Source organism: Sturnus vulgaris, chromosome 3 (assembly GCF_052056855.1).
Source record: "Sturnus vulgaris isolate bStuVul1 chromosome 3, bStuVul1.hap1, whole genome shotgun sequence".
In the NCBI taxonomy this organism is placed as follows: domain Eukaryota; kingdom Metazoa; phylum Chordata; class Aves; order Passeriformes; family Sturnidae; genus Sturnus; species Sturnus vulgaris.
This window is the reverse complement of record NC_142245.1, coordinates 83478357-83766714: the sequence shown is the minus strand read 5'-3', so window position 1 is coordinate 83766714 and position 288358 is coordinate 83478357. Positions and strand designations below refer to the sequence as shown.

At 38.5% G+C, this 288358-nt stretch overlaps 2 protein-coding genes and 2 long non-coding RNA genes across 11 annotated transcripts; 3 read left to right on the top strand and 1 right to left on the bottom strand.

Annotated features, from left to right (window-relative positions):
- The first annotated feature begins 9640 nt into the window (after nucleotides 1-9640).
- On the top strand, nucleotides 9641-10664 carry LOC148224458 (uncharacterized). Its single transcript, XR_015802658.1, has 3 exons — nucleotides 9641-9726; nucleotides 9847-9911; nucleotides 10583-10664. It is a non-coding gene; the product is annotated as an uncharacterized LOC148224458 (long non-coding RNA).
- A 44754-nt stretch (nucleotides 10665-55418) lies between these two features.
- HTR1B (5-hydroxytryptamine receptor 1B) lies at nucleotides 55419-58725 on the bottom strand. Its single transcript, XM_014870199.2, has 2 exons — nucleotides 57474-58725; nucleotides 55419-56572 (listed from the first exon to the last, which is right to left on the bottom strand). The coding sequence occupies exon 1, from the start codon at nucleotides 58667-58669 to the stop codon at nucleotides 57536-57538; it is 1134 nt and encodes a 377-aa protein (XP_014725685.1). The 5' UTR covers nucleotides 58670-58725; the 3' UTR covers nucleotides 55419-56572; nucleotides 57474-57535.
- Nucleotides 58483-224336, top strand: MEI4 (meiotic double-stranded break formation protein 4). Of its 4 annotated transcripts, XM_088162133.1 has the most exons (8): nucleotides 111747-112130; nucleotides 113272-113462; nucleotides 116253-116307; nucleotides 123935-123984; nucleotides 156127-156375; nucleotides 175198-175757; nucleotides 186406-186537; nucleotides 223863-224336. In XM_088162133.1, the coding sequence occupies exons 2-8, from the start codon at nucleotides 113441-113443 to the stop codon at nucleotides 224112-224114; spliced, it is 1320 nt and encodes a 439-aa protein (XP_088018259.1). In that variant the 5' UTR covers nucleotides 111747-112130; nucleotides 113272-113440; the 3' UTR covers nucleotides 224115-224336. The 4 variants fall into 4 exon arrangements, with proteins under 4 accessions (XP_088018261.1, XP_088018260.1, XP_088018259.1 ...); XM_088162132.1 differs by lacking the exon at nucleotides 111747-112130 and having other exon boundaries at nucleotides 112695-113462; XM_088162135.1 differs by lacking the exons at nucleotides 111747-112130; nucleotides 113272-113462; nucleotides 116253-116307 and adding an exon at nucleotides 58483-58615.
- Nucleotides 224337-231876: 7540 nt separating this feature from the next.
- Nucleotides 231877-287349, top strand: LOC148224457 (uncharacterized). 5 transcript variants are annotated; one of them, XR_015802657.1, is made up of 5 exons: nucleotides 238900-250222; nucleotides 255509-255681; nucleotides 278027-278399; nucleotides 280274-280721; nucleotides 285942-287349. It is a non-coding gene; the product is annotated as an uncharacterized LOC148224457 (long non-coding RNA). The 5 variants fall into 5 exon arrangements; XR_015802655.1 differs by having other exon boundaries at nucleotides 282768-287349; XR_015802654.1 differs by having other exon boundaries at nucleotides 245086-250222; nucleotides 280274-280320; nucleotides 280437-287349.
- Nucleotides 287350-288358: the final 1009 nt, after the last annotated feature.

Here is a 288358-nt window from a genome sequence, read left to right as displayed (position 1 = left end):
GCATTTCACAGAGAAGTACATTTACTGTTAATCATATAAAAAATGTCTCTGGCATTCAATTTTATCTATTTCTTCATCTGCCTGAGAATTATTTACAAAGTACAGGCTGGTATTTCATGCAGAAACTGAAGATGACAGGAATTTTCAGTACTAGGCTTCGCAAAAGCAAGATACAACATTTCTTTAAAATACTTATTCATGGAGCCAGGGAACAGTTATCAGATTCACTGTCCCTTAAAAATAACAATTCTGTGAATATGACTTAAAATCATCTTTTATAAAACAGTCACTTCTTTTGGGTAAACAGTTCTGTGAGACTAACTGCATGTAATTCACCCGTAGATACATAATTATAACTATACATCCCACGGTGACTTCATGTGTGGTAAATGTCATGCAGGAAATGAACAAAGAAACAGAATTATATTAAAAATGAAGTGTAACTACAGTGTCTTAAAATCGCTTTCTCAAATCATGACGCTCTGGTCTGTACATTACAGGAGTTTGACAGTCCAGGTTATAACTTGGAAAATTATTTCTATGCCTCTGTTTTATGTAAATTACATCCTCTCCTGGGCTCAGTAGTTTTGGCACATTTTATAACCCTGAGTAGGTTGGAGTTTCTTGGTTTTGCCTGCTTAAACTAAGGCTGGAGGTTTTTATGAGTACTCCAGTGGTACATTAGGCTTTTTTTTCCTGCTTGTTTTAAAACGACTTTTCATAACAAAGAGAGTAGTGCAATAGGTCTCTTGTAACTGTAAGAGCTCCTCAGGACTAGAATATCTTATCAAATAGTTACTGAAAATCTGGTACATTCTCAAGAGCAAAGAAGCAGCATGAACCAGCACCCTATCTGAGCACCTAGTTGTTTAAGAGGTATTAACCAGTAGGTGCACTGGCTTTGAACTGTGGAGAATGCTTTAAATATATACATCTTAAGGTAATCAACACTTCAGACAGGAAACACGTTAAGCTAGGTAGCTAGGTGCTAGAGAGTAGTCCATTTAGAAATAGTGTTAGGCTTGTGGAGTTACATTTTTGGAAGTGATTTGTAGCCTAGGGATAATAGGGAAAGCCTAAGAAAACACAAGTTAGAAGTTAAAATGAAGGACTTAATGCTTTTAAAGTGTTAAGTTATTAATTTGCAAGCCCTTCTTAACCAATCTTCCCAGAGAGAAGCTGTTTTAGAGCTGTACTGCAGCAGACCTTGCAGAGCTAAGAAGTCTTAATAAAGATGTAATAGAGTGAGGGATGTGCTGTACCAAGAATGGAACAGTTTACCTACCCTTCCACTAAATCTGATAGGGATGAACTTTGACAGCTTTGTAGAGTGTAAGAACTACCTGAAAATGTGGCAACATCTCCAGCAGTAAATAAAGCAGACCAAGGGCTGGTCTCTGTCTGGGAGCCACCTGGCACAGCATATCCACAGGAGTGAGTTCTCTTACATCCCTAAACAAGGAGGCAATATCCATATCACCTTCAGGATGTGCTCATCTGCTCTCTGGAAACCTAAGATACCACACAGGAGAAATGCCACCTGGCCTAGGGCAAAGCCATAGAGCATGATAGCAAATTAATGGTGGGAACAACAGTATGACAGCACACTGACAGATCCCCTGGCCCTGATGGCTTGTCAGTACAGACTTAACCAAAGACTACAGTGGAGCAGATGCCTAGAAACTGTAGAATTACAGACAGCAAGAGGGCATCTGAGGAAGTAGATATATTTAGGTTTAGGTTGGATAACCTAAAGCTGAGCTTCATAGGGTTAGGTATAGGTTTAAGATTTGGAAAAAAAGCAGGGTTCAAATTTTAGATGGTGTTCACGAAACCTTAGAAAAGTAAGTAAGCTCCAAGTGTCCAAGGACATATGTTCCTTTTTAATGGGAAAGATTGATTTTGTGAAGTGTTAATGACATTTAAAGTGAGAGATGACTGCTGTATTTTCTTTCTTGGCTCCTACTGTATATCTGCTGAGATATATGGTATATAATTGTCAAATACCTTCTAAAAGCAAGGTGATAAACAAATATATGTGAATCACCAACCCACAAGCAATCTATCAAGAGGATAGTGATGTACTGGATCATTTTTCAAATCCTACTGTATTTTACAGGCATCAAATAATCATGACAGCTTAAGGGTAAAAAAAGTTTGTCCAAACCTGTGGCCAATTTCAAATGTGTCTTTTCCCTCCAAGGTTGTCTTTTCAATTTTCATTTTACATCCTTATTTATAATATCACTGTGTATTAATGTAAATTATTATATAGTCTGTGGAAAGACATATCTATAAATGGACTCTTGAAATTTATTCTCAAAAAAAAAAATTATGTAGTTTAGTGGAAGTGAGTTAGAGGTTATTGTTTGCTCATATGATGTTCCTAAAGAATTTGATTGGACTTTGGAATAGATTATGAATATTCTGCATGAAATACTTAAGAACAAATCTAAGAAATGTTAAACAACTTATTTTGACAGTAGCCAACATTAGTTTGTGTTTACAGTTCCACAGTCATACTGAACTGCATTACAAAGTTGTTACCAGGACAGGGTTCAAAGGCAGATATTTTGGGAAAGGCAAAAGCACTCTGTGGTCACAGAATAAGAAATTAATCTCTAGTCCTTTTATTTAAAAAAAAAAAATTAAAAAGAGAGCTCAGAACACATAAAGATTTTGTGTTTACCTACAATTTTAAAATGTTTAAAACTTTGCTGGTCAAAATTAAATCTGAAAGTGGCATGAATTTCTGTAACAGACCAAATGTTGAACTTGGCATGATGCTGAAGTGGGTGCTTGTGCGTTATGCCAGAAGGAAATCCAGACTGCTGTGTTTGGCTACCCAAACAAAAGTTGTGTCTGAAAGATGGTCATTCAGACTTCTTTGCACTGCCCTAGAGATAAATTCTATTGCTTTCACTGAATTACTGCCTTATAAGAAAAGTTCAGGTGTCTTCTAGTGCTGAATACCTAATATACATCTACTAAAAATCATGATCATCAATGAATTTCATATGGCTTCCAAAACAAGAGCCTGTTCTGTTATCTGGATCAATTCAAAATGTGATTGATGGGTAGAAATAAATATCTCAGCATATTCACCTCCTCATGAGCATGAGCTATGAGTTGTTTATCGAATAAGCTTCTTTGTGTTGCTGCACTTCAGCTATTGAGGAGGACAACACTACTCAAATTGGCACAGCATCTGTTGGGTTGTGCAAAACCCTACATACTTTTATTTTTGTCATAGAGCTGCCAGAAAAAAAAGTCGATTTTATTTGCATATAAAAACCTGACAAGTGTGGTTTCAGGAAGTGGTCATGTTTTTAGTGTTGATTTATATCCTTCTGCCTGTTTGAACTGTGTGAGTGTGAACAGGTTACTGAAGACATCTAAATTAAAAAATACTAATCATATATCTATATCTATATCTATATCTATATCTATATCTATATCTATATCTATATCTACTATATCTATATCTATATCTATATATAATCTATCTATATCTATATCTATATCTATATCCATATCTAATCTATATCTATATTATATATATATATACACATCATAAAAAACATAAAGGCTGTGGTCAGTTCTTCTAGGATAAAACACTATGTTCTGTTTTGCCTCAGAGGGAAGCTGGCATATTTTTAGTACCTTTTCTACAGAACCTTCCAGCAACACTGCATTCAGAGTCATCCAAAGAGTGAGAGTGAGGCTACGTCTGCAAGCAGAGGGAAAATTCCTGGCAGATATTTTAGCAGCTCATACCTGTTTGGTATGTTTGGTATGCTTGGCCTGCTCACCAGCTGTCCTGCACACGTAACAGAGTGCAAGGCAGGTGGTGCATTTTAACTTATAAATTGGTCTGAGCAGCTACAGCACATTCTGAAATTTGACTTCATCACAAACCTTTTATAACTAACAAGCGATTCAAATGTCTTGGGTGTGGAAAGAACCAGTTTATTTCTAGACTATTTAATTTCTGCTTACTTTTAATATAATTGGTAATATCCAGTGAATGAGATTGTTTTAGCAATATTTTATTTCAAATTTATCTCTAAAATAAATAATTCAATTCAGTATGCTAGGTTTGGGTTGTTTCCAATAGACAGTTTGGAAAGATACAGTAAAATTTGTAAGTAGCAGCTTCCAGCTATGAAAAATTACTGATTTATAAAATGCTATCTTTACATTTTGCCAGGTATAAGTATTGAATTGTTATCAGCATTACAGAATTACAGATTTTTAAAAATATATTATTTTAAGATCAATGCTATCAAAGAATGCAGAACACTTATTTGTTTTCCAAAGCACTAAAGAATTTGAAAAAATGTCACTGGAAGGCAGAATGCAAGTTTTGCTTCATACACATCTTTATTTCCTCATGAATAAAAGTAATTCTCAAATTTACTTATAAGAGAAAGTTACTAGTAACAGTTTCTCATGTACATTATTTAAAATAGTGTTATTCCTAACATGTAAGCAAGCTCATTATTTGGAAACATATATAGCATGCATTTCTTTTGGTACCAGGACTGGTGGCATTCCAGTATTCCAGAATGGAAGGTGATTCCTTTCTCAGCATAGACTGAGTTTTACAGATGGTTTCTTCTCCAAAAACATGTTGAAGGGACATGAAGTCCCTCAGTCACCCTGAGTCACTTGTTTGTCAGGCTAGTAATCTCCCTTTCCCTCAGTGCTAAGGATCATCATGTGACACAGGAATGCTCCAAGTGTTAATCTGCAAGTCTGATTCGCTCAGTCTATATTTGACTTCAGTCTTGGTATGGTTTTACCATGTTGAATCTCCTCATTCTCTTGATGTCACAGGAATGGCTCCCAAATTACACCAGATTATGCCAGTAAATTAAAAAAAAAGTTCAGTCAGCCTGTTCTCACAGTGAACATGTTGTGAACCCAGGATTAATCCAGTATAACCCTCTTTTTGTTTACAGGAACTGCCTGGTTATTACTGTGTCTTTTTCATACATGTATATGTGTGAGACATGTAACAGTCAGTGCTGCAGTTCATTTTTCTATCAATTTCTTAATCCTGCTTCTTTTCCATTATTATTCCTATAACACTTGCAAACTGCTAACCTGTAAATATTGTTGTCATCTCTTTAATCTTTCTTGTACAATAGAAATACTTCTTGAATCATTGAGATTTGTCTGATGTTCTAGGATTCATTATAAATCAACATCAGAGGTCTTTTCATATTACTATCCAACACTTTCAGGGATTCGGGGCTAGTTCTTTAATGTTGATCTTCAGAAGACGTTTCTCTTTGTTCTTGACATAAAATATTCTATCATTCTCAGTTGGAGAAGAATTTAGTACAGGGGTTTGGGTCACCACTAAAGGTCTTAACAGGCATCAAAAGTAGGCATAAGGATTGAATCTGTCTGTGAAGCTGATTGTAGCAGGTTCTGCTTCGGATGCAGCAGATTGGCTTCCACCAACCTCTGGGACTGAATGGGTGGCGACTGTCCAGGAGCCTGAGTGGTGCTTTCTTCTGCAAGTGCTCAATACAAGAGAGTGCCACCCGACATTCTTCCTCTTCTGCGTGTCTCTTAGAGCCAGATGTCTGCTGTTCTCTAGGAGTCTCAGTCTATTTTCTATAGTAAGGTTCATTTTTCTGTCCCTGGAACATCTGAACAGCAGTTGCATGGAGAAAAAGCAAGAGGAAGTATCAGTATAAACACATTTCAAAGTTATGACTTAATAGACCTAATAAAGACCTGATGAGATGATTCATCTAGCAGGAACATTAATATAAACAGTGGAATTTGTTCGGGGCATGTAGACAGAGAGAAGGACGTAGGAGTTACCTTATATGTTAATGTATATGCAGGCATCTCTTGCTCTGAGGTTAATAATAAAGAGGCTCAAAAGCTGTCTCTTAATTTCTGCGTACAATTTAAAGGACAAAAAGTGTTCTTTCCTGATGGTAGCCAATAGTCAGACAGCTATCAAGGAAATCACATGATGAGCCATTTGTAAGCAGAATTATCCAAGCTCCAGCACTCAGCATACTTTGATTTCAAAAATCTGCACACTGGGGAAGGAATACAGCTGCCCTCAGGCAGTTGGCTAATTTTTGAAAAGTTTTAGTGGAAATTTTCTATGTAGAATTTGGAAAATGCAAAGAGAGATGACATTTTCCAAATAAGATCCTCCTAATTTGGTGGAACCTAAAGGAAAAAGTAACAGTTAAAAGCAACTCGGCAGTTCTTGAGCAACGATGAAGCAGCAGAATTCATAACAGGAAGAGATGCAATGTGCTTCAGCAGAGCAGATTATAGGAATTCAGAGAACTAGCAAGTGAGATCCTGTGGGAGACAATTCTGAGAGAGTTAAGTGCAGTAGGCAGATCTCTAAAGGAACTATGTTAAATGCAAGTTTATGCAAAACTATGCAAAAGAAAACTATGCAAAATTGCAAGTTATGACAGTGCGGAGGAAGGGAAGGAGCTGTAGATCACTCATCAAGGAAAAGAATTTAAAGAAAGATGAATGGATGAACATGTGAGACCAAAGAGAGAAAATTAAAAGCAAAGAGTGAAACCATGTGGTCCATAGGTGATGCAGGCTTCTCAGCATGCTGGTGCACCAACAGGCAGAGGAAGCTAAAGAAAGTCTTAGCCCACTTCTCTGCAGAGTGAAGGACGTTTGCAAACAATGCCTGGAAAGCTGATAGATTCAGCTCCTTCTTTTTTTCACTCAAAAGGTCAGTTGTAAACAGATGGTATAATGACAAAAAGGGCAAGAACTAAAAAGGGGAAAGCAAACACTTGAAGTTATGCAAGCAAATGAGCTATTTTGTCATCAGCTAGTGCAAAATGTTACTCTGAAAATGCAGAAGAGAGAAGGTACCTATCTTTAAAAAGAGATAGAAGAGTGAGGTTAAAATTGTAACACATGGAATTAATTTAAATTCCTGTAGAAATAGCAGAAAAAATATACTGGTTATGAACATTTAGAAAATAGTATATAAAGAGAAAGGACTGGTCAATAAAATCCACGTCACACCAAAAATAAACTTAATCTGTCATAGGATAGTGCTTCACGTGGCTTCATAAAAACATTGGATATCACATCTTGATTTTAGTGAGTCTCTGGACACTGTCTCCTAGAACACTCTTGTAAGTGAGCTGAGAACATATGGTCTGGATGAAAAGGCTGCAAAGGAAAGAAATCAAACTACAGCAATATATTGAGTGGGTTTTTTCAGGAATAATCTGTGCTTGCGCCAGAATTAGTTGATATTTTCTTCAATGACTTGGCTGATGGAAAAGTGTGGGTGCCTTTATATTTGCAAATGATATCTAGTTAAGAGGAAATGCAGGTAGCAGATTAAAACTCAAAACACTAATGACAATTTAGAGAAGAGATGTGAGGCAGATCAGGAGGTAATTCAATAGGAAAAAAATCTGTGGTCTGTACTGGCACAACAATAGCTATCTATCCAACACTGGACAAGAGTCCTCATGTGGCTGTGTGGGGTTTTTTTCAGAAAAGGAATGAGGAACTTATAGAAAATAAATGAGATGAACATGAATTGGTAAAACATGCATCTCCAAAAAACCACTTGTCATCTGCGTTGTGGTGGTAATCTTGGAAGACAAGAAATCAGTTTTCCTGTGCTCCGTGACTGCCCTGGTTTGACCCATCCTCCTTTGCAGTTTGGTGCTGGGCATTGGTGAGATCCTGTGATGCCTCAGACTGCAGATATCCTCATGAGCAACCTGTGCACTATCTCTTTTTGTTTCTGATCAAATAAGTCCTGAACTTTTTAAATTTAGAACTGTCAGTTCTTTGGAAAACATGGTATTCCAATGGTATTCCCTGTATGCCGTATCTTGGTCCTGCCTAGGAGTGGTAGCATCCTGTAATTGTCCTACTGAGCAGCAATGTCATTAGTGTGTATTACAAAGAGGGCCTTAGAACTGGATTCAGATTTGCTGAAAAGCAAATAGCCTTTTTAAAAAAGTGTATAATTTCACTATTAAAACTACGAACTACTTAAAATTTTTCTTAAGGAGTTAACTTTTTTTTCTGTTTAGGGTTAGTCCTTGAGTAGTTGCTTACCATCACATTCCAATAGTTATATTCATTATACACACCGCCCATTAAGTAGTTTCTGGAAGCAGATTTTGGTTCAAAGTCCATTTCCAGACATTCCAATCCCCAAAATGCCTCCATGGCTGAATGTTATTTTCAGGGGAGGGTGAGACAATTAAAAATAGTGTCATGGTGCAATTCAGTAACAGATAGCTGAGTGTCACTGGGGCAGACTGCTCCAAACTCCAGCAAAGCCTTTTGCTCTGAAAATATGAGAAATTTTGAACTATGCTGCCACTGCCATTCCCCATCTATATCATAGTAACAGAAATGAAATCAGCTTTCAGAGTATTGCTGATATCTGGAGTGTTACTGTTCCACACCAGGTTGGAGCATGTTCTGTTTGTGAAAACTATAATGTGCAATAAATGTTTTCAGGAAAGTTTTGAAAGTATTTCTGACTTATATCAGAATAATTTTGGATTTCCTTTCTTTCCCTCAAAAAGATGGTCGAGTTGCAGCACAGCTAAACAAGTTCATCTCTAAAGGGGAAATATGAAAGTGCTATAATGGGAGACAGCACTTCTGCTTATGACCAAGTCACTGTATAATGCATTACCTTATCCACCCCCAAACTTAAAAGTCAGAAATGGATTTAGCTTCTAAGTTCTAACAAAATAGGGTCTTAAAAATGGATTTAACATTAATAAATCATATTAAATCCTCCATTTCAAGTCCTCAAGACAATGTGATGTCTTTAGGAAAAAACATATACTTGAGAAGAAAATGGAGAAATATATTTTCTAGCAGACTACTCCTCTAAATTTGTCTGATTATTATCATTTTAAATCTGGAAGCATTTGGAAGTTGCTTAAGAGGTTGGGATGTTAAATTAATCAGAGATGACAGATTGGTGGGCAGATGAGAACAAGCGCTATCATGAATTGGTGTCATGTGACCCTGAAATTTAAGGTACTGTCAAATTGTGCTGTTAGTATATCTAAAATGCATTTATAAATCAGAATCTCCAAAGGAAGCAGATGTTTTAATACCATTTTCTTCCTGATGTTTTTCTTTTCGAAGAAAATGTTCAGTAACTTTATTAAAGACTTTGAGGAAATCTATGCATTTTTCACAACTGTGAAAATCTATTTATTGCTTCAGCAGGTGTTCAAAAGTAGCACATCCACCAAAACCTTCATGACCTCCAGAAGTCTGCAACCTGCCAGGCTGGTCCTCTGAGATGAAGTCCACAAAATGAACCTGCCACCAAGGGCCAGCATAGCCATTTGTGCAATGGGCTTGAATCTTCCACTTTTATTTTTTTTCCCTGCTGTGTTTCTGCACATTTTTCAAACTAGAAGAATAGTTAATAAATGGATGTGGTGTATGGGACTGAACTAACTTGCTGAAGAAAAAAAGCTACGTTGAGATATTTTTAAATTTTGAAACAGCTTGCAAATAGCCAAACCCAATAAGAAGTAATATGTTAGATAAAGATTAATACGAACTTGAGTTGCACATTTTATTAAATAGGCAAAAATAATTGTTTTGTTCTCTGTTTTAGGAGGACAGATGGAATGTAAAACAGATCAGGTGAAGAAGGCTCAAACACAAATCTGTAACAATACCTTAAAAGTCAGATTCTAACCTGTAAGTATGATAGCTGTGTGGCACATTTGAGCTAGATATTGGATATAAAATAGCAATCAAATGTCTGGAGAGCAGCTGCTTGCCTATCTATAAGACATCTGGCTCTTTTCCTCAATTCAGGAAGAACTTGCTGCTACAGCCAACTGTTGTGTTTCAGAGACCTGTTTTATTTTCCAGCATAAAACGTAAGTGCAATGTGACACAAAGCAATTTTCCCTTTTAAATTGCTTTAAATGTTTAGGTTCTTTCTGCGTGGATTTATACTGCATAAACCTCTGCTTCTTTTGCCACCCTTTCCTGCTGCCCTTCCTATATACCCCAATCTACTAGTCAGGCATGATCATTACAATTGGCATAAGTTCCCTGTCTTTAAAAGGCCTGCTACTTTGTCTTAATGATGTTTTTATTATTTAACACAGGGAAAGATCAGGTTAAATGTTCCTTTATGAGAAAAATGCAGTTTCCTGAATGCTGTGGAGTCAGGAGGCTGCAGCTATTCTTGCGTGCACTTCACTGTCTGTCAGTGCTGTCTCCTGGTGCCCCTTACAGCCTCCAGCTATAGGGCAGTTTCCTTTATGTCTTTGCTGATTTCTCTCCCTCCACAGGAATGCTGAATTTTCTAGAAAGACAATACAGAGGTATTCTTTCTATGAGAGACACATGATACAACAAAGCTATAGTTTAATGGACGAAATCTTTATTTTTCAAGGAATATAGAAAATTTGATTTACTTTTTAATGTGAGGTAAATGGAATTAATTTCTGTCTGTGAAAACCACTGAGCTAGATGGAAAGTCAAAAAGCCTTCCACTTCTATCTTCTACTTTCCTTTTCTTGTTTTCAAATGTTTCCCGAAGCACCCACTGACAGAAAATGAAGCTGAACCTGAAGATCACTCTGTGCATCTTGCTCGTTCCAGGGTGGCTGGTGAATATATAGGTAAACTTTTCTTGTGAATTTTGAGGAGCTATCTGAAGTCTAATCTGGCATTCTATTTATCCATGTAGAAATCAAAACAGGTTTTTTTATTTGTTGGGGTTAATCTTTTCCCTTGCTTCCTTCCTTCCTTCATCCATTGATGATTTTTTTAATCTAAAGGCACGATCCTTAATATGGCCTTTTGCACTTCCTGTCAACTTCTGGTTTATAACATATGATTTAACTACAACACTGATAAAAACTGCATTCTTACAAAGCAGAGCCTTGAGGGCAATCCATAGAACATGAACCAAATTCACTTTTAGCATTGCTAAAATGAAGACCTTAGAAAATTCACTCTTAAATTATCGCCTTAAATTTCCCATTAAGTTATAATAGCAAATGAATTCAGAGAATAACAGATTATATAAGGAGTTACTCAACTATGTTATGTTAGCCTGTAAGCATTCCTTTAGAGTGAGAGAGAAGCTGTAGCTATAGCAGAAAAAGTTTCTCCTTTCAAAGCATTTGGTCTGAAGCCTGTTTATTTTGGAAACTTTCTCCTTGGTTGTGGTGCAGTGGGAGGAGTTTTCACAGTGGGCAATTAATTTTAATCAAAACCATCATCCATTTTAGCTTAAAAAAATGTGTGTTCAAGTAGCCTTGAAGGAAGAGTGTTTGTCCTTTAAAAATACATAATCTGATTTGGCAGGGCACATTTATGGTGTCTCTGTGGTAGATTTTCTATTAAATTTATTTAAATACTCACACTCCCATCCCTGAGAAAATAAGCTACATGAGCTGGTTTGAGACCTTCATTAGAGGCTACTCCAAAGCATATTTTATATGAAAAATGGCTTTAGTACTGAGAATGATTGGTATGTCAAGAATTTCATTTCAGCCAACATTTTTGTTATTAGAAGAAGCTCCTGTTGTCTACAGAGGGGTTTTGTTCAGAAAGATATAATGCAAGATATGAAAAAAGCATCCTTCCAGTGTTCTTATCTACTATGCAATACTTCTATTGTAAGCATAGATAATAACAATTCTAATATTTTTTTCATTTCCTTGGGTGCTGCTTCTTACTCACATCTTATAATGGTACTCCTGATTTTACTGCTGCTTCTCTGGGAGCTAGAAAAATAATCAAAGAGCTTGTTTTTCAGTGTGTTTATTGAAACCTTAGAACTGCCTTAAAGGTGATCTTTTAAATCCCTTTTACCTTTTTGTGTTTCCCGTGTAAAATACAATGACTATCACATTAGAACATGTTTTCCTTATTGTTTTCTTCGTCATTAAATCTTGACAGGCTCATATCTCTTCCATTTCCTTTTGAAAGAGCACCAGTTTCTGAAGACTGGAAGGAGGGAGGATTCAAGTAGGTCACAAGATTTGGTGACATAACTATTCAGTCCTTTCAAACAATCCCAACAGCCAGATCATCCATAGATTGGAAGGAAAATGAGAATTAATTAAAGCCAAAATAAGCAGACTTATACTTTGTTCAGTAAGTTTCTGTTGTGTTTTGTTCTTGTTTATATCCTGTCCCACCCTTGCCCTTCTGGAAACTTTATTATCTTTTTTGTACACTGATAAGCAAGTTTTAAAATTCTCTCAAATCAGTACAACTCTGGTGATCAACTCTATAGGGCTATATATATAGGTTTCTCTGGATAGCAGAAGCAAATTTCTCTGCACCTTTGAAGACATCTACCATATTTTATTACTACTGTGACTATTTTTACAAAACCCTTGCTTCCTGAGCAGCAACCACATTCCCAGGACTGTTGGCATATGCCAGCAACAGATAAAGTTAACACAACTGAAAGAACTAAGGAATGAAAGTAATGCACTGGATGGTGTTTGCTCTCTCAGTTCTATTTTTGGTTGGTTAAGTGTCCTGCCCCATCCTGACAAAAACAAACAAACAAAACCTGACTAAAACAGAAAATGAAAGTGTGTGATGCTTGCTGGGAGACAAAACACCTGATCATTTTATGTTGCTGCTGACAATGGGCTGACAAGGTAGTGGTCATCACAAATTCATCACAGCCATTGGAAGGGAAGCATCACACTTCCTCACTTGATCTCATGAGCTCTCAAGATCTACTGTGAAACCATTGCATGGTAGCCAACAGCAAAAACTGATTTTCTTAATGCGTTTTTTGTCCTTGTCTAGTGTAGAATGTACAAAGTACGGTCCAGTCAGTAGCAGCCAAAATACCTGGAGCATCTTGAAACCCAGCAATATTTTGGGCATGGTTAGACAAGATATCCTAGAAGCAAAGGATACAAAACAATGATGAAAGGAGAAGCTGGGATAACAGTGTCTGCTCCAGGGTCAATGTTAAACACAGCAGGGAAGGGCACAGAGACCAACTAGAAATATTCTACACTCCAGCTGAGTGAGCTGGATACTGTCTCCTTAAGGGTGTCTGGAAGTATGTTTTGAATATTCCTCTACCCTATCTCTAACCAACAGGATCCTGTAATTTCCAACCACTTCCCTGCTTGCCTGTTGCTGAGTGTCAACAGTAGGTACAATTGGCAAACACAGAAGTTGAAGCATTTAAAGGATGTGTCATATTTTTTTGGAAGTTATTAAAATTTGCAGTTGAACTTGATTACTTAAAGGTCATCTCACTTCTGTGCATAATCAATTTTCTTTGCTCCCAGTTTTACTTAAACAATTGCCAAACTAAAATAATTAAGGAGGAATTATATATGGGGAAAGAAATTGTTTCATGTACCAAAGACTACAGAATTATTAAACAATTGAGGTTGGAAGGGACCTCTGGAGTTCATCAGGTCCAACCCCCTCTCAAGCAGGTTCATGTAGAGCAGGTTGCCCAGTACCATGACCAGATGGCTTTTGAATATCTCCAAGGATGGAGACTCTAAAATCTCTCTGGGCAACTTGTGCCACTGATCAGTCACTCTCACAGTGCAAAAAGGTTTCCTTTTTTTAGATGAAACCTCCTATCGCAGTTTGCACCCATTGCCTCTTGTCCTGTCAATTAAAGATAATGTAATGCTCTGCAGTGAATCAAGTAGATGGAAGCTAATTCATATATTTCATTGTAGTGTCCAGCTGAAGTATGTAGTGATGCCTAAAGATGAGTCTCTGTCAAAATCATTAGCTCATTTCTGAGAAAGAAATGAAACTGCATGATGAAACCTTCTCAGCAGTGTCATCCTTGTGGGGGTGTATGCTGGGCTTTGCACCACTTATTAGTAGTTTGTCCTCAGTCTCGTCTGTTGTCCCTCTGAGCCAGGATTATTAGAAAGGTGATTGAGACGGTTTCTCGTGTTCAGACTTGGATGTTTATTATATCTTATCAAAGAATTACAGAAAGTACAGCAGCACCTCTAGCTTCCTGCTAGAAGTGGGAAAAATGGCTCCAGCTGAGCCTGCTTCGAGGCCTTTTAAAGCTAAACAAAGCAATAGAAGTTTAACATCTATATTATTTATCCTTTTGACCCAATAATAGATTCCTGTAACAGATTCCCATGACCCTTAGAGTGACAACTGACTGACCAACAAAAGGTTACTACCTAAGTTCTGTGAAGAAGGAGGAAGAAGAAGAAGATGAACAAAGAGAAAGACACCACCCAAAATTCTCCATCTTGTCCCATAACTACCACTATACTATAAAACCCTAAAATTTAAAACCCATCACCGAGTGAAAATACACACATCTAACCCACTATATATTTGTGATTTCTAACTCATTATTTATATTTACAAGCCTTCTCCAAGGTATCAGGTCCATAGCAGTGTTTTCCAGGGGGCCTGTGCCTGGAAGCACAGAAAGCTCAAAAACTCCAGATTCCTGAGATGCAACAATCCTCTCACAGATGCAGGTTTGGTGTTGGGACACATCTTTAATGTGAAAACTGTAAACTATTACCTTCAGTCAACTTGACAAGCATCGTTCTTCCAACATTTAGTCTTCAAACCTATAAATCTCAGCAGCAAGTGCCCCATAAATCTTCAAAAGTGAGCAGTAGGTAGGACCTGCTTCTTTTAATTCTCTTTCTACCTTTGCTGAGCTGCTGTCCTTTACTTTCCTGCTACAGCTACTTAATCTTCCTCCATAGCATTAATAGTTGCCCAGATTTAACTACAATGATTATTCATCAATTTTTTTTCTCTCTTACACAGAGAAAAATAATAGCCATGTCACAGTGATGCAGCACTAACTCCAGGCACCAACCCTTTTGATGCTGTGGCTGAGTGACTGCAGGTGGAGTGCAGGTGGTGGCATGGGTGACATGGGAAGCCCAGGAGGGCTGCCTGGGCTGGCAGGGGCTGATGCCCACGGCAATGGGGAGTGGCTGCTTCTCCTTTGTTGCTTCTCCTGTCTAATACATCTGGGTGCCTGGACAGGGGTGAAACCAGACCATGTCACTCTCCTATCCTCCACCTCCTCTGACTCTCCGTTGGAGGATGTTGCAAGTTTCTTAAAGGATGTTGACCTAAGGATAAGAAAACACACACAGTCCCAGTCTGTACACTATCAGGGACCTGAAAAATTTTGCAATCCTGGATTAAGGGAGGTCCATCCTATTCTCCCTCTCTATACTCATCCTTGTCTTACAAGGAGCTGGAAGCTCCCCGGAGCATGGATAAATGAAGCTTCTCATCACCCACCTTCTCTGAGTGAAACTTGCCATAAAGTTTCTGATTCATGAACCCATTGGCTGCTTTTGATTTGTGATGTCTTTTTATTAGAAAACTTTAGAGCCTTTCCCTTTTGCATAGCAATTGCATAAGCCTAAATTTTTAAAGAAAAAATTACCCCTGCCAGGCTTTTCCATAGAGACCAGGTCCTCAGGGGTAAGGACTCACCTTGCAATATCTTTCACCCCAATTTCTATTTTCCTTTTTAGTCATGTTTTTCCAGTTGGATAGAGCAACTTGCTACCTGACAGCAAAATTGCTTTTTGCTCTCACCCATAAGGTGAGAGTCTCTTGCCATTCCCTTTTGTTTCATGCTCTTTATTTAGTGACAAAGGGTAGGTTAGGGACTCTGACCTGAGTAATTCAAAGCTATTTTTGGAAAATCTGCTGAAGATAAAAAATAGGCAGGCTATTTTGTTCTTCTTTTATTAATCCAGACCAGAAATTACTTTCTTATATGAGAAAGCACTGTTGTGGAACTGAAGTCACTTAGTATACAGTCATACCATGTGGAATTTTCCTCCCCTTTGTTAAAGAAGGGTATTCAATAAATAGCACAAGATAGGTAAAATAACCAAAAACAATGCTGTAATAGAGGCAGGGCTATAACACTTTCTTGGAGATCTAAGGTATGACACAGTGATTTGCCCTAATTGCTGTTGCACTTTTATCATTCTTATTCATTTTTATGCTATTCCAATTTTATCTGGGGGTTCCAACCAAAGTTAGGGTTTCAAAACCTTTTATATACAAAACATATAAAATAAGATTGTCCCTTCTCACTCATTGCAAGTTCACTTGGGAGTTAAACACAGCACTGACATTAATGATAATATTGCAGACAGATGTTCACAGTGGTCCTTATAACCAACCCCTATCATAGCACTCAGCAGTCTTCAATTTAATGGAAGGAGTTGGCTCCAAAGAATAAACAGTCTTTATCCAAGTCTATCACTGCACTAAATTAACCAAGACTCCTGCCCTTAAATACAGAGGTCTTGGCCTGCTTTCTTTGACAAGATACTGACACGAGTAATATGGAGTTAAAAATATAGAATTCAAAGAAATACGTCAACAAAATTAATTGAAATATAAGAGTTTCATTTCACCAAAACTGATAAACCTTTCTATCTTTATGCTTTTATGTAAAGAGGAGTTTCTCAAGATAAGTTATTTGATGTTATTGAGATGGCGTTAGGAAGATAATAATTGCCTTTTTAGGGAAGAAAAGGAATAAAGTTAATTTAGGTAGACTAAATTTTCTCTCATCTTTTGCCCTTGCAGTCCTGCATCTTTGAAGCCAAAGCAGTAAAAATCTATGTGCAAAAAAGAAAGGAAAAATTCCTGCAAAACAAGAAAATGTAGCCCTACTTTTCTACTTATCTAATGTCTCAGAGAGAATAACTGAATTGAAAAAATTCTCAGGCTACCTCTAAGCAGCCAGCACAGATGTTAGAGGTGCTTTAATTGTGTTAGCATAGTACTCCCCCAGGTCTGTTCTCCTGTCTGAGCAATACCATAAGCCCAGGGAAAGCACCTTATTAACACAACTGCACTTCTCAGGCTGAGCCAGCCTGTTCACATTTAGCTGATATTTTACAAAATCCAGGCTTAGACTGACTTTGACTTGCTGTTGGAGAAGAAGAGCAGAGAAGCACAGACGCTGGTGGATTTTGGCATAGGGTGGGAAAAACAAATTTCATAAACAAGCAGGCTGTTTGCAGTCTGGGTGCTAATGGGAGTCTGTTGCAAGGGTCCTTCCAGCAGCACCTTCAAGTGGATCAAGAAACACTCCCCAAAGTGCTCATCTCTTACAGTCAGCTGAACCATGGTCCAGCATGACTGCTCCAGCCTGGGCAGGATCTATCACTGAGTACCTTAAACTAAATAAGAAACATATCCTAGATATTCTATCTACACAATCATTTCAAAGCTGAAGGAACACTTTCTACTGACTATTTTCAAGTATCTTATATTGTATAGTTTGATCACTTCTGCAGCAAGAACCACCCAGAGAGTCTTTGGGATGGCCACATGCTTCACACAAGATATTAATCTGCTCACTGAAGATGTCTGCAGATTAAGAAAAGGATTAATACAAATAGCTGCTACCATCTCAGTATTTTAGCTTTCAGTTTGCCTCTTGATGCTCTCATACTACTCTTAGTTTCATCATGTCTTACCCAAAATACATCTTGGACCTACAGGCACTGCCAGAAGTCAGTGGGTTTTTTCATATGGCTTTAGAAAAACAATTTTTCTTTAAAATATGTTTTTCAATCCCAAATTTGGATAGTACTGCATACAGTCTTTAACTTCTCTTGAGCATGACAATTTTATGTAGGAAACTGTGCTATGATCTGCCTATGACAATAAAACCCAGGCCTCTGCTTAACAGAATTTACCTGTTCCTTATTCTGACTTCTGTGTGATAGAAGAGATCTATCCGCTTGAACATGAACATTTGGTTTAGAAAGTATTTTAGTTTTAGTAGCATTTAGAAGTCAAACCAGAAAGTTGGAAAGTGGATCTGAACATTTCCTTTCCTTTAACAACAAGGTTATCTTGTACAAAAATTGGTTGCCTGTCCCCTTGCACTGTTTCTCTTGTGCTTGAGTCAGAAGGAATCTGGTCAGTTGCTAAATTTTCATTTCCTGTTACTTCTGGCATCTCAAAACTATTTAAATTCAGTTATTTACTTCTTTGCTTTGATATGGATTTATGATGTCTTCATTGTGTCAAAATTTGGAGGAGAATTTTTTTCTTACCAATTTGGTTGATACATATTTTATGCAAGAATTTTGACTATCCACAGTGAAGCACCTGCATTAGAATAAAATGGCTTTTGTAATGCTGAAGTTCTTCAAGGTATGCAAATATATTGCTTTTTCCCATATCCCTCTACCTAGGACATACTCAGCATGTCATTTCAAAGACAGCACATTAGCATAATTAACTGTGTAGTCTGAATGCCAAATGTAAATCACACACTGAATCACAGGATGGATGAGGCTGGAAAGACCCCTAGAGGTCACCTGGTCCAACATCCCTGCTCAAGCAGGATCTCCCAGGGCATCTTACTCAGAATTGTGTCCAGATGGTTTTTGAAGTCCCCAGAGAAGGAGATCTCACAATTTCTCTGAGCAACCTGTCCCAGTGCTCAGTCACCTACCCAGCAAAGTTCTTCCTCATATTTGGGTGGAACTGCCTGTGTTCCAGTTTCTGCCCATACATGGTCTCTCACTCTTATTGCTGGAACCACTGAGAAGAACCTGGCTACATCCTCTTGGCACCCTCCCTTCAAATACTTGCATACATTGATAAGATCCCCTCTCAGTCTTCTCCTCTTCAGGATAAAAATATATGGAGTGTTTAATGAACTTGCATATCATATTATGAATGTTACTTTTCTTCTTCTCCTGATATATTGTGGCCTTGTCCTGGAAACATAAGATGGTTGCAGTCTCCACATAACCGGCATTTTGGTTTAGAAGTCCCAGCTGGATCCTCCCTAGCTTTTTCATGTTTTCTGTCACATTATAGTAGATGTGGTTGGTAACGAGCTGATTAAAATTACCTTTACTTATGTAATGAACCAATCAGTACCTCTATTTCAGGTAGAGGACTGTCATTAAAGAATATTAACTATATAATACACCTATGCAGAATTCCAGAAGATAATGTACCTCCTGCCAGTTCGGAAAATGAAAAGAAAATACAATACTTCTGTTTCCACTGTTTTACTAACCATTATCAGTAAAGCTACTCAGTAGTTTTGTATGGTAGAAGTAAGACAAGAACAGATGCACACAAGAGCTTTATCTGTAGCTGCCTTTCAAATGTAATCCTAAACGAAAGGGGTGAAATTTACTAGTCAAAATTATATTTAGCATCATTTTAAGACATGCTTCCTACTTCCTTGTTCCAGAAAGTCAGAAGACTCACATAGGTCCTATATTATCTGGTAAATTATGTGCAGATGTCTCAGATACTCCAGGATGTCTAAAAGACCATTAAAGGCTTATGAATTCAACTCCAAGTGCTCCTTGTACTATTGGTATTACACGAGAACATAATTAAATTTTAGCTGAAAGTTAAGTTAAAATAACATCATTGATTGTATTTTCATTTTTGTCTCAATTTTCACATATTTTGTTATTTTTAACTTCTTGAGATACAATAATTAGGGAAGAAATTAATGTGTGTACTGCTGAGGCAGAAGGGGCTGCTGTATAAAGCCCACAAAGCCAGAGTAGAATAGTGGCAGCACTTTGAGCAGACCATGCTTGCCTAGCTTTCTGCAGTAGTCATTCTTGAACTTTATTTTGTTCAACAAACTTCAAACACCAGGATATGTTTGAAAAACCTATTCCAAAGTCTTTCAGAAAGCCTTAAACATTTTTAATCAAACCCTTTTGGATTTCCTTCCTTGAGATCCTTGTCTTTTTTCCCAGGCAGGTAAATGAGGGCATAAGACCTTACTTGTTCACGGTGTACCCAGTCTACTGACTTGGACTCACTTTCTTTACAAAATGACATTGATACCAAGCAGTGAAGTTTTAACAATAACCTCCAAGACTTCTGTCCACACATCCAAATAAGCAAGCAGTTACCTTTCTTGGCTTGCCCAGAGTGTATCAGTGTTTGGAGGAAGAGGTTATCACCAGCTGCTCAGAATTTCTTTAACTCACTATCACTGCTGAGCAGCTTCCTGTGGTTCTTGAGGAAGAATGAAATGAGGCATCTAATTGCATTATCAACGCTTTCTTCAGAGCACCACAAATTAGCCAGGAAAGGCCAATGTCAAATCATCTGGGGAACTTAGCAGAACACCAAGAGCAAAAACAATTATCTGACCCAAAGTAATGATTAAGAAGTTTGCTGAATGAAGAATGTGTTACCTTAAATAAATTTCAACACTCTTTTCTGTAGATGCAATTTTGGGTGGTAGTACTGAGTTCATCTAGTCCCAAAATAATGATTTTCAAATTAATTTCAGTTATTTGTTTTTGAGGTTTTGCACAAACTGCCAAGAAAAGAGCACTTTCCTGCAGGATTTTTTAGTTGCATTTGAAGCGTGGATAAGCTCTGCTATGTGCAAGTCCTGCATATAAATTAATAATCACATTTAACAGCAGTGGAGTGAGAGAGGACCTTTTAAAAAGGTATATTTATTTTATCAGCAAAATATTATCTCAATTGTCAATAGGTTCACAATTTTTACTATAAAATTTATCTATGATCTATTTTTCTCACACTTTTTGTGGCAGCAAGTTGAAATAACATTTTTTCTATACAGCCAAGATGAATGCATTTTGAAAAGAAAGAAGGCTAAAAGCACTAATCTTTCACCAAAAGCTTGTTTCTGTTTTATTGACTTTTTTCCCCTCCCAGGTAATCAAATACAAAAGAAGAGTGCTGGAACTCACAAACAAAAATGCATTTGGGCTTGTCCAGGAGAATAAACTCACAGCTGTGGCTTTGTGGTCGGATCATTTGGCACATGCTGTTGATATGGTCAAAGAATGTGGAGCAATCCTGAACTTGGTGTTGGCTTGTTCAGAGCAGCCTTACCCAAAGCCTGCACATCTGCAGTTACCATTGTGTCTTCTGGCAGCACCTCACTCATCTGTGTGCCACACGGACAAGATGTGACAGCTCAGCTATCAGAGTGATGGGGAAGTGCAAAGGTGTGGCTGGAACACAGGCTTGACACGCTGGAGAGAAGGATTGTCCATGGTTCTTGTCTTCTTCATGAGGCTCGGGAGAAAAAAACACGCAGAGAGTGCAGGCAGACTGAGTTAGCACAGACCAAGGAACAAATGACAAGACATGAATTTGCCTGTCAGCACATGCATGGTTTGGGCAGGCAATTCAGCCTTCCTGAACATCACTCTGCTAAGCACATAGCAAATCAAAAATATGCCCCAGGATGTGGCATGCAGTAATTGCAAAAGAGTGAATAAAAGGGCTACATTTATATTTCTTCTATGTTGTACAATTTCTTCTCTTCTGTGTTGCACAGTTCTGTACATTACAAGCCATCCCTTTCTACGGGAATCTTATTTTCAGTTCATATAAGCACTACATGAGCAAGCAGTAGGCACAGTAAAACATGTAAATCTATTTAAATTTGAATAACATTGTAGAACATCAAAGGAAATATTTCATGAGTAAAGTTTGTCATGGTTTAAAATAGGAAAAGCACTCTACATTAAGATTTCCAGTTTGATTGTTTTTCTTTCAGTCATTAGAATACATATGAGTTTTTCAACTTGTAGAGCAGTCTTAAAATTAATGTGTTATGAAAGTAAAATTATTTTGCTGCACTTTGCATCCTTTTCTTCTTATCCAAGAGCCTTCTGACAGCCACCTTATACTAGCTAGATTTTCAAGTGTCCCTTCTCCTTATTGCAGATAATTGGAAGCATCTGCTCCATTGTTAAAATGTGCACTCCTGTGCTTACAGCTGAAAACTGTGATCTCAGCATATCCAAACATCTCTTCATCTTCCCAGCTTCAATATAATTTTCTGGTTCTGATCATGTCCTGGAGTAAGGAGTTGGTTATTCTAAGTAGTTATTCCTTGATTTATGTCAATTTGAAGAAATTGCAGAACGGCTGTAATTTTCAAGTCAATTGTTCCTCCTCACACCACCTGTGAACTAAAAAGGATGTGCTTTCTAAAAGATATTCAGTGCCTGATGCTCAGTTGTTGGTTTCTTGGCCATTCCTGAAATTTTTAAAGTTCTGCATCTTGTCTGATACACCATCAGCAGTTCTGTGGTACAGAAGCAGCTGAGTATTGGAAACTATCAGTGTGGGCATGCTGTTCCCTTCAGTTTGTGAAGATCCTCTCAGGCTGACTGCCCTACATACAATCCAAGAAAAAGAGATTCTTGCACACTGAAAGGACCCAGCAGGTTTATCTCTGGTACTTCTTTTTCCAGCTCTTGCTGGTTGCAAGGGCCAAGACCCCGACTACAGGGACTGTGTCAATGAGTGTGTTCAGCTTGTGACAGGTTTACTAAGAGTGGTAAAGAGTGGAATAAGGCCTGCAAATCTTCAGCAGAGGTTGGTATTCCTGTCTCTGGAGGAGACTTCTTGTGCCTCTATACAGTAGTTCCTGTTCAGAAAAGTTGAGATACAGAACATATGAGTTGCTGGTGCAGGACAGCACTGTGGAAAGCACTGTTAAAAGAACTTGGACACTAGTGTAGCTCTTGCTTTCCTACATTTGATAAGTATTATAGACATTCTAACAGATTTCAACATCCCCCAAGAAATACATATCTGAAGTCTAACTTGCTAATGCTTTTTTTTTTTTTACATTGAGAACCATTAAGATTCTTAATTTGTGTCTACAAGCAAATTAGGCGTCCAGTGTCCCATACAAAACCAGTCTCCTAGAAAACCAACTGGTCTAGTAAGTGACTCCACTCAGGCTGAGGTAGATTCTCACTCCCTGGGCTCTCCCCGCTGACTGAAAAGAGCTCAGACATCTGTATCTGAAATAGTAACACCCATAAGTAGATGGATGGGATGGGTTGTCTTCCATTTCCAAACTGAAGGATTCCCTGAATCTCCCATTGTCATTGCACTAAAAGAGATATGCTTTTTTAGGAGTTAATGGTGTTGCATATGAGTGCATGGGGTACTCTTGTCAAAAGGAGGGGACACTGTGGGATCTCTTAATCCTTTTTCCCACCACTGGTCACTCACTTATGAAGCAAAGATTAAAATGCCTTTCCCTTTCTCTTTCCCATTATCCTGTTACAGAACATAACCCTTTCGACCATCCTCTCTTTCTCTTTAAATCACCATCATTTTGAAGCTGCCAGCACATAGGGAGTTGTTTTCCCTAGTCTGCTTAATGACTTCTGTGTTTCAAATAGCAGTTTAAAGGGTGACTGTAATGGGTTATATGGTAGCCTGAACCCCAACCAGACCCTTTTTGGCAAGTATCCAAGCTTGGCTTCCCATCCCTCTGCAATCTTGGAAGTCTCCACTACTTCCCCCACAGATTTTGTGCTATCTATCTCTCTTTAACTTTCAGCTTAAACAGTTCCACCATTACCTTCATAAGTACCACAACACTTTGAATCCAATACCCCTTAGAGCCCTTCCCCTGTAGCCAGCATTTGCTGACACAATTTTTCTTTTTCTTGAAAATAATGTGATCTCTTTTGTGAACTTCTTCCTGCAAAGAACATTTCTGCAAAATAAGATTTGTTAGAAGCTTCAGCCTGCTGACAGATTTTATCAAGTAGCTTTCTTTCTTGGATACTTTTGCAAACAGTCATGCTGGGCAAGGCTGGCTCATTGAATGCTATACATAACCAAAACCTGCACAATTAATGTAAATCAGGCAAGACAAAATGCTTTCTGGTGAGAAAGGGTATGCCTACAAGGAGATGGCTGCAGGTGCAGTACATGTCCAGTCTGAAAGCTTTGTCTGATACATTCTGCTTCTTAAAAAGGCCTGACATCATATGAACTTGGCTGTCTGATGTCCACTAAAACAAGGAGTCTCTGTCAAAAGAAACTACATCAGTCTATACAATGAAAAGAAAACTACATTCATCTATCAGTTTTATTTCATTTTCCTTTTGTATTACCTAGCTGTGCTGCTGTCCATCTCCAGCTCTTCCTTTTCTTTTGGACATGAAATAAATTCTTCTATTCTGAATTTTCTCTGCTATTTGATGCTTTTTTTTTTGACAAAAAGCCTAGGGAGGTTTAGCAGGCACTTTTCTGAAAAGTAGACTACTACTTTTTTAAGGTACTTTAAAGTTCAGTGCACCAGACTTTCTAATAGCCTCTGCAATTTAAATGCACAAGTGGATAAGATGTGGTTAAGCCACCAGGCTGATGGAGACCTAGTATCAAATCAGGTTCAAAAGTGATTAAAAAATCAAATTGAAGACTTAGAAGCCCCAGAATTGCAGTCCTTACCTATCCCCAAGCCTACTAATCACTCCCAATTTCTTTTTTCACAGCTTGTCTTCACTAATGGTTGGCAGTACCAGACCACTGGTTCTTAGTTTGAAGAAAACGTCAGCTTAACCCAAGCAGAGTGTTTAATAGCTAAGTAGCTTTTCTTGAGTAACAACCCACACTTGTAAATTAATCATTCTGCAACAGTCTCACTCTAGGCTAACTCCAAGCACCAATTTAACTCATTTTCCATGTTCTGAATGTGGAAACATTAAATCTAGGTCAATATTTTCAGTAAATTCAATAAATTATTCACTGAGTCAATTATTTTCTCGAGATATTTTGTACCACAAATTTTCTACCTGATGCCACGGAACCATTTTAGCATTCAAGGAAAGAAACCATTCTTATCTGCAAAGGAACTGTGCAGTCATGCATCTTAATTCAGGATTTAACATCACTAGGTATAGCATAGCAGGAGGGAAGCAAATTTCACCCCACCACACACTTGATTATCTTCAGACTGAGATGCACTTGTGTCTATATCTGCTTATTCATGAAGTCAAGAAGGTGAAAATCCTCAATTAATGCAATAAAAATTGTATATTCCAAGAAGCAAGTCATTAAACAATTTGTCTGACATTGGCTGGAAAGTGTAATGTAGCTTCAGATCACTTGCCTGACCCTGTAAACCAAAATGTACTCATGATTTAACAAATCCTGGGTTTTTTGCTTATTTCCACTTTGAATTTTACAGTTTACATGTCGTATTAGTAAAATCACACCAAAGCAAAATTTGGAAGCAAAAAGAAGTAAAAAAGGGATAATAATCTCCTGTATTCTTGACAGAGGCTTCTGACAGAAGTGAATTGTAAGAAAAAGTTGAATGAAAGATATGTACATTCACACGCAAAAGTTCTGAAAATAAGGGCTGGGCAGATGAAGGAAGGACAAAAATGCAGGCAAGACACAAAGAGATGGTTTGCAGGGAGCACTGGCAATCCCGCCAGCATGGAGAAAGGTGGATTTAGACACACTGTCATAAAAATTCACGGAGCTCAACCACAGTCAATCCAAAGTTAAAAGGAAATCTTCCAGTGAAATCCTATCAAAACTGACATGCTCAACATTCTAGTCCTTACAAAGCCAACCCCCGCAGCTGTACTGGTAATGAATGGCTGGAAGTGAGATTCTGCCGTGGAAGTTTCTGTTGTGCCGGCCAAATGATGCTCATCGGCTGTGGCAGGTGGTGAGGAAACTGGCAAAGGCATCCCAGTGTGTCTGTCAAACTCACCTTCCCTTCTCCCTTAAGGGCTCCTTTTGCTTTTCATCACTGTCACAGCCATGCTCCAAAACAGGTCCTCTTCCTCAGCTGCACTCTCAGAGAAAGCTCAAGAGTGCCACGCATTGCAGGACCACACAGTCACAACCTTCGCTCCCACCCACTTCCAAAAATTAAACCTTTCTCCCTCTCTGCAGCCTTGACCTGATAATTGTGCTGGTGGGAGGAATAAACTGTTAGTGCTGCTCCACTGAATTTGGATTTTAAATGTTCAGCATGCCATTCATTAAAACTGTAATTATTAATGGGTAGTTTTTTTAAAGGCATTGGTGTCACACTTTTTGGGTTTTTTTCCCCACAGCTTTAATCTCATGACTAAGGAACTGCCAGAAAGAAGAGAGACTCTTTTCACAGTGGAAAGTATTTGGATGTGTTTAAGTGGAATTTTTTATCTTCAAGATGAACAAACAATTCCAAAGAGCCTTGCTTTTAAGGGGTTTTCCAGTTATATTGACTAATGTGCAGAGGAGAAAGGTCAAGTAACAACTATTTCCAAATAAAATTAGATTGTCCTGAAATCAGAATCTATGACTTTCTTAGCCCTGAGCCTTTTTCCCCAAACCATTCACTATCAGAGGTTATCTAATTATATAATATTTTACATAATAAATGCAAGCATTGTGCTTTTTTGGCATATTTTATATCTCTATTAGAAGAAGCTAATTAGACCGTATTTTTCATGTGCAGGATGAATATGCACCTATATATGTACCCAGACACTTGGTGTCGAATGTTAGGGTGATTAACAGTGGTACAATTAGATATTTTGGATTTGAATGTCATTGGTAACAACACTAATAGTGTACAAGATTTTCCATTAACCCACTGAGATTTTAGGACAGTGAACCATTAATTTAAAGGTATTTCCCTTCTGAGGACCTAAGACCATACACAGATCCTAGTGTGGCCTCATTCTTGACTGTCACCCAAGTGCTTTTCTGATGCAGATATTCATCTCTGAAAGAAGTCAGCAGATGCATCATGTACCAATTCTTCCTGAAGCATGGACATATCATGAGCCACATGGCAAATACTTAATAGGATTTCAAGTACATTTGCAAAGCAGTCTGTTAAAAGCAGTTTGTTGCATTTAAATGGCATAAAAGGTTGAGTTTATTCTAAGCTCTATATGACATTTGAAATTTAACACAAAAGAAGAGGAACAAACTAGAAGATAGTTCTGGTACCTATTTTTAGCTGGAAGAAGCCCTTAACACATTTAAGCTTACATGACAAGGCCATTTCCTGTTGCAGGACACTCCCATCAATAATGAGAGAGAGACTGGGAAAGCCAAAGATGAGAAATTAAATCCCTGAAACACCTCTTTTGGAGAGCAGGACAGGAAGTGGTGAGAACAGACATTTATTTTTATACTGACTGTCTCGGTTCTAGGGAAATGAGAAAACGCAGTGCGAGTTGTATTGGCAAGCAGTGAGTCATTGATTCACTTTGTTGATAAAAGTATGGAAAAAGTATCCCTCAAGAAGGAAATAAACTGTTGAATCTGGAGCTTTACTGGCAGCAGGGGCAAAATTCTTTTTCTGCAGCTCTATTGTTGCACCTGTCCACGTGAAACACTGTAAAAATTATGAATTTAAATACATAATGGAAAAAACATAATCAAGGAATGACAGCTAATCCACTTTATTTCCCCTATAGCCCTTTATATGTTATCTTTGTGATGCCTGATTTACTGTTTTTACTAATGGCAGTACACAATATCCCAGTTTCATAGTCATTCTACTGAGTGCTGAAAATATTTGCTGAATAAGTTATCTTTTAGAAAAACATATAAAGCTATAGGCACAGTTCCCCAATGGCATAAATTGCATGTAAAGATGCCTCTTATGTGTTTTTTCTTGCCATTACTTGAATCCCCTACAGCTCCTTACAACCCTAATGTAGTGCTTCCTATCCAAGAAGCTCAGCTGCAGACCTGCTGATTAACAATTTTATGGGCAAAAGAAGAAACATCAGGATGCAGCCTTCTGCCTGTAATCTGCCATGAATTTGCACCAAGGAGCCCTGGTAAGGGAGAGGCACTGCTGCAGCTGGTGTTTGCCAGAGAACCAAAGAAAGGAGAGTGTCAAACTGCACCGATGACCTCTTGGAACCTGGCTCTATCCTTCCTCCTATGGGACTGAAATGTGGCTCTGTCACCACAGCCTGGGGTCCCACTAATGTTTCATCAACCTCATTTGCAGCCTTGAAATTCAGAACATGCCGTTAGATTATCCATTTTGAACCTTCTCAGGGGTTTGAACCAAGAGACAAAAAAAAAAAAAAATGGCTTCTGCCCCACCTCAGGCTAACGGGTGATATTTTTCTACATCATTTCAGAGCTGTCTAAGCAATTCAGGACTCAGAGTTTGACATGGGGGTTATTTCTTCCTCAAAAAATGTTTACTATTGCTGCTGAAGCCTTCCCTTACCACACAACAATAGTGAAAAAGTAGCTAGAAATAAAGAGAAAAAGACATCCCAGAGACACAGAGAGAGAGAGAGAGGAGCAGAGAAGGGAAGGGAATTCTCAATATAATCAGCGCTGCAGAGATGGAGCTGTTCCAAGCCTATATCAGGGCAATTGGTCATTCAGCTTGAATTTGGATTTGTCAGGAGCACAGAGCCTAACCCATCATTCACTGAGAATACATTGTTCCTCCTCCATTGACTTCATTTTTAGTAAAGTCAGCATTTTCCATAAGAAAACTTTTACAAATGCTCTAGGGTATTGAAGAATACCAGCCTTGCCAAAAGAGAAGCCTTAGGTTTCTTGTTATTCCCAGGCTCTGACTCCTCAGAGTACCATCTTTCATCTTTCAAATAATTTTCTTGTCAGAATGTGACTTTTTGAGTAGGGTTTTTTCCCCTTCTGTCCAGTTGCTTTTACATTTTTATCCTTCATATTGAAGGAAAAAGTTTTATCTTGGATCAGCACAGGTCCCTTTATGTTTTGCTTTCTATTTCAGCAGCATGTTGTATTTAATAGGAGACATTTCCAAAAAGGCTGAGGGTCAGACTTTCAAGTTTTCACTTAAGGGCTGCATGTGTCTGAACTGAACATCCACTCAGACAGCCATAAAGGTTCCTTTCAGCAGACTGAGCATGGCCAGGCAACACAATGCTGCCTTGCAAATCCCCAAAGAAAATCCTAGTGAGTGGAGCAGCCATTTGAGACTCAAATTCAGGATTTCTGTGCCAGAGTCTGGACAATATGATCATGCCCCTGCCACAGCAATTCAGATCAGCATTGCACTGACACCATGGCATTGTCCCTTGCAGGTGGGGAGCTTATGTCCTGGCTTAAGGCTGGCATGGAAGGGGAACTTTTCCTTTGAGCTTCCTGCATGTTTTGAAAGAATGTGACTTTGGTAACAAAGCTCACATTCTAATCTCTCATTCTGGTCTTGAAGGTTGCATGGCAGCTGTGGTCTTTAAACACATCTGATCAGTATTTTAGGCACAATCTTTCTTAGACATGACTGGAGTATCTGTTAAGGGCAGCGTGCTTCACCAGCAGCCTAACTCAAAATTCCCAGTTCATACTTGTTGGATACTTTTATTATTATTTTGATTAAGACTGAAATTGAAAATTTCTATTGGCATGCCAGAATCAAACTCATCACTTGTAAAGTAAACAGAGATTTTGAGTCCCAAACTATCGAATTAAGTTCTCCTCTGGAAAGTTTTCTTTGCCATTTCCTGAAAAATATGCCATGTATCTTGTATGTTTTGCAGTGGATCCCTGTCCACGACAGATTTGTTATCGCATGTTCTCAATTTTTCTGCATTTCTGCTGCTAATCATGTAAAATAATCAACTTTGCACAATGTATCCACAAATAAAAGCAAAACCTATGCATTTTATAAATCATCTGACATTCCAACAGCGTGCTGTTTTCTGACTTCAGATGACTCATTGTCATATTCATTTGTTAGCTTGTTCATCTATTAAATGTAACGTGCTCTATGGCAAGTGACCCATTTAATTTTCAATTCCAATTATGCCTTTTTGGACCCTCCTAGTTCAATTTTCCTAGTCTTAGTGCCAAAGGTTAATGTCTTAAAATTAGATACCTAAACAGAAGTGGGACATAGGCACTGCTAAATGAGTAAAGCAATTATAATTTTGCAGCTTTAAGCATTTCTTCTACTAACTTTCTATAAATAAAACTTTCCTCAAAGGTTTCAGCACAGATCAATTCTGAGCTAATACTAACTATAAAAGTTATTGTCAAATTCAACTAATTCTGGAGTTATGAGTAACAAGACAATTACCAAGGAATTCTATAGAAATGCAAATTTTTAGATATTTTGTTCAAGTTAGAATACCTGACTGAGGTATTCTACACATACAGACACAGAATATACGCACAAAGAACATATTTATATCATATATTCTTGCTGATTAGTACATCTTGAATAGCACATATTGATGAAATGTGATCATTTATGCTACTACAAAGCACTTTAATAGCGTTCAAGACTGTTGATGTTTGGCAAACTCTATAATTACTTTTATGTTTTATAGTAATAGTATTACATTGATTTCTTTTTGGTGTTTCTCTCTTCATTATCAGTCTTGTAGATTTACTACAGCTTCTTTACTACTCACGTCCAACAGATTTCAAGATCTGTATGCCCTTCCTCTCATTCTACACTTTTGGCTTTCAGCTCTTCCACGTCTCTCCCAAGGCCAGTGTAAACAAACGATTTCAGAGGCCATGGAGGCTGTGTAAAATGTCTGAATGACAAAGTAATGAAAACTCTTTGTGACTGGAGTCAGCACAAGTGTTTATTGCTAAGCAACAAAGACTGATGTCAATGAGTTTTGCCAAATGCAGATGGTGAGTAGGTTTGTTGAAAAAATGAAATCACTCTAACATAACTCTTTACAGCAGATACTAATATAATAGAAATAAAATGCACTCAACTGGTCAGAGTGAAGCGCTCCACAGAGAGGAATGAGGTTAATTTAATAATACCTTCTGATGGCTCAGACTGTATATTATGGACCTGCTCATATGTGAAAAAATTCCTAACCTATCTCGGCAAGATTAAGGAAGGCAAAACATCTGCAAAGCTTTCCTAAAGTGCCTGCCATCTCCAAAGTTGTGGTTCAGAATGCTGTTGTAAACAAAGGAAGGACACAATGCACTGTGCCTGGCTGCTGGAGAGGTGGTGTTTGGAATATGCAAATACAGCATTACTGGACACTTTAGACTCTCACAGGGTAAACAACTTTTAGTCCTGTTCAGCAAATACCTTTGTCTTGTCTCTCTGAACAACTCGCCAGGTGTGACTGGTGGGCTGAGATTGATGATTATGTCACTGTAAAGTTGAATCTCTTCCCTGAGGGGAATGTCCATCAAATCCCTTTTATCCTTCTTTGAGACCAGATCTTTTACAGTGGAGAACACACTCATTTATCTGCTTTGAGCACCTTCATGAAAACAGTAATCTTTATGTACATCCTTTAGACAGAGCTCAACGTCAAAATCACGTGCAATTTTCCTTCTTCCCATAGACAGTGAACAAAAGCAGAACGTGAAACTGAATAGGTGTTAGCACTTAAAGAATATGCAGGGCATTCTGTGCTGGTTCAGCCAAACTGCTAAAATAATTTACTATAACTCACCCCTGGTGCAAACTGCACCAGAAAGCAGCTACTCCCTTCCCTGGAAATCCACGTACCTTGCTCAGCCTCCCAGAACCTGCTTGAACTCAGCTTGGAAGATCAGTTCTGCTGCCAGATGCCAGTCATGCTCTGCATAAAGAGACCCAACGTTCAGCCTAGAGTTTCTGCTAATTCCCTAAGCTGGATGGTACAGAAAGACAGGCACATTCCCATGTTCTCAGCCTCCACAGCAAGTGAGTCACCCTTGCTGGCCTGCACCAATCCTTACGTTGGTGCAGAGCCTGGAATAGTAGCCTGTAGTAGGAAAAGTACACACAGCAGTGTGGTGATGGCAATAAAGTAAACACACACAAAACCAGCCCTACTTCCAGTTGAAGAAAGTGGCTTAATTTGCTTCGAAGTAAAGATGCTGAACCTCAGGCAACTCATTAAACAAGTCTCTTGTGTGTGAATGAAAAATGTAACGTGCATGAAATTACTATCTTAACTTGAGTGAAAGAAAGATCAGCCAGAGCTCATGTGGGACTCAGTTGGGAAAAATTATTTTACCTGAAGCTATTTTTATTTCTTTTAGCTGTGTTAGACAACAAGTTGAATTGTACTGTACAGTTCCAACAGAAATACATGAGTGGCTGATTAGAACTAGGTAAATTCACCTAAAAAAGACATTAATGCATTTTGAACAGTGATTGCGTTTGGAAAAGATTTTTGGAAATTCTGTAATTTTTGTCACTTGCTTTACTGGTTTTATGTATTTAAGTGTTTTGGGCTTTTTCAGGGATTTGGTATTCAAGGTCAGTTGCTCTGCTTGCAAATGTTCATAAGCTGGAGAGAATAAGTGATATTTCAGGACTTGAGTTATTAAAAAATGGTTCACTTTTGCAGACTACTGAACATTTGACCACATGGTAGGCTTCGGTGTCTCATCAGGCAAGCAAAAATGGTGAAGTGGTGAAAGTGGCAGTGACAAATGCATACCAACTCAAACAATCTCTGAATTGATTTCTTGGTTTTCAGAGGCTGTAAAGATATGTTCGGGAATACTGAGTCATTCAAATATTCAGGATATTGTGACATATATCAGTTGAGCAATGGAAATTTAATTTAATTTCATCCCTTTAATCAAAAATTTCTTTATGAATTTGTTTGGACTGGGGGGGAAACCCTTATTTTTTTCAAACAGTCCTAGCCACTGTGCTTTTTCTCTTGATCACCAGGCATAAAAGCCACAAAATTCTGTTTTCTCCTTCTCTAATGCACTGCTGAAATATCTAGCACTCATGTCATTTAGCCTTAAAAGCTATTAATGCACTTGGTAAAGATGAAAAGTGAAATATGAAATCTTGTCAAGCCTACTGGAAGCTGTAGTTAGTCTTTTTTAATAAATGTTTTTCAGAAACTCAGTTTTGTCTACGATAAATGCACTTTTTCAAGTGCAGCACCATAGATTTAGTATTGAAAAAAAATCTGTTTACAGCTGCTAAATTCTTAACTTTTTATTTAACTGCAGAACATCCAGAGTACAAAGACAGCACAAACTTTTCAAGCCCATCAAAGTTGTTTGCCCTTGAACTGACCAGACCACCTGTAGATGTGAGAAGACACTGCCTTTTCCATGTCCATCCTGCTGAGCCTGGCAACAAGGGCTTGAATCAGTGCCAAAATATGACAGTGGGTATTAAACATTTAGCATTGTGGGCTTGGATGTTGAGTTCCCACATGCCACCCCAGTCTCTAGACTGTAGAGTGTCCTTTGACCCCACAAAGAGGTGCTGGCTGCTCATCAGTGAAGGAGTGGAGACATCCAGGACCCAGCCACCACCAACCCTGGGTGCCTGCATTTGGCAGGGGTGGGGGTATGTGCTCACCCTGAAACAGGCATCACCCTCAACTTCCCAACCCCCAGACAGTTTCTGCTGCCATGGGGCTCCTTGAAATGGTTTCTCACCCAGCATGCCCAAAGCAGTCTCTGGTTTCATCTCCCTGTCACTGTGAGAGGGCTGCAAGCCAAAGGGAGGCTCAATATGGGACAAGCCCCTTAAAGCTAAGGTCTGAGGAAGTCTTTTGTCACACAGGGTGCCCCATAATGTCCCACTGACTATAGTCCTTTTCTAAAACAGGTTTACTGAAGTAAGTGCAGAGTATTTTAGGCTACCTTTTTTCCCCAGGCACATTCTCCTACAAATTGAAGCCTGTATCTCATGCATATTCGTTGTAAGAGTGTTATCAAAGGACCTTAACAGCTTTATGGAATATAGAAATTTGCTGTCATTGTGCTCTGAATTCTGAAAAAAATGGACCTCACATCAGCTTTTTAAAAGGCAAACCCTGCAGTCCTTGGGAATAACTTGAAATTTAAATTACTATGACATTATTATTATTGTTACTATTATTATTATTACTACTACTACTATATTAAATAGACTTCAGAAATCAAGATGTAAGTCTAGATGAATAACTAGCCTCAATTTACTAACTTTCCAAACTTAACACACACAAAACAACACAAGGTCTTTTTAATTGCAACTACCCATAGGATTAGTTGCAGTTTGAAATACACTACAGATCAGGCTACTCTTGTCTAATCGGGTCCCTTTGTATTTGTGTGGTAATATTGCCCCACAGCTAATGATGTCTCAGCAGACACTACAGCTCTCTTTCAACCAAAAGCAAACATTGCAAAGGCCATTTGAAAATCAAATCTTCCCCTCAGTGCAAGTGAGAGTCTGAAAAATACCACTAAGTACCAAAAGAGTAAATGCAAGGAAAGAGTTTTGCAAGGAATATATTTCTTAAGTCTTAATTGAGAACAATGTTGGTATATTATAGTACCCTTAAAATAATCTAATATATTAAAAGACATTTAAATGTTATGAGCTATTAAAGCCCTGACAGTGATTTGGTGTAAGTATCTTTTGGCTGCCGGCCAGTATTGTTGAAAAGCTGCAAAATTATCCTGTTCTGGTGGGAAGATGGAAAAGTTTGAAAGCTTTATTTTATTGTCTTTTTTTTTTATGTGTCTTACCCCCATAACATTAATTAAGGGCTGCTATACAAACGGTAAGGTTGCAAAACATGAATACATCTTCCTTGGAGAAAACAAAGAAGATAATTTGAGAATAAAGCTGTTAGCTGCTCCTGACTGTGGCCCCAGAAGCCTTCTGGTGAATCTGACTTTAAAATTCAAATATTTCGGCTATGTCAGGATGTATCAAATGAAGTGCATTTATTTGGCTCCTTGGATGTGCTGTATATTGAAATGTCTGGTAACTCACTAACAAATTCATATCTTGTCTTTTTAGAGAGATGCAGGAAAATAACGGGCCTCAAAGGAACTACCTTTCAGAACAAACATGTTCTCTTGTTGTTTACTTAGAGAAGGAAACAAGGAAAATTAAGTAAAAGCAGATGGCATTTTATGTCAGAAAACCATCTCACAGAATCATGTCATCTAAAAACTCAATAACTCAGTTACGTGTCTGCTACAGAATTTATGTTTGCTTTTAGGCCCATGAGATCCTGTACCTATTGCTGTGAAAGGTTTGAGGGAAATGAAGTCAGGATGTCACACAAAAATGGGAGATATTTAATAATCTGTCACAACAAATATTTCCCACCATTTCTTATTGAAATCTTGCTTGGCAGAGATCTAAAGATCCTCTTTGACACTCAAGTCAACTTCTGAAGGAAATAAAATACCATAAACAGAGAAGGATGGCAGTATTGATCTTTATGGTGATGAAAATTAGGATGCCGAAATGCCAGATATACTCAAATGCCAAAATTTTGATTGACTTTAAAAAAAACTTATTCTGGGGCTTAAAAACTTTTTAATTCAATCATAAAAAAAGGTCAACAGAATTTAGCTGCTCTTTAAAAAAAAAAGGACAAAAAATGTCAATGGGTCTTTTATATCTCCCCAAGATTCAGCCTTTTAAAATACGCATTTTGTTTAATAATTAGACAGCTATATCGTATTTTTATATGTTGTTTGTATGCTGACAGGCACAGTTGGGTCTAAAGTTAATCTCTGTGTGTGTGCACAATTTTTCTGTGTGTCTTCTCTACTTTTTCAGCACGCAGAACTTGGTCCCTCTGAGGGTGGGACACAGGTCTACCCTTGATGCAAGAAGAGAGGGAGGAGGCAGATTTCCCACTGCTGCAGGAAGGAGGTCCCATGAAATCGCCACCAGCAGTTCCCTGGTCCAGCAACCAGCTGGATTTGCAAAGTTTCAGGACAGAGGAAAGGGGCAGATGGGCTGTGGCTGTTTAACTAATCTGGCACTGCCTGCTTTGCCCATAGTTAGAGTGGTCCTGGCTAGCAAATGGGGCTCCGGGTACCTTGCTACATGGTTCTGCTAGTTCTTGCAGAAATTGCATCAGTACTTCGTGAAGAACAAAGACAAATAATCTATTGTTGTACTACTTACATTGCAGTAGTTGGGAAGACCATAAAGAAACAATCTCAGAAGCTTCAGCTCAGGAAAGATCCAGAGAAAACTGAGGTGATGGTAAGTTTCTTCCAAAAGCAGCATATGTGAAGAGTGATGTACTTGGGTGCAGTTTGTTCAGAAAAGATCTATTTTTTCCATTGACATTAGAAAAAAAAAATCTGGAGGAAAAAACCTTAATATTCCTTTAATAATCTGAACTTTGGTATGACAATAGAACAGCACATAGATGATGGTACAAATCTCTTAACAATGTCACAAAACTACCAGCACAAAAACCCCCAAGCAACTCTATTAACAATAAGCAGTACTCATTGCAATAGTTCCAGTAACACATTTACCGAATTGCATGCCAGCTAACTTTGAAAAACATCTCCATATGAGATGAGAATAAGACATGGCATACAGTACACAGTTGATACCAAAAAAGAGAGGACTAGCTGCTTCTATGCTTGCCTGGAACTGTCTCAGCTAACAAAATGCAGTAATGTTGGTTGCTGAGACTGGTTATGGCTTACAAAATGAAATAAAGTTATTTCTGAATTTCCCACTCTGTTTGTAATGTCACAACAGCTAGTTATCTGCCTTCACAGAGTCACTGGAATATCAAAACCTCTAAAGCCCATCATCACTCTCTATCCTTCTTGGAAGTAGCTGCAGTGGGAGATTGCCACACATGGTTAGTAAGAACCTTGTTGGGATCACAGCACCCCAAAGTGATTAATCACCATTGTGTCTACTTTCAGTCAAGACCCATTTATTATGCTTAGATATTTGCATTGGACATTTTGGACATACACCTAATATTAGAGAATATAAAGTAAGTTTACAATAATTTCACCATATAAGAGTCAAAAAGGGAGGAGGAATAGAGAGAGCTTTCCCAGCTCATAGAAGTTATTAATTAGCTAGTCAAGGACTTTGTTCTAGCAAGAGACATTTGCATCTCCAAGGAGCTGAAGAAAAAATATTTTAATTGAGAAGAATGATCAGATGGTTTCTTCGATAATGAAGCAAAAGAATAAGTTTCAGGAAGATTAGATTTATCTGGGCTCCCTAGAAAGTTTCAAAGGAGAAATTTCTTATAAGAGAAAAAACTTTGTCCAAAGGGAGTGAAAACATAAGTATACACCACAGGACTAGCTCAGTCCTCAGGGTATGCTGAAGGCCTGCTCTGCTGGATATGCCCTGACCATGTTCCAGCTCTGTTTTGGGACACCTAAGCACCACTCTGGTCCCCCGGGAGTTGTGGGGATGTCCCCTTAGGCTCAGAGAGATTAGGTTGCTTCAGAGGGCAGTAGAGAAAAGGTCACAAAAAAGACAATAGCATCACAGCTATTTGAGCATTTGCATGTTTAGGACCATGTAAAACCACCAGATTTATGCCTCTCCTGAGAAAAGATAGTTTGTGGCATAGAAAATACTGTTGGTGTGAGAAAAAGCCTACTTCCTGAGCAGCAGTCACCAGCCCCATTCTTCCTATCTCCCAGGAGCAGGAGCAGCAGCATGCCCAAACCCCAGAGCTGTCTTGCTACCACTGCTCAGGTTCCATCTGACTTCCACAGTGGAAGAAACCAGGCTCCACTCACTCAGCCTTAGGATGTCAAAATTAACATCTGCCTACTCCACTAATGAGCCTTGAGCTGGTGATTGAAAATGCATTGGCATCCCTAGTTTCTCATTAAAAAGGCTGCTTCTGCAGACATTAAACCCTTTATGCAGCTCTTGTCTGAATTTCCTTCGGTTCTGCATCATGCTTTTGATCTGCAGCCAGTCTTCCAGTAGCAGCATCACTAATTATGCAGACAGGGTCCTTACTGCCCCTCTGCCCATATAAGCAAGGAGACTTTGCCTTCATCTTAAAAGAGTATTAATCCCTTTTTGTTTGGATTCAGGCAGGGCAATCATGCTTATTTTGATCATTTATTGATATATCAGTTTCTTAAGTGTCACTTCAGTGTGTGTATGGATGTGTCCTATTTAAAATGTCTTTTGTATTTGTTTTGTTCTGGTGAGGCTAATGCTGACAATCCCTTCTACCAGAAAGACGAAGCAGCTTGCAATGGGAAGACCAAAGCAGTGCAAAGGCTTGGCAGCTTCAAAGTGGGGCTGGCTGGCTCTACAACATTTATACCTGCCACAGAGATTGTTGCAGAGTCCATGAGTATAACATCTCAGCCACTGCAGTGCTGCTTGCTAACTACAGTGTGGTCCAGAACTGCATCCCATCTAAGTAAAAATGCAACCATTTATAGTGGGGGCAAGAATACAAACTGTGTCAGGAATCCTCTTTATTTGTAGTTGTAACCAATAGTTAAGAGATAACATACCAGGAGGCAGAGCTTGAGAATATGGTTCTTAGGGTTAAGATCAATAAAGCATTACATGGCAAATAGTGCTGTCTATGGAGATCTTTGAATCAGCTTCAATCCTTCCTCTGAGAGCTGAGAGGCGCTCCAGAATATCTCAGGAGTCAAAAGCAGAGAAAGGTAACAAAGCAGGTGGGAGGACAGAGATGCTTAAAAGCAATTAGGAACCTCCCTGCTATTCAGGAACTTGACAAAACTTTCTTGGAGCACAGCAAAACTCCCGGTAGGAACTGCTCTTTTCTAGCTGGGAATGGATTTCTGAAAAGTTGAATAGCTCTGTAAAGCTGGCTGCACAAGGTCAGAGGAATAAGAGATATCTCTAAGGAGGCCTCTGATGTTCTGTCTTATCTTTACTTACTGTACTTTGTGCTCAGGCAGCGTCTTCCCAAAACACCACATGACAACCCCAGAAAAGCAGGTCTGAAGACTATAGGAAGGATGTGCTGTTGGAGTTCTACTGACACATGCTGAATTCAGTATCTGCAGATAGCTTTTTTTTATCCCCTCCAGCTAATTATCCATGAATTCTAAATTTAATCACCATCAGATATTTTCATATTTTGATTAGCTCTCTTTCAAAATAATTTAAATTAAAAGTGAACCTAAAAATGTACCCTTGGGACCTGAGCAGGTGTCCTCCTACAGAAATGGTTTAAGAATAGCCTACCTTGGTGATTTAAGTTGACCCAGATGACTTTCTGCTGAAATAGGCACTTGCATTGTCTGTTCTGGCATCTTGACTTTAGGGAAATCAACTTTTCCTGAGGGCAGTACTTCCTACAGTGCTTCAAAAAGATCCCCAGGACAGATGCTTCACTGAGTGCTCTGACACAAGGCATAGCCTTTTCACAATCAGCCACTGCTTAAGTGAAAGTCAGTTAGAAAAAAAATCAAGTAAATAAAAAACTCTGAAAGGTCTTGTGTCTAGATCCTGAAACACAGGACCTGACGACCAGAGGCCAATACATAGGATTGGACAACCCAGTAATTCAAATCTGTACTTGTAAAATATTTGGACTGAAAGGCAGGTTCCTCAAAATCAGTATTTGAATCCCTTGAAATATGGTTTATAACTGTACTGTCTTTGTTAGGGGTGCTTTAAATATTATCAATTTATGCTATAAACTTGGTTTGTTACAGTGAAAGCAGACATGCTCTTGTTCCTTTAAATCAGAAACAGGATTTGGCCATTTATATTTCTACAGACATGATTTTATGCAGGAAATTGGTTATCAAATGGGTAACATTGATTTAGGATGCCAGTTGTTTTTTGTGGTTGGGTCATGTATCATATGGAGTTGATGCTGAGTTTCCAATTCACTTGACTGCTCTTCCTTATGCACTTGCAGCACATTTGGAAGTCAGACAGGGCCAGACTGTGTTTAGAAATAGTGGTGAAGAAACTGTCTGAGGAACCCTGCTCTCACCCCACTAACAATCAAACAAAGCAGCAGTCCAGGTTGCAGTCCTCCACAGGGACAGGACAAGAATAGGCACCATGTGATGCCCTTTTCATCTTTCTTGAGTCCCCAGATGCTGTGGCTCAGATGATCATGCTGCAGATCCGTGTTGCCCACCCCAGCAGGTGCAGCTGGCAGGCAATGCAAGTCATCCCCAAAGAGAAAGCACAACATATGTTCATCTCCTTGGTAGGCAGAGGCTGCAGGAGGAACACTACCTTTATGCACAGGCTAGTGCTGATGAGCCACAAAGCTGTAGGTCTCCATAGCTGTGGTGATAATTTCTAAGGGTTTCACAAAACAATATTTAAGAAAGGCAGACTTGTAAACTCAGTAAACACAAACCAGAGAAATGGTAGCATCTCCACTCAAAAAACCCCCAAACAAAACCCAACAAAAAAACCATCACTGAAGATCACTGAGCTAGGACTCCTCTCAGAGCAGAAAAGCATTTCGTTCCTTCATGACTTCAATTCAAAAAGAAGAAAAGGTATTGCGACATTCCTGACACTATTGAACTTTCTGAACAAGCGATCAATATGATTTCAGACAGCTTCCCTGCCAATATGATGCCCCTGGGGAAGGAGGAAGAACTGCTGTTCCCACAGGCCTTTGACCCTACACTGAAGTTCAGGAGCACAAGGGCTGAGTCTGCTTTTCCCATTCCCAGGCTGTGCCCCAGCACAAGATGTGCACTGCTCCTCTGTAATCCCTCTGGCTCTCTGCAGGGGAGAGGTGAGCGTGCTCTCAGGGAGCAAAGGGAAGCACGGCCAGTTTGCAGCCTTTGCTGGCAGCCTCGTGGATCAGAGAGGCCCTGCAGATACTGCTGACCCATCTCTGTCAGTGGAGGAGAGTGGCAGGGATTGCAAAAGGTTCTGTCCATGCAGAACAGGGCTGTCATTGCAGATACCCAAACCACAGCAGTATTGAGGCACAGCTCTGCTGCTGCATGAGGTTCCATGCCTTTGGCACTATGGTAATCATCACCTATCATTGAGGCCACATCTAGAAGATGTCACTGATGAAATGATATGATAGAACGCGAGAGATTAAACATTTATTTTAAAAATGTTTCATTTTGAAGCCACTCTGTGCAGATGACAGCACATATTTTCTTGAGGTATGAAGCAGACTTTTGGTAGCCTCACTATCAGGTACATTAGAGCAGTATCTAAGATCTCCATTTAAGAAACATACATGCAACATTGCGAAACAAGCATATGTGCAACAGAGATAGGACAGATTAAAATACGTGTTGCCTCTAATGCTTTTACCTCTTTCATTTTAGGGAAACTCACTCTTTACTCCAACATTTTCATCACTACTGCACCATTATTTTTCAGTGCTGTCTACAATATCTAGATGAGATTCCTCTTCCATACAAATTAATTTGTGCCTTTTGTATTCCTTTCAAAATCCTTTCGAGACAACCTCTAATCATTTTCTTGATCAAATAGAAAACCTCGTGTTTAACCCACCCTATTACTGCCTTCTTAGCAGCAGCAGAATATTCTCACTTGATGTCTGTAACTTAATCTTCACACAGTTAACCTTCTCTCTCTGCAATTGCTCCTGTAGCAGAGCTCTGAAGGTTCTTATTCATCTTCTCCATGACCTGCACTCAGCAGAAACTTTGCAGCCTTTCTCCCTCTATGCTTTTTGCCCATAAATAAGCCATACTGGTAAATAAAAAATCATCTATCATTTTTAGGTCAGTGACCAACAGATTTATTACCCATCCATAGATGTCTCTCACTTAACTTAAGCTAAACTAATAGTCTGCTGCACTGACATTTCCTCTTAGTGCTCTGACTTAAGACTTTAAGATTTAGTGCGAAATGTTCAAAGCCAAATCCTGTCTTTCTTCCCATTACCTTTAGCCTTACTACTGGAAAATACCACAAAGACTTATGATTGTGAATAGTCTTAGATGTGACCTCCTTATCCATGTCTACCTTTCAATTCTCACAGCATAACACTTCTTCACAGCAGAAACTTACAACCACATCACTCACTCTCTCATTACTTGCTTCCCACAATATTCGTTTCTCTGGCTTTGACAAATAACATCTTGCCTTGCTTCTAGCCTGTCAGCAGCAAAGTTAGTTTTCTTAGCTCATTGTTTTGACTGTACCATTCTTCTCCTTGTATTCTGTAACAACAAACATAAGCTGCTCAGAGTGCTTTGAAGGCTTTGTAACTGATCTATCCTCTCCCATTTACTGTATTACCACATTTAAAGGCCACATGCATGTAATCAACCATCCTACAGATTCTCGCCCCTCCCCTACATCTAAATAAATCAATTTAAATTACCCATTGGTAACTGCAGCCAGATTGCTGGCAGCCAAACTTCAAGGCCCAGCTTGCTTCCTTGGTCTTTTTGGCAGGCGGAAGTGTGGAACCACCTTTTCCACCTGAACTACAAGCCACTTGATATGAGACTGCCAAAGATTTGATATCATCAAGCCAAAGGATGATTAATGATAAGGATGATTAATGGATGATAGAAATGCCTCAGTAGATCAGTCATAGTATAATTTGCTGACCTCAGAAAACCCCAACAAAACAACCCCAACCTCAAACCACACATATTCTTACAATTTCCAGCTATGTTCATTAGAACAAATTCACTTCAGTCATTAGAATTCCACTCCTCTCCACTAGCTATCAGTTTTCAATATTTCCCATGGTTTAAGCACACAGTATCTTTCCACTGATATAAATCAAGCCTCCCATTGACTCAGCAGGAACAGCAGTTTCTCTAGGTGGCAATCCTAAAACCAAATGGTGAATGCAAACATGAGACAAAAAGCTAAAATAATCTTATTATTAGGTGGAAAAAATATAAGAAAAGCAAGAGTTCAGCTGAAACAGAGTTATTTATTAAAAGGTATGGTTTGGAACAAATTTGAAGGAAAAATGTTAATTTAAGGGTTGTATAAAGATAGAAAGAAAGGACTGGCTAGGGCTAAATGCAATTAAAGAGAGATCAGAAAAAAAGTAAACTGTAGGTACTGATACAAAAAAACCCAAAAAACAAACAACAAAATTGTGTAAGCCACCTGCTGTTTGCACCTACTCAGGGTTTGACTGATGGGCAGAGGTACATTTGGGCAAATGTTAGTCTTTCCTCTCTGTATCACACTCTTCTAAAACATGAATTCTTCACTACAGGTTTTTTTCTTTCATAGATATTCTGTAGTTTTTGAGGGAAGTGTAGTTGCTAGAAAAAGCAGTGCCTTCAGTTGGTAGCACCAAAATAAGATGCTTTATTCACTAACAAATATTCCCTTTTTGGTTTATGTGTGTGTCTGCAGTCTGACTGCAATATGTTGTTGTCCAAGTAATTATTTTCAGATGACATCCTGAATGATTTTTAAACTGTCATTTATTCTTTCCTCTTTACCAAAAGATAGAATATATCTTCTTTTTTATTTCTTTTAACCCTCATAATCTGCACAAATTGTAACTAGCAGCGCTCTTCTATCAATGAAAAGGCGAGGTCGTCTTTACTTCCTTCTGTGGCTCCAGGTTTAGGAATTCTGCTCTTTCCAGGAATGCACAGTGTGCACCCAGCTGAAAGCAGACGTGGCCATGCAAGTTGTGCAGTCGGGGGGATCTAAGTATGATTCTGGCTCAACACTGTGACATCCCTGCTCACTGGAAAACTGGCACACCAGATCAACATCTCAGCCAATCGCCCTTTGACCTTATAATGTTTTGGCCCTTAAAATCTCCACTTGAAATTACCTCAGCTGAGGTAATCTCTGTGATAATGTACAGAAGAGGACTAGATATGTCAAAAGATTTTGAAGTCATAATAAATAAAATGTAGAAGATAAAGAAGACATACAGAGACCAACATGATAATTTAGAGTATTCTCAGAGGTAAGAGAGAGAGATTTGGTGTACAGTTAACCCCAAATGCCCCAAAGTTACAGGTTACTGTCAAGTCTGGTCTCAGTTAAAAGCCATTAAGGAGCCTACCAGTCATACTTCCAGCTTTTTACTGCTGGTCAGAGAATTTCACTAGACATCACTGGCCCCAAGAAAAATTTTTTCCTCTCCTAAATCTTGTGACAAATTGCCAAAGAATCTCTAGAGGGATTTATCCTACTGCTCTTTAGATAAGAGAAACATAATGCACTGTGTAACTCAGCATTTTTTAAAGGTGCCCAATGCCACAGTTTTCAGATTTGTAACCAGCCAGAGTAAGGAATCCTTTGCTATATGTCAGAGAACTAGCCAGGTTTATTTATTGACATGATTACTGATTAAAACATAATTAGGAAACATAGGATTTCAGTCATGAAATAAAGTCACAAAGGATAAAATTACAGTGGCATCATTAAAATTACATTTAACAAGATGTTGTCCCTAACTGAATTCAACAGCAGCTATGTTGTGCCCCATTTTCTCTTAGGTTTCATTGAAAACTTACCCACTGCTATCGAGTTAAGATGGGATGATTTAGTAATGATGGCTCTTGCACATGCCACAAACCTTCTTTCCATACTCACATCCATTTACTTGCACATGAAGAGCACAGGACAAAGGCAGAGAACCCCTTTCCTACTCATCTCAAAGCAGAATCTGTCATCTCTGGAAGAAGGTTTTCCTTCTCTTTGCTTGTGAGTGATGCCACACAACACTGAGGAACAAGGAATTACTTTACTCTTTCCTCACTACTTCTCCCAATGTTTCCATGAAGATTTTCACTGCATGTCTCAATTAGCACATTCAGCATGTGTGTTCAACAACCATTTAAAAACACATATGTAAGCCAATGCAGGGAGGAAGTATTTATAGATACTACTCATTTTAGATGTATTAGTCTTATTCTAAATGAATAAAAGTAGATAATTTGAGTAACACAGATCCAGCTTCATGCTATAAGTTGCATGGATTTTCTTCTACCATATCAATTGTATTTGTATTGCTGGGTACAGTATGATGGTTAATATACACATATATAAGAAAAGCAAGGATTGATGGATGATAAGGCTTCCTTCTTTAGATGAGTCTGTTCAATAGGAGTACTCCCAGCAGATTCGTGATTTACTAGTGGTTTAGTCAAGCAGAGAAGTCCCAGTGAACTTTCTTTACTTACTGTATAGACCAAGCAAAGAACTGCAGCAGCTCAACACCCAAAGGAGAGAAGCATTTCCAAAGCTAGAGGGAACAGATAAGAGCTTTGTCAGGAAGAACAAGGGAGTCAGGACTCTTTCCTGGCTGAGTTGAGAATTAACCAACTGCTGGAAATGACGAGCATTTGCCTAGGTCAGAGTTAGACCTCAATGCAGAGTCCAGGTCTGTGTCCAGAATACAAAAAAAAAGTGGGATCTGACACTTTTGGAGTTTGCCAAAAGGCAAGTGGATACCAGCCCACAGCAGGGATAGTAATGAGTCTCCTGTCTGAAACATGCAGGGTAAAAAAGAGTGTTAAAACTAATCCAAGGGACTGGTAAGTGTGGAGTTATTTACTGGTGCACTGCACACATGCACTTATTTCATTCTGTTGCCTAACGTTGAAACATATATATGAAAATATTTCTGTTAAAATTAATTTGACCTTTACAGTTTAAAATGTACGTCTTTAATGGCAACACATTTTATCCCTCGGTCTTTGACATTCCTCAAAATCAGGCTCCTGGGATACTTTAGGGATGATTTTTGAGCTTGTAACCAAGTTTTGTAGCATCCATCAAGGTAAAGGAGAGCATGCACAAACCCTGGGAGTTCTGAGGAGCACTCACACCTGAGATCAGGGATATTGGTATGGAGTTGCAAGCTGGGGGACTAGTGGACTGCTCTGCCTGGTATTGAAGTCAGGCTGAACTTTCCATCACTTTCTGCATTAAAGATGGATATTTCTGCTCAGGTTTGGGTTCTGATATCTCCTGTATTTTGCTGTTTCCCAGTCAGATTGTAGGCAAATCACCAGCTACTCTGAGCATCATTTTGTACTGTATCCTGAAACATGGAAAAAGGTAGCTCACAGAAGTGAAACTTGCTTTGAGGTACTGAGAAAAGGGGTGTGAGTTCTGAACCTTTAGATCTGGCCTACAACAGGCCAGAAAACAACATCATCTGATTGAAAATCTCTGCTGTCATCTTAAATCACATTTTCTGGAACTGTGGGTGGGGTGGGAGGCTGCAACTCATCATTTTTTGTTTCTGAAACACTAAGGGCCAAATCATGTGAGTACTCTGATGAATTCACGCTCCTTTGGAAAACAGCTCTCCTAGAACTAACACAAACATGCTCTTTAAAGTAGAGGATGATAATGCTTATTTTACCAAAAGAAGATTGATATCATTGGCTTCCTTAACAGAGGAGATGTAAGGCACAGAGTTACTCAGGGGCACTTAGCAGGTCAAAACCCACCCAGTGCTTCTTGTTTCCATGTCTAGTTGACAGTCCTTCTTGGGCAGCAAACTGCTACAGGGCCTCCACAGTGTGGGGCAGTGCCCAGGAGATGGGTGCTGTGGTGGCTAATATGGCCATGGTGCAAGGGAAGAACACTGCAAAATACAGCTTGGGCAACCACTGGGGCTAGCTAAGACTTAGGTCCCCTTGGGAAGGTGGAGAGTAGCAACATACAGGGCACAGAACAAAAATTATTTTCCTGGGGTAGAAGGTCTCAGCAGTATGAGGAGAGGTTGCCTCACATTGAATTTGAGCATTTCAAGGAAAAATGAAATTCATTTAACATCTTCTTACATGCAGTGAGGATGGAAAAATGAGCCGTTAGGTTGCACATCGAGGTCAAGAAACATAAAAGTACTTATCTATCTATTGTTTCTTTTGATCATAACATTCTGAAGTGTCCAGACACTCAAACATAAGGCTTGTTTGTACTAAACATCAGCTGTCCTTCAGACAAGCCCCGCACCCTGCCTCTGCCAGATGCTGACTAAATGAAGGAAAAAGCATTTTTCTCTACCTTCCTTATTCCCGGGCTGCTTGCCAAGTCCTGTTCCAAATCCTCGTGACTCTCTCTCGAGAAATGGGAGCTGGTTGTGCCTCTTGCCCAAAAGCAGCAGGAGCCATCTCGGGCAAGAGGCACAAGATGCGGCTGTGGCAGTGCCCTCAGCCCCAGCCCTGCCCCTGCCAGCATCTCACAGGCCATTCCCAGCCTGCTGTGGGGCTCTGTGGACCAGCTCCTGAACTCCACTAGTCCCAGAGAATGTTGCCAGCCCTCCATGGTGTGTACTGTGCAGCCCAAGAGCAGCTGACTGCAGGCTGTGGCTGCTTTCACCCTGCACGCCCAGAGCTTCCTGGACAGAGGGCTGACTGATTTACAGATGTAATATCACTGACTACTGGCAGCCAGGGGTCTAAAATCCATCCCAAATAGTGATGCTTGGTCACTAATGGATCCCTCAGTCAAACGGAGTGGTATATCCTCCACTGCCTCCAGCAGCCTTTTATACAGTACATGAAAGTAAAATTGCAGTAATTTCAGATATTAAAGGAAATAAATACACGCCAACATGAACTCTGCAGCAGTGCTGAACAACTGTACTTTTTTACTAATACAGTGGGTCTGAAAATAGGAAGTTTTGAGCTAAATGAGACTTTTAGCCCTGTAAGCTTTCCTTGGGACTCAGGAAGCATTCATGTTGATACATGCAGGTCCCTCAAATAAAGAACTACTGCCACATTCAGGGAATCTTTTAGAGAAGATATAATTTTCTTTGCCAGTATCAATACTCCTTCGCGTTTCCTTTCTCATAACTTTCAGTTTCATAAGTCATTTTTCAGGAATATATAAGATATTTGGAAACACAAGGACACAAATCTTGGATTTAAAAGCATTAAAAGCATTAAAAAAATGCATTAAAGCATAAAAAATCTCCACTTTTTTTTTTTTTTCCTCCACAGAACTATCTGCAGCCATATAAACCCCAGTGCTGCTCCTCTGCATCATTCTTTCTACTGTCTTTTTAGTATCAGGTCTGAATTCTTATAAGCAGGAATATTGTCTCCAGCCAGTTGAAGGATTTAACCCACATATATTACTCAGACAAAAAATCACATATGTAGAGGAAGTTGAAAGAACGTGAAGAACCTCTTTCTATTAAAAGAACTAGTAACTGTGCAGCTTGGAAAAAGGCTGGAGGAATCCCTTTAGGATGTTACCCTAAGCCTGATTAAAGGAACTCAATTATATCTGCTGACAAACCACTCAGAATATTTTGTGAACTGTAACTGAAGTGTGACTGAAACTTGTCATTCAGGCAGAAATCAATTCACTGTTCCTACAGCAAAATGTAAAATTCGCAGTATTGTAACTTTTATTTAATTGAAATAAATAACTTCAATTTTAAAGACCAGCTGGGCAAGGGTGTTGACATCCAACTTCTTTTTGTGGAATTTGAGTTACAGTAATGCCAATTTATGAACTAGTGAGAAGGTCTGTGATTTAATTAAAAACAGAAGAGATAAAATCCTTCCTTCATAAATGAAAGCTAATGCCCTCTAATTGTGTATAGCTGAGTTAAGAATACAGAGCAGCATGTGTGAGCCTTCTTTCCTTACAATACCCTGGAGTCTCCAGTTCTGGGAAATTGCACAATGACTACTTTTTTTTTAATATTTCATTCTTGTGTATGTGTAGAGATCCACTTAATAATCCAGAGTATCAGGAACTGGGCCCCGGATTTTCAAAGCACTCTTCCCAGCTCCAGAAACCTCATTGCTGGATGCCCACCCTGCAAAACCTAAGGTGATGCCTCCTTTGAATGCAATCGTTATTGTACCATCCAGCATCTATTTTTTGGCTGCAACTTTACATCTATTAGAGCAGTAATGGCTGGGAAATTGTCAGAATAGTCAAGTGTCTTCATTCCTCTCCACCTAATGCAGAAGCAGGGCAGGATGGGCTGGGGAATCAGAACTCGTCAGTACAACTCCAGAGAAGAAAAGCATCAGAAATGCTTCCTTCCTTGGGATTTTCAGACCCAGTATAATCAGACCAAGCAGAAGTGCATTTAGAGATGTGTTGTTTCCTATAATAAGGGTTGTACTCTGGATGTGCTTTCCCTTGCCATGCTGTTGAGTCGTCCTTGCATGGTACAAAGAGAAGCCTCAAGTACCATCTCAGCTATCTTAGCAGCTGGAATATGAGACTCCTTGTGTTCAAATGAGGCTTCAGACACACCCTGAAGACACTCTGTTTTCTTGAAAATTTTCTATTCAGGCAGGTTTGACTTTCTTGCAGCATGCAGGATACAGGACACACAATTTACAAGTTGAACCAATGTTGTCTTCTACCTTGTTTTCTGTATGTAATCTTTTGTTTGCTCTTTTGACTGCAGTTGTTTTCACAGAGAAGTGTTCCTACCATGTCTAAAAAAAAAGTCTTTGTGATTTCATTGTGCATTCGTAAGTGGATTTTTTTTCCCCATATAACATTATTTTGCCCTTCTCAGCATCACTTGCCTTTGTTCACTGATTTTCCAAGCCTCTCTAGTGAAAATGTTGAATATTCTATATGTCATATACATCTGTGGGAATTGGCTGTTGTCCAAGAGGAGGACAGTGCTTCTCCTGAAGGTTCCTGTGAGGCTCCAGACCACACACTTGAGATCATCTCTTGCTCTTTTTTGAAAGCAATGAAGTTATTAGTTTCTTGTTTTAGCTGCATGTAAATATACTGCTCAGAAATCTATTTAAGTGAGTATTAAGAGGAATAATAATGTATAAGAAGTATATTAATGTGAGTACATTACCCAGGCATAAGTACTGGCCAGTGCCTTTCTGGGAATCTCATAAGAAACTAATGGTGACTCCTAAAATTTTAGGCAAAGCACAAATATATATATATATATATGAAAAATACTGATCAACTTCTCATGATGACTCCTTCAATCGTCTTCTCCATTAGTGTGGATCAAAGTACAGAACCTTGTAAAGAGACACTACAGATCTGTCTATTTGATATAAAGGATCTAAATAAACTTGGGAGATGAAAAATCTGGTTCTTACCTGACACAAAAAGATCATTATTCTTCAAGGTCCCAAAACAGAGAATCGCTCTGAAATACTCATTTGTGAGCTGCTGAAGATTGCTTAGTGGCCATCTAAATAATCACACTTTGCCTATGGCGTCTATACATTAGTTCAACATTAAGACTTCACAAGAGATTTTTTTTTATGCTCTTGCTACATTTTGGTACGTAGTTTCTGACACCATAATTAGTTCAAATTAAATGAGATATTTAATCTTCTGACATCTGGAACAGTGGCTGCCAGCTATTTTCCTTCTATTTTTTTCCTGAAAGAAAGAAAATGTCAGGTTGCACAGTAAAAAGCTTATCTGCAAGCTCACAAAGGAGTGTAGGGACAATGACAGATGAGGCAAGCCAAATAATATCCTCCCTCAGCTCCTCCCAGAACCATCATGGAGGGCCAAAGGGCCACCAAAGACCCATCTCCACAAGCCCAGAAGAGCACAGAGGCACAGTGGCAGGTCGTTCTAGGGGACACAAGCTCCTGTGTCCTGGCATAAAACCCATAACAAGGAGTCAACAGAGGCACTTTTAGGACTGGAGGACATTATTCCCTATGGATATGGGATGCATTAGGAGAGAAAAGGGAAGAGCATTTGGGGATGAGATTTAGAATTCAATGTTTGGTGGAGAAACCAAAGCTGAGGAATGGAAGTGCTCAAGATCATTTGCAGAAGAACAAGGTTAGGAACAAATGACATGATGAGTGATAAAAGGGGGTGGCCCTGTGTAAAGGAGGGCTGTTTGGTATCAATTGTCTGGACATACCCTGTGTCTCTATCTTGTGTGCATACGTGTGGTTGCAGGTCTGAAAGCAGTCACTGCAGTGGGCTCGTGGCTGGGAGGTGCTGGGTGCCTGCAGTGCAAAAACTGGCGAGGGCAACATGAGTGTGATCACTTGCAAAGATTAAGTCAGAGTAGCCAGAGAGTGGGTGAGATGCCCTGGGAGCTGGGTGCATGCATGTGTGTGTGTGGTACTGTGACATCCCTACTGGGTGTGTGTGCAACAGCCTGTACCAGCAGCTGCACTGGGGCTACAGCACTGGGAACTCATGTCCAGGAGAAAAAAACTGGACACTAGGATTAGGTATTTGAGTCCAGCTGCTAGAGGGATCTACCCTATACATACATGTGTATATATATATAAAAATAATTATTACTGGACCTCCAACCTGATTAGCCAGAGAGGTGAGGACCATGAAGCCATTGGGGCTGTTTGTGTTGGTGTGAGCACTGACTGCCTGTGGCTGATATGTGTGGCTGGCAATGAGTGTATGTTTGTGTGTGTGTTTAGCACATATATCCATGTCTGCATGTGGCTCTGGAAACATGCTCAGCCTCTCTACTGATTGGACCTGAGGCATGGAGCTGTGCAGCCTCACTTCTACGAGGCTGCTGGATTTGGCTCCCCTAACACTGTTTTCCCAGTAGCCAGATCCATGGCCATGCAGCTCCTGTGTCAGAGCTGCCCTGAGCCAGGGCCATACAGACCCAGGGGAGAGAGAGCCCGTGGACATCCAGGGAATGCATGTTCCCTCACCATCTCTCACCTATACATCACTCTTTTGAACCTTTCTGGACCCAATTAAATGCAGAATTTTGGCATGATCCTTGTGAACCAGTGAGACCCATCCCAATACGAACTTAGCACTGCCCAAACACCTGGCTGTTCTCTACATCTGCACTGGTTTATGGTCCAGCTGCCATCACATCTGCATCTTCCAAATCCACCTTAGATTCTTCCAGGAACTGAGTTCAGGGAAAAACAGCCTCTCCCTATGGAGTGGGATAAGGAACCTTGCTTGCTTGCTTTTGCACTAATTCTCTTAAATGTACTTATCCCAATATTCCTTTTGAAAATACTATTTCTCATCTTTTCAGAGGCTGGATATTAGAAGGCTGAGTCCAAATGAGACGTATGTTCCAACCACAACATATAGGTAGGAAAGGGCATGAATTGAAATTTTAAATCTACAGGGAAAAGAGTGGATGAGCTTGGGAAGTGTATGCCTTAATATAAAAGCGCACATTAATATATTAAAAAAATGTTAATTTGAACATATTTGGGAATATAAAGATTTTTAGAAATGGTGTTATACAAGTAATATCATTAAAGTGGGACCCCTGAGGTATCTGAGTGAAAGGAAAATTCTAATTTAATTTTCACCTTTCTGAATTCTGGAAATATATTTATTATTCTTGCCCCATTCAGCCCTAAACATGTTCCTGAAATCTCACGTAGCTCCATTAATGCTTAAAATTTCCAGATTGTGTTTTTTCCTGTTGTTCGTATTTTTGCCTTGGTTCTGCATAAGGAAAGAACTACCAAAAAGGAGTTGTTTTACATAATTATCCCCTACTCATCTTCACTATTTTTCTACGACCATTAAGCCTAAAAGATAGAACATATGATCACTCAGAGAAAGCCCTGAAGCCATGAACTCCATCTGTTTGTAGCCTTCAAAATATTATTTGTATAAACACGATAAAAAAATCTTGTTCCTTTATAAGCATGACTGCAAGTAGTTTGATCTCTGAAAAATACAACAAATATTTTCTTTCTCCAGCTCTTGAAAATGACTCAGTACAAGATTTTGATCTCTATATTGTAAATTTGATATCCTGTGGATGTCCTCCTCATCTCATCTATTGAACTGCTTGTTGTATTACAACTTTCAAGCTTAACACGTGATTGATTAAAAAGCCTCATTTTCTGCTTGCTTTTCTATATGATTATTCTGTGCTTAAATGTTTCAAGCTCATTATCAGCCAGACACACCATTATAACAAAGTTAAACTACTTCTGTGTTTTAGGTAGGAACGGCTAGAATGTAAAAAACTTAATATGAACCACTAATCATTGTGTACTGACACAGAAGGGTGTTTAAGGATATACCACAAATATGTTTGCTTCCTCTTATGACAAAAATATAACCAACACATAAAATGGAGTTAGCATATATTTCACTCCATAAATGCACACCTGTAATTTTCTTACATGTCTCTGGGCATGATTCTTCTTTCTGAAACTGCCTGCTCACCTGTCCGCTGGGATCATGAGATGTTGAAGTAGTAACCTTGGTTTTTCTCCTTACACCCTAGTCAAGGCTTGGAGATTTTGGATGACTTCCTCAAAGTCTTTCTTTGCTCCATCCTCTTTTTGGTGGAGAAACCTGTTCTTCAATCTCTGCTACTTTTCAATTTGAATGGAATTTTACTATTTGCCTGCAGAATTTGTCTCAGCCACATTGCTCAACCTGATTTGCTGCTACAAACCACAAATGTTTGTTCTCCAATCTTACTACTACTTGTCATTTTCACTTTGCTTCCAGGAAGAATAGCTTTAGACTGATCTGGATTTTCATGTAAAAGTGCTTACTTCTGACAATATCCAGTCCTTTCAGACCAAGAGAACACAGCATTTTAAAGTCAGAAAGCATTGGAGTGCTCTCCTGATGGAATGCAGAATGGCTTTTTGCAGGCAGGGGCAATGGAGGGTGGAAATCAGCTGCACCAAATGGAGTTGTACTCTACATGGCCCTGATGGAGGCTGAAGGCTAGGCCATCTTCCTCAAATGCTTTGGCAGGCAATATGGTGTAAACATCCAGACATTTAGTTGAGATCCCTTTTACCACATGGAGACTTGGCACATTAGTCAAGGCATTTTCTTCTTCCTATTCATGCAGAAAAGGCAGAACTTTGTTGGCTGCTGCATGGCTACATGAAGATTAATTGCAAGGGATTTCCCCTCTTGATTTCTATATTCGGCATCTGTGTTTCATTAATTGGAAATGTGAGAAATGCATCTTGAATAAAAGTGTGGAATACTAAGAAAAGAGTGCAGCTATGGGGCTGCAAACAGCTGCTCTCACAATTGCAACTACTGTTGAACTGTCACGTGTCTGACAGCACTTGGAGTCAGCAACACTGTCACACACACATCCATTACCATGAAATGTAGGGAACACAAGGTCTGCAAGTGTGTGTTCAACTTCAAACCTCAGTGCCCAGTAGAGATTTATATCAAAAGCATCATTTGTGTCTGAACCCAAGGCAAGAAATAGATAAAAGAAAGACATGCTGCCTCCGTAATGAAAGACTGGAACAGCATGGGCTTAGGCACCTTTGGAGTTTACCTGCAGAGTCATGAAGAGGCTCCCGTGAGAAAATACCCAGAGGCAGGATTCACGGAGCCATTTCCACAGGAATACAGACATAGGATGGACAGAAAGGACAGCCTCTCCTACTAAAACTTTCAGATGCTCCATCCTCCCAGAGGCAAGAGTGCAGTGACCAGGCACAGCAAGGGAGCCGAAGAAGCAGGACAGCAGTATTCTCAGACCTCTTCAGAGTCAAAACTTGACCACCACATCCCTGAGCATCTTTTAAAATCTAGATTCAACTAGGACACACTCTGCTAAGCTCACACAGGACACTCTTCCCACCCTAAAACACTCCATGTGAATCTTGGAACACACTTTACATATTTTTCCTTTCCGGCACTGAGCAGTGTTTGCCCTACATTTCTTCTCTTTCACTGCGAACAGACGCATGTCCTCACTCTACCCATCCCCGTGTGAATGTTTTTCCGAAGCAGATGCTGCTGCTCCAGTAGCACAAGGCCTTTAACTACCAGGTACCTCAGCAGGGCTCAAGCCAGCCTCCTCTCCTCTGTCTCCAAGGCAATCAGGGCAGCTTCCACACTGGCTGTCTTCCCAAGAGCGAGCATGGCTACCTAACTGTTCGCTTGTGCAGAGAGTTCAGCATAAACTTAAAAGGATATTTTCTTGATGAATTAGCTCCTCGGCAAAATCTTCACATCACAAGAGGGAGCTGGGAGCATTTGCTGCCTGTTGTTGAAGATGAAGGTATACTCCAACATTGTGAGGAACTCAAAGTCCAACTCCTGAACATCCCTGTTCTCCAAGCCCCCTAACGTCATAAAACTGACAGAAAACTCAACTCTCTGAAAATGCTGAGAATACTCACTTTAAACCTCATTTTTCACACATGTAAGAAGCCTAGTGAGAAAGAATTTGGGGTAAACAAAACTCATTCTACAAGATCAAAAAATGACAAATGAAAATTGGTTAAGCATTTTTTTATGGTATCTTCCTTGCTTTTTTCACACCATATATGCAAAAACTCCCATAAATTTAACATTATTATAGGCATTTCAAACAAATAAAATAACATTTTAGAAAACTCCTCTTAACCTCATTTGTCTTCAATAATTTAAGAGGGTACTTTCTAGAACCATAGTATAGTAGCTCTCTATTTTAGAGGTATGCAATTTCAAGGCAATTTTTTTGATTTCTTCAAATTACTGAAAATGCTTATTTTCCACTGCTTCAATTTGTATCTTACAGACTTCCTCCTGCCTATGACCAGTAGAAGCACAAAGGGTCATGCACTTTCTTTACTATCCAGTTAAGTAAGTTATTGTTATTATTACCTGAATAACTCTCTGAGGAATAGCAGGCAGATAAATCATGTAAGATTTTTCCAGTCTTTTAACAGCCCCCATTTAGAATACATACACACAGCTTTAAATGAACATTGATTACAGTATCCACCAGATGCTAAAGTAAGTTTTGTTTGCTTTTAAAGGAGTACGAAAAATATTTGTGATAAAAACCTAAACATTTTTTCTGACATTACATGAAAATAGTAAGAATCATACCTAACAGAACTGCTACAATGAAAGTAAAGCTGCCTATTAAAAAACTGACAGCCAATTGAAGCTTGTAATTTCAACCTTCATCAATTGCTTTCTTGAGTGACTCATCAAATCAGTGTTACCTAAAAAGTCAATACTGAGAAAGAGGGTAAACCAATAAATACTCCTTTCAGTCACACAATTGCTACCACTCTTGAGAACACAGTCAAGCGTTTTATTGTTTATACTCATTTTTACACATAAGAGGAACAATCAATGCAGTTCTACCACAGCAGGTGGACCATATCCTGAAACTGCTGAATATGCATAGACCTGTCTTAAGGTCCAATCAGGAGAAAAAAAAAATTTAAAAAACCAACAAAACAAAGGAAGAAAAAACTAAAAAACATAGGGGGGGAAGTAGGAAGGCAAGAAATTTCACTAACATCAGTTAATTCATGATTCATGGGTATTTATTTTGCAGGTGAAATAGCTCTTCTGAAAGAGCAAACTGCTTCACTTCTTTACAAAATACACTAAATAATGTTAAGTACTTAGAGAATTCTAAATTTCGCAGTGGTTCATGCGGTAAGGGTGTGCAACCGACACAAAATGGAAAACATGGTTACAGCATCAAACTGCTACTTCTATTCCCAGCTGGTTTATGGAAAAGGTCATTTGACTTCTTGATTTCTGCTCTTATGGAGTAAAACCAAGAAGTATTTCCTTTCTAAAGGCAACTATGAGGACAGACTACAGATATGCAGTGCAGTTGAACAGGTCTACAACTCTTGTTTCTAGAGCATTTGCATTTACTATTGTTTTGAAATACAAATATAAAACTTTTGCACACTGTTACTTCTCACACATGTTCAGCTGAAGGAGTCATCTACAGAATTTACTGACATGCTCCTATTTTAAACGTGAGTTTTTCTCCTCTTGGCCTCATGGGTGAAGGGAGCAACTCTTTCCACTGAAAGAAAGAAATTACAGGTGTGCAGAAGTACAACTATGCTACCAACACAGACAGAGACAACTGTGCTCTTGTGCACACCCTTACAACCGGCCAGAGAACAAATTAAGAAGTTAAGCCTGCAAAATAAATGGAGTTTACTCTCAAACTTTTTTTCTTCATTCCAGATGAATTATAGACCTTGATTCGAGGCTGCCCTCTTTTTTTTTTTTTTTTTTTTTTTGCAACTGATCTGCGTGCCTATTGGAACAGCATCTCTGCCAGAGTCATTACACTGAAACGCAGAGCTGAGCAGTTTGGTGGCAGAATGTATTGACGTTTTTGCAGCATCATGAGTCTGGCAACTGGGCTTGGGGAAGTTTCAAGCAGTGGGTCTTTACAATAGCAACTTGATTCTGCAGACAAAAAGCAAAAGATTGGCAGAATTATTAAAGTATCACAATAAAGGCATGTATGCATTCTGCAGAACGTGGCGCTGAGTTTAGTGATGAGCTGGTAGCCACCGGTGTCAAGAGGCGCGGAAAGGCAAAGCCCTTCGGTGTGTGAAGAGACACACCGAGGTGTCGAGTCTCCCACAGTGGCTAAGGAGCAGCTTTCCTCTCGGGACGCCGGCTCGCAGCCGGCTCCGCTCCCGCAGGAGCAGCCGGAGCAGAGGAGGGCAGAAAGAAGTAAGGCTGGACTTTGTCAGCAGCCTTCACCTGGGGTCTGAACTACCTCCCTTCCTCGACAAAAAAAAAACAAAAAAAAAAAAGAAAAAAAAAACCAAAAAAAAACCCAACAAACACCCCAACAAAAACATCATGCCGCTGATTCCGGGGCTGTATCGAGTGCCTCCCCAGGGGGCTGCACGCCCAGCGGTGCCCGCAGCTGCCGGCGGGGCCGGAAGGCGGCACCGGGGACGCCGCCGCGGGCGGGGACCGGCCCGGCCCGGCGCTCTCCGGGGAGCTCGGTGGCGGGCTCGGAAAGCGAGTGCCGTTTAGCACTAATTGGCCGGAACACGGGCATTAGCATACGAAATGGTGGGAGATTGGTTTAATAGGTGGAATAAAAAGCAGATTGCCGTAAGTCACTCCCTGCGAGCTGGAGGGGGGGCTGAGGAGAGGGGGGCACACTCGACGCGCGCACACACAGATTGTGAAATGCCAGGAGCGCGCAGCATCCCCAGCGCTCGCAGCCACTCGGGAAGGGTCTGAACACCGGCTCTTTATGGGGCCGCACCCCCCCGCCCCATTGCCAGCCCCCCACCTCCCCCCGAGCACCGCGGCTCTCCGGGCAGGGCGGGGTACGCGGACCTACCTGTGGCGCCGGGCGCGGGCGTGCATGGGGGCTGCCGCGGGGAACACATCGCATTCAACATTTCAGCCTGTGCATCGGAAACGTATGAGTTTGTGGAAAGCTTGTTTGAAGTCTTCGTTAGACATAGTATAGATGACGGGGTTGATGAGGGAGTTGAGATATCCAAGCCACGTGAAAAAGTCAAAGATGGCCATGTGGAACCAGCAAGCGTCCTTGCAAATAGGCATCACCAAGCTGATGATGAAAAAGGGCAGCCAACACACGATGAAGGCTCCTAAAATAATCCCTAAAGTCTTTGTAGCTTTCCGCTCTCTAGCGGCCGTCAGCTTCTTTTTCTCCAGCAGGGCGTCCGAGACCTTCACCTTCACCTGGTTCATGTACACGGGGGAGCCCGTTTCGCTGGATCCCTCGGGAGCCTTGGAGTTTATGGACGTGACGGAGGAGGTCGACCCCGGGGAGTCTGTAATTAACTGTGCCCGCGTTAGTCTTTTACCTGCTTTCTTTGGCGTCTGCTTCAAAATCCGCGACCTGGCTTCCACGTAGATCCTCCCGTAGAGGGCTATCAGCAGCAGAGTGGGGAAGTAGAATGCTCCTACTGTGGAGTACACGGTGTACAGGACGTGGTCCGTGTTCACCACACAGTTAGATACTTCCTCGGCCTTCGCCTGCCGCCAAAACAAAGGGGGCATGGAGATGCAGATGGAGAAGATCCATACCAGTGCGATCATGCCCGCTGCCCGCTTGGGAGTCCGTTTCGTGGAGTACTCGACGGCGTCGGTGATCGCCCAGTAGCGGTCCAGGGCGATGACACAGAGGTGCAGGATGGACGCCGTGCAACAGGTGATGTCCGAGGACAGCCAGATATCGCAGACGATCTGACCCAGCGTCCACTTGCCGGTCACAGTGTACATGGTGCTGATGGGCATGACAAGGATGGAGACGAGGAGGTCGGTGACGGCCAACGAGGCGATCAGATAGTTGGCCGGCGTGTGGAGTTTCCTCGTCTGGTAGACCGTGGCGATGACAAAGGCGTTGGAAAGCACCGTGGCCAGGGTGACCAGCGCCAGGACGACGGCGAGCACGATCTTCCCGGAGAGGGGGGTGGCATCTTGGTAAATCACTTCCTCGGCGCTACAGTTTCGGTAAGAGTCGTTGGCGGAGCCCAACTGCGCCCGGCAGGGGCCGGCCGGCTCCATCCCTCCGCGGCCGCCGCCCCCGCAGACGGCGGGGCTCGGCGCGGCACGGCGGGGCCGCTACCCCGGCAGGACCCCGTCGGCGCCGGGGGAGGGCTGCAGCATCGCCGCGCCGGCACCACCTCCCGCCCGCCTGCCCGCCCTTCCGGGCGCTCCGAGCGGGCTCCGCGGAGCCTCACTCCCCACGGGAGAGGGAGCAGGGCAAACCGGGGACCGGGTGCGCCCGCTCGCCCCGGCAGCTCATCGCCCCGCCGCCTGCCCGCGGAGCGCGGCGAGCCCCGGACATGGGGCTCCGGCCCCGGCCGCCCCTAAGCGCAGCCCCGCCGCCCGCGGCTCCACACCGTGTCTCGACGGGCGCGGTGGCAGCGCCGCATGCCCGCGGGCGGCGGCCTCGCCCCCCGGGCTGCGGGCGCGACGGCGGGGGCTGCGGGGGCAGCGGAGCCGCCCCGCCGGGCCGTGCCTTCACACGCAGCCCGCCGCAGCAAGTTTGCAGCCGCCGCCGCGGGTGGAGCAGGAGGAGGAAGAGGAGGGTCCGCGGGAGGCAGGGGGGGAGACCACCTCCCATTGCGCCCCGCCGCGGGCCATGCTGTCGAGGCCCGGCCTCCGCCCAGCGCCGGCAGCCGCGGGCAGGGGCCGGTGCGAGTGAGCGCCGAGCAGCCGCCGCCCCTTATATAGAGGGCGGCGCGGCGCGGCTCCGCCGGCACCGAGCAACCGGTGCCGCTCTCGGGCGGGCTGCCCGCCCGCCTGCCCGCGGAGGAGGAGCCGCCGACCGCCTCCCTTGGCCCTCCCTCCCGCACCCACCAGCCGCCCGACGGGGAGGGGGGTTCGGCCGCTCCGGCCCCGCGCACCGCCCCACCGCCGGCCCCCCGCCCCTGCCCCTGCAGGCGTCGGGAGGAGCCCGAACTCGTCTCCCTCCCAGGCGGGGAGCAGCCCCTCCCCTTCCAGCCCGACGAAGATGCCACGGCACGGGCGGATGCAGGTGTTCGTTAGTCGTGCTGTTGTTGTCATCCTATCCTGCACCGTGCCCGCTACGCCGTGAGGCTGGGCGATGCCGGGCTCCCCAGGGAGCCCGGCGGGGCCGGGGAGTATTGCCCGCCGCCACGTCCCTCGCGGCGTTACAAGTGCCGCTCGGTGCCGGAGCTGGGCGTGCGGGAAGGGCCGAGGCGACCGAGACGGTGCGGGACAGGGGCGCAGCCGGAGCGGGCCGGCACCGCCCGGCACCGCCCGGCACCGCCCGCCTCGACCGCCGGGCGAGGGGCTGCGCAGCGCGGCCAGCCCCGCTGCAGTCGAGGTGTGCGCCCCCCCGGATCTCATCGCCTGCTTTACACTTGTAGTAATCCCGTGTCTTCCGGGCTCAGGCTTTCCTACTATTTTTTTTCCCCTTCCTTTTATATTTTTCCCTTTATTTTTCTGGTGTGCTTGGAGGGGCACGGCCGCTGTCGAGCAGCCTTGATGTGCCCCACAGGCTCCTCCAGCGCTCGGCAGGCGGGGACGCGGGACAGCGGGAGCACGCGTTTGTCCAGGTCCCGCAGCTCCTGCCAGCTTTTGTTCTCAGCAGCCGCAGGAAAGTTTTGCACACAAAGGGAGTGCGAGCTTGCTTTTTTGCTGGATCAGGATAATACCAAGATCGGTGAAATGTCTATGCTCCAACCCGATTAAATCTCCCGAAGATACCACGACAAATTCAGTTAAGAAGAGACAAGCATTTTCAGTCTGCAGGCATGTTTGTGCACATCTCCACGTGCTGCTACGTGCCCAAGTTCCCTGTAAACTCTCAGCACTTCCCTCTTGGACATCTCCTCCTGGCTGTTTTCCTCTGTCATGGAAAAGCAGTTTCCCTGCGGCCCTGTCCTTTTTGGGCTATGCTCAGCACCACACAGAGCCAGGCACTGCAGTGTTCTGCCTGGGACATCGAGCTCCTGGACAGGGTGAGAAAGCACTGCATCCTTGAGCAGGAGGGACTGGCTCACCTGAGAGGACGCAGCTCAAGAAAGTACCACAAGAGGAGGCTGGAGAGGATCCATCATCACCCAGAGGGGCTAGGAAACTCTAGGAAGAGAAGCACTGAACTGAAGAAGAGTCAGGACTGCACAGCCGTGTGGTAAAGTCCTGCAGGGACAGCCCCTTCGTCCTTGCTTCGGCACAGGGCAACATGCCCTGATCTTGAGATGTGCTAAGACCCACAAGTCTCCTGAGATCAGAAAAACAGTGGTGGTGCTTGAGATTTTGTAAGATCTGTCCCAGATCTTTAGTTAAGCTCTCAAGAAACGAGGTGGGGGAAGATTGCCTTGAATTAAAGAAAGTGTGGCAGTCAAAGTTTGCCAAAATTCACTGAACAGACAAGGAAGATGAAACGTCAATGAGCCTTTCTGTTTTCCTAAAAGGTTATGGGGATAGGGTTTGGTCAGTTTCCATGTTTTTATTTTGTGGTGCCTCCTTGTGTTCAAGCAGGAACCACCTCCTTTTGGTGCCTGATAATTGGTTGGAGCCTCTAGACTTTACTGCATTAAAAAGAATAATACAGAGCTGTCTGCATTCTTCTGATCTCTTTCATAGGCAGAGATTTTATAATCCTGCCTTCTAATACAGTGTGATATTGCTTTCACTTCTGCTCAGCATTTCTGGCTTAATTTAGTTGTGCTTAAGTTGGCAACTGCCCTCAAGCCTCTGTAGCTCCACATCCTTCCCAAATAGGGTTACATATCTGAGAGGAATTTAAATTCAAAACACCAATAATAACAAGAGGAAAACCTAGCCCTTCATTCAATTTTGGAACAGCTTGCCTCTTGTGCAAAGGTTCTTCTGATAAAATTATAGAGCTTCCAAGGGCAATGTTCTAGCCCTAGCCCCTGTCATCAGCCATGGTGTGTAGTGTAGACAAGTATTATGTGAATGGATAATGAGTTTTGGCCACCCTACTAATGTCACTGTTTACTCTCATTCTAAAATATTTGTGTTCTGTGCACAGATTTTGCTGTTGCCCTTCTCCATTAATTCTGGGTCATTATTCATCAGTAATCATTGTTCATTGCTTCCCTCTTTGTCTTGCCAAGAAGATGATTTTTTTTTCTCCCTCATTTGTTTACTTCCATTGTGCTTGCTGGTTTCTCACTCATTTCTGTAGCACTGCTGCAAGTGGTCAGCAAAATGTTCACCCAGCATGTGACAGGTCTAGCTGTAGTGACCTCAGCTCACCTGAATTCCTATAGGGACCACCTGGTCTTCCTGGGTGGGGTCAGTAAGTATTCCCCACGCTTCTCTCTGAGGCTTCAGACTTGGGTTATGAACAGCTGCAGGAAGAAAGTGAAGCCAGCTTCCTAACAGTGGTCCCTGTCATGGTGCTGCATGTCACTGCTGGAGGAGCATGCAGAAAACATGTCCCCACCCAGGCACTGGAACTGCTGCTTTCTTCAGGCTGTGCATGCTGGCTCCAAAGGATTTGTGTCACAACAAGGGGTTTTAAAAGACTGGTCTTCATCTCTGCTCTGCCAGGCTGCACATAGCCCTCTGTCACAACTGGACTCCCAAGAGCCAAGGCTTGATGAAAGCACCAGATTCTACCTAGATCATCAATAAGCACTGGAGTCTTGGAGTGCCAGTCAGACACATATTGTGAATCATATGTATTATCACATGAACGATCGTATCTCACTGCTGTGCTGTTGTCCGGAAGCTTGCATTTCATTGTTTATTTTCTCCTCTCCTAACTGGATCTGAAAAGATGCTTATGAGAAGAGATCTTATTTCCTGAAGCTTTTGGCTTCTGTGCAGAGGCAGGCATAAAATTAATTTCTTTCTGCTGGCATAAGACTGTTAATACTTCTTATATCCAGATTTTGATGTACTAAAATACCCAAATATAGAAACTGCAATGAAAACTGAGCCTATTATTGGTTTATTGCTTCACAGACTGCCCATGTATGGCGTAAATATCTTATAAATAAATTAAAGAGATAAGAAAGGCACGTAGAAACAAACCTAAGTACAGAAAGGAAAAGTCCTCATGGTACAGTCAGATCTGTCCTAGCTACAGATAATGTTGTGTGGGTTTTAGATTTTGCATCTTTTAGGTATATTTGAACACAGGTCTTCGTGCATGATGCAAACTTCACCTCTGCTCTTGACTCAGCTGGTAAGTTGTGTGTAATGGCATCTGTAGCCTCCTGCACTGTGATGAGATTCAGACTCATATTTTAAATAATGAAATTCTGAGTCCTTCTGTTAGCAAAGATAACCTCCGCTATCAACACAGTGGTATTTTGTTGAGTTTGCCAACAGGCAAATAACACTAATGTCTGTGTGAAGTTTCTCAATGTTAACTTTGAAATACAGCTAAGGCCATATAAATGCCATCACTTTTAAGTCACTAGTCAAAATAAAATCACCCAGCTTGAGTTACTGAAATTTAATTATAAGGAACAGCTGGGCCTAGTTTTGATTTTTACTCTGAGGACCCAGGCAAAGAAACAAGCACGTGGGCTCAGAAGACACAAATACACACTGAGTTTCACAACCCATGCTGGTCAGGCACACTTGCTGAAAAATGCGCTGATGCCCTCCAAAGATCATTCAATTACCCTGAGTGGGCAACTGAGGTCAAGCAAAAAGAGCCCCTCCAGTCCTCCCTTATCCTCCCTTACAGTGGCTCTAGCAGCTAATCTCCATTCATTGCACTGATCCTCACACATTTCAGTTCGTGGAGGTAGAAGTTGAGGCTGGTGTCTGTTCCTCATTCATCTACAAGGAATTTGATTTTTAACGATGTTCCTGGAGATACTCCACAGGCAACCACTTCAGTCCTGCCCCATCTCCTCTCCTTGAACACTGGCCATAATTTTCCTGCTTTAATACAAATCAGAAGAATTGACTGCTTGTGTGGAAAGGGCTGTGGTTTCTGTCTGAGGCTGCTGGAGCCTCAAATTCACACTAAAATCAGTGCAAATGCCTGTTTTGGTGCCAGAGGATCTGGCTCAATGATCATCACTCCAGTTCAAACTGTCTCCAGTTATATATCTGAAGGGATTTTAACCTACCTGCTATAATATGGGTGGATTATAACCTGCTATAAAATGCATGCATATCCATTGGGGAATGATCTGTGGAAAATAGCTATGACAGTATGACATAAAGGTACAGCTGTCTAGGAATAAAAGTCAATGGCATAACCTTTAGCACCTATTCAGCATTAAGGGAAAGTACAATGCATTTAGACTTTGTAGGGATTCAGATGAAAAAAGGTCTTAGTTTCTCATCTGCCCAGGTCTGCCAGAAGATAAATTCTCCACTTTTAGATATGAACCTATATCAGTTTTAAAGCATTGTCCCACTTCAATATGTTCCAGTCTTTCTGTCTGATTTAGAAAATGGAATCTCTAAAGGTCTTTCAGGATCCAGAGTTGATTTCAAAGGGGTTCCAAATATCAAGTTTTCAGAAATACTGAACACTTTTTGTTTAAAAAAAATAGTCTGCACACATTTGAAAGCAACAAGCTATTAAAGAATGAAGCTTGATGGAAACTTGTGGAATGCAGTGAATCACTGCAAAGAAGTAAAACTGCAGAAAATTAAGAATCAAATATTTTCCTTGTGAAATTATTATGTCAGCATTGATTTAAGGGGAGCTACAAAGATTCCTTCCTATTAGAGATCTGCTTCTTCTGCAGGGCTAATTAATATTTATCTAGGAAAGAAGGTAACATATGCTAAGCCCACTGCCACTATTTATAAGCCTGCTCCAGTCTTTGTTCCCGGAGGTAATCAGAAGCTAGGAGCTTTTGCTGGCATGCAGATTTGCGCTGCTAATTTAATAAAATGCATCATCCATTAATTTGAGTCCTTTTAGGATGTTTACTAGTTGACAGTTTCTTTTGCAGTATGAGACTTAATTGCAAAATTTAGTTGTCTGTTCTGCTTAGCAAGAGGCTTAGAGAGAGATGCTTCTTAGAACCTGCTGAAATTCAGGAACAGAAGCAGTTTTGAAGGCCACAAAGGTCTTGTAGGCCTACTTTCATCAGCAGATTAGTGTAGCAAGACTAAAGCAGTAGTGAATGATCATAGCATCATTCAAGTATCAGAGCTTTGCAAGGTCAAGAGGCCCTTTGAGAGATTCAGGGTACGTACAGTTATTCTCAGCAGCACTTTGCAAGGTAGAGCACAGCAGAAGATCTCATTCTGGTCACAAGGGACAGTTTCTGTAAACCAATTAAATCCAATATAATCTGATCTTGGAGAGAGGCTGTTAAGAAATTGATGGTCTGCATGTTGCAAAGTGTGAAATTCATGAGTGAATCTACTAAAAAAATAATTGAGTCAGCAAAGTCCATCAGCATCCAGCAGTGCTCTATGGATAGGTCTTTAGGGAAGAAAACAAAGGCCCAGAAGAGGTAGGTAAATAAAATGGTGTCACTTGAGGCTGCTTCCAAACACAAGGTATACATGCATCCCACTGCTTGGAAGCAGAATGTGTCTCATTTGGCTTTTCTCAAAGTAACCAAGTAGAACTACAGAGCCAGATCAGAACATTGTCCCAATTGTAATTATTTTCATATTTCTTTTCTTATTTCCCAATCTTTTCATTACCCAAAGAATGTTTAACTAACCACCCTAACAGAAGCTGTGAAAGTGCATGTCTTTATGTCTTGTGTTTAAGGTTATTTATTGGGGAAGGGAATACTTTACTGTAAAAGATAGATGGGATCTTTATCATATTTAGAAAGATGTGTCTTAACTCTCTTTACAGGAAGAAATCAGTCTTAAAGGATTCAGATCTCAGGTAGAACATGCCCATAAAGAGGTTTTGAGGCGATCTGAAAAATACCTTGGCTTCTAGATGTAGCCTTTAAAATGTTAGTGGATTTTTAAAAAGTTGAGATGTGGACTTATTTGCCAGATGGTCATGTCTGTGTTTGTGGAAGCAGAGTCAGATAATTTTATTTTGTAGCTTTTAAACTAGTTGTGAATTTCCTGGGTTTCTCTTTCTTTCCTTAGGCAAATCCTGCTATGTCCCTTCCCCAATTCTTACTCTCCATAGTTCCATCTATGCGCTCCAGGAGCTCTGCAAAGGTACACGCTGGGTGCACAGTATACCTCTTAGAGAGCAAACCAAGGCTTCCAAACATAAGCAATCTGCTTCTTACCAACTACTATAAAATATGCGTCTATAATTAAAACAAAATAAAAAACCCAAACAAATAACAACAACAAAAAAAAGCAATCTGAAGCTCACTCTTGGTTTTCTTATTACTCTCAAGCATTTCTGGACTTGGCCCAGATCTGTCCCCACATCCCCATTAAAGTTCATGACTTTTCATCCTAGCGATGAACTTTCTCCCCCTCATTTCAAAACTGCTTTAGTTCCTTCTCCATATCTTGCTCCTGCAGCTTGGCACACATCTGCATGAGAGCCTGACCTTCTGTGCCCTCACTCTGCTCCCACTACTGTCTTTGGGAAGGAGGAGGGAGAATATCCTTGCATGTCCCCTCAAGACCTACAGACTCTGTCATGTTTAAAGCAGAGCCCTAAATCTTGGGGGACTGCTATACTCCAAAACCATAAACTCCCATCTATAAGTCTAGAAAATACTCGGGTGAAGTTCTCTCATTGCTCAAGTTGCCCCTGCTTAAGAGCAGCTCGAAGCTAGAGAGGTTTAATTGCTAAAACTGCCATCCTGGTTTCTATAATGTTTCAGCTATGTTTTTCTGATCTTGGAAGTTGCATTGTACCTATCTAAATGCTACCACACAATTTCATAGCCTGCTGTTGTGGCCATGACCCTCTTCTCTCTTTATCCCTTCTTCATGCATCCTTTTGCTTATCTCATTCCTCCATTATTACCTCACTAACAAGCAAATTTTCTTTACATGACTTTCAAAGCCTTTGGTAGTTAATCTATTTCTCATCACATATTCAGGTTAATTACTGCCTCCCACTAGCCTCTGATGCTGGCCCCTCCCAGAGTATATTCAATTTCAGTCAGACATCTTCATGCCCTCCCAGACTTGAGACAAGTTTCCTGTAGCAGGAACAGATATCCTCATTATAAAGGATAAAAATCCTCCCTTGCTGTGATGCCAACAAAACACACTTTACAAGAGCTGTTGATTAAACTATGACTGCTACCTATTATTCTTCCTGGTAGTATTTTGTTTGCTGATGTTTTCCCACCTGTGTGCCTCTGCTAGTGCTAATCTTAGACTGTAATTCTTTTGAGCAGAGACATTGTATTTGCTACTATGAAAATAGCTTTGAGGGTCCTGATTCTACACTTTGAGTGGCATGGAATAAACTCTTTGTCAATAGTAGCTATTAATATCTTCTCTTGTGTTGTTTTTAATCTGTACAGTTCAGAAATCACTGTCAAGATCTAAGCTGGGCAGGGGAGAGAAAATATAATGAAAGCCTCGTGGGTTGAGATAAGGGCAGGGAGAGATCACTCAAGCAGTTACTGTCATGGGCAAAACAGACTCAACTTGAGAAAATTAGTTTAATTTATTACTAATCAAATCAGAGTGGGGTAATGAGAAAAGAAACCCAAATTTAAAAAACCTCCCCACCACCTCTTGCTTCTTCCTGGGCTCGACTTCACTTTTGATTTCTCTACCTTCTCCCCCCAGGCATCTCGGGGGGATGGGGAATGAGGTTGGCGGTCTGTTCATCACACATTGCCTCTGCTGCTGCTTCCTCCTCAGGGGAGAACTCACACTCTTCCCCCGCTCAGCGTGGCGTCCCTCCCGTGGGAGACAGTCCTCTGTGAACTTCTCCAGCGTGAGTCCTTCCTATGGGATGCAATTTGTAACAAACTCTTCCAGCATGGATCCCTTCTGCAGGATGCAGTCCTTCCTTCGGGCACACCCTGCTCCAGCATGGGTCCCTCACAAGGTCACGAGTCCTGCCAGCAATCCTGCCCCAGTGTGGGCTTCTCTCCGTGGGTCCATGGGCTCATCCAGGAGCTGGCTCCAGCACAGGCTTCCCATGCAGTCCCAGCCTCCTTCAGCTGCACCCACCTGCTCCAGCGTGGGGTGCTCCAGGGGCTGCAGGTGGATATTTGCTCCAGTGTGGACTTTCATGGGTTGCAATCTCTAGTCTGGCATCTGGAGCACCTTCAGCCCCTCCACCTTCACCTTCACTGATGTTGCTTAATGTAGAGCTGCTTCACGTATTCTCTCACTCTGCCCTTCTGCTACAGTTGCAGATACACAGGGTTTTTTCTCCCTTCTTGAGTACATTATCCCATTGGCACTCCCACCATCCCTGATGGGCTCAGCCTTGGCCAACAGAGGATCTGTTTTGGATCTGGCTGGCACTGGCTCTGCTGGACACAGGATGAGCTTTAACAGCTTCTCACAGAAGCCCACTGCTACCAAAGCCTTGCCATGCAAACCAAACACAGCAACAAATGGCTGATCCACGTAAACTGACATGATCAGCACAGAGGACAGTTCAAAATAAGATCAACCAGAACCTACAAAATAGAAAGGTTCCTCACTATCTGTTTGAGAAAACCAGTTTTGCTATATGTTTTCTTATATTTTAAAGATAAGAACTGTCCCTTGTTTACCTTATGCAAGTAGTGAGAAATAAACAAAAGAACAGACTATTAAAATGTAATGTGCACCTGGTTGTTTGCTTCTATTGCAGCTCTGAATTCTGAGCTATAGAGATAAAAGGGGAAAAACACCCACCCTACTAGAAATTATGTTCTTCAAGACTGGGGTTTTGAGAAGTAGAGAACATAATTACCCTTTCCTTTCTGCATCTGCTTCTTACCTGCCCTAAAACATTAAGTTCTCCAAAGTCTCCCCAAAGGATAATATTTTACTTAAACTTGATTATAAGAATTGGGGGTTTAATCTTAAGTGAATCTGCCTAACTTCTTCCTAACATGCATACACTTAATTTAAAACTTTAAGCACTTGGACATGGCAGACAGGACTTCTATTATCAGTGACTTCCCAGGTCTCTTCCTCTCTCCTTTCACTGTAGTGCAAATATTGGCATTTATTGTTGGAAATGGTTTTTATTAGGGTACATTTCTTGCCTCAGCAGACTTTCTTACTGGTTTATGTAACATTAGGAATTAATTTACTCCTGTCTTCTGCTGTGCTGCCCTATCAATGACCTTTGGACCAGTGGTGACAAACCCAGTAATGTAGATTGCTCTTTTACATGATTCTGAATATAAATCTGATAAAACCTCAGCAGTGCTCCCACTTCCTACATCTCACATTTACATTTACACTTTGTAAATTCCTGAGAAAAAGAATTTTTAGTTCCATGTTCTGAGAGAGACCTGCAAGAGTTCAGTAGTTCCCTTTTCAAAAAAAAAAAAGCATTTTGGTAGCATTGTTCAGTCTTTGACATTTTGACTGCCAGTAAGTACACAAAGTCCTTTGAGACATCATCCTCTGGGGAGCCATGAAACATGGGTCAGCCAGTTGTTGACAGCTAATATTATTTGGCTGAAACAGTATGAGGAAAGCTATTCCTGGAAGCTGATCATTGTGTGCACTCCTTTTCTTGGATTCCTTTCATGAAAATCATTAGAGCGAGTTTAGATGTCCTCCTTTCCTTAATGAAGGGAGTGCGTTAAATTTGTTTTGGAGATCTTTAGCATAAAGTCATCTGCTGTCTTCCCACTCCCTTTTCTGTACTCAATTCTCCTTTCATTTAAAAGGGTTAGACTGCTGCTTATCGAGGACCATTTGGGCTGAAAAAGATCGAGTCTACCTGTTAACTGTTTTCAACCCCTCTGACATTCCCTCATGTATCAGCAGTTTCCAGTTGATTGCCAGTCAGATTTCCCAAATGCCACAGAAATGAAGAAACAAGTTACTTGGATGTCTAATCATAAGCATGTTTAATATGACCCTGAGACAGGAGGACTTGATGAAATGGTTCTAATGCTCTTTTGTCAAAGAGTATATATTTGGATATATTTGAAGCTAAAGGGCACGATTTTACTTTTTGTAATTTTAAGAACACGTGGTGAGCACAGCCAGATAAAAAAAGCAACAGAGAAATTTGAGGATATTTATCAAACAGTTTTAGATAATTTCAGTTTTTGCATTTTGATAATAGTAGCTTATGCAAGCAGTACCTTTACTAAATTATACAATATTCAGATGGAGGTGATTTGCAAATAGATGTGTCTCTGTAGGAAAAGTTTTGTGTGGGTTACTCCAAAAGCCAGAAATGTGAAAATATAGAAAGCTAACAGCAAATGATCTCAGGGATCAAAACCAAATTTTGACGAAATAAGGACTAAACCCCGCTGTCATTTAAGCAATGTAACTATGTACATTTACAATTAAATTCCACCCACACTACTTACATACTGGGTAGCATTTTTTGAATATTTGTAACTTGCTAAAGAATTTGAGCATCCACCTATTGCAGGAAGAAAAAAGTAACAGATTTTTAAAGACTCAAGAAGTTTCAGAGATCTCTACCCATAACTACAGGCCACACAGTTTTACCAGCTAGTACTCTGACTCAAGAATTTGTGATTGGAGCAAGAATCATAGAGGAGGAGGTCATAGAGGAGGAAGGGAAGTAATATATTTTATCAGCCCAGCTGCTATAGCTGGACAAAAAGCAGTTCTGACCCATCCCAATTCATTCATCCAGATCTCTTTTTAGTCTATTCCACTAGTGAAATGCTGGTAAAAATCTGGTTAAAACTTCCATCTTCTTTTTAGCATCAACTTGTATGCCTTAGGTGTCCAACAGTTGGTCCTTCCATGCTTCTGTCTGTTAAATTAAAGAGTACTTGGTATCAAATTACTTCTGCCAGTATAGTTCTTTACAGCCTTTAACCAGCCTGCAATGAAAGTTCATTTTTAACCTATTTCTACTGGTTAAACAGACTTGCTGTCTATAAGTCATTGTGATCTCATGCCTCTATTTTCTGATATTTGACTTCTCAGTCTCATTAGTTCCTCCTACACTATTATCCTAAGCTGTTTCTCTGATGTTACTTGAAGTTAGTGTAAGAAGACTGACAGATAGGGATGGATATCAGATATATGGTATGCACATATATCCTTATATATATTGATAGATAATAAAATTATATATCTGATAAAATATGTAAACATATATGTGTGATATATATGAATATATGTGAAAGGCAGTCACAAAAAGAAGGGAAAAACCTATTGTTCATTATTATGATGATTAGTATAAGAACTCATATAAAATCAGAGCTGCACCTTTTAAAATAAAATAAAATAAACGTATATAGCCTAGCTGCTCACTAGTAAATTGCAGATGTATTCTATCATTATATAAACTAATCCATGGAAGCAAGGTAGGGGACAATTTCAAAGGGAAACTGCATCTATCTTTGGTGCATTGGCAAGGCAAATCCACAGGCTGACCTGACCCAGCGCTGGCACCGCTGTGCTCCCCAGAGGATGTCAGGCTGGATGACTTCCAGAGGATCCTACTCCTGCCAGCATTTCTATGCTTCTTTGCACTAACGCAGAAGGATTTCTGGACACAGCCACGAGGGATTAATAAATAGTGATGACTGAATTTGGAAAGATAGCTTTAGTTATCAAGGCAGTGAAGACATAGACCTGCCCTTTTAAGTATTGCATATAAACGGGAGCAGGGAGAATCACCATATGTATTAAAATCCCATCAGAATCTGGATCCTGCTTTGTCATGCCACTGGCCACCACGTGTTAACAAAATAAGGGTGACCTGATTTTGGAAGTGTGCTGTTTGGCTTTCAGCATGAATTGCTGTAAAAACATAGGAATTAGAGAAAATAGGGATTGGACTAATGAAGTAAGAAATACGAGGGATTGCCAGGAATGTGGAAGAGCCCAGCAGAAACATTAACAGACAGCATGAATGGAAACAGCAAGCTTTTCACCTGTTCAAGTGCAGTTACAGGAGGGTACAATGTGCTGGAAAGCGAAATTGATGGAATAAAATAAATCTGATTAGGTTACTGATCAAGGCAAAGTTTTGGCTTAGCATGTATGAAAGCAAAATGTTACAATTCTGCTACTATTATTGTTGTTCTATTAATTATGCAATACAATTTGATAAAGATTCCTATGTTCTAGGCAAGCCCCATGGATCCTGTGATCTTCATAAGAATTTTCATCTAGCAGGAATATTCTGTGCCTTTAATTCTAACTATTTTTTTTTTCATGCTAGTAGAGTATTCATATGACAGTACAGCTCTTACATATCAAAGAATTCAATAAAAGGTTTAATTGCAAAGGCATTTTCCTGAAAAGCAGAAGGGTATTTATTTGCTCTTCAAATAGCCATGAGGAAAGTTAAATTAAGAGGTTTATAGTATAAGATTTATATGGGGTTTAAAGGATACCTGTCCACTTCAGCAGAAGTGGGTTTGGAATAAGCAAAATGATGAAGTAAAGAATTGCTTCATTTGTTGCCGACAAGTCAGAAATTCAAGGCTTTGGGAAGCTTGGAAATTAGCTTGAAGTAACGTTTGGGTTCAGCTTCTGCCTGATAACCACCTCTCTGATGGGTGATGTGACTGTATGGTGCAAAATGCATTTTTGTGATGTGGGAGTCTCAGCGAAGTCCCAAACCTGTTCACCCTGTCTGGCTCCTCATTAGTGAGAATGAAAGACTCACAATGTCTCTGATAAGAGGGATATGGGGGTCAACATCCAGGCAGCAATGTGTGCAGAGAGCCTGGTCTGTGCTGGATAGGGCAAAGCACTTGGTGCTGCACATGGCGGAGTCTCTGCTGCAGCAGCAAAAACCAGGGAGGCTGCCTTAGTCTGGTTGCCTCTGCAACTAAATATTTGTGGCAGACATTAGATTTTCCCTATAAAAATGTCTCTCTTGTCGGAATGATGTAAAGACTCCTAATGTAAATGAGACTCAACCCACATTGCACACTACACTAATGCTGACTTGTTCCAAAAGGAAGCACTGCTGTTCAACACTGTGTTAATGAATGGTGAGATGTATTCATTTTGAAGTGGGGAAAGGATGCCAAAGCAATCGATTAGGAAACAAGGAAAATTAAAAAGACATATTTCTTACAAAGCAACGTTAAATAGGGGCAGTAGGCTTTGGCTGCAGCTCTACAAAATTCAGATTTACTCCTCATTAAGGAAAAAAATATAGACTTTATTTGTTGACACCTAAGTTGGTACCAGAAGTGTCATTTAATGAATCATAATTAAGTTTTCTTAGATGTAAACTAGAAAGGAAAACAAAACTGCTGAACCTCAATAGTGTGGGCTGTGGAAACCTGATATTTTACCCTGCAAATTCTCAAGATTTTGTTCTGTTTGGCAATTGTCATTCTGTCATTCTGTTCTCAATTGCTTTTGCAATGCAAGTTGCAAATTCCAGCTTTATTTTTATTTAATGTAATACTTTCATATGGCAATGGCAATCAGAGTCAGAACTATGTCTGTATGACCAGCCAAAAGTAGGAAGTCATACTGTACCACACTTGAGATTTATTGTAGCTGATAATAACAGTTACTTGTAAAACAGTGAATGGAAATAAAGGCATTTCTTACTGTGGTGACAAGGTGATAAGGCAGTGATGTCTTTGAGAACCTGGATATTTCTAAGGATTTGAAACAGTCAGAAAGTATTTAAAACCTTTGAAATAATCTAAAAAACCTGAATTTCTCATGTAAGGAAAATTGTAGATATCATAAATCATTGCTTTTCTTAATCAAACAATTAATTTGTTTCTTTTGAATCTTTTATTAAGGAAAAGGAACTGACATGATTCAGATGTCTACTGTTTTGTCAATATGGGCTACTTTGGGATCCTTCTCTCTCAGAACAGCAAATTGAGCAGATTTCTTTCTATGTGGTTAGGAACTTCTACAATTCTGCACTCTCCTTCATTTCCTCTATTTAAGCATGTACTGTTCTGCTGAAAACTCCTCCTTCCTCTAGCCATCTCACCAACAGTTTCCTCCAGGCTACAATTTCCTTGTTTCCCCTTTCAGCTATGGCTTTGATTTTTTTCTTCCTCATTGGCTTTTTTGCAGTCACATTATTGCTTTCAGGAGAAGTCTCCTTGGCACATGCCTAGGGTGTTCTTGAACTTTGCATCCTCTCGTGTCATTGCGTCATTCCTCTCCCTGTTCTTCCATCTGCACATTCAGAAATCAATCAGCACCAATTACCCACTAGATCTACAGGGGTTCAGAGCTGCAGTTTGGAAAGAAAAAATGTGGAGGAGTTCAGACTTCAAAGGGGGTCTCATTCTCTTGGATCAATTTGGACTGAGAACATTGGAGTAACTTACCATTCACTGAAATGAATGCTTCCACCAGTCAATAGCTGAATAACTCAAACCTTGCACGACACATTCAATTTCCAACCAGTAAAATGCCTACTTTGACCTCTCTGGAAAAAGCTAAATGGTATCAGCAAAAGCAAGGGAAGGCTGTTAATTTTATTATCATCATTGCTGGCAAATAAAGCACTGGAGAAATATAAAGGTTTGTGTTCACAATCTGGCATATTCAAATAATGCAGATGCTATCACAGAAAATTATTTAAATGTCTAATCAGCCTATAGACCCCAAATAATAAGATATTAATCCAAGAAAACTTTGAGGTCACATTGATTTGTTTAATAGTTGATGCATTTCATATAATCACAGCAAGAAAACAGAATTGATTTAAAGCTGCTATTTATGGAGATCAGCTCACTGGGAGCTGTAACCATTCAGTCTCCTGGAGGACTGTCTCACTACGAACTTCTGTGATTACTTACCCTGTTTGTGGAACCAAGAGATTCGTACCATTCTGCTCTTCTGGTCAACTTTATGATCCTGCTTCTTTGCTTACTGCCAGCAGTTCATAAAAGAGTTTCTTATTGTGGGAAGTCCAGCTTAAATAAGGAGAAATCAAAATTCAAGAGGTGAGGGAACTTAGGAAAGCACATTTTGACAAGAGTGGATGTTTGAGGAGATGAAAGCAGACTACTAGAGCATGTTGGCCTTAGCACACACCTAGTGCTTAGGAATTCACACATCACTAATAACAGACGTATTTAAAAAGCGATACAAACTTCTAAGTGCTTGGTTCTCTTGGATAATTTTGGAGGTTTCTTGAAAGTTTTGAAAATGGACTTGTCATTAAAACAAATATGAAATACAGAATTTTATAAACAAAAGAAAAGATGTGTCTGGTATACTGCATTGTGTTGCCTTTGAAACCCAGCCATAGGGGAAATATTGTAATGGGACCTACTGCTTGTCTAGCTTGGGAAAAGGATAATGTGCACTTGTTCATTTAAGTGGTATGCTACACTAGAAATGCTAAAACATCCAGTAGAAGCATTTAAAAAATACATTCTTTGAACTGCAGTTTGCAAAAACAACAGTTGGTGGCACTTTGAAACAATTTTTATTCCTAAATGCATTTGCTTATTTTAGGTGTGTACAAGACTACATTAAAATATTAAATCACCAGTCTACAGTGATTCAGATTACAATAATGACACAGAACCTATCAGCTGTCTCTGCACAGAGCACAGACAGCTTGCTTAAACTGAATCTGAAGATCTGCATTTGTAAAAACAAAGGAAGGTGTTCAGGGAGATTAATTCTTTTTAAGAAGAGTCATACAGAAATTACCAGAAGACAAAGAATGGCAAATGGAAATCAGGAAGTCACTGCAAACAGCATGGCTTGCCCTGGTCTGCAGAGGCACCGTGGTCTGAAGCAGTATCACATGTTTCTGTGGGCAGATTACTCTCGCTGAGTTTACATTTTTTGCCATGGCATTGATGTGCATGGTATGTTATGTGTATAGATTTCTGTTTTAACCAGCACCCACTAGGTAAATAGACATTTCCCAGGGTTTTAATCCCCAGGCAATGTGAGGATGAAGAGCAGAGAAAGACTGCCATGGCCATTCCAGAAGAATCAAGCATTTATCTATGGTGATGCTATCAACCAAACAAAATCACACCACCTGCACAGGAACTGCAACACATTTGATATCACAGAGGAAACCTGAGCATTACTGGAGAAAACTGATGGTTTGAAAGATATTCTCTTTCTGTTATCGCACACATTGTCTGAATAAGTGATATTTATAGTAGTTGACAAGCAAAACATGTTTCCTTGGAGATTATATACAAGCCTTTTTTTTCACAGGCCAGTTTCTTTTGAGCCATTTCAATTCCAGAAGGGACCCATCACCAGTTGGTCACAAAAAAAAAAGCCCCAGCTACAAGGATGACTTACTGCATTAGCTGTGGCCATTTGTTTAAAGGACAGAAAGACCAGGCTACAGCTGGTACTTGGCAAACTTTATAGCTTGGCCAAAGGCATTTCAGTGCCTTCTGTTTTTTTCTCTAATTCTTGCATATTGAAAATGAGAAGTCTCTGTCAACAGAGGGTAAGAAATCTGGAACCACTGCTGTTGCAAAAGATTCTTGCTTGCCATCTTGGCCCTGAGTATGTTGGTCTTGACAGCATAATCCATAAGTGATTCTTACTTAGTTTACTAAATGACATGTTTTCCAGTTATTAGTAGTCCTTTATATTGGCCAGTTTGGGTTCTGTGGCAAAATGTTTTGCTCAGCTTCTGACACGTTGTTTGATGCATTTACAAATATGGTCTTTCCTGGGAATGTTTTGCTTCTTTCTCATTTGATTACATGGGGCTGTTTGTGCTGAGGGGAGAGCTTGCAATATCCAGTATGCTAAGGCAAACCTCCTTGTTGTGAACAGTAACATTGCCTGGCATTCTAAATTTTCTGTAACGTTCTGCTAGATTGGGTGTGTGAGCTAAATGCTGATTTGAGGTGTTTGCTTTCATATACTTCCATGTTCCTCAGCTTTTGCAATGTTCTTGCTTCAGCTGTATTCACGTGGTGCTTAGGCAGCCCAGCAATGCCTACAGGTTTTGTGCCTTAGTAACTTTCTGAATCCTTGATACCCCCACACTCCCCTACCTGCAGCAGTATATTTCTTTCAGTCTGAGAACATACCTCTGCTTCAGTTTGAGATAATGTTTTGAGGCTTTTCAAAACAGTTCTCTCCAGTGCCTAATTCAGGAGTCTGAGCCAAAAAAGGATTCTTTGCTGATGCTAATGTGCTGATGCTGTTCTCTTATATGCCTGATCTTGTGCTTGCAGAGGGCTCAGAAATCTTTGTTTAGGTATTCTGTACACCTGCATGCATAGCTGCTCAATTTTCACACAGTGCTGCTTTCAGTTCAGGTGTGGATGCAGAAATACCTATTTCCTGATTTCTACCTTCAGATAACTTATGACCCACTCTTTATCTTGGCTGCTAACCAAGGTAGTAATTTTGGGCTCAGCAGTAACTATCCTTCCATTACATTTCTGACCTGCAGGCTTAATTGTTTTTATTATGCAAGATATAATTCTTTTGGTCACATTCTCTCTTTGAGCAGCTGTATCAGTTGTACAACTGTGTATCTGTTATTAATATTGGCTCTGAAGTGCCTGTAGATGCAAATCAGTGTCCCTTCCAGGGACTTCTGTCATTATATTAAATGAACTGGATCACGTTCCTCCTCCTTTATCCCTTCTTTCTTGTTCCTTCCTCCCTAGGCCAGGTGCCAAAAATGCTGGAGAGGCAGTATCTCAGCTATCAGCTTAAATTGTCAAACTGGCATCCACCTCTTACATTTCAGGGAGCACTGTAATTGAAATTCCTTTTATTTTAGGCAGTGGTAGTATTTTAAACTCACAACTATCTAAAGAATTGGCGATAGCGCTGAACTGCTTTGCTGTGAAGGGGTGGTTACAGACCAAGTGAGGAAATGTTTGCATAAATACTATGTAGGCAGATTCCCACCTAGAAAAAGCCGCTGTTTCTGCCAAAATATTCAGAATCTCTCTGGCATCCACCACAAGACAATTGTCAGACTTTATTGGTCTAATCAGGAAAGGCTTTTGCTTTCGTTTGGCGCGAGCATATTTTGCTGACAGTGATGTGAGAGGTGACCAGATGTGTTTGTTGACCGTGGAAATGCCTACGCAGGGAATCTCTTTCCTTCTTCAGCAGAGGTGAGTAGAAGTCTGCAGTTGCTCCCAAGGAGGATGGGTTGACAGCATGCTCAGTTTTTATGACCTCTCCAGGCTGCATAGGCTGGCATTAATGCTTAAGCACTGCAGGTGACAGAATGCACGAGTCTGGGCTTTACTCTGAAGCAGAGCTCTGGAATGAAAACCTTGTCTCCTGGCTGGGGAGGCTCAGCTTGAGCTTTTCTTTGTGCCACATTTCGCTCTTTTTATCACCAAAGCTAAAAATCAGGGATTTCAGGGACATAGCAGTCCCAAATTCCTGTTTAACATTTTGTTAACTAGGTAACAAGTAAACTCCAACTCTTCATTTACTAAACCAGAGAAACTTTATTAACTTGCGGCACACTTCTGTTTTGTCAGGCATTAGGAGGGACTAGCAGGGGAGAGGAGAGAATATAAATTCCAGCATTTCTATTGGACCTGGCTGTGCCTGTTCATGGCTAACTTCCAGACGTGAATGTTCAACTGTGGGTCTGCAGTGCGGGATGTGCTTGGTTTTGTTCTAAAGGTGGCACATTATAAAGAAAGTAGGACTCCAGTGGCACATGCTTCAGTCCGTAGAATGTCTTCCTTTTTCAATTGTTATCAACTAACCAAGAATTTGCAGAAATCTAGGGATGAGACTAAAAGGTGAATGCTGACTGGACACAAAGATGGGACTGGTTTGCCTCAGATAACCTAAGTGCTGATTTGCAGCCGGAGTTATTGGCAAGGAGAGCGACAAGACACAGTGTTATCTGCTCAAGCTAAAGGGAGTGTTCTCTGAAGGCTGGCTGTGGTGCTGCTGACCTTAACAAAGAAAATTTTCCTATACCATACTAAATGTGTAAATTGAAGCTTATCGGACAACAAAAAGTGAAATGTGATCTCTTTTGATTTGTTAATGGGGAATTGCTGCACAGCATGTCTCATAAGCAGTGTAACAAGTGTCACAAAGCACTCTGTATGAGAGGGAAAGAATTATCCTTTGGCAGATGGAGCTATTGGGCAACTGAGCATTTCTCATGTAGGAAAACCCTTTGTACAGAGCCAGCATTGATTGGCTTGTTTGGTTTCAGTGTGACAAGATTTTCTCAACATTCACATTTTTTGCAGAACTGATACTTACTTTCTCAGCCAGCTCATTAACTGCTGTGTTCTCTGTCTGAAAATATCTATTTAAACTCTTCGTTGCACCCTCCCAGCAACCTATTCTGATACATAACTCCCTGCCCAGGTGATACCAGAGATGTTTAACTTTTGCAGATCCTAGAATGAAACACAGTTCTTTTTCCATTTCATCAAGAATTCAGCTGCCAAGGCCAGCATCTTTATCACTCCACTTTAGCATGCATGAATGTTAAATCCATTATTTATAGGCAAATTTCTGACAATGACTATTTGTATGTCTTTGGTGGAAATTCGCCTATGTGCTCCCTCAGAAACAGACTGGCATTATATAACTTCACCTAACCAGCTATAATACCATCACACATGTATGCAGTGCAGCTCAAAAAGAAATGAAACTATTTTTATGGAACATTTCTTTTCAGGTACCAGCACATGTTACAGTTGTGAGTCTGAAAGTATTAACAGCTGGCTTATGAGGTGATATGTTTTTCTCTCTTACTGCTTGGGATCCAGTCTTAATTGTCTGTTAATGTCAAGAAGACAAGCCACTAATGATGTGCCTGTAAAACAACACAAAGAAATAATAGCTAATTCCTTTAGGTGGTCGTACATTAAAAAAACTGGAGCAGCTTCTTCCAAAAGAGAAAACTCTATGGAGTGTGTAGAGCTAGCCTTAGAAAACATGCTCACAGGTCCTGTTGTCTCATCTGCAAAGGATTTTGTACCAGGGGAAGCATGGCCCTGTCACTGAGGGCTGCTCACAAGTAAAGGGCTGAGTGATATCAGTTGTCTCTTGTCTATCTAAAATCCAAACAAGCAAACAAACAAATTATTTGCATAGAAGAAGGCTCTTAAAAACCCAACGAAATAAATAAAAGACCCACATACATATGAACAACATTATGAATTCTTTTAACCCTGTTGAGCCCAAAAGGTCAACAAAAATAAAACTGAAACAGATTCTGATGGCTTTGAAAAAGCACAGGCTTTTGCAGCCACTGACAGATTTTTCATTTCACTTGTCTCACCTGGGTGAGACAGTCACTCAAAAATGGGATCAATGACTTTCATCAATACCTTGCCCAATATTGTGAGAGGTCATCTATCATAGTCTCCCAGCACTAGGGCAATCTGCAAATAGACATTCCTTCTGTTGGAGTCATGCCCAGAGGGTTTTAGCAGGAAGGGAAAACCTCTCTGTTGGTCAAGCACAAAATAAAAAAGTCCACACTTACTGCTGGAACAGTAACAAGCTATGACAGGAGTAAAACACAAGCACCAAAGGCTTGAGAGGAAGGGATGAGGGAACATAAAGGCAGAGAAATGGCAGAGTAAGGCAGAGCCTTTGAGCTGCTGTTCCCTGGGGCTGAGAAATGGCTGCAAGGGGAGCAGCTCATGAGAAGTCCAAAGCTGTTTCCAGCACCTAAAGCAATTAGTAGATTTTTTTCAGAGGAGCTGGTGTCTGAATATTTTTGAAAACCTCCTCATAACATGACTGTGGGACAAGCTCCCGACTGCTACTGAAACATGGCTTTTGCTTAGCTGTTGACATGGAAGATAAAGCCACCCAAAAGACTCTGGTTTGGTCTGGCTGTTTGCAGTGAGTCAGTGCATGTTCCTCCTCTGTATCCAATACCAGACCCTGTTGTGTCCTAAATGTGGGAATTACTGATGTCATCAAAGGTTAATAGCTAAAGAAATAGTTTCATTTGTAAGTAGCCCTAGCTGAAAAGCTGTTAGTCATATCCCAGGAGAGCTTGCCAGCTTGCATTTTAGAGGACGCAAGGAAATGTTATTGCCTAGTATTTGTTTTATATTACTGTGTAATGAGAATGGGTGTCTTACTATTTTATATAGTGCTCAGATATGAAATACAGCTGTGCCTCTCTTGAACTGTTACTCTGGTTTGACACAAATTTCAGGAAAAGGCATAAATTTATTATAGTCCATATATACAGGAAATTCTGATCTTTGATGAAGTTATTGAATTGACTTGTATGCCAAGGGAAAGCAAAATGTTTGCAAATTAAGATAAAAAATTAAATTAAATTGAGATTCACACTGGGATGGATTTCAGGGCTGGGAAATCATAACTTAAAATTAAACATTACATTCTGAATATTATATTAATAATCATAATTGCTTTAACTGTAGCATATCTGGCATAGTGGTAGTGTTGTTTTGCTTTAGGAGCACATTTAATTTCTTAATTGTCTCCTGACCAATGTTTTCAGTGAAGTCAATATGAGAACATCATCAGAAAGGAATCTAAAATAGTATAATCCCTTTCATGAAATGCCATGAAATGTTTATTATCTATACTTTGTGCAAGTATATTTATCTGTCACCAGGATGCAGATGCACCACAAGATAGATAATGAAATTGACTGAGTTGCATTGTCTCCAAATTCGTCTTTAAACATTTCTTCTTCTATGGAGAAATCTTCTGTGATGGTACCATGATCAAAGTTCAGAATATATGGCAATGAATTATTGACCCTTCTTGATTATCCTGAATATTGAAATATAGCTCATAGGGTATACAAATGCTCAAATTTCTTCAACTAGCATGAGATACTGCCAAAGCAACACCAACTCCTTTGCACAGATTGCAAGAACTTTCTCTTTCTTTACATTCATTGAGGGTAAATAAAGCTGTGATATTACAAATAAGGAATTGTGGCAAGTCCATCAGCTGAATCCTTGGCTCACAGGCATAACTATATTCTAACAATTATATAAGCTGAGCTGGACTTATTTCTGCTGAAAAGTTACAAATGAAAAATAGATGCAGAAGAAAGCAGATAATGGAAATACACTTTATACATACTCTTTTAGGTCAGTGTAAATGTGAATGTGGATATGTGAATATGTGATAGCAAATGGACTATGAATGTTTATCTCTTAGATTCTTAAATATGTTATATTCATAAGTATGTTATGCCTATAAGTGAATTATTGTTGTGCTAGTAAATTCTGTAAGAATGTTTTGTTAAATCGTTTAAATTAGTCTATCAGTTAAGTGCTATTAAGTTTAAGTGCTGTTAAAACATCTAAGCCTGAACTGTTGGTTAAGTTGGGCAAGAGGGTCCACTCTGAACCTTATTATTCAACAGGAGAGTCTCCCTTATTCCTTTTCATCCTTGCCCTTTTTCTATACCCAGCCTCCACACAAATCATTTTAGGTTGATTTTATGTTTAAATTGATTGATTTTAGTCTGATTTTTCTCTATGTGCTTTAACCATGTATAAGTAACAGAGTGAACTTTGCCATATTTTCCCTTTCATATTAAACCTGCTCTTGCTGATACCTTTGCTGGGGATTCTTTGAGCAACTTAAAACACTCATTCACAACAATCCTGAAACACCACGTGTTTTTTCAAAATAGGAGCTCTTTACAATACAACTAGTAAAGTCCTTTCTAGGTAAATGAATGAAAGACTGAATCTACATCGCAGTCCAAATCCAAGATGCCAACTCAAGTTAACATTGTTAATCGCTTGTCAGTGTGCGTCTACTAAAACATGAGGGTCAATTGTAAAAGTAAAAATCTAAAAAGTAGGAAAAGTTGTCTCCAAAACTGAGTAAATAATCCCAAATTGATGTTTGAATAATTCAGCAACTTTAAAAAGAAATTTATTAAATACTTCCAAATATAGAAAATCCTTAGTTACCATAAATTTAAATTGCTTAAGAAAATCTGCAACAAATGTAATACTCTTAAGAGAATCTTTCACCATTGCACCAACATGTTGTCCAAGAGGATTTTGTTTGAGGAAGTTAGAGGTAAGAACTTTTTATTTAATCATGAAAAATTCATTGCAATGTTAACTACAAAGAGCCCACTCCCACTCCATAACCATTAAAATGCAGGAAGTCACCTATTCAATAATGCAGAATTGTTGTGTATTAAAAATTTAAATCTATAAATATTAATAGAACACAGGTCAGTCTCTTAACGAACAGAGGTAGTTGTACACACAGCTATTGTTGTAAGCCTTAAGGGGTGTACATTAGTTATGACATAGAGAAAAACAGACATGTTAAAAAGCAGTTGTCCAAAAAAAGGAAATTTTGTTCCCTTTTTCAGATGAAAGACAAGGACAATAAATCCTATACTAATCCTAGTGCCTGTGCTTGTCCTTTGGGAAGGCAAAGATCCTATTTCAATCTAACAAGTTGGAGTCAGATTTACAAAGGCATGGCATAAAGGTGTTTATAAGTAACAGCAACCAAAGTCACCTTCTGCAGCCTTGCTCCTTTACAGCGCTTGGGCTGTATCAAGAGGTCAGAAACATGGTATTGCTTTTCAAGGGACTGAAAAGACCTGGACAGAGTGTGCCAAATGTATCCAACACCAACAGTGAACTAATTGCCATGAAGAAAACCCCCAGGTTATCATAGTCTGGACATTTATAACCCCCAGGAATGGGTAAGCTGAGTGGGTTGTGAGAGAGCTTTCTGTATTGCCTATCAGCATAAAGCAAACTTGAAGTATTGGAAAGGTGCACCTAGCTTATAGCAGTGAATCCTGTTAGATGTAGCCAGCTCTTGTAGCAGATATCTGTGGCCCTTCCCAGCCTAAACCAAACTGACATCCCTCAAGCACTGCCCAGCTCAGCCAGGGTAGCTAGTTATCAACACACACTGAGTGCTTGTAGTAATTATATGAAGATGGACACGACTGGCATCATCACCAGTCCTTTATTAAAAACTTTTAATGCCTTCTCTCAGGCACCTCCACACAGCTCTGACTCCTCTCCGCAAGTTTCCTTCTACATGACTGGCTAACCCAAGCTGTCCCATACCCAGATGCCTAACCCTGTCTGTCCCTCACACAACATCTTACCTTGTCTGTCCCTTGCACAACCACATATCCCTTACCTCCTCACAGCACAGCCAGCAGACTCCATCCCAAACTGCAGCAGACTCTGGGTCTCAAGCTGCAACTCCAATTGCAATTTACTCTAGACTAGCTAATCCACTCTTTTATAAATACCCATCCTCACTGGGCAGGCAAGGCTGCCTCCACTTCTTGGCAACGAGTACAGCTGTAATTCATTAAGGAAAATTGCCTTCTGCACTATCCTTATAAACTATCTTCCCATATCTTCCCACAAGTGCTGACCTGCATGAAAGGCATAGACACGCCCTGAGAGCAGAGCGGAGCTTGGATAGCATGCACAGCACAGGTCTGTCCAGGCTGTGTCTGCAGAAACCTATTTCCTTCTTTACTTGCAGCCTCAGCCACTCTAGGAACTCTGGAACAAGGCCATGTTCTTACACAGCCTTATCTGTGTTTGCCATGCTGGTGACATTGTGTAATGCTGCAAATGCAGGAAGACACAGATGTCTGCTGCCTGCAGCTGGAGGGTGAGGTGGGGGTGGCTGAGTGTCCTCTGCAGCTCCTGGGGACAGGTGTGCTCTTTGAGGTCAGAGGTGCTGGGAATCCTACCAAGATGCTGTGCCCATGGCTGTGCATGGTGTTTTGCTCTCAATCTTGACTCTCCCCTGAGGTAACAGTGACCTTGAGCCTGCTTGCAGCTGGGATTAGGAGCATGTGAAGGTGTCCTGCAGTGTACACTGGAATGGGCTGCTGAAGGGGGTTAGCATCCCACACTCTTCTTTGACAACCTTTCCAATTGATCCTGTCAGAAAGAGAAACAGGAATAGATAGTGTTGCTGTTATAACACAGAGAGAGAATGAGAGAGACTTACACTCCTGACTCCGATGATTCAAGCAGGACAAGAACCACTTTATTTACATTACATGTTTATTTATAGAATTCCAACAATGACCATAGATTGGACAGTGAGGGTAAGACCTCCTGACTTCATAGGTCCCATCACAGTCTATCAATCCTCTCTTCCTCCAAAGAGGAACGCAAAACATTCATTGTTTAGAAGAAAGAGTGTGAGAAAATGTAAAAAGAATCTATCAACAATCAGAAGGCTGAAACAGAAGGCAAAAAGACCAAAAGACCACTGGTCTGTCCAAGGAGGGCATCTTTCATGTTCCTATTTCCATCTCTTGCCTGATCCAAGATATCTGTCCCCAGCTTTCTAAGAATTCAGATGCAAAAATGGAAGCTTTTTTTTTTTTTTTTTTAACAGGCTGTCAGTTCTTCCTTCTGTCCCCCTCAGGTAGAGCAGTAAGAAACTGCAGGCTAGAGCGTAGGAATAATTCTCCAACACACTACAGGGAAAGCTGATCTTCTCACATGCTTTGTCCTTTGGCACCACATCAGGAAAGCACATCTGTTTTCACCATTTCTCACAATGACAGTGTTGAACACTTCACACTGCTCTCTCTGCAGGGTGTTCCTTCAGCCCTGCTCTGAGAGAGCACCTGAGGCCAGAGGACCCATGCCATGGCTTCTCTGCTTCAAAACATGATTTAATATTAGGTTTAATTCTGTTTTAGACTAATGACAGTCATAAATAGTATCACAAGACCAGTGAAATGAGGAAAATACAAATTTGGTGGCAACAACACTTCAGTTAATGAAATGCTTTGAATGAGAAATGGTGTCTTGAAATAGAATGTTTGTTAGGCAATCTGGATCTGTTTATAAATACTGTATTTAGTTGACTCTGAATGTGAAAAGCAATTTCCTAACTGTGTGTTTGTCCTAAACTTCTTCATCTGCATTTCTAAGGGCTCTTGCTATGCTTTGTTGAATGCTCCCTGCTTTTAACGATGTGACAGCTCTGCAAAAGATTGATGGCTGCTATTAATATATAGGAGAACATACCGGTCCCATCTCTATATCTGAATAGAAATGGAATAGATTTGGCCACATAGAAATAGAATAGATCTGCTGCAGTTACTGCCGGATCTCCATTCTCCTGAAATTTTGTCCCTCTTAGGATGACTATTTCTATCCCACTGTGACATCACATTTCTGATTCCAGATTTTTGAACTCTGTAACACCAAAGCCAAATATGGCACATGAGTTGTTCTAACTTAGACATCTGCAGGAGAAAGAATTCGGGATGTAGCTGTAGTTAATAATTTTGAAGTACAAGGTTAAGTAGTGTGAGGTTATAGAGGAAGAGATCAGCAAAGCACTTCTTATTGATTTGGTACAGACAAGCCAACTGTATTCATTTGTAACCAGCATCTGTGCAATAAAAGATATAAAAGCAGCATAAAAACCTGTTCTTTTGTATGTTTTACCCTGGATTGCTCGCAGGACATCTCAGTTTGTTCCACTTCACTATTCTTTTTCATACACTCAGGTTCATACAATCTCATGTAACTGTGCTTGATTAACACTACTGTCATTCTTTATTTCATCATCTCTTTAATTTACTAGCTTTTCTGTTCTTTCAGCAAGTAATCGGATCCTGTCTTTTTTTTGCCAATTTACAGTATTATCTTTCAGACACACTGAACCTGGTTGTTCCTTATGCCTAGTTTCTTGACCTCATTTTCTTTATTTTTTTCCTTCCTTCTTCTCTTCATGACACATTGTGGTTTTTAGATATTAATAGACATATTTGTCATATGTCTATTGTTGGACAATTATCATTAATAAATCCAGCTTTATCATTCTGTGTGCACTCACACAAAGAGTGTGGGCATGGAAGCAGGGAGGATGTGGCTTTTCATTTATGGGTGCTACTTTATGGATAGAAATTTCCCTATCTCTGGAAAGCAGACAGATATGTTTAGGGTTGGCTCCCTAGAGAGACTGAGAGTATTATCTGGGGAACCAAATTCCCTACTAGCAAAACCAGTGGGATTGCTCCAGGAAAAAATGCAACTTAGTGTCTGTGTGGTATTTCAAAAGTTCACATTTTTGCATTCTCAGCATTAGTCCTTTCAGAAGAATACAGGGCATCTAACAATTACCAATCTATCAGTCTGTTGGGGCTTGTTGATGGCTTCAGTGATGAAAGTACAAAACTTGTGATGCATCTGAGGAGTTTTATTATTTTGTCTCTTATAGGAGTTTTTGATTAATTGAACTACACTGTCCTTTAGCTAAAGGCAGCTTTCTGAGTGTATGTCCACACCAAAACACCACCTGACACAAAGGAGAACATTGAGTAGAGAGATAGGCTCAGTCTCCAAATCTATGTGGAGCTGTTAGTGATGGCCACTCATTGTATTGACAATTTTGTGTGGCTTTTGTTTCTGAGCCAGCATGGCATCTCCTCAGTATCTGTCCTGTCTTTGCAGGGCAATAGGGCATGGCTAAACTGTGCTTGGGTTTAACAAGCTCCAAGTTGTGTATTTCACTAGAAATCTTCATTTAAAAAAATCTGGACTTACAGTGACAAAAGGAAGCAAAACCAGCAAATTATTATATACGGTTATAAATACCATGACATTTTATTTGGAAGACAAGAGAAGACATGCTTACCTATGTGTCCTAGATACAGAGGCATAAATGCTGAAATTTTTGCATTTGAGCACTTATCACAGCAACAAAGTGGAAATTCTGTGTGAGGAATATCAGTAGGTTTACTGTATAATAGATTTTATTTAAAATATATCTGCAGTCCTCCATAGCATTCACAGTGATTTACAGGATTCCATTTATATGCTTTTTACAATTTACACTATTTGTTGTAAGCATGGAAAGTTGACTGGAAACTATTAACACCTATTTATCAGAGTATTTTGTGCAGAAGTCAGATGGTAGCTAATGCTAATGCTTTTGGAAGAGATTTGTATCTATATACATAGCCATTCCTCAAGCAATATTCAGAGTTGATTCAAAAAACAAGAGAGAGAAGTGATTTCTTCTCTTTGTCATTTACCATGAACAGAAAAGTCGATTGCATAATATGCAGTTACCAAGGCATATTTGACCATCACTGGTGATAATAAACGAGAAGGGGAACAAAAAATCCAGGTTGCCATCCATCTGCAAAGGCATTTTCTAAATTGCTAAATATAAAGCCATTTAAGCAATTTTGGCATTATGTAAAAGTCCCAGGGAGGAAAAAAAAAAAAGTAATATAAAGCATGATAAAACAAGATTGTTCCTTCCCTTCAATATCTCAAAGTAACATTCCAGCCATAGATACATGCTGTCAGACAGAGGTAAAACTTTAAAAAATACCTCATGCAGATTCTCAAGTACATTTATTTCTTAATGCTTTGGACAGAGACAAAGTGGTATTAGATTTCAGTAAGTCAAACATTACAGTTTTGTCATGTCATACATACAATATGGTATTTGAGTTTTTCAAAATTATATTATCAATTTACAATTAGAGAAACTTTTACAAGTAGATTGTGGATTGACTTAGCCTATGAACGTACACTCTTGCAACAATGCTGATCTTCAACTCAGTAATTGGCTAGATATTAGATCAGCAAATAGGGATCCACATCCATGGAACATGTTTTGTGTATGTGTGTGTGTGTGTGTGTGCCACGCATGCACATCTTATATAACTTAGTTTCTTCAAACTGTAAATTAGTTGCTGTTCTCAGAGGCACTATATCAGACTGCCTGATTAAGGATCCAAGAGGCTTTCCATTACAGAAATGATTACTCTTGCTTTCTCAGGGGGAAATCCAAACTGTGATACACAATGGTACAAGCAACTATATTTTGTGCTGGCTTCTAGACCAGGCTGGGTCATACCTTTACTAAGCAGGCACTGCTTGTTCTACAGTATAGCTGGAATATAATTTGGTATTTAGCTATGTGGGACTAACACCAAATTGTGCTTCCTGGGCTTACTGAAAAACATACATGTAAGAAAGTTTAGTTCAACCTGATGTGATACTGTCCTCATTGCCCAGCTCTTCTCTCAGCTGTACTGCTCATATCACAGTATGACAACTGTTAGCATGGTCTGACAGAATCTGTGCCACTGCTGTGAATGCTTTGTTTTTCTGTGTATTCCAAAACTGTGTACTGAGAAATTTAATGGATAAGTGCATATTAGATTTTATGTCTGCCGATCATATAATTTTGTATCTCCAGCTCAGCTATAAATACACTTTAAATTTTCTGTATTTTACTGTAGATAAAAGTGTCATTGGGAATAATTCTACCATTGTCTCAATTAGCTGAATGTATTCCTGTTAGTCAGTTAAATAACTCTCTTATTGTGTAAATAAAAATTGGCATACATTAATTCAAATTTTTTAATTTGAGGAGGTATTACCATGAATAAAACCCCTCAGGAACATATCTCCCTGCTGTTGTGTTCATGAGTCTTTAATTTCAATGACTTCTTATCTCCAAATTCAGGACAAAAGGGCTTGACTGAAGACATTTTAAGCTGCTAAAAAGTCTAACCAATATCAAAATGCTTACAAGTGGCCTTGCTAGTCACCTCTAATATTGTCACAGATTCATAGAAGATCAGAGCAGGAAAGTCCTTCATGGGGTCATTTAGTCATTTAAAGAGAATCAGGAGCTGTCACTGAGCTCAGTGACAGCAAATCACATCTTAGGAAATATAGTTCCTGGTGCTGAAAAATTACTCATTATAAATAAATTTTTAGAGGGGTTGCGTTTTTTGTTCTACAGAAAGAGATATTTCTCATTTTTCATTTTTTACATTTCCTGTACTACACAGTGGATGCAATGTTTTTCCAGATGCCAGGTTCTTCCAGTCAAAACTACTTTTCCCTTCTAGCCAGCTATAATCTTTCATGCTACCCCAGGGTCACAGCAAAGCTCTGCTTCTCAGAGCATTCTGTTAACTCCCCCAAGCATAGTCCAGTCTGTAAACATTCAATTTTGCTCACGTTTATGCCTGAGTGAGGAGCCCATCCACTTAACAGATGTGCTAATGAGGGGAAAAAAATGAAACTATATTGACCAGTTGTCGTGGTTTGCACTGGCTAAATACCAGGCACCCACAAAAGCCATTCATTCACCCTCCCCTGTTACAGCTGGGCAGAGGAGAGAAAATTTCATGAAGGGTTCATGAATTATGACAAGGACTTGGAGAAAACACTCCAAGGGGAAAACAGGCTCAACTTAGAGGTAGAAAGTGAGTTTATTATTAACAGAGTCAGAAGAGGATAATGAGAATTAAAATAAGCCCTTAAAAATACCTTTTTTCCCTCAACCCCTCCCTCCTTCCTGCCAATAGCACAGGGAGAGTGGGGATGTGAGTTCTGGCCAAGATTTTCTTCCACTGCTCTGGGAGAGGAGTCCTTCCCCTGTGAGCCATGGGGTCCCTCCCACAGGAGACAGCTCTCCATGACCTTCTCCAGCATGGGTCCAATCTCACCAGCAGCAGTCCTCCAAAAAGGGGCTGTGGGTGGATCTCTGCATCCCCCATGGATCCCCATGGGCTGTGGGTGGATCTCTGCATCCACCATGGATTCCCATGGACTGCAGGGGCACAGCTGCCTCACAGCTGCACCACAGGCTGGAGAGGAATTTCAGCTCTGGTGCCTGGAGCACCTCTTCCCCCCCTTCTGCACTGACCTTGGTGTCTCCACGTTGTTTCCCTCACATGCTCTCATTTCCTCCTCTTCTTTGACTGAAATTAAAACTTTGCCACTACTTTTGTTTTGATTTCCTTCTTAAATATGTTATCACAGAGGCATTACCTACCTCTCTCATTGTTCAGCAGCATGTCCATCCTCAGAGCCAACAGGGATTGGCTCTGCTGGATTCTCTGGTGGAATCTTCTAGCAGCTTCTCACAGAGGCCACCTCTGTGGCCCTCTCTGTGCCAAAAACCAGGCCGTGCAAAATCAACACACCAGTGAAATAAAATAAAAATGGCAGCTTTGAGTGCTTAGTGAATCCTCTTGAGCTGTTTTCTGTGTAATTTCTTCAGAGAACAAAAATTTTTTCTGTGCTGAACAATCTATCTTGGAGTTTAAACTTACCATAAAGCAGATTTGCTTTCAAGTGTATTCTGTCACTCATTTAGGTCCCTCTTGCCATTCCACTGACATGTTTAACTGTCTCTAAAGTATCCTTGCAAACTCTTTTGAAGATTAGAAGATTTTTGTAGCCTATACTCTGCTTATTGCACTGTTATTTCTTGCTCTGGGATGCAATTGGTGCTTGTTGCTTTGAACTTCTTTGGCTTTGTAAAATTCTACCTTATCCTTTCAGGCTGGGAGAGAATCAAGCATTGAGACCATTCTATAGTGTGCTAGGACACTTTGTTCAGGCTTGCAGAAGTCTGTGAAAATCTATATTAATGCACCATTTAGAAACTTCTGGTTGCTAATCCTAACTCAAGGTGGTAAACAGTTCCTTAATGGAACAGAAACCAGAAACTCTTCCATGGAAAAAGAATACAAGACATTATGTATGGCACTGCTGCTCTGATCTTATGAATTTTTTTTGCCCAGCATTGGTGTCAGTTCCTCTGCTTGTTCTGGATTTATTGCTAGCTGTGACTCGATCAGAATAGCTGTGCTAGTAGCTGCTCATTGTACACTGGCCTCATGTCATTGGGGTTTGATGGACACTGTACACCAAAGCCTCTCACACCTCATTTTCCAATCTGACTGAAGTCTCACAGCCAAGACCAGATGGAATAGATTTTGTGTCCTCCGCATTAAATTTTAGAGTTTATCTGTAGAAACTCTGGATGATGTGTAATTAGCTGCAGCACTCTCCTTTTGCTGCAAAGTTCACCTTGTGTGTAAGACTCCCTGCATTGTCATGAGGGATGTTGATTACCATTTAGTTACTATTTCTTCTAGCATCATTCATTACACTTTCAGCTTAATCTTGTACGTGATCCACAATTCAGGAGTTTATCAGTACATGATATCTGCCTTAAAGAAAAATATAGATTTCTAAAAATTATTATTATTATTATTATTATTATTATTATTATTATTATTATTATTATTATCTAAATACTAAATATGCATTGTTTGGTGATACATCAGAAAAGCCATATACAAATTTCAGCCACAGTAATGGACAGAGGGCTGGAGCACAGCTCCTATGCCTGCTGTAGGGACACCTTACTGCAGCCCTCCAGTACCTCAAGGGGAACTACAAAAAAGCTGGAAAGGGACTTTTCACGAGGGCATGGAGTGATAGAACAAGGAGGAATGTCTTTAAACTGAAAGAGGGCAAATTTAGATTAGCTATTAGAAAAAAATTTTGCTTTGAAGGTGGAGAGGCACTGGTACAAGTTGCCCAGAGAAATTGTGGGTGCCCCCTCCCTGGATCTGTTCAAGGCAAGGTGGGATGGGGCTTTGAGCAACATGGTCTAGTGGAAGGCATCCCCTGCACATGGCAGGGAGTTTGGAAACTACATGATTTTTAAGGTTTCTTCCAACCTAAACCATTTTATGATTCTATGATTTTAATTTACTGTTTCAGGGTTGTATAGCACTGAGGATAAAAAGTATATTTGGCTTGTGATAAATCTCTTGGCATAGTCATCTAGAGCTCATAGATTTTTGACTTATGCTACATTTGCTGACATTGTTCCTGGCTTCTAAATAATTTACTTTAGTTCCCAAATACAGCCTCATTTGAAGTACACAGTTGAATGAAAATATAACTATGTGCAGTTAGAGCCTGTTAACTGATCACATTCCTTCAGGGAAGGATAACTAGCATTTTATCACTGAAATTTTTAAGGAAATACCTGAGTAAGCATTTAGCAGTAGAAAAATGCCACTTTCATTAGTGCATGGAGTGAAAGGATTTGGGAGGTTTGGGTTATTTTTAGAGAGGGGCAAGCCAGGTGCTGCTGCATATAATGGTTGCCTGGTAACACATCTAGGATTACAAGATAGCAGGGTCATTGATGTAGGCTTATTTCATCAGTAAAAGAGAAAAGAAAGGAAAAAACCCCAAACCCACACCAGCAAACTGTTCCTTGGCAAGTAGTATTTTTCAGTGCTTTGTGAGCAATTCAGTAATACCAAGCTTTCAGAAATATATACTCTAGAAATGAAAGATCAGAATAGAGGCTTGTTAGTCGTTGCTTTTGTTGTATCAATAAGAAACCCAGTTTTGCCTTTGGGCTTGGATTAGGTTTATTTTCATTTGCCTTGCATGCCAGTTTACAAATACTCAAGAAGCTTTACATGATTCTCTGTATGCTGTTCTACTTTAATAAATATTTGTTGATATTTTGATTGTAATATCTTTGGAGCTGATCCTAAGAGGATAACTGGTACTGAAAGCAAAAATCATTTAATAAGATTACTCATGTATTCAGCTATTACCTCTCATCATTAAGAGTGGCAGATTAGGTTCTACATAGCTGTAGACGGGTGAGCTTTTGTACAGATGTATATTTAAAGCTATATTTAGGTATTCAGTTGCCGAAAAAATACCCTAGTTTGCACAGTCATTGAGAACTTACAATGAACATCGCTTGTCATGGGCATTTTTGATACTCATAATGCCTTGATTTGGGCAGCATTCAACAATTTTAGCCTCAAAATATGCTTTAAATTGTTGGTTAGTAAATATAGTTTTCACTGTCATATTTCTTTTTCCACTTTTTTTTTTCTCTGAATATGTCCTATCTTTCTGCCAAAAACACTTCTCCAGCCAAACTGGGGACAGCTACACAAGTTTTTTCAAGTGGCTTTTCAGAGGCACAAACTCTCCCTTTGAAGTCTTTCAGCTTTCCCAAAATCTTTTATTCCAGTCAGGGCTGGGAACTCATCCTACATCATAACTTATTTGTTGCTGTTTCTTTAAAGCTCTGGTGTAAACAGAAATCAATAATGACTGATGATGAAACACACTGGCTCTTGAGTTTCTTGTGCAGTAATATTAATATTCCTGGGGTTTGCATATATGGACTCAGCCTGTGACCTCGCAGCTGTGACCTGTGCTGAAGCACAGCACAATCAATCATAAAGGACCTTGTCACAGATTTGGCAGAGGGAGGGAGGGATTCTCTTTTGCTGTCTTCTGGACTCTTTTCATAAGGAACCGAGGGACAGTCAGACTGGGGAGTATTATCCTCTAGAGCAACATACTCAAATAGCCAGAAAGCTCAGCCTGCAAAAGAAGGGTATTTTGTCCCAGGCACAGACCCTATAATTCTTCTCATTTCAGGAGGGTGTAGGAGTGTGTGTGAAGAGTCATATTTTTGTTTCCTGATCTATTCTCTTATTCAATAAATACTTGTGTATTCATAGAATCATTTAGGTTGGTAAAGACCTCCAAGATCATCAAACACCATCATGTGAACTAAACTAATAGCCCCAAGTGATACCTTTAAGTTTCAGTTTTCTGTTCTGTTCTGCTTGGATGTGCTTTTCCATTGTGCTTGGTTGATGAAGACAAAACAGTCTGATTCCAGCTAGGGACTCAAGGACAGCATCTTTAAACTTCAAGCCCTAAGCATAAACAACATGAAAAGAGGAGGGCAGACATGCAAGCAAGCAAGGAGGATGAAGCGTCCCTATTCGAGACCATTAATTGGATAGTTGACTCCTGCATGCAAATGGACTGAAACCTATAAAGGTGTGAGAAATCGTGACCAACCCCTCCTTTGCTTCCATCTTGGAGCCAGCCAGGCAGGGGCCATGACTGTGGCACTTGTATTGCTGGGGTGTGGCTTTTGTAGGCCTTTTGTAGGCCTCACAATAAATATCCATTGTATTCTCCTCAGCACTGTGTGTAGCCTCTGTTCCAGCTCCTCAAGGCATCAGTGAAGGCATCTGGAAAACCCCCTGGACTGAAGTTCTGCCAGCAGCCCCGGCAAGGCCCAGCAGAGGTGCAGAGGTCAGGAGGCCAAGAACTGGGGACAGAGGCACGTGAGTGACCGAGATGCCTTGAGGAGCTGGAACAGAGGCTGCACACAGAGTTAAGGAAAATAAAATGGGTATTTATTGTGAGGGCTACAAAAGCCACACCCTAGCAATACAAGTGCATACAAGTGCCACAGTCGTGGCCCCTGCCTGGCTGGCTCCAAGATGGAAGGAAAGGAAGGGGTTGGTCACAAAATCTCACTTTTATAGGTTCTGGTTAATTTGCATGAACCCACCCTCCACCTTTCCACGTAGTTTATGCTTAGGGCCTGAAGTTTGGACAAACTGTCCTTGAGTTCTTAACTAGAATAGGACTGATTTGTCTTCATCACCCTAGCACATCAGAAAAGCACATCCAAGGAGAATAGGAAAACTTAAAACTAAAGGCATCAACCGAATAAAAGGGTATTCTGTTTAGCATCTGGGTTAGGTGCTAGGAGGGTTTGTGGATTATAATTTTGTAAATTGTAAATTTGTTTTGGGGAACCTTAGAGTTCCAAGTCGAATTGTTTTGCTCTTTATCTGTCTTCTTAAAGAGCAGGTTTAAATTGCAGCACCTCTCATCTAAAGCCAGAAGGTGGCGCAGTTTTTGCGCTGTGACTCTGGGGGTTGTGAGTTCTACCCCGAGTCTCTGTTCGTGTCTCTTACTCTTTATTTTTGGGCATCAGAATGGGTTGTGCATTTTCTGGTGAACATGATAATGGTATTATTCCAAGGGATAGCCCTTTGGGGGTAATATTGAAAAATTGGGCGAATCTAATCAGGGAAGAATCTATATTTTCAAAACCTAAACTTCTCAGACTCTTGGAGAAGATTTGGCCAACATACGAACTAGATAATGGAGAAACTGCTAGAGGTTGCCTGGAAAGTGTTTCGAGATAGAGGTTCAACTGAAAGAGTTAAATCCCGACCTAGTAAGAAGGCAACTCAGGGAAAGTCACCCAAAAAAACTTCCCCTACGGAGAAGGACCAATGTGCATACTGTAGAAAGTGGGGACATTGGAAAAGGATTGTCCAGTGTTAAAAGAAAAGTCCTCAGTTCCCCAGCTTCCAATAGTACAAACCTCAAGGGGCTCAGGCTCTGAGTGATGGAGATCGAGGGCTATTCCCCCAGCAAAGCCCTTGGTTATAACTAAGCTGGGGAAAGATGACATCGAGTTTTTGGTAGATACAGGAGCAGCATATTCTGTATTAAATACCTTAGAAGGGGAACTGAGTCACAACACTGTACATGTTGTTGGGGTGACTGGGGTAAGTGAAACACGGCCTTTCTTCCAACCTTTAAAATTCAAATTAGGGAAGCATTGGGTAACTCATGAATTTCTTTATATGCCTAACTCCCCAAAACCATTGCTGGGGAGGGATCTACTAGAAAAAGAAACAGAGATCAAATTCAAAAAGGGAAAGAATGTACAGGTTGTGATTCCTGAATCTAAATTTGTCCAAGTTGCTGCACTTTTTATATAGGAAAAATGCAGTGAAATTCCTGCTAAGGTGAAAAATGTGGTAGATCCAGTGTGGGCCAGTGATATCCCAGGAAGATCCAAACAGGCAAAACCAGTGAGTATTGCACTCAAACCAGGAGCTACACCGGTAAGGCAAAAACAATACCCTTTAAAATTAGAGAATCCTAAGGGATTAGTACCTAAAATTGAAAAATTTCTACAACATGGTTTGTCAGTACAATGTGAGTCTAAATTCAATAGCCCCATTTTAACTGCCAAAAAAGCAGACAGTAAGAGTTATGGATTAGTACAAGATTTAAGAGCAATCAACAAAATTACAGAGGATATACACCCAGTAGTAGCCAATCCCTACACTCTCTTTACCACACTGACAGATGAGTTAGGGTGGTTTACTGTTATAGATCTGAAGGATGCCTTTTTCTGCATTCCTGTGCATAAAAACAGTCAAGATCCTTTTTGCTTTTGAGTGAGGAAATTCTGGGACAAGGAGGAAATGTCAACTTACCTGGAGAGTTTTACCCCAAGGTTTCAAGAACAGCCCTACCATATTTGGAAACCAACTAGCAAAGGAATTGGAAAATTGGAAAAGACAAGAGCCAGAGAGAGTTATTCTTCAATATGTGGATAATATCTTGATTGCAGCCAGAACCAGAGTGCCATGTCCAGGCACTTGTTGAACACCTTCAGGAATGGCGATGCCACTTCTTCCCTGGGCAGTCCATTCCAATGCTTGGCCACTGTTTCAGGAATAAATTCTTCCTTATGTTCAACCTGAACCTCCCCTGGCACAGCTTTAGGCCATTTCCTCTTGTCCTGTCCCTGGCTGCCTAGAGAAGAGACCAACCCTCACCTGGCTACAGCGTCCTCTCAGGTAGCTGGAGAGAGTGATAAGGTCTCTCCTGAGCCTCCTTTCTTCCAGGCTAAACAACCCCAGCTCCCTCAGTAGATCCTCAAAGGATTTGTGTTCCAGACCTTTTACCAGCTCCATTGCCCTTCTCTGGACATGCTCTGGAGTGTCAATGTCTTTCTTGAAGTGAGACACCCAAGTACAATCACTGTCCTGGTTCTGCTGGCCACCATATTTTTTTATACAATCCAGGATACCATTGGCCTTCTTGGCCACCTGGAAATGCACTGGCTCATGTTAAGCCACTGTCTATCAGCATCCCAAGGTCCTTTTCCACCAGGTAGCTTTCCAGACACTCTGTCCCCAGCCTGTAGTGCTGCAGGAGATTGTTGTGACCCAAGTACAGGAACCTGAAGGACTTGAATCTCATACTGTTGGCTCCACCCCACGGATCCAGACTGTCTACATCCCTCTGCAGAGGCTTCCTGCCCTCCAGCAGATCAACACTCCCACTCAACTTGGTGTCATCTGCAAACTCACTGCAGGTGTGCTCAATCCTGTCATCCAGATCATTAATTGTCCTGGGGTACAATGCAAAAATGTGTATTCTATCACCATCTGTTAAAATGTGGGAGGGGTGGTGATCCTTATCTCTGTGGGAGATATCCTCTGCTGATGTGCCATCTGATAAGATGGGGGGATGATCATCGTTATCTATTCACAACCCATCCCTCCTCCAGAAGATATATTCTGTTAATGGGCCATTAAGTCCTATTGTGTGACTGATAAGATTACATCACCCCATTGGGAGATGCCCCAACCAGGGGCAGGAGCCAAGCCTTTCCTACCTAGATAAAAAACTGGGGTTTGGGACCCGAGGGCAGACCTTTCTACTGGATCCCAGAGGAAAGTCGGACCTTTTTCCACATCATCGCTGGATCTTCGGAGGAAAACTGCACCTTCTACAGGAGCACTGCTTCAACAGAACCACATCTGTCATCCAGGAGGACTGCAGCCACCATTTATACGGACTGCTACCAACACCCTGACTGACAGGGTGTCAGGTTGTATTTCTGACTGTGTTGGTGGTTGTTTCTTTTATATTATTGCATGTATTTTATTTTTTTTTCTCTTTTCTCCTATTAAATTGTATTACTGACTTGGAGTCTCGCACTGGTTTTACTTTCAAACCAACACATTAATTGGCGCCCAACGTGGGGCACGAAGGGTACTGAGGAAAGTCAGTATTACAATTTTGTTTTCACCATGATTCTCAACATGCTTACATAGGTTTTATATCTTGCTCTCTATATTTTTCCACACATGGGGAACTATCTGCCAGCTGTAATGCTCCTGTGTAGACCAGGATATGGTATAAAAATTGCTTTACTGGCCTATTATGTCTACTGCATGATAACCTCTGAGGCAATGAACATAATCCGGAATATATACTCGACTTTGTTTGCTTGTCCTAGTCTAGGTTGCTACATCCGGGGTTTTAACAATCACACCCAGCCCTTGGGGGGAGGGGTAAAGGATGATTTTTTCCAATCTTTCCGGCCTGATACAGTAGTTTTTGGAAATGTTGAGTTCCCGCTGGATGCTAAGGACAGCATAATATTGTTGTTAGTTCTGCTTTGTCTCCTCTGCACAGCCTTTACAGCCTACAACATGCTTAGAAACAAAACACTACATGGCGTATTGATGCGTATTCTTGAGGAAGAGGAAAAAAGAAACAAATCAACTTTGTCCACGACTGCACAGAATGTCACAAAGAGGAGAAGAACCAAACAAAAAGCAACAGTGCCCGTGTCTATGCAGACTGCCACAAAAGAAGAAAAAGCCAAAAGCAAAGCAACAGTGTCCGTGTCTACGCAGACTGCCACAGAGGAGGAAAAAGCCAAAAGCAAAGCAACAGTGTCCGTGTCTATGCAGTCTGCCACAGAGGAGAAAAAAGACAGTAGCACCATCAGCATCTCCACACAAACCATCACTGAGCCAGAACAGCCTAGACCAGTAGCAGTTGCGCCCGTTCAGAAGAAAAAATCAAAGAGCAAATCAGTTCGCATAGTGACTGACGAGGACGTGGCAGGACCTTCGCACCCAGCAGAAGTAACAGAGCCAAAAATCATCACTCGCTCTCTGTCCCTGGGTGAGCTGCGTGACCTGCGGAGGGAATTCACCCGCCAGACAAATGAGTCCATCTTGACCTGGCTGCTCCGCATCTGGGACGCTGCCGCCAATGACACCATTCTGGATAGATGTGAGGCCAGGCAACTGGGATCTCTGTCCCGGGATGTGGTCATTGACCAGGGGATTGGGAGAACCCAAGAAACTCTCAGCCTCTGGCGGCGACTGCTGACAAGTGTGAAGGACAGATACCTTTGTAAAGAAGATCTTCAGGTGCACCAAGGAAAATGGAGCACAATAGAACAAGGTATCCGATGCCTGAGGGAATTGGCCGTTCTGAAGATCATTTTCTCAGAAGATGAAAGATTTCCTAAGAACCCAGACTGTGTCCGGTGCACGTCACAGATGTGGTTGAGATTTGCACGACTTGGACCAGAGATGTATTCCCGTTACCTGGCAACGCTGCAGTGGAGGGAAGGTGAGGACATGGTAGGCGTCTTGGCCAATAAACTAAGAATTTATGAGGACACTGTCACAGCCCCATTTCGTACCCATGTCTCATCCGTGGAAACAAGGCTGGTGGAGCAAGTCCGAAGCCTGATTGAAGAGGGCCATCAGAAACTAAAAAAAGAACTTAAGGAAAACAACTACCAGATCTCTCCTAAACCAACAAGAGTTTCTGCCATTAGGAGCCGGCGTTCCTCAGGCAGGGAGAGAGGACACACTCCACGAGGTAACCTCTGGTTTTTCCTTCAGGAGCATGGAGAAGACATGAGGAAGTGGGATGGAAAACCCACCTCCTCCTTAGCAGCCCGGGTACGTGAGCTGAAAAGAGGGACACCTACCCCAAGAAGTTCATCTAGAGTCAATGCTGCTCCAGTCTCTCGTGTACAGAACTCCAGACAGTATCAGAATGATGATATGACTGATCCTCTTGAAGGAACCTCAAAAACCTATTTACAGGGAGAGAGCAACGTGTACCAGGATCAGGAATAGAGGAGCCCTGCCTCTAGCCAGGTAGAGGAGAGGGATAATCGGATCTATTAGACTGTGTGGATCCGATGGCCTGGCACATCCGACCCACAAAAACATAAGGCTTTGGTTGACACCGGCGCCCAGTGTACTCTGATGCCATCAAAGTATGTAAGAGAAGAATCCATCTCTATTTCTGGGGTAACAGGAGGATCCCAGCAGCTGACTGTAGTGAAAGCCGAAGTGAGTTTAACTGGGAACAGGTGGCAGAAACACCCCATCGTGACTGGCCCAGAGGCCCCATGCATCCTTGGCATAGACTATCTTAGAAATGGATACTTCAAAAACCCAAAAGGATATCGCTGGGCTTTCGGGATAGCTGCTGTAAAGACAAACGGCATTAGAAAACTGAGCACCTTGCCTGGTCTTGCAGATGACCCCTCTGCTGTGGGACTACTGAGAGTTAAAGGGCAACAGGTACCAATCGCCAGAACAACAGTACACCGCCGGCAATACCGTACTGACAGAGACTCAGTGATTCCCATCCATGAAATGATCCGTAAACTGGAGAGCCAAGGGGTGGTCAGCAAAACCCACTCACCCTTCAACAGCCCCATCTGGCCTGTGCGTAAATCGGAAGGAGAATGGAGACTGACCGTAGACTATCGTGCATTAAATGAGGTGACTCCACCGCTGAGCGCTGCTGTGCCAAACATGCTGGAACTGCAGTACGAGCTGGAGTCCAAGGCAGCAAAGTAGTATGCCACTATCGATATCGCCAATGCATTTTTCTCCATTCCTCTGGCAGCAGAATGCAGGCCTCAGTTTGCTTTCACCTAGAGGGGCGTGCAGTACACCTGGAATCGTCTACCCCAGGGGTGGAAGCACAGTCCCACCATCTGTCATGGACTGATCCAGGCTGCACTGGAGAAGGGTGAAGCCCCCGAACATCTACAGTATATCAATGACATCATTGTATGGGGCAGCACAGCAGGGGAAGTCTTCGAGAAAGGAGAGAAGATTATCCAGATTCTGCTGAAAGCTGGTTTTGCCATTAAACGAAGTAAAGTTAAGGGACCAGCTCAAGAAATTCAGTTTCTAGGAGTCAAGTGGCAAGATGGACGTCGTCAGATCCCAACAGAGGTAATTAATAAGATCACTGCTATGTCTCCACCTACCAACAAGAAAGAAACACAAGCCTTCCTAGGTGCCATAGGCTTTTGGAGGATGCACATTCCTGAGTACAGTCAGATCGTGAGCCCTCTTTACCTGGTTACCCGCAAGAAGAACGATTTCCACTGGGGCCCTGAGCAGCAGCAAGCCTTCGCCCAAATCAAGCAGGAGATTGCTCATGCAGTAGCCCTTGGCCCAGTCAGGACGAGACCAGATGTGAAAAACGTGCTCTACTCTGCAGCCGGGAACCATGGTTTGTCTTGGAGCCTGTGGCAGAAGGTGCCTGGTAAGACTCAGGGTCGACCACTAGGATTCTGGAGCAGAAGCTACAAAGGATCTGAAGCCAACTACACTCCCACAAAGAAGGAGATCTTGGCCGCCTATGAAGGAGTTCAAGCTGCCTCAGAGGTGATTGGCACAGAAACACAACTCCTCCTGGCACCCCGACTACCAGTGCTGGGCTGGATGTTCAAGGGAAAGGTGCCTTCCACACATCACGCCACTGACACCACATGGAGCAAGTGGATTGCCCTCATCACTCAGCGCGCCCGTATTGGGAATCCAAATCGCCCTGGGATTCTGGAAATAATTACAAACTGGCCTGAAGGTGAGACTTTTGGATTGTCTTCTAAAGAAGAAGAGGAGCAAGTGGCACGTGCTGAGGAAGCCCCACCATATAATGAGCTACCAGAGACTGAAAGACGATATGCCCTCTTCACTGATGGTTCCTGCTGAATTGTAGGCACTAACCGGAAATGGAAAGCTGCAGTATGGAGCCCCACACGACAAGTTGCACAAGCTACCGAGGGACAAAGTGGATCGAGTCAGGTCGCAGAGCTAAAAGCCATCCAGTTGGCTTTGAATATTGCTGAACGAGAGAAGTGGCCAAAGCTCTATCTCTACACTGACTCATGGATGGTAGCTAATGCTCTGTGGGGTTGGCTGGATCGCTGGAAAAAGGCCAACTGGCAACGCAGAGGGAAACCCATATGGGCAGCTGAGATTTGGCAGGACATTGCTGCCCAAATAGAGAAACTGACCATAAAGGTTCGACACGTGAATGCACATGTACCCAAAAGCCGGGCTAATGAAGAACAACGAGCAGGTGGACCGAGCTGCCAAAGTAAAAGTATCACAGGTAGATCTAGACTGGCAGCACAAGGGAGAATCATTCCTAGCTCGTTGGGCCCATGATGCCTCTGGTCATCAGGGGAGAGATGCGACGTACCGATGGGCCCGTGACCGAGGGGTGGACCTTACCATGGACAGTATCTCACAAGTCATCCACGACTACGAAACCTGTGCCACAATCAAACAGGCCAAGCGGGTAAAGCCTCTGTGGTATGGTAGACGATGGTCAAAGTACAGGTATGGGGAAGCCTAGCAAATTGACTACATCACCCTTCCCCAAACCCGCCAGAGCAAACGCTACGTACTGACCATAGTAGAAGCAACCACAGGATGGTTAGAGACCTACCCTGTGCCTCATGCCACTGCCCGGAACACCATCTTGGGCCTAGAAAAACAAGTCCTTTGGAGGCATGGTACCCCTAAGAGAATTGAATCAGACAACGAAACCCATTTCAAGAATGGCCTTATCAACACGTGGGCCAGAGAACATGGCATTGAATGGATATATCATATTCCTTACCATGCGCCAGCTGCCGGGAAAGTTGAACGGTGTAATGGACTCCTTAAGACTACTTTGAAAGCACTTGGTGGTGGAACCTTCAGAAATTGGGAAATGAACTTGGCCAAAGCCACCTGGATGGTTAACACCCGAGGGTCCATCAATCGAGCCGGTCCTGCCCACTCTGAACCCCTACACACAGTGGATGGGGACAAGGTCCCAGTGGTACACATGAAAGGTATTTTAGGAAAGACTGTTTGGATTAATCCCACCACAGGCAAAAGCAAACCAATCCGTGGGATTGTTTTTGCTCAAGGACCTGGTTGCACTTGGTGGGTAATGCAGAAAGATGGGGAAACCCGTTGTGTACCGCAAAGAGACCTAATTTTTAGTGAGAACTGTATGTAAGGTTTCATTTTGTATTATATATCTGTAAGAGGGTATTGGTTTGGGTGTGATGTAGATGGTAATAGAATAAGGGGTGGATTATGTCCTGGGGTACAATGCAAAAATGTGTATTCTATCACCATCTGTTAAAATGTGGGAGGGGTGGTGATCCTTATCTCTGTGGGAGATATCCTCTGCTGATGTGCCATCTGATAAGATGGGGGGATGATCATCGTTATCTATTCACAACCCATCCCTCCTCCAAAAGATATATTCTGTTAATGGGCCATTAAGTCCTATTGTGTGACTGATAAGATTACATCACCCCATTGGGAGATGCCCCAACCAGGGGCAGGAGCCAAGCCTTTCCTACCTAAATAAAAAAAACTGGGGTTTGGGACCCGAGGGCAGACCTTTCTACTGGATCCCAGAGGAAAGTCGGACCTTTTTCCACATCATCGCTGGATCTTCGGAGGAAAACTGCACCTTCTACAGGAGCACTGCTTCAACAAAACCACATCTGTCATCCAGGAGGACTGCAGCCACCATTTATACGGACTGCTACCAACACCCTGACTGACAGGGTGTCAGGTTGTATTTCTGACTGTGTTGGTGGTTGTTTCTTTTATATTATTGCATGTATTTTATTTTTTTTCTCTTTTCTCCTATTAAATTGTATTACTGACTTGGAGTCTCGCACTGGTTTTACTTTCAAACCAACACATTAATAAAGACATTAAACAGGAGTGGCCCTAATACTGAGCCTTTGTGAACCCCAATAGTCACCAACCACCGACTGGATGTAGCTCCTTTCACCACCACTCTCTGGGCCCAGCCATCCAGGTAGTTTTTAACCCATCAAAGAGTTCACCTGTCCAAGCCATGGGCTGCCAGCTGCTCTGTGACAATGCTGTGGGACCCAGTACCAAAGGCTTTACTGAAGCTCAGGTAGACAACATCCACAGTCTTTCCTTCATCCACTAGGCAGGTCACCAGATGATAAAAGGAGATCAGGTTGGTCAAACAACACCTTCCTTTCTGGGGTTCATTGAGTCTACTGGAAGATTTTTATATCAGTACTTTGCCATGTCTGCTAGGAACAATTTCAATATCATATATGGAATGTAAATACATTCTTGTGAAAAGGAAAAGAATAAACTAGGAGAATCACTGATTTATTTCCTAACATCCTCTCTTTCTTCTCTTTAAGTGGTGACCTGCATTCTCCCTGAGAAGCAGAACTGACTCCTGCTCACCCTTTCTTCACAAGACAAATCTTCATCCCTTCACACCACTCATGTTCGTACCACGTTTTGATCAATATGAAATTGCAGGTTTTGATTGACAATATTTTCTCAGTATGAATAGGCAAATGAAAGTTCTACCTTCGTTACAAAAATGGAGCAATAAAACCATTGCTTCATCCAGGTATTGTCATTCCATCAGTCCAGGTTTTCTCTGTTAGAAGCTTTATAGTTTGTAGTTTTGACTTCTGCTAACAAAAGTCTTTACTTTTAAAATTTACTTTGTTGCTTTTTTTCTAATCAACATTCTTTAAGGTCTTGTTCCAAATACTATTTCATAATTAAAATAAATTGGAGAATCTCTTCCCTGATTTCCATCTCCACAGAAAATAAAAAGAAAGTTTTTCTCTTGAGTATTCAAGTTCTTTTAATTACTGTCTCATATTTGATTTAGGGTTTTTTTTTGTTGTTGTTGTCTTTGCTCAAAGTAATTTTGCTTGCCGGCAGTTAGAGAGAGGTGTTGTGCAATAAACACTGGAGAAACCTCAGCAAAATTGTTTCCATGGTGTTTAGTCAGATCTGCATAACTGTTGCTTAGTGAGGAAAATAAGACAAAAAGCAGAAAAACAGGGGTCACTTGAAGTTCTGGGTTTCAAAATGGCCACACCTTCCATCCAGCCTGCTGAGGTGGTATGCCACAGCATGGATGGGGTATTTTACCAAAGTGAATTTGTTCAAAATTCTCAGTCTGAATGACAGATTATTATATTATTCTGTTTCCTTTTTACTTTGATACTTATGAAGAATAAAATATGCTGAAAGCATGATTTATGAAGAAGTAGATCTAAAGAACTCCCTCCTTCAAAGCACACCTTTCTTCTCTCAGCTCACTGTGGCATGCAGCAGGATTTCATGCCTGAAAAAGCATCCCTGAGCCTCTTTGGTGCTGCTCCAAAGCTGCAGAGTCACACAGAAGATGGAGGCTGGGTACTGCTTGTCCTGGAGCTGCAGCTCAGGGAGTCACAGTTGAAACTCGTGAAATGTGCTGCAATTCCTTAAAGCTAGAAATACTATTTCTTGCTTCTCCTCCTCAAGGGAAAAACGTAAGAGGGAAGTCTCTCTGCAGAGTAATCTGTATGTGAGGCAGGTTCACTATATGAGAACAAAAATTTGGGGTTTTTTGGATGAACTTGCAACCTGGATATCAGGCTGTACTTATATAGAGTAACCTTGTATGTAGGAGTTCCCACAAAACAAACTGGAACTTCCCTCAGAAATTAAGACAGAACTTTCCCTCTCAAAAACAAACAAAAATAAACAAACAAACAAAAAAGCCACAAACAACATAAAACCTCACAAGGAGAAGAGGAAGGTGAAGATGACAGATCAGAGGCTTTCCCCATGTTTATGTGGGGCCATGCAATCACTGATTCCACCTGGGAGCTTTCGAAGTCTGTGGCTCACCCTTGTCCACACGTCCCTTGCAGCTCTTGCTCGCAGAGCCAAATGCCTGCACCATGTCTATGGGGCAGTTGGGTCACAGGACAGGGGATGGACAGCTCAATTCTGTTCTGTCCCATGCTCCAGTGGGAATAAAAGAGTATGTTTTGGTGACTTGCAGCAAGGGGCTGCTTGTGGGCACACTTGTTTCTGCCTGTTTATCCACCATTACAAAGCAGAGCACCTCCAGCAACAGTGCCCAAAGTTTTACACAGTCCTGGATCTCCCCAGGCTCTTCCTCACGTAGCTGTGGTTTTATCTATTGCATTACACTTTGCATTATCAGTCCCTGTTAACTCCATCTTCTGTATATACAGTCTTTCATTTCACTGTCAAGCTAGTTAAAAAAAATATTTTATGTGTTAAGCCAACTTTTGTCCACAAGCACTCCATTAAATCCATCAAATCTATTTTGGTCTTATTTCTGCCATCAGTTCTGCCACATTTTGTGCCAGCTCAGACCAGTAACTAAATTATTAAAGCTTGGAGCCCAACTCAGATAATATGGGCACTTTCTGAGCAGCATAGGACAAAGGTTAACAGCAGAATGAGCAGTGGAAAATGAAGCACAGAAGGGATGTAGCATAAAGATGTTTTGTAGCCAGTCCTAGCATTAATGTACTTACTATATTTTCCATGTCATTTATACTACCTTCCTCCCAGTTAATTTTGTAATCTAAATCTGAGGATTCAGGCTGGGAGGAGAACTCCTCTTCTGGAAAAGGGGAGACTATTTTAAATATTTGAGAACTGAAGTAGAAATAGAGAACATGCAGAGAGGGAAGGCTTGAAAATTTGTTCTGGGGAAAGGAATGTGTTTCATTTTACTTTTCTTGCACTATAAAATGAGTGCAAAATGAACAAGATTAAGCGATATTAGTTTAGAATTATCCCAAAGTTCTATCCAAATACAGCTGGGTTTGTTTTCAGAAGAAGCTTCATTTTCCATTGAAGAATTATATGATGCCAGAAAATAGGAACTAAAGCCTGGATTTCCTCCTCCTAAATTACGGTGTTAAGTGTCAAGATACCATACTAGAGCAAGAAAACAACTTTCCGCCACTGGTGTGCCTTTCCAGCTCATGGCATCCAGAGTAGGGATCCTAACCCCCGATGCCTTCTCCCAAACCTCTTGTATTTGATTTATTCCCCCTGATGTGAGGAATATGAACATCTGTACAAAAAGAACTCACCTCATCCTGACCTTTGTAAACAATAACGAGTCGAGTGAAAGAAACATTGAGGGTTTTTATTTTAATGGGCAAGCATGAGGGTAAACTAAACTGAAGTGTCTTGGAAGACATATGTAGGTTTTAGGGAGAGATGTTAAAAAGGAAATCAGGCCTGTGAGTTTCTTGGAGAGTTTGTCAGCTAGTCACTCTGTATGGAACGCTAGCAGAGACACAACCCAGGGGCAGGAAAGTGTGTATGCCAGTATTGGAAAGCTCATGGGGGATCTAGCTCAAATATACAAGATCAGCTCTGTATAAAAAAGTGGCAGAGTGCTACCTTTCATGATTATCTCTCAGTTCCCTGCCATCATTGATCTGCATGGTCCATATTTGGTTTCTTCACCCTCTTCATCTTCACGGAATCTCCCAAATCGGCAGCTATTTCATAAGGAAATCCTAATGGGGACTTGTATTTCATACTTAATGCTGCTCTGCATGGTGCCTACTACTTTAGGGACAATGACTAAGAAGATAAAATGCACTTTCTTCATCAAAAAATTCTCGTTTCCTTACAAGACTGTATTTAATATTTATAGATCTTCACATTGTTCTATTTGTTTACAAAACATATTTCTCCTCCACGATATGTGTCAGAAGCATGAAAAGGAGAAGCACACTTATTTGTGAGATTAAATTCCTTTTATCTTCCTCACCACCAGTCTTCACTTGGATAAGACAATGTAGGTTAGGAAGTCTCTGTAAAGAATAGAGTTCCAGTTCTCAACTTTCTTAGTGCAGAATTCTGAGTCTCTTCCTAATCTTTCTTATTATTCCCATCTGTACCCTTAGAATAACTATATTTTGAGATAGCTAACCTAGGGACAGTATTCCTACCACAGCAGACATAGCTCTGTTTATAATCTTTTTTATCTTCATACCAGCCTTTTGTAGCCGAATATTTACTTTCTGATTCTCATCTCTGTTATGCAGTGGTCCTTAGAGAGCTGTGATTAGTAATTTACGACTGCATCCAGAGTTATTGTTGCATTTAATTTCTTATGAGTTCATTGAATTTCTAGTGAGTTACCTCACTACACTGCCAATCTCCCCCTATTGGTCCTAGTTTGGACTGGGTTTTTTGACCTACATAGTTTTGCTATCTTGCTGTTTATCACCCTCCCCAGAACTGCTATACATAGGCAACCATACAAACCTTATGAATATTTTTGTTGCACCTCAGCAGTCACCTTTTTAAAACAGTTTTCAGTCCATATCAACAAATTTCCTCTCACCTTGATCCTTCTGAATTTTTTTTATCAATGTGAGGAGTAACATGAAAGGCAGTTTGAAAATCTAAATAAATAACATCAACTATTTTTCCTTCTCTTATATTTTCCTGGCCTTTTGAAAGACTGTTAAATAGGTAAGAGGATATGATCTCCCTTCTAGTGTATCTGCCCTTACTGAGTCATGTGGTCATGAAGCTTCAAAGAACATATATTGGTTATCTCCATACCCAATTCACAAAGTACAAATTCATATAATCATAGAAAGACTTCATCTGGAAGGGACCTTAAAGATCATGTAGTTCCAACTCCCCACCGTGGATGGAGATCCACTAGATCAAGTGGGATTATTCTAGTAGAAATATATATTTATGAGACACTAACATTGTATTTGAGTAAGAATAAATTCTTTTGAAAACTTAATGCTTTTGATTTATTTCTCATTAGAAAGCAGCATAAAATATAGGCATTGTGGAAACTTACTGCATTCAGAGGATAAGTTTCCCCTCTGTGAGTCATTTGTGCAGTCATTAAAAGGGATGCCACATGGTGTTGTGTTGATCTTTTAGAACAAGATAGCCATAAGGGAGAACTCAGTACTACTAATTCTTTCAGTTACAGCAACCTTGTAAGAAAAATACTCTTAACATTTAGCAAAGATTTTCTTTGGGACTCCTCAGTTGTTACATAGGCCTCTTATTTTTCTTCACTTATTGAAGAACATGTTCAAGCATGCTGGCATGTATAAAGTGCTTGACTCTCTGCTTTAGTGGTGATTTAGAAAAAATGTCATTAATGACTAAAAACCATCAGTTTGAACAGTCTTAAAGACTGGCAGAATGGATTGTCAGACTAAACAAAAATCAAATTGCCAAGTAGGAAATTAAAACATTAGATCACACTTTGCCTACAGTTAACCTCTATAATACTAGGTCATTTTTATAAGGGGAGACAAATGCCCATATTCTTTGTTTAACTGGTCAAAATGTGTCACTCCAGTATACTGAGGCAAAATTTTCCACATTTTGAATTGCCAGAACGTCTTATTTCAAAGAGCCCTCCCCCATCTCATTCTAAGCAATAATTTTTCTGTGCATCGCTTCCTCTTCTTTCAAATGAGACAAGCTTTCCTAAGATTTGGAAAAGTCCTGGAGGACCCAGAGTGAAGAATGTGAGAGGGTGATTCAACCCATCTTGAGATAAGCATGAGGACAGATAATGTGCATTGTCTTTGGGAAGCACCTTTCTCCTCACTGACTGTGGAAAATAAGCAAAACATCTACATTGTGCAGTGCTGCACAGATATCCGAGCTTGGCCTTAAAACCAGAAGCATGATGGCCATTGCACCCTCATGGGATAGTCATTCTGAAAAAGCACCACCGTGTCTGACCACAGGATCTCAGTGTGCACCTCTGCTTGGCATTCAGAACAGCCTGGAGAGTTTTCTGTGGCAATACACTGCAAAGGCTCAGGCGGATGTCAGATGCAGATGGCAGATCCAGGCTCAGAAGTAGCCAGGAATGTGACTGTATTTTGTCTTTGACCCTACCCACAGAAACACGAGGGTGTCACATAAAGGCTGAGATGATAAGGTTATGCCAGAAAGCCTAAAGAAAACCTTCTGACTTCAGAATTATTAAAATGGAATCAAAAAAATAATAAAATATCTTTAGCAATTTAAGAATTTTGAGGTTTTAACTGATTATAAAGACATTTTAAAGACATGTGGTTTCATTTCCCTCTTTTATTATTGCAATCCTTTCCATTTCAATGTGTAGATTTTCTTCGTGTATATAGAAAGACAATTTAAATGAACTTTGATTTTTCATTCTAACAGAGAAAACCAGATTTGCATGGTGGAACAACACTAGAAGAAAAATCTAGTAAAGCATATGACTTTTACTAAGCTAAGACTGCTACTTATTTATCAATTCTATTGTCATAATGGATTTCTTGATAGAATTAGGTGAAACAAAAGTAGAAGCTTCTCTAATCTATCCCCATGTGCCATTTTACTCAATTACAACATGTTTGCCTGGAGCACAGGTTAGTTATTTGCTCAAGCTGATCATAGATACTGGATTTATTCTAAACATGACTAATGCTTTTAACCAGATGGCTGTATAGATAGCTCTTTTTCAATTTTTTTTCAGTATTTGTTTCCTCGGTCTCTTGTTTATATTTATGATGAAATTTTATCACCATATGTCCATTTTTTATACCTTTAATTACTTGGACTTGGTACACAACATTTTCTTTTTGAATGACTCCACAAAACAGTGAAATAACCAAATTCTTACAATTCATGCTAATTTTCATACTCTAATGTCTTCTTCCATAATTAATTTAAAAGTAATTCTGGTACCTTATTCAACTGCATCAATGCTGCATCCTCTGAGAAATTCCAGAGATATTCTCAGAAAAAACAAAAGGTTTGTCCATTCATTGAGCAAAATATTATGAGACTGAGTTCTCCATCTATCACATTCCAAATTTTAGATATGCAAATCTCATCATCAGATGGCAAAAGTAAGTGATCTTGTTCCTACATAATTTTCCTCTATAATGGAAATCTGTGTGAATGAACACTGGATTTTGCAAATAATTTTGGTGACTGCACAAATATGTTCCCAGTTTGGGAGTCTATTTTCAACTCAGATATTTAAATTTACTTATATGAATAATGTCATGGAAACTTTATTTTTTTTAATTTAAACGTACTGCCTGTAGAATGTCCCACTAAGGATGTCTATACACAATAATATTGGCTCTAGTCTGTGCTCTGAACAAGAGTTACAGATAATTGCTGAGGTAATCTACAATAGAAAGAAAACATTTTTCACATACGTAACCAATTTCTTCAGAAAAAACCTCATCTTTTATTGTAATAAAGTAGCCTGAACTGAACCTAGATATTACTGATCCAGGATACCTTCCTGGATGTTCCATGTGGCGAGTCTTTACTGCAGGGAGACCTCTCTGTCTCGGGGTCTTTAGTTCAGTGCCTCCTTCCATGAACAGAATATTGGCACTCCTCAATGCTCCCATCACCTCCAAGCTGCCAGTATGAACATCAGATACAGCTACATTATTCTTCTTGTTCAGGCAGTTTTCTTTGTGCTGTTTGAATAGAATTGAAACTTGCTTCCCCTTTGGAGTGGAAAGCTCTTAAGCCTTTCCCTTAATTTGCTGCTATAAAAGTAGTACCCACCAAAAAGTCAAAATGTATTATGTGCATGTAAAAGCTTAAATAAAGTCTTCAGATTTCTAAAATACTTTATCTGAAGAGTTTCTTAGAGGAAAAACCACTCGTACACATTAAAAACTAATTAATACTGGCAATGGAGTCACAAAGAGGAAACAAAATTTCTCTCCTATAGTAAAAAAAAATGATAGTTTTGTACTCATTAAATCAGAAAGCTATCATCTTGCCAAGCAGTATAGTTCTGTGGTACAAATACCAGATTCTAAAACCATATATAAACAGATTGTGGGATATGTTCTGGACAGCTTGTTCTCAGATAGCCTGTGATGTGATGTGCCTTTCAACTGAGTGATGGGCTCAGGTTGTGTCTCCAGAGGCTTGGGAGATGGTCACTGGCTCAAGGGCAAGAAAAAAATGTGTCTCTGGGTGGCAGAGACATGGCAAAAAGGGAGGAGCTGTGGCCCACAGAGATAGTACTGGAATGAATAGGGAGTAGAGAAGCCCAACCCTTGCTGTGGCAGAAAGAAACTTCTCAGAGAATGCGTTGGCTGTAAATCAAACCCTACTGGGATCACAGCAGCCAAGCAGAGGAGCAAGAATTTGCCTGTGAGTATATGATAGATGGAACAGATTTGCTTATACACAATTTTATTTCTGTTCTGTTTTATTTAGTTATTCTTAGTATTCTCTCTTTAAAAGGCTACTAATTTTAGTTTATATTTCAATAAAATCTGCTTTGAGTTGAAAGAGTCTGGTCTTCACCATAAGGCAAGACTCTCAGAGACATGCATCTCAGAGATTCACCTGTCTCTCCTCTCACTCCATTGCACACACATCCTTTGCTTAACAGTGTGCAGCATTTGAATTTATCAAAATTGACAGCAAATTATTACTTACATCCTCTGAAAATGCCAGGGTTTCAAAATTTGTGCTGTGTTAGGCGGAAGAAACATTGACACTTGTTTTACACAGCTTCCCATTCTTTTGTTTTGTCATTCTAAGCTAAACACTTCTGGACATTTTCATGTACTGGGTTCACTGTGAGTTTAAGTGAAGCCTTTAGTTTCATCTTCCTCTAATTTACTCTGGATTTTGAGCTGCTGCACTGACCCCTGAAGAGCTGTGCCTCCACTCTACTTTAACTCAATTGTAAGTTTTTGAAGTGAAACTTAACCATCTCGGTTTCATGTAATGCAGGTCCCATAGTAATTATTTAATCACCCAGTGGCAAGCTGAAATATTTCAACATCTGCTTTTAGGTTTGAGTTTGTCATTTCATTGGGTTTTAGTTTTGAAAAAGTCCCAATAAAGTCTATATGTAATTTATAAAAATGTTTAGCTTAATTTAAGAAGTTCCAAAGGAAGAAACTCCTCAAGTTATGTAATAGTTACTATATATTTTTTGATCCTGACATTATGGGGCACTATTGTTGGGATTAATTTTTTTTTCTCTCAAAAAGTTGCTTTCCTAGTTTGGATTTAGTCCCCTCCCCCAGTCCCCCTGGATAATTATAATATTATTGACTTTTTAAAGTATTAAGCTAGGAACATGGGAATGTTATTAGGTAACTTATGAAGTCCATGCCTTTCAAAATCTACAGTATTCTTTTCAGTAGCCTTCTAAACCAGAGATCTACTTCCATTTCTGGAAAAACTGTGCTGATTTTGGACTCTGACTTCCTGCTTCTCTGTTGGACTTCTCCCACCTTATCTCCTCCTTCACAGCATTTCCTTTCTTCCCCACTAGGTTTGTGTGGCTGTTTCCACTCTACCCTACAAGTACCACAAATATGAGTTCTTGAGAACTGGACAGGGTCATCCACAAAGGCTCCTTGGAACTGTGGGAAAGGCACAGATAATTGTGGGTCATCACATTTTGTTTCTTGTTTATTTATTTGTAGGTTAAGATCCTGATTATGCAGTCTGAATTGATTCAAGGTGAGCTAATGGTCAAACTCATTTCGGCCAGGCAGTTGACATGATTTGTAATTCATGTTTCTTCAATTTTAGCCAGAGTCAAACACTTGAGAGAGCTATGGTTGGGATGTTAACAGGCTCCTAACCTAAAGTACATGGGAATATTTTTACTATCCATTCTTTTCTCTTTTCTTTTCTTTTCTTTTCTTTTCTTTTCTTTTCTTTTCTTTTCTTTTCTTTTCTTTTCTTTTCTTTTCTTTTCTTTTCTTTTCTTTTCTTTTCTTTTCTTTTCTTTTCTTTTCTTTTCTTTTCTTTTCTTTTCTTTTCTTTTCTTTTCTTTTCTTTTCTTTTCTTTTCTTTTCTTTTCTTTTCTTTTCTTTTCTTTTCTTTCTCTTTTCCTTTCCTTTCCTTTCCTTTCCTTTCCTTTCCTTTCCTTTCCTTTCCTTTCCTTTCCTTTCCTTTCCTTTCCTTTCCTTTCCTTTCCTTTCCTTTCCTTTCCTTTCCTTTCCTTTCCTTTCCTTTCCTTTCCTTTCCTTTCCTTTCCTTTCCTTTCCTTTCCTTTCCTTTCCTTTCCTTTCCTTTCCTTTCCTTTCCTTTCCTTTCCTTTCCTTTCCTTTCCTTTCCTTTCCTTTCCCTTTCCTTTCCTTTCCTTTCCTTTCCTTTCCTTTCCTTTCCTTTCCTTTCCTTTCCTTTCCTTTCCTTTCCTTTCCTTTCCTTTCCTTTCCTTTCCTTTCCTTTCCTTTCCTTTCCTTTCCTTTCCTTTCCTTTCCTTTCCTTTCCTTTCCTTTCCTTTCCTTTCCTTTCCTTTCCTTTCCTTTCCTTTCCTTTCCTTTCCTTTCCTTTCCTTTCCTTCTTTTCTTTTCTTTTTTCTATTATGAAGAGCATATAGGAAAGGTAAATGAAAAAATCCCATTTCCTAATGGCCACACAGAGAATCATAACTATGTACGTACATAGATAGACATATGTATATATATCCATCCTAAGCTTATTATTAATTATTAGCAGGTTTTATAGCAGTTCCATGGATACCATTCTGAATATTCTGAAGCTATTAAATAATGCATTTTTACCCTGATATAATGTCAAGTAGTTATAGTATTTGCAGCATTTTTAAAGTGTATATAATTCTATAATCACTATATAATTAACTAATTATTTGTGCATAATATTTTGTGCATACTATGTTTCCTACTTAAATAATAACTCTGCTTAAATCTGAGGAAAGGCAAACAAGTAATTTAAAGATATTTGTCTATAACTCTTTGTTTCAATGCATTTACAATTTGACTTCAGATTTTTTTATGTTATCTTTTGCTTTCACAATACCACATCATGATAGACTCCAATTTATTGAACATAAAACTATTTTCTTGGAACCTCTGTTACAAGGTCCAGGACTGAAAAAAATTCAATATTTATATGGAGAAGAAATTATATTTTTCAGAATATGCCAGTCTGGAAACTATACTAATGCATAAAGTGCCTTTAAGTGGACAGGTTCTTCAGTCAAAATAATATCTATCTGCAATGTGACAGGCTTGAAATAACTGGATTACTTGTCTAGTAGTCTAATTTGAAACCCCAGAGGTAGCCACTGAAGTCCATAGGAATTAAAGCTTAATTTGACTATGTGACCTTCTGTGTTGATCTAGATTAGTTGTCTGATGGTTTCTAAAACCCTAATCAGTTTAACAGCCACTCTGTAATAAGCTCCCAGTAAACTATTCTTCTTCCTCCATCTACCTATTTTTATTTTGAAGAAGACAAAACTGGGGAGATACAGAATGAAAACTAAAAAACAGTGAAGTAAATACACTGCTTATACAACCAGATAGAAAATCACAAACTGTCACACTATCCAGACCTTTCTTCTGTTTTGATTGCAACCCCTAACTGCTGCATACATCTAATTTAAATGCAGGAAACACTGCAGAGATATACTATGTATTGCTAGCTTAGAACTGTTTTCACAGTTTTACATTAAGATTTCTTCATATTTCTTATTCCAAAGAAATAGATCTGTTCTCTTGCAAATGTTTGGTTTTGTTGTTTTTATGTTCTTTGCCTGATCTAATGCTAAGAGTTTTAATGTACTTAATCGTCACTTGATTTATCCATCTGTTTGATTGGTTAAACAGTGATCACACATGCAGACCTTCCTAGGATGTGTTTCTATTCCTTTTTTTATGAACTTGAAGACCTGTATACTGAATACTTATCAGTAGTCATCTTGGTTAGGTCAGTATTCAATTACAAGACTTTGTGTTTCACTTCCCTATTTGAATTAGGTGATTCCATCCAGAAGATTAATTGACTTGTCCATTATCATGCAAAACAGTATTTCCAAATAACTTTCTTAATTTCTTATCTATAATTTGCTTTCTCATGGTCCTTTCTGACTGCTTCAAAATTTCTTTATTTGAATTCCCATGTTTGACTCTTCCTTCAGCATAAAAACAGGACAACCTGGACAATATAACTAAGTATTTTGAAGTTCCTGAAATTGTAGATCCTGATTTTCTTTCCCCCAGGCTTGACTTTCCTATACCCCCCACTGTGTCATTATTTCAGCAAACTTATCTTTGGATATTTTTCAGATCCAGCATCCTGTGAGTAATATGGGGGTTTGTGGTTCTTTAATGCCATTTCTCTTATCCTGTTTCTTATCCTATTTCTCCACCCTGGAAGACTTCCAGTACAGCTCTGCCTCTAGCAATGAAGTTGTCAAAATGTTTAAAGGGTAGAGAAGTTCCTTTTTAGCTCTTTACACTTTTAAATGAGGCTATCTTTCTTGTACTTTTTTTGTAGAATTTTTGAAATACAAGGAGACTTTTCCAGCATCTGGAAATCATCACACAAAGAGGTAAATGCTACAGCTTCTGCACCATGAGTAGGTTGTCTGTATGCCAGTGAAAGGTCTGGGGACACAAAAATGCTAAATGCTAGATATAAATCTCTGTGCTTCAGGAGCTATAATATTAGAAGTTCTTGAACTCCCAGACCTTCTGACAGCAGCAAATTAAGATTTTGGCACTACTTCTAATATCCAACCATGAGAAGGGTAATTCTCAGGAGCAAAAAGGAAAATATATGCATGGGGTGAGATTGTTACGTTTAGTGGTGTAGAGCCATCTTGTCCACTGAGCACCTGGGTATGCCTTACAAAATTGCAGATGGACAAAATCCCCAGGGAGAGACAGAGCAGTGGGGTCTGACCATCTCATCTGACAACCTCAGCAACTGAAACTTAACCCTTTCGTGGCAGAAGTCATCCTGAAATGGGCATGAGAGGGGAGAGCCTGAAATCCAGGCTTTTTGCAATGTTACAGTCCATATGCAAGTAGCAACTAGGATTTGCATGAAAGGGCAAGGAGGGGACTTTACAGAGAGACTTTTTATTCGGGAAGTGAGCATTAGGAGGAACCTCTGGCACAAACCACCACAGACAGTCCTGAGAACATCTGCTGTTCTACCCAGAGAGGGAGCTCTTGGGGTTACTGCTGGCTGGTAATAGGCCTAGCACTGTACATTTTCTTGCTCCATAAGATTTTTGCATTCTTTCAAAGGAAATAATATATCTTTATAGACCACTATAAATATACATCTGATTCGACCAGATTTACCCATGAACAGAGAAAAGGAGACAGCAAAGATAGCTAATAAGATGTGTCATATTGACTAACTATACAAACCAAAAGGGAAAGCACTATCTTTAAGATGTTAGACCGTCTACATAGTTATTTCACATCTGCAACACTTGGGACCTGTGCAGAACCTCATGGCCATGATCACCCATTGTCTTTAATTTCTTGTATCTTCCTGCATTCTTGGAAAATGTGTAAAATACTGCCGGTCAGTCTGGATCTTTCTTAATCAACTGATTCTTTCCTGTACAACAACCCGAAACAGAATGAAAATACAGTCATTAATGGGTAATAGGTTTGTACTGTCCAGGAAAGACAAGATTAAAGTGTGAGACTGAGAATCATTGTGGTAATAACCAACAGTGAAATAAAGATTACATGGATGAAAACAGAAAGGATTTTGGTCAGTTGTATTGTGGAAGGATTGCAAAAGAGATTTCACTGAGGCAATCTGAAATACTGCACAGGCAGGTAAATAGACATCTCTATATTTCCAGTAATTTCTCATCACTGTGATTACAATTTTCCAGGTATATGCTGGATGCCATGTATAAATAACAATGATAAAGCTCCATTATTACAACATAGCCACATGTACAGGAAAGAAGACAATGAATGATTTGATGATTGAGTTAATAGAAATGGACAAATTCAGTGGCACAAAACACAAGGCCAAGAATTAAGTAGTATCTAGAGTTTCTGCATCAAATCGAGTCACCTGTTGGAGCAATACAAAAAAAAGATATCTAGTACAGATACTGTGATAGCCTGATGTGATGCAGCCATTTGGAAACATCTTCTTGTGAATAGAAATGTACTAAACAGTATTATAGCATGAGTTTACCTGGAGCACAGTGTACACTATCACACAAGGGAATTAAGCATGCTGAAAAGCAGAGAAAGGCATCTAAGATGCTTAGAGGGAAGAAATTTTTCACTTGATCAGAGGCTCGGAGTACCTCTCCTATGAAGACAGGCTGAGAGAGCTGGGGTTGTTCAGCCTGGGAAAAAAAAAAAAGCTCTAGGAAAACCTTATTCCAGCCTTTCAATACATAGAGGGGTGGGTTATAAGAAAGAAGAGACTTTTTACCAGAGTCAGTAGCAATGGGACAAGGGGGAATGGGTTTAAACTAGAAGAGGAGAGATTTAGGTTAGATGTTGGTGAAGATGTTCTTTACTGTGAGGCACTGGCACAGGTTGCCCAGAGAAGGTGTAGATGCCCCAAGGGTGGAAGTGTTCAAGGCCGAGTTGGATGGGGCTTACAGTTACCTGATGTGAAAGACATCCCTGCCCATGGCAGGGGGATTGGAGTAGATGACCTTTAAAGCTCCTTTCCAACCCAAACCTTTCTGTGGTTCTGTCTTCCAAGAGGAACTTGGCTTTCACAGCCTAACAAAATGCTGCATGACCACAATATTGCATGTTAATACACCAGAGAAAAGCCATTTGAACTAATAGCCACTGCTGGCACAAGAACAAATTGGTATAAATTGGCTATTTATAAATTTATCCTGAAAAGGTTTCTAAGCATCAGAGCAACAACATTTTGGAACAGCTTTTCTGGTTGCAGCACAAAATTTCATGTGGTTAAACAGCACAATCACAACCTGGATTAAATCATATGATTAACCAACTAAGCAGAACTCCTATGCTTTCCTATGGCCTTTATTACTTTATACAAGGGTTTGGGCAATAGAGGTATAGATCCTATATCTGTAAATAAGGTTCTGAGTTCAGTACACACTGGAAAATGCATTTACTGCTGCTGATTTTTCATGCTTCACTTAATGCTTAGTTTCTGTGTCTGTTGTTCATTAACAATGCTTGTGAATTTGATTATACTTTGGTTTTACTACTGTTTAGGTACTTAATTACATTCCCATCATTAAATATGCACTAATTATTTTAATATAATTTTTTAAAAATATTTTTTCAGTAGATTATATCTTTCCAATATATTGTGAATCTTGTTATAGTATTACATTTCAGCTTGGCATGCTGATATGTAATGTCCATACCCCTCTCCTGTTAGGGTTTTATTGGTTGCTATAGTTACCAAACATTGCTCCATTCATGTCATTTATGTAAGCTAAATTCTTAGTGACCCTAAATCTGTTATCATACACACCTTGTTTCTATATTGTGAGATGTCAAGGCATCCAACATGTCATGAGGAAGACTTCCAAAGAAATTAGTACAGCTTGTCTGCATGACAGTCTGGATTCACAGGGCTGAATCCCTCCATGCATTGGCATGTTTTTACATCCACCTTAAGAGTACATCAGGCAGATCTCTTGTACATGCTGTAACATAGTCTATCTTGATATTTATTATTTAATCTATTAAAGCATTTGGCTGTCTCCACACACAGTTGGGGGACCAATTAAAAGTCCAGAGAAACTATACAAAGTTTCTCATGTAATTAGATGTTTCAGGGCATGCTATTAAGGGCCATCTGTTCTCCTGGATGACTGAGTATGACTGAGAAATGAGATGTTTCCTTCTGTACTTGAGGTTCCGTCTGTCTTGATTCTATATTTGATTAACTCTGTATGGGGGTGGGGACTGAATTTATTTATAAGGGTCTTAATATGTATAGCAGGTTAAGTATGATTAGTTTTGCATTTGAGAAACCCTTCATTGTTTCAGTGCACATAACTCTCTTGAACATTTTTCTAGAAGAATCTCCACTGCTTTTCTGTTGTTTACATTTCCCCACTGCCTGTTTTTTTCCTTTGTTATCAATGATCCAATTTTGCCATAGAATGAATGGTTACAACGAGAGAAAAATCACTGCAATTTTATGCATTTTGAATTTGGCTAGTAAAGCCAAGCAGATCTGAGCTGTGCAGTAAAACATATGCTGTAAACTTATGAGAACTGGCTTACTTTCCCCTCAGTAACATCTGTGCAGCCTCACCAAAGGTAACGTAGGATGTGCCAGACTGCCACAAAACATGGAGATACCCAAATTAACTTTTAATTTAGGTATTTCGGCTGTTCTGCCAGCTGTGATGTGCCAATACCCTTAAGAGCAGATTTCAGTCGCTTTTTATCAGCGCAGCTGGCTGCCTACACTTTTCCCTCTAAGTGCCTCTAAATCCTAACAGAGCAATGACACGCAGCAATACTTTTGTTTAACATTTCTAACAACAACTGATGGCTTTAGATAGAGTTTTGCATTAGCACACACACATTTAAAACTTAAATCTGGCTCTAAATAATACTTCTGCTTCTTTGTATAAATTTATGCAAATTAGATCAAAGGTCTCTTACGCTCTGCTTATAGCAAAGTATTTAAAAATCTGCACCAAGCCAAGACATCTGATCATTGTATTTTGGTTATAGCAATGTGGGTTTTTATATCTACTGTGTTTTCTTTGATATTTCATCCACTTTATGTACAGCAACAAGTAGAGTTATATCAATATTCAGACAACATGTTCATTTATTCATTCAAATGTAATATTGTTTGAAAAATTATACAAGAAATAAGAGTTTATGACACCCTTAGCACTGCTACTGTCACAGCCCTAGCATCACCCTTAGGCATGTAAATCCTGGCACTTTCCCAGGCTTCCAGCTGATTTTAGGAATGGGTATCAGAAACAGTTTAAAACTAGTATTTGACAATAATTGTAGGCCCTTAAAATCGAAAAGTCACCAAAATTTAGATACAGTTAGCAATCAAGGAGTGCATTAGTTATCTTTCACTCCCTTTAGTGTCAGCAAATAATACCAAGGAATTTCCAACTTGAAGTAGTATTTCCTGACTTAGAGAAAGTGTGTAATTAGGTACCTCATTTGGATTGAGATGTATCACCTAGGAGCCCACATTCCTCTTCACTATGAAGAGCTCAACCTTAACTCTTTTAACTCCTTGAAGCTAACTTCACTGCTCCCATATGTTTCCTTGGCCTGCAATGTGATGAACTCAGTATTTTTCAGCAATTAGTATCTGACTCAAGAGACTGCTTCTTTTTCTCTCTTGAGGAGAAAGTGCACAGATCTTTCTAAAAAGAAAATACAAGTGCAGCTACCATGACCATGCAGCTACAGCTGTTAATGATGCACACCATAGTGAATGTGATTCATACAGTCATCTGGAATTTATTACCTACTGTGAAGGAGATGTGGACTTTTTTGTGTAATCAGAAAGAGAATATAAATTCCTTTTAAAAGAATTTTTCCTGAAATGAAAAACCTAATTTCTCTTCCTATTATTATTCAAAGTGAGTAAAGTTTTTTAAAGAACACCACAAAAGCTATTAAAACTTTGACAGATGTTCTGGTGAAATGTGAAACTGGTTTTTTTACCTCCAGGAATAACATTATTTCATAATTGTGATAATGCTATGATCAGAAAACTGGAAAAATTAACTTTGATGGATTTTTTTCCCTAGAATGTTTCTTTCATAAGAGAACAGCTCAAGAGATATGGAAACATCAAGATTTGGCAAGAAATTAAATCATTCAGAAAGTGGAATTTTAATCCTTTAGGAGCTCTACTTAAAGTGTCATCTCATAAATGTGTTTTCATCTTGGGAATGGTCATGTTGGCTGTCTGCTCCCATGACAATAAAAATGTACATCTGTTCTCACAGTTTTCATAAAGTGGAGGATAGTATAAATCACTGCAGATTATATAATTACTATGTAGTAAAAATACTAGGTTTATAGATGTTTTTACAGCATTTTCTATGTGTTTTAATATGTGTATTGTTCATGTGCTACAATAGTGGCTTTGCTTTCTCAAAATTTAATAAAAATCAGAAATCGTTAACATGTTCCTTATAATTTTTCTCCATTTTCATCATAAGAATGCACATTCTATTACAGAGAACTAAAAAAAAAGATATGCACATTAAAGTCAAGGTTTGAAAAGTATATATATATGTAATTTTCCTGCTACACTATGAGCAGGATGGAGAAAGATGAGTTTCCTGGCCCTCTTTGCTTTTCTGGGCCCAAATAAAAGAATCTAGGTTTTTCAGGCTCCTTCCCTGTCTCAGCAAACTTCTTTAGAAACATGGGACATATTTTCTTATAATTGAGACAGTAAAGTCTCTGCTATTCAGTGGTGAGTGTCATTTTCTATTACAATACTTCACCTATAGACACAGCAGGTCCTTTTTCTCTCAGGGTCTAAATTACAAAGTTTTATCCTATGTAAAAATTCCTTTGTGATAATCTGTTGTTTTGCATGCCAGGGAGGAGGTTACAGGAGATCACTACAGCCTGATCTGGCTGCAACAACCTGTGCAAAGTTCAGAGCTGTTAGTGACAATCCTGTTCATGGGGGAATTTTAGCTGAAGTCATTTGTCCCCCAATGACCCTTGAAGCTTGTGTCCCATCTGCCTCAGCCTATGGAGCCCTGAAGAGCCTGGGTGACTTGTGCCAGACTTGTGCCTGGTGCATTTCTCCAGGAGCATGAAGCCCCAGTGGAACAAAAGGGCTGCTACTGCTTTAAGGAGCAGTTGTCCAAAAGATACTTGGGGAGCTTCTGCATTAGTGAGGTTAGTAGATTTTTGGGGCGTTAAAGCTTGTTTTTGTAGAGGAACAAATGAGTATGGATATATGAAAGCTCTCCTGTTAGGCAGAATATTATAGACTCTGTGTTCAAGCTGTATTTTAATTAAGGATATAAAAAATAGAGTGTTATACAGACTGAACGCTAGGAATGATTTAACAGACAGAAACAAGTGAGAGCTTAGCTAACTAATATAGGCTTGGAATACAAGATTTGATGACCTTTTAATCACTGACTTTCTCAGTATGTAGAGGAAGAACATTTATTTTCCCAATGCTTCAGTTTTTTTTCTGTACGGTGAGGGTAATAAAACTGCTTGAAATAAGCCTTTTAGGGAGAAATGTTAAATATTGGCAATTGCTTATAGCTCTGATCAAAGAATCACACTGGCTATTTACTTTGGGCAAGTAAATGCTATGTGTAGATACAGAATTTCAAAGTATAATAGGTCATGAAATCGTGATATGGTAAGGCATTCCTCTCAGACTTGTGAACTAAAAAAGCCAACTGGACATGAAAGAACCTTTGACAATCTTCAGAGGAAAGAACAAGTTAGCACCTTTAAATCTGAAATTACAGATAAATACATTTTCCTTCCTTAAACCGCCTGCAGTTCCAATTAGGGATTCTACTTCTCACTTCCCTCCCAAAGCGTGGCACAATGCTGCTATGCATTATTGAACATGCTGCTGACTTGACCCCAGAGGTGACTGCTTCTTGGCGCTGGATGAAACGAGTCACACAGATTCCTTGAGAACTTCACTCAGAGATTGTGACTAGCTTAATTAGAGGATGCTCAAGAAATGTTCTGAGATACTTGGATTACATGAATTATGTAAGGCCAAATTAATTATGAGCATTAATACAAATTGATCTAAAGAGTAATTTAAATAATAATAAGATCCGTTTTGAGTCCCATACAGCATGCTTTGCTTTTCCATATAAAATATTTCCCATATCATTTAAAACATTTTTTGTGGAGCAGAGCAGGGCAGTGCCACTCAGAAGCGCCAGGAAAAGGAACTGCCAGATGTGAGTCATTGCTGAACTCCAGCACTCATTTCTTTGTTCACCTTTCAAGCACAAAACAACCAGTTCCCCTGGGCAGAGTTGCCTGCAGGTGCCTTGATGGAACATGCAATGGGGAGCCTGCCAGACAAGGGGGGGTTGTTTGATTTTTTTCTGAGGTTTGAGGAATCATCTTCATTTCCTGTGAACGCCTGGGGTGACATAGGACAACCATCCTTATCCTTGGGTGAGATCCTGGCATTTCTGAAGTCAAAGAAATCAAAGATGTCTCCCTTTTCTCTTTCAGTGGAACCAGGATTTCCACCACATACATGTTTCAATGCCATGTTCTTTCAGGTAAGGAAGCATTGAAGTGCTGGAAATTAAATTAATTGAATTAGCCATGTAGTCAATTTCCCTACAAAAACAGAAGAATCAGACTGAATGTAACTGACTGATCACCAAATCTGTTTTACAAGTTGGATTGCCAGCATGATTTTCCACAGCAGCTTTTTGCATGGTAAGCTTTATATATTTTGTGGCTACCTACAAAGTTTGGTAGCAGGTTTACTTTAATGAAATCTGAACACAAGGAGATCAGATTTCTAAGTCTAAACTTTGCATATTTCTAGGCTATATTGTTTTAATTAAATACACATATCCACAGTATATTTAAGACATCTATTCTAGGATGAACTGAGTTACTCCCTAGATCTGCATTGACTCTTAAGGGTAACTGACTCCAGTTAGTCACATGAATTTCATACTTTTTTACTTATTCTTTATAAGTACTCTAGGATTTTAATGAAATGGGGCTGGAATACTAAATTATTTAGAGTTACTGAATTAGTTACCACAGAAACGTGAGCAGAGAATTGTATTTTAACTTTAGAAGCAGTGTATCTCTGCAAAATTTTCACTTTGATTACTACTAAATGAATATTTCACTTGAATAACCATTTTCTTTTCAGGTATTGGACAAATATCTCTAACAACTACTCTTCACACAAGCTCTACTTACAAAGCCAGAATTCCACATGCAGATTTCCTTTGAATGTAAAACTTGGGGGCACTGTCTAAAGCCAAGCATATAAATGGCATTCTGAACATTTAGTTCTAGTCCATTTATTTTTGTTTACTTCTGTGCTTCATTATAATGAGATACACGTTTTTGTGCATCGAGGGCTATAATTACTCGTGTCCACAGAGCAGCTCACCAGAGAGTATAATTATTGCTCACATGTCGGCTCAAGGCAAGAATTAGACTCAAAAGTCTGACACGGTCATTACTCCTACATTTTAATTTGTTCACCTCCTGGTAGCACCTAACAGATCACCTATGCCTGTCCTAATTTTTCAACACAAAGAGACTAGATTCCTGCCTCTGTATCCTTTTTTGTGAGGGAGAGAGTCATACCTGAGAATGAAGCTGGCCATACTCACAAGGACACGGAGCTGGTTCAGGGACAGGACCACAGGGCAGCACAGGGCAGCACACAGGGCAGCCTGCCACATGTGCAGCACCACACATCACAGACATGTCTGAGGCTGCAGAGACGTGACAGATGGTCCTGGGTGCACAGGAATGGAGGGTGTTCTCTTTTCTTTGGAAAAATCAAGCAAGGTCTTGGGGCAAGCTATGCATCTGCCACAGCTGGAGAGATTTATTCAGGCTGGAAGTGACATAGCCATTGCTCATGAGCTAAGTGTATAAAAAACTGGTTTGATGTGGCTGCCAAAGACCCCTTCAAGCAGGGGCTACAGCAAGGATGACAAGACATCTTTCATCTACCTCCAAGTGCAACTTGCTTCAGAATGCAAACGCACTTTTAGCACAGGAAGACACTGGACTGTCCTTTACTCACCTGAAGAACTGGACTGGTGCCCAGCACAGGTACCCATCCACTGCTGTTACACTGGCCTGTGCACTGCTGACACTTCTGGTTTCTTCTGTTTTCTGTCTGGGGTCCCATTAAATTTCCTGACAGTTCAGTACAATAAGTCTTCAGGCTTGAACATAGTGTATTGGGTTTGTAGTTTGTGCTATTATGTTGGGCAAAACCAAATAAGTTATGCCCAATAAAGCAACAAAAAACTTCAAACATCCCTCCTTTCCCTATTACCAGTTAATCTGGGGTCTCTAAATAATTTAAAAATATCAGGCTTTTTTGGCTGGCTTTCTCTGAGTTTGTGTGAAGACGTTCCTCCACAGCAGGGAGCCCTAACCATCTCAGTTCTACATTGCAGGGCATGTATGCATACATTCCATTATTTTGGGAATTACAGACAGAGCTACAATGCTACAATTGGCCATGATTCCTCCATAAGGCCTTGGTAAGGTACATGAGCCTACATAAAGATGACTACCCTGCTTTCCACCCTATGACTGAGTGAATAAAGGAACCAATTTTTCCTCTATATTCACTCAATCAATTACAAAACAATAATATTTTTTCAGAAAATTGTCTCCATTACAGAAATGTTGGAAGTGGTAGGGTGAGAGTGAGTCAGTTGTGAACATTAAAAATTCTGGTTTAATATCTTTTAGTAATAAATGTTCACAAAAAAGCACAAATTAAGTTTGTTCTCTATATTTTAAATTCATTTTTCCTCTTCAGTTTATAAGAGTCATGTCTCACTATATGATTTTAAGTGGTTTCACAAAATTGCTTCAAAAGAAATGATTCTGTAGAGCCGGCATATACTTGATATATATCTTTGAAATTATTTGTTCTTGTGCATGTTTTTAGGTACAGCATAAAGACTGCTTAAACTTTTATTGAGACAATTCAAGTAATTTCCGTATAACTAAATGAAAAGCACATCATTAAAAGAAGATTTAATGGCGAGAAAAAAGCCTTTTATGAGAGCACAACTTGCATAATTACTTCAGCTCTGGCAGTGAATTCTTCATTATTTAATGAAATCTTAGTATGCAGTACTTTATCCCAAATGTGTCACGAGTTTTCAGTGAGAGAAAATGAACTTTGGTCCTAATGTGTACTCTGGGAGTGAGAGGCACATGGCAAATATTATAGCAGGTCATTTTAAATGTTATTTGCTCAGGTATCTCGGAGGTATCTTGGGTGCCAATAACAGCAATTTCGGGTTCTCTGTCAGGAAAAAATGTGTCATTATCCTTTCCTCCCTCACCCACCGGTTATGAGTTTCTCATGCTGATACACAATCGGTGTCCCCAGCATCCCTCAGAACTGTCACACCGCTGGCCACACCTGCAGCCCAGAGCAGCAAGGTGAGGCTGCCATCCCTTCACCCAGCCTCAGCTTTCCGAAGGTTAGAAATATAGATACTACTCTATTCCCTTTCCAGCTAATGGAAGGAGACAGGAACAGCTGGCCAAGATTTCTGTGGGTGGACCTCACCTCTCTCCAAAGGTGTCTGTCCTGCACCTACAGGGACATCAGCTGGCTAACGCTAACTGCATGTGGCATTGCCAGGTCTCCAGAGTTTGCAGAGACAGAGCTCGACCTTAATGTGCACCAAAATGATTTTAGCATTAACAGAACCTTTTTTGGCAAGCACGTTGCTCTACATAAGGAAAGATCTGCACATGGTCCAGATCTCCCAATACTTGAGCCTAATATTTCAAATGCTGCAGATTATAAGATGCAAGAGCAATACAAACCAAAAAGTTTTCCCAGTGATGAAGAAACATCATTAGAAGCTATTGAAATACATTTCTAAACCGTTCAAAACCATTTTGCCAATGTCAAGTGCAAGCTAAGTTAACTGAAAAGGAAAACAAATATTGATTTTTGAAAATTAATAGAATAACAAAACAATACTAATGTGGACCCACACATTTAGAGAGCTAGGAAATCGCAGCTTGGCAATTCCTTTCAGGCCTGGATTTCTCCTATCTCTCAGGTCCATTCCCAGGCTGACAAGCTGACTACAGCTTCAGTTGAGGGAGGCAGTCTCCCAGAGTGATAACTTGGTGAAAAACAGAAGGGAATTCATAATAAAGATTAACACCTGGTGTCTTTCCCATGCTGTCCCAGGGGATGTTTGTCCCAATCGTCCAATGAACTACTGTCCTGTCCTAGCTGCACATAGCACACTTTAAATATGGGCTGTCAGTACAATAAAGTTGGCCTTTTTTCCCCAAAAGAGGTCCGTGTGTGTTGCTGTCCTTGCTCTCTCTTTGCAGCACAGTAACCACATACTAATATTACGTAAGAAAAATTAAAGGTGGAACCAAGAAAAATATAAGAAAATTATGTGTATTTCTCAAAGTATATTTATGTCTCTAAGTACAAAAGGGAAATTGAAAATCATATTATTTACATCTCAGCACATTTAAAGTAATATTACATAAGTAATTCCAATTACTTAAGTCCAATTAAAAACTATATAGCATAGAAGAACTGTGTGAAGTGCTTCCTAATAAATAAGCGAACCACTGAACAAATCCTTCTCATTCATAACCTGCAGAAGAGGACAAGGATAATCAGTGGGACAAAAAAATCTGTTGGTGTCCAATATGAAGTTCTCGTTTAGTGTCAAATTAAACTTTCTTAGTTTTTGTGTGTCACTATTCTTTGATATTTTTATGTTAAAGATATATTTGAATACAAAACCGTTTGCAAATATGAAATAATCTAAAATTTTATTAAATACATTTATCAAGATGTGATTTTGAAGACCTTACAGTTTATTGAATGGATTTTAAGATCTTCGGAGAAAAAAGATTTCTTTCTAGCACTAGCAGTTACTTTTTTTACAAGTACACTTTCTGTACCTTATTTTTTCATGATGGAGCTGTTTTGACGGATGTCACAGTTTTAAAAGTCAGTGAAAAATCTGTTTCACTGAAGTAGAAGCCCTGATCAGGCATTGTTTTTTCTTCTTAAACCTGAAACAAGTGTAAAAGTATGTCTCCTAGAAAATTTAGATCAGCCTTTTTTTTCCTGCTCATGAACAAAGAATTCAGGAGTGGAGGAAAAAGACAAAGGCTTTGTCTGTGACAGGAGACAAAGGCAGGGAAAAAAAACAAGAAACAACAATAAAAAGCCCCATAATTTCTCCTTAAAATACTTAGGAGACCAACTCTCCCTCTCACTTTGTGTTTTGTGGATGGAGAGGTTTGAGCTGACTGGTGACAGAGGTGGGTTAGCACAGGGACCATTTATTGAAGTGAGGAAAATTAGCTCTTCAGTCAAATACTTCCACATCTTTTGCTTTTTTCCAGTGGCTCTCTGTACTGTTTTCTGAAACAACATGACTATGCTGATTACTGCTGCAAGAAGATTATTACTGTAAAAATGTTCAACTGACAAAGATTGCAGAGAGTATATTATCAATTTGTATGAGTCAGACCTTTGTTTGCAAAATCTCAGTGGAATTGCAAAATACAGTTTTCCAGCTCGGCAGACTTGTACCAAACATGTACAGCTCTAAGCAGAATGTCAGTTCCATGCATCAGAGTAAAGGTTTTCAGCATGTTGCAAAACAAAAAACAAAAACAAACCAAAACAAAAACAAACAAACAAAAATTCTGTTTATCTCAGAAGATGCAAAACAACTGTCTGAATGTGAATGTGTATACACACACGCACTTTTATCCACACATGTGCTCCAACACACGTGCAACATCAGTCAGGCTCCTAATATCTACATCCAAAATTACAAAGAGAGACTGACACAAGACCATACAAATGCCCATACTGAACTGAAAAGGTTTTAAACTGATCCTCTTACTGTCCACCGACATAACTGACAGAGCTCTCCTATCTATCAGCAATTAGTTTTTTTAATTCCTGTATGTGAAAGCTAGATATAAGCAAAAGCCTTGGAGGCACGAAGTTTCATACAGTACTTCAGTAAACAGCCAGCTACATCAGCTTAGATTTCATTTACTTGTAAGAAAAGTATCGAAGAATCTGGAGATTTCATTTGAGCTCTTTACAAAAATTTAGAGATCAATGGTAAAAATCAAGTTATCATAGTATAACTGATTGATACAAATAAAAATTAGAATTAGTGAAGAAATTTAAATTAAAATGTCCAAAATTTCCAAAAATTTTAGAAGACTGGATTTCCTCTAAAAGCTTCCCCCCCCCCTCAATTTAGCAGTGCTCAATAAAACTGAAAAGTTATTAAGCTACGTGAATAAACTATCAGAAGCTATCCACTTTTTGGTCAGTCAGCATACCCAGTTGTAACAGCCCTGGTGTCAGATTAGGAAAACTTGTCAGTCTAGATAGGATCTTAGAGGAGAAATTCCAATGTCTAAATAACAAATGGTTTCCATGTAGCTTTAAATTTTTATTTTGCTTCCTTAAATTATATAAGGAAATGAAATTTTATTCTCTCCTATACTGAGGAGAAACTAGGCAAATTTAGCAACAATATTCTGGATAGATGGTTACATATAACATACTGAGTATTGCAATAGGATGTGACATGCTACACATGGAAAATGACATACATCATTTAATGTTTTAATGCTTTAAAGGCCTTTAAGTAATTTATGCAATTTACTGGTTGGTCCAGAGGTTGGTGTTTCAAGAGTGATCTTGTACTGCTATGGGTTATTGAACAATGTCAGTGGTCAGTTCCCTTCTTTTCCCACTGCCTTATTTTTTGGTTATCATTAGTGATATTGCTTAACACTTTATTGAACCTCCATTTGCCTGTTTTCTCACTATGTAGATATATTTCTGTTCCTTGTAGCCAAGTACCTACAGAATAATATGAATTCTATTATCTTTAAAATGTAGTGTCATTATGAATACTTGCTTAAGCACACAAAAATTGCTTGGGTTCAGAGGCCAGTAAATAAGGAAGCAAGCCAATCTCTGGTGCTATTGTCAAAGTCTTCTTATTTTTCCACTTAGGTTTGTACATACATGGAATCTTATGATTGCATTGTTCAAAAGAATACTGGGATCACATTCATAATTTCTGTTGGTTTTGTAACAGTATACACTCCACTTTATCATCTTAGAAAATTAAGAAAGAAAAAGAGAATTGTGGGTTTTGTTCATTACTGTTCAGCATACAAAATGTTACTCCAATCTATTTGAAGTTCTACCTGAAAACTTTAGCACTGAGTGATTATTGAAATAAACACAGAACAGAAAGGAGAATCCTATAAACTCAATTAAAATGGAAACACAAATGTCAAGTACAAAAAATCCCACAAATTTTCAATTATTCCTTTAAAATCATCCTATTCTATAGGGCAGCTGTGAAAGTAAATTACCTCCTTGTTGGAGGAAATACCAAGCTGAATGCTATTACTGTATCCCCCACTTTAAAAAAAAAGATGTACAATGTCAAAATGTTTTATTCACAAAATATATCTGACATTCTATTTTTCATCATGCCTGTTTGTATATGTTACAACATTTATTTTGATGAAATGAATGGAAAAAAAAGAGGTTAGAAATCAAGGCAAAAAAACCTACCTATATTTTATTAGTTATTACAGTATATCAGCATCTCTCTGTAAAAATACCGAATATCCCTGGCACTGGGATAATAAGCTGCTTTGTGTGACAAAGGGTATATAGGAAGCACTCCCCCACCACAAACTGTATGGGCTTTTATTGGTGGTATCCAGTCTTCTCAGGTCCATGCAGCCCAAAATCCACCTGAAGAGAAGCTCCAGTTCCAGCTGCAGGTCCACATTTCCACGTCCCCTGACCTGGTAATTCTTGTCACATGAAATCTTCAAGGTTAGGATGAAGTAACTTGTGCTTCTTTAGAGAGGCAGGACAGAAACAGCACTTCCTACCTGGGGCTGGTGCAAAGCAGTGTTTGTCTCATTTTTTTAATATAATTATTTCCTTTCATCACCCGCTGATTCAAAGAATGTAATTAGACAAATACTAAATAAGAAACCACTTCATATTACACCTATGAGCAGTGTTATTGTAATGTAAATTCCTGCCAGTGAATGGAGGATGGATAAACAGAGATATTTTTCTCCTGTGCATTTGTCTTCTTAATAATATCAATGAGCAATTTCAGTTGTCTTCTTAGGCTGGTTGGGGAACACAAGCAACTGTGGCTGTTCATTATCTCATTTACTCAAGTAGTCTTTGTTAAACAGGCACATATTCTTGTATCCTCACTGCACAGACAAGACAAGATTGATGAAGATCAGAAAAAAACAAAGACAAACGCAGAGGGACCGCAGGTATTTATTTAATCAAAGGACCATTTACATGATTTTCAAAAGGTATTTTGAAAATCACTTGAATTCAAACCATAATAAGGAACAAGAAATTCACTGAAATTTGAGAATTAGACATCAAAATAAGTATTTTTTATCTGCTGAAGTAAACTGAAAAGAAAATTCCACAGTGTCTGGCACAGTCAAAGGTAGAAATCCTTCCTGTTTGTTACCCTTCCCCAGATGCTTGCACCTTGTCTCCAGGAATATATCACGTTAGAAAGAAACTTGTCAATTATCAAAACTTTTAACTCTAAGACTGTGATTAGAAAGAAAATAGAGATATCTTTCAAAATTAATGCAGTAAAGAACTATGGCAGTAATAAAAGAAGCCTTATGCTTCATTTTACTATTTCCTCATTTTAGTTATTGGTCTGCAATATCAGCATCCCATTAGAGTCTAAGCTACAAAGACTTCAGGATAATAGATCTTCCTTTAGGCACCAGCATTTGAAGGGAAAAGGACAATTTAATATTCTAAAATCAGTGGAACTGTGTGGGCAGTAAGGAAGAGGGACTTATCTGTAGATTTACTGTGAAACAATTATGCTCCTGCAAGCTCTAAATCCCTCTCCTACTCACAATTAAAGGCATAGATAACTTCCTAATGTACAGCAGCTGACAGATCAGATGATGGAAAGCCAATATCTATCACTCTCTGTTTATTTCTTACTTTGTATGGGAAAAATCAGCCATATGCAGAATCCATTCGGGATAAAGAGCTTGGGTAGCAGTGCGTAGTATGAAATGGTTTCATCCATCAACTCTCTCCAGAAAGACAGGACTGGATGTTTCATTTGCAGGGCAGAAGAGGAGATACCAAAGGAGGAAACAATCAGTTCACTAACAAAGGGAAAACTCAAGCAGAATTTCAAGCTCTTAAATGAAAGGCTCTTGCACAGCTCCTTACTGGTTCTTTTGTTTGTCCTCAGAAAGGCAATTGCCAAAGACTTGACTTCAATTTGAAAGCTTTCATTTATAAAGAATGCAGTGTCAAAGGAACCGGTGTAGGATATTAACCGGTACAGTGAATCAAATCTTGAAGACTTTTTTCAGAGTTTTTGTGTTTTATAGCCTATATAAAACTCTAAACCAGACCCAGCAGAATTTTTAGCACTTCAGGAAAACCAGAATTCGGCCTGCTGGGTTTATCTGTGAAGCTCTTACCTTCAACTTTTAAACAGTTTGTACATCTAAATTCAGCTTATGTCACTAGTAAAATTAATCCAATCCACCAACAAAGCTTATATTTAAGGCACATTACTGTTCCCTTATGTCAGAGAACGCTATGAAAGTGATCCTGCTGAATCCAAAGCGTCTCATGACTCTCCTAAAGCTCTATGGAGGCAGAGAGACTTGCCCAGTGCTGGAGGAGGGATTTACTGCCTGCAAACTCAACATCTGTGATACTTGGATTGTTAGCTTAAGTATTTTTAAAATTTCTTCTGTGTCCTTATTTTTCCTATTAATTTCTTATCTTATGCAATATAAAAAGAAGACTAAAAAAATAAATTGTACAAGTAGGAATCCAAATGAGTTGTTTGGCTTGCCTCTGAAAATCAGTAGAAACATCCCCACTGTCACATTGCTTTTCAAATTTCTGTATTCTTCCTTCTCCCCTTCTCTTAATTTCATAGGAGATTCCTGGCTGATCCTTACTTGTCATAAAGATTTTTCAAGGAATTTTTTAAGGGAATTTTAATTAAGATGGCTAGTAATAGCTCATTTTTGTTAACTCAAGCAAAGCATTGCCAGCCGGGCAAGGGAGGGATTGTCCTGCTCTGCTCTGAGCTGGGGCAGCCTCACCTCCAGTGCTGGGGACAGTTCTGGGCACCACAATGTGAGAAAGACATTAAACTATTAGAGAGTGTCCAAAGGAGGGCACAAAGATGGGGAAGGGCCTTGAGGGGAAGCCGTATGAGGAGCAGCTGAGGGCACTTGGTCTGTTCAGCCTGGAGGAGACTGAGGGGAGAGCTCAGTGCAGGTACAACTTCCTCAGGAGGGGAAGAGGAGGGGCAGGCACTGATCTCTGCTCTGTGGGACAGTGACAGGACCCAAGGGAATGGCCTAAAGTTGTGTCAGGGGGGATTAAGGCTGTGTGTCAGGGGGGATTAAGGCTGTATGTCAGGAAAAGGTTCTGCTCCCAGAGGGTGATTGGGCACTGGAACAGGCTCCCAGGGAAAGGGTCACAGCACCAAGCCTGACAGAGCTCAAGAAGTGTTTGCACGGTGCTCTCAGGCAGAGGCTGTGACTCCTGGGGATGGATCTGTGTAGAACATTGATGGACTCAGTGATCCTTGTGGGTCCCTTCCAACTGAGCATACTCTGTGATTTTATGACTGAGAAGACCTACACCTTCATGTGTCTGCCAACACTTCCAAACCCCGCTGCCTGATATTTGAGACTTGGTGTATGCAGAAAACTGCATGAAAAACTTGCACATGCAGTGTGCACTTATCTTGCCTGGCACTGCACTTGTCTTCTTGCCTGGCCCAGCAACTACACAGAAGCCTGACAGATTCCAGCTAAGAGCTGGAAAGCAGCAGGTCCTCTATTGACCTCAGAAGGAAATATATCATTTTCCTGGGTGCTAACCCAAAGGCCCACTGCTCTCAGGGATACATGAAAGGAGCTGAATCAAACCAATGAGAAAACTTTCTTGAAAAAACGGTCTATTCTGCTCATCTCCTGATAACGCAAGCAACACCTTGACCTCCAAAAATTTTCCTAAAGGGACACATTGTCTCAGAAAATTATTCAGAAAATCTGGGTACCTTTCACAGTGTTATATCTCAATGATTGAAATGAAGTCAAAACCACTGTGTCACTTGTGCTCCTTCAGGATTACATTTCAGTCTCAGTGAGACTGGTGCAAACAAGTAAGGACATCAACACCTTACCATGGCAGATACTCATCAACAAGTAAGTTACTTCCTTTTTATTCACTGACCCATAGTTGAAGTGACTGGAAATCACCCTCCCAGAAAATGCTATCAAACTAGCAGGTTCGGCTGTTTTTCATCCAACTGGCTACTTATGTTTACGTCTTTGCAACACTGTTTTTATTCTTTGAAAGAAAGGATGCTTGCTTTGATCTTAAAAATGTGTATCATTATTTTTTTAATCAGTTCAATTGTACCTGAGTAGAATGTTTTTGTGCTTAAACATATTGTGCAGAGACTTGCATAAAGGAAAACAATAAAAGGAACTGTAACAATTCTTGTTTCCGGTTGCTATAGTAGAAGTTTCTACAGTTACTTCTTTTCAATTTCAGGGTCTTGATATTAATTTCAGTTGTTATTATTAGTGACTATTCGAAAAAGAAAACACTTCTTTATGAGGTTTTGGGGGGTTTATTTTAATGTTAGACATCAGAAGACTATGACCTATTTCAACAGACTACAAAACACTAAAATGAGATGCTACTGTATTGGGTGTGTCTGAGACAGGGTTAGTTTTCGCCATTGCAGCCCTCATAATAGGGGATTGTAGGGGATCAAGAAAGGTGTTGATAACACAGCATCAGTGCTGTCCCTCCAAGACTCCCCTACTGCACCCAGTAGATTGGGAGTGGAAAAGGGGACATATCCAGGATAGCTGACCCAAAGTAACCAAAGTATGGATATCCATACCATTGGACATCTACTCAGCAATTAAGGCCAAGGGAAGGGTGGAGGGGAGTCAATTTGCACAGCATTTGTCTTCCAAAGCAACTGCTATTCATACTAAAGCCCTACCTGTGGAAGTAGCTGGACATCACCGGCTGATGGGAAGTACAGAAGAAATCTTTTGTTTTTATTTTGCTTCCATGTTGAACCTTTGCTTTTGCTTTATTAAAGAGCCTTTACCTTGAATCATGAGTTTTTCTGCTTCTTATTTTCTCCACCTGCATCCTGCTAAGGAGGAAACAAATAGAGTGTCTTGGAAGGCACTTAGCACCCAGCCAGGTCAACCACCACAACTATCAAATATTTTTAGCATCTTTCAGAATCAAAGGTGCATTTAACTTTATAATTTTTTTTCACATGTTTTTTGGTAGTATTTATAACTAGAGCATTAAAGAACTCACTACCAAGCATGACTGCTTACTTTTTTTCTCTCTCTTTGAAATAGCAGATTGTTCAAAGTGCTAATCATCATGCAAGAAACTTTAGCTTCTAAGTGATCTCAGAAATTAAAAATCAAACTAGGGGAAAATATGAACAGGAATGGAAGATTTCCAATGCGCAGATCTACCCCATAAGTTTTGTGTAGGTTCAAAGTTATTTTATGGTCTTATTATTTCGTTGTTTTATATTGAAAATACAAACCCATGCTTTAGCATTTTATCTTTTTAGTTTGAACTGGTTTAGTCACCTAGCAATCCAATATTCATGATTTTCTAATATTAATAACTCAATTTTCCCTTTAAATAATTTCCTTTGAAATCTCACTGTCTAAGCCCGTATAAAAGCCCAATTTGAGTGGCATTTTCTAGTGAAGGACCTGTCAGTTTTTGAAATACAAAATTTTATTTTCATGGAAATTTGCAACATCTTTTAATTCGTTCAGAGAAAACGGAATGATTTTTTTAGAGTTTCCTATATTTGACAGGATTTTGCAAGGTTTCTGTGAGCTACTTAGATATTTCACAGGGGCTTTCTTAGCCTTGTGGTGCAAGATAGCTGCATTTAAGTAATGCAACTGTAATTTAAGCATAGAAAATCTGTATGGGATGACATTTGACGCAGCACTCAATAGCAACTTTTTCAGTTACAAATGGCGTAGTATCCTGTGAGTTCTGTTAGAAAAATATAAATCTCCTGAAAATGTGCAAAAAATTTAGATTTGAGGAACAGTGGTTTGGACATATATAAAAACCTACTCTATTTAATTTATAACCAATTTTTCTAAGCACCCAATTTATCTAAGCAACCCAGGTTAATTCAAACCTGAATTAACATCTCTAAAGCATAAATATATATATTTTTGGAAAATATAAATAATGATTCTGTATATAGCTGCAGCCTGACTTACAGCTGTCATTTCGTCAAAGAAGGAGAAAAAAAATATGTTGCATAATTTCAATCCATCAAAATAAATCCTCTAGGAGAAAAGTGAAGTAGGGCTCTGTAAAATTTAGTTGATGAGCTTTGAGGGTAATATAAATGGAAAGCAGTCACTTTTGAGGAAGGCAAATTAATGGAAACCAACTTCTTTTTGATGTCTCCAAATTCTTTGTTGCTTCAAGTTGTCCGTCAGCTTTGTTAAGTATTCCCTTTTGCTTTATTGAAGACAGTTTCATCACTATATTTCTTACTCTTACTATCTAAATTTAAAGGGGTTTGGTATTTTCTGCTAATGGAATGTCCATTGGCTATCAGGTGACTTATGTCCTGTGGATAATTAGCTGCAATATTCTTGACTATGATCAAGAACACTTGGAAGGAGATATGATTAAAAAAAATTACTTATATTAGTAAAGAATATATGTATAAATTGCATTTTTTCTTTGAATATAACAGACAAGGAAACCTAGTGGATGATCTTGGAAACAAATAATACCACACTGAAATAAATGAACATCTATGAAAGCAAGTAGGTTAAAAAAGTCGGCAAAATTGAAGTCCAAGTCAGTTGCTAATCAGTATTTTTCTTAATCACATGGGTCAAATAAGATAACTGACCTCATTAGATAGGGTGCTAGTAGAGAAGCCAGAGACAGAAGTTTAGTTCCCTCACTCCGTAGTTGATCTCCTGTCTCACTCTCTTCAATAAAATTTAAGCAATGGCACATTCTTACCAAAAAAGATACAAGCAAAACAGAAGGATCATAGAATCATAAGATTATAGAACAGTTTGTGTTGGAAGGGACCTTAAAGAACACCTAGTTCCAGCCCCCCTGCCATGTACTGGGACACATCTCACTAGACCAGGTTGCTCAGAGCCCAGTCCAACTTGACTTTGATGAGACATCTTCAAGTTCCCTGGGTACCTTCGGGTACTGGTAGTCTGCAATTAGGTCACCTCAAAGTGTTCTCTTTCCCAGGCTGAATAAACCCAATTCTTTCAGCCTTTCCTCATAGAAGAGGTGCTCTATGCCTCTAATTATCTTTAGTGGTGGCCTCCTCTGGGCTTGCTTCAATAGGTCCATGTCTTTCTTATGCTGAGGACCCCAGAGCTGGATGCAGTACAGGAAAAAAATACTGGCTAGGAATGAAGGATGATCATTTACAGCAGTAATGAAGTCCTCAACAGTGTCTACAAGCTAAAATATCACACAATGGAGAAAATATATGCCAACAAATAAACTCTAAAAAACATTCTAACAACCTTTCCCACTGCACTATATGAGAGACAAAACAGGGCTAGATAGACCCTCGGTCTCACTGAGATGTTCATTATGTTTCCAATGTGTGCTTCCCTCCTTAGTGTTACTTGCTACTTGACTTAGTAGTTAGAGAGACACAGGTGAAACATATTGATTGACAGTCTAAGGAATGATCTGTGGGACACTGGGACCATCTCTTTGGCTCAGTATTGACTTTAAACTGAACTAACTCCCAGAGCATTCAGGCAGTCTATCTGATCCGTTTTCCACAAATAAAATGTAAGTAGCAAGGACAAGTTCATCTTCATGACTATTGGCAGAACAACTTTTACCCCTAAAAACAAGTGCAGAAGTAATTCCTTATGAGGAAGAGTGGGTTTCTTAGCATAAGAAGAAATGCCAGTGGCAGCATAGTTTCTTTAAATTTTGAGAGAACTTCAAAAACTCTGGACAGTCTGAAGCATTTTAAAAAACATTTTAAATGTCTGAAGACATTTAATAGCAAGGAACAGTGTTCTGAGGGCTACATAGATTAATATTTCCAATGAGGGAAAAAAGGGGAAAACTTTTTTTATATAACCTTGCAATGGCCACAATTCTGTCTGAGAAGGTATTTAATTTCTATTATGACATTTAGAGGTTTAGGAACATGATCTGTTGTGCTAATGTTGTTCATATTTGTTCATTACACAACTATGAATTATTATCAAAGTGTAGTGAAAATCCAGTCTGGCTAGTTCTGAGGTATGGTATACAAGCAAAACAGATTTCTGAATACTTTGAAAAATGTTTAGGTTGCCCATTTACACTCCAAGTCATGTAGCTTTTATCTTGACATATACCTGCCTTTGGCATGTTTGAAGAAATCTGGTTTTGAAATAATCAAGTCATGCATCTTAGAACTGCCTGCCCTGGCCACAAATGTGCCACATTGCATATTTATTGACAGCCACATTTTCTCTTGAGATAATTATATTCATATGTGCATGGCTCTCAATGTATTCATGCACATCAACATCTATGTGTTGGATATGGGAATAAAGCATAAATAAAATATTAGAGTTGAAGAAGGAATAAAAATTATGAAAGCTATTGGAAAACAACTCCTCTCCAAATGCAAGATGCATGGGAATACAAGAGGATCATCTCTACAAATACATTTCTTTATCCAATTTCACCTCAGGTTTTCACAAATCAGTGCAGAGCAAAACTTCTGATTAAACTTCAATTTAATTTTCTTACAGACCTTAAGGAAATTATATATAAAGCACATATATCAAGTACCACATGTACTCCACAGAACTCATATTTCTTTATTCTCAGATATGAATTATCCAAGTAACCTATATAAGAATTTCACTCTGCTGAGTTGCTGCTTTCATTGTTTCCTAAATCCTTGAGACAAGAAGTTATACAGTCAATCAAGCTTACAGTAGAGAGCAAATTAATGTCACAGTTGAAATGAAGAACTGTGCATTTATTTTACATAATGTAACAGAAAGATCAAACAGTGAATTATTTCAACAGAAGTCTAGAATTTAGTTAAAACTAAACAGAACTTAGAAGTGAATTTAGTCCATTTTATGAACTATACTTATACAGTAGTTTCCATGGATTTAAATGAAGTGTCCTTCCCTCTAATAGGGGTTTTGTGCTGTTGTAGGTCATAATAACTATGTCTAGTCTCAAAATTACACAGGTAACAAAATTTAGGTTCACTTTCATTACAGCTAACTCCTTTTAATCGCTTGTTTTCTTCATAATTACAGGGTTTGGCAATCCTGGTTTCATTTTAGTTTTTTGGGGGAAGGGGTATGTTGTTTTGGTTGTTTTTTTTTTTTTAATAGATTTTTTTCTGATGTTTTCTACTTATTCAGCAGAAACATGATTAAAGACAACACAGATATTTTGGCAGATGGGTGATTACCTCTTTAAACCTCCTATGGAATGGCTATTTGTAGCAACTTATGGGCACATGCAATTTTCTCCCCTTAAAATATGCACAGCCAAATCTTTCTAGTTCTAATGTGCAACCAGAGTCCCACATATGGACTTTCAGATTTCTGGACAGCTGCATGAGGACATAACTTGTACAGACTGATTTGAATTTTAAATTGTATCACTTGAGTCACATCATGCAACTTTTAAATGGCATCTTCATTTGCACCTACTGGTGCTGACATTTGTATATCACCACTATTTCATATTGGGCATGGGAACCACGGTAATGTGACCCTCTCGTGCTGCAAGCAGATGCTCTTCTTCTCTGAAGCAACAGCCCAGCCCGTGGGAGAAAAGATTTATGTCAGTCCATGGCCCTTCCCTGATGAGTGCCTGGAGCCACAGGAAGCACAGGTTAGGAGTTTCAAAGCAGATACAATATTGATTACAGCTACCTCGATCTGTTAGAATTATCTACAGCCCTTCAGCTGTAAAACCACTGACCCAGGATATGTGATGGGATTTTCCTGAGGGAAGGAAAGTTTCATGTAAAGGAAATCTTAGGAAGCCAGTTGTTATAGTTTAAACATATTCATCAGATAAATAAAAATACTTTCTCTGCCTCTTTACCACAACCTGGTCACTTTGTCACTTGTGTACTTATCTATCCATCTGCCTAAAAGAATGTACATTTCTATGTATTTGTATATGGCTACCTCTATAAATGACCCATTTATACAGCATTTGCATTAGAAATTTATTTTACTAGTCTAAAATATTTAAGTTTTTCTGAGGAGTGTTTTTTTTATCTCCAATCCTCTTTACACAGTTGCCAGATACAAGGAATTCTGGGCTTCAAGAATCTACATTTTTAATATTAACCTGAAGCCTATATTTTGCACTAGGAAAAAATGGATGAATTAATGGTTTAAGCTTGTTAAATTCAGTTGGACATATTTACAATTAGAGCAAACTGACAAAATTTGTTTTAAGTGAATGAAATGGTGACAATTACATGGCTGAGCAGATGGCACTCCCTCTCCTCGCCTACCAGAGCAGTACAGGTTTAGAGGAAAGACATTAACATAATTTTGAAGACCAAACTGGACTGCATAGTTTATAAGAATAGATTTATTACGCACTACTTATGTCTGCAGCCAGCCTGACATGCCAGTGCATGACCATGATAGTGCCACAGTATAGCACAGGTCCACAAAACTGCTTCCATGTTGCTATGCAGTGCAAAGATTGTGGATTTTTTTAGCAGGAGACTTCTCAGCACTATTGCCAAGGATCCTGGGAGGGATGAAACTGGAAAAGGCAGGTGTTATGGGGAGATTCTTGCATTTATCAAAAGTCTTACCTGTTTGCAAGTCTGCCATGCAATTTCCTCCAGTGTATATCAGAGCATGTATGTCCACATACAGCTTACAACCTCCAAAAGCTCTCCTGTGATTTTATGTCTGGAATACTAAAACTATTACAAAATACAAATAATAGCTATGCTAACCAGTTTCTGTCCAATAACTCAGTAGTCAGAGGGCTGGCACACACAAACTCCTTTCACTTCTGTGTCAGTGTTAGAACTCACCTCTTTCATCTTGCAACCCAATTCACCAGGTTACAGTAAATTTTCACGTGGTCAGGTAGAATGTTGGAGCAGAATATTGAGTTTGGTTTGGTTTGGTTTGGTTTGGTTTGAAAGAATTTCTAGGAAGTGTCTAATCAGTCCTATGTCCCACTTCAAGCAAGACTATCACCAAGACAACGCTGCTCTTACAGCTCTTCCATCAAAGGAATGACTCTTTGGATGAGACAGCACAGGATCATAGAATCATTAGGAATCATTGGAAAAGACCTCTAAGATCATTGAGTTCAACCATTCACCCAAAACTGCCAAGTCCAACACTAAACCATGTCTCGAAGTACCACATTTGCATGTCATGTGACATCATACATAACCCCTCACATGAAGGTAATTTGATTTCTTATCTGAAAATAGGGCAAATTTCAGTTGTCTCTAAAGAAAAATACATGGACCAGGGAATCAAAACCAGAGCCCTCATCTTCCTGCCTGGTAATTAGCTCTTTCACCATATTAAAGCTCCCCATAGCCTACAGACAATTTAATTTCACCCAAAGCAGAGCATTTTTAGCAAAAGGTATTGGGACAAATCTCTTCCAGAACACCACTGGGATTGCTGGGTGCAATGCTCCTTTGGGAAACAAGATGCAAACTACCTCAAGAAAAAAAACTTACTTTGTCTCCTTTAAGCTCTGAGCTGGTTAGACAGAAACAATAGCACAACCACTGTGTCTCAAGTGGACAACTGGCCTTTCAAGTGTGTGAAGTGTGATTAAGTCAGTACGTTCAGGAAACGAAACTCATTTCATTGAAACTTATGCCTGACCCAGCTGAGTCAACAGGAAGAAATGGACATTGTAACCCATGACTTAGCTGACACCTCATGCTTGCACAGAGGAATGCTAATCAAAATGTCTCAGGATTCAATCACAATAATATGGATATTTTAATGCATTCAATTTTATATAGTATAATGCAGTTAGCAAGAACTGCTCACGTGTTGTTTGGTTAAAGTTCTGTGTATAGAAGTGTAACCTTTATTTTTTATATCCTAGAACAGCTGTACCATAGCAATTACCTGTTTACCTCTTTGCCTTTTTACGAACTTCATGAAGAAAACCTTGTGGAACTACAATAAAAATTACTAAATTAAATGAAAACTCTTTATGTGTTCTTACTTTAATTCTTCTCAGATGTCTGTGGCTGTATACAAGGAAAGTCTCACAACAACAACAGTTTTGTTACTCTTAGATAAATGATGAAAAATAAATGCAGAATGTTATCCATGATATTGTCACGTTAATTTTTAAGTATCATTCTGATTACCTGCTAACATACTTTTATCATTTTTCTTACCTAGTGGAGTGAGACTCTTTCAATACTAATTTCCAAACAGTGAAATTCTTTGAAGGAAAGGTTTTATCTTTTCTTAGGACATACTGTATAGAAAGGAATGGTTGTCATTAATTTTATGTAAGTGATGACAAAGCACTATAAAATATCTATTCATAAGTGATGGTATGATGCCTATAAATGGTAGCAAGTTTTTTAGTTTCCTTGTTCTCCTCATATCATGTCTAACTTTTTATATTGCTTTTCTAGAACAAGGTTTTCATTGCATCAGACACTGAAATGTGATCCTTTTTTTCCGATGACAATGCTTTGTTTCTGAACAGAAAAAAAGATGTCATTGCATAACTCGCTGAACATCCCGGATCAGATGATTTGTTTAGAATTGCAGATTATGCTCAAAGGGACTGCTTGAGCCATATTGGTTCCATCAGAATTACAACAAAAATAGAGCCATCACAAACACATTATAATCTGTTTCGAAAACAGCTTGGTGGTGAGTAATGAAAAATTATGATACCAAAATTTTTTATTTTTAATTAAATATAGAACTGAAATACATGAAAAGAAGGCTCAAATGAGATTTTGATGCTCCTGCTCATGGTTTTCACATGCTTTTTAAAAAGAGTGTATCTGTTGCCCCATCTCAGCTAAGCAAAACTGCAGCTATGACAGCTGAGACAGTGCATTTCATATGTGTTTTCAGACACTTCCAGTTCTCAGCTAAATACACATGCATTAAAATATAAAGATGTCTTATAAATTCTGACAGGCTAGTAGTTCTCCAAATGAAAATATATTCTTCCATGCTCAAATTGTTGCTGATTCTGTAACACCACTAAGACCGGGGCATGCCTATTTGACAGTAATGTAATCCATTTACTTTGACCAACTGACTGAAGCCTGTGTTTTCGGGTTTGTTCTCAGTTGACCACGCAGTTGTTTGAAATCATTCAGCATGTGGATTGGTTAAATACTGAGAACTCATGACCTCTAATGTGATTAAACCCCTCACTGCTTTTATGTTTAATTAATAGCAAAAGCAGTTAATTATTTTGTATGACCTTTTGCCACAAAAATATCCTTTGACTGTTCTTGAGATCAAAAGACATATTAATAAAAAGATCAAAAGAATTTATGTACAACTAGTAGAATCAGCTCCTTTCACAAACTACAAAGTGCTTATTTCAAACTGAAGCTTCATTTCACTGTTGTCCCACTTGAGATTACATACAGTGCTAATAACCCTAGGTTTGGACAGCTTATTTTTTATTTATCAGATATAACATGGATTTGCACCATACATCAATACATGTGCACATAGACATTGTTCCCTTATGAAAAAGTAATGTTAGATTATGCTGCTTGGACATCACAAAAAAACTCTTCACTGAAAAGGTGGTCAGGCATTGGAATAGGCTTCCTAGGGAGGTGGTGGAATCACTGTCCCTGGAGGTGTTCAAGAAATAACTGCATGTGGTACTCAGTGCCATGGTCTAATTAAACGAGGTGCTGATCAGTCAAAGATTGAACTTGATGATCTTGAAGGTCTTTTCCAACCTTAATGATTCTATGATTCTATGTAATCACTGGGAATACTCACTGAATAAAGTTAATGCAAGTTCTACACATTATTTTTGAAAAGTAGTCTTCAATAGAACAGGAACACACATCTCAGAGATTCTGCAGTTGATTGTGCCCAGATTTTACTGCTTTCAGACGAATAAAAAAGTTGTTAGAGATGCTCTGTTAATGGTGGGAGTGCGCCAGCTTTTTTCCACCTTGAAAATATTTGGATGCTTCAACTTATTTTAAGAGCAAACACAAAAACTGTAGTAAGTTGTACTTTGGTTGGTATTCTGAAAGTTGTGCACAGTAACTTTGCAAGTTTAAGAAACAGTCCTTGTAATTACTACTAGCTCCAAATTAAAAAAAAAAAAAATTAAAGAGAACTGTGCATCTAAAACTGAATTTATACAGTTTTGTTTTTTTTTAAACTTGCGTAGGTAGTTTAAGTAGAGAACAATAAAGTGAAAAACATCCCTCCAGGCAGCTGCTTAATGGTAGAAGGCCTCAAGATTTTTAGGTGCATCTCAATAAGCCTACAATTGCAAGCAAAATTGGTACTCTCAGAAAAGCAAAGCCACTTTCTTTTTTAGAACAGTAATAATGTTGCCCCTGACTAATTCTACTTTTAAGATTCATCTCTCTGTATACAGGTGACAGCTTTGTAGGTAAAAGCACTGGTGTCTCTGAATCTTTTATTTCAGTCACAGCTGAAAAGATTATATGAAACATGGACGTTCCAATCTACATAATGAGTGTCCAGTTTACAAAGCATCTGCATCACTTATATGCACAAAAGATGCACAGAAAATGATAGTGTAGCTGCTGATATGTCACTGTAACAGAAGACTAGAGAATGTTTTGGGGTTTTTTTCCCATGGTGTTTCACTGAAAAATAAGTAGTGCTGTCAGAATGAAAATGCTCTCTAACTTACTCTGTCTAATTTATTCTTATAATTTGAAGTCTAAAATGAAAGTTTCAATGTGTTAACAGTTTTCTGTAGTTAGCTTTCAAAATAATAATAATAAAATGCATATTTACTCAGAAATTTTCTACTGTGTATATTGATAAAAACATAAGTTTTTTGAAGAAAATAACATCATAAAAATAATGCTGCTTAGACTATCCAAGAAATGGGGATGAGGGTTTTAAAAGTGTGTATTGTCACATCTGAATACTTCTGTGTTCAGAAAGAGTAACCCCCCCCCCACTTAAAAACTTGATGTATTGTGATAAGCCTAACTCCACCTAATGCATCTGACTTCATTACTCATTTCTTATCTCTCCTGTCCTTCCTCCTCAGCCTCCTCAACCAAGTATTAGGAAAAATTTCTTCAGGCTGTCAAGCATTAGAACAGCTTGCCCAAGGAAGTGGTGGAGTCACCATTCCAGAAAGTAATTAAGACATGTAGATGTGGCACTGAGGGACATGATTGAGTGGTGGACTTGGAAGTACTGAATTAATGGTTGGAACTGATGATCTTAAAGGTATTATTCAGCCAAAATGATTCTGTGATTCTATGCCTCAGTAGACTCCATTTCTGGCCAAGAAGCCTTATCACTGCTTTTTCAGCACAGTTTGTGTAGAGAACACAAATATTTAATACAAATTTCTTAACTGGTGAGCTGGGCTCACAGCGTTTCCACTTAAAGGCAGCTTCTATTTCCAATGCAGTGTTAAAGAAACACTGTTCAGAAGTTTCATGATCCCATTTACTCTTAAGATACTGTGCTGGTTTTGGCTGGGATAGAGTTAATTTTCTGCACAGTGGCTAGCATGGGACTATGTTTTCGGTAAGCAAAGCTTAAAGAGGCGTAAGTTAATCAGCAAAACACTTTGGGAGACGTTCATGCAATTTATAGCAAAAGGAAATGTAAAAGCGTGAGAAGGTGGTTTCGGGTGACCCGGGTGATGCTGAGTTTTGCCACCTGACCCTGAGCAGGCCCAGGGGGACGGGACTCCAGGGCTGCGACAGGGAGGCCACGCTCGCTAAAAGCTTGCCCACAGCTCCGCTCCCTGCCTTCCCTGGCGGAAGCACCAGGGCCTTCAGATGTCTCCTGCGGGGTTCCATGGCTTCCCCGTTCCTGCACCTTCCCGCCTGAGGCGGCCTGTGCAGTCAGCTGGCCTTCGCCCTGCCCCCTCACCCCAGCCCCGGCAGCGGGAAGCGAGGCCCGCGGGCTCTACCGACTCCCGCAGGGAACAGCCGCGTTCGGCCCAGATAAACACGAGTGGGAGCGAAGGGCCGGCACCGAGGAGCTGCCCCCACCGCGCCGCAGGGCCGGGGCTGTGCCTGACCCCAGCGCGGGCGGAGAGGTCGCGTTCCGGCCGCGGGCCATGGAGCAGGAGCGCGGCCCTCGCGGCGCGGCCGCCGCTGCTGCGGGTGGGTGGGAGCGCCAGGCTGCCAGGGCCTCCGGGAGGCCGTGAGGGAGGGAGGCCGTGAGGGAGGGAGGCCGCAGAGGGTTCCCAGAGGGGAGCGCCGGCCCGTGACATGCCCTCACCCCGCGGGGCCAGCGGCCTTTGGGGACATCCCTCATGTCCCGCCCTGTGTCCCGGGGTGCGGGTCTGGGGGCTGCCTCGGACAGCACCCTGGTTCTCCTGGCTCCCCTGGAACAACCTAGTGCTTCCTTCCCCTGGGACACCTGCCCCGTCTCCGTGCTGGAGGCCTTACCTGGACGGCCTCTGGTGATCAAAGAGTGGTTTCCTGAGGAAAGGTTGAGTTTATTTGGGAGGAAACAGGAGCATTATGAAAGTTGCGCTGCTTTCGTTATTAATAATTAAGAATATCAGCTATTAATTACTTGTACCTGTTTTTAAAGTTACAATTATGACGCTTTTTCCTGTCCCTTTCACCTGCCACAGGAAAAAACACGATTGTTGTGAAGTTTTGTTGGATGGATGCTGGGATTCAATTAATGTTGTTAGTGCTCCTCTTAAAAAAAAAAGCTTTTGTGAATATACCGATACTAGAATATCTAAGAATTATCAAAGTTATCAATATTTTAACTGATTATTACTTATGTCAGTGGATTGAAATTATAGTTTCTCATCACTCTGACCTTAGGAATTCAGAAATCTTAGGGCTTAGCCACTTGCATTTCTCTCATTGACTGATGGAAGAAAGTAATAATTAATTTTGTATTATCACAGGACGGCCTGGAGTTCTAGGTCCTTAAAGATCAAGTAGTTCCAACCTTCCTGCCATGGGCAGGGACACCTTCCACTGGGCCAGGTTGCTCAGAATCCTATCCATCCTGGTCTTGAACCATTCCAGGGATGGAGTTTAATCCCAGCAGGCAACTAAATGCCACACAGCCTTTGGTTCACTCTCCCCACCCCAGTAGGGATAGTCATAAAGAAAAGGTACACCTAATGAGTTGAGATAAGAATAATATAATAATTTAAATAAAAAATTATAATAGTGATACTAAGTATGCTAATAATATGATTAATAAGAAGAATTGTGGTAAGGAAAGGAAGAGAGAGTGTCAGAACCCCAGAGAAACAAGTGATGTACATGGTTGCTCAGCTCCTGATAACCAATGCCCAGCCCTTTTTCTGAGTAGAGATCCCAATATTCCTTTGGCCAGTTTGGGTCACCTGTCCTGGCCTTGCTCACCTCACAGCTTTCAATGCAGTTCCTCAGCAGCAGAGCACGAGACATTATAAAGTCCTTTACTTAGGGTGAACACTACAAAGCATCAGTCAAAACATCAGGATATTATCAACATCATTCTCATACTAAATCCAAAACCCACAGCTTGTGCCAGCTATGAAGAAGAAAATGTCCCAGCTAAAACCAAAACTTGCATCCACAGCTTCTCCAGGAAATCTGTTCCAATCTGTGCACGTCTCATCACCCTCCACAGTAAAAAATTTCTTCCTAATACATTATCTAAATCCGCCTTCTTTCAGTGTAAAGTCATTCCCTCTTGTCTTACTCTTGTAAAAGTCCCTCTTTAGCTTTCTTGTAATACCCCTTAGGTGCTGAAAGGCATTCTGGAGCATTCTCTTCTCCAGGCTTAGCAACCTCAAGTCTCTCAACTTGCCTTCAGAGGAGAGGTGCTCCATCTGCGTGGCTTAGATGTTGTCTTAATTTGAATAAACTAGTAATGGAGCCAAATCAAAGTGTAGAAAAGTACTTATCTGTGGACTTGGCTGTGAATCCTTGGCAAGTCTCTTCAGTGGTTCACTGTCTTTTACAACCTCCAGTGCTTAATAAATTAATATTTAGACACTACCTATTTGAATGTGGTAATAATTACGTTAGTATCTATAGTATATGTAAGAATTCATTCTTTATCACATGCTGTATGGTTTTTAGAGTACTGGATTCCTAGCAGTATTTCCTCTTGTCCTCTATTACAAACATTTCCTTTCTTCTGAACGATCTCATCTTTCTTTCTTCCTATATTAAATTTCTGTAAGAAACCCAAAATCAATGTTTTTAAAATACAATGGATGCATTCTGGTAGGTTACCTGAATGAATCAGTATCACTGAAAGATACTGACCTTGTAGCTTTACAAACTTGAGGAAACTGAACTGTTCAGGTAAAGGCTGAAAGTGTGAAACTGAAAAGGAAATTATGGTGATATTTTAGTCACTATATTTTAACATGGGAAGAGGAGATATGCAAATTATTCTTAATATAATCCTCCAAACTCTTGATGATTGCCTTTTTTTTGAACTCTGGTTTGAAATTCTGCATTCAAAAGCTAATGCAGTCATTGCAATAGGTAAAACTGAGGAGACAAGGGCTGTTTTCTTCTTGTAACTTGGCAATGTATAAAGGCTGGGATTGTTTTCCACAGTCCCTAATGCCAACTGTAAATTTACTCCTTATGCAATTATTATTAGCATATATGAAACTTTGTAAAAGAATAAGGATCTGAATTTCATGGTTTCATACATTTCATCTTATAAAGCTGTAATAAAAAGTATATACTCAGTTCCCAAACCAAACAGATTTACACCCAACTGATTAAGTGAGCACAGTTCTGTTTTGGTAGCGGAAGAAATCTGCACTGACCTAAGAATAGATAAATTTACACCACTGAGTTACACTTTAATTTCTGAACAGCAGGTTTTAGAGACTAAATTCCCTATTCTGGAAACACATTCGTGTCTTTAGTAGTCAGAATAGTAAAGAGAAACATGGTAATGGTACTGTATGCCACATTAATTATCTATTATTGTGAGTGACACACTAAAAAGGCCTTTTGGTGGAGAAAAAGGAGTGCAGAAGGAAGATCTCTCAGTTTGTAGGGAGACTATATACACAATCTTAAACTACCATAAAATTCAGGCTTCAATTATTATTTTCAAACGATTTTGTTGAAGAGTGAGGCAAAGAAAGTTTGAGGAGCCAAACTGATTTTTTATGCTCATATGATTCTGAACATACTTGATGTTTCTCATGTCTTTAATTTGCACCTGTCTGCTATTTTGTGCACTGTAATATGTTCACAAGGTTATTTTCACAAACTTTTTTCCATGACTTTTGGAGTTTGTTCTAGAAAGCTTTTTTTCCCCCAGAGATATCAAGCAGATCTAGAACTAAAAACTTCTTTTGAGGGGTGCTGTTGTCAGCCTTGCAAAATTTCTCTTGTTAGTGAGATACCTTAAATAGGCCTTTGAGGGTCTCAGCTTTAGCTGCCTGTGGTGCAGGAGCTCATCTCAGTGCAGTTGGCTGTCCACAATACATGTGTGTGCATCTGATGTAGTCGTCTCTTTGTAGTCCATGGGGGGAAACAAATGTTTCTGGGTCACGACTTTACCACAAAATGTACAAATGACCTGGCTTATTTTTAACATTAGAAAGCTCTGTTTCTGCCCATTGATAATAAAAGAAGTCTAGGCAGCTAGCTCAGCAGTAGCCATCTAAACTGTAGGTTTCTGTAGTTAAGGGGAGATAAATCCTACGTCAGAAATGTTACTGAAATCCTGAGGGATTATGCTTGCTTATGTTCTTAAATTCTCTGAAATGGTTATAATTGGGGAACATTGGTAAGTTCTAAAATGTTTTTTTCAACTCATTCATGTTATTTGGATTTGGAGAATTTATAAGATTTGATTTTAGAAGCTAAAATTATTTAAAAGTTAGAGTTTGAAGAAATAAATCCTGCTACATTTAAGTTTCCTTGTACTTTTGACATAAAGTATTTTAAATATTTACTATTTTCAGTATTGTTTTACCATTTTGAGTCCATTTGAAAAAACTATGCTGGAGTTATTGTTAGGCTTGTTGTAGGAAAAATGAGTTCTTCTCACACTGAGTATGTCCACATTGCATATCTTTTTGTATTATGAGCGTAGATTGTTTAGAGATGACACTGTGGAGTCGCCTTGGTTTAATATACATTTTTACAATAAAAGCTGCTTAATTGGAACACAAGGCATACTTCATCTTGATTATGTAGCTGTCCCATTATTATTGTTTATTATATACACAAATGACATTGTGCTAGGCATACCAATTAAATCAAGTTTATTTTATTGTTGCTTAATGTTGTGGTCTTATTTGTCTGAGCTCAGCCCAGTTCCACTAGAGCAATTGCAGCATTTTGTGCTCCATCATAAAGAGTCAATATCTTTGTTTCTATTGTATAAAGCAGATGAGGTTACAAAGATGTGGAAATTTTTTCACCTTTACTGTGTAATTGACAGACTAGTTAAAGTAAGAATCATGGCAACGAAACAGTTTTTCCTTGAATGTTTGTAGCTTTCAAATACTTTTAAATCTAGAAGGAAAGGCTTTTTATATATATATATATATATATATATATATATATACATATATATATATATATATATATAGGGCTATCTGAAGATTCTTAGCTCTGTAGTAGTGGTGAATGGCAATTTGTTTCTGTCCTGACAAATCCTGTTATTTTTAAATAAAAATTTCACTTTTGGAGAAAGCCAAGCCCTGGAATGGCCTGGAAGCTTTATGAATTACAGTCTATTTTGTATCTTATGCTATTAATTTTTTTAAATTACTTTTAAAAATCATATGATAGTGTTCTGAATAACAAATGAGTGTCCTGATGTATTCTATAAGGTTTTTACTATGACATTTGCAGCAGTTTCCTCCATTATTAGCCATGAATTTCGTGGCTAAACTTGGAAATCACACCATGGTCTGTAATTCTTTGACATTAATGAGTATTACTCCAGCGTAGAATTATTCCAAGTGAGTTTCAGTTTTGGGTTTGGTTTGAGGTACCCTATCATTTTAAATCGTAGCATAACTTAACTACCTTCTCCCCATTTCTCCTTGACTTACCTGTTTCCAAGGTCAATGAGAAAGCTGTATGTACCACTCAGAAGAGTAAATTATATAACATTTACCCATAAACATCCCTGAAAAACTTCTTAAAAGCTCTAGAGTTGAGGATTCACCTTCTTCTGCAAATGGCCAATTCTTTGAGTCATTAGCCCCCTTAACATTTCAATCTCTCCATATGAGCTGCTGCATCAAATGCAGCTGCAAAACAAGCCTGAAAGGATGGTGGATTAGGGTAGTGCTTATGAATCAGATTTATCCTGGTTCTTTCTGTTATCCTGTTTCCTGCTTATATCAAAGGTCTTCAGTGGATCTTGCACCAAATCTCAGTTCCCCTTGATTATGTTACACAAAGCTGTGTGGGAGAGATCATCGCTTCTTTTGTAATTATTTCAGCAAGTGAATAATTGTTCAGCAGTCTTCCATGGCTAGGACCTCAGCAGGTCTGTGGGTTGTCAGTACCCTCTCTCTGCATGAGAGCTGGAAGCATGGAATGTCATTCTTGTGTTGGAAATCTGTAGACTTAGCCCTGTTCGACAGTGTTGTTAACCCATCATGTCTTCTGAGTGTTTATCCAATATCAGTTTGTGGATTGAGGGGTTTGCATAGGGAACCAGTCACCAGGTGGTATCTGTTGTTAGGGTGCTGAGCCCTGCTTCCAGCAGAGTTTACAAGGGATTACTAGTTCTGTCCTTAACACTGAGCAATCACAGGAATGGAGCTTTTGATAATTCTTGAATTTTACTCTTTATGTCAGACATAATTTGGCATTAGCAGCCTTTATCCTCTGGGTCGGGTACTATTCTCAATCAAGGAAAGCTTTTGGTTTGGTTCTAAAACTTTTTTTTTCCTGCCCAACCAGTGGTGTAATTTCTGTGCTGATAGGAGCAAAAACATTATTGATAAAACTCTGTAGCTGCCAATATGCTTTCAGTGGAATATATTTGGTGGTTCAGCACTTCCTGAGAGCAACAGATTGCTGTGCAATTTTTGCTAATGCACAGTTGGCCAGCATCCCCATATTTCTAATAGTGTCATCCGGTGTGTTTTTTTCTAGAAGACTTACATAGTAGTTTCTGAGAGAGCAGTTGTCCCTTTAGGAGAATGGTGAAAAACCTGTCAACTCTTAGAACTTCTGCTTTTCAATACAGAAACCTCTCTTTTCCTAATCAGAAAAGAAATGAAGATAGATGGTGATAGTAACAGAAAGCAAGTGAAAGAGGTATATATTCTCCATAAAGTCCTTGAGAAATCCATTCTTTCTGGAAATTCATGCAGGAATATTGCATTTATAATTTGTCATTAACGATCTGTTTTTAAACAAGAGATTTTGTGATTCCAACAGAATGATTTCTCCAAAAACTGCACTATGTCTTGTTCCTAATAAGAACCAGCTGTATTCCGTGATCTGTCCTGCTGCTGGGTTTTTTTTTCCTAACAGCATGTTTACAAGTAATTTTTCCAGAAAAGGAGTGATTTTTTTCCTCCAGAGTAAGAATATCTCCCTAAACTCATGTTCATTCCTACTGTAGAAGTGAGTCTGTATAAGATGTTAAAGAGGAAAAGGCCTCCCTCTAGCTCCAAATTGCATTAATTCATTAATTGAATGTGTGTCTTAAGTGTTAAGGTGGAATGCTAATCAAGATTCTCAAAGCAAAGTTAGGTAATGGTTTATGTGGTTTATGTGACTTACTAGGGATATATCTACTTCAGGATATAGCATTTTGGAATGTTTTGGCTGAAAAATCCTTTTGCGTGTCTCCATTGCACTGTTACCTTGTTCACTAAGGGTGGGGGTTTTTTATGCTTAAAACACAGTAATCCCTTTTGAAACAAAATGAAAAAGTGACTCTTTATTTGGGTAATGGGTGATCAAAAAATGCTACCGAAGTAGCATTTCACACTAGTAGCATAGAGGTAATGTGTCAGTGGTCAGATAGCAAACTTTGTATTTCTTTGTGTTTTCTTTGTATTTGCATTGTATTTTCATTGTAATAATATGTCCTGTAAGGAGAAATAGAATACAGTAAATAAGGTTTTGGTGGTGATTCTGATGATAAAAGGCACCTAAGCATTCATGAAATGCTGGAATAAATGCCACTTCCTGGCCCATACTGGAATGTTGGTAATTTTGCAACTTCTGTGAATGTAATTTAAAGGAAAATACTAATATTGAAAAAGCATGTTATGAAGCGGAAAGTAAATATGTGTTTGTCCTTAAAAAGAAGATGACTCAGAAAGCTTTGGGAGAGTAGTCTCTGGAGGTACCAAAATATTAAATGAGCAGTGTAAGGCATTTTTGTGCCTGCCCTAATTTATGGTTCTGCTCTGCACAGGGACTTTGTAAAGAATGGAGCTTGACAGACACTGTTTGAGTAATACCTGGATGAAATTTCTATTGATGAGATAATCTGGGAAGCACCTTTCAGATTCAAAGCCAAATATTTTGGATACCTTACTGTTACTGTTTAATCTTCTTTCAGTGTAGTTCCACATATTTCATTTTATTCACAGCTTTGAAGGCAGTTCAATTACTTGCATGCTTTTGTATTTGTAAACATTTCCTTTGATGTATAAGGCAAGCAAAAGTCTTACACCAGTTAGCTATCCCACTGAGGTGCTAATCCTTTAAGACTGAGACACTCAACTTCTGTTTTTCACTGAAATTCTAGATATGAATTGAAAAGTTGTGTGAAATAGGCTTTCTTTATAAGAAGTTTTGCAAAAGTACCATTTAATGTATAACTGCTTTAAGTAAGGGATATATATAGTATGATTCAGCTTCTAAAGGCTTACTATTTAATTAGATTTAAGAATGCACTGGTGGCTTAGATTAGGTGATTTTGCCCTGACACATGACAGGAATGGAATGTTTCAAATGGAGAAGAGTAGCTTAAAATATAGCTGTAGGTAAATAGATCCCAAGGAATTTTTGCACTCTTGTCTTTTGTGCTCTGTACTATGTAAAGTGTTAACTGGCTGCTGTATCTGAATGGACAGTGTGCAAGGAGTGCACAGGGATTGTTTGTGCATTTCAGAACTATTTGAAAGATGAAAGAAATACTTAAAAAGCAGTGCCTTCTGTAAGTATCCCTGATGGATAAATGAATACATGATGATTTATGACTTACTATCCAAAGTCGAGTAGAACCAGAGGAAGAAATCAGCTTACCGATAGCAGATGATCTGGTGAAAGGATGATGTAAAATACCTGTTCCAAACCTGTGCTGTGACTATTTCAGAGCTGCTCAACGCAACTAATCAGTGCTTAATGTGCAGTTTTAATGGATAACAAGAGAAAAACAGCATTGTGAAAGAATTGTAGATGGCAAGTCAGATCAAAGGCGTAGGAAGTGATTTTTTTTCTTAAATTATTATTTTGGGAAAAGGAAAAGGATACATCAAACAACTGAATTAAATGATGTGGAATTCAGAAAAAAAGTAACTTTGCTAATTAGATAGGCTGGTTAATAATCGTTGGTTTTAATTTCATTTTTTCCTTCTCTGCTCCTAGGCCCTTTGCTGTTGCACATGATGTAATCATCTATGTAAATATTTTGTTTCTCTGACTCTTAAAATGTCTTTTGCCCCATCCTCACTGTTTGTAACCAAGCTTATAAAACTGTCTTCTTCGCTTACCTTACTAGCCACTTAGATCACTTTGAAGCTGTCTGCTTAGCTTTCTGCAGGCTTGAGGCTTAATGTATACTTAAAACTTCAAGGGTATCAATACCAGATGTCTAAAACCAGAGACATCCTCAAAGTTTTATCTTTTAAGCATTGGGACACTTTGTTACACTTTCAAGAAATTATATATATTTTATTTAAGTTTAAATAACCCCAAATGAATTCTTCTGTCATGGGTTTAGAATTCTTTTGGGAGGGAGCGAGTGTCAGGGTGGGTTTTGTGAGGTTAGTATTTTTACTTTTTTCATCCTTGTTTAAGTGGAGATAACATTTGCATTGAATATTTTGCTAGGATGAGCCTATTTGAAGTACTTACTATTTCCACAGTTATTCTCAAACACTGGCTGAATTTTATTTTTATAGCTGAGTGCAGCTCATGCATTTTCTGTTCTCACATTGTGCACAGATGCTTGTATTTCTGTTCTCCTTGATGATTTAGGAATGCACTAGAAATGAAAGAATTGGTCTCACTGTTGAACAGTTTTCAAAGCCAAGAAAATATTGTGCGTAATTTCCTTAATGGAGTCATAGTGAAGTAACCTTTTTGTTTTCTGTTTTTTTAATGCAATAGAAATCAAAGACGGAAGAGAAAATCAAATCTGGTATTTAAAAATATCAAAACTAGCATTGGCTTTTGCAATTATCCACTCAAAACCGCCAGGGAAGAGTTCCAAAGAATACACAGAGTACCTTGCCAAAACTGTATCCGAACAAAATTTTGGATGGAAATGGAAGGTGGAAGTGCTGGAAGCTGAAGTTCTTCGATTACGCCAGGAACTTCTTTTGAACAGGATCTCTCCAAGATTCTGCTTGGAAAATAGTAAGTGACTCAAATAATTTTTGGCTATGTTGCAATAGCAAGAAACCAAACAGTTTTCATATTGCCTGTGCCATCTTGTACCTAGATTTGAGAGTCTTCAGAGTACAGTTTTTTCTTCTTTCCTAAGCTCTGAGGTAGTGGAACACTTAATTTGTAATTGGATTGTGCTTGAGAATTTGATGCTTATGCAGAATTTATATGTTTAACCTTCAGAATCAATATGTATTATACAAAATTGCAGACAAAAATTGTCAATACACGTTACTGTATAACCTTGGAAATACCAGTTTGTAAGAACTAGTTATATTTACATTTGGAACATGTCTTAAAGACATATTGCATATTTTTTTACCATCCTACAGATTTTAAAATCGGAATTTAAGCCTAAAGTATTTGAAGCGCCAATCCCTAATGTGTGTAATGGGAAGGTAGAGCAGGCAAGGGACTGTATATCTGCTTTTTCTGGGAGTGTATTGAGACTGTGGATACTGTGAATGTTTTTTACAGTATATGATAAAATATTGTGAGTGATATTGGATTCAGGAAAGCTTTTAGTCAAAGAAGATTAAAAAAAAAAAGATGATCTCAAACAGGACTGTTTCTCTGACTTATGCCAGTCATGCTCAATTCAAGGTGTCAGTGGCACTGTGTGAGCTTAGAAGTCAGGAAGTGGAGGATTTCTGCAGGCTCTGGGGAGATACTTTCCTGGGAGGTCAAAACGCTCTGGGCTGAAGGAGAGAGAAGGTTCATTGTTGAGGGGATCTCTAAAATCAAGATGTATAGCTAATTGCTTTATTACTTGAGATTTTTAGAAGGTTCCCTGGTGGAAAACTTGATGAGGCTTTACTTGCTGCTTTTGTACTGAAACAGTAGCATCTTTATTGCCGTGTGTAAAGATTTCTAATTTGTAACGTTGACTGATGGGAGGATCATTAGACTTCAGCTAGAAGCTCTAATAGTTTATGTATTTAATTAGTATAATAGACCTTTCTCTCCAGAGAAGTGATTTAATGACTATTCTTACTTTGTTATTGTCTGTGCGTCTATTTTCTGCAACCTATTGCAAACATGACATTTAAGACTAAAAGTAACTTTTGAGATGCAATTTCCAGCAGGTGTCTTGTTTTGAAGGACTGGCTGCATATTATCAGGAGAAATTTATAAACACCTAATGTCTGGAGAGGATATTCTAATTGTGGATTAAGTAGAATACAGCAAACACTACCAATTAGCAAAACATAGCAAACAAAATCAATTCACTTGCAACTTCTGTGTTCTAAGTCTAATTTTTGAAAGATTCTCTAAATTCTAAATTTATTTGTGAGAAAGGCAGAGAAAACTGTCCCTGGCAGATAACACCTCTTGCAAAGGATGTTAATATTCATAGCCCCAGTCACAGTGAAATTTGTTTACAGTCTTAAAATGTGACAAATCTTTTCTAATTTTAGGTGTCTTTCACCTACATTGTTTCTGTTGAGTGTGCATTCATGATTACAGTTTCACTGGAGACAAACTCTTGGTCACTTGCTTTTGAGTAAAGAAAGATTGTTACTGGTACCTGATGTAATATGCATTGGTGAAATCTATGCACTCCTTGGGATATCAAGTTGATTATGTATATTAATAGTAGAACATCTGTGGTTGACATGTATGGGAAGATGGTTGTAGAAGCAAGTCCTACCTGAAATAGGGGCCGCTACACCACTGACATATTCTGCACCAAGATAAAAAACAACATCTTTCTTGTGTGTTGTGCCACTTTTGAGATTTTTCAAGCTCGTGAAGCATAGAAGCTAAAGGGTGGCTACTGATGAGATGCAAAGGCACAAGGAGCTTGAATCTAAGTTAGGAGAAAAAGTGGTAATAAGTGGTGTTTCATCCTTTCAAGTGAAACTACTATAGATCCATCAAGCCATTGTTATGGTTTCCCAAATTTACCACCTAATATCACACCAGAGGTATGCCATTTAGGGCTGAGAATGATAACTAGGATTGCTCTTAGCACCAAGTAATCTGTAGATATCATGTAATCTGTAGATATCATGGATCCATTTCCTCCTCCACTCATTTCTCCAGCCTCATTTCTGGAGTTGGGTTCTGCTTAAAATAATGCAGCCTCTTAAAAATATTTCAAACCCCTAGCCTTTCTGTGGCTTTCTGCTGTTTTAATTAACAACTCTTTAGATACAGGAATATCTGGGTTTCACAAAACCAACCACCAGAAAATCTCATGCAGTAAGGATAAGACTGCATTTATTTCTGCTGGTGCATCTTGAGAACTGAAGAATTTGAGTCCTTCAGCCAAGCTTCACTTGGCAGCTGTATCTTCTCTGCTTTGCATCCTGAATTTGAGAGCTTTCCTCTCCTACCTGCTGTTTGTAATAATAGTAGTAGGTCTTCCAGAGACTTCAGGAATGATTAGAAACTGCCCATGGAGTTTTACTTCTCTGATGTGAGAAATTTGTGAGCTCTTTGAAGCTGTGGTACCTGTTTTCCCCCTCCACATACAGATGAACACAGTATCGATGTGCAAATACATGAAGGATAAAGAACAGAGAATCCATTTTTAAAAGAAATAGTGCCTAAATTTCTTTGTCCTGTCTGAATAGTTCTTTGTCCTCAGAGACACTAAAAATGTTTTGGGCTCCTAGTTAGGGGAGAAACAAGCTTTGTTGCAGGCAAACTACTGGATGGTATGATTTCTTACAGATTAGTGTGTTTTTTATGAAAGTGCAGTGGTGAGCATTCACTGACTATGCTGTGTCTGGAAGTTCCTTATTTGACTTGTTGTTCAGTTGTCTTTCTGAATACAAGGACTCTTTTCCTTGGTGATGCTTTTGGCTGTATGTCAATCACACGTGGAGGAGAAGCAAATCTTTTTGCAATTATCTGTTGTTTTTCACCTTAACAGTATTTTCCTGACAACTAAGCCCATGGCTAGAAAAAAAAAGTCAAATTTCATATTAAATCAAAGTTTCATGCCTTTCTTTGATTCAGATTAAAATTTCACAGAAAGGAAGATTGAAACTTCTTGGTGTTATTCTAAGAATAAGCATTTATAGTATTTGAACATTCTGTTGTCACTTTGCTTTGGAGAAACAATAAAAGATACAGGGTCTTACAAAGCATTGATGAATTGATAGGTTCATGGATTGAAGCACCTGTCCTCTAAGACAAATTCCTTCACTCTTATCGGTTCATAAAATCAATGATCATATTATTTCTTGGCAGGCTGTGTTAAAAGAGCTCTGAAAAGCCTGCAGCTGTTACTCCGGCGCAAGAAGGCATAAATGCAGTATTCGGCCCTTTTTGTGCCAAGCATATATTTTAGGAATGACAATTTAGAGGGTAGATGTTTATTACCTTGGTTGCTTCCAGCTGATACTCTTGAAGGTTCCAAATCGATTATCCAGGTTATATGTTTAGTAAAACTTGTTTCAAGTATGTGTTCCTTCTTCCTTAGCTTCACCTTCAAACTTGGTTCAAGTTATTCCCTTCTTATGCAGTAGGTAGGAATTTACTGAACTGCTTGCTCCTCTAGATAAAATAAAAACCAGATTCTCTCCACCCTGTACCTTTTTAGAATTAGGTTACTCTTCCTTTTATGGATCATTTATTTACAGTAGAACTTCTGCTGCCATGACCTGGAGTTCCCTCCTGTTTTTAGCCTCCACAGTAGCACATGTGCCAGCCACCCTACCACAGTGTGTCTGTGTGTTTAGGGAAATGCTGACCTCTGAGTCACAATGAGATTAACCTGAATGTCTGATTTTTAACGGTATCCTGAGGCTATGTTTCACCTTTCAGGATAGTGTCCCCTAAATTTTATTCCTTGTCAAAGAAGCAACTTGTATCTCTTTAGGGAATAACACCCAGAGACAAAAAAAAAATATTTCCTGCTTTATTCCTTAACTTGGTGTGTTTCTTGAGGCATTTAGTAATACGTGTGGAAAAAGGGAACAACTTCCTTTGTAGATTAATTTGAATGAAGACACTTCAGTCTCATTTCTTCTCACTGGAAGCTTACGGAACTGGAACCAGCCACTTCAACACCTGAAGTAAAACTGAAGCAATACATAGCTACAGTTTACCAGCAACCTTACTTTAGGCCACAGAATTTAGCATTCCCTTTCCACTTCCCTGTAATTCATGGGTGGGGAATTTCTTGCCCAAAAGGGAGAGGCAGAAACTCTGGGTGCTCATCTTATACCCGGGATTTCCTTAGTAGGCAAAAACAGGATCAGATAAGTCCTGCTTTGATGATGGCAGGAAAAATTATGGCCAGTCAAAATATTTTCTGAATAATTGGATTTCTAACTTCTGAAAGGGCAAAGCTCTCCATCATGACTTAAGTAATGTAGCTTGTGATGTTTCCTCTGTCTCCTTACATTAAAAGGAGTGGTGAGAGAACATAATTGATAATAGATTTTTTTAAGCTCATTTTCAAGGAGAAACCAATCAGATGAATTCAGAAAGGTCAGACCAAAACCTGAAAATTTCCTCAGTGGGTATGTTATTTGCAGCCTCATAAAGGAGTCTTCCTTGTTGCTGGGGATAACAGCAGTCCACATCTGACTGAATAATAATGATACAAACACATTTGTCTCTTAGGGGAAATTATCTTCCTCCTCAGAAGGTAGATGAAATAGTGTGAAATGTTTACATGTTGTAATAGCCCTTAGCAATAATTTTAGTTCCTATGCCATGGTAATAAGGTAGAGGACTACAGACCAAAATTTCCAAGTTAGCATGGTATGTTTAAGGAAAAGCTGTTTTTTCAGGTTGGTGTGTTTAAATGAGCTGCTGTTACAGATTGCTGTGTCCTGTCATCACTTTCCCCCCCAGGAATTTGGAAGGAGTACAAAAGCACAACTGCAGAGGAACTGCAGTTCAACCTCTGAGGGGTATCTTTTACTTCTTTCTTTTTCTATCTTCTTTTTTCTAAGGTCAGAGGATTCTCCACTGGGCAGCAGTCAACTCGTAATTTGATGTTGCCATGGAAAACAGTTCTGATTATTTTTTTCAGGTGCTTAGGGATGTGATGTTTGTGCATAAAGATATTCTACCTCCCTACCTCCTGCCTCCCCATCCCCCCAGATAAAAATAGGTGTCTTTCTCTCAATACAGATCCGTAAGGGCAGCCCAGTGTGTCATCTCAACATTTTTTTCTCTAAGGCATAGGGATGTCAGACAAACAGTAATTCAGAAAAGCCATTTGACATCTTAAGTGTACTGATGTACTCTCATGCATCTACCAGTGGTAATAATGCAAGTAGGCAGCATGGCAAGGAATGTCTCACAACCTAAGAAGTATTTTATATATTTTATATTTTTATGAGGAGAACAAAGAAATGAGAACAGATCTGTGAGATGGCAAAAATGAAGTCAAATTCTGTTTAGCACAGATTTACAGGAATATGGCTCTTGGAATATGATGATGAGATAAATCTGTTCTGCATAATTGTATTGACACAATGGGGAACTTTATGAAAGCTGAGGCCTTTTCAGGATAATTAAATAAGTTAATTTGCAATCTGTAAAAAGCACCAGCTGGAGTGTAATGATTTATTGAAATCTCATAGTACTGCTCCTTCCATGGATAACAGGTCTGTTTTGGTTGTGGAAACTTTCTCCCTTTGAAAGCAGGTGCAGCCTATCTTATCCAATGCCATTGCTACAGCTGTTCTAAGCACATGCTTGGGGCAAAGGGACCCAAGAAGCATCCGTTTCTTTACAGATTTCTGTGTAAAGAACCCATTCAGAGGCAAAACCAAACCAATTTTCCCAGCAAGAGGAAGAGTTTGTTATTATTTTATTAATTTCTTTTAAGATGCATAGTGATTACTAGGAATAAGTTTCATCAAAGCAAGTGGGATTCATAATTTAGTGTAGATTAATTTCTTTTCTTCTGGCTAACAGAATGATAGTTTTGGGGAAAACAGAATGTATATGGTAAAAACAAGTTAAGAATTGTGGCCATGGCAATTAGGATCCCTTTGTCTTTAAGTCTGCTGTGGGAAGCTAAGAATCAATTTTTTCCCTGGAAATACAGAATCATAGAATGGTGGAGGTTGTGATGCCTGGAAAGGCTGACTTGGAAGAGCGATTAGACAGAGCAAAAGGAATAAAATAGCTATTTATTAAAAAGATACACTTTGGGCAGTGCAAGAGCCTGGCTGGGACTGCATCCAAATCAAATCCAAGATGGATCCCAAACACGAGTCTTTACACTTTTATAAGTTTTGGTTCATCTACATCTTGGGGTCAATTATCCAACCACAGCCCCAGGCTATGAAGTCTCAGCCCCTGGCTTGCCCCCTTTCCCTCTCCATTGTTTATGCTTTTTTGTGTACCAATTGTCCTTAATTCTCTAGCTGGAAAGGGATTGTTTTGTCTAATTACCCTGTGAAGAGAACTTACTAACACTTGATATGAAGTTTCAGAGTTACACACTAAGCAGCAGAGATTCTGAAAAATATAAAAGCTAAAACCCAAAGCATAATTTCCCTGCTTTAGAGGCTTGCAAAGAAAAATAATGGTTATCATGAATAGTTCTTTAGGCACAGAAGAGGAATAATTTAAAGCATGTTTTCATCTGCATCAGTCTTTATTTTTACAGTTGTTTTAGGAGCAGAACCTTTCTTAACTCTGGAGTAGTGAATTCAGGGTCCTTTGCCAGCAACTTAGACTGCGGTGAGGGTGGTCAGCAGAACTTGGAATAATCCTCTCCACTTGGCTTATAGAGGATCACTGTCCCACCACTTCACATAGACCCAGTCTCCAGGCTGGAAGGGATGTGCAGGTGTGTCCAGTCCTGTAGGTCTGGATAGCACGATGTAATTCTGGAGCTTCTGCAAAGTGGAAACTAAAGCCATTAGATATCTCTGTAAATCAAGTTTCCCCTTCATGTGAATTTCACCTATGTGGAATTTGATATGGTCTGCTCTGCAGTATTTCATAGGGACCGATGTTATCCCTCCACCTTGGTTGTATGTGGATTCTCAGTAAAGCTGTAAGTAGGCAAGGCCTGAACCCATGTCATGGATGTTTCCTGACAAATTTTGCTAATTTGTGTTTTGAGAGTCCCATTCATACGTTCAACTTTACCACTCAGGGTCTAGAAGGTGTATGCAGATCCCATGTAATTCCCAAAATGTGACTAGCTTCTTTAACTACTGTTGCAACAAAGTATGGTGCTCTATCTGATGACATCCCCAAGGGAGCCCCAAACCTCGGAATTATATGATTGAACAAAACTTTCACCACTTCCTTGGCTGTGTTAGTGTGATAGGGGTAAGCCTCTGGCCATCCATTGAAGGTGTCAACTAATACCAATATGTACCAACATCCCTCTTTGCATGGTAACTTCGCAAAATTTAATTGCCAGTAATCTCCAGGAAGATCCCCTGCTTTTCTTACTCCTAACACAACACTTTTCCTTGTGTTGGGGTTGTTTTCACAGCAGATTTCACATTTGCTCACTATTGACTGTATAATGTCAGTCATTCCTTTTCCTATTACTACCTTTTTTAGGTGTTTCAGAAGATTTTCAACTCTGAAATGCGTGTTTTCATGTTCTCTCTAAGGCAGCTCCCAAAGGATCAGGGGTGGGACTACAACCTGATTTGCTGGTGTCACAGCCCATCCATTTTCTGTGATCTCAGCTTTAAGAAACTTAGTTTGTGGTCTGCTTGGTCATATTTTGGAGTGAACCCTGACAAATCAATTTCTTTTTGTAGAATTACTGCAAGAATACCTTTTTTCTGCTATTCCTCTTGCTGCTTTATCAGCAAAAGGATTTCCAAATTCTGGAGTAGTTTTCCCTTTTTGGTGACCTCTGCAATGCATGATAGCTACCTCTGGATTTTTTAATACTCTTCTTAAGAGGGTGAGTATTTGTTCAGTGTGTTTGATTTGATTACCTTGAGCATTCAGAAGTCCTCTCTCCTTCCAAATGGCTCCATCTGGAGTGTGGACAATACTAAATGCATATTTAGAGTCACTCCATATATTTACCTTCTTTTCTTCACTCAGGTCTAGGGCTCTCGTCAGTGCAATCAGTTCAGCTTTCTGTGATGGCACATCTGCTGGCAGGACCTTTGCCTCAATCACCTTGTCTTGCATGGTTACTGCATAACCTGTCATCCTTTTTCCATTTTCATGAAGCTACTCCCATCTGTAAAAAGCTCCCAATCTGGATTTTCCAGGGGCACATCTTTCAGGTCTGGTCAGCTGGAACAGACTTCTGTTGTCTGTAGACAGTCATGCTTAGGCATACTATCAATTAAGGTGGAAGACAGAAACATGGCAGAGTTAACAACAGAAGTTGTTTTCAAGGTAACATCATCCTGCTCTAATAACAGTGCTTGATATTTAAGCATCTGGTTACTAGACAGCCAATGTCCCCCCTTTTGTTCAAGTACAGCTGTTACTGCAAGGGGTACATACACTGTGTATCACCCAAGGGTGAGTTTTTGGGCCATGGCCTTCAGGCACCTTGGCCAGCCTTGGGCAACGTTATCTAGCTGTTTGGAAAAGTAGGCCACAGCCCACCACTGGTTTCCAAGGCGTTGTGCTAGTACCTCCAAAGCCACATTCAGTCTCTCATATGTAAAAAGTTCAAAAGGTTTAGTCAAGTCTGGCAGTCTCAGTGCTGGAGCTGACATCAATGAGTGTTTCAGCTGTTTAAAAGATGCTCTGCTGTGTTCAGTCCATGGGATAATTCCTCTCTCAGCTGCTTTTAATGCCCCATATAGGGGTTTTACCAGCAGTCCATAATTTGCTATCCACAAATGACACCAACCTACCATTCCAGGAAGGCTTGCATCTCTCTCACTATATGGGGCTCTGGGAGTCAACAGATGCCTTCTTTCCATTCTTTGCTGAGTTGTCAGTGTCCACGGAAGATCTCAAGCCCCAAGCAAACTAATGCTTCTTTAGCAATCTGTGCTTTGTCTTTAGAAACTCAGTACCCACTCAGTCCCAAGAAGCTTCATAAACTTACAGTAAATTGTAGGCAGTAAATCTCAGGCAGTCATCACTGGTTCTTGCCGCAGTCAGGATGTCATCCACATATTGAAGAATATCTCCTTCTGGCTCCTGTCTTTTCCAGTCCTCCAATTCCTTTGCTAGCTGGTTTCCGACTATTGTTGGGCTATTCTTGAAACCTTGGAGTAAAAACTGTCCAAGTAAGTTGACTTTTCCTCCCTGTCTTGGGAATTTTCCCACTCAAAAGCACAAAGCTTTTGGCTATTTTTTTGTATAGGAATGCAGAAAAAGGCATCCTTCAGGTCTACAACGGTAAACCACCCTAATTCTTCTGTCAATGTGGTCAAAAGGGTGTAGGGATTGGCTACTACTGGCTGTATGTCCTCTGTAATTTTGTTAATTGCTTTTAAATCCCATACTAATCGATAACTCTTACCGTCTGCTTTCTTAACAGCTAAAATGAGGATGTTGAACCTTGGACTCACACTGCACTAATAAACCATGTTGTAGGAATTTTTCAATTATAGATACCAATCCCTTATGATTCTCTAATTTCAAAGAGTATTGGTTTTGCCTTATGGGTGTGGCTTCTGGTCTGAGTGCAATACTCACTGATTCTGCCCATTTGGATCTTCCTGGAATATCACTGGCCTGCACTATTAGATTGACTGCATTTTCAACTTCGATGGGAATTTCACCACTTTTTTCCTGTATAAAAGGTACAGCAACTTGGACAAATTTATTTTCAGGAATTATCACTCTTACATGCTACCCCTTTTTAAAATTAATTTCTGCTTCTGATTTTTCTGACAAATCCCTCCCCAGCAATGGTTTAGGGGAGTTAGGCATATAGAGGAATTGATGAGTTACCCAGTGCTTCTCCAGTTCGAATTTTAAATGTTGGAAGAAAGCCTGTGTTTCGCTTACCCCAGTCACCCCAACAACATGTACAGTATCGTGACTCAGTTTCCCTTCTAAGGTATTTAACACAGAATATTCTGCTCCAATTTCTACTAAAAACTCAATGTCATCTTTCCCCAGCATAGCTATAACCAAAGGACCTGCTTGGGGAGAAGTCTTTGGTCCCCATCACTCAGAACTTGAACTGCTTGAGGTTTGTACTACTGGGAATTGGGGAACTGAGGATTATTTTTTCAGTGCTGGACAGTCCTTCTTCAAATGTCCCCACTTCTTACAAGCACATTGATCCTTCTCCTTAGGGAAAATTTTTTTTGATTACTTTTTCTGAGTTGCCTTCTTACTAGGTTGGGATTTAGCTTTTTCAGTTGGACTCCTGTCTCAAAACACCCTCCAGGCTACTTCTAGCATTTTATCTATGTCTTGAACTCCCTCTATCTTATGCAACTTTCTTCTTATGTCATCTGAAGCCTGACCCATAAACAACAGAACTAGATGGGCTTTACCATCATTTGACTAGGGATCTAAATCTGTGTATTGAATTGCAGCCTCTCTTAATCTGTTAAAAAATCAGTGGGTGATTCCTCATAATTTGGCTTTATTGCATAAATTTTTGACCAATTTTTAGCTTTTAACCCATATACCACAAGGCTTTGCTATGGTTTTAACCTCACCATATGTTTTGGTATATTTGGATCCCAGCCCGGGTTTTCAAGGGGAAATATCAGTGTGACAGTGCCTTGAAGCAGCCCATTAGCTATGCTGGCCTCCATCGACGTTGTGATGGCTTTATTGACCATTCGCCTCTCAGTGGGATCAAGTAATGTGTCTAACATAGAGTTCAAATCAGCCCAATCAGGGTTTTGTGAGTTAATTGCTCTGTCTACTAATGAGGCCACTTTATCTGGGTTCTCTTTACATTTCCACACTGTAGTTTTCCATTGCTCTAACTCGATGAGGGAGTATGGAACCTTTACATATATCAGCCCGTGGATGCCAACTGCTTGTCTTAATGGGGTTTGTAAAACTGGTTCTTTTTCCTTTTTTGATCTAATATGTTTCCCTATTGGGCTCCATTCTTTGATGACCTTTTTAGCTATCTTTTCCCTCCTTCGCTTGCTTAGAGCTACAATTATCGCATCAATTTCCTCCTCCTCCTTGGAACACTCAAGCAAGAGCTGTCCGACTCTGCAGATTCTGTTGGAATATTAGATCTGCTTCCACTAATCCTAATTCCAGAAAGCACCAAGCAAGATTTACACCGTATTGGAAGCTGGTCTGTGTCCCTGCTAGCTTTAATGACACCATCCCCTGTGGCAGCTCCCTGGCGTTCAGGGTTGCTATGGAGACTCACAGGCCTGTTAGTGGAAAAACCACTGCTCGCCCTGTGGGAGGGCCCCTCTCCACCCTCTCGAAGTCCCCTTCCCCCAGCCCCTCCTCTCGGGGCGGTGCCATGGGCTGTGCATGGCGGCTGTCCCCTTCTCCCACCCCTTCCCCTGACAGCGGCAGTGATGGCGTCCTTGCCTGCCAAGGCCTGACCTTCTCCTCCTTCGCTGTCTGGAGCCCTGTTAGGGACACACTCCTGCTCACACGCCCTTGGCTTGGACGGCGGCGCTGGTGGCAGGGCCGCCCCCCCCCAGATGATGTAAGTAAGGGCAAGGACACCAGCCCGTTTTTAGCGCCTTTATTGAAAAATCAGCTCTGGGCACCGCCGCTGCTCCCAATGGATGATCCAGAGGCGGAGAATTTCAACTTTCCTGTGCAGCAGAGCTGGGGCTTCCATCCTCACAGGAGTCCCTAGGAAGACATTTTGTTGGCTTGTTGTCTAGGTCCTCTTTTTGGTCCAGTTCCCTTCAACTTATGGTAACACCACCACAGTCTTTAAACTGAAAGGATAGTTTTACTTTTACTTCAGTGGGACGTGTTGTCAGTTTTTCCAGGTGTCATGTGGACTCGTTGTCTTAGGAGTGTTTTTCTGTCAGGTGGTACCCAGCATCCTTTGTGTCTAGCCACAGGCGCCATTTTGGGGAACAGCGAAGGCATTACCCAATGGGAGGGAAAGGGCATAGGGGTAGGGCAATTCCAATAATTGGGAACTGGAACAGAATGAGGCCGGTAATTTAACATTAGCAATTAACATGAAAACAGGGTGTTTTCCACAGTCAACAGAACAAACTTAGGAGCTTGTTCCTAACAGAAGGGCCCCTGCCAGACCTGGGCCCACCTGGATGGCCAGGGCTGCCCCTGCTCTCAAATCAAGGGTGATGAGGTCCAACTCCGCCTCCTCCTTGCTTTTACGTTGGCTATCCAATATCAGCTCTTCTTTTTTACTTTTCTCCTCCTTTTTCTTTAAGACCAAGATATGCCCTTTCTTTTTGTTTGCTGCTGGGCTTTGATGACATGCTAAGAGCATAAAAACCCTAGCATATTCTAATTCATCAAGGTATCTGTCTTCACATATATGGGAAATCAAACTTGATATTAATTTCTTATCAAAACTACCAAATTTTGGCCACACCTCATTGTTATTTAGATCATAAGTCGGCCAGATCTTTTCTGAGAGTCAGATAAGTTTGGATTTCGAAAACAACTACTCCCCCCCGGTTAGGTCCCACTAGTTTTTCAATGCTAGTCCCAAAGGGCTATCTCTGGGAATATTATTATTGCAACACTCATGAGAGAATATACACCCCATATCTTAACAGTTACGGCTAAGAAAGTCCGCAGAGATTAAAAATACCCCAAAAACCAAAAAACAAACAGGGAGAGAAAGCAGAGCAAGAAAGGAGCAAGATTCAAACTCCTACCCTTCAGAGCAGCAGCACAGGAGCTGACCCACCACACCACTGCTGGCTTCCAACCAACAGCACTGAAATTTTATGCTGGTTTTCACAGAGTGTCCTCTCCTACTACCAGCCGGGAGATGGAGAGCACCAGCAACTGTGCCTGGACACCCCTAGTCCACACTAAACAAAATTACAAGAGATCTCTTAACACCTAGCTTAGGAGCTAAAGCAGAATACCACTTTTATCCAATTACTCATGAGTCTCTGTACCAGTCCCAATGGTTCCTGGGCTCTGATACCTTCTGGACTGCAGATGGGCCCCTCGGAGTGTTGGCAGGAGTCTGGGGGGAGGGGAGGGGCAGGAGATGGGGTCCTCCAGTCCAGAGATTTTCCAGATGTCTTGAGGTCCTTTCTCGGGGTGCCAGAACTGATGCCTGGAAAGGCTGACCTGGAAAAAAACTGGACAGAGCAAAAGGGATAAAACGGGTATTTATTAACAGGATGCACTTCGGGCTGTGCAGCCAGGGCTACACCCAAATCAAATCCAACATGGATCCCGAACGTGAGTCTTTACACTTTTATAAGTTTTGGTTCATCTGCATCTTGGGGTCAATTATCCAACCACAGCCCCAGGCTATGAAGTCTCAGCCCCCTGGCTTGCCCCCTTTCCCTCACCATTGTTTATGCTTTTTGGGTACCTGTTATCCTTGATTCTCTAGCTAGGAAGGGATTGTTTTGTGTAACTACCCTATAAAGAGAACTTTCTAACACCTAATATGAAGTTTCAGAGTTACATACTAAGCATCAGAGATTCTGAAAAATATAAAAGCTAAAACGCAATGCAACAGGTTAAGAAGGTTGGCCATGGCAGTTAGGATCCTTTTGCCTTTAAGTCTGCTGTGGGAAGCTAAGAATAAGTCAATTTTTTTCCTGGAAATACAGAATCACAGAATGGTGGAGGTTGGAAGGGAGTACTGAAGAACATCTGTCCAAGCATCTTGTTAAGCATGGTCATTTAGAGACAGTTGTGCAGGACCGTGTCTCGACATTTTCTAAGTATCTCTGGTGATGGAGATTTCACAACCCTTTTGGGCAACCTTAACCCACCTCAAATGCAGAATCTCGTTGCTCAAGCAGATCTTTGTTTGCATCCTACTGGATATATACAGACAGAAAAGCTAAGCATTTATACCATGTTGTATTCAAGAAAAGCAATGTTTTTAGGAAGGCGCACTTTAGCCGACTTCTTAAGGAGTCCGCCTCATTTTAGCCTTCATCTCACTAAGTTGCATCCATATCATTGCAATCTTCATTGGCTACTATTTCCAAACTGAGTTTAGCAAAGCTTAGTTTGTTTCATAATGCAGAGCATTTTTAATAAGGCATAATGCATACAGTTTCATACTGTTAAGTTACTGTACAGTTTCATTACTGTACAGTTAAGTCAGGTAGTCTTTAGAGATAATATTAATTCATTTAGTATTTTGAAATATCTCCTATCTGGCTTAGAACTCAAATTTCAGTCACGTCATTGAGATGGTCAATATTGTAAAACTTGTCAGGTCTTTTGTTGTCAAAGCTGCTTGATGAGCATTAACTGACCCAAATCTATATGTTTGTCACCTAATTATTTATCCCTTCATATCTTTACTGCAAGTTTTCTTTATTTGACTCAAACTGCAGAAGATTTGTGCTGTCATCTACAGAGATCCATTAAAAATGAATGTTTATATCCTCAAAATCCTTCTCAGTTCTTACTGAATTCTAAACATTTAGGTGCTTTATTTAAGCAAAATCCCTAACAAATTGAAGTATATGCTTCTAAGCCTTTAGAGAAACATTTAAATCCTAGCATTGAACAACTTGAGAATTTTACATACTCAGTTCTATATTCATTTCTGTGAAATTATCCCTAAATGGGATAAAATATGTCAGAATGCACCTTTAGCATTAAAAAGCATAAAAAAGCACCTTGCATTTAAACAAAGAACTTTTCTTTTCCAAGCCAGTTACAAAAAATCCCCCATGGAGATGCAGAAGCAAAGTGTGGAATACAAGGCTTCTAAGACTTCTTATTTGGAGAATTCTAATAATATTCTATAATACTATTTTGGCATTATTATTATGGAATAATGAAAATAGAAGTTTGGCTTTGTTCTAGGTCAGGACAACAATGGGGTGCTAAGCACATAAGAGTTCATGAAGGGGGAAGAGTTGTTTTTTCCTCAGCTTTTCAGTCAGCTTAGTTAGTAATGAAACCAGCAGAATAGAGACAGAGTTACACATGAAAGAAAGGCAAAGAAAATGTATGGGTTTTTAAATAAGAGAATAAAGTTGATTCATTGTTCATGGAAAGTGCACTTCAAACAAACCAAGCAATGAAAATTAAATGAAGAGTAACAGAGCCCTGAAAAATGTAGATGTGGACATAATTTCACTTACGTTTTCATTTCCTTTTAGAGGTTATTGACTGAACACCTACTTGGAAAGCAGAATGCCATATCATCAGAGAGGTTTCTATGAATGTCTCATTTTTAGTTGTCTCTTGTTTTTTCTTTTAGAAGTGGAACTGAGAGTGTCAATTGGTACTGAGTTTTAAGAGAACTTTACATATCTGATGTCAGTGATTTTGATTTTCAAGTGATAACTGTGTCTACTCATGAAATGAGAGAACATAAACAATGTCTAATGCTTGAAACAGAAGTAATTTTTTCTTTGCAGAATTCAGATCATGTCTTCACTTTGTTTCTCACCTCTGCCACCTTCAAGCCTGTTTTCTGTTCTGCAGTCCCTGTTGGTAGTGGACCTTCAGGTAGATTAAGTTTTTCGAAAGACTTGAAGATCATTTTACCATTTCACATCAATTTCATCAGCTAAGGACCCTTCTTGCAGTTTGTAATTTAGCATTTTACATGTAGCATTTGGCCTTTCTCATTCAAATGTTCTCCGGTCTGAGGCAGCCACCAGCAGAGTATCTTAGGAAAGCATCTTCCACCACCCCAGATCCTACTACACTAATTATATACAAGCTGCCTTAGGGACTAGCTGAACACTCCCTATTCTCTAATCATGGGGCTAGTTGGCATCTCACTGCCCTGATGAAAGCCTCTGTTGTTTTTTTTACTGGCCACAGCAGTATGTACATCTGAGTTCTAGTGCCTGCACACCCTGCTGACACACTGCAATATGTACGTCACTCCATCATCCCTTGAGTGGCTTCTGATTTTCAGGCCATACTCTTTCTGCAGTACTGCATATGTGTGGAGGGATATGTGAGTTTTTCAGCCTTTTGCACCCCAAGGCTCTTTGTGGGACCACATCTTGCTTTGTTTGGGGCTCAGGATGTTGCTTTGGTTTTCAGCTCAGGATCCGAATTTTAGTAAGGAGCTGAAATCCTAAATAAGAATGAAGAATTTAAATATTTCCTAAATTTGATGTGACAGATTTAAGAAGACTGTAAAATTGTTCATTACCAGGTATTTCATTACTTGTGGTGGTGTAAAATCTGTGGTCACTTTATCACACACACTAAATTTTTGTATTTCTTGTTTCAATACACTTGTAGTCAATATTCTCGAAATAAGTATTTAAAGGTTTTTGTTAATCAGAGGCAGGCTTAATGCCATTGCTTTTACTTTTCTTTTGTTTTCTTTTTGTACTTGATAACCACATGGCGTGAACATCAAGACTGCTTTCTCATTTGAATAGTAAGTAAGTACAAACTGATGAGTTTAGCTTCTTTCAAGAAATAAATTATAAGCTATTTCTACATATTTAGAGGGAAATAATGAATATTTCCTAGTGCATTACTATTTTTTTTTTTTTACAACATAACTGTGACCTCCTCCCCAAATGACTAGAACATGTAAATGGCTTAACAATTTTAAGCATTTTGTATTACTCTTTTAGCTGGAAATACACTGATATTGGAGACTTACTGTAACAGGGCTGTCTGGAAGCTCATCATGGAACACGAGTTTGATATTGGATAGGAACCTAACCATAAATGCAACATTGTCTCCTAGTAGAAGGAGTGTTTCATTGAATATCCTACCTGTTTTATTTGGGACCATCTTAAGTTTGGTTTCTGTGGATATGATACTGCTTTACTCTTCTTCCCTTTTTCTTCTCTTTTATTCTTTCTTTCTCCTCTTCTATTTTTTTTTTTTTTTTTACTTCTACAAGAGAGTGAGCAGAGGTACATACAGGGTTTTTGCACATAGTTCTTGCTTTGCTTCTTCTGACTTCTGACATTAAGTCCTCATGAGCAATTCTCATGTTGTCTCATGGGATTAAGAACAGGAACAAAATGACCATATAGTGAAACTCACAGTAGATTGATTCCCTGGAAGGGCTTATTTTCCTAAAATGCCACCAAAACCAGCTTTCAATTTTTTTCTTCTGAAATGTGTTTTGCTCAAAACCCTAGAGAGAGAACACATGAAATATGGATGCCTATTCTTGTTAGTCAGACCATGGGAAGTCTGCTTTGCTTCCTTGTTTGCTTTCTAAGTGTCAGTATGCAGGGCATTTGGAAACAGTGCTAATCTATAAAATGCTAGGCTAGCCTTAAATGTCCAGCTTTTCCTACCTCCTGGAAATGGCAGTTGATTTCCCTACAGTTAGCCATTTCATTTTGAGTCAGTTGGTACCAATAGTGTGAAATTTTAAATATGTCTGAATGTTAAAGAATGTTAAAGATGGGAGTCCTCTAGAGCTGAGGATTCACCTTCTGCAAATGGCTAATTCTTTGAGTCATTAACTCCTTTACATTTCAATCTCTCCATATGAGCTGCTTCATGTAAATAACCACGTTTCCAGTTTTGATCTTGGTAATAGTACTTTCATTGGTACTGGTCTGTTTTCAGAGACTGAATTAATGGTCAGAATTTAATTTGAAATGGTGAATTGAATGAAGGCCTTATTAAAATGTTTGAGTAGTGTTTTATTAACATACAGAATACTGTAGGTTGCTGCTTAGGTATGTTTTCTGTGTTAAAAATGCTTTTTTTAACTTTCTATGAAATATAGCATTTGTTTTCTGTGAGGCCAAGCCATCTATAATTTGTTTGAACTTATTTAAGAATACAAAGGCAGAGGAGTATGGTGCTGCATTGGATCCCTGAAAGATGAACAGTATAGGCAGGTTTTCTAAGAGCGAGAGGGGAAGCAGTTTGTGACTCTGCCCCAGTAAACCAGGCTGAGCCAGGAGTTGGTTAGATGGGGTTCTAGCCTTGCCTCATGGCTCTGAGATGTTTATGTGTGTTGGCCTTCCGCTTCACTTTTCTGGTTTGTTTTGACTGTGATCTTTTGGCATAGGTAGCATGTAGAACAGGTGTCTTTTGTCACCTAGAGCTGAGTTTATGTCAAGAGGCATTGCCTTAAATGTATTTAATGTGTGAAATGGGATGAAAGAGATTCTACAGTAGCACATGAAAGTAATTTATTGGTGTGAATGTACTGTATACCTCTTGTAATGTAGTTTGTGTGCCTTTGAAGGAGATGGTGTGAGATAGATGATGACTGAAGAAGCTTTTGATTCTGAATGTTCCTCTTTGTTAAATAATAAAAAAATCAAACCTAATGTTCTGTTCAACTTCGACTGTTGTTAGAATTTCTTACCTGACTGGGGAGAGAGAGTACACATAAAGAAGAATATTTTATTTGATGCAGTTATAGTAACAGACTTTCACTGCCTTTTAAAAGCAGACTGAGTTTTTGAGATTAAAAGCAGTGAAAATGTTTGGAGAACCAGAAATTTGTATGCATTTTCTTCCCTGGAAATTAGTGGGAGTATAGGTATTCACTTAAATTGTTTGCTTTATGTCTACTTAAATTATATATAGGAAAACTTAAAACTTCTGACTGTTTAAACTCAAAATTACTGTTCATGTTACTATGAGCATAAAACATCTTGTTCACAAGACATTAGCTTATGAAATGTTTTACTTTAATTTAAATATATCTTCTTCCACAGCTAAATTCTAGTCATGGGAAGTCCTTGGGAGCCAACATACACATGTATTACATGATTTTTGCATGGAAGCAGAAAGGAGAAAGAATATATGGCATTTTCAATAAGCATGTGTTTAAGCATTGCACAAATATAATTTTCATGTTTGCGTTTCAGGAAAACAGGATACCTCTGCTGAAACTCTTCTGGGTCAGGAATCTGTAAACCCTACAAGTTACTCAAGCCAGCTAGAAGATTCTGGATGTGATGTCTGTAATGACTCTGCATTTGATTCTTTAGGCATAGCTTCAGATTTTCACCAGTCTGAGCATAATGTCAATGCTTCTAAACATTGGTTGGAAAGAGTTCCCCCACTGAATCTTTGCCATACCAGCAAGGAGCAATCTCTGACTGCTCCAGTGCATTTTTTGCAATGTCTGCTTGAAATAAGAAAACTGTCAGAAGGAGGAATTCTTCAAGCAGACTTCTCAGAGCTTGAGAATGATTCTTTCACCATATGCAATTCAGTGTCTCAGTTGCTTGATGGACTGACTGTTTTTTACAACAGTCCTAAATTCCCAGCTCCAAGCTTCCTTACTGAAGGAGTATCTGTTTTGGTCAGTTTAATAACTGATACTAAATTATCTAATCATGTTTTGAAGAAGTGTTTCAAGAAGATGGAAGAATTTGAGAAAAATCTAATTCAAATTATTTTAAGAAATAGGAGTGTCAATAGGGTAAGTTTAAAACGTTTTCCTTTTTTCTTATCCCATTCCATATACTGCAATATTCTCCTGGTTTTATGCACTTTTAAAATACCAGTTTTTCTTACATTTTGAAGATTACTATCAGAGATTTTTGTGATTGTTCTTTTCTGCAATATGGATAATAAATGCCCTGAAGCACTTGAAAAAGTTCTTGCTCCTGCATGTAAGAAGTTCTAGCCTATTCCCAGGTACAGGACTTTTAAATAACTGATAAAAATGCAGTTTAAAGCAACTGATAAAATTTCAGTTTAAAGCAACTTTCTAGAAAATATGAGGGAAAAATACATTGTTTTACTTGCTATATGGAGATATACTCTAGATACTCATTCATATGTAATGAATTTTTATTCTTTCTTAAGCATCTAAATAAAATAGTTTGTTTGCTTCAGATATCCATCGTTCTCTAGCTACTTGCAAATTGGTGTTTTAAAAATATGTAAGCAAATGAGTGAAGAGTTCAAAAATTATATCCCCGTCACAAAAAAAAAATAGGACTGAATTGCATTTTGTATGTATTCATCAGTGTGTCTTGTTCCATGTATCATCTTGTAAGTTTCCTCATTCAACTGAAATATCCCTGGTCTGTCTTTACAAGATGCCCTACAGGTAATGAATTTCATGGCCTGTCTTAGGATTTTTGGTTTTCATTCTGGCTTTGAGAGTAACTTGGAACAGACACAATGGTGGTATTTTCTGACACTTAAATGTACCAGTTTAGTGTCCCCATGTAGGTAACTGCGTTACCATTAGAGCAAATGAAGTTGTTATCTCTGTAATCCTTGGAGCCTAGAGAATATTTACTGGGTACTAGGTCCCTATTTTAGGGTAAATTCTAAAGTTCCCTCACTCAAAATGAGAGCCTGGATATCTGGTATGCCTGTGGATGGATGTACCCATTTATCTTAACCTAAAACGAATCCAGCCCACTGTGGAGTGAGTGTTTACCCCAGAGCATGAACATCAAACAAATATTATTACCAAATTAAGAGATCATTGGGTGAAAAGGATTGAAATCTTTCCAGGACTAGAACCTTGTGTTTCTAATACCAGAAACATTTGTACTTTAGTGTCTGCATGATGCAAGATGTAGTTTTTAATTAGAGGTGTCCCTGTGTTTTGAAGGGATGTGACCATACCTTCCATTTGTATGGTGTGAGGAATGGGTTATACAGGTATGGCTCCTTTTGTGTTTATCTGTGATCACTGGATACAAAAAAAAGTTTGAACAGTCCTTCATTAAGGACTTCTTTAGAATTGATGATGTCCAGTGTTTCCACTGTTTCCTATCCTCTTCCTGAATGGGAAGTCAGTAAATAATTGAATTAAGGTTAAGTGTGGAAGAGCAATCCAGAGATTATCCAGAAACTGATTTTCTGTTGATTGGAGGAATCTGGCAAAGTTTAAGTGAGAGGTGTCACATCTTAAATGGGAGAAAATACTCTGATAGATCTAGAATATTTCAGGCCTCCAAAGTATTTTTATGAATCATTCAGGAGAGGTGGAGTACATCCACATAATTTGAAAGTGGCATATTTTCTCTAAATAACTTCACTAAAACAGATGGCTTTTTATGAGATGTGTTGCATCTTGCTTCCACTAAAATATTGACTTAAGAGTCATTACTACTGGCAGCCATTACTCAATCTAACAGATTAGAAGAGTTTAAAAATTGTATAAATTACTAAGGGATAATCTTGGAGGTTTCCAGATTACAGATTTGGTTTTCTTTAAACTAAATTGAAAATGGAAATAAACATGTAGCATTCAGAATTAGTAGTGTAAATTGTACAACTAATTCTTCATGTGTTTTGTACCACACATAAAGTGCTCCCAGTGTATAAAGTGTTCCCAGAAACACTTTATACAGGTGATGATTGAAATATCAAGATTGTAGGTTTTTAAAAAATTACCACTGCTTACAAGGCTGTCTTCTGGAAAGCGTCACAAACTGTATGAATTTCAGTTGCAGGAAAATGCTTAAATCCCTCCAGCATAAAAATATTAAGATTTTTGTTGTATCTAACCTTACTGTCAAAAAGCATTTGTATAGACAGCCATGCACCCATGTAGTATTTGATAAAGGCTTTCCCTTTACCATTCTCATAGTTAAAACTGTCAGGAATTTTCAAGGACGAAGGGCTGTGAGAAACGCCTTCAAAAAGCTCACAGAGAGATGTGGCTGTGGATTACACTTAATTAACTAATTACGTCTTCAAAAGCAATCTGTGTTTTTCAGAGCAAGTTAAATAACTTTAAATAATCTTTGAGAATTGGAGAAGGAATCATTATCTCTACCTTAGATGTAAAGAAAGAAAAACAGCAGCAGAATTACTTGCTGTAATTGTAGAGTCCTATTGTTTGAAATGTTTCTAATTATAAAGCATTGGAAGCTGTAAGAACCAGCAAAGACGTGTACTCAGAAATTTTTTCCTGGATTCAGCTGCCTAAAGCTGTGTGCTTTGGATACAGTCTGACCTGAAACTCCAAACTGACATAGGTTTCAAAAGGAAAAAAAAAGTCTGTCAATTAAGGTATGTGACAGAACATAAAAGGTAATTTTACATAAAATATTAAATTATTTATCAAAAAACTAAAAATAGCCTCTTGAATTTTCCGTTTAAAAATTTCCTCCTTTCCCTCCATCTTTAGAGAGCAGCTCAGAAATATGCACACAGTTGTTAGACACACAATCTTTTGGAATAAACCTTCTGGAAGTATCTCAAAAAATGACCCTCAAGTCACAGCTGCTCAGAGTGAAGCATGAACATTCAGAGGTTCAACCCTCTGTGCAAGGCCTGACTTTGCATCTTCTTCTGGAACACTTTTGTGTCCCTGTGTGGCTGCCACAGCAAAGCTTGTCTAGATCTTGTGTGTGACAGTCACTGCTGATCTGTGGAGCAAGCACTTTGTTCAGCACCAATTTTTGACTCCTCAACACTGAGACCTTTGGGAGTTTGCAGGGGTGTGTATTGCCTTTCAGTTTGCAAATTGTTCATTTGTGTTGAGTCACTCCACTGACACACTCTATTCTCATTCTGCTATGTCAGCAGAATCACTGTTGTATTTATGTAAGTTCCTTGCAAGTCCTGCTTTCAAGCAGACCAAAGTGTACTGTAAAATTCTGTGAGATTATATTCAGTTGGCAGAGCCACTGGCTCTGGCTTTTAAATGAACTCTACTACCTGGTAAAACATGGGAAAACATTTCACATGGAAAACTCTGGTAAGAGCTATGGTATGTAATTACAGCCCCAGTGGAATAGAAACTTCAGAAAGGAAGGACTGGAACATTACTTTTTGCTTAATCTATCTATATGGGATTTGACAATGTCTGTCTTCATCCACCTCCACAGAGATACAGCAAATGGAGGTTTCTCCAGCTCCTAGTTGCATCACTCTCTCACTGGCACTGGAATGTGCCTGTTGACATTTGTATCTGTTGTCCAGAATGTGTTTGAATAGGGGATCATTTCTCCTATATCAGAAAAATACAAGAGTTGGAGGCACTGGGGATTCCCAACTCCCTGTGCTGTTTAGGGTAGAATATGTGTTTTGTATTTCTGGTGAAGGTTTTGGACAGCTCATGGCAGTAGAGCACTTCAGAGATGATATCCTGGAGCTTGCCTGAAAGCCTCCTGTAGTGAATCTGACTGGCTGTAGGTTCATAATTTATGGAGTTAGCTTTAAAAGTCAAATCTGTCTAACAGAAATTAAGATGCTTTATATTTGTCATATTTATATCTCTTGTCTACACAGCTGTGTGAAACTTAAAAACAGTTATTGTGAGGGAATCCAGAGTCTCATTTATTACTTTGGAGATAGAAGAAAAATAGGTTTATCTTTAGCCTCTTTCAGTGCCTGTTTCAGTTGTTAGCCAGCTGAAAGCTGTCATGGCCAAGTACATCACTGGGTGCTGCATTACGTGGGATTTCTGTGGTGTGATCCTTAGAGGTGTCACACCAGTTTGTCAGCACTGTAGACAATTCAGTTCACTGGCTGTACTTCTTTTAGGTGTAGTTGATACTGCAATTCAGAGCCTAGCTAATGCATCCATTATTGGCCAAAAGATCCTGGCCTTTACCCTGGGTTTTTTACAGAGATCTATGTCTGTTTCTTGGACTTCATGTTTTATGGGGTTAACCAAAACACAAAGACACTATTTTTGAGATTCTAACGTTGAGCTGTGTTGGACTCCTGTTCAACAAATACCTCATCTCTCTGGCCCATCTCACTCATAATCTCTTTCAAACAAGATCTAGAAAGAAGAGAGAGATCTTTCAGTGGTCTGTTGTTGTTTGCTTCTTCTCATGTTGTGTTTAAAACATCAATACTAACTTTGAAGATGGTGTTAAGTTATGAATTGCCACTGCAGTCAAACACACACAAAAAAAGGTTATGTGATACTTCCTTTTTTTTAACCTTTTTCAGAAATTGGCTACCTTTAGGGTAGTTGTTTTGAAGTTACTAGCATTAACAGCATCTGGAGGGACACTGAGACATTAACGTAATTTTAGGAACTTCTGTTATCCTGTTTGGGACTTTACTGCCCATTTTAATTTTCCTCTCATGTTTCATCTGAAAGCCCTTATGTAAAATTTTTGGCAGTGCTCAAAATACTGCCATTGATAATATTTAAAAGAAAAGCAAATGCAGGAGTTCTGAGTATTAGTTTAATGCCTTTACTGGGTATTTGTATGAGAAAGAATTCACAATTCTTCATGAAAATAACCAGCTGAAAAGTAATATATTGAAAAGCAGAAAGAGAAATGTTTAAATCTCAGTGGCAATTATATAATGAAATGTATATGTGTGCTTGTGCAGTTAAAACAACATACATTCATCAGAATCATGGTTTTGAATATTTTCTTATCTAGGACACAATTTGTATGATTCATTAATGACTGAATTTTCCTGGAAGAGAGTAATCATAAACTTACTCTGATGCTTGAATATATGCTACAGTATGCATTTAATACATGCTGCAGCTAGTTGTGGTGACAATAAATTTCCCTAACTGTGTATAGGTTTGCAGTATCTTTTGTCAGCCACAGCCAAGACAGGACTTAAATCATCGCTTTGCAAGAGTCTTTCCTGCTTAGGGACAAATAAGATTTAAAAATAGTTATTCATGTGGTTTTCAAGTGTAAAACGACCAGGCTTCAGTTTTCCTAATTAATTGAGTCCCAAGGGGAGTACTCTGGGTACATTTTCATCAGCCAAAAGATTTTGCTTTTATAGGGAAAGAACACTTCATTTGTATGAATATTAAAACATGTTGCCTGGATTTTGAGGTCTAGTAAGAGTCAATGTTTGAATCTCTTGATTATTGAATTAAATTTTCTCAGCAATCTGTTGTCCTTATGTAGAGAGTTAAGTCAAATGGTAATCAAAATCCATTGTCTTGAAAATTACTACTGTCTAAAGCAATCACCAAACTGACTGACCCTCATTTACTTCAGTAAAGTAGATCATAGAAGTAACTAGACAAGAATGAATGAAAGAAAATGTCCATCTTCCCCTCTCAGCCAGCCTCAGCTGATGCAGATCATACACTAAAGCTACAATTATGGAAGAATTACAGGACAAAGTTAGCTTGTACAGCAGATGCTGGGTGAGCTGAAGCTCCCCATCAGGACAAGAGCCTATTAACTCAATGCCTCCTGCAGAAAAACTTTGTCAATAGGCTCCTCTTGATCAGGGTCTGTAGTTGACCCCAGTCACAAGGGTCCCTTTGTTGCCTCAGTCTCTCATTCCTGCCCACAGGCTTTCAAGTTGTTCATGGTTGTTCTTCCAAGACAACTTTCCACACTCAATCCAGCTCTGGATGCAGAGGGCAATCCTCCACTTGTCCTTCTTCCCTTGACTATTCTGAACACTTTTTAGCCTTCAATAATCATGGTCTAATTGTGGGATTTGTCACACTGAGCTTCAGTAATGGCAACAAGGTTGTAGCTTTCTAGCTGCACAGTGGCTTCCAGCTCCTCCAGTTTTTGCCCATGCTGTGTGCATTGGTGTGAAGGCACCTCAGTTGAGTTGTCAGCCATGTCACCTTCCTGGAGGAACACCTGTTCATTCCTTTGAGACATTTTCCTCCCTGGAGTTTCCCTGTTGGCTTCTGTTACCTCAGGATTCCCTGGCTCATGTCCCTGAGACTGCAGGTGTGTTTCAGTGCAGCTAGCACATTTCAGAATCAGCAGCAGAGGATCCTCACTAGCATTCCATGGCTCTAATATTTGCATATCACCCCACAGCTTGCCAGGGACAAGCCTGATACTGACAGCCTGCAGCAGTGAAGCCAACTGATGGTTCTAGTGGGGAATATTAGGTTAAGAAGAGTGGAGAAAAGCATGAACAAGATTATGAAAGAGGGGAATTTTAGGTGTTAAGAAATTCTCTACTATGAGGGCAGTAAGATACTGGAACAGGTTGCCCTGATCAGCTGGGGATGTGCTAAGCCTGGCGGTGTTCAAGGTGAAGCTGGATAAGCAGGATGGTTGAGCAGCCTGGTCTAATGGGATATGTTTCTGCCCATGGCAGAGAGGGTTGGGAGTAGATGATCTTTAAAGTCCCTTCCAACCTTTATGTTCCACGATTGTATGATTCTATGAAAAGGTAAGGGCAGAGTAAGGGCTTGAGATGTGGCCTACAGAGCAGAGCTGAAATAATATCTTTCATTTCTTGAGACTGATAGATAGAAGAAGTATTGGCATATAAACAGGAAGAGAGAGATATGCGAGAACCATCAGTTAACAAAGGAAGCAATGCAATGATAAGAAAAGGAGTGCTAATGTTCTCTGTATAAAAGTGAACTTTTCAACTGGCATTGATGATTAGGAGTGGAAGTCAGGTTGGAGTAAATGGGCAAGGGTAATGTGAAATCAAAGATGAAAGTAGTTTTGTTAGTAACACCTCGCAATTTAAGGATACCTGCAATAATTACTTGCCTGTCCTGTATTGCCAAATATGTCAGTTTATTGGGAAACAGAGCTGTTACTTGGGACAAAACCTGTAAATTAGCAAAACAGAAAGTAAGGTGCAGTTATCATAGTTGCATGGTGTAGTGAATCACACAACTTCATGAAGGAATTAAACTCACAAATTTTAGATATCCACTATTAAATAAAACCTAACATGCTGATAAATTAGTTCTAAAAAACTAATTTGTAAATTATTTATGCTGTTTCCTGGGAAACAGAGCTCACAGGAGTGTGCTGTCTGCTTTAGTTATCAGTCATTTCCTCTGTGAGTAAGTTTTGATAGCCAGCTTGAAATCACTTGGAAAGAAGTGAAAGGTCATTAATACCTTCAAGTAGGCTTTAAAATCTGTAGCTGGGTGAAGGAGAGATCAAGTTAGTATGCCTGAGATAAGCTGAACATTGACATAATATATTCATTTTGGCAATGATGTGTCGACAATCCACACATCTTTCCCAGCTGCTGTCACAGCACTGCCCTCTCTTGCTCTGCATCCTGAATAACATGGGAAGACAGTAGAGCCTGGGGTGTGGGAGGAGGGCTAGGGAGAGGTAATCCAGAACCTGAACAGTGAACCAGCCTCCATTATTTCTTGTTTCTGATGGTATATTTTTTATAATCTAATTTTCTGACTTCTTTTACCTGAGGATTCCAGAAATGCATTGGTTTTATTTCATCTACAACATTAAATAAGCCCAAGGGATTAAAAGATTTCTGTTTCTTTTTAGCATTGGATAGATTTGAGAGCTGAAAATAAGCTTTTATCTTTAATGAAACTGCATACTATTCGATTTTTTTTTTTTTAGTTTGAATGTTTCCAGAGTATAATTAGCAATACATCAACATTGCTGTACAAAAAAGTCTTACTTTTGTTTGCTATTTGCAGGTTTATTGCTTATATGCTATAAATTTGTTCTGCATGCATTTAATGCCTACAGTCTATGAGCATTACTTTATCCTTCTTTGTTGTCTTTTATTTTCTTAAAATATTCTTATAGGAATGTAATAGTTCCACCAAGATACAATGTAAAACCAATGCTTTTAATAAATCAGCAGGATTTAAAAAATCAGTATTAATATTTATGAAATAGAATTATATTTTCTATAATATGTTACTGTGAAATATTTTAATTATAAGGATACATTTAATAAGGATATTTATTAAATATTAATAAATTCACCAGTGGGATTTTTTGGTGCCAATCATACCCATATCTCAAGTACCCTAAGTGGCATCATTACAAAATACAGAATACCTATTTACTTCTCTTAGTAGAGACTAAGGCTTTAAATTTCAAGGTCCTCTGTTATCTAGTCCTCTAAAACTCCAAATAGAAAATGACAACTCTTGCCAAACCATAAAAGGTACAGAAATTTTGTGAAAGATCCTATTTTAGTTAAATCCCACCTGCTAGCATTAATAATTGCACAAAAAATTTCATTGCTTCATTATCTGTCAAAAAATTATATAAGCAAATAGAAGAGAGATTAAACAAGAACAATAATATTGATGTTTTACTGTGATCTTTGGGAGAGGTTATCTTGAAAAACTGCTCTGGATTGCCTAGTTTGCTTGCTCACCAAAGGCAAATTAGCAAGTATACTCAATTTTATGCTCTGAAAATATAGAACTGTAATTTTTGTATCCTTCATTAATTTATTAAAAGAAATAAAATACAACTTTACTGAAAAATGTGCTATTTTTTAAGCCTTTTTTAAACCTCGAGTTGAAGCAGTTGTACCGTTGGGAACATGTGTGCTGTCAAGGCAGAACTATCCAGGTGTTACAAACTTGTTTCTTGTAGATACTGTGGAATACACTTAAGAAATTGTAATTCCTAATTTCTTTTTAGAAAGAGGAGTCATTGTTTTGTTTGAAAGGATATATATTTCCTGTATATGAAAGTCTCAATTAATACATCCTCAAAACACAGGTAGGTGCATACATTACATTATGCCTATTTTTATCACATCTTCATTCACATTTCATATTTGCAGACTCTTTGGTGTATATGTTGAGGAATGATTTTAATTACACAGGTTTGCAAAGCTGTATGTGTACAATTTATTAATTCTTTTTAATAGGAGGAGTTTACTTTGTATCTCTGTCTACATGCAGATTTGATTCTGAACTTGAGATTTGTGTGTCTTTTGTAGATGTCTTTTGATATTTGTTTTGGGATTACATGCAGAAGTGAGATGATTGAGGGCAAAGTTTTATTAAAGTTGGATTGTTCTGACTGTCCATAGGAGTCTCATGTTGGGCAGATGGTAACCAAGCTGATCCAGCTCTTCAGCTGGAGGAGGCTGGTAAATAGGCAATGCATCAAGTGGTGAGCAGGCAGTCAAGCAAGAACTGTAAATGCAAAGCTACCTAATTAATGGGTTTTACAGTATAAGATTTCAGTCAATCTTGCTGTCTGCTTACCTAGCCCAAAATTTGATCAGTGACAATTTTCCAAGAGACAGTGTTGAATACCATGGTAAAGTCAAGGTAAATGTTTCCCCTAAATAAAATCCTGCTGATTGCTCCTGGAACACCTTCCTACCTTTTGTGTGTTTGGAAAAGTTTTCTAGCAGGATTCATCCAATGCAAACTTGTAAATGGCAGGCAAGTATTTTTATTCATATATATGTTTATATATATATATATCTGCACGTGTATGCACATGTGAGTTGGCTGGAGGTATAGTCTAGATTGTTAATGGGGTGCAGTGATCTGTTTTCAGTGGTTAAGACATTATAGTTATTCTAAGTCATGCAAATTCGTGTAAGAATATCCTTTTATCAGTCAAAAATATTCATTTACAAAGAGTTACTGAATATTAATGTTGTAGAGGATATGCATTTATATAAAAATAAAAGCTAGAGTAATTGTATTTAATTTACTTCTTTTTCCTTTGAAATAACTCCAGTATATTTACATATAGAAAAATACTGTGTACTTTGTAGAGCAGTATGCTTCATTACATAATAGCTATTTATTTCAATTTCAGAGAAGAAAACAGTGGGTTTTTTTTTAGTAGAAGGAGCTGTGGCAAAAAAAATTACTGACATAATTCTCATGTAAGTCTACACCACTTCTCTTGTGGTTCAGGAGAAATGCTTTGTTAAAGAACCATATGAAAGTGAATTGTTTGAATTTAAAAGTACATACAAATACATAGTGTGCCTTCTATTAGTTAGCATTTAATCAAGTCTTTTCCTGATAACTGTGTTGATAGAACACCCTAGTACAGCTCTCAGCTTACATGTTTGAATTTCAAAGAATTTGTTCATTCGTTTGTCTAGCTGTGAAAAGCAGAAGAACTGTATGTACCGGGTAGTCACCAATTTTCTATGTGAGGAGATGAGTATGTTGACATCTAATGCTGAAAAGTGGTGTCCTGGGGAGTTCTCACTTTTGGAGTTTGTTCATGTGACAGTTTCCTGTAGTTTTAATCTTGTGAGGATGGATGCCGATTTCTTCTAGATCTCATATGTCTGTAATCAATAGAATTTTAAACTCTAAAATTTTGAATTGGTCTTTTTTTTTTCTTTAACATTTTAAAATGTAAATCTCATTTCTACTTAAAGTAATCGTTTGGGATAAAAAAGATTAAGATGCATTTTGAAAGATTAAACTTACTGTTATTTCTCTTTAGTTTCAGGCACTGAATTCTGTATCACAAATGCTTGGTTTGCTAGGAAGGAACAACATACTAAGAAATTCTTTAATATCACTTCTCCTATCAGAAGTCCGTCAGTTTGCTGAGCAGTTGTTGCAGGCTCACCAGGTACTGTCATCTTTTCTTTTCATGAAAGGCCAAAGGGTGGTGTTGGGTAGTGTTTTGGCTGTATTTATTTGTTTCTTAAAATGTAAAAATAAAATCATTCTATAGAATATTCAGATTTAAGGGCCCAGAAAATGCTAGAAGCTACCTTAAACAGCAAATTCAAAAAGAGAGGCATAAAGTAAGAGAAAATTCCATATGAGAAGGTAAAATTATCAGACTGGATAATAAATAGACTGTATAGGTTTTTAGATCATACTATATAATTTGCAAAATACTTGAAATAATGAGTGAGAAGACTTTGTTGACTATGCAGGCAATACATCTTTGGTATTCAGCTGAACACACAATACCACTTTGGTATTCTTTCTCTAGCTCATGTAAAACTGGAAAGTCAGCTGCTTTATTTTATTTCAGAATTAGATTTCATGTTTCACATTATTATTATTTCAAATAATTAATTTTCATGATGTGAAAGTAATCCAGCACATACTATTGTATTTAGTTTGTTATAATGAGTAGGAGGTAAAGAGCCGAATAGAACTTCTGATAAAATTTATTCTTAAATTAAATGTTTTTAGTAAACTATAGAGGAAAGAGAGAAAGAGAATGGATGTTATTTAACATTTGAAAAAGAGATATATGGAATAAATAGGGGTTTCATAGATTTTTCATGTATTTGTATGTATTGGTATGTATTTCATGCAAAATGTTTGGCTTCATTTGGGATTGCAACTTGATTTTACACTATCCTAAAAACTTTCTATTTGGTGGAAAATAAATTTATGGATACATATAAAAAACATTCACCATGGATTTATTTTGCAATGATCTAATTTAACAAAAGGCTTAAATGTTGCTCAAGCAACATTTAACTTTATTCTTTTTCCTCTCTAGGATATGATGTAGTAGTAAGTTTGGACTGTTGGAGAGGGAGTATATAATTGCTAATCCAAATTTCTAGTATACTTGAATCATATTCTGAAAATGCTAGTTTTAAAAGAATTAGACAATGAGCTGTGTCTTATTTTAGGCCACTATTAGCATACCAGATTTATTGATGGCTACCAAAAGTCAACAGAATTTTAATATTTGTAAGGATAGGGAAGTGCATAATTAAAAACAATAATTATTTTTTTTAAGTTTAAAGAAGTTGTTCATTTTTACCTTATTAAATCCCACCTATTTAACAGAATTAGTCATCTTTCTTTTCAGAGTTTTGCCAGTGGCAACACAGAAGTTCTTACAGTGATGTCAAGCTCATACTGAGCATTGTGCTTTGCAGTTAGTAACTATGGACCTGCTTGACCTTGCCATACTGTAATCATTTTTATTAATTTCATTTTTGGTGAAGTCTCAGGAGCTGGGCCTCTGTCAATCTGGAGCTGACACTCTGTTGGACTTTGAAAAGCTTCAGTATATGTAGGGAAAGTAAACTAAGTTGTGGTTTGCTTAGCTTGTGGTGAAGTCCGTGTTTTTAAAGTTCATGTATTCTTGTATTTAGTCCAACTAGATGTATTGCGTTCATTTACAAACCCTCGTATATTCTGTATGTGATAATATTCTGGAAATCTATCACAATAGGACTCTAATTCTGATTTATGGACCTGCTTCCAGATGTTTCTGAATTTGTGTGGCATGACTTCTGGTAGGCAAAATTCTAAAAAGGGTATTTTTTCTTGTTTTATAATCAAATCTAATGGTACAGTATCAGTTTGAAATAAACAAAATGCCAGCTTAAAACGAAACCTATTCATAAATACTTAAATTAGAGTTTGAAGAAAGATAATACTTCATCTAATCAAACTTCATTAGCTGACAAGCATCCTAATTGTCTTTTGTTACTTAAGCAAAACAACTGTTAATTGCAAAGAATATCTCCCATTTAAAACAATCAAATTAGAGACTCTGAATCATGATTAGAGGTGTGGAAATACATGAGGTTTGTTTTGCTTTGTATTTTGTTAGTTTTATTATTGTTGGCAGATAGGAGAAATAAAGAATTATCTAAGGCATGTATCCAGGTTAGTTTGCAATTAACTTTTGAACATTTGATGGAAAACAGAAATTGAAAGAATAGCTTATTCATCCAAGCAAATTTCTGTTTTATTTTTCATAGTAATAATTTTTTTTAATTGAAGATGTTTTTCAACACTGACTTGGAATAAAAACAACATTCCTTTTAATTTTTCCAACTGAATCATCTAGATAGCTCAACATTTCTATTTTAACTTCCTCATTAAGACTTGAGCTAAGTTCCAAATAATTTGTCAAATGCATGAATTCAAGAATATGCAACTCTGTATTCCATCGTGTCTTCAGTAGGAAGTGTGCTCAGCTCAACCCCTTGCAGGTATACATCTTTGATAAATATTGAAAATATTTTACTTTAGAATTCTGATTGATTTTAGAGAGTTTGTAACTGTGCCATCTTGGAACAAGCTTATCAGTCTATGACCCACAGTTCTAAGGCACTATCTGTGCCCCTTGCTTTGCAAATTAAAATATCAGGTTGTCTACTGGAGAGTGTTTCTACTAAATTACAATAGAAAAGTAGAGAGATTACTCTGAATATTTTTATATTGTTGTCTAATTGGTTAAATCCTTTAATCTTACAATATGGCAAATTAATGTCAAATACATGAATCATATGATTTCGTATACAGTATTTCCACATATTAATATGGAAACTAAAAGTAATTAAGGAGCATGTAAAACAGTGTAGTTATCCTGATTTTCCACACAGTTGAGTTTTATATTACTAAACTCTCTAGTAAGTTAGTAATTTGCTTTAATTCATTTAAGTACTTCATCATGGGCTCAAACTAAAGCTCCTACTTATGTGCTTTGCTGCTGCCAGCATGCTGAATTCTAGGAAAAAGCATATTAATATAAACTCAATTGGATCTCTTTATTTTTACAGATGTTGTATATGGGCTTTTGAGTTTTATCTATAATAGGAAACTTTCATGCTTCATAAATACAATTTATAAGAATACTGTAATTGAACCTTAACTTACTATGAAATTGAAATTTTCTGATCTGCAGTTGGATTCCTACTGCAGAACAGATAGAATTGTAAGATACTAAGATTTCAGAATGGAAGATTTCAGATACTGTGGAAGATGGATTATTTTTCAAATGTTAAGCTACTCTCATGATAGCAGATCTTCCTTTATGACAACTTTCAAAGACAGTGGGCCAGAAATGGAAAGCACATAGTGGTTTACTGGGTTTATGGCTCATTTCTAATGCCCCTGGTGTTAATTCCAAGAATTCTGAAAATGAAAATTAAAAACCAGAAAACAGATTTTGAAATAGGAAAGAAAGACATACTATGAAGTTTTGGAAAGCTCTGTTATTCAGTAATTGCTGATGCATAGCTTGGATAGCATTAGCCAAGTTTTATATCACGTTACTTTCTATATACCATTTTTACTTTTTAAAAAATAGTTTTGTCACAAAATCTCTACACTGAATAGCTGTTTGTTTGGGGTTTTGTAATCAAAACACCAATTTATATGTAATTCTCAATATTATATGTAAGTATCATGTCCAAATTCAGATGTGGTTGCTGACTTCTCACCTGAAGTGAATGACAGGACATAAAGGATGAGATTAATCCTCTTTAGTTTAGGTGTATGTAGTAGACTTTGCTGTCTGTTTCGTGTAAGTCAACCAAGCAGCTAAGCATAAGTAAAAATTTGCCAACATGAAGATAGATAGTCAGGCAAGGCTTTGCTGAATTTACATAAATTCTTGAGAATTGGGCTCATTACAACAAAACAGCTTTGACTCAAAAGAACCAAAGGAATTAGACATAAGGTGGGACTTGTCTCACTTGAATTCACATTTCTATGATATTGCCATCTTACTTTCTTACTTTAACTTTGCATTTTAGTCAAGGCAGGGGAAAAGTAATTTCTTGTCCAACCTATGTTCTTGTACTTAATTAGGATAATTGGTCCTAGAGCTGTTTGCTTCTTTCTTCTGGCTATGAGAAAGGACATTTGATAACATGAAATGCAGATATTTATGTTGTAAAATTCCAAAGTTACAGGATGAAAATCCCATAATATCTCTACAAAAAAAAAGTCTTTTTGGATGTTCTGGGCAAAAGATCTGGGCAAGTTATTTGAGGGAAGACCTGATCCTGCAGAACGTTGTAACAGGCAGTCATGCAAAGCATACTTCTGTCTTTACACTGACAAACTTATGTAAGTGACTTTATGAGATGTTTGGAACAAGTTATATTTTAGTTACTGTAATTAATAAGTTAACTTAGTTAGCAGGTATTCAAATTCTATTAGTGTCTACAAGAGGCTGATGACTGATGATGATGGATGGTTAGGATATGTGGATTGAAGCTTCTTGTAAGATGCATTCAGCTACAGTGTCTGATGTATGTGCCTCTAAACAGGAAGACTCCTAAAACCTATGCTCCAGGCCATGTATTGAGGCGGAAAAATAACCAAGGGGAACACAGAAGCACTCTGATTTTTAGTATTTCTGGAGATTTTCATTGCTGTTCAGCACTGTGTAGCTAATAGTCATGTCACTGGAATGTCAAACTGCACAGGAACTGCTCTATATGGAAGCAAATGAAGGGCTGAAGTGTTCCTGTGGCTGGAGAGCTGGTTTTTTTCCTAGCTGGCCTGAAAATTAGAGACATTGTGAATGTCAAGTTGGACTAGCTCAGTCGGTAATCAGTTCATCAGGGGAAATGGAGTTTTTCTGTAGCTGAGTTCAGCTAGATGATCAAAAGGTTTAAAGTGCTGAGAGCTGAGCTGTTAATGTCAGAGCTTGTCTTCATAAGCCTTTCTCCATGCATCCATTCTGTATCCAATGGTTGCTGTGGGCAGGTGTGGTATGAACCACATGCTTTATTCCAAAGGCAAGTGTGTCTGATATAATGTAAAGAATTCTTCAGAAAAGCTCCTCTTTCCAAGAAGTTTACTTCATTTATGCAGTTTGTCTGATCTCTTCAAACATAAGTTTATATGCATTGTAATAAAGTTTTTTTATGTGTTAAAAAAAAAAAAAAGCTATACTTTTTTTTCCCAGTTGTGGTAGAAATGGCTAAAATAGTTCAGAAGAAAAAAATGGCTGAAAATATTATACAGCTAGAGAAGCTGCAGTGTACTGTTTTTCGAGGTACTAAAATGGCTACCAAATGGCTTTTTGTAATTTCTACTGTTGACTTTTACTGATGCATCAGATGAATAATACTTCACTGAGGTAAGAAAAAAAAAGATTGGTGTTATATGGACCTTATGAATATAATTTAACTTGCATTTGGACATCTGTTCATCCTTAAGATGTCATTTCTGTCCTTGTTATGCTTGTAAGCAGAAATTGTAGCATATTTCAAATTGTGAATTGTTAAAGATGTTGCAAAATAGTGCTCTGAATAAATGTAATGTAATTTTTATTCTGTGCAACTGCTGATCCTGCTGATGACAAAGGAAATAATGGATGGATAGAATAGTTAGTGGATCTGCATTTTTTTTTGTTATATACCTAGTGTGAAGATACAGATTTGGGAACATGTAAATCTCTTCCCTGAAAGGCAGAAATGAAAAACTTGGTATATGCCAAAAGAGTGCCATACACCTGTGAAGTTCATACCTGCTTTTGCTGCATATGTCATCTCCTATTAGAGATTAGATTTTAAGATGCTTACATGTCAGACAGAACTGGAAAATGACAAATGGTTCATGCGGTTTTCTCTTACCTCTCATATTATCTTGAAATGATAGCATTAAGGAGAAAGGAGTTTAGAAGTTTCCTAAAGAACTAAAAGGTAGAAGGGCTTTGACTCACTTAGGTGCTTGGCAAAATTGAGGATGACATGTAATCAGAAAACCTCAGGTGTGTTTGGAAACCGAAGAAGCAAATATCGATTACATGAGGTGAACTCTGTTGACTAGGGTATTATTACCCTTAATATCGGTGAATCATATCATTCATGGAAACATAATACAGGAAAAGGAAAAATGCTTAATTAAAGATACCGAAATATACTATATCTCAAAAAGTTACTAAGTAATATTTCCGATAATGTTCTTGTTTCAAACTGTGCGCAAAATTTAGGCTTTAAAAAAAACCAAAGCAGAACTAAAAAATCCCAAGAAGCCAAAACCCAAAAAACCAAAAAATAACATGATTATAAATGAAATGAAATTCCTATTTGAATTTCTGGTGCAGTTAAGCTTTCATTGCACCTTCTTTTTCAAAACGTGGGTTGATGCTGCTTTTGCTTCCTTATTCTCAGTGTTAATGCTAACCTTTTCCTATTGCTTTCTTTACAGCTCATTTAGTTCTTTTGCATGCCTGAAAGAATCAGATTTTTGTGGCATGTGTGGTATACCTGCTAGTCTGGAAGACCATTTGATTTTTACTTAAATCTATGTCTTCCAATAGATCGTGTTAATGTTCCTGTTAAGCTCCCTTCCTCACTGAGCCTTCCTGCATACAATGATTTTCAAAATGGAATGATGTTACAGAAAATTGAGCACTGCTTCCTTAATGCTTTTTGGGTATTGCAGCTGTCTATGTGAATAGCATATATACCATATGTGTTTTTAAAAGTTAAATTCCCAGGAAAAGGAAGAGATTTTGTTACAGATTTACCTTTGGCTTTTGGAGAATTGTTTAACGTCTTCATTATGCATGCTTTTAACACAGTTTCACTAAATGCTTTTTTATTTTGTTATAAATGCATAGTTCCTGTGTCAGTGGCTTTTTGCAGTCTATTTGCTACTTTAGTATTCCACATCTTCATAAACTTGAAAAGTAAAGAGTTGTAGTCCTAGAATTTCTAACTGAGAATCAGTGGTAAAAATGATTTTTTTGTTTAAAGAGTAACTACAGCTTATGATTAAAACTATCTTTAAAACCTTAGATAAATATAGTAAAATGTAAATGGAAACTATGGAATTACAGAGGATGCTAGTGTAGAATCATAAATCAGAATCATCTTTCTTTCAAAACATTCTTTTCATTTTACAGAACACATCAATATCTTGGATTTCTTAGCTTTGCACGCACATCTCTCTCTAAACACATATGATGGATCTGTACATAGTGGCTTAGAACATCAACTTGCCCCCTTGGAAGTTCCTTTGTTCGTTTCATTTGGTTTTGCTAATAACACATTTAAATCTGTATTTATCTACCTGTAGAGCTTATGCATAACCATCACTATTTTAAAGACCAGGAAGATTAACTGATGTTTGTTTGGTGCTTTCTAAAATGTTCAAGTGCTGCCGCTGCAGTCGGAAGGAGCTGCTGTCCCAAGTTTGTCTCTGAAACAAAGCAGAATTTGTCTCTCATGGATTTAACTGATGCAGAGCTTATTAACAGAGTAGGTTTATATCTGGGATGAAAAGTATTACCTGCAGAGAGTTTGCTTTGTAGCTAAGATTGGAATAATGGTTTGCATGGCTGAGACATGTGGAAGATGAAATCTGGTTCCATAGCATATTTTAAACTTAGTATATATTTTGGGTGACAGCACTTTCCCTGGCTGGTTAAAGCTTGATCTGAGAGGACAGAAAACCACTATTAATTCTATGCCCATAGGGGAAAGTGCGTTTTAGCAGCACCTCCTGTTCATTGCTACATTGACAGCATTTCTGGTGTAAATTTAATTTAGGGAGATAGGTTGGGATGAGCTAAAGCTGAACATCTTTGTAGAAGGTATCAGAGATAGATTTAAGGTGGTTTTGCTGAGGACTTAGGGATCTGGGGTTCAGTTTTAGGTCGGCACTGATGATACAACCTCAGCCCACAACTGATTCGGTGTGGCTGATATATTGGTGGGCCTAAGTGTCAGAGTGAGTTTATTGGGACTCATAGGGGCTTTGGACATATGGGAATGGGATACTGGACTAGGTCTGTCGTGAGGGAGAAAGGGACCAGCAGCTAAGTGTGTTTAGATCTGCATGTTAGTTATATCAGTTGCTGTATTGGTGTAAGGCTTGGATGTCCAGGATTTGCACAGCAGAGGAACATTTTGCTGAAGTTGGAGATATTCCTGAAAGAAGCTCAAGTGTTCTCAGGCAGGATATATTATTTCTATGGCTTGATTAGATTAAGGGTTGAGATATTGCTGGTTGCAGTCTTGAACTTGTATGAGATGCAGGTAACCAGATACCTCTGCTGAGTTGAACCACAATTGTCAATGCACACTTGCACACATATACTATTACAGAAGAATTTATGGCAGCACAATTTGTATTGCCTATCTTGTAGAATTATTTCTTTTCTGCTGAAGTATACATTTGAAATGCATGTAGCACCAACATTACAGAATTAAAAGTAATTTTAGAAAATAACCTTGTTGAATCCACTCCAGTTTAGCTTCCGGTTATATAAGAATGGATTATTTTCACATGATTCCAATAACAATTCACATAGGGAGAAGTCAAATTCATAGAGCAGAAAAATGAGAAAAGAAGAAGACAAATATGTTTGTTTTTCCTTTCTCACAGACAATGACATCCCAGGTTGCATGATTATAGTGCAGACTTTGAAAATGTATCTTGTATGTTTTGAATTCCTTGGCATATGTCATTCCTAGAGTTGAGTTGGCAAAGCCCAATTAAACCTCTGGGTGTATTGTCTTGAAACAAGATCGTTTGGACTCTGTTTCATCTTTATAATTAATTCTTTCATTAAAAGTTAGTACTAGTGTCTCTTGAGTTTTCAGATTATTAAACTTCTAGCTGAACTTGCAGTTTTCAATAACTCTTTGTGGAGCTTTATCATTTAATCAAAGCTTTTTTACTAAGCCTAGCTACAACTTTAATACAGAATACTATAGCAGATTATGTATGATAAATATGAGACAGTGGAATAACAGAGTTAAAAGTGTAAGTAGTATTTCTGCCTATTGGAATAAGTTATAAAAAAAAACTTAGTTTGAAGTAACTGAATAAGTTAACAATTTTGAGTTCTTCCTACACAATTTGATTATTTTAACTATGATTCTTCCTGTTGATTAATTTAAATAGAGTGAATTCACTGAATGGTTGTCAGAGTATGGAATGGAAAAGGTTGGAAACAACATTTGAAATTATCTAGTATAACAACCTGCTCAAAGCATTTTTTTGCACTTCTAGTTGCAGCAACTCAGGTTTTCTTTTGGCCAGTTTCTCCAGCCTTTTGAGATCATTCTGAATGGTAGCACAATCCTCTGGTGTGTCCATTACTTCTGCTGTTGTATCATCTCTAAACCTGCTGCGTTTGATAAATTTTCTAGAATTGAGATTATAGTTGGAAATTAGTTGATTTCCTGAAAGAAAAGATGTTAAGTCATACAGAGACAAGTAATTTTCCACCTATGAAGGAGTAATACTGTTCAGGAAAGCTTATAGGAACTTCAGTAACACTCTAGGAGTTACAAACTAGTGAAGATAATAATTACCAGTTTATGGAAACATAGGGTGAATATTGAGACATGCTCTGAAACTCCTTATTTTTCTTGAACATCCTGTAGAGAAAGTCTTTCATACACTTAGGAAATGACATAGCCCAGTAAATTAGCCCTTAGCCTTCCAGGACTGAAAGATATTTCAGAGGGATCTTGAATAACAGCCAGAACTAATTATATTTAAGTATGTTCCATATCTTTTCTCTTGTTATTTTTAAATTATTTTAATGAGGGAAGCATTTTAAAGGAAAGCAACACATTAGCTTCTTTATCTGTTTAATTTAGAGCTTGCTTGATTTCAAGAAGGGTCTTGAATAACTTCAGCAAGCTTATAAAATTATTTATCTAGAAACTGTAGTACTTGGATCTTTTAGGAGCTGTTTTGTTTTTCATCTGGATGTGTAGTTTAGTTGTGAAGCGTGCAGCTTCTATGGTAGGCTTGATGAACCTTTCTTTGTGTCCCCTCATGTCAAAGAACATACGTTCTTCTTGCTTCTGGGGGAGGTAAAGTGCTGCTCTTTAGGCCATGCAGAGGGAACAAGTAAACGACCAAAGATTACTGAGAACTCAAATTACATCTAGAGCAGTGCTTGCCAGGAGCAAGAGTCATCAACATGGTGATCCTTCACTGTGATTAACCTCCCTTCTCTATCCATCTAGATATTCTCATAGTCTGCTACTATTGTGTTACTGCTAGGTTTTTGATGTTATCACAGCTCCCTTTCAGGCACCTAAACCTCATTTACCTTCCTTTTACTTCTCAGACCTGATTACATACCAAACCTTGTATGTCTTTCACTGACTCTTAGCTCCAGAGTAGCCAGGAGAAGGTAACACCAGAAGTCTGGGGCTGAAGAGGGCAAGGCATTTTTAAGCTTGAAAACTCTTTCTCACTGAAAATAAGAAGTAATTCTAGATAATTGGTATGTTTTTCTCAAAAGTAAATGGTGTGTAATTCCAGTTGATATTTCCAGTATTGATAGCAAAATTAGACTAGTACGTTGTGCTTCTATCAGATAAATGCTGTATTGTTGAAAGACATTATTGTACCATCTGCTGAAAACAGAATAAATTTTCAGGTATAATGTGAAAAGAATATTTTTCTCTCTCAGAAGCAAGACAAAAGAATCAATTCTCATGCAATAAAATTCGCCCACACTGTAGATCAGGTAAATGATAGTGTTTTCTATCATAAGAGCTTTTTTTCAGTTTGTAAATTTTGGAAGATGTTTACCATTCAGACTGAAACTCTTTTTTTTTTTTTCTGTAGATTTCTTTCTCAGGCCATTTTTGTATGTGGAGAGGAAGACATAATTGTCCACAGTTTTCACAGAAGCCAGCATGGGCTTTCCTTTGAATTTTTGCATTTCTGTGTAATAGCAGGCATTGTAAAATCATGTCGTAGAGAGCCAGGAATGGATTAGCAGCTACAGTGAAAAGATTCTTTCTTAAAAGTAGGAAAGCATTACCTCACTCTACAAGCATTTATGAATTTAAAGTAATGTTTGTGGTATGTGTGGGATTATAGCAATGATTGTCATAAAGAAAATAAAGTATTAATTCTGTATTCAGGGCAGAGACTGAATACCACACATTTCATGATCATGCATATAACAAGAACAGAAAAAATACTGAATAATATTTCTTCTAATTGAGCATCATCCATTCTCTATAGTAACAGAAACAAGAACCATGACAAACCAAAAAAAAAACCCAAATCACAGCCAAACACCTGTAGCCATAAAAGAAACAAATTAGGATTGCAGTGTCATTATATTGATTTAAAATTGCCATTCCTAGTAAAGGAAGGAAGCTAGTAGTACATTAAGAAACTATATAAAATAAATTAGATCATTATTTGCAGTATTAAAGAACATGGTCTGAACCAGAGACCTTAATTTCCTCAATTTTTCATGATTCTGCTAGTGAATGCTTTGGCCAACCTTTGGAATGTGTCCCACTTGTTTATTCTGCATGGTGGTTGCTCAAGAATTGCTCAACTCTACTTAGCTTGGAAGAAGAATCTACTTAAATTTGAGTGTCTGAATTTAATTAATTAGAAGTTCGTACCTATGCTTTTGTAAGGTAGGAGCCGATTCCAGTCTGTGGGTTATTTAAGTTTCAGTTTTCCATGGTCATGGGTTCTTAAAAGTTAATTATCATGCAAAAGACAGCTCTTTCTAAACTGTACCCGTCTGTTTCTCTGGAGTGTAGGTACCACTGTAGAAAAAATAGAGGAAATTAAATTCTCCTTATACATGATTTTGAGAGTTACATGGGAATTAAACTGCTTACAGAATTTTCTTTTTTATGGAATAATGTTTTGCTATTTCCTTTCAGCATTACTAATCACCTTTAAAGTGTAACTTTTGAAATAATAGAAAAATTATTAATATATTTCTCAAAATTCATCTGTGTTCTACAGATAGTGTTGCTAAATAGGCTAAGCAGTAAAAGGTGCTTTTTGGTGTGGACTGTGAAATCTTGCCCAATATTCATTATAACTGTAATGTAATGTTCATTATCATTGTGCTAGTATATAACTAGGCAGCATATGATATTTGAGAAAGAGTTGATCAAAGTGTTAAAAATAAATTCTGATTACAAAAAAAAATATTATTGGTTAGTTTGTCATTTGGGTTTGTTTTTAAAGTTTGCATCTATTTAAAAATAAGATAAATCATAGAATAGGGCATTTCCATCTTTTATAAGTAATCTTCATGGGATTTGTGTGCATGTTTGATGTGTTTAGAGATATTGTTGACAAAATGTCAGTTTCCATAAAATAATCTGGAAAAGGAGAGGACTGCGGGGGAAGAGAAGTTGTAATTGTCTCCCAGAACATGAAAAGTTGTTATTCAGGAATAATCCTTTTGTGTACTGGAGTAAACAAGAAGAAACGTACTTGGTGATTAAGGTTAGATGTCAAACTTACTGAAATACTAAAATACATTCATGATGAGCACCTTTTGGAGTTGACATAAGCATACTTGAATCTGTCTCAGGGTCAGAGGTGAGATTAAACATTTCAGCACCCTTTCAGCTATATATCTGAACTCTTAAACTCCTATTTATGTATTATATTAACATTAATAATTATGGTACAAATTTTCACAAAGGGGAACAGGAGGCAAAACTACACTACAGATTCCCCCTGCTTCTGGTTCTAGAAGAAACTGAAATTGAATTATTCTAAGAATGTGAATAATAGTTTTGAGGAGATTGGTATAATAATGATGTAATAAATAATGCTAGAGTCAGAAAATTTACAAAATTTCACTCATTTTAAAAAACTACTAACACATCCCACAGTTAGGATTTCAAATTGGAGAAGGTTAAAACTCTCTTCTTCAGGCAGTAATAAAAATTCAGGATGTAGATTAGATGTGTCTTGGCAGGCATGTTAAACAGGTAATTTTTGCACAGAAGTGACTGGTTTGCATCAGAGGAATCCTTTTGGAGATTTCATATTTGGAGTCCTGTGGATTCTGTGTTTCTCAGACAGATTACTTCTGGTGTCCCTGCTTATATTCAGTATTCACTGTAGCACCTGTGTATAATATAAATTATCCCTAAAGATGGAGGAAATGGTAATCTTAAGAGAGGGCTTGGAAACTGGGGGGAAAAAGTAGCTGAAGGCTGGACTGCACCACTGATCGAGACCTTAGAGAGTTGTGCACAGTTACACGTAAGGATCTGAGTAATGAGTAGATTACAGCTGTGTTCACTTGAATACCATTTCAAAGAATATTAACTGTTCTGGGTTGTTTTATGCTAATGACAAAATTAATAATACTCAAGAACCTTTTTTCTCATTTTTGAATATGTCTATGTATCATAAGAGCAGTTCTTCAAAATGTATTTTAGCATACATTTCAATTTCAGAATCTACTTTTTAACTTCCTTGAAAAATATTTTAAATTCATTTAAAAGTTAAATTTTATTATTGATTCATGGATTCTGAGGTCAGAGGGAGTCATTTAGTCCAAACAGCTTTTTATACAGGCAATAGATTTTTCCAGAATCTGAATTTAAGCATGTGTTATTAATACATCAAAGCTGAAAGGTGTTCATTGTTTACAATTATAATTCTCCTCATTCTTTAATAAGAGCTTATGAGTTTTGGCTTACTCTATCTGAATTTTATTGCCTAAAATTAAATAACAGTTAATAAAAAACAAAAACAAAGCAAAACCCAACAAAAATTCCTGATCAAGATTGATAGAATATGTTGAAATAGTATTACAGGTGCATAAAGTTATATAGAGCTATATTTAAAAAAAATTATATAGTAAGTTAGAGAAATTATGAAGGAAGTGTAGGCAATTGTCCAACCAGGTTTATGTTGAATTAACACAAATCATTAATATTGACTAAATATTGTTCTGTTTTGCTATGTATTATCTATTTGTTAAAATATTTATTTGAGGAAGAAATCCATCTGCGGAGCACTAAATTTTTACTAGAACTCATGGTCTAATAGTAATTCTGAATACTACTAAATTCAAAATTTAAAGACTAGATCCAGAGCCTTTTGCAATCACTAGAGGATTCAATTTTTCAGTCAAATTGCATTAAATGTTTGGATTTATACTATGATAACATGTAGTTTCTGAGTTTGGGTACTCGTGAAATAATAGAATTAAGAATTAATTCTAACTAATAAAATTAATTCTAATGCTTAGGATTAGTAATATTTAAGACAAGATTTAAGAATTTGTTCAAGTAAGTATAATTGAGTTTCCTTTTCTTCTGTTTAGAATTTATATAGAATCCTTCTATATAGAAGGATTCTATAAATCCTTCCTAGTGATTTATAATTCTTGCTGCTTCTTCTTCCTCTTCTTCTTCTTTGCCCTTAATTTGTATCACTAATGTTTATTATGGTTCTATGTAAGGCATGATTTTATCATTTTTTGTTGTTTATGAAACAAACTCCTTCCTAATGTTACTTGTACTTATCAATGATGTCTGGTCTGGGTGTCTATTGTACATAATGCTCTAAAACACAATTCTCTCCTGTCACCTCATTCATAAAGTGTACCACATTTAGCAAACCTGAAGTATTCTATTTACATTTTCAAACTTTGTATCATCCACTTTCGTTATAATTCCTATAAGAAAACACCAGTTACAGTAATATGTATTCAGTATCAAACACAAATGTCTGTTTTAAAGAGACAAGAAATCTTTATAGTGTAAGATATCTGTACTACTTTGTGCTTGTTTTCATGCCGTCCACATTTTTCTTCTCTTACTGCTCTTGTCTGAACAGTTTTAAACTTCAGTGTAAGATATTCAAAGAAGAAATTAAGTAGAGATTTTGAGGGGTTATCAGGACACAAAGAAAAGGGTATTTGAGATTGCTCCAGCAATTCAGTCTTATGGATTCTTAACACTGTTGGAATGGGGAAGATATTGTTTGGTTTTAACCCAACCCCCAGAAAGATATATCCAAAATAAGATGTACTAAACATAGAAGAGTTCATAGAACAGTTGCCATGGCAAAGCTATTCTTTCTATGACAGGGGAAGTAACTGGAAGGGCTTCTGCTTTTCCGTGTGACCCTGGTAGCCCATCAGTCTCCAGTGCAGAGGGACAGCACTCCGGAGAGCTGCTGCCAAGCCAGAGAGCAGCAGCTCCCCCTTTCCAGCCTAAGGATCATTTGCTGACTTGGCACCCTGGCACATGTTTCGTCATCCTGAGCTGCTTCCTGATTGATTCCCCTGCCTGAAAAGTGGAGGAAGCAGTGCAGGGCATTTTAAATATCTTTGCTGGCAGCTTTAAAGACACTTTACTCTGACTGTTGCGGGTATGAGAAAGTCTGTCAGAATAGCAGCATGCAACATTGCTTTTAACTCTACATACAGCTCCACCACCTCTCTAGCCGAAAGATCTCAAATTTTTGCTGGTTGTATTGTCTTTAAAGATGCATTCCTCATGAGCACTTTTTCTTCAAATAAGCAGTTCAGTGTTAGGAAAGAGCGTGACTTTATTCTTACACTTTAGTCAGTGTTCATTTGCGGACTTCAGTTCCCTATGAGCAACTGAGTACAGTTCATGTGTGCAGAAGTGATGGCTCCCAATGAATTTCTGCACATAAAGGAACTGGAATAAAATAAACATGGCAAATTTTGTTGTAATCTGTGAACGAGGTACCAGTTGTTTTTTTTAATTGCAATTGATTCAGCAGGAGACAGACCTCTGGAATTTCACTGATAGAGATAACATGCCTGTAGCCATTTGATCAGTAATATCTTAATTGTAAATTTCCTCCCTATGCTGAGTTCCAAATTCCAAACAAGACTTAAAAAAAGTAATAGAAATGTCTAAAGCTGTGTCTAAAATACCAATTTATTCCTAAGGAACCTGTTTCTCCAATGGGAATTTAAAAGACACAGGATTTTCAGTCAAATGCATCATATGAAAAACAAAGACTTTCAGAAATTTTGTAGCTATCAGTGTAGTTATGAAACTAAGTTGACAGTGCAGCCCTTGGACTTTTTATGGATTTGATTATATTGAAATTGAGGCATATTGATTTAATTGCTTTTATGGTATGTTGAGGGTCTGCAAGAGCAGCAATGGACAGTTCTCTTATCCAATCATAATTGTTTCTATCATTGACAAAAGATTTTTTTTCTCCCAAGGTCTGAATAGTTAAATGTAAAAGCATTTGCATGTAAAAAACAAACTCAGAAGCAGAACTCCAGTTTGAGCTGGCATATTTCTAACAAGACCTTCAGGGCTTTGTTTCTATAGGGAAATATTAGCAATTAATGTGAAATTCAGTAAGTGCACATCTGTCTGCTAAGCTAATAAATAAAACATAGATGGGTTATATTAGTTGCCAATTGTATCCAGAAGCATAAGCAGTGAACTGTGGTACTTGATACTTAAAATAAATTGGCATCTTACAAATACTGTTTGAGAAATAATTATGGTCCCTGAAATGATTAGCCATAATAATAAATTTTATTTATTCTTCATGCTATTTTAAAATTCATTAACTATATAGAAGTAAAATTATGTTTTTGTAATTTAATCAAATATCTGTTAGTGCCAAGAACTTTCTGGGGTGGAAGAAAGGTCTGCTTCCTTTGATATTCTTTATTTGCAGTCCAAACCATGAAATACTAGTTTGTATTGAACATAGAACTTTTTACACTAGAAAATTTCTGCTTTCATAAAATTCAATGTGAATGTAGGGGCCAGAATTGTGTTCCAGTCAATTCATAACTGTACTAGAATAAAGAAAATTCCCTAGCAGACGGGCCCCACTGCATTTTTGGCAAATGCATTATTCTGTTGAAACAGACATTCCAAGCAGTGAAGTAGGATTAATATACAAGTTTGATGTTCTAATGTGGATTTTGAGATATATTAATTATGAGAAATACTGCAGAGATGCTCTGGGAGGAATTTGAGAGCATCTCCTAATGAAGTCTTGGTTGTTGCAGATGATTTTTCATATGTCCAGTTTTTTAGTTCCATCCACACTGTCATATAGGATAGAAATATCCTTTTCTTCTTCCACTTCAGGATGGAAGCAGAAACCATCCTGGACTATTTCTGGTTGGGGTTTTTTTCATAACTGCTTATTTTCTTATTTACATTTAGTAGGGTATCTTTCTTTTTAACTGTGGCTTTACTTTTGCTCCTAACATCTTTTAAAGTTCTTTCTTTTGTTTTGGTTTTTCTGTTTTGGTTGTTTTGTTTGGTTGTTCAATTGGACAGTTTTTTTACTCTAGCACTTGATGATATTCTAATATCCTTTTAGCTTCTCTCATCAATTACTTGCATGACAATATTTACTTTACCTTCAGTGCCACCCGTTCTACTTCTTACATATAGATTATTTAACGTTTTATCAGTGCTTTCACATTTTCTTTTAATAGATTCACTTTTACATGAGCATACTTTTCCATTTCAGTGCTGATACTTGGAAAATTCAGCTGTTGTACCAGCAACTTACACAGAAAAAAAGCAACTTCTGTAGTTTGTCATCTTTAAGATAAAGTTATGTATATTTCTGAAAGACAATTATATTTATTTCTGGGAACTTTCAGATCAAGCAGTGTGGTCTTTGTGGACCTTTCTTGACTTAAAAGTCAGGCTATGTAAAAACTTAATAATATATTATTTAATACTTTCAGATACTTTCAGATTCTTTCTTTTATTAAGAACTTGGAATTATATTTTGATTGAGGCAGAATTACTTCTCTGGTTTGTTTTTGTGTTTCTTTGCTGTAAGAACTTTAAGTAAAATATTTGTTCAGAAAAATAGGAATTTTTTGATTTAGTTTGGTTTTACCTCCTCTTTCCAACCCTTTGAAGGCAGTTGTGCTGTAGAAATACCAATGAATGGGTATTAATTTCAAATTAAGGTTATGTCTTATGTCATAAGATATGAGTACAGCCAAAATAAAGCCTTTGAGATTGATTTCTAAGTAAGCAAGAATTTTTTTTTACCATTTTTTTATTATTCTATGGACTGTGTAAAATTTCAGCCTTCTGCAATCTGATGCACACAAAAATAGAAACAATAACACATGTCACAAACATAAGGAAATGCTACACATAATACGCAACCAAGCTCTGTCTGTTGTAAATTCTAAAAGTAGCTGATTTCTTACCACCTTAGTGTTTCTGATGCTTAATTTGTGTGCCTGCTTGTACACAATATTGGAGACTGAGCAGTAGATATGTTTTCCTAGTTGGGGTGCACTGCTCAAAGTGGGCTTGTGAGTCACTGTCATTGTTTGGCTTTTTGCTGTCAGCCAGTTTTTGCTGTCTTTCTCAAATTTTTTTGCAACTCTGTCAGCTCTAGATTATTAATAATTTTATCCTATACAGTCACTATACACTTTGTTTTAGGACTGTTGAATTTTCTAGTTTTAGAATTCATACTCTTGATTGACTACTTTTGAAAGCTAAATTGCTATTCATCTAATTTTTAGTAAATATTCATATTTGTGCTTTGATTTAAAAAACCCAACAGGTATTCTTTGTACTGTTAATTAAAGAAAGGGTGCATCTTAGATTTTGTTTTTCTATGCATCTCACCTGCAGTATTGCAATTTACAAACCCTAAGTGGTTTCCATAGTGAAACACCTAAACCATTTATTTCAAGTTGGAAATGGGAGGGAGATTTGTATATGTCCTTTTAAATGAAGTCAGTACATAAAAGTACTCCTGATGCCTCATTTTCTTACAAAGAATTATGTTTTTGCAAAGAGATAGCTTTGTACAGCCTGCTTGCTGACTTAGACTAACAGATTGTGCTGTTCTTCACAGCTTACTATATTCTATATCCTACCACTTGACATACCACTTACATAATATACACATTTGATAAATAAGAACAGTCAAACCCGTCTGGGAATAAACAGGAAAAACACTTGTGTCATGTTCCACAGCAAATGGACAACAAGAAAGGGTTAGCAACAGAGGATATATCCTGTTAGACACATTACATTTCCCCAGTGTCCTGATCCCACAGGATTAATTTTTGCAGTAGCCGGGAGGGGTCATGGCCAGGAGCAGGGGGTTATTCTATTCCACCTCCCATCATTGCCAGGGGCAAGAGGAAGGGTCTCTTCTGAGGAGAAGGGGGTTCCTTCCATATCACCATGGTGTGGGGAGGGAGCAGTCAGGTGTTGGTGTTTCTGTGTGAATCGTCCCTCTCTTTCTTGTACGTTCTCATTATTATCGTTGCTGTTACTGCTGTTCATTTTCTTATCTCTTTGCTATTTCCAGTAAATTGCTCTTATCTCAACCCATGATCTTTAGCTTTTCTGCTTCCAGTTCTCCTATCCAACCCTCTGAAGGAGAGGGGTAGAGGGGAGCAAGCAAATGGCAGTATGGTTTCAGAGGGAGCACTAAATTGGAGATTTACCATTACTAAATTTTACTAAAATTACTAAATTTTGGATTTACCATTCCTAAACCAGGACACCCAATCTTTGTATCCCATGGTTTCTCACCAAAGCTACCCTTAAGTATTGTGTTATGCTAATTTTCTTATAAATCATTTGTATTTGTATTTCATTTCCTCCTCTTTCATTGCCTTTAAACCGTGTTAACATGCAGAGTTCATTCTTAAAAGAGATTATAAATTTGCATTAGCCTCTTAATCATCTGTATCAGTATGCTCTAATCGTGTTACTATCGTGCTGTATCTTTCTAAAACAATTTTCAGCTTGATTGTCTCTGCAGTGAATACTGCAGTTACTGGAGTAATCACTGTACATTAATTAGTTAACTTTTTAAAAAAAACAAATACCAAAGAAATACTTTCAGACATGCACAAAGTCAAAATAAATCTAAAAAATGTTCCTGCGTTCCTGCAAAATTATTCCTACCTCTCAACGACTGTCTTCTCAAATGCTTTTAATATAAATGCAAGGAGAGCATTTCAAAACATGAGTATTATAAAACAGTAGAATGGCAATTACAGTCTGTGTAGAATACTAATGTGCTACTTAGTGTGAAGTAGGCCTGTAATACAAGGTGAGCCAATGTAGATTGTTTTCAATATGAAATACGACAGACAGTGATATTAATAAAAACTTGTTGCACATATTGCCATCACTTAATATGCAATTAAGCACAGTTTTAAATTCTAAGATAAATCATACTGCATGTAAGAGCAGCAAATTAAAAACCATTCCAAGTATTTTGTCATTATTCTTTCATCAATTAAGGTAGCAAGGTGGTGCTAGGTATTGTAAATTTAAATTTTGAAGATTGTGGTTACTGTAATTTTTATTCATTAATGTAATGAATTATTATTTTGTTTAACCCTCAAGAGTTAGTTCTTTAATGTCACTAACCAAGTACAGAAAATAGGGTTTTAGCTATTGTTTCGATGCAGAGCAACTGTTCTAAAATATTTATCAAGATAGTAAGAGAAACAAGTAAAGATATAAATGATGAGCAAAATTGGTCATGTGATAATGTCTCTCAGAAAATACATAACAGACTAGAGAGAGTTTTGGATAAACACAACATATTTAGAGACTTGTAAAATCCTTGATTCTGGGAGATTGTGACTTAAAGAGCAAACAAAGAGAGCTACAACAGAAGTATGTAAACCAGTGTATGATATAAAGAAGAGAAACCAAGTATTTTTTCCTGCCTTTTATCATTGTGCAAGAACTAAATTGAAATTTGAAGGTAATAAAAATCCTTGCATCTGAGAGACACCTTTGTTCAAAGATAATATCTAGTGTTTTTTCTTTCCTGATCTTCAGATACTGCACAAGAACATTCTAGCTACATTCTCTGTGTGAATATTCCATAAAAATTCTTGTCATTTGAGCTAATTCTCTATAATCTTTCTTCCTTCTCTAATTCACCTTTTATCTTTGGGCTGTTTGTATCACTGCAGATGTGCTTCTCTCTAAGGCAGAATTTTTAGCCAATATTTTGTACTTCTCTGAGGATCCACATCTAATTGATCCTAAAGAGTGAGTAAGAAGAGTAAATCCTGGAAGTACTGAGATTCTAATGTATATCTTGTTCTCAGAAACTGTCAAGGAGTCCTAAATGTACTAAAGAATATTAGGAATTTATTAAAAAAAAAAACAAACCCTCATTTAGTGTTTCTGAATGTTTCCAAAACTGTTTTGGTTTTTCAGAAGGAGAATGGGGTACCCGTTGGCAAGGATGGGATGATCAGATCATTTCCATTATCACAATAGTCTCCCACCTTTGGATGCTGATTGCTTTTTGAAGCAATGCATGTGGATTACCCACCTGATCTGTTAAGCTTTTTTTTCTGGTGCAAATGTGGTGAGAAAACATTGGTTTAAGAAGAATGTTCGATTGACTGTCTGAATCTCCCAATTCTGACATTTCTGCTAATCGCCAAATATAGTTTATATTTTTTGCTGTTGTGCACTTTTGCTTGACAAAAAGGCAATATCTTAAGTCAGGCAGTATGAACTTAATGTTCAAACAGAGCTGTGAATGAAAGATGTTTGTCCCAAACAATGATGATTTCCAACTGATGAGTGAAGGCAGAAAGCTGGCTTTTCAGGCTCTACTGCCATTTTTCAGTGTTAAGGAAAAAATTCACAAAGCTTTGCACAATTTTTGCTGTTAGTAGCAACTTTGTTATTCACCTCCAATGAAGCCAAAGAAAGGCAGCAAAAGGCATTGACTTTATCCAGAAGGAAGTCTTCAGTCTCATGTTTTAACACCAGCAGGAAATGCATATAGTGTGTCTTTCATTATTACTGTCACTTTCATTATTACTATTTAAAGATCGTGGTATATCAGAAGAACTACCTTTGGAATTGCTTGAACTCTTTCACACAATCTCAGGCTAGACCAGCTGGCTTGGGGATTTGATAGTATTTCAAAGCTCCTAGCTCTTCAGACTTGTTATGCTCCTTGTGATGACACAACTGACTTGCTTTTGTGAGTTCTGACTTTTCCACAAGCATGGGATTCTCCCTCCTTCCTTTTTTCAGTTGTTTACTAAGTGAGAGCATAGGAGAAACAATACAAATCCTTCTAGAAAATTAGTTGTCATCCTCATGAAAGTCCTGAGGGGGTATTGTAGTGTCCAGCCCGTGTATATCTGTATGCTTCTGGGATGAGCCTATGTGTTTTTTCCCAGGTTGATCCCTGAGGTCTTTCAGCCTGCCATTCATTCTGGTTTGATCAAAAGGTCACTGTTCATCCATGTCTAGAATGCTTCCTTTGTCACCAGATGTTGGCCAAAATATCTCTCTGTTAACAAGGCTGCTTTAAATCTGGCAAAGTCATTAAAATCTCCAGTTTCAGCCTGTATAATGAATAGATAAACTAAACTAAAACAAAGCAAAACCAACAAAAAACCCCAAACCAAGCAACCAACCAAAACCAAATTAATCAACATAGGTTGATTTACTTTTCATTTCATTCGGATGAAGGAGGTTTGTTGATACTTCTGTGGCTGCATGGGAAGAAGTGGAATATAAATGTGAATAAAAGTTAAGTTCTAGGCATAAGGCCAAAAGCATGACATTGGAATTGGGAAGAAGTTGCACTGATTTGCATCATCAGCTTCTCTAGCTAATTATTAAGGTATTTATGCAAATTTAAAGTTCTGCCTAAACTGCTCTCTCTTACCAATGTTTTTGTTATGTCTTCAAGAGTTTTTCTTCCAAGGTTTATTCATTCATCATATAGATGTTATAGGCAGCAGTGGTTGTGTTGATATTCCCTGTCAAGAAAGGTGCTGTACAGTTTTCATAAGGAGTACCTTCAACTTTGTCTCTATGCTTACCTAGAGAAATGCCTTTCCCTATGGTCATCTACCTGTAGGTAACTTCATTCTTTTAAATGGTACAGTAGATGAGGTGTTTGTTTTCACTGAAGATTTTAGAACCATATTAAGATTCCTTGCCTTAATGACAATTACTTTCCACAGGAATCCAGTTCTATGGATCATACTTAGTGGGGCTATCCTTCGCTGTTCCACATGTACAGCCAGAGTTGGGTCCACTAAAATAATGGTGTTAGCATTACCCACATGACAGCCTAATTTGAGAAAAGTTTTATAAGACACATACTCTCACATTGTTGGAGACCCAAGAGGCCTACTACATTCCCCTTATTATTTATTACTTTTTCCAATTTTGACTATAATCTCTTCTTTTAAGAATTACATTTACTCTATATCTTAGTGTGTACATTTGTATTATCACAGCCAGAAGTGGTTCCATTTCGTTTTCTATATTGTCACCTGGAGCTGCTGTTAACTTTTCCCTTTTCAAGGAATGATGCTCATTAAGGTCTTTCACAACAGGTTCTGTTTTGTTCTGATCCCAAAAACAAGTACAAGTTCCCATAAATGGAAAGAAGGTTCTTCAGCTCAGTTTTTTACATTGTGGAATTAAGATACTTCCTTCATCTGCACATGAGTATTTGAGTTGATAACTCTAATACAATCTCAGACATTCAAAAAGTGAGTTGGAAAAAAAACCAAAATGGATTTCCTTCTTGTTGCTAAATCCTATGTCACTTGGGGACAGAAGTGTTTGGAAGAAATTATAGGTCATGTTTTATTCTGGAAAGAGATTATAGTGGTCGAGAAAGTTCCATGGGAAAGTAAAGTAACAGACAGAGTAGTAATGGTTCGATGTTGACCTTGCTGAACACTAGACTAAGATCCCACTGAGGGAACAGTAAGTGGAAGGAGCCTAATTAACCCTTTAGGGTGAAGAAAAATCAAAGTCTTTAAATTCTTATTGTCCAGAGGATTGAGAACCAAAAAGAACATTTAATGAGTCATAGTTCTATCTGGTGATAATCCTATCTCCTCCCTCTCCTGTAGGGAATATAAAATACAGAGTATTAAGGAAGAGGGATGGAGCTGGGACAAAACCAAATGAGAAATTTTTGCATTTCAGACTGGAAAGCTTAAAAGCTTTACTAAATAAATGACTATGTGCCCATATGGCATAGAAGAACCTTAATTCAATTTAAATGAGTTAAATTCAGTAGCAGAAACAGTCAGAGAATAAGTTCCCTATTGGCTAATTCACTGTCATTGGGGAATCTTGAAGGAATGTATTGCATGGCTACCTTAGAGCCATAAAAATGTAGCAGTATTCTCTTTCTTATTTGTTCACTCTGCAGATTGCTGTATTATCCCAGAAGTTTTCCCTGTGCATACATATTCTCCACAAAAGCGTAAGAACAAGAATGGTGATTTTTTTAAATAAAACAAGTTTGAGCACTAAAATAGGAGGGTTTCTTTATACTGCAGCTGATGTCTTTCAGTCATTTATAATGTTACAATTGCTGTGCCAGATAGTCCAGACCTTCTAAAAACTAGAAATTTGCTAGGAGTCAGTTACAGCACAGCAAGGATGATCTATGTGCCTCAATTCCGATAGGATTTTATTTTGTTTCTTCTCTCCTCTTTCAATGAGTCAGTCTCTAACGATTTTCTGTCTTGTTTTTGTTAATGTATTCCTGCAGTCATATGAAATAATTTTGAAGAGCTAGGTGGTCTGTGCATTTAGTATGATTTGTTAATATGATCTTTTAATATCTTTCACAGTGATTTAAATCTTGCTTGATAAATTAAGCAGTTACGTTAAATTGCATTAAATTTACTGCAAAGAGGGAAGAATTGTGTTCCTAAAGGCACTTAAAAAGCTTTGCTAAATTCTTGTATGTATTGCCTAATGGTAATTATTACCTGATTGTAAATAATGTGGTACATAAAATAATGTAGAGGTATTTTGAATTCTTCCATCTGGTCTACAGTTAGGAACACACTTTATTTCTTGTTCTAGATCATTTATTAAAAAAATAAAACAAACAAAACTGCCCTGAACTGAAGCTTAGCTACCTTTTTGAAAGGCTAGTCATCCTCTGAAATGTGAAATTTTTTCTAATCTTTTCAGGCCAATTTTTTAATAAATACCATGCTATATCTAGCACTGCCTTCTGATGCACAGTAAACCTGACAAGTGTGCTGGCAGCTGCAGAAAGACCAGAGTCCTCTCTGGGAATTTTGACTGAATATAGGTTATCTTAATTGTGGCAGGATGGTGCTATTTGTTGTTTTACACAAAAGGTGTAAAAAGGTGCTGTCTTAATGGTGGTGAGGATTTGGGACCGTTTTCTGTAACCTTCTTGAAACTCTATTAAGCCTTGAAATTGTTCAGGTAAATACCATATCCTAATTGCATTTTTAAACTCTGCTTTCCATAGAAGCAGCTTACAGAGTTTTACGTAATGCTAATTATATTGCTCGTCCAGTCCCCTTCAAAACCTCCATGGTTTTGTAGTGAATATAAAAGAGATTTGTATCTTTTTTCTTCAGTTTGAAGATTTGCTCATTTACCACTCTTCCATTTCTTCCCCCAGTACCATGCTTTTGTGGGAATTTCAAATTTTTTAAAAAATTGTATTTTGTCCAGGTTTCAAAATCAGAGATACGGCCTAGACTCATGGTCATGCCAATGGGACATTTGTCTTCTATATTCTAGAGATGGGGGAAGGAAAAAACAAAGAAAAGCCAAAAGGATGGTGATGAGACTACAGCATGGAAAGGAATGGCAGAGCAGTTTGTAACTTCTAGGGAAGACAGGAGAGGTTTTCAGATCCATTTCATGTAATATTATCACTGGTTCAGGCTATCAGAGGAAATCACAGCCTTAGCTGAAAGGTGGATTTCAATCCCTTTTTTTACAAAAAAACTAGAACTAGATTATCTTTAAGGTCCCTTCCAACCTGAGCCATTCTAAAATTCAGTTCCAAAAAGTGCAAGTATGTTCTTGACTTCCAGTGGCATCCCTGACATGCTGTTCTTTTCCTGCCATTGTTTATGTTATTCTCTGGTATTATTTTGATTTTCTTCACTACTATGACATTTCTTTTATGCAGCTGTCATGCCACATTCACATGAATGACAGTGTGTCTGGAAACTTTAGCTTACGAAGTGTTATCAGGGTCCCATATGAGCCCTGGCAGGTACATTTATGTCAGCTTTCTGTAACACATCCACCTGACACCTCAGTTATTTAAAAACACTATCTTCTAGGTTTCTCAAGTCTTGTTTCACTAGGCTTCATTCAGATCCATTTTGACTTTAAATGTACTTTGAGCTCCAATTGGGTTGGTTTTTCTCTGGTTGTGATTTTTTTTCCAGAATTAATGCTTCTGGTTCAAATTTAATTGCTTTAAACTTCTATAATATCTCTGTAGTTTGGTTGTAATAGCCTCCTTTTGGGTGACTCAGTGCAAAAGAGTGCACTTTTGGTCATTTTTAGCTTTTTTTCCCCTTAAATATTTGTCTTAGCAAAGCCATTTGATAAAATCATCTGTATTTTTGCTAGTATATTCAGCTCTAATGCATCCAATTCAATCTCAGAACATTATCCTTCAAACAGGTCCTGTGAAGAATAAAAAAGTCCCCACTACTTTTCTGTTCTAGGTAGTTTTACTGAGCTGTGTTGAAGCTTTGGAATAAAAAATTATACCAGAGCAAAAAATCATCTGCTTCTCTTGCCATCCGTAAATCTTCCTGAATTTTCTTTAGCTTTCCTGTATGCCAGTTCAAACCCTTGCATTCCCAGATTCCTTTCTTGACAGTATCCTTCTAGCACAAGGAATGAGGTCTGCTATAAACAACTCTGTGCTCACTGAAAATAGTGGTGTTGAACATCCAAATTTTGGCTAGACTCTGCTCTCTTGAAGACATTTTCCTTTAGTTGAGGCCAGTTGTACCCTTGTCAGCCTACATATTTGAGATTTATAGAATCATCCAGGTGACAGGTTTGCCATGTAGAAACTCTGACATGCATAGCAGACAGCTTTTCCCAGACGACTTTGAATGGGAGTCAGACTATTTTGGTTTAATGAAAAGGAGGCCCTTGGACTTGGTATGATCTAGGAAATTTCACTATATAGTAGTACTCAGAGCACAGAACTTTCTTCACTAATTCTTTCATTATTTGTTTCACCTGATATCATAAATTATAGAATTATAAGTATTTCCTGTACACAATCCTTCCTGTATATTTCTTATATTTTCTCTTTCAAAGCTAGAAAAACTAGTTGGCTTCTGACAGTCAATTTAGAATTTAATCCCTTTCAAGTTTACTCTGCTTTTTTTGTGTTCTGTCAGGATGCTGCAATTTTCACACAAGTTACAGAAGATTCTCAGTTTCCAAAGGATCTTCCTAAGTGTAACTGTCTTTAGACTTACTGCTGGCATGCTGAACTTCAGAGGGCCAATCTTGAACTGCATATCACTGCTTTCCAGCACCATGGCACTCACACATTCTAAACTGCTGCTCTGGAGCTCTTAAAAAACTGCCTTTTTACACTACTGTTCTGCCAAAACAGTTGAAACAAACAAACAAACAAATTTTAAAAGTGAAGTTGTCTAGACCACTTTTTGGTTTTGGGTCTTTCCAGAAGAGTCTACCAGATAATTAATGGAAAAGAAAAATTTGAAAGCAAAACTGTATTTGCTTATAGTCATAACCATCTGGTTTCTGTAAAGCCTAAAAAGATTGTAGGTAGCAATCTGTTCCATTTTCTGTTTTATGTTTTTAGTCAAAAAGTCTAATTCCTTCCAAAATTAAGTTTTGACACAGTTATGCAAACTTTTAGATGTGCTGTGGTGTTCTCATGATTTCATGACATTTTAAAGTTGAATAAGCAATATTTTCATGTTGTTAAATTTGATTAACCCACTCAAGATTAATTCTACATATATATTCCACATAGTTTTAAATACAATAAATAAGAAAAATAGCACCGCTTGTCAACCTTGTCAAATTTTTATGAAATTATCTCTTGTTTCTTCCATGTCTCCTGAGTTTTACAGTTAAAGTTAGAAGACTCTCATTATGTTCTTTGAAAATTCAGAGGCTGTTATGGGATTTACAAGTTGTTATGGGTGACATAATTGTAGTGGAAAGTGGGTGTTTAAGACAGATAGTGGAATCACTGTAAAAACCATTGTTGTCTTGTTTCAGTTATATCTAAGGGAAACGTTAATCCATTTCAGGAAAATAGGTTGAGAAAACATTATGTATATATGTGAAATACAAACACTTTCCGAAAGACTTTATGTATATAATAAATACAATTTTTTTTAAACAAGAAGAAAGCTAAATAGATAGCAAAACAGCAAAACGTTTCTTCCTAAATCAAAGGTTGGTTAATATTAAGTTAAATATTGCCTTGAACAGTTATAGAATATTAAGCCTCTAATTATGGAAGAGGAAAAACAACTGCATAATTAGAAGGAAACCTGTCTTCTTTAGCAGTATCATTTTTTCTCTATTAAAAGTATACAGAGACTTTGATTCCTTGGATGAAAGGAATTTAGAAGGCAGATGTCCACTTCTTTTTCTTACAAACATTACACTTGCATTCCAAGCAGGTTTGTCCTTTTCCTCACACAGGGTACTGCCTAGAATCACTCCTCTTGCTCCTTCTTAAGTGTTTTGTTTTGTCTTTTCCTGGATTTTCTGTTTTCTTTTGCAGCAGATAAATACAAGCATCAAGCACACATTTGTTCTCAGTTAGTCTGAAACCACCTAGGTTTGCTTATGTTTGGGTTGTTTTTCTTTGTGATTTTGAACCTGGAGAGGTGGATTCTGTTTCTGGCTTGGAGCAAGGACTGATCTCATTGAAAATGAAGGGGGATGTATGTAGTTGTAAACTTCCAGAACTGCAAAGTAAAAAAGGGAAGGTTTTCTTCTCTGAAGTAACTTACCTTTGGTAGAGGGTGGGGCAGTAAATTAAACTGGGAGATAGAAAAACATAGAAATGGCTGTTCTGCCTCTGACAGTGCTTACAGTAAATGTTTAGAGGAGTCTGGAGATGTTTTCAAGAACATTCTCCCAATCCATCTATTTGTGCTATTCCAGGTGAAGAGTGATTGATGCTTTTTACATGTCTATCTGTGGATTGCACTGTCATATAACTGTTTATTTTCTTTCACCCCATACAAGCTTTCAGCTTTCAGTGTCCTGTGGGAAGCAATTTAAGGGCACATTCTGTGACATTCTGCTTTGGTTTGTTCTTGGACCAGACATCTGACACTTGCTAGGTTCAGTTGATTCTTTCCATCCCTAGCATGGGAATAGATAATTTTAGGAAGTCAAGCTCTATGTAAGGAAAAGTTAGCATGCTTTTAGGGGGAAAAAAAAAAGCCATATGAGATAAAAAGCATGTTGAAAAGCTTCTTTTCAAAAATTAATGAATTATGATTCAGTACAAATAAATGTGTACCTTGCAGTGCTGTCAGGATTGCCTGCCCAGTGCTAGAGTTACTAAAGCAAAGTGATTACTATTTATTTTCAGAGCTTCTTGTGCATTTTCTAAAATATATAAACTATCAAATCTTTTGAAACTAATACAGCTGTATTTTTCAGCAATCCATTGTTTTCTGATGTGATTTTAATTAATGGAGGAATTTTTATTATTGCTATTATTCAAAACTTAATCTTATTACCTTAGTGTCCTTAACCTATAAAAATGTTATATATATGATGTTTATTTTCAAGACTTGCTTAGATTACTGGCCTTGCTGTACTAATGACACTTCTCACAGGATGAGAACTTAATTTCTTACGTCAACAAACAGCATCTATTATTTCAATTATATGGTTATTTCATGTAGTACTCTTACACTTGCAAGTAGGCAAGTCCTCCAAAAACACAAACCACAAAAAAGCCATTTCTCTAATCCTGAAGTGTTCATAACTGAGAAATTTTATTAGATTGTTTTGTTGATTGCTTTGTCCTGATAGAGACTTTACATGGGATTGTCTGATCTATGACTTCATCTTCAAGTTAGAAATACTCTTAAGTAGCTCATTTGTTTTGGAGGGATCCACACTATAATAGATATATTCACAATCTTTATTTCAGATTCTTTTCTGAAACAAAAATACTAAACCAAAATCAAACCAACATATTTCACGTGCTTCAACTTGTGAAGAACGAACTTTCAGAATTTTAAAATAAATTCCAAGAATAACGTACATGTGACAAGTCAGATTTGAATTATAAGCCTTGTAGATTGGAATAAAATGTGATTATAAATTCATATTATCCTAAGAAGGTTCATAGATTCATACTTTCTGGCTGTTCTCTCCAAATGAGATAGCTTTGTGTCTTATATTTTAGCTTTCTTTAATAGGATGAAAGAGATTAGAATTTAGCTTTTAAAGCTTTCTGTGTCTTTGTTATGTTACTTGCAAGGCAATTGTTGTGATTCTTACTCCAAAATGGAAACGTAAGTGCTCTGCTGCTGACATATTTAATTTTTCAAAATATGTTGTGGAAATTGTATTACTAGATAAGAATAATATTACTTAAGATGTCTTGGGAATTTCTTGTAATTCAGGGTGTCACACTAAGGGCTAGTAACAGATGACCCTGGTAAGTGATATGTGGAGGAGGCACAATGCATCGATGCCTCAGGGATAAGTATCTTCCTCTCGGGAGATAGCAAAGAGAACAAACACTTTAAATTCTATCAAAAGTATTTTCCAGGGTATGCCAAATAATTATGTCTGGACAGATACTATTTTTGCAAAATTCTTACTGTTGCTTCTGAAACCTCTCTAGCATGAGGCTGTCTGAGGCTTCTAAAGTGTTGCTGGCACTATCTTATTCAAGACTAGTCACTGCACATGCTGTAGATTAAATTGTTCCAAGAGTTTAGCTGATGGTGTCTCCTCTGGAATTTAACTGTTACAAATGTTGGTAATTCCTTGACCCTTTCCGCAATCACATTTGATCTTGATCTGCAAGCAGAATGGTTGAAACTTAGGGATCTACTTCAGAATAAAGTAAAAAAGAATAAAGAGAAAAAGAGAATTTCAGAACCCATTGAATAAAAGATGAAAATATTTTTAAAATTTGGGCTATGAGAGTGTAAATTTAAATGAGGAATTGTACATTATGTGAATTTTGCTTAAGATACTGAAAGAGTTCATATATCACTTTAAACTTACTTGGCAGGTGAATAATTGACCTGGTTATGAGGATTATGATTATTGGAGAGTTGTTCAGGAAACAGGCATTTCAAATCACAAAAAAAGAAGAGCTGCTAAAGAGACATGCTAATCAGCTAAAAACGGAACCCTGCATCGTGGCAATTTGTAATTACCTTTTACCGTAACGCAGTAGTATTAGAAACAGAACGAAAAGATTTCTAGTAAAGACTTTCGAACATGCCTGCCTTAAATTATTTCAGAGATGCGTATCTGCACGTTATTTAAACACTAAATAACGATTACAGATAATCTCTTTTATCCTACTGTGATTTCGTATACTGGGGATGTTGTTGGGTTTGTAAATTTTAATGATCAAACAGAGGTTATTTATATGTTTGCAGCACATCTAGTTAAGAAGATTTCTGTCTTGTTTTGAAATAAAATGCCTACTATCCAAATGTTCTTAACTGTACAACTTTCTGTTGTATTTAGCTCTTGAACACTGCAATAAGTAATTTGGATAGGGATTTCTCAAAGGAAAACTAAAGGGTCAAGAAAAGAATTCCCTGTGAGAATTAATCTTCTTTATTCGTAAGGAGAATGTATTGACTTGAGGAAACAATTCAGTGATTCTTGAAACATATTTCCATTAACCTCTGACCTAGACTGGATGAGTAGAGTAAAACAGTGTTGATTCTACTGAAAACTTAGATTTTCAGCATTCCCTTCATAAACACAAAATTTACCAAATGGTGACTTTGTTGATAGAGTTTCCAGTCAGTCACTTTGTTTCTAAATCAGCATAATGAAAAACAAGAAAATTTTTCTTAAAAGGGGGTGCTGTCAAATATTGCTCCATTTAGGAGCTTGTAGTTATAATTATATATTCATTAGAACTCTAATGTTAAAATGCAGAAAACCAGTCTCCTTCCTATAGGCAGGCACAGTGAGCACAGAAATATTTTTTTCATTTATGTGAGTATCAGTGACTACATTTAGTATGTCCCTTCCTTTTTTGTTTAGTCTCAGTCACCTTCCTCTTAGTTCTAGATGGAGCATGCTCTCTTACCAGCAGAAAGCCAAGGCAGCAAATAAAATGAACCAACAACAAAAAAAAGAGTTTGGGTAATTTTCTATTCAAACAGCCCACCCAGGATTGTGTGTCTCTAGTAACACATAAATCAAGCTCAGACATTTTCTAACAGGCTTGCTCCTCTTCAAGCATTTTCCAGTGGTTTGGGTAAGTCCCATGTTCCTGTGGGACATCAGTTTGCACTTGCTCTGTGGCCTCCTGGCCCATGAATTTTAATTTTCTTGCCCAGAATTCAGTCTGCATGTGTACTTGCCTGTAGTAGCCACTTGCAAGGAAGCAAGGGGGCACTGGGATTGTTTGCTGAGATGGTGTTTGTTGGTATAGGCTATGTCAAGAGAAATGTATGTTCTTTGTTTCTGCCTTGTCTGGAAAATTTCTGGGAGCTTTGGCTACATTTTCTTGCCTGAGGAGGGGCAAGGGGCCATGGGGTATTTTTCCTGGAAATGGCTAGATGGCAGATTTGGTTCTGATCTATCCTTCATACTCCTTAACTAAGCAGTCACAGCCCAGCAGCTGATGCTGTTGCAATTCCTGCTGCCTGTGCTTCCATTGGAAGGCAAAACTAGCCAAGATGTAGCAGTTCTTGTTATGTATTTTGGTCTACCCTTTATGCTTCTCTGAAAAATATGCATATAAAAGAGGAGAAATACTACCTTTAAACACTTGATGTTTCAGTGAAATTTAACTTAGAATTTCTTGAAACATAGGAAAGACACTTTGCTAGCATGAAAAGTTATATTCCTGCTGAATAGTGAAGGTTTGCCAAGAAATAGAAGAGGCAAAACGTACAAGAAAAAAATTACAACAAGCAAAGCTGTAAGGATATGATGGATTGGAGACCTCTGGGCAGAATACTTTTCTGCTAAAATAACTATCTAGAAGTGTCAATTTTATGACTTTCTAAATAAACACTCATCTTTCCAGTTGGATTAAAGTTTATATTCATATATCTGTGTTTTATGTAGCATTTTGTTGTGTAGAATTACTTGTTAAAACATACATTTAAATTTGGTATTGCCATGGGACTTAAAAAGCCTAAACAGATGTTAACTAAATTACAGATAGAAAAGGAGGGAAGCTTTTTATCTCTAATCAAACATAATGTTATTTTAATTTTAATTTTTTTTCGAAATTAATTTTAATTGTTTTCATTTTGTCAGAAGTTTCAGCATTTAAATCTTCTATTCTAAACAAAAAAAAAGTTTTCCCAAGTGAGTGCCATTCCTCCTATATTCCAGAGAGCATATATGTGTTGCTGACACTTCTGCATAAACATCTGAGCTGCATGGAAGCAGTTGCTATGAACATACTCTCTTTCATCCAATTTTTGTTTGCACTGGTAAAGTATTGTCTCGGTTGTGTACATCCTTTGAGATGTAAAAGGAATAAAACTTAATTGCCTCTACTCAGAAAGTGTCAGCCTTCTGCACGTGAAAATTCCAGGCCCAACAAACTGCATCGCTGGAAATATGACTTGTGGCTGATGACATGGCTTAAGAATCGTAGAGAATTCCTTCAATTTCTTTTCTTGTTTTAGGTTGCTGTTACGAATGGCATTTGAATAAATTATATAAATGTGCATAAACCATTAAGACAAAAAAACAAAAATATTCTAAGTACAGTTAGGAATCTGTTTCCTAATCTGTTTGCCAAGACTCCAAATCAGTCCAGTAAGACAGCAGCAGCTTGGAATTTGATCTGGGGCCACCTGATCTGTTGTTTTGAAAAGAGGAAGTATAATAAAGGGCCAGGGATGTGGAACACAGCAATTTCTTTTAACATGTTAGTACTGACTGTGATAGCATTATATTGAAGACAGGTAAGAGAACTTCTTCCCTGCTTTCAAATTATGCAGTAAATATCTGTCTATTTTCCGGTGGTCACTGTATAATGTAGAAAAAGGCTTGGAGAGTTAATTTCAACCAAACATTTTGACACTTTTTGCTTTCTGAACTTGGTGATGTAAATACAACTAATTCTGATTAGCAGATCATCAGATCTAGCTAGGAGATTCTTGTAATCCTTCCTTCTATCTTATGTAAAGTTCCATTTTATATATATTTTTTTAATTATTTAACTCTAAAATGTTTATTAAGAATTCATAATAAGAAAATACATTCAAAAGTTAAATTAAAAGCTAAGGTACATGAAAAATGCCTATTACTGCTACAAAACACATTTCAAAGTACTTGGTGAGGCAAAATTCATGAGGACTGATCTCATAAAGTATTCAAAGTAGTATGCAAAATCCATATTGCTTACCTGTCTGACTTGTAAGAGTGATTATCTTAAAATGGATTCTGAAAAACAGAGTTAGTGTTAAAGTTGGTATCAATATATTTTAGAATAGCATATATATATATATATATATATATATATATATATATGTATATATAATGCTTATAAATATATATAAGGATTGTTTTATAGACACACCCTCTGAACTTTCTGGTGTGTACATGTATGTGCACAGCTACCCACTCACACACACGGGTGGGTAATTAATAGGCCTATTATCTGATTCTGCACCATTAGGGAACAATAAAGGCATCCCTTTACCAATTATGCACATAAATTTGTATTGGTTGTAATTGCATCAATCAGTGCTACAGAAGACATTTAACAAAAGAAATAGAGACACATTTTGTTCAGATTATTAAATGGATAGGAAAGGTTAATAAAAAGCCTTAAGCCAGAAAATGTTCTAGACTGATTTTTCCCTCTTGGTTATATGATGCAATATTTCAAAATGCATTTGCCCTCAGAAAAGCAATTATCTCAAAAAATACTTCTTCTTTGCCATCATATTTATCCTTTCTCTTCAATGTCAGTTCTGTGTGATTAAAACAATTTTCCTTTAATGCAGTAGTGTTTGTCGAGGGAGCTAATTAGTTAACTTGTGGATTCTATTATCCATAATCAGATAGTTTACTAAGCTGCAATTAGTTGCACCTTTTAAGACCCACTGAAAGTAACACAATTGCTTAACTGCTTGGAAGAGCCTGAGGTTATGGAGTAAGTGAAGTGGCATAATTTGCCTTTCTAAAACATTTTTCTGTTTTAGAAAGGCAAATTATGTAAAAGAAGTGAATTTGCAGGGCCAATACTTGAGAGTCAAACAAAGATTTTTTTGCTTGTAAAGTTGTGCATCTAATTTCCAAATTACAGGAACTAAGAGCATAGAATTTCCATTTATGTTTGTATATAGTAATTTTTCCTGGGTACAGTCACACTTTATCACTGTAAAGAGTTCCAGGACATGGTATATCTATGGTTGTAGTTTGGAGTGGGATGAATTACTTGCTGAAAGGCCCTGGAAACTACTCAGTTGCAAAAACTCAGACATCTAATAGCACATCTAAGGTACTCCTCCTGGCTTACAGCTGTTACCCTGGAGTATGTGAAACAGCAGTAGACAATGACATTCAGACAGCTGTGTGCCACCCCTTGCTTCCCTCCATCAGCTGAAACAGGAACAAGGGATAACTACCTCAGCTTGTTGATACCTGTGTTTGGTCAGATGACCCCGACACTGAAAATCCTAGGAGCAGACTTTATAGGGCTTTAGAATAATCTATTTCCTAGAAATTCAGTAAATCATTAATAACACTTACTTTTGCAACTTGGAAAGCTGTAATTTAGCCTAATAAGCAAAGTAAATATATTTAATTCCCCAGTATTAGTTAACAGTCAAAACAATCAGTGTATAGGCATGATTGTCCTAGAGTTGTATGTTTGATATTTGAAGAAACAGACTGTCTTATTACCTCTGATTTGGAAGGAGGTTTTCCCAAATTAGGCAGTTTGATTTAACTTAACTTTATAAATATGCAAATACGTAAAATACTTTTATTAAATAATGTAATACTTTTTCATGTTTTGCTGTCTGTTCTGATAAGAATGTCGATACTGAATTCTTGGCAGCTGTTTCTGAATTGTACTTTTCTTACCAAGTTCCAGAGAGACAGAATAAGAGTATGCAAGGCTAGGGATAATATGTCTTAGTAACAAACCTAATTTTCAAGATTTCTAGAAAACTCAGCAAAATTCTTTTGCTAAATTGAGGCTTTGCAGTAAGATGACTGTGGTGTCTTAACTTTGTCTCTGAGATGGGAGGCTCTCTGAAAACCATTACCCCAGGGTGCTTAAACACAGATTTTAGATTTAATAACTACTATCTCAGAAAGCAAAGTGAGCAATCTCTGACCCAACGTCTTCCTCAGTTTTAGCTGGAGAAGGTAAAGTGCTGTTTTTTTCTTAGATTCTAGTGGAATCAAAAATAACTTATATTTTTTGTAAATCCAATGATTGTATTATAGATTTCACACTGTGGGAAGTCTTACAGTAGGTAATCTAGACTGAGTAAAACAATTTGATGCATTTTTATAGACCCATGTTGAAGTCTTGACCCATCTGCCTTTGTGTCACAGTTTTTGATTTGTGTAAACAGTTTTTTAGATTTGATAGAGCTATTGGTCCTTTTTCTAAAAATGCATAATTAATTTTCCAGCAGCTATGATTTTACCTTTCAGTTCTGATCATCTACCTACTGTAATTGAAGTCTTTTTCAGAATAAGGTCATCTCATATTATTGGTAGATTTTGCTGTTAAGTACACAAAATTTCATTCCAGAGAGACAGTTCTCCAAGGTTTAAGTTTGTATCTTACCAGATATTTCCTATGTACAGAAAGCTTCTGTGTAAAATTACAGTTTTTAAATACAGGACAGGTAAATTTATATTGGATAAAGCTGTAAGACTTCTAAAAAGTTTTAGTTTGGTCAGTGTCCTTGTTCCAGCTAATTTGACAAACTGAATATTCCACTTTAAGTGGCTCAGAACTGGCTTACACATTTTCTATTGAGATTGAGAATTTGGACTTTTAATTTGCTTTCTGGAGGTATCACTCAAATAAATGAGTGTCTATATTTAGGAGTAAAAAAATCTTTTTTGCTTGTTATTTTATTTCTTAGAAAACAGAAATCCACCAATTCTAATTATATGCCCAAAACAAAGCTGTTATTGTAGTTTTTTCTCTACATCACCATGGTATGTCACAGCCTATGGATAATTAGGTAAAGCAGACTCTCTCATGAAGAGGAGGTTATGTTGGCTTTTCATTTGGTAGTGTGATATAGTGCTAGTTGTTTACTGTTACCACAAAAGAAGAACATTTTTTAGAAGTAATCGTATTGAATGTATAGGTGTCCTGATTAAATAAATAATACTGCAAATTTTAACAATATTCCTTATACTGTCATCTGAGATGTTAGGCTGCAGAAATGTTTTCACACTCTATGTACTGATTATTTTTTATTCCCAGATCCATTCTGTGTATGATATCGCCCAGTATGAGAATATGTTTCTTTTGTGCATGATTCTGGAACAACTTCTTCAAAATGAGACAGAAGAAAGTAACATTTCAAGTTCAGACTATGGAGGAGAAGAAAAAATCAAATTTCTGAAGAACCTTGATCAAATTATTCTTCATCTCTCAGATGAGTTCCCTCTGTTTTCTTTATATTTGTGGAGAGTGAGTGTTCTTTTGAACTCAGGTCAAATGCAAATTGATTAAAACAATCAGCCTACTTTTTAACCATGCATTTGTTACGGGATTGCATTGGAAAATTTTCAAGCCAGACAGGGATATTGTCCTTATTGCGAAACATTTACTTTAAACTACTGTTCTATACAGCAGTTTCAGAGATAATGTAATTTATTTCCAATTTTCAATGTAGAAAAAAATGTAATAATCCAAGTGCCATTTTCAATAAATGCTGTTTCTTATAATAGAAAACAGTGTGTTGGTGTTTGTGCACACAGTGAAAATGGAGAAAAGATAGTTGTTTCATGTGCTGTTTAAAATAAACACTATGAATTTTAAAATACAATCATATTGTGTACATAGAGCTTCCATGTTAGGAGACTAATGCCTGTCCTTTAAGAGTTATATAGCTTCTCTAAGATTTATGAGACAGTGTCTGGTTGGCTGAAATGGAAATGTTTATTTTAAACTTGGTAACTTATCAGTACAAATTCTTACAGGTAAGACCTTGTTACTGATAGTCAAATGAGCCATTACTTGAGCAAAATAAAATCTAGTGCTCAGTGTCACAACTTTCTTATATTCATTGTATACTGCTTGGCTTTACTTGTGTATGCACAAGTTTAGGTCCAATAGGCCTAATTCACTCTGAGTTGAGTAATGATTTCAGAGATCTAATCTGAAGAAGTGTAACTCATTTAATAGTTACTTTAAACCTTTCTGTTCAAAATTAATGAATATTGATAAAGTTCCCTTTGGTTTTTGTGTTTTAAAATGCTGGGTTTTTTCTGTATGATAGTATTATATTCTTATTCATAATATTAATTAAAGTAATGTATTTTAACAGGAATTATCTCAAAAGGTCTTTAAAGTATGACCTCAACAATATCTTAACTGAACCATAGTCTTTTATAAATCTAAATGATGATTATTTTGATTAATTGCTCTTTTTTACTATTAGATAATTAACATTTTAGTTTTATTATGTCTCCTAGAAGTGTATATTCACTATAAATGCAAAAAATTTTGAGCATTAGTCCTTGTCCTTCCCCTTGAACTTATCAGATCAATTTTTATGTCAGGAAAACAGGAAAATTCTCTGAAACACTACTATCTTGTTTATTTGAATACATTTATTTTTTAATAAACCTTTGTTTTATATATATATGTAAGATTCATTGCTGTTTAGAAAGTGAGGTGTTTTGATGTTGAATTGGCTCCCCAGAGAGTATTTTTTAGTTAAGACACTAGCCCCTGTTCTGATCTTAAACTTCCTATTTCATATGTCATATGGTAACATTTATTTAATGCTTTCTTCTAGCTTTCTTTCAACATAAATTTTTGATTTACAGAACAAGCATTCCTGACTAGTCATATGAGAAAATCAGATAAGTTTAGCCAAACTAAAGAAAATAAATCAGCGTGTAAGTTTGGTAGCCACTCAGAAACTACTTTTTGTTGCTGCTTTACTTGTTTGTTTGTTTCATTCTGGTGGAAGATCAGTTCCAGCACTGAAAGCATGATTGCAAAAACAGAAAGGAAAGGAATGAACAAAAATTAACAATTAGCTAATTGATATAATAATTTTAATTTTTTCAAAAAAGCTTCATTCAAATGTAGCATGTAAGCAAAAGACAAAATGCAGAAGGATACTGGTATCTTTATAACGGCAAAATGTGTATTTTTCAAGCCTGTTATTTGAAAGAAAAGTTTCGACCCTAGATTGTACACCGTATTTGTATAGGTTTTGTATCTAGAGATGGCACAACTACATGGCACTTATGCTCTGACAGGAATTTGGAACAGTTGAGCAGCTTTGACAGTGTTGAGGCAGAGTGAGAGTTCCCTTTGCAGTGCCATTGCAGCAATCTAGGCACACACTCGCCTCTCTGCAAAAGTGCTGTTAACTGGTCAGCTCAGCTCTCCTTATCTACTTAGTGCAGAATTAAATAGGACTGTGAACCACATTAATGAACACCTCAGCTTTGGTGGGGGCAATAACCCCTGCAATCAGAATCCTTACTAGATTGTTTTCTCTTGTTTCCTGGACATTTTTCACTAAGAGGGGACTTGTCTCGAGACGAAAATGTACAAAGGTAGATTTGTATATTTAGATGTCTCCGTATGGTTGAGATATCTAATCTATGAAACACTTGCAAAGTAACCAAGGGTTGCAAACTGTGTTATCTAGCTGCTACCTCAAATGACTGCAGTCCTCTAAGTCTTTTGTCACATTTTCTCCTCTGATGCCCTGAAGCACCTTTAGTGGCACTGTCATTTAAATGTGTCTGCTTAGACAACCGAACAGTGGTGATAGCATGAGCTTAGCTATGGAACTCACCACCACAAACATGCATTTAGGTGTCCTAATGTCCTAATCTGAAAACTAAACCCCACATTTTTGATACCTTATACGTTTTAAAATAGGAAATCCTAGGTTTAAATCCCTGCTCTTCAAACAATTTCTGCTCTTATCCAATGACTAAGATTACAATTAGATGTAATTTGAGTAAACACCACTGTCTTTAGTTTTGAAATTACCAGGATGACTGAGATAGTCCCTGGAGGATTTGCAACCAGATTACAAGAAATTTGCCGGCAAGTTTAAACTGTCTTCGAATGCTTACTAAGTAAGTATGACCATGTCCAAGTTTTACCTGTCTGGCCTCCAGAGAGGAATACCAAATCCAGAGAAAGTGCTCTTTGCTGAGTGTAGACTATTGAATGTCTCAAAAGAACAATCTCAAGGTCCTGAGATGTGCTGAGCATAATATCTCATAGACTTAAATAGGAAATACTGAAAAGAATTTGGTCTGACCTGTCATTCTCAAGTGTTTTACATGATTTACCCTTACAGTTCAAGGGTACTTCTTTTGTCTTGCACGTTTCTTGTTTTGCAAATACATGTACTTTAGATGTTGGCAAAATGCTATTGTTCTGAAAATGCAAATTGTTCAGCCTTACAAAAACAAATGTATATATAAGCACACAAATTATATATTTATATTGAATTAGCAATGCTTATTTATTGGTAGCCTAATAGAAGTTTATGAATTTATAATTTGTTGTTCTGCCACATTTGTAGCTTTCTGGGTGACTTTCATGCCTGTCTCTATCTGTTTTAGAAAGACTTTTGTGGTAAAATGTCTCATTTTATGAAAATAGAAAAATTGAGGCAAAGAAAATAAATTTTTCTTCTAGCGCTGCTCCATTGAACTGACTGTTCTATTCCCTGAAGGCTTTTGCATGCTTACTAAATGGCACCAGTGGGTGGGATTTTGAGGTGGACTGTCTCAGAATGTTTTTGTAAACTTAGTTTGGAATATTTTCATAATCTGTTTATAATTTATTGATTTTTCAAGTTATTACCTATGTATTGGTAAGAGTGAAAATGAAGTTGTACCTTTTTTTAATCCTGTAAAAATATTTTTTTCATTCAGTTATCTATGCATTACTGTCTGATACAGTTTGTAGTTTATTGTGGTGCAACATTAGTTGATGTTCATAGAATCATAGGAAAATTTGGGTTGGAGGAGACTTCAAGGTCTCTGGTCCAACTTCCTGCTTCAATGAACATTAGCTGTGGGATCAAATCAATGTTGGTTAAATCAATGTAGTCTGTTGCTATTTCAGTATTCAGTCAGGTACTGAAAACTCTCCAGGATGGAGCCTAGATCTGCTCTTATGCTTGACTGTCTTCATGGTGAAAAAATGTTTCCTTGTATACAGTCTGAACTGGTATGCAGTTACTTAATTTATGATCAGTGTCTTAAGTCTTTTCACCACCCAGAGCCTGGATCTGTCCCCTTGATATCTTTCCCATAGGCACTGGAGGCTGCTGTTAGGTCCCTCTGCAACCATCTTTCCCAGGCTGATCAGGCCCAGCTCCCTTAACCCTCTGGAGGCACAGATGCTCAAGCCCCAGGCATTTCAGTAGCCCTGTGCTGAATACACTTCAGTTTATCAGCATCTTTTTACTGGGGGCCCCAAATGGGCAGTAGTATAGCTGCAGATTAAGGAGCACTGATTAGAGGGAGGTAATCTCTTTCCTTAAACTGTGCTCCTGCTGGCACAGCCCAGGATGCCCTTGGCCCTCATCACTGCCAGGGCCACTGCAGGCTCACAGTCAGCTCACTGCCCACTAGGGCCCCCGAGGGCTTTGCCTGCACAACTGTCTCCAGCCAGGCTCTCCCAGCCTGTATCCCTGCAAAGGAGACTTCCTTCCCAGGCTGGACACTTTGCCCTGGTCCTTCCTGAAGTGCAAGTCTCTGTTATCAACTTGAGAGAGAAGTAGTTAAAAACTAGTCAGATAAAATCAGAGGACTACATTAACATTAGCATCTTACTCTATTTCAGTTTAATAATGAAAAGAAGGGTAAGTTTTAAAGTATTTTAATTATTCATAATGCTAAGCACAAATACAGGAAAAGCAAAGGATGTTTGTTGTGTTTGTTTTTGTTCCCTGAGCAGCTGTCCATATATGTTTCCCTTTAGAACTCAAAGAAGTTTTATTGATTTTTTGCTTCCATAGCTATATACTTCTAGCTTTCCTGGATTGTCTGTCTAGCTTTTTTGTCTGTAACATGCCAGTAAGGGATTTTTTTCTGTTCTGCAGTTCTTAATTGCCTTGATTTGCAACATTTTCTGCAACTTCATCCAGATGGTCTGCTTTACTTAGGCCTTTATTAAATCAGCTCCCCCTTATGTAAATTGTTTCACCTTCTTTATCTTTTAGTTTTTCCTATTTTGCATATAAGTAAATTTACTTGGTCTGCACCTGCTTCTTTAATTGAACACGCAAAGTTAGTTTACAGCCTTGCTTTAATTAAGCCATTCTTTCAGTATGGTTTCTTCTAAACTTGCTGATTTCAAATTCCTCTTGAATTCTTAGGAGTTATGCCCATCCTTAAAATGATGATACTAAAGAGAGGCTCATCCTTGAGAAGAGCACTGTTTACATATCACCGGCTTACCAGGCTTGATTTCATGTTTGAAACAAACTTCAAATTATACTTAAGGAAACATTCTCTGCAAACCAGTAACCTCCCCGAGTGAATAGAAATATTTCCAAGACAAGATCTTTGTTTGGGGTTGTTTAAAAGGCTCTTTTTTCTTATTCTCATAAATGCCAGCAATTCATGTGACTTAGGGCTATTCTGGCTTCATACAGAATTCAGCTCTACAGTACATGCAGCTTAAAAAGCAGCACACATGCATTCGTTAGCAATTTCTCTTGCACATACAGGAGAAACTGGACATTGCAGTTTTTAGCAATGGTGCTGGTTACTTCTCCAAGATGTCTCAGCGATATCTTGCTTTCGTCTGTTAGCTGCTGTTTCTGGTTTTCTTTTGTCAAAGCATACGGATTTTTTTTTTTTCAGTTATAATTACTGAATTTAGTTATATTCTTTGAAGATTTTTCTTTCCAGCCTGTGGAGACTGAAATTCGTTTCTGCCCTCCAGAGTATCTGACCTCCCCTGACCCCAGCATGATGACACCTACAAATTTCATAAGTATACTCTCTGATGTATTTCAGATGAGTTTGTACAGTCAGAGGAATATTATGAACTAAAACCTCTGGAGAAAACAACAGAAATTTAAACTCCTGTAAATGACTACTATGTACTGAAAAAAGATAAAACATAAAAGATAAAAAGATAAAATGTACTATTACAAGGGAAATACAGAGCCTAATCTGTTTTAATGTAACATAGATGATCTCTGTTGCTTTAGTGAAGCATTTGCTTTATGTTTCTGCTGAATGCAAGACAAAATTGTGTCCACCTAATTTTTATTGTATTTTTTACATAAAGAATTAACAAGAAGGATTTACAAACACAAAAGGCTATCAACACACTTCTATACTACACCTTTTTTTATCTGATGAAGATACCAGGTCATTTCTGACCTTCACAGCTCTTCAATCTGTCTTCCTCTGGAAAGTGGTTACTTTTAGCCATCCTGTATTCTGAGCTTTGTCTTTTGAACCAGAGATTAGGAGATACATCTTGAGCCAGAAAATGAAAGAACTGAAGGTTAGTCTTGTAGCTTACTATTTTTCTTAGTGACTGACTGTATTGAACTCTTTTTCTTTTGGGGGAATGGGATGATGGTGGAAATAAGATGGCTAACTATCCACAGGGGAATTCTCAATACCTGTTTTCAGGACTTTTACAGGATATCAGGATATCTCACTGGACTCCTTATTCATGTGGTAATGAGTCCTGTCAAGATCAAGCTTCTTCAGGCCTTAAAGACAACTGAGTGTTTTTCAGCTAATCTTTCAATTTTTTTTAGTAGCCATCCACAAAAACTATTCTAAGGGCTGAGATAATTCCACACTAACTTTACTCTGAAGCTGTCTTATCTTCACAATACATGGAAAACAGACAGATGAGGTAAAGAAATAAAAAGATAAACTTCGATGAGACCTCCCAAAAAGTGGAAACTCCAGTGAAATTTTGTAAAATCCTTCAGCAGTGTGTCATCCTTCTAAGGGTCCAAGCAGCATGAACAAATCATGCCTTTCAGGGTCCTGGCCATTAGGCTGGAGTGAGCACAGTCAGTAAGAAGAATGTTTCCCCCAGCTGGTACAGTGCCCTCAGCACTGAGCGCTACCAGGATCCGCAGCTGGTTTGGATCACCAGGGCAGGCACCTGGACACTTAGCAGGTAATTCACTACAGGTCTTCTTCATAAAACTAAGCATATTCTGCTTCCATAATAAAGAATCAGCTGCAGGTTTTTCATGTGAGTTTTGCCAAAAAAGAAAAAAAAAAGTCAAGGCAATGTAACTTGCTAATGTACCATTTGATACTGTTTTTTTCTGTTAGTTATCACTAACCACCTTTTTTTTAAGGGAAACAAGTTAACTATTTCAAAGGAGACTTTATTTTTTTTCTTTTTGTTTTTTTAAAAAATGCTCTTGTGAGTAGAGAGAATTTATAAGAAACTATGCAAGACTTTAAATGTTAGGCCACTACCATTAGAATGCTATAGATATTTTGGTAGATTTTTAGTGCAGCAATTTGTTCTACTACTCAGAAAACATATTGTACTATTTGAGCTGTCAAAAGTCTACTCATATATTAGAGGCTAATAGAAGCACAAAGGAAGCCTGTTCCACATGGATACTACTATAAATTCCTTTTTGCACTAAGGTTTGGTTGCAAACACCTCTATGTGACATTAATGTATACTCTTGAGCAGCATACTCAATTTTGCTTTTTTCATCCTAATGATTATATAAACCAAAGTTGACATCCCAAACTGTAAGAAGTAAACAGACCAAAACTTTAGGATTCTGTTAAGCATTTCTAGTTTTTAGTCCAAATGAGAAAGAAAATCTACTTAGCGTTGTTTATGCTGTAGTATTAAAACCACTTAAGTCAGTAAGTGAAACAAATAAGTTAAAGAAATATGTGCCAGTCGTGTATCTCACTGGAATTATTTTTGACACCTTCTGTTTTTTCCACTCATTAGTTTTTAGTAAAGTTGAAAAAGGTACTGGAGGCAGGTGGTACTCAAATCAATTCACTGCTAAGTTAATGATCCTGTTCCACACAAAGTTCCCTTATGGCTATTTTGAAATAAACTAAGGGTTTTCATTTTTAACAAGGAAAAATGTTGATGGCTGAAAGGTTTTGTTGTGTTCTGTGTCTAGACTGCACACCAATACCACATCTACCCTTAGTGTTAACACCTTCCCTCATGTCTTCAGCCTTGTTTAGGCAGCCCGTGCAGTGAGAGCTCACTGTACCTGTTTGACAGTTAATGAGAAGGAAGAAATTCTGAAATTGTGTGATCACCTTTAAAATGAAACAATCCCAAGGTCTTCTTGCCTATCTTTTTTTGCAATATCTTTCACCTCTGTTTTGGTGGCAGCAGGTACATAGATGTAACTAAGGGTTAGATTCTGTAGTCTTTACTCAGGGTTACTTAGAGTGTGTTTTTTTGTTCCTGTTCCTGGTTTATTAATTTAAACTTCAGAATACACCCATGATGCAGGAATTAATAGAAAAGCAGAAGCATGAATCCTAAGCTCCCATAGCGCTCTTGTCCCAAAGATCAGAACAGACAAAAACCCTAATAAATTACACTGATGAAGAAGCCTGTGTAGTTTTTGAGGGGGGGGGTTGTATTTCTTCTGGATGGATTCTTTTCAAAAACATTTTGAAGGAAAGGGCTTATCATTACCAAACTATCAAATCCACTTTCAGGCTCAGTGACTGAATTCATATCAGCAGCAATTTACAGGAAGATAAGAAATTATAAGTGAAAAAAATATCTTACCATTTCCAGACAGATAAATATCAGAACATTTTACATGTTGTCTTGGTAATGTGCTACAAAGTGTTGATAAATAGGAATTCATCCATTTAATATTCCATGTCCCTGTCAGATCTTATATTCTTCACTGGCTTTCATTTAACTCTCTATGCTCTCCCTTATGATTCAGTCTTTCCAGGCAGCATTATTTGTGTTGCTATCCTGAGCTAATATTTGATAACTTTCTGATAACATTTTTCTACTTGGAGAGTAGTAATTCTAGCTGAGACTGTACTTGGGCTGCCTTGTATAATTGCAATCTTCCTTGAGCATGTTGCAGCTTCTTGTACAAAACACCATACATTGTGCTAGATACATTAGACACTTAAGTCTACTAACACTGCTGGACAGGTTTGTGTGTTAAGATTTGGACATATGGGTTTTTTTGGGTTTTTTTCCAGTGGAAAAACTGGCTAAACTCTTCTAACCGGTCTCTGATCACACTGGTATAGGTGTTTGGTTGGGTTGGCTCAGTCTGGCGCAAATATGCTCTTTATTTCAACTGAGATGGTTTTTTTTGATGTGTGAAGAAGAGCAGTTCTGTAGGCTGTCATTATCCCAGTCTGGAATTACTTCTGCAGAAGTAATTTTGGGAAGTGACCTTTTCAGTCAGTTCAGATGTAGTCAGGAAAAAGTGTGGCTGCAACCTTATCATTTCCTGGGCTCCACTTCTCTCTTTGTGTGCTTAACAGTTTTCACTTTCCCCCTGCCTCCTTTTAATTTTCTTCTTGTGATAGATCCTGTACTATTTGCATCACTCACCACACGGATTTATCAAAGAATTATCTTAAGCCAACGTGACCTGTAGGGCTTCTCACAAAATGAATTTTCCGTCTCCTGGTTCACAAGGTGGCCCCAGAAGGCAGGAGTAAGGACATTTGTTTGTTCTTCTTATGCGGTATCCAGGTGGGTCACCCATCCAAGTGTGGAAAATCAGTGATCCCTGCTCAGTCTGACATTTCAGCACTAGGTGATTTAACCTCTCTGTCCTGACACTCTCTAATTCACCAGTACAGACAAAGTCCTTGGGTTTCAAAGGTCGTGCAGAGACTGAAATAAGTTTTTGCACAGACATGACTGTTGCCAGAAATTTGTGTAGATGTGTTATGCTTTGCCTAATATTTACTTATGTGTGTTTACAAATTTCATTGCAGGGTTTGTGCCCTTTGCTTTAAATGTCACCCTACCCCAAAGGAAATGTCACCAGAGTTCTCAGCTCTGCAGAGGGTGTCAGGCAAAGTTGTAAGGAAGCAGGGGAGCAGAGCACTAGATGGGTAAAAAGCTATGGGGACTGAACTTCCAGGAAGGAAAACAAAGGGAAGTCAGAGGAAAATGACTCCTGAAAAGTAGAGCTAGTACCTGTAGTTCCAAAGCAAATGGCATGTGAGAGCTAGATCACAAATGAGCAGTGGGAGGCAAGATACTGACGTGGGCTGAAATCTCTAGTACATACAACATTATTTTCTTCCTGGAGACATTTTTTTTCTGTTAATTGAAATTTTCTATGTTTTATTTATTCCTCTGATTAATTTTGCCTGTTGATTTCTGTCACATTTGTGATTTGCAAGGTCTCTCCTTACGCCCTCCTTGTGTTTGAGAGTGTCACTAATACAATCTCTACTCCTTCTTGCAGATGACTTCTGACAGTATCAAATACTGTCAGTCTTATTTATCACCATCCTCTGCGATACGCTCCAAGATACCTCTCTGCAGTCATTCACCAACATTTAGCATTACTTTTTGCTAATGCTACTTCTGTCAGTTTTTTATTTGCTCAAGTAGTAGCATGTCTGAGCCATGGGCAAATTCCAAGGGGAAATTTAAATAACAGTCCACATAAGGTTCCCAAGGTAGAGGAGAACACACCAGGCTTAAAGGGAGGTATCAACGCTGGCAGTCCTGGTATATATTCAGATTCCATCTCCAGCACTTGTTAAATCTTTGATAGCACCACTGATCTTACCCATTTATCAACTCTGGTGTTTATCATCCTGAAGGAAATAGTAACTGTAAGGGGGAGCAGCTGACAGCTAAGAAATTAAGACTCAGGGGAGGGTAAATCACTCACGAAAAGAAGAGTATCTTGGTTTGACCTTCAAAAGGACAGCTTTAGTGGGAATAGAGTCTCTAAGTATATGATGGGAAAAAGAAACTTTTATAAAAATCTGTAACAATTCAAAAAGTTACAATAGGAGATACTTGTTTTTCAGTAAAAGCTGTCTCCTGAAATAGCTGCAGCTAAATTGTTACAGAAGAGAGAAGCTGAAAGTGAATATGGATTCAGTAGTGTGCAAGAAATTAAGAAGTAAATAAACAATAGAAAGTTGAAAGTATATTAGTGTAAGTAATACTGACTTTTTCAGCTTTAATGAGTTCATTAGGGATTATGATAAAATTGTGATTGTTGTGAATTTATGTTAGTGTAGATTCTGTTCACAGCACTTTCAAGATTAACCTTTACAGTGCTGATATCATGAAATCAGGAGGGGCAAGTTTTAATTTACAAATGTTAAGATTAAGGTAGATACATTGGTGTTAGTAGTGTATTTTTCTTGTAATGAAACTATTGTATTCTGGACTTTTATTAGAATTATCAAGCATTCAGTTTCTATTTTTATCTGGTTTTACAGAATTTTTTTCAAAGCCCATTAGCTTCATAAGATTAATACATGTAAGTAAGCAGATTTTGAAAATTTCATTTTCATTTCTAAAAATTGAGGCCGGCTACATTCAGTAACAACTTTCACATATTGAAATCTTCAGAGTGCCCAAAATTTTAAGGATAATCCTCCTCTAGCACAGAAACTGTGTGAATTGCAAAGACAAAAAGTGTGAACACACTAACTTGTGAATGATTTCAAAGAAAAAAAGTTAAGCATAAGATGGATCTGGAATGAATTCAAAGTGCTGATATAAAAATTTGCTTTAGAGTCGTAAACTTGAGTGCTGTGTCCAGTTCTGTCCCCTCAGTTTAGGAAGGACATTGAGACACTTGAGTGTGTCCAGAGGAGGCAACGAGGCTGGTGAGGGGCTTGGAACACAAACCCTGTGAGGAATGACTGAGGGAGCTGGGATTGTTTGGCCTGGAGAAAAGGAGACTCAGGGGTGTCCTTATCACTGTCTACAACTCCCTGAAAGGTGGCTGTAGTCAGGTGGGGGTCAGTCTCTTTCTCCAGGCAGCAACTGACAGAACAGAGGACACAGTCTCAAGCTGCACCAAGGAAAATTAAGTCGGATATTAGGAAAAAGGTTTTTACAGAAAGAGTGATAAAGTACTGGAATTGTCTGCCCGGGGAGGTGGTGGAGTCACCATCCCTGGATGTGTTTAAAAAAAGACTGGATGTGGCACTTGGTGCCATGGTCTAGTTGAGGTGTTAGGGCATGGGTTGGACTCAGTGATCTTGAAGGTCTCTTCCAACCGAGTGATTCTGTGATTCTATGAATTATGAAATTTTGATAGTACTTACTTTGCATGAAATATAATGTCTGCAACTCCCCAGCTGGTATTTATTTTTTTTTTTTTTTATATTTGAATCTTAGCTTCAAAATTCATATTTTGATTATATGTAATTCTGTAATAAATTTTGCAAACATATTAATGGCTATTGTTATGCCATACCAACTGAAACTTCTATGATTTGAATTGTTGCTTCATCTTTGGTTTAAATCTTCTAAGGAGCCATTGCGCAGTTCTTGAAATATGTTTGTCATTTTGTCTTTGGTGCCTCCAGTTTGAAACTTGAGGTGTTTCTGCAGTCATTGTCTCCTAAGACAGGTCTGGGGCACAGAAGAAAAGTATCTGTCTCTAAGTTTGATTTTTTTTTTTTTGAGTAGCACTTGCTAGAGATCTGCTATCCATATGTCTTTGTTCTCACGTATAGTTTATGCTCACAAAGTTTGCACAGCTTACTTGGATTTCTAGATTGCCTGTTACCTTTCAGGATTGTTTTGTTTTAGCATTTGCATATAATTCCAGCTTAAACTCTCTGTAGGTGTTTTGCATCACAGTCGATTTGTCTCATTCAGAAAATAATTATATCCAAGTTAAGTATACAGCAAGATTGTTCCAGTACTTCGTGTTTGAAAAGGTTTTAGACTGCAAGTGGCTCAATAAAGTGCTAATAATTAAGGATTTCATTCAGCAGATCAGATTGCATTAAGTTCAGCTCAAAGTTGTTAAGACATGTCAACAATTAATTCTATAGAAATAAATATTTTTCATTCATGAGCTGGAACCCATTAATATACACCTCTTTGAAAACATAAGCTGCAATTATGGCAGAATGTAGTCCTCTGATGGAAGAGTTTCAAAGTTTGTCTCTTTCTCAAAGCTTTCCTAATTCCTCACTGATTCCTATTTCCTACCCGTTAAATTATGGCCTAATTAGTGTAGAGCTTTGTTGCAGAGAAACAGTTTTCCCTTTCTAAACTGTTGATCTTTTCGAAGTTCTACTTTCAGCAGTATTTTCTGTCTAAAATTGATGCAGCTCTGCATCAAAGTTGCCACTTCATTTACTGTTCTAAAATGCTGAGGTGATGAGAACTGTGGAAATTGCTGTAATTATGCAAGTATTTGTGTTTGCTTATTGTCTCACAGCTGCCTAAGTGTTATTTGAAGATAGGGCTCATCAGCAAACAAATACTTGATTTACTGTTTTTTTTTGTCTTTCACATTAAATTCCTTCCAGTACAGTAGAAAAGACAAACCTTCAACCCAGAGAGATCCCTCACCTAGACCAAATTTCAAGCTTTTTTCTCTTCTGCATTCTGGTTGAATAAAGATCTTGAACCTGTTCCTATCATTTTGTCTGCCTTAGCTTACAAATTGTCTCTCTGTCTCTCACAACTTGGGTATTCTTGGTGTGATTAAAATCTCATTTACCTGATATTTAAATCTGATTAAAAATTCTACTTGAATTTAAGAAAAGTAACTCAGCAAAATTTAATTTTTTAATTGAAACTGCCCTGTAAAATAGGTTTGTCTGGCGGCCATTTTTCTAGCCAAAAAAAAAAAAAAAAAAGAAAACAAAAAACAAACAAAAAAAACCGTTTTCTTGAAAGTTTCCCATAAGCTCTATTTACCTGCTGAAAGGGGGAATGCTTTGCTACGATAAATCATGCACAGCACTTAAAGATAATTTGTGAAGCAATTAAAGTAGCTACTAAGGTTTTATGGTGTGCAATTATGTTTCTTCCATCAGAACATCATTAGGAGAATACTTGTTTGCCCTTGTAAGTGAGCTTGTTAAATGTAAAGAAAAATCCAACTGCCAAGAAATAAAGGGCAGATTTAGGGACAAATAAGATGTCCAAAGGGTTCTTTATGAATGGGGCTTTTTTTGTTTGCTCAGATTTTGTTTTTCTAGCCTTCCCTGAAATAAAAATTAAAGCTCAGAAAACAAGTTTAATTGACACTTTAAATGCAGCTTCATGCATCAGTGGTAAATATACTGGGTTATAGTTAAGTAAAAAAGCAGTACATGCTAAACTTGTGAACATCACCACATAGCATTGGATACACCTATTTTTTTCAGAGTTTTAGTGACTCTCAAAAAGGTAGCCTTGTGATTTTTAAGACTGTAGGAAAATTTGGGTTGGAAAGAATCTCAAAATGTCTAGTCCTGTCTCCTGCTCAAAGCAGGATCAACTAGAAGGACAAACCAGATTGCTCAGTGATTTATGCAGTTGAGTTTTGAAAAATTCCAAGGATGCTCAGTTGGAAGCATGACCAGTTCATAGACTGCGTGACTACTCTGGTCAGCATGCTCTGCTATTTTTTGGCCTCATGAGAATGTTTCTCCTTACTTACTCTTAATGCCTTTTATTTCCACTTATCCTTGTTATCTCTCTTGTCTTCAGGCATCACTGTGAAAAACCTGGCTTTGGCCCTTGATCTCTCTGTAGGCAGAGAATTGATGGTGGGATTGTTGGTTTTTTAAACTTCTTCATGATTAGACATCTACCATGATGTTTGTGGGAATAATGGAAAACTAGAATTCTTTAGCCCAATAAAGAGAAGGGGGACCGATTAATAGAAGCTTTCACATACATAAAAGGTGTATTTAAATATTACATCTGATTTTGAATTTCTGGTTCATATGTACACTGGAGCTTATAAAGTTACATGCAGGAATCAGCATGGCAGAACAGAGTTGTCAGATGGAGCATACTCTAGCTGAACTCCAGCTTAAAAAGGATTGGTTTAAAGTACAGACAGAACTAAGTCATGCTTTACTCTCTGTCAGAAACTAGATCTTTCAGCTGAAATAAGAAAAGAAGAAAGCAGAAAGTAGTCGGAGGTATTTGTTCTGTTTAATCCATAGTTTTTAAAAGATGGAATGAGAATAAGGTCTGTTCAGAGAAAATATCCAAACTTTTGGCATCCTCATGTTATAGGGAGAAAGTGAAGGCAGGAAGAGGAGACCTCTGTCTACTGGATAGGCTATTCAAGAGTGGTAGCATTTGTATCATTTTTTTTCCTTGCTGCACTCCTGAGAGAAACAGAAGTAATTCATCTCTGTAGGTTGATTCCCAGATGTCCACATTGAAGGTGTATTTAATTTCTCATTTCAGACTTCAACTGAGTAGTCTAATATTTTGGCTGACACAGTTTTCCTTTAAGGAGTGAAAAACACCACTTCTTTTAACGTCTGCAGCTAGAATAGAAGTAAAATATGAAAAAACCCAGGTCAGCAGACACTTAATAACTTAGGTAATAGATTTCTACACAACTTCACTCAGAACTTCCATTTCTTCTTCTCAATTGTATCCCCATCTCTTACCAGACTGCACTACAAGTTAACATTGAATTTGCAGAAAAATAAAAGTTTCTGCCATAAACAATTCTGAATTTAAATTAAATTTAACACAGCAGTAAGGCAAAGCTAGACGACCAGTTACAACAGCAGATGACATAAAAAAGTGTGAGTTTTTTCAGATTTTTAGATTTTAAAATTGTTTGAATTTGGGAGTTGACATCCAGAGGGAAGATATGACGTACTAGTACATGTTCATAATTTTAAAAATCCAGGTATGCGATATTAAAATTATTCAAAGTGGCATTTTAAATTCTGCAGGGTGGACCTTCTACTCTCATTAAATTTCTGGATAATGCGTAAGCCAAACCATGCCTGAGTGAGGATTGTTCACTTGTGTGATATTTTAGGTTATTTCTCAAACATTCCTTTTTCTAATTCTCTGTGTAAGACTGACATTCAAAAACTTTGTGGCGCTTCTCATTTCCTTTTGTCAGCAGTGGCTCAAGTCAGGTGTAGCATTTCAGTTCTTGTCAATATAGTTTCTGTTTCATCACTTACTGTTTTGCCTTGGCCATGAAAGTTTCACTGATTATCTTTTTTTTGTGTGTCATGTTGTCATCAACCACCAACCTCCATCTACAGTGGCTGAACACAGCTACTGTGTTGTGCATCTGTTTTGCTAAAGAACATCTCTGGAAAATGAGACTAAATTCAAAAAAATGCAGCACAAGAAGATTTTAGAGTTTTCCTCTGACTGAAAAGGGCTAGAGGTCATGAGTCTTCAACTCCTTTCTGAATGTGTCATACCTTTGGGTACCAGCCAATTTCCAAGTCCTGAGAGCCCCTGAGAGGACATTTGCTTAATGACTTTGCAGCAGGACCCCCTTCAGCTTCTCTGAGTAACCCTCTAGCCACAGCTGTTTCAACGTAGTCCCATGAATTCACAAATCCCACAGCCTGAGGATGTATTATCTGTATTGTTCTTTTGCTATCTGACAGCCTTCCCATTTCTGGGGACTCTTTTAAGGCATAGGGGACTCTGAGAGCCCATTTTTTCATCCCTTGGTAAGATTAGAATTGCATCTGATTTTTAAGTATCTCTCTATTTTTGGTAGTATCATCAAGAAGGGAGAAAAGGTTTGAGTTCTGCTGTTTATCCTCTATCTGCAAATACATGGGTTCCCTGCAATTTCTGAGTTTTATCTAATTCAAAGGCCTAATCTACCTGTATTCTATCGAGAACTTCTTATCCCAAAAGTGGATTCATTCTTCAGCACCTCTTTTGTAAAAAAGCACATTGCTTTTCACCACAGAAATCATTGCCCAAATTGTTTCTGCTGGTAATTGGGAAAATTAAATGTAGGATTATCTTCTGCTAGAGGTTTTTAAACTAGATAAATAAGTTATGTCAAGGTGCAATATGAGACTAGCAGGATGAGAACTACTGTCATCACTCCCTGGAATTCAATAAAAGTTCTGTTTCCATTAAGAGATAGCTATGGGTAGTTATGATACAATACAGAAGGTGTATTACTGACACATACCAAGATGCTGCTTCCACATAAGTGCAGTTTATCAAGCATTGTAATCCCTCAGGACCTTGGGTGACCTACTTTGTAGCTATACTTTCTTTTGGTTGGACTCTGAGCCTTACACATCAGGGAAGAGTTGCCTACAAGCAATGACTCCAAGGTAAAACAAAAAGGAAAGTTGTCACATTCATGTTCATATATCCTTCTGAGCTTTTCCTTACAGACTTTTAAAAAACTGAATTATGCTTGGGTGAGTATTAGAGCACTCACAGTGGGACCACAGTTCTGTGTGTCTCTATGGACTGCTCCACTAGTAATATATTTCTCAAGTCTGATTTAAGGGAGCAACAATTTTGATAGATTATTAGAAGGCAGTCTGAGTGAGGTTATTTGCAGTGCACATTCCTAAGCAATAATTGCAGTAAATTTCCTATCCACATTTTTGAAGCTGTCTGATTTTTTTTAGACAGTGTGTCTCTGAGTTCTGTTCCATTATTCATGCCTGGGTTTTGGCCCATGCTCTTTCCCAGTAGAATTTAGACTGGTAGAAAGTTGGCCAATCTTCATCTCGGCCTCTGGATCCTCTCTTGCCTTAGTTCTTTAGGCTAGTGCCTTCTTTTCTCACTGTCTTGGCCTAAGCTCATGCTTGACCATGCATCTCCTTGTGTTCTTTGCCTGTTGTGGCTCCACTCTCATCTTGTCCTCAAGGTCTTCCTCCTATTTGTACCTAACAACTCCCATGAAGAACAACACTGTTCAAGCAGGATCTCAGATCTTAAACATCTACTTGTTCTGTTCTTTTATTTGTTTGTGCTTTTTTTATCATTTCATGTTGGCTGTTATCTAAATTTATGTAGTTAAGATGAAAGAATTGTGCTGGAGTTGTTAATTTTTCAGTAGTTACCTCTGTTTTTTAAGATTTCTGTTAATTTCTGTGAAGGAAGCAGGTGGAAAAACTCATTTTAGCTGCAGTGAGATTTTAGCATTTGAATGAAGGGAAAGTACTTAAATTCATTATTTTTCTGCAATTAGCTGCTCTTTTGGATGAACTCCCTGAGTCAAAGAGCTACATTAAGAATGAATATCCAAATTTTTCAACTATTAAGTCAAGGCTATAGTGGCAGACAGGGCATTACTTATTGGGCAGGAAGGAGACAGATGGATGCATTCTTGGCTTTTATGTTTTCTGAATCAAGGGATGTAATACATCTTCCAGCAGTATCTCTATGCATGAATTGCTGAGCTATTTAAAAAGACATTTTTTTCCTTTTGTCAGCTTCATGATTTATTCTCTATATTAATTCAGTGACTTGATAATTTCAAAATTCAAGAGCAAATTATTATTGATTCATTGGTTGATTCATTCTGATTTGATATATTCGTTGTTTATTTTTAATTAGCTGAACAATTTACAGTAATTTAGCCACAGTCATTGTTATTGTTATTCACTTCTTCCTTTAATCATAATCTCTACACAGAGAAGAGAATTGATCTTTCAAATTACATCGTTAACTCCAAGTTTGTCAATAAGTTGGCAAATAACTTCAGTTACTTAAGCCATTTTTTCTAAATTAATACTTCTGTCTCTTCCTCAAATGAACTATAAAGTCAGTAATTAAAAGCAAATAAGGAACATTCATGTGTTTTGAGGGACAGATATATCATAGATGAATATAAAGCCAAGAGACCATGGTTCTGTGTCAGTCAGGGTCTGTTGGTGCCTGCTGAGTTGTGTGAGGTGTCTTGAGGAAGCTGTGGAAGTAAGTTACTCTACATTTGGGCTGTCCTTCAAATCAAGTCATCATGAATTAATGTCTGGGGCTCCTCTGTGGTTTCCAGCTGGCTTAGCTGCATTTTAGCACATTATTCCCACATGTAAGGCTGCCTCTGTTCCTCTCATTTTTGTACATTCCATTGTGACAATGCTTCCCAACATTGTGTATGTTGTTGACTTATTTCACCTTTCATTATCTATGAAAAATACTTCTATTCTTAAATAATCATAGAATAGTTTGGGTTGAAAGGGACTATTAACAAATCCTTTAACATCTAGTCTAACCCTCAAATAAGATTTGTCCAGAAAGCAACCTTCAGAGGAAATCCTCATCTGTCCTTTCAGTCCAACTGCAATGATTTTCTTCTATCCAACTGTTGATGGCTTATTTGGATTGCACACAACTCTGCTTGTTTTACTACATGATTCAAAACAGATAACGTTCCTAATTCTCAATTTTGCAACAGTGGTAATTAGGGAAGAGCAGTGGTCAATAGATGTGGCTTTACTTTATAGAAATACCATGGGAACCGAACTTGATTGATATATTAACTACTTTTTTACTGTTATTATGCAAGGACATTTATTTATTTATGATTTCCGAGAAATGTTGAATTGCTTCTTTTTTCTCTGAGAAAATAAATAAATCTGGAGATCTGGCCTGACTAAAAATTGAGCACTAAAACAATTCTGTGATGTTCTCTAGGCATATTATCCCTGACTTTATATGACAAGTTTATTGGAAACATTCAGGTTAAATGTTTTGACTTATGGCCTTTCCATGGTAGATTTACGGAATGCATAAAAATTCAATGAAATTGAATAGGGTTTTCATTAAATTATGCATGCAAAAACATTTTGGTATGAGTGAGAGATCACAATTTTAATTTTATTTTAATGTATGCTTTTATTCTTTGCTTTTGTATAAATTGTACATTCTTTTTCACTCTTGATATCTTCGTGTTAATATTTCAATCATGCTTCAATGTGTTTGAGAAAATATAGGAATTTAAGCACTGAGATTTTTTTGTGTTACGTTTGGTGTATTGTAAACCTGTTATAGGAGGGTATGCACCTAAAATTAAAAATGTATTCCACATTCTATGTGAAATTAGAAATTAGAAGTACATCTTGTCTCCTCTTAACATCGTCTGGTGATGAAGTATTTTAAGCAAAGCCCTGATCAAAAATGTTAAGAACAGCCAAACCTGTCCTTCTTATTACCCGTCAGCAGGATGTGCCTACAGAGAAAATGAGACACTGCAACTCCTCGAGGGCTTCAGAAAAGAAAAAATTAAATAAATAAATAAATAAATAAAAATATATACTAAACACCACAAATGCTCATATGATTGGAGAAAAAGATCGCCAAAAGAAATCAAAAATCTTGCCTTGAGAAAGGAAGGGATGCTCTCATGTTCTATAAGGAGAGGTGTGGTTATTTACTTGGAGGAAATAAACAAATCCTTCCTGTATAGGGCATTAAGTTTCTCTAATAGTGGGATGGTTGAGGGATTTGGAATAAATTTGACATAAACATACACTAGTGCTTCAAAAGCTTGTAATAGATTATATGGTTTAAACTGCATTTAAATAGCATAAATTTGCTCCTGCTGGGCTGGGTTTGAAATAACTTTACATGGTTAAGGTCACATAACAAAGATAACTTTAATTTTTTTTCTGGTTCCTAAACCAACATCTGAACCTAAAAAACTGGATATAAATTTAAATTTTAATGAGTTTTGGTTTAGAAATGGTAATCAAGCCATGTGTTAATTTATAAATTCTAATTCCTCTGGGCATTGCTGGGAAACAGTAATTAAGCAGTGGTTTTGTTTTTTTCTCTATAATACTGAAATAGGTTCTTGATAAAGTTGAAATAGGTTACTTCTTTCTGAAGTAAGAAAAAGTTTCTTTCTCTCAAAATCTTTCTTTCCTTCCAGTCTTAGAAAAATATACCTGTCAATATCAACTTATTTCTTAATCTTTTATGTGGCAAACCTAGGGCAAATAGTAATCTTCAAAAGGTTTGGATAATTTTTGGTTCCAAGCATTTCTAGCATGTTCCACCTGGGATATGTTGTGATTATTGGACCAAAACTCATTTGTGTTGGAACACTGACATATTTTATTTAGCAGACTTTGATAGGAGCAATTTTAATGGCAGAAATCACAAAAGCTTAACCAATTTCCCCTTCTTTCTGCAGTAAAAAGGTTTTGTAGTAGAACAAATAGGCTTTTCTAAGTGTTCTATATAATGTTACACATGAAGTGCTTTAGAATGGTTGCCAAATTGGTGTTAGTATTTTACAGGGAAGCCATTCTGTTTGTGAAAGGCATTGAATTAAGAGACAAAAAGAACAAAACCCTGAAATTATGCTTCATGTAAATGTGCACATTAAGAAATATTGCAAAACAAAGCCATTGTTGCTTGTGTCCCTTGCAAGAGCCACATGGATTTTGTGACTGGTGTCAGAAACTGCAGTGACGCAGAAGTTCAGAACTGGATAGACTCGTCTCTGATGAGTAGCTTAATGAGCTCTATTACTTCAGAAATTAATTCACAATTAATGATACAACTATATACACTCTTTTAGGAAATGGTATCTAGTATGCTTGTCACCTCAAAAACTGTCTTGTTGTTGAGTGAATAGGTTGAATACCATGGGAAGAGGGGGAAAAACTCCAAACACACCCAACTCCCAAACTTTTCTAAATAATGCAGAATCTCAACATATATCTCTGCCTTTGTTACATTCCAACAGTATATATATGTGTACATATATATAAACAGGCATATTTTGAAAAAAACCACCATGTTCTTAATTATTTCCACTAAGTTAATGATGGGATTTTCAATAGGGTAACTCATTTATTCATTTAATTTCATTTACCTTTTTTTTCCTCATCACAGGAAACTGTAACAGTAAAAAACAGTACTGAAACAGGTAAAAAAGCACTGTGCTTTAAAAGACCCACTTTATGCTTATTGCATGTCCCAAACTCTCACTAAAACTCTCAATAAAGGGGCAAATCGGTTAAGAAATTACTGTCAGACCCCAGGGACTTTTGCATTGTCTCTCTGGTGAGTTTTAAAATAATACCGTGTACACCATGTAGTGTATCATGGAAGTCTAATAAGGTACAGAGAGCTTGCATTTCTGTAAAATTGAAGGTCTGATACAGAGAAATACATTCTCCTGAGCTTAAAAAAGTAGTGGTTTTTTGTTTGGTTTGGGGTTTTTTTGTTTGTTTGTTTTTGTCTGCAGAAGTATGTAGAAATCATACAGGTTTTCTATGTAAATGTTGTTATGTTGTTATGTTGTTCCAGCATAATTATTTATTCATATCATTCTAGTAGCCATAGTGAGGGGATTTACTATCCCATGTTATGATTTTTCACTCTGGTTAATGAGGAAGAGAAAATCAGACAAAATTATCTGAGCTATGAGAAGAAAGTAAGTGTTGTGATAGTGGCACATTGCCCTTGTGTTGATGTGTACAGCAACATACAGTAGTGTGAGTAGGAGCCCTGTGCCAGCAGAAAGGTTCTGGCAGAATAGGGACACAGCAAGGAGCAGAACAGTAGGATGGAATTTAACAGCTTCTGAGTCAGTGGTGGAAACTTTCAGGGATGAGCTAGTGAGAGTGGACTTGCATGATGAGAAACAAAAGGGAAAATAAAATGTGTATCAGTGTCAAAGGCTAAGCTGTAAAGCAGGTTTCTAGTATAAAACAGGTTCAGATAAGAGAAAAATCTCTGGGATATACAGGAGGGTGCAAATAGAGAAGAGGGAGTGGAGGGCAAGATCAGAGGTGTAGAATAAGCATGGAAGAGAGTATAGAAGAGAGGTCAGAAAGTCTACTGGAGATTCTTAAGAGAAGGAGGAAAAGTTTTAATTTGATTTTAAAATACCACAAAGGCTAAGGAAAGCGGCTGATAAGGTGCAGCTTCTGGAATATAAAATGTACACCACCTGGCATGCAGGGTGTACTTACTGGAAAGACTTAGGAGAGATGAAGAGCAAAGTCAAGACAAGAGGACTTCAAGTCTGAAAGCGTTCCAGGAGATGGTTAAAGCAGACAATGAGAATGCAGGAATGAATTTTGGTAAGGTTTCAAGGATGAGGATAGGCTTTCTCATAGCAAAAATCAGATGAAGGAAAAGCATATGTTAGCTATGAAAGCCTCTCGAGGTTTTCCCAATAATTGAGCTCTAAGAAGAAAGTCAGAGCCTGAAATTCAGTGCCTAATCAAGGTGCTCAGCAAAGAAAAAGTCATAATAATATCCTGTGACTGACTAGCCCTCTAGTTTATCTGGTTGAAATGCATAAGCAAGAGCAAAGTTTATTTGGGAAGGAGATACAACAGAGTAAAGCAGCCTATAGAAGATAAAATTAAAGCTCTCTTGTTTCTGTGAGTTCCTGCCACTCAAAATAGACCTAGATTTAGATAGTTCACTCCCAAATGCAGTGCAAGGGGGACACAGATTTAAAATGTAAGCAGGTGAGGTATGGAGTTACCAAGAGTTGGAGGAAAGCACATCTGAATAAAACAGGGAAATGGTGTAAATAAAAATCTGGAAACCCAGTGCTGCTGACCCATTCATTACCTTGGGATTCATGGCTTGAACACTGTCTTGATTCAATATGCCCTTTTTTCAAAGAACTGATCCCTCAGATGCAGGACAGCTATTCTACACCAACACCAGGCAAACTTCAAACTTTTGCCACACTAGATAATTCTGTCTCAACTGTGAAGTCCGAGATCTCCTTTTTCTTTTAAGTTTCACACAGAATAATTTGAACAGAACAAGAATTCAGATTTTCCTACTGGATGTTTAATTTGTCCAGCCCCTTTTACTATCTCTCCCTAGTGTTCTAGCTGCTAAGAGTTTTTCCAGTCTCAGCAGTATGATAATTTGTATTATCTTTTGCCTTGCATTTTAAAGAGAGTCTTTCCTCCATGTGTCTGGAGTAGGTACTAAAGGCAAAGGCACACAGCTATCACAGCTGTTTCTTCATTCACCATCTGAAATGAGATAACAAAAGGATCTAGGAATTATACAGTTATTAAGAAAATTTTGGAGATTACTGGAAAAAAATGGTGCAGCTGCTTTCTGTGGAAGCCATTAGCACTGTGGCAGAAGTAGAATCAGCTCCCTTTAAGCCAGGTGTCTCTAAATTAAGAACAGACTAAATAAAATACTTAAATATTGATGTGCTACATGAAGATACTGTAATCCCTTCATTTTGTTTCTGACAAAGCAACCCAAAGCTCACTTCAGTACACATTCATAGTAATCTTTGTGTGGGGACCGTCAGGCATGTCAGAACAAGATCCAAATGGGTAAAACGCTGGATTAAGTGGTTGTTTGAAGCTCGATATCCAGGAAGGTTAGGAAGAAGGCTAAATGTAGTTTGAAGACCCACTTTGATATTCCAGAGCAGACAGCTTCCAAATACCTATATGGAAGCCCTTCTTTCTGGTCTGGTCACCCCATCACCAAGTAGCCTTCTTCTCAGAGCATGTCTGTGATTATTCATTTGTAGGGGGCAAGGCTTAACCTTTTCTTTTAAAGGATAGATATTTGGTGGTACTGCTTACTTCTTATATACACTCAAAGAGTTTGATATTCAAAGAAAGAAGTCGTGGGTTCAAAATTCTACTTAGCCCCTGTATTTCTGGCTGTAGTCCTGAAGATTATCTTAACCACCAATTTAGAGGTTACAGGAGACAGGGTAGAGAGGTACTTCTTTAAAACTGAAAGGAGTAGGAAATTCATTGTCAGACCCCACAATGGTTGCCATGGTAGCCACGGCAGTCACCCTTTTCTGGGAGAAGCACCATTCTGCAGGATCCATCAGGTGCAATCACAGGAGAGCAGCTCTGCTGACTCAAACTCACTTTTCTGGGAGTGTATAATATTAAAAATGTAAGCCACAATGGTGAATACAGATTGAAAATAACAAAGTAATTTATGGGATGTTAGTTGGCATATGGTGTACATCAAGAAAGAAGATTACAAAATAAGTGGAATACCAGCTTTGTGGTAAATACTGATGGATACCAAGCAAACAGCAGCTGAGCATGTAACAGCCACAGCTGGGTAACTCCAAAGGAGCACCTGCACTATGCTGATACAAGGAGCCCAGGCAAATGAAATGCAGTCTGTGTTTGCTGTACTGAGTATAATCTGTTGTCACTATTTAGTCACATAACCCATTATTCTGGTTACTGTTATTCACGTAACATCTCTACTAATTCACATTGGTAGAAATGTTACATTCTTCAGACCAATGCCATTTCTCTAAAAAAGATCATATAACAGGCAAGTCAGTAATTGTATGGCAAGAATGGACACTAACAAGAAGACTAAATTACCTGAAGGATTGTTGTTGTGAATACTGGTATAAGTGCTATATAATGTCAATGAAAAATACAGGTGCTTCAGTTTTTTGGGAAATAAATCTTACTTTTGAACTGGAATAGCCACCTCCTTGATTAAAGTGATCACACACCAGCTATAAACTGTCTCTGACAGTTCAATTTAACATACAAGTCAGGATTTTCAGGCAACACATTCTAATCAAGTTAGAAAAATATAAACAGTTTAAAATCTTTTGAAAGACGAATGAAAGGACATTTAATATAAAGAGTTATGGTTAGAATTAGGAACTTCTGGGAAGCAAAGCTATAGTGTTTTGGGGTTTTTTTTACCTTAAATCTTTTTTTCCCTGTAACCTACTATGGTTATTATCAAGTGGAAAAAGCAAATGAAATAGCAGCAAGGAATGTTTTGAATATTGAATATCATCCTTTGTCGTAGATACATATAAATGTATTAGAAGTGATTTCTTGTTGTTAGGGCTTTCAGCTGGAGGCACTCAGTGAAAAAGAATGCAGCTTGTTGAAAATAATAGAGGAAGAAGTTAGTTTTGTGAACTTTATATGTACACAGGCACTGTTTGCTTATTCTGTTGAGGAGATTGGTGCATTATGTTCTGGGGCTTGCTAGCCATGGGCCAGATGGTACTGTCCCTTGCACCAGGTGTGGAGCCAATTCAGGATCCTTCTCAATGAAGCAATCCATGGGTTGAAATGCATTGTTTGGTTGTGTTTGTCATCCAAATTCATCAGAGGAGCTATGGTACAAAGTGTAGATAGTTCTGCCTGTCTGTTTTTAATGAAGAAGATGAACATATATTGCATAGCAGCACTGAGACTCCATTTCCCTCTAGTCCTGTTATCAGGACTGCTAAAACTTGCTTGTACACAGAATTGATACAGGCTGTAAAGGATTCTGCAAAACAAAAATCATCAAATAAGGCTTTAAAATCTTGAGGCTTATGTAACTATTTATTTCTCTGATGAAGAGGACTAAAGTAATGATTACAGAAATGGAAGGATAATTTGCCTTGGCAGAAAACATTCAAGAAGATCTCAATCGGACCAGCTACTGTAGCTTTGAAAGATTGTCACTGAAATATGTTTCCACTTTCCCTCCCTCATAATCTTTTTCTGTCAGCTTTTTTAGCTTATTTATTATTTTATTAATGATTTTCAGTTACTCATTCTGATCTCAATTTTCTTGTCTAAGAGCTTAAGGTAAGGCTCTTTTATTCTGATCTTGATTCTAGGGACAATGAGACTCTCACTTGAAGGCCCTGTCAGCTGGTTGTTGAACTATTTTAAAGCATATTGTTAATTTGACACAAGCAAGAGGAGATAAATGGCAATAGAGAGGTATCTTCATGTTCCAAGTTGTGCTCAAATATTGCAAGGCATCATTGAACATCTCACACGGGGGATATGTCTTTTCTATCTGTAATGTAAACAACGTTGTTCATGTTTGTTTCCAGATTAGTGATGAGTGCATCAACTTTAATGTTGTTCATCAAGAAGCTGTAAAGAAAACTTTAAAAATCATGACACAAGACTTGTGGTTCTGACCATCTTAGCTTGTAGAAGATTCACAATACATGTTGTGTTTCCACTGAGAGACATAGCCAATGTATCATTTTTTTTCCTCCAGTAGGAAAGCAAACATCCAAAAAAACCTAATCAGGATCAGATTTTTTGGTTTCAGTTATCTACTGTCCAAGATCAAAGCTCTGACTCCTGAACAAGGAGAAGGTGCCCAAAGGTTAATTCATAATTTATCTAATTGAAACTTGCATGATAGATGTGATCAGAATACGGACCAGAAGTCGTAGGTTTTATAGGAGTTTTGACTGAAGACCTGAGATGAGGTTAAAAAGATCTGGCAGGGAGCCAGGGAAGTGAACTAAGGTACTGTGAGTCTTTCTTGGAGGGATGGATCCACAAATCAGTGTGAATTAAAGCCCAGCTGAAAAGAAACCTAGTATGGCAAGCTGTGTACATTTGGATGACAAAGGTTTTAGGAGCTTCCTAGAATATCTGTAGAGTTTGTTCCCCCTGTTGCTTTTTGATGCATTTAGGGAATTTTTCACTCTCTCAATCATTCTATTCCTGCTGGAATAAAAAGCAAAATCGTTTTATTAATTCAAGTGTCTTCCTGTGGTGTTAGTCCAATACTTTTTTCTTTTTTTTAATAAACCATGTTCTTTGGTTTCCTTCTCTTGTAACATTCTGGCCTGCATTGCTAGAATATAGTCTTATTGATTATAGACATCTTACTACGTTCTTTGTAAGGACTAGAAGAGTTTCTTATGATGTGCCAAATTTTAAAGTACATTCATGAAGAGATGAAGCATTGAAAAGATTCCCCAAAGTCATCTCATCCCACTTGTGCAAGCTCAGCAGATATTTTGTGATAACTATTTCTCTAAGTTGTTCCTAAAAATTTTCTGAGTTTGCTATGCGAACCAATTATTTAAAAAATAAAAAATAAATAAATATTGCAGTGTACTAAAAAAGCTGCATTGAATTGGTGAGAATTTTTCACTATAATTTTTTAGTAGATATTTCAGCTTCAAAAGCATGCTTAAGTCCCTTCACTTTAGTATTATTAGATAAAAATTATATTCTGTCATCTTTGTTCACCATTAACAAGTGCTTTACTTCTATATAATTAATTAATAAATCAAATGGATTAAATCCCTGGAGAAAGAAAGGAATTTTTAGCTGATATTTAGGAAATTACTTGATCTCCTCAACAATGAATGACTTCCTAGATGACAGCAACTACTTTGAGCTGAAAAACTGACAACTATTCTCTCTCCTTGAGAAGAAATACAAATCACTGCTTGCTCACAATTGCAGCCCTCAAAGCTTACCTATTTTGTGCTGAAGTCACTTCACTGCACAGCAGCCAAGCTTAACAGCCCCATTTGAGTGTGTAACAGCTGAACCCCTGAGACAGTGTGTCTGTATGCCTGAGCCTCAGGTCTGCATGGTCCTTTGGGTGCACAAAAATAAATTCTGTTTGCAGGGACCTCATGAGCACAGCTTGAGGTAGGGCATGTGATGGGCTGCTTGGCTGGAGAGAAATTGCCTGATATTTCCTGAAATTGCATTACATTGCAGTTGCTGGGATTGATAATAATCTCTACATGGAGCTGAGCTCCTACATCAAAGTTGTGCTAAATGGCCAATATAATTTGTGTGCTGGAGCAGAACTGTAGCAGTTCAGTATTCTTATTATTCAAAATGGTTTACAGTTTTGTTTCAGATTTTGGGTTGTGATCTAAGTAATCATTGCCTGTAGAAACCAGGGAAAATCCTTTCTTGCTTGTTTTCAGGCAGCACCAGTGTATTTCTTCATATTTAGTTAAAATATCTAAGTAACAATCTGGAAATGCTCAATGTTTTTAATAGGAAGTAAAGGATTAGTAGAAAATATGATTTATGCAAAATACAGTGAAAAAATCAAGCTTTAGAACTTCTGATGGGAAATTAAAGTTTTGGACATTTTTTTTCTCTTCTTAATACCAGTTAAAGCAGTCACTTTAAAACAAATGTTATAAATATTTTGCTGCTGTCTCTCAGAGGACCATTCTGGACAAAATGTCCAGCCCATGATAAACACATCATGGGATGGGTGAGCAACTGGCTCACAGATTGGGCACAAGGGGTGACAGTGAATGGGGTAACATCAGACTGGTGACCTGTCACTGCTGAGGTTGTTCCACAGGGCTCTGTCCTGGCCCTGTGCTCCTCAACATCTTCATAAATGACTTGGAGGCAGGACTGGAAGAGATACCGAGCAAGTTCATGGATGATACAAAACTGGGAGGAGTGGCTGACTCCATCTGCAGGGCAGCCCTGCAGGGAGACTCTGACAAATGAGAGGCTGGGCAATCACCAACCACATGAAGTTCAACAAGGGAAAGTGCTGGATTCTGCACCTGGAACAGGCCAACCCTGGATATATGGACAGAGTGGGGAATGGGATGCTGGAAAGCAGCACCTGAGGGTCCTGGTTGATGGCAAGATGACCATGAGCCAGCAGTGCCCTGGAGCCAGGAGAGCCAACCCTGTCCTGGGGACATCAGGCACAGCATCACAGCCGGGCAAGGGAGGGATTGTCCTGCTCTGCCCTGAGCTGGGGCAGCCTCACCTCCAGTGCTGGGGACAGTTGTGGGCACCACAATGTGAGAAAGACATTAAACTATTAGAGAGTGTCCAAAGGAGGGCACAAAGATGGGGAAGGGCCTTGAGGGGAAGCCGTGTGAGGAGCAGCTGAGGGCACTTGGTCTGTTCAGCCTGGAGGAGACTGAGGGGAGAGCTCAGTGCAGGTACAACTTCCTCAGGAGGGGAAGAGGAGGGGCAGGCACTGATCTCTGCTCTGTGGGGACGGTGACAGCACCCAAGGGAATGGCCTGAAGTTGTGTCAGGGGGGATTAAGGCTGGATATCAGGAAAAGGTTCTGCTCCCAGAGGGTGGTTGGGCACTGGAACAGGCTCCCAGGGAAAGGGTCACAGCACCAAGCCTGACAGAGCTCAAGAAGTGTTTGCACAGTGCTCTCAGGCAGAGGCTGTGACTCCTGGAGATGGGTCTGTGCAGAACATTGATGGACTCAGTGATCCTTGTGGGTCCCTTTCAACTCAGCTTATCACTGTGATTTTGTGCCATCTAGACATAGAAGCGGCACTTTTTCACATTCAGAATTTAATAGCAAGATCTGTTCTTGTAAAATCATGTGTGTATAAAGATTAAGGATTTATTTTGAGTCTTTAAAAAAATATTTTCTTTTCCTTTCTCTACAAATTTTATATCTTAGTTGCCATAAAAAACATATTAATAAGTTGAATAGAAATGAATTTGCTATCTTTTTCCTGGGGTAATTTATTTAATTTGAATGTAATTTGGTCAGTGTGAAATCCCAGCTTTTAAGTGGTAATCTTATAATAAATTTATTGCAATAAATAAATATGCCTAATAGCAAAAGAGTTTAGGTTTGGATTTTTGGGGGTTTTTTTGGAATGATATTACTAACTTTGTTTCTAAATTACAGCCCACTGATCAGTGAAATGATCCTTCGTCTCTGTAGTTACAATCTTTTCAAGCAGCACTAATCTTGTTACTGCTTCTCACCAGTCTGCAGAGAGAAATAATGGCTGGGGCAAGCTGGGAAAGGGTAGAGGCAGGAGGAGACTGCAAAGCTTAGGAAGTGACTACCACAGCAGCAGCTGCTGATGCTGGTCTACAGCCAGAGGATTGCTTGGGTTGTATTTCTAGAGGTATCCCTGGAATCAAGACTTTTGTGTGTTAGTCCTGGGGATGAGATGCAGCTGTTCTGAACATGGAGTTAAATGTAAAAACATCGTGATTCCAAGTGTTTAAGTTGCAGTGGAGACCCGTCTGTGTCTCCTCATGGGACAGTAAATAGCTTTCATTCAAGGTTCAGGCTTGCTCCTAAATGCCAGCCCTCACCAGCCTGAAGGGATCTGGAAGACCACATATTTCAGAGTCTGGCTTATTTCAGAGGATGATCTTGCTAATCCTCTCACTCCTTTGCAAAGATGAGGAGGAATAAGTTTATAAAATATCTTCTCTTCAATGTCAGAAGTGAGCAGTGTCCCCTCCAAGTTTCTGATGGGGCTCAGCCTGACCATGCTGCTGTCCCAGAGGGGTGGCTGCCATCTCTCCATGTGAGTGGTGCTGGGACTTTCAGCTACTCTGCCCCTGCTCTGTCATAAAGGCAGCTCTATGAGTGACATCCCTTGCCTTTTGGCACAAATTAATTGTTTTCGGGGGACACTTTTTAAAATGTGTTTATTGACAATCACATATAAGAAACAGACTATGGGCAAGTGAATGTGCCTGCCTCAGTGCAACAGTGAAGACCCATTTTTTTTCATTCAACTCCAAAAAAATAACTTATCACTGAGTTCTGCTAGCTCCAGAGCAGATCTCTGAATGTCTGAAATAATAATTTCCATAGCAATCCCACACATCCTCCAGGATCCTAACCATGGAGGATGTTGAAACTTCCTTCCCTTTACAGCTCAGCTCTCACAAGTAAAAACATATGCAACAAATAGACAGAAGATTTCCATAATTAGAGTGCATTTCTTGGTGGCTGCCTTCCCCTTTCCTGTTGGGATTCATCAGTTTAGTTCACTCCACAACATTTCGTTTGCTGGTCAGCCTGAGTTTTCTAAATGACTAGGTAATGAGCATATCTGCAGGGAAGTTTGTCTGGTGTGTTTTACCTGTGTTTTCATTTGTTATTTCTTTCTACTGACTGCAAATGAGGAACTGCTGGCAGTCTTATGTAACTACTAATTTGAATGTCTAAATTAGGTAAAATGGGCTCCACCTGAGATCTATGTCTAGTTGCTGTCATTTGTAAAGGTTTTATGTCTGTGTGGATGGAAACCCACATCAGGTTTATTTGTCAGTAAATTTCTGGCACATTGCAATGGCCTTGTGAAAACTGAACATCCTCATAAAAATTTGAGGTGGCAAGATTCACTGTTAGTATTTCAGAACTGTAATTCTTGCAAATAAGATTTTATGGTAGGTTTGCTCTTGTCAAAATAACTTGTGTGAATGAGTTCTTAATTCACTAAGAAAAAATGACAGATTTCTATTTGAAAACAGATTCTAAAACTGCAATGAAGAGAGATAAGTGGAAAATAACATCTATTTGCTTGGAAGTGGAAGACAGAAGAAAGTCAATATTCGTCAAGCTGCCAAGCAATCACCTGAAAGTACTGAAGGCTGCCAAAGTTCTCATGCTGGAACAATAGTGGACTCTTAAGTTTTTTCCTGAGGCAAGTAGAGAAAATCAGAACAGCTCTTTTGACACATAGCATTTTGGTTTTATGCCACTGCAGATTTTCATTCCAATACTTTACCTTGTTTAGTGTTCAGGCTTTTTCAACACCCAAAATTTGTGCGTGTTACTTAACTACCACCTGCCATAGGAAATCATTCCTGTTGCTCTATGGTGAATCCCTCTCTGCAACTGCTGTGTTAGTGCTGACAGACACTCATGGGTCTCTGGGTCCTCCCACTTCCCAAATCAGTTCTTTCCCTGCTCTCCATGTGCTCTCATGTGGCTTCCTGAGCCCCAGTCCCTGCCCTACCTGCTGCCATCTGCCCTATTAGACCTGGGAAGAGCTGAAGAATGAGTGATTGAGAGCAAAGGACAGATGCTCTTGTCAAAGGGCAGGATGTAATTGGAGAAATCTAAGCACAAGACCTGAGGCTGAAACTGCACCTCCTTATTTCCTCTTGAATAGTGCTGGGTTTCTGAGAAGGAATAGGGAATTACACATCCTTCATGCTGTAAAGTCCTCTGTGGGCTTTTGGCACAAGGGGACCACTCTAGAACAGGATTCAACTAGGCTGGGCATAGAAAGAGTTCTGTGGCCCCATCTATTGCTGAACATCTTAAAGATTCATCCTTGAAGAATTTGACAATTTCATATTTATTTTCCTATGAATCATTTGAAACTGTTGTAACTTAACAGGCTCACAGACTAAGAAGGAAGCCCAAGTCTTATTAGTGTTCCTGTTTGGAAAGGTAGTAGTTATAATATTATGTCTAGAGCTAAATACTCAGAAAAGCTATGGGTAACAGCAGCTGGGCTGAATCCTACTGTGCATCCATTTACTAAGCAGCTTTATGAACCAAGGTTCCTACAACTGAAATAATGAAGTCATGAGACTGGGGTAATTTCTCAGGAAAAATGCAAAAGAAGGTAGGTAAGGCAATATCCACCAACACTAAAGCTGTGAGTGAATGGGATATGGTTGGAGAGAAGGAAAATGAGCAGTGAAAGAATATTTACTTATTAAGTACATGTACAGTTGGATGAGGAACTGGAGACATGGACTGCTTACTGTCGACATTTACAAGAGGAAAGTTGGATTTTGCCATGTAGAGTTACACTTTATTTTCTCTAAGCTGATGCTGAGTTTTCACAGTTTACAGAAATGTAAATCTGAATACATAGTCTATTACAGGTACCTAGGGAAGGCATTTAGATATCCCAGAAATTTAGAGTTGAGATTGCAGCTGATGTTTTGTTACTTTGCAGGGTCTTGGTTTTCCTCATAGAAGCTGTAGGGTTTTTTGGGTTTTCCATATGGTCTAAAAGTAAATAGTGGTACTTGTGTCTTCACCATGTTGTAAAGAGCAGCAGATTTGGTGGGATAGGTCTTCAGGGATTTCTAGCAAGCTTGGTTATTAAAACAATAGGAGCATAAAATTTTGTAAAAGGACCTTTCCTTAGGTCTTGTTAGTGCCTATAATAAATTCTCTGGAAGAACCTTGTCAGTTGTAGAGAATCCCAATAAATCACAGCTGCTGGATCACCTTTATCTACACACTCATTGATATCCTACTCAGGCACCAGCTTGTTAGTGCAACAGGTACAGACACCACACTGTCACCTTCCCAGCAGTCCATCTCCATCCATCTCCTTCTTGTTCTTCATTACAGGCTCTATTGTCTCATCAGAGCTGAAAGTCAGTCTCCAGAGTCTGTGGTGCCTTGGCTCCCCTACAGAGACCTTTACACTGATGTGAGGTTGTATCATCAGTCCTCAGGCATAATTGTTGTTTGTGTGACAGGTTACTCCTAAAGGAGAAGGGAAGGGGAGGAAATATTGGTTTGACTGCTCTGGTTGCTGAAGAGTGATGATGGTTGTGCTCAGGAAAGAAAAAAAAAAAAAAGAACTGGGCACTAATTATTAGCAAATGCATGCTAAATAATAGCAAAATGCTTGATTGAAGTTGTCAATAATTACAAACAAGATTAATCATCCACAAGCTGCTAAGTGTCTTAGCCATCACACACAATAAGAAAATAAATTATCAGAGGAAGGATTTCCCTGCACACCCCAGGCCTTGGGTTCATGTACACTCATGCATGCACAGAATCCTGCAGTCTGACATAATTCTCACTGAATGTCCTTAAATTGTCATTCCTGTGACTCTTGCCCATCCTTATTTATTTAGCCCACACTTACTCTCCTGCTCTAACAGTGTGGCTTTGATTGCAAGCTGGATATAAATGCATTTTGAAAGTTTTAAAGGTGAACATGTCTGAGGCATCTTTAACAATAAAAAAAAGTTATTTGGGATTCTTCATCAAGGTCTTTGATACTGCCTACAGAAGCATCACAGTTATAACAAATGTGTTTCTTCACCACTTTTGGAAATTCTGAGGGTAAAGCAGTACCCCTCAAATCTGGCATTTATCAGAACTTGTGACTCTTATTCTGTGGTTTTATATAGACTTGATAGGAATTTAGGTTAGGGAATGAGGAGCCAGAAACAGACCTAAGTGGAAAAGGATGAAGAGAATGCGAAAACAGGTTCTTTTACATATTATTGTATCAAAATAGCTGCTTGTCTGCGACTTTCTTCTAGAGCTGTGCAGCACTAACATCACAGGAGCACAACAGAAGTCCAGAAAATTTTGGAACAGTACATATTATGTACTATCATAAAACTATAATAATAAGTCTGCCTTATTTTATCTTTCAAATTATATTTTTAAACAGCCACAGCTGAACTATTTAGGAGGAAAGGAAGTGTGTTGGTTGTGTATTAGTTGATCCTGCAAGACTTTTTCATTCCCTGAGCAAAAGTTTCAGATACTCTGTGTAGCAAAGACTACAAAGATGGGTCAGTCCTTGCAACATCTCCTTCCATTTCATTTCCTTGTAGAATTTTCTTTATCCTGAATGAACCTAGTCCTGGAATGGCTTTGCTACCTGTCTCATTTCTCTCCCCAAACCCCTATGACTTGCCTTTATATCTGGTCTTACATAAAAGGCTCTGTACAAAGGCCAGATATTGGGGATGGGAGTGGAGGAAGAAGAGTACCCTTCTGGATGCTTTTGCTTTTGTGACATTCAGCTTCTGTGCTCTTTCCTGAGGTCACTGGTGTGATATTACTTATCATTGTGTTGTTCATAATAAGATGCCCTCAGATAATCAATGCTCCCCTTTTGGTTTAAAAATCTCACCCCTACATACCTTGAAAGCCTGTGGTAATTTAGCTGAGTTAATAAGAGATAAAACTGTTTTCTGGGAGTTTTATGTATAGTAGTCAGTCAAGTGCTGCATTGCTTCCTCATCTCCTTAAAGGTTATTTAACAGAAAATCTCTATTGATTTGAAGCATAAAGCCATAGATAACCCTGGGATAAATTAATTGCTGACACAGGAATAAAGCATTTAATCAGCCTCCAAAGCTGTTAGGGTGCTACATTATAAAACATTTTTTTAATACTGTAGCAAGTCATAAAAAGAGAAGAAAAAATACAGAATGTCCTTTTGTGTGGTGGCATCAGCATGCTGAGGTGACCACGGTGTTTTGAGTTCTCTGCTCTGTGACTCAGTTGTTCACTACCTGCTGTGTTTGTTTTACCCATGTTTTCCAGACACTCTGGACCCAAGTAAGAGCTGAAAGTATGAAAGTCCTATCAGAGGCAAACAATTTTGACACCTGTTAACCATTGGGTAACCATGCTTAGCCAATGATATATTTGTCCTTTCACCATAATGAATTGAGTGGGCTTTTCTGGGGTTTCCCTCCCATCAAGGCCATTTGGGCTTCCCTGCCATCAGTCTCATTGTGTTCTCTAACCGATAAGTTATTGTTTCCACAATAGCTGAATTCCTCTTCTGATTTACAAAAAGTTTAAGAACTGACTTATTTAGACTGTGCTGGCATCATCCTGCTTCAAAAGAAAAGGGAATATGGGTGACTGTAAGGTCAGCTTGTGCTGCTGGGTGAGGATCCTTGGCTAATACAGAACAGAAACTTCTTCAGCACCTGCTGACTCCAGACCCAATGCCTAAGCAGAGGTTGTGTCTCTTTGTGTGTTAAGTTGGTTTCCTAAGACAGGCTCTTCCCAAGCTTTTCCTAAGAAAGTTTGTATGATCTGACAACAGTCTTGCTGGCTTGTGCATGAGAATGGGGAGGCCTTTTGTTGACCTCCCATACTGTAGTGTATTCGGAAAATCCCATCACAAAGGGGGAGAATTTCTTCTCAGCTGAAAAGTCCTCCATAACCTTTCTGCTGTCCTCTTGAGAAACTGAATTCTTTCTGTATGCAGTGAGGAATACAGATGGTTAACTTATTAGTTCTTAAGTTATGCCTTATGTCAGTGTTAAATTGTTCTCCAGGTTACTCCCATGTATTTAAAAAACGAAAAAAGCTCACACATATGAAAAAAAATTTAAAAAAACACATCCCCCCCCCCCCCGAAACAAACAAACAAACAAAAAACCCACCACCACCAAAAAATTTCATAGTAAAATTGTCTAAAAACAGGAACACATTGCTTAGGGACACAGTAGTGCTCCATTCCCAGAAATTTTCTAAAGTTTAGAAGGCCTTGAATAGGCTGATCTAACACTGAAGTTAGCCTTGCTTTCAGCTGGGGGTAATACTAGATGCCTCTGAAGGCCCTTCCCAGCCTGAAGCATTTTATGATTATTTTAATAATTTTCCCAAAAGGAGCTCTCAGGTTTCCATCTAGCTGAGAACTAGATTCAAAATATTCCTGGTATCCATATTTCAGTAATGAAGCTCTGCCACACCTTTTTTGTTCAATGGAGCTATTTGTGACTATAATTTCCTCTTCTGGACAGCAAGGCAAATGTCCAGACCACCCCCGGAGACCTGTTGCATAAACAAGTGATGTGGGAACAGGGGTGTCTCTGTGTGTCTGTTGTAGCTGCAGTTCAAAACAGAGGTGTTAGACCTTGCAAACTCCTCTTTCTCAGATGGTGTCAGCAGATGTAACAGGGAGAACTAAAGCTGAGAGGTCCTATTAACCTTCTTCAGAAAACAAGTAACTACATAAGTCAGTAAGATTAATTTCTTCTGTAGAAAAAAAATTAAAACCTTGGGCAGAGGTGGAGGAGTGATTTTTAAGTTTTAACAGTTCTCAGCAGTGGAAAATGAAGAATGTTTTGAGGTCCATCCATCTGCTGTGCCTTCTTGTGAAGGTCTTTGTCTTTCCCAACACTCTATCTTTAGCAGTTGTTGTGGTTTTTTCCCCTGTCACGTGAAGGTATTCAGCAGAATTGGCAGTGAGAGATTTTTTGAATGACAGCCTCAATTCTTACCGTTCCAAGCATTTCCTTGTGGGTGTGTATTGAAATATTTCTGCTGGAGCTGGAACCGATAAAAAATTCTCTGAAATATGTGCAAGTTTGCATTCTTGTTGCATTCTCTAAAGTTTCAGCCTTGTGGAAAAAAAGGAAAACCTGCAACTACAGTTTTTCTATATGTTTTCATGTCTGAACAGCATGTCTGCTTTTGGTCTTCATTAGGTTTCTAGCAAGAGCATGACACCTTTTCCACTCCTTTGAAATTCCTCGGGTTTTGTGTATCCTGTTAATTTGGTGGCTTAGGGGAATGTTCACATCAGTACACATCTCCAGCTCACTCGCAATCACTGCCGTGCTGATCACTGTCCATGTATTCCTGCTCCATTTCCTGGTTTCCATCATTTCCTGTCTGTAGCAATGTCTCATCCCATTACCACGTGGAGTATCTCTCTGTGGAGGTTCTGCTGTGGAGGTCCCACCCTGTGGCACTAGCTCCAGCCATCCAGTTAGCTTGGGTATAAACAGGTCCATCTTCACCCACATGACAACATCACGGTGCTCAGTCGATTTTCCTGCAGCTGTATCCCATGGCATGAGCAGCAGTCAAGCTCAGTTTCTGCCTTCTGCAGCCCCTGGCTGAAGCCCTGGTTTACTCAATTCAGAGCTCAGCATGCTGGTGAGCCTAATAAAAAAATAAGTTTGTATTATTTTTTGTGTTTGGACAAATAACCCTTATATTTTTTTCTTCTTGTTTTTCTTCCTCTAGAGCAGTCTTCTCTTTATACCCGGTGTGTGATGCTGTATGGTTTAGCTGAAGGCAAGGGCATTTTTCTGTTACAAATGTGTGTTAGCAGCAGGATGCTGCTCTTCTGATAACAGCCCACAGAATTCTGTCACCTTATAGCAGAATCTCTACAAATCTTTGGCTCTTCTCCAAATCCTCCAAAAAATGGGAGCAAAGCCCCTAGTTTTGTCACATAAAGGACCAGGCTGTTCCTCAAATGATGGCTTCGAGGACACTGCTGTAAGCAGATCAAGTAGCTTTTCTGCAATGTCCCTGTCCTCATTCAATCTTCCAGAGGGAAGAAATATAGGTTAGGCTGGGGAATGAGTGGTACTGAGATAGAAGGTTTGATAAAAGATGTAGAGACAAACTGGGTGTGTAAATGCCAAGGATATGATTATTAACACAAAGTGACACAAACACATCTCTCAAGGAAGTTTCTGCTCTGCCTTTCCTATTGGACAGCTCAGACTTTAGCTAATCATGCATGGCCATCTAATCAGAAACTTACTGGGACAAAAGCATCTTACAGCCCACAGCAGCTGCACACTGTTAATATTACTGTAGCAAAATGTGAACAACTGCAGTTGTGGAGACATATCTTAGACTACACTTTATTGTGATTTTGCTGAGTAGGAGAAAAATTAACATCTCTGTAATTAATGCTGATATAATTAATGCTGATGACGGCAGGGCAAACCTGAACTGACTGCAGAAGTACCCCAAGCAGGCTAGTAAACACCTAAATAAAGAAAAATAAAAGCATCCAATTAGATTTTCATATCCTTTTGCAGATGCTTGATTTTTTTGAAGACGTATCTCTTTGAACTGTGGGTTATAGCCACCATTACCATTTTCTATTGTACCGAGCCCCCCAACTGTGTTGGTTGCTTTTACACATGACCCAAACAGATAAAACACAATTCACATTTTCTTTTTATTGGCAGTATTTATCCTCATTTTCTCAGAGGAGACTAGCTAGATTCAATACAGTAACTGCAGCCAACAGTCCATCTCAGCACAGCTCAGTTTTGTACCAGTAATGAAATTTCACACAGGTTTTGTTTCATTTAGGGCTTTTAAAACCATTTCATGAAACTGGAATTGTCTCTACATTGAAAAGCAAGGTTCCAAAAAGCTTTTGTCTGGAAAAGTTAAGATGGAATACTATGATGATACATTTCCCAGGAATTCAAGGAACAGGCTGTTAACCCCTAACAGAAAAATGCTTAAACTCTAAGTGCTGTGTAATTTGACATGCTTGCTCTTTGGAGATTACTGTGAAGATCTACTGAGTTGTAGAAATGATAGAACCCTGCCAAACCAAAATCCGAAAGCTGGAAGATGAAATTTGAAACTATATACTGGTATTTTGCCATGGCATAATTTGTCATAGATACTCCTTGAAAGATGAATAACTGGAAGTTTGTATCAGTGCTTTACTCTCATCAAGCTGAGAAGTTTGAAGCTATGCTCTCGGTAAAAAAGAATGCTGAAAAATTTATGTTGACCTAATTGCAAACAAATAATGTATTAGCTTATATGCCTCTGACTTATCACCTAATCACAGATCTAAAGAATGTAGCAAAAAGTGAATGCATTTCTTTCTGAATTGGTAGGTATTTTCAAGTAAATGTAAAATGGCTTTTCATTCATACCAAGACAAAAAAGGAGGAAACAATAATACTTCTTATCAGGATTCACCAGCTTTATAGCATCTGTAGTGTATGCAATGTTTTTTTTCCAAGTACAGCATCCTATCTAATATAACAAAGATACAGAAGTGATTACTTAGTACCAAAGGGCATATTACTAGCTGATTTCTTTGATCTAGCATAAATTAATGGATCCAAAAATATGAATTCAAAACACTTGTACTGCCCCTAAGCTGTAGAAAGGCATCATGTATCTTCCAAGTTAAAGCAAATCCTATTAGACTTCAACTACTGGCAGCTGCTTTCTTGAAAAAAATCCTTCAAGGAACTTGATAATCCAGGTACTTAGTTGGGAAAGCTTCATATTGCAAATGCAGAGGCTAAAAATTGCCTCTTAGTCTTATATTTCCATTACAGGAGTCCTTTTCAGTCTTCCCATACATGGGGCTGGAACAAATGTAATGCAATGCCAATATTTTATATTAAAAATGGCTGGAGTGTGCACTATGGAGAAAGTCGGAGTCCATTTGATTTGACATTTTTAATTCACAAACAATTCCCTTTTTTCTAGTACCATGACTGTACCTTTAGCAGCACCAGCTCTTTTGTGAGAGCACCTGTCTTGTTGAAGTCAGGGCGATGCTGAGTGCAGGATTCACTCTCTATGTGTGTGTGTGTGTGTGTGTGTGTGTGTAAGAGAGAGAGAAGAGAAGCGAGGAAACAGCAGCGAGTGCAGCTGCAGTGCAGTGCCATAGTGGGGACATTCCCATGGCTGCAGCTCCCTGGACCCTTTGTGGTTTTAGCCAATGGCTCCTGAATAGTGATTGTCTAGAAGCCTTAGTTTAAATGTTATGAAGGATACAGGCACTGCTTACTCTTGTTTGTGCATGTTCAGCATCTTAAGGGCACATTTTGGTTGTGCCTTTGGGTCAGTTCTTGTCATAGAGAAGGCAGAGAAGGTAAAATAACTTCACACATGCTAAAGTGGCCCATGTTTGTGCCAAGGCACAGTTTACATCAATTTTCCTTCTCTGTCTGGTCTGTCCAACAGATGCTTTTTAAACTATCTGTTCCTCATGATTTGTTTATAAGCTGAAGGCAAAGGTTGTTTTCCTGCCCTACAGTACAGCATGTTCTGTATTTGTTCAAGGACAAAAAAAGAATAGTAAACTCAAAGTGTTTCCAACTTGCCACATGATGCCAGTATTCCATTGAATTTCTCTCAACTGGGGTTTCAGGTGGAGCAGATGATAAGTGGCTTTATATATTTATTTAAATGATCCTTCATTTTTCCTGTCACTGTCATGCCACTGCTTGTGTTGCCTTTCTGCAAACTATGTGCAGAAGGTTCTTCCAGCAGAACTTCTGCAAATGTGAAACTTCTCACTGCAGTCCTTGCGAGACATGCATTTTCAATTCAGTTTCTGTGAGCACTGGCACCTGCACATTAAGCACATCCTTCAACCTAGCCCTCGTCAACAAAACACTTAAGGATTTGACTGAGTGCTCTCCTCAACTGGGGCCCTCAGCTCCAATTCTGAGCTCACTGCAGTTGGTGTAAACTTTGACGAGAGCTGCAAACTGAGCAGCCTGAGTCTTCCAGGTTCAGTGGATATGAGAAGCGCCCTTTAAAGTTTTTATTCTGCTTTCTTAACCTTGATTGTTAATATCTCCTCCTACTGCAACTTTCCTTAAAATGCTGCACTTTTTCATGCCTTATTTGTTTTGTCTCTTGATGTATTAAGTGGAGGACTAATGTGGCGTTGTGGGAGAGCATTTTGGTTGCTTTCTGGGGACAATATTTGTTTGGTAGGTGATTCCCCTCCAGATGGAAGCAGAGACCCTGCAGGTGCCTCAGCAGAGCACTGCACAGCCCTGCAGTCCTCACACCCAGTATGTGCAGCAATATTTCTATCACACCTCAGATAAAAAGGAACCAGTCTCTTTCTCTCTTCTCCTCCAGTCTTACACCATTTTTGCCAATTACTGCAAACCCTAATTACACAAAATCTTCAGAGAAAAAAAGTTAAATGTTTGTACAGCTACAGACATTTATCTATTTTTAAAAAACATTAAATAGTTACTTCTAGAGTTCTTTTATTGTTGAAGATTGAGGGTGACTCATGAAAGGAAGTAAACACAGACCTGCCCTGGACCGAAACATTTAACCCTCATTGATTTAAATGAGAACTGAGCACACGCTCAAATGCCTTTATGAATAAAGGCTAAAATAATGCCCCAGCACTTGAGTTAAACTTTTCCTCCAGTCCTCCAAACACGGATTTTTGCAAAAATTAGGGAAGGAGGGTAGCATGGCCTCCAATATTAAGGATTACAGCACTTTCAACTTGCGTATTTCTAAAAGTGCATTTTCATTTAATTCTGGGAATGTTAGTTCTTTCAAAAATAAGACTTTGAAAAGCCACTACTCTTTGAATTAATTGTCTACTGTGTATTTTTAATATGTGAGTCAGATCAAGTGCAAATTGCCTTTTAGAAGTTGCCAGATCAAAAACTTGTTTTATCTAGGGCTGACTTTTCCCTTCAGGTTTAATATCTTTCTACTCATCAAAAGGTGTCAAAGTTCCCCTTTTCCAGTACAAGTATAGCAAGAAAAACTATCATTTTGTCTTTCTTGTGCTCATTGCCACTGAAATAGTATCTACACAGCAGTATTTTCACTGCTGAATATAATTAACAATGATTTACATAGCATTTAATAACATTTTAAGAAGATGAAATTTCATTACCATTATTGAATTATTCTCCCTTTTTCAAGTTCTGTATCACAACTGAAGTGATTTTTTTAGCATGCAAGTTGCATCCTCAGCAACATATTTCAGTCAATTTATATTGATATTCTGAGGGTACGCTCATTCTACATCTCTGCTTTTATTCCAATTTAGAAGCAGCAAGAGGTTAACCAGGATTTAAAGGAAATACAATAGACAATAATTCATTCCGTTGCATGCCTCAACCATTTGCAATTATGAATGGTATTGAATTTTTGTAAACCGAATTTCTAATTGAATTTCAGGAAACATTTGCCATCATTATATTTTATAAAGGATAAGAAGTGTTGCAGAAGGTTTGGGGGTTTTTTAATTAACTATTAAGCAAGGTAGATAGTGTTACCTTTCAATCATTAATAGAAGAGGCACCATGACAGAGAGATTAGCAAAGTTAATGCCAGCAATAAACTTTCTGTCTCAGAAGTAAATAAGATACTTAGATAAATAAGGTGCTCGTAGCTCTTCCAGACCTGATGAGCTTCATTCTTTGATAGAAAAAGCACTTGCTAAAAGGATGTGGGAGCCAGGAGCAGCCAGCTCTGGGGATTCACAGAGGGAATGGATGAAGCATCACAAATTGATCTCATCATTTTTGTTTTCCCCCCTTTCTTTAGGAGGAACAAGGGTGAAGAGAAGCAAGTGAGGTACATTGCACTCAGCATAACTTTAAGACCCAGAAAAACTCTGGAACAGATCATTCAGCAACACATTCATAAGTAACTGTAAAATTGTGAGAGGAGTTGCATCAACTCTCTTTTTGTCTGACTTGTAGCATGTAACTTGTTCTTCACAGATCCAAGCAACTCTTTTTACAGTGGAATAATGGCATTGGTGGGTAGAATGGGAGTGTGAATGTTTTTTACCTAGTTCTTAGTAAGGCTTTTCACAATGTTTAACATCATATTCACAAGTAAGCTGCAGGATCATAGTTTAGAGGAAAAAACCCTAACCTGCAAGCAAAACTGAGCTCAAAAAATACTTTTCAGCACTTTCTTGACAAAAGGGGAAGATATCTTTATGCAGCTCTGCAGGATTTTGCTTTCCAATTTGTTTTCACCGGTGGTCTTGGTGAAGGAACAGATAGGGTGCTTATACTAAAAAAACCCAAACAAACAGAATAACTATAGTTATGCTGCAAGGTAGAAAAAAGAAAACGGGGAAATAATCTGAAAAAAATTTGCACATTCAGTAGGAATAAATGGAACATGCTACACATAACCAGATACAGCCTAGTGAACTACTAGGGAATGGAGAGCACAGGACTCCAGTCTCTAATCTAGATAGATTGGAGCACCTATCGGGCAATCATTAATGGCATGATAATTAACAAGTCCAAATATTGGATTCTGCACCTGGGATGAAGTAACACTAGGCACAAGTACAAATAGGGAGGGAAATGGCTGGAGAGCAGCCCTGCAGGAAGGAATCTGGGGATGCTGGTTGGCAGCAGTCTGCACAAAACATCAGTGTGTCCTGGAAGCCCAGAGGGCAACCAACATCCAGGGGTGCATCAAGCACAGCATCACCAACTGGATTATTCTGTTCTTCAGAGCCATTCTTCAGGGAGTATCCTGGCAATATCATGTATTTTGAGCTGCATGTGGGTCTGAAAAAAAGGGAAATACCATTCTGGGATGTATAAACTACAAGTGCAACCATCACATAGAACTGTCTTTTAACTCTTGTTAGTAATGCCAAGACCCCTGTTGTAATCCCCAGTCAAGTTTTCAGCTGTATTTCCAGGAAAGAGAGGAAATGTTTCTGAACAGGCTGGAAAAGAGCAACTGTAAGGCATGCAGATGCACTTTGGAGAACCTATCCAGCAATACTTCTCCAGGCTTTTCTGGAGAACCACAAAACCAAAGCATAGGAGATCATACAATATATTCACAATTTTAGCTTTGTTTGCATTTGTTTTGTGTTGCTGTTGTAAAATTTAACTTGCCATTCAGTTTGACCCATCTCTTCATGAAGTTCAGATTTTAATGAAATACAGAGAAGAAAACACTTTTCTTTTCTTGTTTTTTTATTTTTGTGGATGAGGTTTTTCCAGATGGTGCTTGTGAACAACAAAATTAACCATATATGCATATTGGATACACTCGCTGTTATTTCTGCTTAGGTTTTGTTGTTGTTGTGGAAGTTTCTTCAACAAATGCAGGTTTATTCCTAATAACATACTGCCATCAATTTGAAGGGTCAAAACAGAAATTTCTGTATTCTAAAAAATTTGAGGATAATCCTCTTTCTCATAAGACTCTCTTTGGCTGTGAGACAGCAAATTACTGTTTTCTTCTGTTTACAAAGTTTTGCTGTGAAAATTTCTCTTGGATCTTTTCTACTAATCTACTTTCTTGGAAAGAAAACTCCTATTGCATACATTGGGTTCATCAAAAATATTTTGGTTTAACTGGAACCAATTTCTATTTCCAATTCCAATTAAATTGAATTCCAGACTAATTTTAGATCACTGGCAATGTTTGAAGGGACTATGCATTTTTTTTGTTCACACATAGAATTTGTGTATAATTTTTTCTCAGGTAAATGTCAATGGGCCCCATTTCTGCAGAATGTTCAGATTAGTATCTTTTAGCATGAAAAATATATGCTTCGTTTCTATCGAGTTTGAGATCATGCAGAAAATGCTATTCCTTAGGTGTCAAATTTTTTATGTCACTTAGTCACATATTTATGCCACTTTTCTCTTCTGAAATGAGACATGATATTTAGAATACTGCAGATGGAAGCAATCTCTAAATCAGTCATGCAAACCACTAGCTGTTTTATCATATAGGACATAGATGTGAGACCTTTTCAAATCCTCTTTTACATGTTAACAAAGAAATTGGCCTTTAAAAAAGTGATAAGGAAATGGAGTTCAAAAATATCTGTAAAATATCAACTGGATGGTGTCATTTTAGCAGGATTCCTGGATCCTTCTATGGTGTGGGATGCTTGAAATCCTAACATAGATTTTATTTATCCGAAGCCTTACTCACTCTTCCGTCAGCATCGACGCTGCTTCAGCAATCACCACCTGGCATTCTGCAATGAGGGAAGAGCTGGTTGCCCTCCCTGCTTTGCCAAGTCTCGTGCTAGGAATTAGGGCACAAGAGGGGTTGCAGCAAGTGTTTAGCACCATCTGAACCAGCTGAGCATTTGCTTGTGCCACTTTGGGAATACAGAAGAAAATGTGAAGCTGAAGTGGCTCTTAATAGGAAGAAAAGAGCTCTTTGAAAATGGGCTTGCATTCTGAAATTCTTTCCAGAAGAATTAAGTCTCCTACCCAAACCAGTCCCTCTCCAAGGCCTGTGTTACTGACATCAATTACTAGAAATATTCGTCATCGGAAGAGTAAGACCATGATTCAGATCTTTTACTCATTAGTTGAGGATCTTGTTGCCAACTATTGAGAAGCTTATCAGCTTTTTTTCTCACTCATGCAGCCCACTTGTGTCAAAATGAAGGTTTTATTAGGTGCTTTGCATTAAAATAGAGATAAAAGGAGTGTGTTTGCTTGGAGCAGAACAAGACAGAATAAGCCAGATCTTCAGCTGATATACATTTGTCAGAGCTCTATGAAGATAATGAAGCGATACTAATTTGCATTAGTTAAGCAGCTGAGTTTCTCTCTCTCATTGCAACTCCTCTGCAGATCTGCTAGTGATGGCAATGTATTGATTCTGGCTCAGATGGAGTTAATTTTCCCCATTGCAGCCCTCACAGTGCTGTGGGTTATATGGGTATCTGGAAAGGTGCTGATAACACACCGGGGGTTTGGCTACTGCTGCACCAAGGCTGTCTCCCCAATTTTCTCCCATCACCAGTAGGCTCAGGGAGGGAAAGAGATTGAAAGACGACCTGGCCAGAACAGCTGACCCAAACTAAACAAAGGGAGGCTCTGTACCGTATGAAATGCATTCAACGAGAGAAGCTAGGGGAAAGGGGGAGGAGGAGGGGGACATTTGTTATTTTGACATTTGTCTTCCAGAGCACTTGCTGAAAGCCTGCCTTCTGAGAAGTAGTTGGACATCACCTGCTGATGGGAAGTAGGAGAAAATATTTCCATTTTAATTTGCTTCTGTACATGGCTTTTGCTTTTCCTTTAATAAACTGCCTTTATCTTGACACATGAGGGTTTTTCGGTTTTTCCCTGTCTTATTTTCTCCCTGTCCTGTCCTGCTGAGAAGAGAAATAATAGAGCAGTTTGGTGGACACCTAGCATCCAGCCAAAGGCAACCCACCCCAGACAGGCAACCCTGACAGATTCTAGCCCATGCCTCAGATAGGTCAGAAATAGTCTGAGTCACGCAGCTGCTGAAGGTGGCTGAGAGGCAGGATTTAGTTGCAAGTAATGGTGGAATTCTTACTCTTTTTCCTGAACTCTCTTTTGGTATTATTAGGCAGAACTGTTCTGCTTTACCTTTGCCTTTAGGGCAAGGGATTTGCATTTTTTCATGACTGCATGGAATTCATCATGTGGAGTTAAGAATGATGTGTTTCTCCAAATATGGCTGGAAAAACACTCCAACCTCTCTGTTTTTCACCTCTTTTCTGCTTCGTCTTGCTTCTCAATTCTTAGGCAGTGGGGAGGTTTTTTCTTACCTTTTCTACCCCTTTTAACAATCTTTCCCTCTATCTCACTCAATTAACTCAAATTTTCTTGTGATGCCCCCTGCTCAGAAAGAGTCAAGTATCATTTACCTTATATACATGTATTTCTGGCTGATATTGCTCTGCCTTCTACAGTGACAAAAGAAAATAAATTGCAATAATTTAGATTTTGAGTAAGTAATAAAGTTTGAAGAAATTCCATTCTGTTGTATTATTCTGAAAACAAAGACTTTGTTTTGCTTTGGCTTTCATGAGCCCACGAGCTGACTCAGAAGTGTGCAAGCCCCACTTAAATACTGGCTGAAGCTCCCAAGTCCTTTTGCAGACATCACTGTTTAATTCATGCAAACTGGAAGAAAAAGTGATGATAAGCTAAGAGAAGTGTCCCTCCTGTTTCCCCTCACTGGAAAGTTAATACAGTTTTCATGTCTTGTGACATTATTTAGTGTTCCCACGGATGGCTGCATAATCACAGCCTGACAGCCGGGGGCACTGGGAACAGACACATTCCAAGTCCTGCAACAGAAAGGCTCTGGGACAAGTGATACAAAGCAGGTAATGAAAATTTTACCAGAAAAACAGCACTTTCATCCTGTTCAGAAAGTAAATTTTATCTCTCCCAAACACATTCTTTTAAGAAATTAAATTTTTTTACGTGCAATTTTTTGTGGATCAGTGTGAGTGTATCAGCTATATGAGCTGGTTTTCCACTCAGAATTCAGTGTGGAAAATTCCTGCAGGTAGTTTTATATCTTTGAGTCAGACTATCCACTGAGATATAATATTCATTTCATTAGACTCATCAGTGTTAATACTGTTCAGCTCCATCTAATGAAAACAGTAAATTAACATGTGCAGCAGTTCTTTTTCACTTACTAATTGATATATGATGAAAGTTCCCGTGCTACCAGCTAGTACATCCTCAAAGAGAGTAAGTAGAAACAGTGGCTTAAGGGATTTAGAAAATGTATGTTTTAATGACAGTGATAGCCAGTATATGCTATTTAAGAGAAAAATGCAAAAAAAAATGTTGTTGCCACTGGATAAAAAAATCTTATTCAAATAATTTTCTTCCCTGGGAATTTGAGCAGCTATTGTACTTATGCAGGAATGGTCTTTGAATACATATTTCAGCAGCATTATGCACTTCAGCATAAGGATTATCATTCTGAAATCTGTTCTCACAGGTTTTTTTGGTGGACTTTTAACTTTTGATCGTGAGCTTGCATCTAATTGAAGAAGTGCTTTTACGACTGACTGCTGATTGCTAGGCAGGATAGCCTTCAATCACTAGTTGTTTTCCAGGAAGTTAAAATGGAGGATGGCAGATTCTCATCTGATGTTAATCATCTGATCTGCTTAAAATTGGACTGTGTTGATTTGCATCAAAAGATGGGAAAGAAACCCCTCAAGGAAGCACCGAAGAGCACCTCTGTCAATGACAGTCACACAGTACCCCAGAGGCCCAGGAAACTTTATCAGGCCTCAGCCAAGCACCTGTTACCAAAGGAAACTTTGAATGACCAGTAAGGGAAATAAATGAAAAATCATAAACTTCATCACTACTGCCTGTGGGTGACTTCCTAAAACATCAACAACTGACTTCCCCTTCTGTAGTAACATATGCCTACAAACTTTCAGAGGGAAAAAACAGAGACAGGCGAGAATTAAAAATGCAAAAAGGAACTGAAAATAATCCATTCTGCTGTAGGAAGTATGGAGAAGACTGCAAATAAGAGTTTGCACATCTCCCAGGTCATCATGTTTTAAAAAGGGAATGGATCAATGTGAAGAGGAAGGAGCCTTAGTAACTTTGGAGCCAAATGGATCTGCTCAGGTTGCAAGAAATGTCTGACCAGATCTTGCAGCATTAAAGGTACCCAAACGCTATAAAGCACCAAGTTGTTTAAAAGTCGTGTTCCCCTTAGCTTGGTGGATCTGCAGTGATGAGGTGCTGCTCACCCACTAGTGACAAAAGCCAGGGCTCCTCACCATTGTGGTCTCTGATGGTTCTCAAAGATTGTTTTCTTGAGACAAACGTGCTGCTTGCTTCCTCCTGCTCCCATCAGCAGCTCCAGTGTGTACACTGCCAAACCACATGGCCCTGGCAATGAGGCTTTTCTTGGCAGGAAAACCCCCGTGTGCTCAGCGAGGTCACCCGAGGGCTGCTGTGCTCCCTGCTTTTGTTTTAATTGGGCTGAGCTGATGTAATGTTGCCAGAAATAGGTATTGCAGCACCTCCAGAGACAATGTGGTAGGCAGTTTTCATTTAACTAGAAGTGAACTTTGTAAATTCAAGGTATTTATTTTATTATCCCAAACTTGATTTCTCTCAATTATTTCTTTGCAAGTATCTCAGTATTGTTATACTCCATATGGACGAGCCAGAAATCCTGTCCCACAGACAGATGGAGCAAATGAAGGAAAAATTATTATAAATGCAAACAAAATTCTCTAACTGGAGACTTCATGGTTTTAGGTTCTTGATTGTGTGCTCAGTGAAGTGTCTTTCTCTTATATGTGATAACTCTTATAAGGCTGTGGTCTATAAAAGGAGTAATATATAATGGAACATATACTTGCATTTCTTACTTCTTTAAAATGTATTTTTTCTCTAAACTTTATATGTTTGTGTATTAAATGTGAGAGAATTGTGATAAAGACGAGATTAGTATTTTTGGACTTCTTGTATCTGTGGAAGTATTTCTGAATTTCTTGCATAAATCTTAAATCATGTCATGACAAGTATAATTTTCCTACTGAGGTGGAATGTGGGGTGGTACAGTCTCTACCCTCTGCTTCCTATATATAGTTATTTTTTCTCTTTATTTTGTTCATTACAGAATAATTTTCTATTGCTGAGGACCATATTGATTCCACTTGTAGAGTACTGCATTGTGTTCCTCTGTATCAGTTATATTTGTTGTGTGATAAATTTGGTATCAGAGTGATATTTCCCATTGCTGAAGTTGAAAAGGTCTGTTTCTGAAGGCTGATGAAAATGGCGAAGTACAGGACTGCTTCAGTTTGTATATTGGCTTTTCTTCACAAACTTCAAGTTGAGTTACCACTGAGCAAGAAGCTGCAGTGATGATATTGTAAAAGATTCATATTGTTCTGTATTTTTGGAAGAGATCAATGATATTGTGGTAGAGGAGATGAAGGAATCCACTTTGTTATCTATGTCCTCCTTTGAATGTGATGCCAGGTCATAAGTTTTGCTTTTATTTCTGTCAGCTGAACTCCACTGCTCAGGTAACTGTATTGTGTTTTTTCACTTGCAATTAAAACCTCTAAACAAGTTAGACTAGAGTGTTTAGCAGCACTCCAGTTTATTTAACTGACTATTTATGAATTGCTGGGTCAATTGCCAACTGCCAGGCCAAAATGAAATATAGGCTTGCCTTTATTTTCCTAGGCATTGTATTTAAAGTTATCAAAGGCTTAACAAATTCCCCAAGGCTTTCTTGGCTGAGATGGAAATCCTGGATCTAGGCTTTCCCTGGAATGATTTTGAGTGTTTCATCCCTACCCTGTGCAGACACCTGGCCCCATCCTGCATCATTCATCTCCTGGTTCCCAACAAAATGGATCAATATTTTCCTGTTGTCCTGGGCCCAGTGTGGAACTGATGCTGCAGCTCACTAATGGAGTTGTAGAAAACACAACCTTTCCTTTTACTATTTTTCTTCTTAGCCCACAAGTAACATAAAACAGCATTCCCAATTGATATTGAACTACAACAAGGTCTGCTAGGAAAAAAAAAAAAAGCCAAACTGGTAGTTCCAGGTGCCTTCCTCTTTCCTTGTCCTTCAGAGACTCATTCCTGGGTAATGCAACATATCTTGTGTACTCTTATGTTTCACAGTATAAGGTAATTTAACATCTGAATAAAACAATTGATAATTGTTTAATGAAAGAGAAAACAAGCTCTTAACACTTTTCTTCTTTTCTTGTTGCTCATTTTTGCAAGAACACTGGGGAACTCATGTTCTAGCATTATGATAATGATGGGAATTCTGCTCTTAAGAAATTCCAGTTATCCTCTGGATTTATTGTGACCTTTACTGTTTGTTGACTCGGATTTTATTAGGGGGAGCACTGATTTGCATTTTACCCCTGCTTAACAGCCTATTTCTTATGCTTGTTTCAATCCATTTCTGCAATTTGGGGTATTTTGACTGTGGCCTCAGTGCACTTGCACTTTAGCAACATTGTACTTTGAGGTGATGTGCAGAACTGAATATTGTATCATTAGCCACTCATCTTGCTAAACTACATTGCAGTACCCTGATATGTGAAGATCTGGTATGTAAACAATTGCATTCCTGCTCGAATCTTATTTAGTTATTTCGAATGGTGTAAGTGTGAACTCTTAATTTTTATTATTATTATTTTTCGTTGTTTTTCACTATCTCCTGAAATCACAAAGCATTAGGCTGAGCATAAGAACCAGGCAACTTAGCAGAACTTGTCTGGGTTCCATGAGTCTCTTACTTGTTAGCCTGTTCTTTAGGTGCTGAAAAAGGAACCAAACATACCCTTTTCCACTTCTATTAGGCTGCATGAAGATGTCTTTTCACCCTTCGTGCCCCATCTACCTCTGCTCACTTAAAGAAGGGAGCCAGGGGGGTTGCCATTTAGTTCTTCCAAAAGATTTAAAGGAAGTGAGAACAGCTTTCTGTATAAAAATAACTCAAGTCGGGAAAAAACCCAATCTTTGTACCCACTGCCGGGCTGTGATTACAACTAGAAACTGCACATAACTTTTAACAGCTCAGCTGATTTAAAATTATCCAGTATATACTAGATCAGCCTGAAGGCTGAATTCTTTAGTGATACTTGGCAAATCTCAAAGAGAAGTTAGTTGTAGCCAAGGAGGGTGGCCATGGTCATCCATCTATCATTCTGACTTCCTCTGTCTGGGAGGGTGCACAGTGCCAGGTGAACAGTCAGGAGTGGTTTGGTTTGCTGGGCTGTGCAAGCTTTGACTGGGGTAGGGTTAATTTTCTTCACAGTGGCTGAATTTGTGCTGAACACAGGGCTGATGATACAGAGATATTTTTGTTATTGCTGAGCAGCACTTACTCAGAGCCAAGGCCTTTTCTGCTTTTTGTACTGCCCCACTGGGAAGGGGGCTGGGGGTGCTTGTGAGGTTGGGAGGGGACGCAGCAGGGACAGGTGATCCAAACTGACCAAAGGGACATTCCAGACCATGGACCATCAAGCTCTGCATATAAAGTGGGGAGGGAAAGGAGGAAGGAGGGGACATTTGGAGTGATGGATTTGTCTTCCCAAGTCACCATTACAGGTGATACAGCCCTGCTCTGCTGTTGATGGCTGAAAACCTGCCCGCCCATGGAAAGCACTTCATTAATTCCTTGCCTTGCTTTACTTGTCTGTGTGGCTAATGCTTTCCCTATTAAACTGTCCTTATCTCAACTCACAAGGTTTTCTTGCTTTTGCCCTTTTGATTTTCTTACCAGTCTTGTTGGAAGAGGAGTGAGTGAGTCAGTGCTTATGTGGAGCTTGGCTGTTGGCTGGGGTGAACCACAACAAGGGCATGAAAAAAGGCACATTCACTTTAGTTGCCATGCTTTAGGGAATGAGCAGCCCTTGAGGTGCAACTTCATCTCTCAACAATCACTACCCTCTGAAGAGGATTCCCAGAGCTCACTTCTCCTCCTTTATTGCTTGTGCATCCTGCCTTCTGTGAACTTTCAGGTGCCTTTCTGATAAACTCTTTTTTGTTTAATATTGAAACTTCTTTCAAACAACCTTTAATAATAAAGCAATGAAGTAGAACTCTCTTACTTTTTTCCCTATCTTTTTACTGTCATGTTTATGTATGAAGAAATTATAATATCCAATAACTTTGCAGTCCTGTGAGTTTTTATAAATATTTAAAATGGTTGCACTCTGTTAAAAATTCCCCATGCATTAGAAATGCAAGAGACTGCAAATTAAATTTATATTGCATATTTGAATATTGGATGTCAGTATACGCTAAAGTTATTTGGACTAAAGCAAGTGAAAAACCTACTACAAATGCAGTGATTTGTCTTGACACAGTGTCTTGATTCATTGGCTGTTCTTGCAGGCACAGAAAAAAAATTACACACATTGCAAATTGTTCAGCAAAGTTAACAATCAGATCAAAATTGTAATTTGCAAAGCTAAATAGACTGATGTAATCATGGAACAATATCAGATTTTGAGGTTTTTTAATTTCTTTCCTTCCTTTGGCTTCTGTTGCTTATTTTCTTGCGTTATGGATCTTCTTTCTCTGTATCTTATTACCTAGTCACATAGGTACTGGGAATACAAGATATGTTTATTTCCATCCATACTCTGATATAAGCCATATTTAGTTTGCTTCAATTTTCTGTCCTTGGAAGCAAAAATGAAAAGTTCCTCTGAACGGTCTTCAAGAAGTGTCCTAGCTACTGCTGTCTCACATTAATATTGTAGTCAATACAAATAATGGAAAAGGGAAACAAAGCAAAAGCAGAATTTGTAGTGCTTAAACTCTGTCCTTCATTTCCCTTCTATTTCTTACTGATTTTAATGCTGTCTTCAAAATCATACTGATAAGTATTTCCAAATACAGCAAGGGAAAAGCATTTTTCAGCCCTTCCAGTTATGAAGGTTCTTCAGTTTCCTCTTGCCAGGTTCTCACAGTCGGCAGTCATGTAAGAAATTGGAAATTTTGTTTCTTGTCTGCTGTCCCTATTGTGCCTACCTGTTTCTTTTAACCAAAACAATTTTTTTTGGCCAAGAGATGTGCAGGTTGGAGGGCTCATAATAATCAGAAATTTGAAAAAGGCTACAAGTGTAGAAAAAAACATAAGTTCAAGATTTTAAAGAAAGAAGCAACTGTTAGTCTGGTTTAGCTTCCTCGCTGCAGAAGTCAGAGCAATCCATGCATTTTGCTTCATGCTGATCCACACAGTTTTAGCCCCATTTAAAACAGTCTTTCAGGAGGCATCCCATCCTGATGTGGAGGCACCTAGAGATGGAGAAACCACTTACTCTGTGAGCTACCTTTTCTGTTTGAGAATGTACAGAGAAATTCAGTTGAAATTTATCTAGTTTTGGTACTATTTTGTATGCTTTCCTCCTAAGAGATTAAAATCTTTAGTATAATATTACTTTATATCAGTAATGGTGATCTCATCCTTCTCTGCTACAGAGTGCACAGGCTGAAGCACAGCCAAAGGGGTGAAATGCAGAGCATGAAGCTGGCACAGAGGTATTCTGCACCAAGACATCAAGTGGGCACAGAGTGACAGTGGTGCTTTGGTGCCATGCAGGGCGAGGAGGGAAGAGGTCACACAACCCTGACTGGTCAATCACGGGCTTTGGATAACAGGAAATCAACTGAGTATTATCCCTAGGAGACACATGTGCAGTGCTTGGTTCGCAGCTCTTTCACTGCAGAAGAGACAAGAAGTGTGCCTTGGAGGTGATGTCCAGAGCTACAGATTAATTAACCTTGGATGGCAGCACTTATGGCAGCACTTATGGCAGTCTCCAGCTACCTCAGGTCATCATTTGCTGTATTGGTAAGTAATGGGAAAATAGAATAGACAAAATGGAAGTAATTAAGATAAAGTGCTGGCGAATTGAATAGAAAAATAGTGTGTATTTTCAGAAGCACAATTGCTGCTACCTAACAGGCACTAAGAATTCTATGCTTGTGAGAGACCAGAAATGATCCTTAATCACCTGTCCTGTAAGAACACTGATGGCCATTGAAAAAAGTGACCCCAGTTGCAAAGGGAAATGCCACATCTAAAAATCAGTACAGTCAAAAGGAGAGTTTAAATTTATTCAGCTATCAGTAGTAAGACTGGTAAAAGGTTGTTAAGTATGAGTTATGGCTCCATTCCACATACTACAGCCTGTAGCAATGGATATTTTAATAAACTTCACTTGGAAGAAAATAAAATTATTTCTGTGAAAATACCTGAGGTGTTTTGAAGATATCAGAATCCAAAGAAATATATTTCATGGCAAGCATCCCTATAATGCATAGAAGTAGGGGAAACATAAGCACGTAATGAATATAGAACAGGCTTGAGGAAGTAAGTGCTGGTGAATTTAAGCAAACTGTATGCCTTGAAATGTAAAACAACCAAAGAATATTTCTTCAGTACAACAGTGACTAGTAGGATACATTTATTAACTGCAGAGCAGCTGAACTCTCTATCATGCTAAGTGCAAACCCCCTGAAGGAACCAAATGTTTTGATTGAAAAGGAATGGGGCCTTCACACTAAGCCCATTAACAACAAGTTTGCCCATAAATTGCCTGGAGCATGCTGTGTACCAGCCCAGCTCCCCCAGCAGGCAGTGGCCACTCAGGTGGGGCAAGCAGGTGGATGGAGTCTTGACTGGAGGGAAGGGGCCCCGGGGTGGCAGGGAAAAGGCTAAAAGGTAGAGGTTTCACCTCATGTTTCAAAGCCACTGATGGCATCACTGCTTGTTGTTGCCATGACAGGCACACCAGCAGCAGCAGCAGGGAGGAGAAACAATTTTCAAGCACAGCAGCCTTGTGATTGTGGTAGGTCCAAGGCTGCCTGTCAAAAAAAATCATCTTTCTTTTATTGTTACTGCACTAGATACCTCCCTGCTTGGCTTAAGTCTCAATCCAGCACCAAATTAAAGACTATTTCTACTTGCTGATATAAAGTTTTGGACACACTTCATAGACAAATAGCACAAGAAAATCCTTTCTGATGAATCAGCTTGAATTCTATAATGATATCTGTCAAATAAATGCTCTAAACAGACGGAGAAAAAACCCAAAACTAAGTTAATTAGTGTAAGAAATGCTGTTAAGTGTGAAGTGAGAGCAAGGCAAAATGTGACAAGGCTGCAGGCAGTTCTTCAGCTCGTGTGTAGTGCAGGGGTGGTCCAGGGTCCTTAAGTCCTGCAGGTGATAGAGAAGGGCACTTTTCATCAGCTGTTCTCCCAGCCATAACATTATCTACACTATGCATAGCTGGACACTGATTATGCACCTTTTCCTCCTAGGAGAGCACAGCATTTTAAAAGCTGTGTATTGCTCTTGGGGAAATAATTCCTCAGGTAACCACTTGATATCTTTACCCATCTTTTTCCCCCTGTAAACTTGAGCATTTTCAGTGACAGTTCATTGCTGCTATTTCCATGATGGAGCTCCACCTTACTGCTCTGGGGACCTGGAGGATCACTTTGTCTGTGCTGTAGAAAGTAATGCTGCTACACTGTTGCTACAAGCTCCATAAGAATGCTTATGGGAGGAAAACATAATTTTATTTTAAAAGAAATCTTAAATCATGCACGTTTTCCTGCACCAGGAGAGGTGCCTCTATGTGGACACCAAGTCTGAGACTTTGTCATGCTGCCTAGGTTGGGGAGAGTGACTGAACTTTGACTTTCTTTGTCCCCTTTAGGAGCTGATGATGGATTTTGCCTCTCCATCCTATCCCATCCCGCCTTTGTGAGTCCACAGCTTATCCTCACCATCCTTTATCCCTTTCTTTGGGCAGCCTAGGACTCTAGTCTGTTCTTTATCTTCCCACTTTGATGGGAGCCATTACTGTTTGTGTATTTTAGTTTGGTTGTAGGCTGTTCCTGGCTTTCTAGTTGTCCTGAGAAATTGCCAGTAGCTGTGCTGCACTGGGATGTCTGAGACCTGTCCATCTGAGTGCCAGCAGATGCAGCAGTGCTCTGGCCCTTCTGTTCCTTTGGGTGCTCCTGCAGCCAGACCTACCCACGCAGTCTCTGCTCGTGCCAATCTTCAGACTTCTGCTACAGCTCTATAAAATACTCAGCGAAGCTCTTCAGTGACCCTTGTCCTCACTGCTACTATGAAGTGAATTTTTATGAAGTGAAATGAAGGTGCAGATCTAGTCTTACCTGTCCTGGCAATTCCTAATAATTCAGAGGATATCAGTCAGTATCTGCCTTTGCAAAACAATTCAAGTTGTTAACAATTTGAAATTACGAATACCTCAGAAAAAACATTAAACTTCAATGACTATATTAGTAGTGACAGGAAGAGGAAAATATCTGGGTTCAATTAACTAGCTCATTCACATCTTCCTTCTGTTACATCTTACAGTGATTCTGCAAAACAGCTTTGGCTTGATATTTTTCATTATTATTTTGGCCCCAAGTAGATGAATATGAGCTTTAGAGCTGTTTCCTTGTGCCATTGTTAATTTTGAAACAGAGAATAATGTAGTTTTCACTAGGTTTTTTTGTCTTCAGCCAGAAAATTTGCACTGCAGTGCATAACTGCATGTTTAGCTATCCAAACAGAACTCAAAGACCAGAAGCTGCAGCATGGCTCATTAGGGTTTTTTTGTAAATATAATGTTAATATGAAAAGGAAAATCAGACCAAACTTTCAAGGGTCCGTAACTTAAACAAATCAAGTAGACTCAGTAGCTTAGCAATAGTAAAAACTTGTTAGTAATAAAAATACTCAGATGGAGTGTTTTAGTTTTAACTGGTGCCATTCCCACACACATTTACATAGTTATTGCTACTCTGATAGTATTTCTTCCTGCCATGTTCCTGTGCTATAACAGAAAATGGCTTCTGAAATGTAATACCGTACAGTCTGGGACACCATACAGAACTGAATATCCTCTTGATAGCACCCCAGGATGTTTGACATTAATTTAGAATGCAGTGTCATTTCCCAGGAGTGATGGGTTAATTCTGAAAAAATTAAATGACCTTCAGATACATGTTGCATAAATGGTTCTCACTCATCCATATTCAAAGCAAGACTTTTAAAAGAGGCTCCATGTAGCTCATATCTGCAAGTATGATCTCAAGGAAAAATAATTGCATTCAAAATTGCAGTTACTTGACTAGAGGCAAAAAAAATTTAAAATGTCTACCTCTTTAAACAAATCATCTTGTATTTGAAATTTATTTTCAGCTTTCCAGGTGGTTATCCTTGTCAGAGTTTCAGGAAGAAAAATAATATATATGAACCATAGGTAGTGGATAATTGAGGCCTCCTATAAAGACAAACTATTGTGTATGTAAACATCTCAGCAGTGCTAATATGAATGAAAGTGTAGTGAAAAACCTTTTTATTTCACACCAGTCAGTCTCAGATAATTATTTTCTATGAACTAGTAAGGAACAATGGTATTCCATTTCATGCAATTAAAAGATCCACTTTATTTTTTTGTTAAAAATAATCTTTACAATGCTTTAATGCACTTACAGGTACTTACTTATTTGAAGAGAAAACTGCCTTCAAATTCCTTAAAATATCTAGACCACCTCAAAAAACTGCTTGAATTTAAAATATATTCTTATTTTATAATGAGAGTAAATAAATATTTTCCTTCTAAACAAGTAGAAATTAGCAAATGCCTATTTTCTAGATGAAATTAAATGCATAGTAGTACCTGCATAGATCCCTCAGCTGTTTAATTTGAAAACACTTGTTTGGATGAATTCCTCCACTGCCTCCTTTTTTTCAGGAGGCAGAGCCATTGTTAAGTCCTGTGTGAGAATTTATCACACTTTTTTAGATTTTAGCCCATTTATGCTCCCCAACAACTCTGTCTGACAGCCTATGAGTCTCACAATGCTGAAGAGAAGGTTGAGCCTTGTGACATAATAGGTTTTGGGGGGTATCTTGTTCCCATTCTGTAATTTTGCCAATATTTAAATCATTTTCAAATGTATCCTGAATTTAGCAAACGCTTTAAGCTGAAATCACAGATAAAAATTGTTTGAGACTTCTGATTTTTTAAAAGCTTTTCCCATCATGAAAAGTCAAAGTATCCTCACTTATGAAAAACATCAAGGACATGGAGGTCCAGATTATCCTAGCCTGTAAATATCAATCTCCTCACCCAAACCAGGGTCTCAAAAGCCATTAACCACTCCTTTCCTTTATGTGATGCTTTCCAGATCCTCTTCATGCTTGGAAATGCATGTAGCTTGGTACAGAGAGAGCAGTGCTACCTGCAGAGTGTTAAGGACTGGGAGGAGGTGTCAACATCTGTAATTTTACCAAATGAAACTGTGACTGAATGGAAAAAAAAAAAAAAAACAAAAAGAAAATTTAAAGAGAGAGAGAGAGAGACAGATTCCACATCCTTGAAGACAGAGCTGAGAACTGCCCACAGGTTTCAGTGCAATCTGAATCAGCAGAGGTGCAGTCTCTGCCTTCTGAATGGGGTTTGTATCTTAGCCCTTGAACCATGCCTGTGTGTTGGGGAAGAAAAGGGTGCTACAGACAGTTTTCTGTGTCACCATTTGCTTGCTGTTTATTGCAAATGCACCCAAAATGAAAGAAAAGGGTTCAGATCAAAATCCACCTCCTCTCTTTCGTTTTGTCCCTTTTGTCATTTTTGTGGTTTATCTGCCATTTACACTCCCTTACAAAAACAACAACAAACAAATCAACAAAACCAAGCTCTAGTTATCTGCATCTACTTGTACGTACTTTTCTGGTTTTGCTGCAAATGTGTAAAACTATCTTGTCCTGGATGGTGGTTGTAGAGACAGAGATACAGATGTTCTGATAGACCTAAATGGATCTGAATCCATCCCTTGTGTTTCCCTAAGTAATTTCTCATTCAGGCCCCAGTTCCCTTTCTTTAGGGAATGTTTTATCTCAATTAAAGCTGTGTTGAGGACAAACAGTAAGCCCTTCACTCTGGCTTTCCTTAGTATGGGCACATGTCACAAGCTTAAGGAAAAATCTATTTTTAAAAAATTAAAACAATTTATTCTATAAGTCCTATTCACAGGAATTAGGAGACAGTCTGAGGCTGGGACATGTGGGTTGCCTGTACCTGTGTTTATAAAGAGAGGGAATTAAATGTGTAGAAGCGGAGGGCTTGAGGTGCATATACCCAGAAATGCTGGGAAGTGCAGGTGGCAAGGAGAATCTGGTGTATATTGACATGGTTTCTAAAAACCTCTGCTTTCCTGAGCAATATGACCCTTCTATCCTATGCTGGTACTTGTTTCAGGAAGAAATCAGAAGTTTTTTCCACAAAGTTGTAAAAAACGAAAAGTAGAAAAAAAAGGGGGGAAAAAATTCCCCACCAGAATTAAGTCTGAGACTTCACATTTTCAAAGAATTAGAAAAATCCCATTGTTATGACTCTGAAGAGGAATTCTGACAGATTAAAATGATCAGAAATAGTATTATAATGTTGTTACTTCTCTGTATCTGTGGATAACAAAGACATATCTTTCAAATGTAAGTTTTATTTTATAATCTTGTGATATTATTCTTTTCCATTAATTCACTTTGCATAGATATTTTTGCATCCTATATTTATACCTGCCATTTATAAAATTTACTTAATTTGAGTGTTTATTTTATGAATCATATTCCATATTTTCAAAAACAAATTGAATGGCTGAAACAATGCACAGTGAATTTTTTCATTCTTCTGAATATAGGTTTAATAACCACATTGTTAGCTGTGTTGTTCAAACACTGCACAATCTGCTTAAATATTAAAGGGGTTTTTTTCTGCTGACACTATTTTTCTATGGAAAATGTCTTGTTAGCCTTTATTTGAGACACATTGCTAGGCACTGTAATTGCTGATTTGTTCATTGATTTTCAAGCTATGGGTTAGTTTATTTTGACAATATTTTCAATTCAGAATAGCAAGTTAGAGACAAAATAACGTACACAGGCTATCTCTAGATATATCTGGATTTTCTGTTGACTCTACCTCTCTGTGTAAGTTTTACCAGGAGACCTATCACCTGCCTTGCAAATTCCTAAGAACCAAAATAGCAACAGCTGTACTTTGTCATTGCAGTACGAGCTATCCTGAGAGAAACAATGCACAAGGGGAGAAATAAGACAAGGACTATTGACTTCCATCTGACAAGAGTCAAGCAAAGAATATTTCCATGAAGTGTTGTAACTATATTTTTGATCACCTCCCAGTGGCTTGAGTATAATGGTCCTTGGAAACCCTAGGCTATGCTAGATTTAGGATCCTAGCTCTGCACAGTCGACAGAGAATATATAACATTATACTCGCTAGTGGCTCAAAGTCTGCATTTTAGGTTCCATTTTTCAGTCCCTGATGGGATTGTACCTTGTACTTTCAGGAGGTATCAATTTTGCAAAGGCTTTACCCTTTCTTCATCATAAATACTCTTGCTTGGATAGAAAATTTAGAGTGCTGAAGCATCAGTTTTTAGGTCCTATGAAGAAATTGTGTGTACAGCCCTAGACCCTGCTCACTGCAGTATTTACTTGATTTATGTGACAATGAGGTTTGCAAAACCTCCATTGTTTTCTAGTCCATGGATTGGGAGAACTGTCTTTCAGAATTAGATCAAACATTGCTAATGCTGTCTATAAACAACCTAAAACAACACTCTGGGGAGTGTAAATAAACCTGGAGCTCATTAATCCTATCAACTGCTGCACTATTGTCATTGAAAGACTGCTCTATTTAGCAATCCAGGTGAAGTCATCTCAGTACTCCAGGAATTTTGCCTGAGCACAGCTACAAATATTCTGCACAAGATTTACTACACGATTATACAGCACAAGGCTTTAAGAGAAAAAGTACCTCTGGATACAATAGGATCATTTAGGATAGTGGATGGAGCAGAAATTTTGGAAGAGATGGCACAAAATTCTTGTTATCTCCAAGACAGTACTGGCTTAAGTTTCCTTGTGTATCAATGAAATAAATGTTTGGACAGAAAAAATAGGCTACAATGTTTGGATTAGTTCATAGGCAGAAAACACAGGTAATATCAAAACTTTCTGCACCTGCAGTTTAGAGGTTTCTGTACCAGTGCCTGTAGGACACTAAGGGTTTTCCAGGTTCCTAAGGACTGAACACCAGTTTTTCCATACTTATAGGGAAATTATTTGTTTTTAAAAAAATCTCTCACTGAGATTAAAGAATGCCTAAATGCTCAGTGAGACTGGAAGTCTGAAATTCAGAAGGGCTTTATGCATTCTGAAGCTTTTCACTGCCAATGCTTGTGACTTGTGCTAAGGAATTCCCAGCTTCAGAAATGTGACTGCTATTTCCTTGTTTGAAGATTAAGGGCTTTTTCTTTATGTTTTCTCTCTTATTGCTTTAGGCATGACAGAAGCTGACACAAAGTGTGATCACAATTTGTATACTTCTAACAGGTGAAGACTGTCAGGACAAAGATCCACCCCATTCACTAGTCTGCCTTCTGTAATTTGCCTGGGGAACAAATGTAAGCACCACAGGTTGTCTCAGTCCTCCTTGTAGTAAGCTGTGATTAGTGACTTCATCCTTGCATGCAAGAGCATGCAAAGGCCACAGACAATGCAGGTGGAGAGCAAAACACTTGCAAAAAGACTCTGCATTCGATTTCTTTGCATGATTTGTAATAAATCTCCTCTTTACCTGACATTTTGATTAGAATCATCAGTTTACATCTACTCTTCAGTGGTGACAAATATTCAGGTTGAAATTTTCTCTTCTGGGCTCCTGCATAGCACAGGAGGAAGGAAGACTTGTGACCTGCTGGGGACACTCTTTCTAATGCAAGACAGACTCTTCTGAATGAAGATAGTGATTGGATATACCTTTCCTTTAGCCTCCTCTTCTCCAGACTAATCAAATGCAGTTACCCCAGCCTCTCTTAACATTTCATGCTCCCCAACCCCTGATAATATAGTAGCCTTTCACTGGCCTCTCCCTGTTTGCCAGTCTCCCTCTTGCACTGGGTGGCCAAGCCACATTGTAATACCCCAGGTGTGTCTTCACAAAGGCTGAAAAGAGGGAAGTAACATTTTCCCATGGTATCATAGCTAAAGGAGTTTTTTTCCCCAGAATATTTACTGTCTGTTCCTGTAAACCCAGTTCTCAAGAGTACCACGAGTAAATAACATAACCCTTTTAACAATTTTATGGTCTTAAGTCATTGCTGTCTCATTTGCAGAAGTTTTGGTAACTCCTTGGAACAGCTGAAATCACGTGACTTACTTTGAACAAAGGAAATTTTATTTATTGAGGTTTCCAAAAAAAAAATATTTTAAAGTGAGCCCAGCTAATTGCAATAATACCCACAGCTAGTAGATATATTGTTGTTTTTAAAATTATTTGTGCCTTGTTTCTGGTCTTTCTGCTAGGTTGTGCTCATGCCAGAGATTGCTAAGAAGCCTGATTACAGTTTGTGAAACTCTCAGACACTGAAACAAGCACCATAAAATACATAGTATAAAGACACTGCAAAATATGGAAATTCTGTATATGAAGCAAAAATAAATAATGTCTTGTGCTGAGGTGGGAAGGGGTCACCTGTAAAGAAAATGTAACCTTGAATTTGTTGTCTATATCAGAATATATAACTATCTTGATATTTTCTATCCATTGAGCACTTCTGAGCCTTTATAACATTCTTTTAAGAGTGTTTTTTCTTATAATTTAATAATAAAATAAGCTTGTTGAGCTAAAGAATTAGGTTGTACCTAAAGATCAACTAATATACACTAATAAAACTGCAGAATATTAAATATTCCTTTTTATGTATCATTGGTTATTTATGGTATTTCTCATAACCAGCACTGAATTAGTGATATTGAAATATCCTTGCAGGATATCTACTCAAAGGAGAATAAAATGTATCATGGTACAACTGAAGTTGGAAAAAGTCAACCAAAGGCTAGAGGAGCCAAAGTATTTATTAAAATATAATTCTAAGTGTAAAATCTGACTTGTCAGTACTGCTACCAAGCTGTTCTTTTGGGCTCTGAATGTGCCTGAAAGGTGAGAACATCATTGCCCCACGTCTGTCTCAACACACTCCCAAGTGTCAGCTGGTGTTGACTGTGGCTTGACACAGCTTATGCACACCCTTAAAGGGCTGTGGAAACCAGGGGCTTCTCCAAGCCGTGTGTTTAGCTCTGGCTGGTGTTTCCTATCTACCCTAAGACACCACAAAGAGAGACACGTGGGAAACAGAAGATGCTTTACAGTGCCCTTTTGCCCAGGAGTCTATTTTACCAAGAACTGTCACTCATGACTGAAAGAAAAGTTCTAGACCCTTCCCTCCTTATCCAGCTCCTCTGTGGACTGAACATTCAACTCCTTCTATGCCTAAAAAATTTTTAGTTGAAGGAGGAACTACAGCTGTATGTTCTCAGATTAGATTGATGCTGCCAGCTGATAGCATATCCTGCAGTAGGGAGCTGATCTCAGATCCACAGCTGTGCTTTGTGCATGAAAGAATAAAACACAGATCAGACAGGAGAAAATGAGCCCAAATACTATGGACTAGCTCCTATACTCATTAAAGTAAATTACACCTGTCTGTCTGTACTCTGTGCCCAAACAGGTGAAACCAGATTCAGGTCCCTATTTGCTAATACCTTATTCTGCTACGTCAGTGTAGTAAACACTGAGGAGTAACACCATAATAAACTTCAGAATTTTAATATTTAACAGCCTGAAACAATTTGAATATGAGAAATGTCTCATTAATTTTTGATTTCCTCATTCATTAAGGCAAAACTAGGTGATGAC

Bases quoted from the DNA above. Each gene is read 5' to 3' on its own strand.
- HTR1B (XM_014870199.2), bottom strand. From the start codon at position 58,669: ATGGAGCCGGCCGGCCCCTGCCGGGCGCAGTTGGGCTCCGCCAACGAC.
- MEI4 (XM_088162133.1), top strand. From the start codon at position 113,441: ATGCAGTCTGAATTGATTCAAG. The intron at 156,376-175,197 runs GTAAGTGACTCA...TTTGCGTTTCAG, and splicing joins AAGATTCTGCTTGGAAAATA to GAAAACAGGATACCTCTGCT. The intron at 186,538-223,862 runs GTACTGTCATCT...TTTTATTCCCAG, and splicing joins AGTTGTTGCAGGCTCACCAG to ATCCATTCTGTGTATGATAT.